Source organism: Gymnogyps californianus, chromosome 5 (assembly GCF_018139145.2).
Source record: "Gymnogyps californianus isolate 813 chromosome 5, ASM1813914v2, whole genome shotgun sequence".
NCBI classification, from domain to species: domain Eukaryota; kingdom Metazoa; phylum Chordata; class Aves; order Accipitriformes; family Cathartidae; genus Gymnogyps; species Gymnogyps californianus.
In genome coordinates this window covers 64,784,039-65,062,329 of record NC_059475.1, presented here as the reverse complement: position 1 = coordinate 65,062,329, position 278,291 = coordinate 64,784,039, and the positions used below count along the sequence as shown (strand labels likewise).

The window sequence follows — 278,291 nt, the reverse complement described above, 5'->3', positions numbered from 1 at the left end:
TAAAAACTCTGAGAAAGAGATAATAGTTTTACCAAATGTATTTAAAAGCTTGGAAACCTAGTTCCTAGTGCCTGGAAACAATAGAGCAAACAAAACATTTTCTGAAAATACTAAGAAAAATACTAAGAAATGCTACCTCAAGCCACAGGTCAATGCAGAATTATTTTTGCTTTTACACGATGTGAAAGAAAATCCTAAGTAATTCCTTTGGATGCAAAAATTAGTTTGGAGCATATATTAAAAACCTGTTCTCTAGAAACAGTTTAACAATGTTTGTTAGTTGTTTCCCTGACAGTTCCCATAAAAACTGCAAGACGTTGGGGTGTACACGGAAGGTACACAGATGAATGCAAAATAAAAAGCACAAACATTACTTAAACAGTAAAGAATTTCTATTCTTTGGTTTATAAATCACAACACAAAGTTCACCAATAAAGCAGACTGTACAGCTGTGTCTTATTAAGATACATACTATTCTATCATCTATTCACTAAGACAGTTACGATTAATTTTATCTTTTGAATGCATTTGTAGAAGAGAGAAACAGAACTAAAGTGAATGTTTAAATTTTTTCTGTAATTTTACAATACAATTTAGGTAAAGGGTAAAGCTGCAGAAAACGACAGTGCTTCTGAAAGCATGCATATGTAAAATACCTGCTATTCTGGATATTGTTAAAAGTAAGTAACATAACTGCAAATGACAAACGCTATTCTCTGTTGTGAATTAAGAGGATATATGCGACACTAGTAGAAAGGGCTGAGATATTCAATTGCATTGGTAATCTATAGGATGTTTGTAGATTTTAAAAACAGTAGTTAACACCAGCCTGAAACAAAAGACATCTAAAACTTGGACAATTGATGACTTCCAGGATATGACTGTAGTAAAGACTGATTCTTGGTCCTACTGGAGAAAAGTAGCATCGAACCATTAGCCAACTCTGGATGACAGATTCAGAGGATGTTCTCACATGGGGCTGTTATTTTTGTTAAAGAGAAATATGTAATACACGGCAATGGGTAAAACAGCTTCATACTGCATATATTATTTCTAATGGTGCTATTCAGAACGCTGCCAGAAGAAAAATACTATTATGCATCTTGCATTTTTGTACCGCATTAATGTAATTATATGGAATTCAATTGCGGCAATAAAGTTTCATGTATTACAAGATTGCACTGAGTGCAGAAACCACAAACAAACTGCCTGATGGAGTCTCTAGCCATTATCATAACACTAACATTAATGCCACTTCTCATAGCAGAGTTACAGCAGTAGCTTCATATCCCATCTGACAGCAGCCATTTCCAGGTTCTTCATTAACAGGTGAAAAATACCCATAATCTGTGAGGTAAATTTCTTCCTTAAAATCAAATGCTCAATTCTACCCATTGTCAGCTGTGCAACAGTATTAATTTCTGTTGGCTTTATATAAATAATTTTCATTCCAGCAGGGCTCTTTTGAGAGCAAGCCGTATTTCTCCTGTGCTATTCATTACTGTTCAAGACTCTCTTAAGTGACTGGTTATTTGATTCTTCCTGAAATTTAGTAGAGTTCACATTTCTAGACTAACTTTTTATCTCTATTTAAAAAAAAAAAGTGCCTCTCATCGTGCTGTTTATGTTTCTCTGCCCCTCTTCTTCAACAACAAGGTTCCTTCCTTCTTTAGGAACCCTGTGAGAAGACTTGAACCCTGCATTCAAGGTGAGGACGTGCCATCTTTTTCGAATCCCGCTGCTATTTTCAGTGTTTCTAACATCATCGAAGCCCTTTCCTGACTGGTGACAATTCTAGTTATTACATCTGAGTTAACGTAATTGTAGGGCTCTTCATTTATGAACTCTGTTTCTAACGTTTATGTATTAAAGCGCACTGCCACCGTGCATTATGTACCGTGCCCTCATTACTAGCTACCGACGTGTCTGTCAAGTCCTGAGAAAGTCAAACATCTACTGGATTGCTACATTTTACTTAGTCGGGCACATACCAAACAAAAGGATATTGCTGCAGATTATTCCCTAAATTCCTGGAATTTAAAAATTAAACCGATTTTTGTCAAAATGTAAGGGAAAAAAACCCATCCTGTGGGATACCACAGAGGTTGCGGACGAGCGCCACAAAATGGCGGCGCGAGAAAAGGGGAGCGAGTCCCTCCCGGCGGAGAGGGGTGACGGGGCCGGGGCGGCCAGGTGGCCCCTCTGCATTTTGGGGGGCCATCAGCACTGGGAAAGTGACCAGGACGTGGTGGCCCTGCAGCGTCTGAGGCGCTGCCAGAAGGGGAAGGGCGAGGAGAGCCATGACAGCCGTCCAGGGCCTCACCCAGGGCCGTCAAGCGCAGGGGGACGGAGCATGGCTACCGCCCCCGTCCCTCAGCTTCGTCCCCGCCGTCCCGGAGGGGAGAAGGAGCGGCCCAGAGCCGCCGCCAACCTACCCCGGGAGGAGCCCCGCACTCCGGCGAAGGGGGCCCGCTCCAGCCCCCGCGGGGGCCGAGCACCGCCTCGTCGCTCTCCCTCACCGCCGGCCGCGGCCCGCGCCGCCGGCCGCAGTGAGGCGGGAAAAAATGGCCGGGCAGCCCCCGCGTCCCTGGGCGGGCGGAGGGGAGAGGCGGCGGGGAGCCGGCGGGAGGGTGCGGAGCCGGGCTGGAGCAACGGCCTCCTGCGTGGCCGAACGGGCAGCTCAGCCCCGTCAAATGGTGCGGAGCCGGCGGCGGGTGTCACCTCCCCGCCGCCTCCCCCTCGCCGCCCTCCTTGCCGGGGGTGGGTGGCAGCTGCCGGCGGTCGGGCTTTCCGCTGAGAAACCTGGAGCAGCTTCACCTGCCGGGAAAAGGGGCTGAGACCATTTTGCGAGCAGGTCAAGCAGCGCCCGGCGGGGCCCGCCGCCCATCGCCAGGGGCCGCAGCCCTCCGCTCCCGCGGGGGCACATCAGCGGGGTGCGTGTCCCCCCAAAAACCCACCCGTTTGCCTTAACGGTGAGAGTTACAAGGGAAAGATCAACATTTCCGAGGGCTCCGGGGCGGAGGGCCGAGCCAGCGGCGCCGGCCGTGGGTGAAAAGCGATGAGGATGCTCCATCTACCGGGGAGGGCGCGCAGGCGGGCGGGAGCCGGGCGGCTGCCGGGGAGAGGAGGCAGCGCCGCTGTAACGGGGCATCTGCTGGAAACGTGCTGGGGGCTTAAACACACACACACCGGGATGTAACACAGAAAGAAGAGGCTACAGCGTGCAACTTGCTTTATCCACCCTCCGGGTCCCACGCGTGTTGCTGACCCAGCTGGGGGAGGGCGGGGGGACGCAGGTGTAGCGATTGCATAAAGCTTTCTTCCCTCCATACCTCACGTCTAAAGGTGCGGCCCAGGCCCCTGACAGTTTAAAAACGCGTTAAAGTATCACTCTTCACATCCCGGAACAGTGCTTTACATTGAAGATGCTGGGGAATGTCACCAGCCCCGGCAGCTCCGACGCGCACGGCAGCCTCGCCGCTCGCCTCAGCACAAGTTGCGCTAACAAAATCGTGTGTGTTTATTTATTTATTGATGTGCAGCATTACAAAAATGCATAGCCCGGGCACGGAAGAAACTAGAACGTGATACTTCCCTCCAAACTGCGGTAGCAACGGGGTTGTTTTTTCGTCCCTGTTGAGATTACTGAGGCAGAGGATGGATTTAAAACTATCAATAAGCAAAGGAAAATAAGTGAGATGGGGGGGGAAGAGGGTGGAGGGGAAAAAAGACATCAGCATGGCTGACGAAAGAAGAAAGGACAGGGAAAATAGAAGCAGGACGGAAGAGACGAACAGAAAACCATTTCTGCCACCCGCAGCACGGGTGTCGGTCAGATGCGATGCTGCTTTCAGAAGAGTCAATTCAACCAACAAGAAATGCAGCTTCAAAGAGAAATAGCTGACCTACCTGGCTTCAGGTCAGAGATGAAGGAGGGGGAAGAAAAGAGAGGGAGACAAGTGGAAAACGGCATGTTCTTTTGGAAGCCACATGCCTGCGGCCTCTGCTCTGGGCACCTCACTGGCGACGAGGCTCCGTCCTTTCCTACAGCATCTCCGTGGTGCTCCCACCACCCACTTTATCTCCCTGCCTGTCCCGGAGGGAGAGAGCCGCCTCCCTGCCCAGCTCCCCAGGGACACTTTAATTCCTAGATGCCCCTAGAGCCTCCGCAATTGCTGGTTTGCAACCCCTCTTCCCAAATCATTAAATAAAACCCATAGAGAAGTCGCTTCAAAGCTTTGTCCTGCCTTAAGCAACTCTGTTAAAGCCCCACCAGCTTCTAGAAATAGGAATTTAATAGCGGAGTAGCAGATAACTTCAATGATGCTCATTAACACCTCCCGGTGTCCCAGTAATTTAAGCAGCGGTGTCAAGGAGGCTGAGGTTCCCACAGATCCGGGGACCCGAGCTCACCCGGAAGGTTGTCAGTCATTTCAACAGGCTTTGGATAAAGCCAGCGGGGACTTCCCGGTTAATTCCCTCTAAGGACTGTCAAGAGCTGGTCCCTACTGGACCAGCTTTTCAGGGCCCGGGAGCTCTTTTAGCTCATCTATTTATTACAAGGGCTCCCGACCCGAGGTTATCGCTGTGGCACCCACCAAAAAACGGTTTCTGAAGCTGCAGGAAGGAGGGCTTTGTGTGCCGCTGGTTCCGACTTGTTTGTTTTGCCTTGCTTCCCAATAGCATCCCTCTAAAAACAAAACAAAACAAAACAAACAAACAAAAAAAACCAACACAAAACAAAACAAAAAAAACCCCAACCCCAAAGCCACAAACAACTACTTTCATTACCGGCCGGCAAGCAGGAAGGACTCTTTCATAGTATCATCTCTAATCAATGATGAATGGGTTGCATTCCTCTGAAAAGAGATATGGTCAATTCAGGGCTCAGAAAGGGCTCCCAAACCCGCTCCCCCCCCCCCCCCCCCCCCCCCCCGCGGGCAGACCCCCAGGCCCGTCACTCCGTTAGCGGAGAGCCCCGGCGCTGCCCCTCGGTGAGCTCCGCTTTCCTCCATGCCCCTCTCCTCCGGTTTTGGCGGGCCCCCCTCAGCCCTCCGCTCGCCGCCTCCTCCAGCTGATGGAGAGGGCAAAGAAACCCAGGACCTTCCCCCCAGAGAGCACATGGCGCCCTGTGCCCCAGTAGCACCTATGATCGAGTTTGGGAAGATCTCTAGGGACACCCCCGCCAAATCCCCCCCCGAGAAAGCAGGAACGCGTCGTTGCCTTCTGCTCCTTGAGCCTCCGCTGGCTGTCCTCCCGCAGAGGGAGAGTGGCCGGTGCCTAAACTCGCACAGGGGTGTAACGACCGGCGGGAAAAGGGGTCCCTGCAGTGTTTTGGAGACATGGGGCGGGGAGCGATCACGGCTGGAGAGCGACAGGGACAGAGTTAAACGTGTGCCAAACAGGTGCCTTTCTTCTCGACCTGAATAACTAGCTCAGAAAGGCAATGACCAGCTAACGGAGAGCGGCTGAAGTCGGTTTCCGTTCAAGGTTCAGGGACTTCCTACTTGTTATTTTGCGGGGGGGGGGGGGGGGAGAAGAGGCGTGGCAATTTCAAGGGGTAAGGGGTGGACAATCCCCATCCTCATGCGGCTGCTCTGGGATAAACGTGCTCCTGGAAGCAGCACCGTGAATGCCGGAGCCCAGGCAGATGCCCACCTTCAGCGGTGGCCCCAATCCTGTTTCCAAGCCCGAGGTGGTGCCAGCGAGCTGGACCAGGAGCTGGACTGGCCTGGGCGTGATGCTGCTGACTCCCACAGGGCACCCACAGCTGCGGAGGAGCTCCCTTACAAGAAACCAGTGCAAACCAATTCCCAAGCAGCCTTCATCCGCAGCGAGCAACCTCCGGGAAGGGCTGGAGTCCAGCTCAGCGCCGGTGCCCAGACCAGCCGTGACACAGTATTTCTCCCAGGCTCAGCCCCATACGTTCAGCCCCAGAAGCATTTAGACACAGGGTATCTGATCCTGGTTCTTTACCCTTCCTCGAACACGGGAATTGTGCCCATTCCTGCTTTCTGTTAAATAAGTGTTTTCGTGACAGCCCTCGTCCCCGTCCTGGGAGGATATGTAATGGTTGAAGGATTTTTTTTCCATTTCCGTAGACACGAAATAGTTTTCCATACGATTCCTGCTCTTAGTTACCCGCCTTCCACGGGAAGGGAGCCTCAAGAACTCCTTCTTTTCCCAAAGGACCACTTCCCATGGGAAAAAAAAGAATTTTTTTTTTTAAAGGTAAAAAAAAGGACTTATGGGGGGGGGGGGGAAACCACTTGAATGGTCAAAAACTTCCAGATTTATTTGAATACTTTGGTTTTTTGTTTGATTGCTTTTGTTGGAATTTTCAGTGAAAACCCTGATGGAAACCGGGGATTTTAAACAGAGTGAAGATTTTATGTGAACACACCTCAGTTAAAAAGGAGATTTGGTGCTGTGTGTATTTACCTGCAGGTAAGGCAGGAGCCAAACAAATCCCGATGGATCCGGGACTTTAAAACCAGGCCCATAGCTACACCCTAAAGAAAATTAAAGATAAATCTTGGGCGATAGATCCTTTCTGCCTGCAGCCCTGGCCTTGACCAGGGCCCTGTACAAGGAAGGTCTTTCCTTACAAGTCCCAAAATAATTCAGTTATTTAAGTTTTCAGTGCTTCTTTATTCTAACATCAAATATACCAGCCATGGTCTGATACTTCGTATTACAGGTAGCCTAAATAATACGCCAAAGGACAAAGATTTAATGAATACATGGTCTGAGAGTGGGAAGTGGGTGAACATCTCTGTCGGTCCGACAGCATTTTAGAGACTCTTCGGTGCTTTCGACGGTTATCAGTAATTTAAGTGAGGATCCAACCTGCACACTCTCCCTAATATTAAGCAGATTACAGCTTTAAACGTAACTCTTTTTAGGAAGAAATGGAGCGATTGACAGCTGCTGTTTCAACAATTATGGCACTCTTAAAAATAAAAAAGGCAAGCACGCGAAACACATCGAAACACGGGTCGTTTCCCTACCAAGCATCCCCCTGCACATCATCCTGAGCTTGAGGTCCTCCCTCCACCAAAGCTCCCGGGTGGGTCCGTGGGAAACGCTCCCGAAAACCCCGGACCCGATCCCCGGAGGGGCTGACATTTTCAGTAACCTTTTCTATAAGCGACAGCGGGCACTCTCCTCCGCCTGAGCATCCCTCCTCCTCCGGCGGCATGGGATGAGCTGGGGGAGCCGGGGTGAGGGCAGGGAGCCGCGCCGCTCCCCGGTGCCCGCTCCAGCCCTGCCCGACCCGAAGCGCTCCCCGGCACCAGGGCGGGTCCTGCCGGTACCGATCCAAGGCCAAAAAATCCCGGCTGATTTCCCAGGTACCCGCCCGAGGGACTGCCTGCACTCCGGCTCTCTCAGCCAACGCTGCAGAGTCGGTTAGCATCACTTAATAAACTCCCACATCTTCGGCAATCCTACCGAGACCTTTAAAGTGGGGCCTCTCGTTCCCAGGGGTATTTTTTTGATGCAATACTTAACGCCAGTCAAAGGTTTAAAAAACGTATTCGCACCTCTGCTGCGTTTGGGAACTCCGTCTGGATAAATAATCCCCAGGCACCGCGATTCTGGGACCCAGGATAGCTGATAACTGCTGATATGAAGGTGTATAGACACGTTGCTCAGCATATTTTTGCTTTAAGGGTTGGGGGGGGGGTGCCCTGCCTGTAGGCCAGAGAGCACACCGTGTCGATGCAGGCCGTCGGGCCGATATGGATTGCTGGCAGTATTTTTGATTAATCTTTTTTAATGTGCTGTTTTATTCCTCGTTCTCCAGTGGTTTAATCTCTGCAGGGATAACTCCTCACTCTACCTGTAGTAAGGGTCAGAGCCGCGACCTAAATTAAGGTAGTTATCATTGCCAGCTATTAATGTCACGAGTAGTGTCCCTATTATACGGGGGGGGGGGAAAGAAGAAAAAGGAGGGAAAAAAGCAGAAGAGAAGCAGACACGCCCGAGTGCGCACCCAGGCTCGCAGGCAGCTCTAATGAGACACGGGGGCTGAGCCAGGAGCCTGGGCACCCCAGGACCCTGTGTTTTCCCGGGGAGCCTCTCCTGGACGCGGCACCGGGTCCCACGGGGACCCCACGGGGGTGGGGGGTCGATCCTCGCGGCCCCGGTCGCAAAGAGACAGGAGGCAAAGCCCGGAGGCAAAGACCGACCCGGCCCGGCGGTAAAGCTCCTCCGGAGCGACGGGGCGGGGGGAAGACTGCCGAGGTCCCGGCAACGGATAAAACTCCCGAGAGGGTGGGAAAGGGACGGAGGGGCCCCCTTGGAGCTGATCTCTCTCTCTCGGCGCTAGTGGCACAGAGCAAGGAGCCCCCAGGTCCTTCCCCAGCCAGGGACAAGCCGGTTCCCCCCGGGACTGTGCCACTTCCCAAATACAGAGCCCAGCGTTCACAGCTGGAGACGGCGCAGAGCTGCTGGGGCTGGGCTGGTTTTCCCCCTCGGGTCACCCTTTAAATGGTTAACACAGGGTTCCTGGGTCCATTTCGGTGTTGCCTTTTCTTTCTCTTCCTCTCCCCTCCCAGTAGAGCTGCCAGTATCTCCCCATCCGTGCTGGTTTCTGGGGAACAAAGGCTGGGGACCTGGGGGACAGCCCCTCGCCCCTGCGAGCTGCTGTCGCTGCTCTTAATGAGGATTCATTTCTTTAGCCTACAGTCCTGGCTTTCATTAGGGAGCCTGTTTCGCTCTGTTCATGGTCATTAGGCTGCAGCCCAGTAACTCTCTCGCCAGATCATGTGCATGCTTTAAAAAAAAAAAAAAAAAAAATAAAAACAGAAAAAGAAAGACTTTCAGTAATATTAGTAATCATCATCATCATCATATGGCCGGTCTAAATTAGCTATCCATTAACACAGGCTTTCCACCCTTCCACCTCTCACAAAGCAGAGGTTTTCTCCATCAGCCCCTGTCCCGGGATGCTTTCGGGGCTGCTGGCCGCCCCCCGAGCGGGGCTCCGGCGGGGCGGGCTGCGGGGCGGCGGGGCGGCAGCGCCCCTGCCCGCGGGGACGCGCCCGGCGCCGCGCAGGTCGCCGCCTTCTCACCCGCTCGCTAGGGAAGCCCGATGCTCATACCGGGGAGGTTTGGGGTTTTTTTTTTATCCCTGCCCGAAGTGGTGATTTGGGATCTTTCACCGAGCTACTCAGATTACTGTTTTTCCCTGGCGGAGAGGACAGGGATGGGGTGGAAGAAGACTCTCCCTCGGCAATATTTATAGATGATATTTTCCTCTTCTCTGATTTTTTTTCTTCCCCCTTTTTTTCTCTAAGCTGAACGGCAAATCAAACCTGGGTCTGTAAAGTGAAGCTGAAGAGTCTCCCCTTTTATTTTTTAAGTTTCTGTGGAGTGTCTCTGAACTCGTGAGCTTTGTCTGTGCTTTTATGTTTCCCCAGCTCTGTCGGGTTTTATGAAAATGAGCAGTATTGAAAGCTTTTCCATCCCGCTAGCTGTGAGCCTCACATAAATGATGTAAATGGCTCGAAGGGTTTTTTTCAAGTGAACTGTGTAGATCTGTGAAAATAATATCAGGGTTTTCCGTCAGAATGAGCTTAGCACTGTACTGAGGCGTACCATAATCTGACCCGACACCTCCGACCATCTGCGCTATCTATCTGCCTTCTGATTTACCAAATCTTCACAAGCAAAAGACAAATTGTACTTGATACTAAAGAAAAGACGGCAAGCCCCAATCCAACTCCATTTCTGCGGAGAAATGATTGGAGAAAATGTAAATCTGTTTAATTTCGGTCTACGGGCAACTAGCAAAGGAGCTTTCTTAAAGAAGGGAAGAAAGGAAGACAAAAAACAATAAGAAAAAAAACCAAAGAAGAAAAGAGAAGGGGGAAAGAGACAATAACAAGATACCAAATTAAGAAGTGATTTCTTTGACAAGCGTTCTAGAAAAAAAAAAAAAACCAAACATTGCAAAGAGCAGAGGAGAGAACATATTGAGCTTAATTCAACATATATGCTGCCTTTCCGAGCATAGTCCCTAATGTTCCCCGGAAGAAATTGCCACTGAGCAGCTATATGTAGAATAAAGAGTGGCTTCTTGATCTTCCCCCCCCCCCCCCCCCTTCTCTCCAGAAAACAAATCATATCCTCACAGCTCGGAAAGTGATTCCATCCCTGCACCGAGACGTCGGGAGGTTGCCCCGCTCCTCCGAAGGGGCGGCTGGGCGCTCACCTCGCCCCCAGCCCCGCGGTCGCTCGCTCGGGGAGCGGAGGGGGAAAAACCCGCGGGGAATGATTACTGCTAGGTGATCGATATTTCAAAAGATTCCTGAAATCTGCTTTAAGTCGCTGTCCTGACCTACAAATGACTTCTCACTCCCCGCGACTATTCTCGACGTCTATTCAGGACCATTCAGCCGAAAACAATAAGGTTTTAAATGTTAAAAAAAAAAATATAAAGCTTTAGTTGAACGGAGAAGGGCGCTGGGCTTTTTGCAGATAATTCCTTGTCTTAACAGAGATGGGCAGTGACCTACAGGGGGAAGGGGGAGAGTTTTCCCCTAAATCTCGGCTCTTCTTGCGGTACTCCCGCTGCATCCATTGTCACTGACACTCCCAGCATCACTGCCGCTGTTAGGCAGCCGGTTTTTTATCAGATTTCCTGACCCCACAGCTTTACCGGGGAGGGTGTAGGGGGGTCCCGGGCATCCCATCGCGGGGGCCGCTCCCTCCAACTTTCCGGCAGCAAACCTCAGCGGGTGCCCCACTTCTCCGCCTTGCAGCCTGCCGCTCCCGGGGCGGGTGAGCTGCTCTGCCCCTGCCCGGAGCGGAGCGGCAGGGCGGCGGGGTCGCGGCCCCCGGGCAGCGGGACGGGACGGGACGGGACGGGACGGGACGGGGCGCCCCGGGGAGCGGGGCGGGGAGCCGGGGCGGGGAGCCGGGGCGGGGAGGTGCTGCCGGTCGGCGGCGCCGGGCCTTCCGCCGTGATTGGCAGCGTCTGACAGTGAGTGGCAGCCCCGCCATGGAAACCCGGGAGCCAATCTGCCGAGCCCGACAGCAAATCAGCCGCTCCCGCAGCAGCGCGGCGGCGGCGCGGAGCTGGGCTTGTGCCTTTTCTTTTTTCCCTTTTTTTTTCCTTTTTTTTTTTTTTGTTTTTTTCCCCTTCCCTCCCTCCCCCCACGCCCGCCCTCCCCCCTGCTCCATCCTCCTCCGCCTCGCCCCTGCCCACCGCCCCCAGTCGCCGGAGCCGCCGAGCTCTCCCCATCGCCTCTCCGCCCTCCACCGTCCCTCCCGCGGCAGCTCCGCCGGCGCCGGAGGAGGCAGAAGCGGAGCGAGGGGCGGCCGCCGGGGCCGCTGCCCGCTTCCCCGCCGCGGGGGTGTGCGCGGCGGCGGCGGGCATCGCCGGGGGTGCGCGGAGCGCGGAGCGGAGCCCGGCGCCGCCTCCATGTTCCAGCTGCCCATCCTCAATTTCAGCCCGCAGCAGGTGGCCGGGGTATGCGAGACCCTGGAGGAGAGCGGGGACATCGAGCGCCTGGGGCGCTTCCTCTGGTCCCTGCCCGTGGCCCCCGCGGCCTGCGAGGCCCTCAACAAGAACGAGTCGGTGCTGAGAGCCCGGGCCATCGTGGCCTTCCACACGGGGAACTACCGGGAGCTCTACCACATCTTGGAGAACCACAAGTTCACCAAGGAGTCCCACGCCAAACTGCAAGCCCTCTGGCTGGAAGCGCACTACCAGGAGGCGGAGAAGCTGCGGGGCCGACCCCTGGGGCCGGTGGACAAGTACCGGGTGAGGAAGAAGTTCCCGCTGCCCCGCACCATCTGGGACGGCGAGCAGAAGACACATTGCTTCAAGGAGCGGACGAGGCATTTGCTGCGGGAGTGGTACCTGCAGGACCCTTACCCCAATCCCAGCAAAAAGCGGGAACTGGCTCAGGCCACGGGACTTACCCCCACGCAAGTGGGCAACTGGTTCAAAAACCGCAGGCAAAGGGACAGGGCAGCAGCCGCTAAGAACAGGTAAGGTGCTGCCCGTCCCGTCGGGGCACAGGCCCCCCCCCCCCCCTCTTCGGGAGGCTTCGCCCCCGCCCGCCGAGGCCGGGGGGCTGCGGGGGCCGGTGGGAGGCTGCCGGCAGAGGTAGCGCGGCCCCGGCGCTGCGGCCAGCCCCGCCTCGGGGGACGGGGAAACGAGCCCGGGAAGTTTCTCCCCGGGAAATGCAGCGAGATAAAGTAGGAGCAGCGGGAAAACCCTACGGCTTTTTATTTATCTATTTATTTATTTATTTATTTATTTATTTATTTTTAATAGGGGAGGGTCCCCGCCCGGGCTCCCCCTTGGCCGCTCTTGGGGGAGAGGGGCCGGGGAGAGGGAGAGAGACCTCCCGGGCACCGCTGCTAGCGAAGCTGCCGTGACCCCGGCAGGACCTGGCGCCAGAAGGGCCGTATTCAGCGGCTAAGCGAAGAGAAACCCCCCTTCCAAGTTTGGCCGGGACATACAGATACCTATTTCATATACGTCCAGCTGGAGCAGAGCCGGCAATGCCCCTCTGCGGGCCCTGCTCATTTGCAGAGAGCCGCCTGGCCCTACATCTCCGCCGGCGCCAGCCGAGAACGTTTCTTGGGATAATTTTCTTATTTCTCCTCTCCTCTCCTTTTTCTGTTTTTTAATCTTAAAGAACAAAATCGCGGCTTTAAACGCGCGGTGTTACACCAACACTAGCGGCACAAGCAGACGCCCCGGGAAGCGGGGAAGGGAGCAGAGTCCCCCCGTTATCTCCTCTCCAGGAGCCCGGGGGGGGGGTTCCACTCGTCACCCCCCAGCCCCGCCGGCCACTGCGCGCAGCCGGGCGGCCGCACGTCGGGGGAATGGGTGCTGTCACCCGCAGCCCCTTTTCATCAGCAGAGAGGGAAGACGTAAGGCCTGCTGGAGGGGAACCGCCGCCCGGGAGATGCTGCAGGGAATTACCGACCCTTCGGATGAGGCCCGGTTTGGGGACAGGCTGCGGAGGAGGGGGACGGCCACCCCCCGCGGTGTGCCGGCCGAGGAGCGGGGCTGGCCCTGGGGTGGGCACCCAGTCTCTCGGACAGAGCCGCCAGACTGGGAAAACTGGTGTGAGCTGGAGGTGGGGGCAGCGGCGTGGGCGTGCCGGTCGGGGGAGTCCCTGGGGGGGGGGGGGGGAAACGGGGGCTGTCGGCGGGTCCCCGGGGCGCGGAGGGCCGGGCGGTGATGCTGTGTGTGCCGGTTCCTTGCAGGCTACAGCAGCAGGTCCTAACGCAGGGCTCGGTGCGCTCGCTGCAAGCGGAGGAGGAGAGCGGCGGGGAGGCGGTGGGGGCCGCCTCCAGCCCCGCGGCCAGCCTCTCCAGCAAAGCGGCCACCTCCGCCATCTCCATCACATCCAGCGACAGTGAATGTGACATCTGACATCACCGCCGTGACAAACCGGGGGGAGCGGGAGGTCCAGCTAACCGGTGCCTGCCTGCCTGCCTGCCGACACGGCCGGAGCAGCGGGGCTTGCAATCGCCCGGCCGCGGTCGCCAAACCCGGGGTATGGGGCGCTCCCCAGCCACACGCCGCCCGCCCGCGCCTCCCTCCCAGTCCCGCAGCAGACTGCATTAAAAAACGTGATAAAAATCGTTGTCGCCTTTATTTCGAAGGATGTGCAGAATTGATGCCTAAAAAAAAAAAAAAATTAGAGAAAGCCCAGAAAACGTTAAAAAAACCGCAAACCAAACCCGAATGCCAAGTTGCAAAATATCTGAGCGCCTGCCCTTATCCCGCGGGGGTGTTTCATGTTGAAAAGACGCTGTTCTTTTGGTTGGGTTTTGCTTTACTTTAAAGGGTTTTTATATATATATATATATAATGTTTATTTACTTATTTAAGGGATTGTTATGGTAGATTTTTTCTATTATTATTATTATTAATTATTATTATTTTTGGCTTGTTCTCTATGTGCACAGGTGACTTGTAGAGCATGTGCAGGACGAAACTGTATGAAGCAGCCTAAAACCATAATAAAATATTTGGTGAACGACCCTCGCATCTGCTTTGAAATGACGGTGTCGGTCTCAAGCCCGCCAGTTTACGCAGAGCAGATTTCCGAGGCCACGGGTATTTCAGCATCAGCTCGGCAGGAACCGAAATAGCTGGGTCCCCGGGACCGGGGGTGATGTCTTTGCAAGGCAGGGAGTCGGGGGGAGCCGGGATGAGGCGAGGGGAGCGGGGCCGGGGCTGGTGGAGGATGCGGGTGCCCGGGGAAGGGAAGGAGAAGGCATCGCCGCAGCTTCTCCTCTCCCAAGGGCTGAGGTTTTTGGGATTACCGGCGGAGAATTTTCGGACAGGGACGAGGAAAAAGGAAGGGAAAAAAAATAAGGGAGAGAAATGGTTGCGGACAGCCCAGCCGGGGAAGCCAAGCTTCCTCCCTCACCTGGCAAATGCAAAGAGAAGATGGGGAATTAACAGCCCTCCATGCCCGGGAAGGGCCGGATCGGGGGCGAAATAACCCCAAATCCCGGCCCCAGCGATGTGCCAGGGGCTGCCCCCCACCATCCGCCTCCCTCGCTTTGTTTTGCGGCGGTTTTGCTGGGGGAGACCAAACGCCAGGTCTAAGGAGCGTGCTAAGCTTTTTCCTCCAGCAGAAGGATTTTATATTATACAATTTGACATTGATCTTTAAATCGCCTGAGCTGTGCTTTTTTCGTCTGCTCGGTCTCATCGCGTTTACTTCCCTGTCCTCAGAGAGATGCCTCCCCGGTAAGCTGATTGCTCCGCTCGTTTTATTTAGCAGGCGAAGCCTTGCATCGGGGGAAGCCAGGCAGAGCTAACGCGCAGCGGCTGCGAGAAATGCCCCAGCTCCTGCTCGGCTCCAGCTCCCCTGCAAGGTCACGGAGGCGGCCGGGGGGGGGGGCACAGGGGCCATTTCACCTCCGTGATAGATTAATTCTATCGCCCTGCCTTTTATCGGGAGGTATATTCCCGTCTCGGCAGTGGCTTTCCCCCCTCTGCTTAAGTTTGCATTTAAAGCCTGAAAGGCGTTGGCACCGCCGATGTCTAAATCTGCGTTTCATCCCCAATGCATGTGCCTGGGTTTTCCTTACAGACCATCACAGGGATGGGGCAGGTAGAAGGTATTTATTAGCTGGGGTTTTTTAAGTCTATTTACAAGCAACTGTTTCCCTGGCCAGGTGTAGTTCAGGGTGTCGGGAGAGGCAAACAAGCTGCGTTTTGCGAGTGCGGGACCAGCGGATGGCAGGGACGGGGAGCGGGGCAGCGCGGGGTTTTCCAGCTCCCTTTGAGGGGTACCCACCTCCGGGAGGGGCCGGAGCGCACCTTGCACCCCAACCCTGCGCCAGGTTTGTTGCCTCTTAAACCCCACCGGGTTTGTCCCCGACAGAGCCGTGCAAGAGGAGCCCGGCGTTGAGGCTCAAACCTCAAACGAGGTGGGGGTTTTGCCTCTGTTTTGGGCTTGGTGGGTTCGCTGGCGGGCAGCGCTTCCCACCCACGAGTTTTTTGGGGGAGGAAAAGCAGTTTTCCCTCTCAAAACGGAATCGGCTGAAACACACCGTGTTCTTTCTTTCCTTCCCCGGGAATCGGTGGATTGCAATTTCTCCATTCGCTTCTGCGGGCAAAGTAGCTAGCGCATATTGTAGGGAATTAAAGCTTTCGAAAATATATAAGCTTTCGAAAGACATATACAGAGGTGGAGAATTGTATGAACACATCCGCTCAGCCTCTGATAACGTGGAATTTCTTTCTAACTAAAAAAGCTGGAATTTGGACAACAGGCAGCGGCGTGAGTATCACATGTTTCGACAAAGGGTTTAAGTGGTATAAAGGGTGCTGGATCTCCTGAGTGGGCTGTGGAGGGACCGTCCCGCGGATGCTCCGTGCCCCCCGCCCCAGCGAGGGCACAAATCAACCCCTTCCGAAACGGCGGCCGGGGAGGGGAGCGGAGCACGGAGCCACCCTGAGAAAAGCAGCCCCGGTCCCCGGCCTTGCTTGGAGTGGGAGGATCAGGAGTGCTGAGCATCTCCCGGCCCCGCTTACTCACCGGCGGAGCTCCGCAGGGGCCGGGGCCGTGGGGCTGCGCCGGCCGTGTTTGGCTGGACCGATAAGACCCACGGAAGAAAAACGGTGTCCCCCCCCCCTTTTTTTTTTCCTTCTGCCCTTTCCCTTTCCGCATTGAAAGGGAATCCCCTTCCCCTGGCATTTTCAGCATTTTTTTTCCTAAAGATCAGCCCAAGCCGTCGCGCTCCCGAGCCTTCGGCTTTTTTAAAAATAATAATAATAATCCGTGAAGGGGGGGGGGGGAGCTTGTATTTACATTAAACAAAACGCTCAGAAAAGGGTCACTAAAAAGCCTGCCTTGACCGCTCTCTCTCCGGTTTAACAAAGAAGGAAAATATTGTATCAAAAGTGAAGTGAATGAGGAGGGCGGAGAAGAGAAGCGGCTTTTCCTCTATTCAGCTGGGGGCGGGGGGAGAAATGTTTGAATATTTCCGTTTCTTTTGAGAACCGGGGCAGCCCCGGGCAGGGCTGAATGGGAAAGTCTTGTAAGCGGGCTGGGAGGCTGTCAAACTGCTCAGAGTAATCACTGCTAATGAAGGGGTCTCCAGCCCTCCCTGGGACAAAGGATGCTTACGAGTGCTCGCCGAGGCTGAATAGCTAATAAGTTTGCAAGGGGGGAAAATGAGTGAGCTGTCCCTAAATTGATTTTGCAAGAGGAAAAAAAAAAAAAAAAAAAGGAAAGCAAAAGGCTTGCAGGTTGGGGAGAGCCTGGCCCCGGTGCAGCAGGGGACAGAAGGCCCACTTAGCCGGGGCGCATTGTCCCAGCCCCGGCGCTGCAGAGGAGGGCTGCTACTGTTTGCAGTGGAAACCGTGTGGAGGGAGGGCTGGGGGATGCAGGAGCCTTGGAAAAGCCACATCAGCCTTTCCAGGCCGGGAGCGCTGCCCCAGCTGCTGCCTGGCACACGCGGGTGCTCCCCGCACGCCGATCTTCGCGCTCCAGTTTGCACAAGCCTTGCGGAGCGCTTGTCCCGGCCCCATCCTGCAGCCCGATCCCACAGAAGGGAGCGACTGTTCCCTGATTGTTCTGCCACCGCCTTTTGCCCCTCATCTAACTAAGGCATTTTCTTTGCAGAACAGAAACAGGGTGGGTGTCTGGAAAGCTATTGAATATTTCACCACCACCAGCACTTCACTTGGCTGGGAGGGCTCCTTTACAAAGGGTCTGCTTTGGCTTGCTGGCCTGGGAGCTCCGTGGTATCAGAGGTTAGAAAGGAGGCTGGGTTCATTGGAAAGTGCCCTTGTGTGACAAGAAGACTGTGTATCTCGTAGCTGGGGGAAGCATGAGAGTGAGCTGCATTTTGGACCTTTCACGCATCCAATTAAAGGCTTGGGAGGATCAGACTCTATCACAGATCCAGTTACCCCTGGCCGATGCAGGGGTAATACCGTGAGAGTGAGCGTAATACTCCCCAGTGACGTCTGTACCTGCCTGTCAGCAACGCCGGGCACTGGCTTTTTTATATTTGTGTTATTTCTTTCTTTTCCAGGAGAAGATCCAAATGTGTTTGCCGGAGGGGAGGACGGAGGTGTGGGAGGCCAAAGGGAAAGGGCACTGTGGGATGCAGAACCCGCCAAACTTTGACCTGTCCTCTCCCCTGTCCCCTCCCCAGGGCCACCCCGCAGCCCCAGCACCCACAACAGAGCCTGAACCCTGGGCTGACCTTGGTGTGCCCCCCTGAGGGGGGGACCGGAGGGCGAGACCTAGGTGGGAATCAAGGGAAGGAACATGTCATCTTAGATCTCCCGAGGGATACAGCACTTCGCACTCTATCGGCATTTATTCTCGGCACCAGGGTGATGGATAAAGCCCTTGGGTTTCTATTCCCTTCTGTTTCAGGACAGGCTGCAAGACCCCCAGCAAAAGGCCAGGAAGTGGCTCCCCTCCCTTCATCACTTGCTAATTTCAGTCTAAGCCCCCCAAAAATGCAGAAATTCCCTGGAGAGTCCATTTTAACCCTGCTGCTTCTCATCTGCAACACCGACCTCTCTGGCACACACCTTCCCCTGCAAGAAATACGGTTTGGAGGGAAGTTTCCAGCTTCAAACCTTACAAAAGCAAAGTGGGTTCACATATTTGTCCCCTCTGCCTCTTCCCAGAGGTGGGGGAGAGGCACCGTGACCCCACAACCCTCCACACTTCGTTAATTGTCTCCTTACACTTAGCAGAGCTGGTGCCACTCCATCCCGCTGGAGTCGGCCCCAAGGCATCAGCCCTCACCACCGCTTCCAATATTTCTGTCCCAGAAAGCCTAAAAAAGGTGCCAATCACCCAGTGCTCTCCCCTCACAGGCTCTTCTCGCACTGTATAAAGTAAAACCCAAAGGGCTTTTCTTGCATCTTGGGATTGCCCCACAGCGCTGAGCTAAACCCACCTCTGTGGCCTTCCCCGTGGTCACCCACACACATGGCATGGGTGGGATGGGATCCGCGCCCTCCCCGCTTATCGGTGGGGGAAAAGCCTCTCCTCTCCAGCGATGCCCAAGGACCTCCAGGACTCCCTCCCCACCATGCCTATTCCAAGCCGAATAAAGATGGAGGTGGTGTCAGACAAGACTGGGAGCTTGCTATCCCCCAAATCTGGATTTGCAGCTCGCCCTCAGACAACCAGGACAGCCTTGTCGGGAGGGTGTCCACATGGAGACCAGGTTCATGGGCGGTCTCTCTCCCCCAACATGCCTTCATCCAGCATAGACTCCTGCCTGGAAAACATCTGGCAGGGTTTTAGCTCTTTATTGTCACAGTAGAGACCTGTCATGGACCAGGCAGCCACTTTGCCATGTCTGTGCTATTAAATGACATGTCCTGGCGCTGCTGCCCACTGATGGGGGGCCCTGCTCCATGCTTTTCGGCCCTCTCACCCTCCAAATAGGGGGTGGCTGTGTCCGTACTGCCGATGGGAAAGGCTCCACACCTCATGGTAGCTATTGAGCCTTTCCCCGGGGAATGTGTGGGACAGCTCTGCCTGGTCTGAGGCAATCCCATGTCAGGGACTCTTCTAACGTTTTAATAGGATAAGTGATGAACCTCAGTGCCCTCATACGTTTTAATGTACAGATACAGCCAGACTAAATCACTTGAGACATCCCAAACAGCCTGAAGGATTTAGACACATCTCTTTATTTCCATTTAAAGCTGTTCCTCCTGATACCTTTTTTTTTGTTATTTGTTAGGAGTCTGATACAAAGCAAAGATGTGAAAAGAGAGGTTGTCATAACCCAGCACCAGGAGCAGAAAGGGAGTGTCCATTTGTCCTGAGCGCCCACGCCTTATTTGCACTAGTCTCAGAAGTTCAATCCCTTAGAAAACTTCACACGAGCTGAATGCAGGTTTCGGAGGGGAGCTGCCAGGAGACACACAGCCACTGCTGAGATCTGCATACACACACACAGGTATTGACCAGTAGAACAAGCTTCTCAGCCTTTATTCGATAACTCCATAGTAACCCACAATGACACACTATTTGGGGCTTCGCTAGGACAAGTGGGGAGTTTTACTCTAGCACTACCTTCTCTTTTTCAAGACCAGTTGATTTCAATGGAGAGCTCTATAACAGATGAGCAGGACATGATTTTTTTCAGCTGGAAGACTTTCGTTGTGTTGAACCTCCTTTCAATGACCATTAGCGGCTCCTTTCAGAACAAAGACAGCCCATTCCTCCCAATTTCACCTGCTGAAATACATGTGCTTCTTCAGAAGCAATTCTTGAAATGTTTTCATACCACATAGTTGTAACACCAAGGTAGCCGAGGACAGAATGACAGCTCTTCTTCTGGAACATCATATTGTAGGATAATTCCTCATTAAATGCATAGTGAAGCCAGACACACGTAAGGACACACAGGTCCAGTGTTTTTCAGGCACTTCAAAGAAACACAAGGACATGCAACCGTTCTTCAGGGAGCAAATTGCTGTTTCTATAAGCTGGGAAAAAAGCCTTCTCGTAAACATCTCTATCAGGACATCTATATTGGAAACTGCTCTTCAGACCAGGTTGTTTCTTAAGTCAATTTAAAGGCTTCGTGGGCTGTTCTTCAAAATTACCTTGGCTTGCAATAACTTTCTCATGTGCCTGCTCCAGTGCAGGTCAGCAGCCGGTCCCTGGAGCCACTGTGGGGATGGATGTCCCTAAAACTGACATGAAGGAGGTTGATCTCCGCAGGTTGCCAGCACGGTCAGTGGGAGAAAGAAGTTCTCAGGTAGGTGACTCAGAGCACCTAATCTCACTCTAGTTGCACTAGCGCAGTAATCCAGCACTGTCAATCTGGCTCTGTTGCCCAGGGAGACGGTCCCACCCTCCTCCCCCTCCATCCTTAGCAGCAAGAAGATCTAGGCAGTTTTAACCAAGATCACCTCTCCAATCAAGTTCACCGTCTGCAAAAGCTTGTCTCTGCCTATTGACCACAGAGGCAGATGAGACTCCCAAGGCCAAAGTTGAGTTTCTGTGAGTATTGTTCCCACTCAGTCGGTGATCCTTTTTATCCCTTGACATCCCCAAGCGCTGAAGGAGTGATGCTAACCAATTTGGTTGTTAAGCTTAAACTGCTGGAGTATTTCCTAGCAGACTTGTTTGGCAGGTCACTTGTGGGTCAGAAGGACTTCAGGGCTTCAGTGGTGGGATGTCTCCTGCAGGGAATGGCTCTTGAAGCAATACTAGAGTCACACTGATACTTACAAGCACATACTTCATGGCCCCTTGGTGGATCTGCTCACCCATTTCCAACTTTTTAAAGCTGTTTTTCCCAGTAATATTTCATTTTATTACTATGCAGTGCTAATAAACATTCCTATTACAGTATTTTATCTGGTCTTTGCCATTTTCTTTTGGCTTTGCTTCTGCTGGAAACTCACTGTCTCCAGGAGCTGAGAGGTCAACGGACTCATTTCTCTGTTCCAAAAGCTCTTTGCTAAAGAGCTGAGCCACAGCAACTCAGCTAAAAATCTTCCTTACGGTGGCATCCTTGGTGTGCATGGGACTTGATGGATACAGTTCTTCACCCTCGGCCCCTGCAGTGTTAGGTCTTGCCTTTCACCCATCCTTCATCACCCATTGACTTTCAAGTGTCTCATCTCAAAACTAAGTGTAGGACTGGGGCTTTGAAGAGATGAAATATAAAAAATTAAGGTTTGTAATGCAGCCTCAGAGTAAAGTGAATGAGCTGCTCTGTCTGTGGCTTGTTTTTTTAGAGACAAGTATTTGTTCTATCACTTATTGATGTTGCTAATTGCCATCTGAGGGTTTGGACGGGAGGGGGAGCAGGTTGCATTGCTGGATGTGCAGCCCTTCTGAGACAAATGAGCTCTGAGAAGTAAAGAATTTGCTGTAGCAATCCTGGAATATGTGCCGCATTTTGCAAAGGCACCCACTGCTCTGCATCTCCTTGCAGAGAGCGAGCTGCTGGTGCTCAGCTCTTTTATTTAGGAAGCCACAAAAAATAGTTGCTTCATTTTAAAGTCCTGAATTTGAAAATGCTGACCCAAGAACTCAGGTTTGGGGCATGCTTGAAGGGAGAAAAAAATCTATTTTAAAACATTTTTTTAATGTCTTTGATTTTGGAAAATCAAATTTAAATACTTTGTTTCAATGTGGGATCAGAACACCCCAGCTGGGAAATGTTTGCTTTCCTGAATCAAAGACAAAAGTCTTCTCCCTCTCTCATGCCCACACACATCACACATATATACACACAGAGGGAGGAGAGGGAGGAGGATACGAGGGAGGGAGCTCTTACTGTTCTGTCTAAACTAAATGTCCATTACAGAAATAAACGTGTTCAAAGAAAAAAAAAACCATTGTATCCACATTAGACATTTAATAGGTTATTTCTTTACATGTACAGTATACATCTTTTTATATAGCTGATATCTCTTGTATTGGAGCATGAACATTAACCTCCTACAATTCACCTTGGTTTGCAAACTGTAAGAATCAATTCACCTAAGAGAGATGTTCACATCTAGTTAGCTTTCTGCATTATCTCAGCTGGAGAGGTCACTAAAAATAGTTGTATAGCACTTTAAATTTTCAACAGGGAGACTTTATTATCGTTTAGATCCATCATCGTTACTTTACCTACCATGGTTCTTCCAGCCGAAATAATGCACAGAGCTGGTAGTGGCTAAGTGTTTTCAGAGTTCATGCACTGACGAGCAGGACAGCTCGGACAATATCTGAATTGCTAGCAACAGCAAACTGAGCAAGCTGCATGGACAGTGTAACACTGGTTCAGTAAATCTCCACTGCTTCAACTATTTTATCAAAAATGCCTTTTTTTCCTGCTCTCCCGCATCGCAGAAGCAGGACTGAGCTGTCACCATGTGCTACCCTGATCCTGCAAACTGGTACCTTCATGACTAGCAGTGCCCAGCCTCCCCCCTTGGTCCCGCTGGAGTCAATGGGGCTAGTTGTGCCAAGAAGCATCAAGGGGCTGCGGGGTCACATCTGCATTGTGCGAGACAAGGTGACAGAAGGAAGGCTGCTCTTAACGGTGCTGCAGCACGATTTTAATTTGTTATCTTTATTACTTTTAACAATTTCCTGTGCTTTGTTAGAAATAAGTCACCTTGCTGAGGCTCTCACGGCCTTCCAGGCATTAGAACTTGCTGTTCACATGTCACCTCTATATGTCACTGTACACACATATGGATGTAGGTATACGTTTTGGCTGTTCAGGTTTGTTTGTGTTACTAAACTGACTCAGCCATTACGAGGTTTCTAAGTTTCACCTTCCAAGTACGCGCGTGTGAGAGCACAGTGCCTTGGCCCAGTGCCTTGGCCCAGCCGCTCACACTGGCATTGCTGATCCTGTTTGCAGTTATTGCATATGTTTATTTAAGCAATAGGGGCAAGGCTCAGAGAAGACATGAAATGCCTGGGAGCATCAGCAAAGTATCAGAAGACACGAAGAGCAATGGAGCAGACTGACTCCTTCATTACATTGCAAAGTAGGTGTAATTAATGAAAAGCTCCTTTCATTTCTTTAATAGAATGGTATTAATTATTTGTTGCATAAATAAACACTCTTTCCTTCAGCCTTAGTTGCATCTCGCTGTCAATTCATGCCAGATCCAAACACACCTTAAGATTAGCAGACAAGTTCCTGTTGACTTCAGTGGCCATTAGATCGAGTCCTGCTACAACAACATGAAATTGCAGTTTTCAGGGGTTTAATTAACTGGACATTAAAAACTTTGTAACAAGCTGCATAACAGAGCCTAAGACAAATCTCTTTCCACCCTTGCAATTCTGCATCATAACTCCAGAAGAGGCTGTGCTGCCAGGCATTAAGAAAATCCAGAGAGTACCTCACTGTCTTGGAGCTTGGTGAAATGGGCTACAGCTTTCCTACCAGGGTAGAAGGAAACTGTCTCGTGATGGATATCAAAATGGATAGGACTTTAGCCATGTCAAAAAGAAACGATGTTGACCCAGATTTCTCAGTCCGAGTGGTATATAAGTCAAATGAAAGTTAGCCGTCAAGCAGAAATTTGGGAACACTTCCAACTGCCAACATCTTCTTGAATGATGGAAGAAGTACACACCTGTGGGTGTTGTGTGGTCATATTCTTGTCTCTCATTTCTGCCTCAGAGAAGTTTGAGGAACTGGTCTTAGAAAAACGAGCTACCTGAATTTTTTGTCCTGCAAAAGTTTGTTCACAAGGAGAGTCCTTCAATGGGTGCTGTTCATACAAGTCAGGACGGATCATATCCAGCTGGCATCTCCTAATACCCCAGGATGAAAGCTCCAGGTTCCAAGGAAGGTGATGGACCTTTAAGTCAGGGATACACTAGATTAACAAAGGTCTTAGTAAAAGTCAGCAAATGGATAAGTCTGTAAACTGGGGGCTATATTGACATGATGGGTTAAACATGGCTTTTATGTCAACAAGGATGAAGCACACAGACAGCCCAGCATTACACACACTCGCAGAACGGCTGTGTCCCTGCCACGGCCCCAGCTCACAGCCTCCCAGGCTCAAACTGTGTCCCAGTGGCCTCTGCCACCCACCCCAGGGCGCTGGGATCTCTGCGGCACTGAGACATTAGAGGTGCCAGACCCCAAAGCCAACACGAATTGGGGCAAGTTTGAGCCACTTGAGGGAAGCGCTTGGGTGTTTTCATGGTGGATCCTCTGCCCTGCAGTGACTGCCTGTTTGCTCATGACAAACTCTCCCTTGTCCACATGCTCTTTGCTTTAGCATCGTTTCAACACCCATGGTCCCCCTCCTTTCTGCTCTTCCTCTTCCCCGCCCTCTCCCACCACCCACTGAGAGCCCCTCTCCCCATATCTCTCTGGAGCTTATCTAATCCCCACCTAGGCTCACATAAAGACCTGGCACCAACATGCTGCTGCTACACGGACCCCTCTGCTAACGCTACACACCTTCTTCACACCCCCTCCCTGCCCTCATCGTACCGAGCCCAGAGGTCAGTATGACCTGATAGCAGCAGAAAGAGATGTCAGGAAAGAGCAGAAGAACGTCGTGGTCCTGTGAGGGTCCCCCTCAGCTAGGGACTTTCTGAGCCAGAAGAGGATTTCTCTCTCACAAACCTCCCTTTGAATGGTGGAAACTTCTACCGACCGCAGCATCTCATGTCTCAGCATACCTGAACATGGTGCTCAGCACATTCAGCACGAGTTCTTGTCTAGCTCATAGACAGTCCAGTCGCACAAATGATTATATCCTAACGGGTTGAGCTGTGTTAATTGTTGCAGCATCACCTGTCTGGAAGCTCTGCCATGATTGCCTTTTTTTGCATCACGTGTAAGAAGAAAAAAGCCCAAACAAACAAAGCATTGTTTATCTCCTGCTGTAACAATCACCCATCTCTTAGAATCATATAAACCCATGACTGCTTGAATGTTAATTCAAGATTTTCCCTCCTCAATTATTAACAATTAAAGCACTGACTATTTTCAGTATGGATGTCTTCTTGATGCAAAATATGCCAGCAAATACAAAGGCCACCACACATGGGAGGGATCCAGTGTTGATTAAGATGCATTATCCACAGAGTTTGTAACTCACACTGGCCACACTCTGTGGATAATGCATTTTAATTTTATGGGGTTTAGGGCTGCAGGTGAAAGATTTAGCTACCTGGAGAAGAGCCTAATAGCACTGAAAGAAACAGGGGTGCAGCACTGAAAGAAGCAGGGGTGATTTCAAAGGAAAGGAGAGATTCTCCTAATGGATTTTCAGTCTCTACCCTCACTCTGAAGAAATACTCTGATTTCTGTGCTGTATCTGAAAGGAGCATTTCCACGCTGAATTGCCAGCAAAGTGGAGGGCAAGTGAGCGTGGGACGGCAGATGCCCTGGTCCGTGTCGGGTGCAGAGCCTACTGAAGCCCTTAAGGTGGTCTTGGTGGGACAGAGGGCTAGACATGATGGTAAGCAAGAAGTAGAGGAGCCAGTGCCTGGCCTACAGACCCTGATGGGCACTATAACACATTCAGATTTATTTGCACTCCCGTTTGCATCCATAGTCCTCTGGGAGCCCCTCTGAGCGTGCGTGGGGGCAGAGGTTGGCACCGAACCCCCGTGTCTGTGCAGCTGATTTCAGACCCTGAGGCCAAGAGTACCATTTCCCCAGTAGCATGAGCGGCTCCCCTGGCACTACCTCTGGGGCAAAAATGAGTACATTCAGGCTGAAGAGAGGAGATGGTGCTGGAGCACACAAAAACCAGCCAGCGGGGACTGTCCCTTTGCCTTTTGGGAAGGGGCAGCAGCCTGGATTAGGGTTAAACGGATTTGTGCTTGCAGGACCCTGGGCCTCTAATTGGTTTTTTTTTTAATTCCTGTAATCCTGGATGATTTGGAGCAGATGCTTTGAGATTACTGCCAGGACCCAAAGGTGACTGCAGGAAGAAAACAGTCCGTGCCTGGCTGGCAGCAGCGTGGCGGGCTGGGGGTGTCCCTGTGCCCAGGGGACTTCTCCCCTTCCCTGCTGCTCAGAGGGGCCGCAGCACCAGCAGGGATTGGCCTGAGCTGGGTTTTGGCCCTGCACCAGGATTTGGGGTGACTCAAAGTCACCTTTGCCCTCCCAGCAGCCTGCAGGTGTGGGGGGACGGAGCCCATTCCCCAGGAGACAGATGATGGGAAAGACAAAAGCATACGGAGTTGCCAGAGAGAATTTATTTTTCCTGCCTGCTCCTGAGCACGTGTGAAAATCCACTGGGTGTTGGCAGAAACTCTCGCACCTGAAACCCCAACGCCAGGCTGCGAACGCGCCCCACCAGCGAGATCTCTCTGTATAACCCATCAAAGGGTGAGGCTTCAACCCCTGTTGAATATAACACATCGAATATTGATGGGGACAGGCTTTTTAATAGGGCCTGTCGTGATAGGAGAAGGGGTAATGGTTTTAAACTAAAAGAGGGTAAATTCAGACTAGATATAAGGATGAAATTTTTTACAATGAGGGTGGTGAAACACTGGAACAGGTTGCCCAGAGAGATGGTAGATGCCCCATCCCTGGAAACATTCAAGGTCAGGTTGGATGGGGCTCTGAGCAACCTGATCTAGTTGAAGATGTCCCTGCTTATTGCAGGGGGGTTGGACTAGATGGCCTTTAAAGGTCCCTTCCAACCCAAACTATTCTGTGATTCTATGATTCTGTGATTCTATGATAACCTGTTATACACGGGCTTAGTCTTGGTTTAGCACCATCCTGCAGCTTTTCTTCAGGGCGCTGCTGGAGTTGGGCAGCTCCTGCCTGGCTTTCGCAGAAAAGACCAAGGGACCGCGTTGGCCAGAGAGACAGCAAGAGGCATGGGAGAGGAGTGCAATGAGTTTGGTCCATGGGATAAGTGCAAGTGAAGTTTCCTCTATACCAACTCAGGGAATTCTCAGGATATCTCAAAAAAACTCAGCCCACAACCACCTTCTACACAATGTAAAAATTCATTTAAGATGATGCCCAAGAATACTTGGTGAAGTCCTTGGGTTTTGTTGGCCCAGCAGGACTCCTTACTGTCCACTCCAGCTCTTCCTTCCTCCTGTCTCTTTACAGCGCCAAGTAGGATGAGCTGTAACCTGTATTTGATCTTTGGGAAATGGTTGCCTAACCTGATACAAAATACTAGGAGCCTGGATCCGAAAGCAAACCTGTGTTTGTCTGTGGGTTCCAGCAATAATTTTGCAAGTCTCTAATGCTGCAACTTGAAGCAGCCATTTAGGCTAAAATCTCTTCTCTGATCTTAAATATTTAACAAATACCATACAAAGATATGTAATATCTGCAATATTCATAGCCTGGGTGGCAGGCTGAAAACACTTGGATTTGGCATGGGGTTATTTGAGGTTTTCCTTTGAAGACCAGTAGATTTCCGTTGCTTCTTTGTCATTGAACATTGCCATACAACATTAATAACATGTAACTGATAACTCATAGGCCATTTGTGATAATATGATGGCCCAGAGATGGTTGCAGTAAACAAAACTATATCTTAAATAGCTTGGTGTACAGGCCGACTTGTATGAGGCAGAGATTAACTACGATTACTAACGATTACAAGCCCCAAGCCAGGAAAGCACTTAAGCACAATCTTATGCCCCATTGGCTTCCCAGGGCAGCCTCTCCATCAACGCCCGGGAGACTTCAGCGTGTACCAACGCTCAGCGCCGGCCCAGGGCGCACAGGAGCACCAGCCCAGGGTGCGCAGGAGCCGGGACCGTGGCACCAGGGCTGCAACGACCCTCTTGCATGAAAGCTGCCGTGCATGCGGAAGGCAGCAATGCCTTCCTCACGGCATGCGTATTGCCTTCCTCCTTTGCTTGGAAAGGAAGAGAAGAGTTTATCTGGTAACTTTAACATTACAGGTTTGGATAGAAAAGCTTACAGCCAGACAGTTTTATCACTGCTTGACAAAGCCAGCTGCTTAGAGAGGCTTTGGGTCCGGCTATTTAAAGGCACCGTTGATCCCCAGCCTACTCTCTGCACCTACAAGTCTCCTCGGCTGAAAAGGAGTGAGACCTCAGACCTGCTGAGGGGTGGCAGGGAGAAATGGGGTCCAGGCCACCCCGACTCCAGGAAAGCATGAATGTGTGAGTGAGGACTGAAGATGTATGTGGTGGTGTTGGCCACAAGAAGGAGACACAGATGAGCAGAGCTGTGTCTGTGTCCCCACATGCAGTGTCACGCGCCAGAGCTGTCTCAATGTGGAGGCAGGGCTCACCTAGCTGTCACCAAGTGTCACCTCTTACGACATAGTGGTGACTGCATGGATCAGACACACAAATACCCTCCTTACCCGTGCTGAGCCGCACCAGGGCTGGGCCAGACGAGGTGGCAGCAGGCATACAGCAGTAGCAGTGGGTCCCTGTGCACAGGCAGGGATCTCTGCAGGGGAGCCCATGGCCAGGGTGAGGGCAGAAGGAGGAGCTGGAACTGTCAGGGCTTTTAAAATTTTTTCTCCCAGACACGTATACCTGAAGCAAAGTTCTGGATTGGGATCTGGGCTCCAGTTCCCACTTCAACCTGCCTTTAACCTGATTAGAGCTGCTCCCCCGACTCAGCCCCTGAGTCCTGGCCCCACTTAGGAGCAAAAAAGCTTAAATGTGGGTGGGGGTTTGGGGGCACCCGTGCTTTGTGCCAGTGCCCCGCGCACAGCTGCCTGGACCCCTCCAGCCGCCGCTCAGCCAAAATCCAAGTCTTTGACAGAAAAGTAAACTCCTGCCTCTCCGGGTCCGGTCCAGGGCCGGGTCCAGGGCCGGGTCCGGGCCGGGGTCCGGGCGGAGCGGGCGGTGGTGCCGGTGGAGCCCCCGCAGCGGCCCCGGCCCCGGCCCCGGCCCTGGCGCGGAGCAACAGCTCCACCGTGTGCAGAGACGGGAGCGCACCGGCCGGGAGAGCCTGAGGACACGGCCAGGTTCAGCTCCCATTAGTCACATTTATGCCTTCATTTACTTTTTTTTTTCTTTTAAGTTTAAAAAAATTTTTAAAAAGCAAACCAAGAAAACCCCGCTGTTTCAAAGGGCATCCTCTTACCCGATTCTCAAGGAAGGATACACTCATTATTGCAGGCCTGGACAACCCAGTGCTTAATATTGCCAGAATTACAGCCTGCTGCATTGCATCTTGTTAGAGCCTGCAGTAATTCTGCGTGGGCTTCATTATTTGCTTTTACCCCACGTTTGAACGCTTGCCGAGGGACACAGACTCTCACAGATTACCCTTGTCTGTTTCTTCTGAAAGGACAAGGTCACAGACTTGTAATTTTTTTTGTTTGACTTTTGTAATTTTTCTCCAAGGGCTGCAATCATTCAACAGTCCCGCTGGAGTTTGCCTCTTGCCAAAACAGTCCAAACACAACAAACCACAAAGCCATATTTTGTGCTCACTCAAATACATTTACTCGGTGTCCGATCCCATCCTTTTGATAGACTTCTCAGCTCGGTGCCAAGCACGGCCAGGTCAGCGCTCACCTAGGGCAGCCTCAGAGCGTTGTAGGACTGGGTTTCACATCCACAAAGCTTAGCAGGAGCTCGGGCAAACGCTCCAACCGGAGCACACACAGCCGTGCCTGTGCAATGCCAGGGTATCGCTCCCGCTGACGGCTGTGCCGGGCCAGCGTTTGAGGCCACCGCTCCTGCTGGGGTGGGACCAGCTCCGGGCACACCCCAGGGGTGATGTTTGTGGGGTAAGGGCTGGCAAACCTCACCTCGTAGCCTGGTGAATAAAAACATGGGGCCGTGCTAGAGCTATATAAGAAGAAGGACCTCTGGGGCCAAATAGGTTGTGTTCGTTGTTCCCCACTCCCTGGGGTTTCTCTCTGGCTTTGCTGCCCTGTAAAAGGCAAACCTGCTCACCTGGGTACATCAGTCCTGGGTCAAGCTATGAGGTTATTTCTTCTCAGTGTTTTTGGTAACTGCTGCCATTCCCTGCCCCCCCCCCCCCATCCTCTTGCTGCAGTTGTTTGCAGAGAGGGGAGCACATTTATTTCCTTAGTGATCTCCGCAGGCGTTTGCTGTCCATGGCCGCCCTTCCCTGATGAAGTCTGGTGGTCAAACACCCCTGCAGCCCCCAGGAAGGCAGTGGTGGGTGTCAGGGCTGAGGGCTGACCTTTCCAGGCCAAATCCCTGACAAAAATCACATCACACAGTCTCCCCTCTTCCCTCTCCCCAGAGATGTCTCTGGCTGCAGCTGATGCCAAACCATCCCTGGAAAGCCCTAAATCTGTGGGGTCTGAGCTCTGGGAAGGGAAGCCCAGGTCTTTTGATGCCACCTTGTGGAAACCTCGCTATCCTGCCATCACCAGTGTCAGTGTCACATTGGGGACAGGGTTGTGGGCAGCAAGTTGGAGTGCTGATGGCTGGGGAATATTTTGGGATGAGGTTGGGTGCAGCTGATCTCATTTAGCCTGAGGCATGCACAGAAAAGCTGCTCTGGAGGGACGAGGATCACCCCAGCCGAGCAGCCAGGCAAAGGGAACGCAGGACGGTCCACTGGCAGTTGGCATTAGTCGTGTTGTCATCGTAGTGGTGGCGAGACACGACATGAGGATCGTGAGCCTTATGTCAGATCAAATGATACACTCAGGAAAAAACAGATCAGCTGTTGGGCATGTAAGTGCTCTGGCTTGTGTTCCTTGTACTTCTCGATCCTCTTGTGGCAAGTGGTGCAGCAAGAAAAGCAGCTGTTCTCAAAAGGACGGAGAGACCTGGAGTGAGCCTTGAACAGGCTTTAGGTGTGTAAATCCAAAACTGCAGTGCAAACCCTTGTAAGCTCAGCAGCCAGCCAGCGAGGTCCAAATTCCTGCCCACGCTGCTTGGAACAGAAAATCCTCTACATTTATACTGCTGTGCATGCCTGTGCTGGCCTGCGGTGAGTAACAACCTGCTGGCCACGTCCTCTCCCATGGAGAAGGGTTACCAAGTAATTCACCTTTGGATCCATGTCACCATGTCACCCTTGGCATTTTAATATCTGGATAGGATCGAGGTCCTCATTAAATGCAATCACAGGTGCCTTCTGTTCATAAAAGCCAGCCCAAAAAAGAGGAGGACCTGCACGTACCCCCATCCACTGCAGCCCTAAGAGCTTCAAACGCATTCCTCCCAGGGAAGCATCCTTGCCAACAGGCTGCAAGCTGCAGGGTACTGGATTTATTGGAGGATAGGAGGGGAACATCTTCCCTCCTGTTGAACCTCGACAACAGCAAAGTCTAGAATTTTCCTCTACTGTTGGTTCGCCAGGCTCATGCTTTACTGTCTCCAGTACGCAAAGATTTTGGCTAACCTGCCAGATAAGTTAGTGCCTGAGCAGCACTTCTCTGAAAGGCAGGCAGAGCTTTTCCCAGCCATCACGCAGCATCGGACATCCCCCAGATTACAAAATTTGCACAATCTGTGCCTTAAATCTTTCTGAATATGTTGCTTTAAGGCTACATACCCTGATATACCCTGATAACATGAAACTCAGTATTTCGCCTCATACCAGTATCTTCTGATACCCAATACAAGCATCTTCATGTCTTTTTTCATTTGGAAAGTATGGACAATGAACAAGTATCTTTAAATCTGAAAATAAATAGGAAGATGATGTATTTTTGTGTGTTTTCCTGTATTTAACTCTGCCTTCCCCTTATGTTGACAGAGTCTGGCTTACAGTTTAGAAGCCACAATAACTTCAAGAACAGCAAAAGCTGCAAATTAAATTACCATAAATCAGGTGCCCACATCAAATACAGTCAGTGGGACCTGGCTGATTTACATCCAAGTTGTGTTTCAGGATACCAGCTCTTTCAAGGTACTCTCGCAAACTCGTATTACCACCTGGGGTACTTTGGAGGAGTACAACCCACATAGGAGGTCAGGAGCAAAATAGTGCTTGTTTTCCAGATGCAGAACTGGAAATCCAGCAGCACGATCGCTGCTTTGGGAGGGGAGTCCCCGCTCTGCCATTTGCATGGTTGAAAAAGGGATGTATTGAGAGAATGAGGAAATACCTGCTAAATTCTGTCCTGTACCATGAACCTGCAATATGTTGGATACCAATAAGTATGAAATCCCACAGAAGAAGACATAACCAACGCCAAGCCAAAAGCTGTGAAAATGTGACCCTCTGAAAAGTCAAGCTAGGATTTCTTTTTTAGCAGCAGTCAGTTTGCAGTTTGGTATAAATGTTATCCCTTGAACATCCCTTGTTTTGTACCATTGGGATCGCATTTGAAAAGGCGCAGCATGCTCTCATGTTTTCCTTTCCTTTAAAAACCTTTAGGATTGAACCACAAATGGTATTTTCACAGGAAATCCAGCTCCTCTGCCTGAGAGACCGCATAGATGGGCGGTAATATAACGTTCCTTCCCAGGTCTGACGGAAACGCGTCTGCATTCATAAATTTAAACATATGGCTCCACTGCAAAGTAGGTCAGAGCTCATCTGTCAAAGAAGGATTTGTCAGAGATACGGGGAATTGCATTTTCTCCCTCCTGTCTTATTTGTGCAGCGGCAAAATAAGAGCATCCATTCCCTCTGTAGGTACTGGGAGGTGGTGGCTGTCCTCTGAGGGTGTAAATATTCCCCTTCAGTGGAATTAAAGTGTGACCGGTCCCTCGTCAGTGTGTCCCGTACAGCTCCCTTTTAGGTGAAGCTTCTCAGATTGGTCTGTGATGCCACACCAGCCCACACGAGTCCAACCCAGCACGCAGACCTGCTGCCCTAAGCCTTGGCAGGCCAACGGGAAGGAGAGAACACGGGAGAAAATCTGTATATCAGCTGGTGCTGTGGCCGCTGCTGGGTGTTTGCAAATGCGCTGCGGGCAAAGCTATCGCCCTGCGGTTTAGGTGCCATCAGGTATGACCACGGCCAACTCTGCATTGACCGACTCTGGGACTCCTCTCTCTTTAACCTGAGCATTGTTCCAGCCTGGGGAAAAAAGGCTTTCCAAAAATGTTTATAAGTACAGAAAATGACAAGAGAACAGTTTCTTGAAACAACATCTACTGGAAAGTCTCTCTGACAGCCTGCTCTGGAGGGCAAAACCCCCTGGCCTGGGTGTAACCTCTGCAGCTCATCGATGTGGTCCCCGGCACCTGGTCAGCAGTGCGGCATCAGCCTGGCCACATCCAGCCCAGCCAGCACGTGCCCTTCCTCGTGCTGTCAGCAGAGCCCCCCCTCTCTCCGAGGCGCAGCCCTTGGCACCGGCGTGGGGTCCCCTGCCCAGAAAGCTGCAGCAGGAGCGTTTCAGGCTGTGTCATGGGATGTCTCAGCCCAACTGCATTGCCCACCCCAGGCAACTTCCAGCCGCCGGTCCCACCCTGCACATTTGTACCCATGCCCCGTGCGGGAACAGATCCCAGAAAGCCTTCAGACACCTCCCAGCCTAAGGAAATACCCGAAGCACATGCTCCAGCCTGGCCGTAGCACAGCAGAGCCACTGTTGTCTCCCAGGTCTGCCAAAACCCCCAGTAACTAAAATAATTTCCCTGCAGTCAGCAAAGGACGCTGCGGTTCCCAGCGCTGGCGGCCGGGAGCTGACTCAGGGGTAGGTGAGTGTATCGGGCTGAGCCCCCTGGGACAGGGGGGCTGCTTACGAAATGCGGCAGTGCAACAGCCCAGACACCCACAGAAGTGACCACGCCAGCTGGCAGCCGCTTCCCCTCCGAAAACAGCCGGCCGGGGAAAGGCTAACGTCCATCCACTTCTGGGAAAGCCGGTGTCGTCCCCACAAGGGCGCTCCCAAGATAAGAGTCGTCCAGCTTTGCATCCCTGGGCTGGAGCTGGCACTGAGCTCGGGCAGGGTGGCAGGGGGGTTAACGCTGATTTGGACCCAGAGCAGAGCCTGAGCCCATGGTTTGGCCCCAATTTACTGAAGAGTTGCAGCAAATTGGCAGCAGTGAATCAATCAGTTCCAGTCCCGGCTTTCCAGGGAGGGTTATCCAGGTAACACCGGGGCGATGGGGTGTGAACAAGCCCAGGATCTCAGCAAACAGCTACTGACGGATGGGGGAATGTCAAAAGGCGCAGGGAAAGCATTAGCCGTGAGATGGAAGGGGCTGATAAGGAGTAATAAATCCCCCACCTTTCTCTTTATGATTAAGAGGGATCAAAAAGAAAGTGTGGAGTTGAGCCTGGGTGTAACTCCATCGATCTCGCCCGTACTGCAAATGGGATGGGCTACCAGGCCCCCTTCCAGCACTATCACTCCTCTTAGAGACTTCATCTGCATTTTTTCAGAGGCGGCTGGCATTGCCTCTGTCCTCCCTGCCAGGGCAGAGCCCCGCTGTGCCTGCAGGAAGAGATGGACCCTGCCCTGCTGCTCTCCCAACCTCCGCAGACACGGCTGGCACGGGGCTCCGGGAATTGCTGCATTTGTTTTATTTCCATTTAGCGAAACAATTTGGGAGGGGAACGGCTGACTGCGGAGCAGTGGAAATCTCACCCTCAGCCCTGCCCTGGCTCACTCTCCCCAGCGCAGGAAGGGGCAGGCAGGATGTGAAACGGCCATGAAGCATCGGCAGGCACGTGTGGGTCTCGCTCATGGATGGGAAACAACCATGGAGGGGGCTGTGGTGGAGGACAGAGCGGTGTGGAGAGAGGGAGGGCTGCTGCCTTCCCCCGCCAGTACCAGCCTCTCCTGGAAATTTTTCTTTAAAATAATGTAACATGAGCAGTAAAAAGCAACAGAGGGGACCCGGCATCCTCACTATGGCCAGGAGCAGAGATGTTGCTGCGTCTGTGGGTGCACAGAGGCACCAGGGCATGGGTGGGCACCAGCTCCAGGAGCATGGTGATACCTGGGGATGGACCTCACCTCGGCTTGCACGTCAGCTCACGGACCGCTCAGGACACCAGCAGCTTTCTACAGAAAAGCCAAATTTGTTTGAGCCTTGGAGAGGTTCAGCCCGTTTGGAGCAGGATGAGCTGTGTCTATGGAGCTGGAGTGCAGGGATGCCCTTTTGGGGGCTGTACCCCACAGTGATGGGTCAGAAATCAGAGGAGAAAGAGGTTAGGCCCAAAAACATAAGAAGACGTCTGAGAGATGCCCCTGTGTGCATATGGCCATATATTTGCAGCCCTCAGCTGCTACAAATGATGGCAGTCAATGCTTTCCTACCCAGGGATAAAGGCAAAAGTCACCCCCCTGGTATACATGTATGCATATCCATGTGCACCCATATGCAAGGGAGTCAAAAGGGACAGCAGAGAAACTGGGGAATCAGACAAATGGGCCTTTTTTGCCATGAGGAAGGACAGAGAAGGATGTCTACGAGCACATTGGAGGAGATGTCCTGCACTGTATGTGATTTCCTGGAGGAGGCTGAGCTCTATTTCTGAATGCAAATGACCCAAATTTCTCCACATTAAAACACGAATGAAACTACTCCCATTATTTTCCAACACTTGCTTTCATTCCAAGCAGTGAGCAAGCTACAAAATATCAGCCCTGCCTGTGGAATAAAAAATCCGGAAAAAACACACACACAGAAAACTCAGATTTATTGCCAAGTTTTCAAGCAGGAGAGACGTGACTTGGTGCCTGCAAAGCGCAACATTTACATTTCTTCTGCTGAATCAAATTCAGGCTGGAGTGTGACACTTGGGAGCCCCAGCCCTTGGGGACAGACCCACTGGGGAGCACTGTGCCCTCGTCAGCCCTCGAATGGGGCTCCCCATCCCTGTGCATGGTCCAAGAGCAGCTGCCGTGTGCCTAGAGACGTGACCTGGTGTTGGGTCCAACTCACACAAGGAGTTGATATCCACAGCACCCGGACCCCAGCTCTCATGAAGCCCTGCAGGTAGCTGGTCTTTGGCCTCAAACTGACCAAAAATTGCTATGTTTTGGTTCCTTTCAGCAAACTGAAGTGCTTTTCATTTTGATTCCCCTCCTCCTCAAACCTAAAGGATCCTGACAGCTTGGGCTGTTGTGTCAGCTGACTTTTCTGTCCAAAAATAATAATATTTTTAATGCGAAATCCTCGGTCTGCTCTGTTTTTAACTCTCCCCAGAGCCCCGTAACTCTGTGTGTGCGGGGATGCCTTTGTGTCCTCTGGCACGCTTTTGCACATGGAAAGAAGAAAGAGCTTTTCCCTACCTGAACGCTCGCTCCCGTTATTGAACCTCTTTGAAGTCGAGCAATAAAAAGCCCCTATATCCAGGCGCAGAGCTCCCTGCCAGCCCTTTAAAGTCTCAAATGCAAATTTCACCACAACCGTACCAAAAATGTGGAAGGCCACTCCAGACTATTGCATTGCTCTCACGAGTGAGTGGTTCTTCAAATAAATACCTACGGATCAGAGAATGGCCTCGTCCCATCTGCGGGGTATGAGCATCTCCTTGCCAGGGGCTGTGGTACGTCCATGGCCACGTGGCTCTGGGCACCTCGCCAGTGAAAAGGCTGTCGGATGGGAAGAGGAAGACGGATGAACACGAAAAGAATAAAATAAATAAAAATCAGTGCCCTTGCACTGGAATGAATAATTTAACAAGGGAAGCCGGGACAGTTCTTGCAGCAACTGCAGGCATGTGCTTGTGTTTATCTGAAATTCAGCAGCCGTGGTGGGGGAATGCAAGATGTGTATGGGTACAATAAAATACCCAGAGCCACCATGGCTCTCTAACATGGGATACTGCAGCAACTTTTTCACACTGCATCATTTTCCCTCCCAATTAGAGAGAAAATGGAGCAAAAGCTGGGGGCGGGGGGGGGAGGGGAATTATTGTAACCCTGATGGCAGTAGGTGAGAGCAAAGCCTCGTTCCCACAAATAAGTGCAAAGTTAGCACCTACCACTCTGCCCAAATGCACCCTCCCAGTCCCTGCCTCCAAAACTGAGGGCAATGACAGTCCCCGGTCATGTATGTGCTCTTGGCCTGTAGGCCTGTGAAGCAACGTAACAGCTCTTTTCATCTGCTCCGTGGGGATGTGTCTTAGCTGGAGCCCCAAAAAACCTTGAGAAACATTTCTGGATGAGCAGGGAGAAGAAGATGCACAGAGACATCCAGGCACAACGTGTGTGGGAGAGTGATGAGCATGGAAGGAACAAAGCCAGACTGGGGTGTATTTATCCTAAAATGAGGCAAAAAAGAAAACTTTCTAAGTTTTAGTAGGTGGAGGTGCTGAATGGCCGTGCCTGATTTGCAAGATACCCCAAGGCACAACCACACTAGCAACCAGGACAAATGGAGACATGGGAAAAGCAGCTCCCAGGGCTGCTAGAGATCCTCAACCTGACTTCGGGTACGTTATCCTGTTTGTCCCTTTTTGTTCCTCAGACATGGTCTAGCTCCTTTTTCCCCTGCCTTCTTTACCCTGCTGCTTCTTTACCTCTTGTATTACAGAAGCTGCCACATTCATGTACCAGTCCCGCTCTTAAATGTGGCGAGTGTGAGAGGCTGAAACGGAAGGGTTAATGTCTCAAACACTCGGTGGAAAAGCATGTCGACCTGTTAACGAGATAAGGAGAGTTAAAGGAGGGGATCTTGCAGAGGCAGGGTGGCACTTTTCTGGGGCGATTTTCTTATCTCGGGTCACTACCTAAAGAATAAGTTTGAGACAGCTTTACACATGCGTTTCTGACAGAGGGGAGGGGGGATCGAAATCACTAGGAGCCCCCCCCAACCCCTTTCTAGAAGGTACCAGAACAACAGGCTGCGCATGCGAGATAATTAACATACGGAGCGAGACTGGAGGCGGGGACTGGGTTATAAATAGCACCAAGCCGAGGAGCCGCATGTGCACCCACCATCCGACGGAACCGGACCAGAGATGTCGCTGGAACCCACGGTGGTGATCCAGATCCTCCCTCTATCCCTCTCTCTCTACCTTTCTTCTTCTCTTTCTCTCTTTCCCTCTCTCTCGTACGTTCTCCTTGATAAGGTTAAAGGTTTATAAAGTTACAGGTTATAAAATGGAAAGTTCCAATAGTTTTGTAAGGTTGTAAAATTGAAGGTTTGAATAGTTTTGTTGTAAGGGTTCAAATAGCTTCTGCCATAAATAAATGTTTAACTGATTGTTTGGTGTCATTTCACCTTAATTTAGCCCAAGGGTATTCCGAATATCAGCCATCCCAGAGAGGGTTGTCCAGGATGGTCCTTTCTGGGACCCAACATTCTAAATTGGCGTCACAGACAGGATACCCTTGTTTGTGCTAAAACGATCGACGGGACCAGGGTCTTTAGTGCGACCCCTTCTCTGAGAAGAGCCATATCCCCGGGAGGAGCAGTCCTCTGATGACTATTAAGGGAACTGTTCCCTGTAATTGTAGGTTTTACTATGGCCTCCCTGGGAGGTTCAACGATAGATTGCACCCCTCTCCTGGAGAGGCTAGAAGGCTGTAATGCCCAACCTTCTCCCCCCAGCATGGCTTGGGCCCACAACAATCGGCAGGCAGTAGCTGATAGGATTGCCATTTTGGCTAAAGAGCGAAATTTGAAATGGGGAAAAAGACAAGCGTTGGTTTGTGCGGTATTGGGGGCTGCCTCAGTAGCTGCTCAACAAAATGAGCGGATAAATCAACAAACCGAAAACGAAATTATTAAGTTGCCGCAAGACTTAGTTAAAGCTTTGCAAGAGCAACTGGCAAATGAAATGCAAAGCTTTTCTGATCGGCTTGCCGCCAAACAAATAACTAATCAGACTACAGACAACTGGCCAGTGGAAATATCTGAGAAGGCTCACAGAAAATAACAATGGAGATTTACTGATCACCTTTCCCCTGGGCCCTTTTCGGACACCTGTTACCTTTTTAGTGGACACGGGAGTGCAGATGTCAGCTCGGCGAGCGGATGAGGCCAACCCATACGGCATAACTGCCGACAGAAAACAAATTTGGGTTACTGATGTGTTTGGAAATTCCAGACCCCAACCAACTACTTGAGTAAAATGTTGGTTGCCTGGGGACGAACCCCGATAGAGGTTTGGATGATACTGGGGATATTGCCAATGAACATCTTGGGACTTGATTTGCTCAGAGGGCGTGCTTGGGTGGACTCGAAGGGAAGAGTGGGTGTTTGCCTTACCGACAGTCTCAGTGCAACTGCTACAATCTGCACCAGAATTTACCTTCCTCTAAGATTGTAAACGTTAAACCCTATCCTCTCCCTCTAGGAGCTAGAGAAGGGATTACCCCAGCGATTTCAGACCTGAAAGAAAAGGGAATAATTATCCCTGTACATTCCCCCTATAATTCTCCCGTTTGGCCTGTCCGCAAGCTGGACGGCAGATGGCGGCTAACAGTTGGTTATCGGTGCCTAAACACCAATACAGGCCCCTTAACCGCTGCAGTGCCGAACATAGCGGAACTGATCAGAACCATCCAGGAACAAGCCCACCCAATTTTGGCAACCATTGATATAAAAGATATGTTCTTTATGGTTCCCCTGCAGGACTTGGATAGAGAGCGTTTTGCTTTCACATGGGAAGGTGTACAACACACATTCACCCGTCTTCCCCAGGGATATTGTCATTCACCAACTATTGCCCACTACGCCTTAGCACGGGAAATTGCCCTAATTACCCCCGGGGAAGGAGTCAAAACCTATGAGTATATTGATGACGTGCTAATCGTCGGTCCTGATGTCTCTGTGGTAGGACGGACTCAAGGAGATATAATTACCTATTTAGGAAATTTAGGACTCCAGACTCCAATGGGAAAAATACAACTCCCATCCCATGAAGTAAAATTTCTAGGCATCTGGTGGAGGGAACAGTGTGCATTCCCTCTGAAACCTTAACCACCCTCAAACAACTGAAAGTGCCTAGTAACAAGAGGGAGCTCCAACATACCTTAGGCCTACTGGAGCACTGGAGAAAACACATTCCAGATTTTTCTATTACAGCTCGACCTTTATACGATCTAACGAGAAAAAGGACCTCTTGGGAGTGGACCCCTGCCCATGAGGAGCCCTTAAAATTACTGATTTTTGAAGCCGGGGTATACGAGGCCCTGGGGCCGATACACCCAACCAGTCCCCTCCAAATTGAATGGGGTTTTGCTACCCATGGACTTTCAATTCATACGTGGCAGCGTGGACCCGAAGGCCCCACTCGCCCCATTGAGTTTTACTCCCGAAGCTTAAAGATGCCGAGAAGTGCTACTCTATCTGGGAAAAGGGCCTCTTTGTAGTCAATTTGGCCTTGTAGGAGGCTGACAAAATTATAAAACAGCAACCAATTATTTTGCGAGGGCCTTTCAGAGTCCTAAAGTTAGTAACCGCTGGCACCCCACCCCCTGCTGGAATAGCACAAAGAGAAACGGTGCGGAAATGATATGCGCAAATAGATCACTATTGTCACACCCACAGGATAGAGGAGGGGACACCTAAGATTATTCCCATACAGGAACGAGCAAATGCTAAACCAGGCGAGAAAGCCCCTTCCTCTCCCATTAAACCCGCCCCCCAATTCAAGCCCAATTTAAAAAACATATGGTTTACTGAGGCATCCTCTAAAAGGGAAGGAAAAGTATGGAAATACGGGGCTGTAGAACTACATGTTGATTCAGGTAACCAAGTTGTAACTGAAGGGGAAGGAAGCGCACAGGCGGGAGAGCTGATAGTGGTGTGGAGTGTGATAAAAAAAGGAAGTGGGAAACAAGGATCCGCTATACATTTATACGGACCCTTATGCTGTGTTTAAAGGATGTACGGAACGGCTCCCCTTTTGGGAACAGAATTGGTGGGAAGTTAACCGTATGCCAGTATGGCAAAAGGATAAATGGGAAGAGATTCTGAACATCGCTAAGCATAAGCCTATCTGGGTAGGATGAGTCACGGCCCATCAGAAGGGAGGTAATCTAGCTCACCTTCTCAATAATCAGGTGGATTCCCTAACCTGTTTAGCTACAATGGCAACAGAAGCTGAAGATGAAAAGTGGGAGCATCTGGTGGAGTGGTTATACGTGAAACGTGGTCATTCAGGGGTTAAAGGCCTTTTCAGAGAAGCCGGTGGCAGAGGCTGGCCCGTAACTCGGGAACTGTGTAACAGGATGATCTCTGCTTGCAGTCAGTGTCACTGGATTAGAGAGGCATCCCTTGCAAGACCCCCCTCTCCACTTACAGGATGGAAAGGGCCTCTGGGAGACTTGGCAAGTAGACTACTTAAGTCCTTTCAAAAAATCAGAGGGAAAACAGTATATTTTGGTCGGGGTAGAAGTTGTCTCCGGTCTTGCTCAAGCCAAAGCAGTGGCACGAGCTACTGGAGAAAATACGGTAAAAGTGTTAAAATGATGGTTCAGTTACTTACCTAAACCTAAATCTATCCAATCTGACAATGGTAGCCGTTTTACTGCCAGGGTGGTCCAAGAATGGGCAAAAGATTAAGGAATTCAATGGACATTTCATACCCCCTACTATCCCCAGCCTAACGGGGTAGTATAAAGAACGAATGGGTTATTAAAACATGCCCTCAAGCTGCACAGCGCTGGGTGGCCCGCATGGCTCCCTGGCGCAGTGGCAAAAGTTAACAACAGGTGGGGAAAGAACGGATGTCCTAAACTCGCTGCTTTCTGTCCTAAACCCCCTTCTTTGCTGCCGGGAAAAAGAAGACAAGGACCCAGAAAAACCCCTTCGCTATCTGGGACAGCCAGTCTTAGTTGATCTGCCAACTATAGGAGAAGTACCCCTCACTCTAAAACCCCCACTGAATCTTTATGCATGGGTAGCTACCGATGCCCATGGGAAAGACCATCGTATTCACACTCGATGGATAATCCCATCTTTCTAATCCTTGCATTTTTGTATATATGCATTACAGGTTATCAGAAGAAACAACGTGGGATCTATGTTAACCCTGAGTATATTAATTGTTGTGTGCATCTTCTGTCTGATTATATTTGTGATTTTTGTGTGTTATAATAGGGAAAGATGTTTTGGGTGGCCGTCCTCCTCACCCTCAATCCCGTTGGTAACATACGAGGGGAGGAATCCCGAAATTTAGCTTGGGAATTGATACAAGGATTTATACGTGTATGGAATTATACTGACCAAGGAATATGTGTAGCCCTTCCTAGGTCAGCTCAAGAGGGAGTTTGGATGGGACTACTTTCCATAAATCTCACCCATTTTCTGCTGGGAATGAAGCCAAGAAACTCATCCCTGATTCTACCACCCATACTAAATGTTATTAACCATGACATACCCAACGTGCAGCAGCATAAAGTTTGGGATGGATGGTTACGGTTTACAAGAAAAGATTTAAAGTGGGCTTCTCCCCCTAATGTCTCCTCCCTAGACAACTTATGGAATGGAACACAGTGTAATATCTCATGGCCTTTAATACGGATAAATATTCCAAGTGGTGGCATCCTGGAGTTACCCATGGGAACCGCTCCTGAGCGTTGTCTAAATTACCCCTGGAACCCTCAGGAAAACCCCACTACAACTAGTAACGAATTTGTGTTTGTCTATAATTTCAGTTGGAACTCAGGGTGGTGCATGCAACTCCCAAATGTCTATAGTTGGATCCTTTACAGGAACAGGACACATTACCAGTGGGCCTGGTCCGTAAAGCAAGTTAGACAAAACCAAACACAAAGGATAGACACACCCCCCGATGCAAAACCAATGCCCCCAGATATTCCCTTGTTTAATTGTACAAAGGTTATCAACTGTACCCATGGCCCTGGGGATCCCCTGGAAACACAGTACCTCCCGGAACTCAGAATTTTAATCAGGGATATGTGCACATGTTGGGGGTATCCCTCTATGGGATTTAAAAACTCTGACCCACGTTGTAACGGGACGACGAAGGGTGAAATTTGTGATGGTATCCTGGAAAATTGTGGAGTACCTCTCACGCACTCTCCTGAGGAAGGAGCACCCGTGGATGAGATCCCTGATGCCATACTCTTGCAACTATCTGATCAATATAACTGTAAAATATGCCCCTCCCTATGGTTTAGCCTGGGGATGTTCTGATGGGAAGATACATACACACTTGAGAATCTTTGAACAAGCAGGGTTAAAGTGTGGAGTTGGAATACCAACCATGTGTCCTGGGAGAATTTTTAATTTTACCTCACCATGTAAAAGAAAACAAAGGGAAACTAAGGAACCCCAAACTCGACCTGAATGGACGATATCTGGGATTCAAATACCTGACTGTTATACTTGGGGGATGAAAGTATCCTTAATGTTAGAGCAAATACATATTTTAAGTAATTGGAATCGGTATGCCTTTGGAAAAATGAATATTCAATTACAACAAGTATCTAAAATGACATTGCAGAATAGGTTAGCTTTAGATATGTTGTTACTAAAAGAACAAGGGGTTTGTGGTATATTGAATCATACTGAAGAAGAATGTTGTATTACAATTCACAATGCCACCACCTCGATTGAAGAAGCTCGCACTAAAATGAAAAAAATCGTCAACCAGACTGGGGAATTATTCTACGCCATGCAGTCGAAGGATTGGTTTGATGGATGGAATCCAAATTCTTGGCTAGCGTCAATCCTGAAATGATTGGGGCTTAAGGATGGGGAAGGTGGCTATGGAACATCAGACTGATACTGTTATGTGGATTTCTATTTTTGATGATTGGCTTAGCAATAGTGCGATGTATGATTAACCGTTCACTCTCTTCAGCTTCCTCTCTCCTTTCACCCTCTGTTCGTTATGCACGGATCACCACCCTAGAAGAAGATGAACTCTACAGGGATGAGATTTGACCGACTGTTTGAGCCATGGGGTGGTGTGAGAGACTGAAATGAAAGGGTTAATGTCTCAAACACTTGCTGGAAAAGAATGTTAGAAGAGGGGATCTTGCAGAGGCAGGGTGGCACTTTTCTGGGGCGATTTTCTTATCTCAGGTCACTACCTAAAGAATAAGTTTGAGACAGCTTTACACATGCATTTCTGACAGAGGGGAGGAGGGATCGAAATCACTAGGAGCCCCCCCCAACCCCTTTCTAGAAGGTACCAGAACAACAGGCTGTGCATGCAAGATAATTAACATACGGAGCGAGACTGGAGGCGGGGACTGGGTTATAAATAGCACCAAGCCGAGGAGCCGCGTGTGCACCCACCATCCGACGGAACCAGACCAGAGATGTCGCTGGAACCCACGGTGGTGATCCAGATCCTCCCTCTATCCCTCTCTCTCTACCTTTCTTCTTCTCTTTCTCTCTTTCCCTCTCTCTCGTACGTTCTCCTTGATAAGGTTAAAGGTTTATAAAGTTACAGGTTATAAAATGGAAAGTTCCAATAGTTTTGTAAGGTTGTAAAATTGAAGGTTTGAATAGTTTTGTTATAAGGGTTCAAATAGCTTCTGCCATAAATAAATGTTTAACCAATTGTTTGGTGTCGTTTCACCTTAATTTAGCCCAAGGGTATTCCGAACATCAGCCATCCCAGAGAGGGTTGTCCAGGATGGTCCTTTCTGGGACCCGACAGCGAGCACTCTGCTCATCCTTGGCAAGCAGCTGAGATGCCCAGGTGAGAAAGAGAGCAGGCAGAAAAGCAGGCTACAGCACCCAGGTCTTCTCCTCTCCTGGACCAGCTCGGTTTATGCGAGTGATGGTCTAGCAGCTGGTCCCAGCCCAGCTACGCGAGAGCGCCTGCCCAGTCCAAACACAGACCTCTGCCCAGCTACAACCAGGAGGCACCTTGGGAAAGTATAAAAACAAGCAGGGAGAATAAACATCCGGATGAGGGCTGAGGAGGGAAACCAAAACACTGAAAGAAGCCAGGAATAATAAGAACCAAAAACAAACAGAAAAGAGCTAACGGGAGCAGCAGATCTAAAAATAAAATGAAAGAACAACAGCAGGGTGGAGGGACTGAGATGTTTCGGGGGACTGGCAAGGCACGTAGGGCTTTCAGGGCTGAGCTTCGCAGTCATGGAGCAGAGCCGGCCTCTCCCCTCGCTGCCTTCTCTCCCAGATGTTGGGGAGGACAGAGAGAGTAGGCTGGGACTCCCAGGAGCTGTTCGGGTGGCAGCAATGATAGCAGCCTGCTGCCCACCCCTGCCACATCTCCCCTGGGGGCAAAAGTGTTTGCTACCCAGGAGCAGGATGCAGACGCTGTTCCAGGAGCAGATGCCCCATCCAAACTCCCTCTCATCTCCCGTCGGAGGTTGCTCATCCCTCCAAGCCACCTGCACACTGGCCCACAGGGCTTAGCAAGCCAGGGACCACATCTGCTCAACCCAGGTCTGGGAGGAGAAGACGTGTCTCCTGTACACCCCATATCAGTGATGTCCTGGCTGGAGCCAAACCCTGGTTAGCCTGGGAACTGTCCTGGGACAGGTCTGCAAATCCTGTCAATCCAGAGCCATTCACTTGCTCCAACATTTATATCCAGAGATGAGACCACTGAAAATCAAATCCCTGAAACATCCTTTCTTGATTCAGGTTCCCTGAAGCACTTCAGCCCCTCAGGCCTACATCATAGGGAATCAATAGGAGAAAAGAAACAATTTCTTTTTTCTTTTTTCCCTGAGGAATTAACTCGGCTCGCAGCAGGAACACGGTACAGGATGGACTCTGCACCTGGCTGGCCCATCTGGGCAGGGAGTGTGGGGTGCACAAACCCTCTGCAGGGAGGCCATTTCAGAGATGGACATGCGGCCATTCAGAGATGGGTTTAAACCTGCCTTCGGGAAGCCACAGCAGGGCTGGGACCTGCCTCCACTTTCTCCAAGCTGACCACGGGGCTCCTCTGCATAAGCACCTTCTATCCAAGGAGGGTCCAAACCCCTCCAGGACAGATGTCCTACATGGGACATCCAGACATTTGCTTTTTCTTTGGGCTTTCCCCCATTTTTCACCTGTTGCTCAGGGCTGGGAACCTACCCCCATCGCCCTTCTCTGCCACCAATGCTCCCCTCACCCTGGCACCGGTGTTGGCTCCTCAAGGTGGCATTTCCATGGTGGGACTCCAGGAGCTGCAGGGAGTCCAGGAGCATGCTGGAATAAGAGAAAACACTTTGGCCACCTCTTGGCCCTTGACTCAGAGCAGTTCCCCTCTCTTGAAAGCAAGATGAGCTGGGTCATCCGAGCTGGGTTGTCGCGCTGCTGCCACCAGACCCACCATGCCAGACCTTCCCTTTCCTGCTCTTGGAAGCCCTCAGGTCTCACCAGGGCTGCAAGTCCATGGCCACCTAATTAAAAACAATGGTGAATTTTAAAGACAGGGAAAAATAAAACAATAAAAATAAAAGAAATCAGTCTGGACAGAGAGCCAAGGAGGCCACGTGCCAGGAAAGCGAGCTGCCTGCCAGTTTGGCACAGAGTGAATGCTTGGCCTGTTGAGATGAGACGCTGGAGCGGGGCATGCTGAAGAGGCACTTACCGTCTTCAGGGGGAAAGGAGAGGTGGGGAAGGGGCCAGGGACGAGGACCAGACAGAGCCCAAATGACGACTGAATCCCAAACATGCACTTGAGCATGAAGGTGGGTGGTGGAGGAGGATCAAGACACGTCCCTGCCAGAGACTTGGCTGGCGTTTGTCAGCATAGCCTCATAAATGACAGTACTGCAGCTGCAGACAGGCTCCCACCAAAACCAGAGCTGGAGATACACAGAGCAAGGGACAGTCCCCACCAAGCGTACCAAGGGCGCTGGGCTGTGGAGCAGCGGGAAAGGGCTCCCAGCGAGCTGGAGAGCACACGGCAATGGGGCAAGGAAGAGAGGGATGCAGCAAAGACCAGCATGTGATGCACCAACCCTAAGAGTCAGAGGTTCAAAGGACAGTGAAGGCCCCAAACCGCTTTGCCCTGTGCAGGAATGAGACACCCAAATCAGCATTGGGTGCTGAAACGGGGTGCAGGGCAGGCAGACGCCCAGGTGCTCCCCGTGCACGCTGCACCCCGGCAGGGCAGCAGCCCGCAGGCTCCTCCCGTGCCGCCCCACGCCAGCGGCAGAGGAGGTGGGGAGGCTGTGCATGACTTTCCCTGCTTCCCACCTCTGGCAGCGTGCACTGGCAGGCAGCACGGGCTGCTTTCCAGGATCCGGTCTCTCCTTGGCCCCTTTCCCCGGCTCCCCAGGACACGGCACAGCAGACAGTAACATGCCCGCCTCTCCGTGGGCTGGTTTCTTATGACCCAACGCAAGGAGCCTGTGAAAGGAGCAACCGTGGCCAAGTTTCCCCTTGTTTTTACTTTCCCCGTTTCATTTTGTCTGGGTCCAAGTGGTGGGTTTCGAATCCAGCCTTTCCCTTTTGCGGTTCTCCCCCGCCGGTCCCAGCAGCGCTGTGAGAAAACGTTAAGTCAGAGGCAGACGGCACCTCCCTGGCTCCAAAAGCTGTGCCCAGCAGGATCCCAGCTGGATGCTGGGATCGGCTCGCGGAGGACTGATGGAAATGCGCTGCTACTTCACGTCTCCGCTGGGGAAAAAGAAAATTGGGTTGTTCAACGTGCGAGCCTGAGCTTTCAAAGATGGGGGTTTTCCTCCCAGAAGTCCCCCGTTTCTGTCCACACATTTCTGGACGTGCAGCCACACCAACTCTGGGCCTGCTGAGCTTTTCCAACAGGTTTCTCCTAAAAACCTTGGCAGGCTCCTCCACCGGCCCCTGTGCGCCCCAATCCCCCGGTCATACACTGCTGTAGCTGCACCCTTCACCCTGCAACCTGCTCAGGATCAGGCCCTTTGCAGCCCTCCTTCGCAAAAGCGGGTTGCCCATGAGTAGTTAATGCATTTCATACGCTAACCTGCATGGGTAGAAGATTAAAAGGCAAACGGGGGCTCACTGCTTTCTCCGGAGGCCTCCCGGCTGCATCCAGATCTGCTGGGGCTGCGTCGCCTCCCCTCCTCTCCTCTGGGCATTGCCTGCCCAGCTGCACAGCATCCCAGCGAGCCGACAGGATGAGTGACGGGTAAACAGAGCTTTTCCATGGAAACATTTGTTCAACAAAGAATTGCAAATTTTCACGGCGAGTATCTGGTTTCCTCCAAACTTTTTTGTTGTTGTTTCTGAAAGCTGCCCGGCCGGTCTGGATCTGGCTTTCGTGAGCATTTTTTTCCCTAACGCTTAATTTTCAGCAGCTAGGATCTCCCTGCTCTTTTTTTTTTTTTTTACCTCTTCTTTAGGTTTCGATCCTTTTTTCAACATAGATGGAGGCAATGGCATCTCCCTTGGGCTTTTCTGCAGGGCACAAACTCTCCTCCTCACTGAGAGGTTAATGATAATGATGGCTGACCCAGGAAGGGACATTTGGCTTTTCAGGCTGAGAAGAGCTTGAATCAGAGAGGTGGGACTGGGCAACCTGCTCTGGGCCACACCAGCACACGGACATGGCGGAAAATCCAGGTTTTTCACAGAGCCAGCGAGGAGCAGCGATAATTTGGGGTAACACTGGCTAAAGCTCCTAAAGGACACACTTAAGCACAGAAGGAAGCAAGAGATCACGTCCGACTGTCCAGAAGGAGATAAGAGACGATGCCTGCAGGGTGCTTGGGTCCACCTGGAGTGCTGTGACAGTGCGGGGACATCCCCATGCCCAAGGAGCCCAGCCCAGCCCCGTGGGCGCATCTCACTCCATCCCTTCGACCCAACGCTGCCTTTCTCCCGCTGGCTTTTTCTTCCTTAACTTGATTTTTCCGAGCAATTCTGCGCCGATCCTTAGGACGGGAGGGGGGGCGTAGGCAGAGACACGGGTTTCTCCCTGGCATGTTCCCCCCCGGCATGTGCCCAAGGCCGCGATGCCCGAGGAGCCAGCGGGGTCCCCAGCACAAGGCGGCGGTGACAGCAGGTGGCACTGCAGCCCCAGAAACGTGCCGGGAGCTGCTGTCCTGCACACTCACTCCCACTCCCACTCCCACTCCCAGATCAGGGCTCAGGCAGAGCAGCCCCCCTGCATCCCCCGCGGGGCACCCACCAACCCTCGGATTTCATGCGCCGTGAAGCAGAAGAGCTTGGGATATTATTCCTAACCCACGCCAGAGCAGGACTTTCGGGGGAAATCGTGCGCTCGGTGAGCACAGGGATAAAACCTGGAGCAGAGAAGCCCCCTCCTCGCTCCAGGGGCAATGGGACTTGCTGCTCGCTTTTTGGGGTGCGAGAGGCTGGACGTGCCTGTTGCTTGCAAACAGGGAAAGCAGGAGGAGGCAAGCAGTCCAAGAAATCAAGGTAGCCCAGACAAAGTGGCTACCATCAGCTGCCGCAAACAAGGGGGATTTAGGGAAGGAACCCGAGTTGCTGTAAAACTGTGAATGTGAACACAGAATTTAAAAAAACACAACATCCTTCCATGAACTACACTGATTTATGCCGGTAAATTTATACCAGTCTCTCCAGTTGTTCCTGCTAAGAATATAACCAGGGATGCACCATAGCCTCTGTTCCCATCCTGTAACCACTCTGCAAGTTCAGGCTTTATTTTTAGCCTGGCTTCCTCGGGGCTCTGTCTGATCTGATTTCTCCGGAGAGAAGATTTTTTCTGCTAAATGCCACCCTCCTGCTAGAAACTCCCATTCTCCCCAGCACTGCTGAAGGGGTTGACCTTTTCAAGCAAATTTGAAAGATAATCGAGTCAAATTTGGAAAAAACTGATGGCCAAATAGAGAAGAGAGAGACCTAAAAGACCATCCCAGGGTGAGACAGACAAGCGGGACTCAGACATCAGAGTAGCTGGTTGGTGGCCCAGGGGAAGTCAGGATTGCTGCAGGAGGAAGGAAAAAAGGATATTTTCCTTCGTTCTTTCTTTGATTTGGCCGGTGTATTATTGCCAAGCTCTTTGTGACTTGCTTTCAAGCAGTTTGCTGTGAGTGTTCAGTCAAAAATATGAGCGGTGTTGGTTAGTGGTGTTTGGTCCCGTGATGTTGTTTCTGGCCAGCAGTTGGTTGAGCTCATGTCTTGTAATTAGTGGGTGGGCTTGAGGAGACCACTGCGGCTTCCGATCTCTCGGGGAAAGGGAGAAAATAAGCAGGATTAAGGAATTTTAGAAAATTATAGGCAGTTTCATTTCACATAAGCTTTGCCAGGAACACCAAGCCCTGGAGAAGGATGGCCACTGCGGGATGCATTGCCCATGGGCAGGACTGAAGGACTTTGTTTCTCGTCATAGTCATCCAAATACCTCTGTGTGTGCGTGTGTGTGTGTGTCTGTGTGTAACTGTGTGCGCACGCACAAATAGAGCATTGCCTGCCCAGCAGTCCATGGGCCAGCGGTGGCTGTGGGAACACGGTAGCCCTGCAAGATCAAAGGGATATATTCTGTCTGCAAACACAGTTTTACACAGATTTCTTTTTTATAGCAGGATTGCTATAACTGGAGGGACCTGAGGGATGTGGAGGGATGTTAGAGCAGGGGGAGCACTGGCTCTCGTTCATTTTTACCCAAGCCGATCTGTTGAGGTGACAACGCCACGTGTCCAGACCAGGCCACCCGGGCCGTTGGACCCCACTTGAGCTAATTCTCTTCTGGCTCACGTGGTTTTTCCTGCAGCAGAGAGAGACAGAAAACCAGCCACAAATTCCCCAGGAAAATGCCAATTGTGAAGCTGCAACAACTGAGCAAGAGCCACAGGAGCAGATATAGCACTTGAAACTGCTTTTCACTAGGGTCTCTATTTGTCCCTGGTTGAGGGACCTGGCAGGGGGTTGGGACCCCAGCTCCCCAGCCTGTCTCATCTAGTACCCCAGTGGACATTTCCGCTATACATATTCGCTCAGCAGCATTTAAAACTCTCGAACAGTCGGTACTTGGTGCTAAATGCACCAAATAAAAGCAAATGCTGTTTCAGGTGGGCATTTATGCTCCTGCTTCTGCTGCAGGGTGCAGGATCTGACCATCCTATCCCAATCTCAATGGAAGGAGGCTCCACCTCCAGCATCACCAAGCAATCCCCTGCTGCTATTTTTCCCAAATAACAACTTTTTCTGAACCAGATTTGATAACAAGTTTTGTCTTGAGAGAAGGACTGATCTGACATTCAGAGCAGAAGGGATCTGATCAGCCAGGCGCTGAGGCACGTGCCCAAAAACACAGCTTTTTGAACTACAATAGACACAAAAACACAATGTCTGCTTTATAACTGTAAACACGGATCTAATCCTGCACATCTTGCTCATGGGAATGGCTTATCAGGCGAGTTGTTCTACAGAGTGGCTCTATCAAGTGCATTTATCTCTAGATATACATGTATACATATATGATATGTTTATGTATTCTGTCTCCCATTCAGTGTAGATATTAATCATATGCTGTTCCACCCAAACAATGTTAAAAGTGGCCTATGTCTCGCTGGCGATTACTGCTTCCACCATCACTCATGTGACTCCTGTTTGCAGGCTTATTGCGCCAGAGCTGCCGATTGCAAGTCCCTGGGCCCTAAAAGAAGGAGTTTTCACCAAAAAACAATCAGCTTTGGGCAAAAGCCCATTGCTTTTCCACGGCAAGGCTTCAGGCAGCAATCATCAGCCCATGGGGACATCTCGCCCTTGGGATGGTGCCCTTTGCTGGCATCCCTGCCATGCTGCACGCATCCAGCGCCGGGGCAGCGCTCTCCTCCAAACCAGCCAAGGACCTCTCTCTCTCCCTCTCTCCTTATTTCAGCAAAATAACCGTGCGATTATTTTTCCACATGAAAGTGCCCCGGTGTTCAGGTGGACAATCTGACTCCGGCTGAGCCGCCTGGAATCCCTGTGGTTTTGATTTTCAGCGGAGAACAATCTTATCAGCCCAGATTGTACACAGAGATAGGGAGCCTTCGGGTAGGGTTGCATAAGCACAGATTGCCTCAGCTGGGATGGGGAAGGCTCCGCTTGCTGTATTTATTTGTTTTCCCCACCGCGGGTTTCAGGTTCTCCTGGTGACCATCATTTCAGCTTTCTTTCCCTGCTCATTGTTTGAGCAGCCGAGCCTTCCTCATGGATCACTGAGCAGGAGGTTCAATTTAAATCCGGCCTCAGCCCTCAGCTGCTTGCACGTTGCCTTGAGAGATTTCTTGCAAATAGGGCTTTTTTTCCTCATCCCACTATGGTTCTTCTCCGGGTGAGCAGGGGATGGACCCCAGTTTGGGATGGATGTGATTCCTCCCTCCCTCGGCACACTCGTTTTGGCCTCTTCCCCTCCTGCCAGCTCCTCTTTCAAACCTAGCAACTGCGTGGGCACCTTGTCTCCGATTGCAAAGGCAGGATATACAGTTTCCGCGGAGGCCATCAGCAAATAGCTGTGGCTACGTAACCCTGGCAGAAGAGGGGGATGAGGACAGAGAGGCATCCTGAGCAAAGCAAAGTGCCCAAAACATCACCCAGAGGAGCAGCAGAGGGTGCAGATCCAGAGACTTGGGCATCCGAGGACAGCATATGCCGCAGCCGGCGCTGACATGGGGGTCCCATCCCATGCCATACGATGCTGCTCTCCCAGGGCAGTCCCCTCGTGTGCCACCCAAGGGGACGGGGCGGCAGGGACTGAATGCAACCATGCGACCTCCATGCTGGGGCTCTGGGATGTCACTGGGACCTGGCATGAAAAGTCACCGTGCAAGTCAGAGTATGTCTTTTGGAAAATGTTTTAGGCTTGAAGTTAACCCTGCAGTGGCGTGGGAGCCATTGTGTGTACGTTGAACTCCCCTTTGCTGTGGGAAAACCTTATGTCTCAGTCCTATTCACAGCTTTTGCTCCTTTTGCCTCTTTTCTTCCTGGTTTAGAGAACTTTAAGAAATCTCCCTTGTGCTGATGCCTTCAGATCATGTAACACCACCTCTTCTCCTTCTCTAGGATAGATTACCAAATTTGACACATCCATAAACCAGAAGGGACCACTGTGATGAGCTGGTTGGACGTCTGCTGTGCCATGAGCCCAGATCAAGCCTGCTAAACATCTCCCAGAAAGTCATCACAGGCTGTGTAGAGAGTTGATTCTCCTCCCTGCTAAAACGTACACCTCCCTTTTAGGCTTGAATTAGGTCATGAGTGGGTGCAGTCCAGAGTGAGGTAGTGGGGATGACCAGCTGCTGACCATCCTCACCATGATCATCATGTCTGCTGTCACGGGCTTTGGCTGCACCACTGTCCCCTACCACCCCAGTACTGAGTTCCCACAGGCTGGTGACAGCCGAGCAGGTCAGCAGCAGAGCCCCAAAGCCCCTTTGCTGAAGGTCTCCTCAGCCCAGGCCCTGCCTGTAGGTGAGGAGCTCAGTGGCAGAGCAGAGGTGGGGTCTCCGAGCAAGCAGCCTGCAGCTCCCTCTCCTCATGCCCTGCTTTGCCTTTGCCCCCCTGGAGGTCTTTGATCTTCCTCCAAGTTACCCTTCTACCTGGAGTCCTCAGAAGCAGATCCCGCACACAAAGGTAATAGATGGGGCTGGTACAGCCCAGGGTGGCATCAGCTTCTTGGCCAATGTGTTGCACCAAGTGCGCCTGTCTGCTTCATTAGGCAACATGTCTCCTGGGGACAGCACAGCTCCAGCATCCCTGTGTCCTTTGCCTGTGCTCTTCCCTCCAAGAAACAAGCCCACCCCCCTGTCAAGCACCTCCTGGGCCTTTGGGGACGTTGGCTTGAGGGGCACTCCTGCCAACAGACATTCCCCCTGGCTCGAGCCTCAGCATCTCCCCCTCCCATGGTGGCAGCAGCGATGCGTGTCCCAGCCTGAGCCATCCCAGCCGTATACACCACTGCGTGCTTTCCACCTCCATGTACCCAACAACTGCTGAACACCCAGGGCAGCATGGAGCTGGCCAGGGCATCCCTACCTCAGCTCCGCTGCAAAGGGCACGTAGTGCCAACCTCTGATGGTCCTGTGTGCTGACAGGGTTGGTAGTCACCATACTGGGGGACAGAAGTGTCCCCTGCAGCCGAGCACTGCTGAGCCCACACACTGTTCCCAGCTCCTGCTTGCTTCCATTTTGCTCCTGCAGAGGAGCCATGCAGGCGAAGCCCTGCCGAGGCAGACAGAAGGCAACCTCTGGCTATGGGGAACCAAGCAGCCCGTGGCCAAGCGCTTGGGCAAGTTCTGCAGTTTCTTCGTGTCAGCGCCTCTGCCCAGCCCTGGAGGGCTCCCAGGAAGAGAACAGCAGTTTTTAAGCTGGTGCTCCCTCCCTCTGCACTCTTTCTCTCCCCGCTTCCCCGCCAGCTCCGGGAGATTAGACATACGAAGATCTTAATACCCTAAATACATCTCAGATTTGTTCTAGTGTGACGCGGCCCTTCTGTTGAACGAAGCACACGCCAAGGCCATGCCCATCCGCAGCCCTGGCACTGCCGCAAAATCCCGCCCGTGCCCACATGGGCAGCACTGCGAGTCCCCATGACACCCACCACCCTGTACAGGGCAGCAGGAGCGGCGGGGGGGGGACAGGCGTCCTTCGGGGCTCAGGAGAAGCACCCTGATGGTTTGCAGATGTGATTTCATTTTTCAATTGTTTTTAATTTGCTCAGGGTTTTTTTTTTCAATTCTAGAAAAGAGACAATTTATTCAGGGAGTGTTAGCCACAAGCCTCATTTGGCATTGTTTTTTAGTCAATTGGTTTTGTCTTGTATTATTAGGAATATTGTATTACATAATGATAAGCTGCGGCGACTTATTATGGGGACTATAAAGGGAGGCAGCGTGGGCACGCGGAGCACCAGCCGCCAGCGCGGGGCAGCCGCCCTCCCCGCTTCGTCATCTGCCCTTGCTCTGACCTTCAGCAGATCTGTTGTCTTCCCAGGTCTCAGTTTCCCCACGTGTAAAACAGGGCCGATGATACACACTCCAGCTATTAGCTTAAAAGCTTTTCCATCCTTAAGTCGGAAAAAGATGAGTTTTTCCCCTTTCTTCCATCCTGAGAAGCAGGAGTGAGGATCTTCTGTACCTTTTCTATCACCGCTGAAAGCCATCAGAGTGTGAGCAGGTACAGCACGGTACCAAAGCAACCCTGATCCCTGCACAACTAGGCTGCGGATGAGGAGCTGAGGCAGAGAGGGGAAGGAGCTACTCTGCCCACAGAGGCATTTTCCAAAAGCACTGGACTAGTGAAAACAGGAAATCGTAACTGAACTAAATCTGCCTCTTAAACCTCATTATTAGGATTGGGATTATATACTTTGGAGAAAGTTCAACCTCTGTTTAAAGTTTGGGGAGGTGGGAGCAAATGCTAGAAACAATGGGGAGAGAGGAAATGTTCCTGCGCTTGGTGACAACTCAGCTGGAAGGAAAGACGGGGTGGCACGGGATGGGGGTTCAGCCTCGTGCCCTCTTTCCAGACAGCATCAGGCTGCTGTTGGGGCGAGCGCTGATAATCTCTGGGGAGCCTGGTAATTTGCTCTCTCTGCCTGAAGATTAAAGCAAATTTTCCTCCGTTTCCGTATTTAAAATTTTGTCCACATCCAGTTGGGAAAGATGACGGTGTCTCGGGTTACTTTGTACAATTGAGCAGAACCAAAGCTCCCGTAGATCCGGCCTCTGCCACCTCTGCTCTCCCCACACAGCACCTGGTGCCCTCAGAAAACCTGACAGCTTCGGCCCCAGCAGGAAAAGCAAAATCCACCCTTGAAGATGGATTGCCACAGCCAGGTCAGCCAAGCACTGCGTTGGCTGTACCTTTACTGCTTCTGCTGCTGTTAATGACATCCGCGTGCATCAGGCAGGTTAAAGCACCTGCCTCTGAAGGCAGCATTTACAGAGACCCAGCCCCCAGCAGCGTCACCCCATAGTGAGCTCGGCCTTGGATGCAAAATTACTGACGGCAAAGCGTACCGGGTGGGCAGACAGGGAGGTTTCCACCTGTGCCCGTGCAGTGTCCATGAGCTGCTCTCTGCTCACTGGAGAAAAGCGGGAGTAAGGGAAGAAGCTCAGAGGTGAAAAGTTATCTCGGGGCATGTGCCGTTTTCTTTACAGGTCTGCAGAGTCCAAAGCACTTGAATAATAGTTAAACAATTGTTAAATAGTACTTTATCTTCAGGCTGGATAACAGCGCAAGCAGCCGCTGGCTAGTGACAGGCGACTTGATAAAACCATCTACCCGGGAGGGAGGGAGGGAGTCCAGATGCCTTGGCCCAATCCCGCCTGTATTGCACACCCTGCCTCCTTCCAGCTGCCGGCGTTTCCAAACCTGTGTGCTCAAAAGGAAGCTCCGACGTCTAGCTGAGCAGGCCCGGTTTGCAAAGACACAGGGCACAGAGGTCTCCTAACCACATCGCGGCTCGAGGATCCTGGCGTTGCAGCTGGGAATGCATGAGCTTTAGGGAGCCAGGCCTGGAAATGTTGCATCTAAATCCATCGGCTGAGCGAGCATCTGCTTTTCACCGCAGGCCTCTGTGGAGGATTTGCCAGCACGTGGCCCAGGGTTGTGGGGGCCGAGAGTGGGACCGTACCTGCCCGTCTGCGGGGCCGGGGGGGGCAGCGGGGAAGAGGAGCCGGGTAGGGGCTGGCAGCGGGGCAGGGGCAGAGCAGTCATGTGGCTCGTGCATGGGACAACGCTGGCTCAACGTGACCTGGGAAATGAAACGAGGAGAGAGGAGGGGGGCTAGCTTTCTCCTTGGGCATTTGTTTTTATACACTGAATTTCCTGTTCGGGGAATCTAAGTGTAACCCCCCCCTCCGGGCAGCCCCCAACGTGGAGGTAGGCTGGGGAGAAGCGGGCTGCCTGTCTGACTCCGCCGGAGGAAGAGGTGCTTACGGTAGAGGTGACCTTTCTAAATCCCTGCTTTGGACAGACATTTCCAATAAGTGCTGAAGAAAAGCCTGCCAGTTCCAGCTTTCTCAGCCTGCTCTCCATTTTCCTTCCATCCTCTCCAGGCTGAATTTAATCCGAGAAGGTTCCTTTGAGCTTTTGTGTATTGCTGGGGGAGATGTGGGCGCGCAAGGGATCGCGTTACAACTTTCATTTCCTGCAATGTTTGAGGGAACATCCAGGGTTTTATCCACACATCAGGCAAAGTTGAGGGCTCGGATTTCAGGTCTTGTCACTCAGCTGTCACCAGACAAATGAGCCTCTCAGAGCTGGAGACGGAGAGAGCTACCTGCTATTCATGACCCCGAAAGCAGGTGATCACTCATGGGAAAAGCAGGTAGAATTAATCATTCCGCTGTTCTCCATTTCCTCCCCTTTTTTGGCTGACCTGGACACAGTGTGAAATCTGTCCTGGGGGGGTGAGCGGGAGCGGGGGGGGGGAAATTAACTCCTTCCTGCCAGTGGAAATACAAAGCAGAGCAAGGTGAGAAACAGCCCTGGGCAGACTCCCCAGGCTGACTTTGCTGTGAAAAGCTTGCTGCGAGGTCAAGCCTCATCGAGGAGAGCTCAGCAACCTGCGCCTGGCTCAGCTCCAGGGCCTCTCTGGTCCTACCTGCCCGCCGGCCCCTTCCCCGGCCGGGGAGTTATTTCCACTGTGGTGGCCTCAGCATCCTCCATCCCTCCTTGCCACCATCCGCCTCTTGACAACTTCGTCCCTCTCCCTGTTAGGGAAATGGAGGGTCGGGGCGTGGGCAGGGCTCTGCGGCCGCGGGGGCGGTGGGGCGCAACATGCGCGGCCCTGCGCGGCGCTGTGCGGCGCTGCGCGGTGCTGCGCGGTCCCGCTCCACAGCCGTCGGGCCTGACAGCAGCCCCGGCCCACAGGTCTGCGCTGGGGACGGGGGGTTTGAGCGAGGGGTACACCCCCTGGCAGTTCCCCCCCCCCCCCCCAAAAAGTCAGTCCTGCCACTGCCTGCGCGCAGGAAGCGCCTCTGCTCTGTTTGCTTTGAAAATAACCCCTAGTTTGCGAGTCCCTGCTTGGCTTTCCCGCCGCGCAGGGCTGGAGCCCCGGGCAATATTTATCCTTCCTCTTCACCGAGCCCGTGGCTTGGAAAAAAACCGGAGCTGGAGCTTATCCATCCTCGGGGCGCCGAGCCCGCGGCTGCTCACCCTAAAAACCTCCCTCATTTCCCTGGGGGTTCCCCCCTTTCTGCCCGAGGGGCTGGGGGGGACGGCTGCGCTGCTTCGTGGCGGATCACGGCGGGGCTGGATGAGTCCCCCGGAACGGCGATGAGGGTCCCCGGGTGGGGCAGAGGGCGAGGCTGGACCGGGGGGCACGGACTGGACCGTCCCGTCCCCCAAGGTCCCCGTGGGGCGCGCAGCGGGGCCCGGCTCCAGGCCTCCTCCCGGGCCGGGCTGCCGGGGCTGGGGTCCCTGCGCATGGAGGGGGCCTCCGTGCTCCCACCCGACGTCGGGTGTTGCCCCGGCTCCGCCCGCGGTCGTGGATGCGCGCCCACCCGCGCGGCTTGCGCGCCCAAGCGCGGGATTTGCGCCCTCCGCCCTGCTCCCACGGAGCCGCGTTGGGTCCTCCCCGGGGGGGCAGGGGGTCCCCTACTGCCCCGGACATGCCCCCCCCCCCCCAAAGGGTCGGGGGCGCAGGAAGCCCGGCGGGATCGGGGCTGCGCGCCCCGCGGGGGCGGCCGGTGCCAGGCCGGAGGGCGGAGGGAAACCGCCTCAGCAGCCCGGGCGCCGGGCCCTCGGCTCCCCCGCAGCCGGAGCCGAGGAAGGCGAGGGGGGGACGGATCCGCCGCCCCGTCCCGGCGGGCGGGGGGGGGGGGGGGTGGAATCCGCGGGGGGCTCTGGAGCGTGTCCGGGTGCCGGGGGCGGCGGGCGCGGTTGGGGAGTGAACGGGAGGGACACGGCGCGGTGCGGCCGGGCAGGACCCTCCTGCAGAGGGTGACATTTCTCCATGGCCCAAGACCCCGAGAACAAACACGGCAGCGACTTAAATAAACACGCACTTAATGATGCAAAACGCTAACAGAGGGGACCGGCACCAGCGGCCCGGCCGCAGCGAGGCCCCGACGGGGCGGGCGGCGGGGGCAAACGGCTCCCTCCAGGCCGGGCGCCCGGCTCCCACGGGGCGACCCCACGCAAAGCCGCTCCGGCGGGTCCCTTCTCCCCTTCCTTCCTCGGTTACGAAGGCACCGACTCCCCCCCGCAGCCCCGAAGAGCCTCCGATGCAGCCCATCGGGTGGGGGGTAAGGGTGGGCAGAGGGGCACGGGCTCGCCCCTGCAAAGAAAAGCGCAGCCGCGGTGTTCTGCCATCAGCGTTGTTTAATTTAGACTGTTTAGGTACAATAGAAAATAAACCTGAAAGCACATGCGATTTTTGGTAACAAATACTCGAGACAGACAGCGTCATCCGCGGGCTCTCTGCAAGCCGAAGGAGGAAGGCGGTGAGCGGAGACAGACGGGAGAAGGCAACGTGGAGCTGGCAGGGCAGCCTGCGGAATACTCGTTCAGGAAGAAACGGCCGTCGACTTTTATTATTATTATCGTAATTTTTAGCCACATCGATGCATTTCACCACCGACGAGAAGGAAGCCGGGGGGCACGGGCCCACGGGACCTCGCTCGCTAACTGCCTCGCACAGCCGCGTTAAGACATAGGCACTTGTTAAAACTCTAATACTGCAGCTTTTGCCTTCCACCCCCCCCCCTTTTTTTTTTAATTTAAACTACATCGAAATCTTTCTGTTAAGGCTAAATATGAAAAATGTAAACGTAACTTCCCCTCCCTCTTCCCGCTATAACACAAGGCTCGGTACAGCGGTTCACTCCCTCTGCCTCCGTCCCAGCTCCTCGCCGGCCCCGCGGGGACCCGGCTGGGCAGCAGCAGGGATGCACCGGCCGCCTCTGCCCCACCGCGCCTGCGGGGCTGGGATTTATTTGGGTGGAATCGGATCCAGCTGGGGTTGGTTGGGTTTTTGGGTTTTTTTTCTTTTTTTTTTTTCTTTTTTTTTTTTTTGTAATTCCCGTTGGGACCAGCTCGCTTGAACTTGAAGGGCTGAGGGTTTCTGCCGCTCTCTGCGTTTGGCTACGTGGAAAAAAAAAAATTAAAAAAAAAAATCATGGTGATAGTGGGAGACGCTGGGGGGGAACTGGACCAGGAGCCGATGTGGGGTTGTGTGAAAAGAGCCGAGAGTCCCATCAAGAATCAGCGGGTGAGCTGTAAAACCGGGTGCTGTCCTCTATGTACAACCCAGAGCCTCTGTCCCCGAGCAGAACCTCCTCTCCCGATCCTCCGGCCGCCCGCCGCGGGCCTTTAGGATCCCAGATCCACCAGGCTGGACGTGAGGGGTCCCAGCAGCGAGTCCTGGAGCTGGTGGCCTTGGAGGCTGTGAGGGGTCTGGGATGCGGCTAAGCCGCTCAGGGAGTAGCCGGAGCTCCTGGCGTGGCTGAGGTTCCCCTGCAAAAGCAGGACCGAGTTCTGATCCGGGCTTTGGGGAGGAGAAAACTCTTCCTCGGAGCTGGACATGAGGGGTTTGCTCCCATCCAGAGGCGAGAGTTGGTTCGGTTTGTTGGTGGCCGCGTTGTTGTTTTCCGTGTTCTCCCTGCGGAAAGGCAAAAAAACAAAACAAAACAAAACAAAAAAACAACCCACAACGGGGATGTTACGGCGGGCGGGAGGCGCCGGGGATGGGCGCTGTGTTGATGCCCCCAGTAAATCCTTTGCGTTTTATTTCATCGCGGGAGCAGATGCCTCTCCCCGGAAAAAAAAAAAACCCGCCGAATATTTTCATAACGGATCGTCCCCATTTCTTTTAACCCTCCTATAAATAGGTGTACACCGCACAGCCCGGTAATTTAGGTGAAGAGGAAAAGTCGGAGAAGGGGGGGAAGGATTGGGGGGGGGGGCGATTTTTCTCTTTTTAATTAAAAATGAAAGCGCGGCCCGGGGACGAGCAGGGTGTGGGATTTTCTCTACGAGGTTGGTGGGGAGGTTGCTGGAGGAGACAAAAAGTGGGACGATGCCCTCCGTGGCTGTCTGCTTCGCCGGGCCGAGCCGCCGCCCCGTACCGAGGCCACCCCGGGCGGCGCCGCCGGCGCCGCCCGGGGTGGCCTCGGTACGGGGCGGCGGCTCGGCCCGGCCAGCGCGTCCCCATCCCGGTCTGCCTCCGGTTCTTACCCTTTCCATCCCGGGGCTGCATTTCTTTCGTCCTCCGGGCTTCGAAGCTACCCTGCCCGATCCCCGGCAATACCCGACCCGGCATCCCGACCGCTTCCCCGGAGGCTCCGGGATTGCATCGCTCCCGGTTTACTCGGGACGACAGGCAGCAAACAAAGGCGGCGGAGCGGCCTGGAAAGGCCGGTGAGGGGCTCGCTGTTCCCTCCGGGCAGGTGGGGTCGGGCGGCGGGGTCCGGTGGATCTCGGGTGGAAACCCCACTTGGGTTTCCACGGAGGGACAAAACGCAACGCGGTTTAGGAAAAAATGGGGTTTGGAGGGAGCGAGGTATTTTCGCCGCTGCCACCCCATCCGCCGCCGGGTGCTCGCCGCGCTGCCGGGGTTCCCGGTCGCCCCCCGCACGGGGGAGCGGGGAGAAAAGAGGGGGGACGGAGGGGATGCGGGGGGGTGGCATGTACCTTTCCTTCGCCTCCGCCGCTCGGTCCCGCTGCCTCCGGTTCTTGAACCAGTTGCTGACCTGGGTGGTGGTGAGACCGGTGGCTTCCGCCAGCTCCCGCTTCTCCCGGGGGGACGGGTAGGGGTTGTGGGCGTACCATTCCCGCAGCACGCCCCGGGATTTCTCCTTGAAGCAGTAACTGGTTTCCTCGCCGTCCCAGATGGTGCGGGGCAAAGGGAATTTTCGGCGGACGCGGTATTTGCCGACGGCGCCCAAGGGTCTGCCCCGCAGTTTCTCGGCTTCCACGTAGTGAGCCTTCAGCCAGAGCTGCTGCAGCTTGGGGTGGTTGTGGGGGGAGAACTGGTGGCTCTCCAGGATCTTGTAGAGCTCGCGGAAGTTGCCGCGGTGGAAGGCCACCACCGCCTTGGCCTTCAGGACGCTCTCGTTCTTGTGCAGGTGGTCGCAGGCCGGCAGCGACCAGAGGAACCGGCCCAACCTCTCGAGGTTCCCCCCTTGCTGCAGCACCTCGCAGACGCAGGCGACCTGCTCCTGCGTGAAGCCAAACGACGGCAGCATCGACATGGCCGAGCGCGGCGGCGGCGGCGGCAGGAGGAGGAGGAGGAGGAGGCGGCGGCGGCGGGCACCCCGCGGGAGCGCGGCGGCGGAGGGGCGGGGGGGAGCCGCCCGCCGGGCCCAGTCCCGGTCCCGGTCCCGGCCCCAGAGCGGGGAGGCGCGGCGGCAGCCGGGGGCGGTCGGTCGGGCGAGCGGGGATGCTCGTCGCGGCGCCGGGGGGACTTTGTCCCCGCTCCGCCGCCGCCGCGCTTAAAGCGCCCGAGCCCCCGCGCCGCGCTGATTGGGCGCCCGCGGCTCGGCCCCCGCCGCGGCGGGCCCGGCCCGGCCCGGCCCAGCCCAGCCCAGCCCGGCCCAGCCCAGCCCGGCCCGGCGGGCAGAGCCTCGGCACGGGCGGGCGGGGCCTGGCGGCGGGGACCCGGCCCCGGCCCCGGCCTCGGCCGCCGAGGCTGCGCTTCCCGCCGCCGCCTCTGCGCGGGTGCGGCCGCGGCCCCGGCCCCGGCTGCGGGGGGGAGCCCCGCCGCCCCGCACCCCCCCGGCGCATCCCTGAGGCAGCCGCTCCCGGCGGACTTTGTCTTTCTTTCTTCCACTCTTCTTTTTGTTTTGGTTTTTTTTTTTCCCCCCAAACTCCTGCCCCTCTCCCCCGCCCGCTCGCCGTCCCCTGCCAAGCCAGCCCGTCTTTAATTACCTTAATGCTGGGGATGAATAAATAATGCTTTAGCGGATAGCTAAATAATACGCGGGGCCCGTGCGCCCCCTCCTCCCCCGTGCGGCCCCCCCTGCCCCCCGCTCTGCCCCGCTTGGCCACGGGGGGTGGGGTGGGGGGTGTCCCCGGGGGGGGCGGCGCGGCAGGTCGGGGGCAGCCCCGCGGAGCCCCCGAGGAAGCCGTGCAGGCGGCGGGGCTGCGAAACTGCACCGACCGGCGGCGCTTTAATTAGCCTAATCCTCATTTGCACACCTCGCTCAAAAGCAATTATTTAAAAAAATTAGAAAACAATTAGGCTCCCTAAGCAAAGATAATCTATTGTCAGTAGCAAGGACGGGCTGGGAGATGAGGACAATGCGGTGAGATAAGGGCAGGGGAGCGGTGGGAAGAGGGTGTCTTTATGACTGTATTTATCTTTGATTAGATAAGTCGAAACCACTATTTTAAGCACACTCCAGAACGCTTTTGATTCAAGAACGAGTTCGCTCCGCGGGTGCTAATAACCATCGCGGGGCTCTTTAAAACCTGTTTGTCTTCCCTAAAGACATTCGGATTTATTTGACTTTAAATGCTCAAAGTTAAGAGCAGCGCGGTTGTGGCCGAGGCGGAGAAAGGCTCCGAGCCGGGGCCGGCGGCGCTCCCGCTGCCCGCTCCCTGCCCGCAGCCTCTGCCCGCGATAGGACATGGCAAAGGCCGGTCCCGATATTTTCCTAAATCCAGATTGTTGTTTTTCCCATGTATTTCGCGTCTCGGGGCTGTTTAAAATAAGCCCCTGCCACCCAGTCTGTACAGTGACTTTACTATGTACGCTGGAGTCAGGGCGCTTCTATATCCCATGACCATGTGTCTGGTAATTTTCCCTTGCCATTTTAATTTTAGTACTTATGATGTTGCAGATGAAGTCTTAAAGAGCTGCAATGTCCTCCCAGAAGGAATGTCTGCTTGGAACAGATCCTTATTGACAAGGCAGCTGTGTGGGGACCGGAACGGAGCCTTAAACCCGGCTCTAAAATCAACTAATACCCTAAAGTCTGGAGCAAGTGCGCAGAATTATAACGCATGAGCTCGCAGCCGCCCGCGGCCGCGTCCTGGAGGAGCAGTGCCCTGCCCAGCCTGGGAGATGGGCTCCCCCATCCCTCCTTTTCATTGTTATTAATTTTTTTTTTTCTTTCTAATAAGGTGCTCAATTCGGGAAAAGCACGGACCTGAGGGTTTATATCTTCAGGATGAGGACGAGAGAAATGCAAAGCGGGGCTGAGGAAGCTCCTTGCCATTTTAACGAGAGCCGTTTTCTCTTGCCCTCACACTTCTCCTCTTTTTTTTTTTTTCTTCTTCCTTTTAAAAGGCCGACCAAAACAAACACCGCTCTTATTGGGAATAAGCAAATTATCCCTGCGCGGCCGGCGGCGGAGCTGACAGGGACGGGCGAGAGCTGAGCCGAGGCTTCCCCGCGATTTCCGAGGGGGACTTTATTCTTCCGTGTCACCAAAATTCACACAAGGAGGGGACAGACTCGCCGGGGTCTACCTGGGCGTTACACACTGCAGACGAGAACCGGGCAGCATCAGTGTTAATTATTGCCCGGGGTTGGTTTTCCTAAAAATTGGAAACCTTTCACTTGAAACCACGAAAAGAGGTAAATGAATTCCCAAACCACCCCCATCCCATTTAGCCCTTGAAAATCACCCAGAAAAAAATGGTTTCGAGTCGCTCCAAAAAGAAAACAATAAATAAGGCAGATGCAAATAACTAAATAACAACACAACGGCGCGGAGCTGCCGCCGGCCGCTCCTCGGTCGTTTATTTTTCGGCGGAGAAGGAGCAGCCCGGCGGGCTCACCCCGCTTCCCTCCCCGGGCAAAGCGCTTGGCTTCGGTGTTCCGTGTCCCGTCCCCCCCCCCCCCCCTCCGCGGGGTTTCCTCCGCCACCGGGGCCTGGCATCTCCGCGCCCGCGGAGAGGAGGCGGCCGGCCGAGGGGGCCTCCGCGCCTCGCCCCGCTTGCCGGGGCACCGATCGGCTCCTTTGTGCGGGAAATTCATTTATTCGCTTATTTATTCGATGCAGCGTTATACAGCGCAGAGCGGGGATAAAGACGGATCCCACGCAACGCTCTGCGGGTTTTTCCTCGATTTCGCCAGAAAACCAAAACAACCCGAACACGACTCCCATCTCCTCCCTCGACCTTAGAAATAAAGCTCTTCCCCAACCGAAAATAAATTTAATTTTTTTTTTCTTTAAGTGTGAGGGTCTGGGGGAAACAAATAGCGCGACAAAATAAAATCAGTGGCATTTTTTTTCGGAGCCCCGTCTCGGCGTGATGATAACCGGGGCTGGAGGCTGGGAGCCGGCGGGGCAGTAACACAACGCTGCCGCTTTCCGAACCTTTCGAAGGCGAAATCCAAAACCGACCCATTAAGTCAATGAGGTTTGTGTTGTAGAGGGCTCCTTTCCCATCCACTTGCTGTTCTGAAAAATAGATCGCATTTCGTTATCTCGAGTGAGGATCTGCAACGTGATACCGGATCCGCGCTGCCTTCCCTGCCGAATGCGAGGCGCAGGGGAGACAGCTTCCCCGGCTTATTCCTAAACAATAAAGGATTTGTATTTTCTTTCTCTCCCTCTCTCCCCCCTCCTTTATTATTCTATTTTTTAATGAGGACGGACAAACCCCTCTCCATATGCAGCGCTCTTCTCTTGCAGGAGCCTTTGGCCCGACGCGCCTGCAAACCGGTGCAACCTTTAATTACTTGTTAGTAAATTGCCCTCCAGACACCTGTAAAAACAAAGCCGGTGTCCGCGGGGCGGGGGCCGTGTCCCTGCCCGCCGCCCCGGCCTGCCCGCCGCCCCCCCCCCCCCCCCCGCGCCCCGGGGGTGCCCGGCGGCGAGGGTCCCCCCGCACCGAGCGGGGTCAGGCCGGGCCGGGGCTGCCGGAGGAGGGACGGGACGGGACGGCGGGGCGAGGGGCAGGATAAGGCCTTCCCGGCGTGGCCCCGGTGGGGGCGATCCCCAGGGCACAAAGGGCTCTTTCTTCGCGCACTTACCGGGACATTTTTCAAAGGATTAGAGGTGATCACGCGTTGGCTTTTTCTCTCCGAGGGCCGATACGTCTTTCTGTCCCTGTCCCCCCACACCCTTATTTTCTCCTGCTTTTGCCGTGGGACATCCCCCCCCCCCCCCTCGGTCCTCCCCCCTTTCCTGCTCGCTAATGTACCTCCTAGATGCTGATTCTTTTAAGCTACGAAGAATTTCCTTTTGGGAGGTGAAACCCTCCAGCTCCTCCTGTTCAGAGGAAAGTGCTAGTGATGGTAATACGGGGTGACACTAAATAAACAGTTAAAGCAGGGCTGGAAAGATGGAGTTAATTATCCAGTGAGCTACATTTAAACCGAGACCAGGAGGGGCTGATTTGTTTTGGCGCAGGGAACTGAGAAGGAGACGAGCCACCGAGGTCTCCTTGCTCCTCCTGGGAGGCTCCTTAACTTGTCCTTGCTGTCGCCGACCGGGGGACCAGCTTTCTTTGGCCCGGGTGGGTGAGCCCGGCAGTGGGCCGGGGCCCCCGGCTCGGCCCCCCCCCCCCCCCCCCCCCCCCCCCCCGAGCCGCCGCCTGCGCAGCCCCGGGGCCGCGGCGCTGGGAAGTTTCGGTGCGAGCCGTGCATGGGAGCGGGCGATTTCAGGGGGTCCAGAGGTGGTTTTTTTTCCATGTTTGTTCGCTTTTTCTTCCCCAGAAGTTAGATAAATTACCGTCTGTGCGGCTCGCCGGTGCCTGTGCTCCTCAGGTAAGTCTGCACACGAGCAGCAGCCCCGTGATGCGCTTTTGTTTTTTAAATTTTCCCTCCTCCTTCCTTCTTTTTATCCTTTTTTTTTTTTTTTTAAGAAGTCTGATATTAATAATCCCCGTATGCCCCTCTTTCCGGGTCATTACGGTACTGCTGGTCTCTAATCAATCCTAATGCGATGGCAATTGGAGTCTCTGATGAATGCATCTCAGGTTTCTTGTAATGGCTCTACCACATTTTCCTGGACCTCCTTCTTTAACCTGAGATGCCAGGGGGACGTCTCCGTTCTCAGCTGCTGATTACTTCAAGATGTTTGGGCTGGTGTGGGGAGAGAGGGAGCGAGCGAGGCAGCCTGCCCCTGAATAATCTGGAACTGAATTGGATGAGCCGTTTCCTAAATCAAAGGACAACGGCGGGGTTTAACTCCTTTTCTGCACGGCAGCCTGCCGGCCGGCACCGGCTACGCTGCATCTCCCCTGCGTGTTCGTGTCCGTGTGCGTGACACGACCTCCGGGTACCCACACACCTCCGGAGTGTGCAGCTCCCCCCATCAGTTGCGGTCCCCCCACGTAAAGGGGGACGCCCCCCCCTATCCCCAGCCGCTCACACCTCCCCAAACCCTCCAGTGCTACCGGGCGGGTCCGCACCCCCCGCGCCGCGGGCTCTGCCCCACGCCGGGGGGTGGGAGCCCCACGCCGGGAGGTGGGAGCCCCCCGCGGGCGCGCAGGGACCGCGCAGCAGCAGCGCGTTATTAACAAGGCGATTCGCATTTTCGCGGCATTGTTTTCCTCCCATTTCTCAGCATAATGGTATTTGCCGTAACCCGAGACAATGATAATTGCAATTTCTGGGGCTTTTTTTTTTTTTTTTTTTTTTTTTTAAGATGATAATGCAGCTCGAATTAGGCTGCGGATAAATTGCGCGCTGGGCTGCCGCGGGATCGATCGCTGCTTCCCCAGAGCACAAGCCTCTCCGCTCCGGCGGGAGGTTCCCCCGAGGTGCGGCTCCTCCGCGGGAGAAAAACACGCCCTGGCTGCCCCTCTGCAGCCACTCCGCGGCCGGCAGCGGAATATGCCCCAGCGAACCCAACACGCGTGGGCACCTTCGTCTACGCTCCTATGAAATGAGGGTGTGCCGGAGGGGGGGGGGGGGCGGGCGGGCGGACTAAGTGTTTGAAACGAATAATTTAATTTCCCTGCGCCGGGATGCGATGCAAAAATTAATTCCCAGTAGAAAAGCAGTGAGGGTTAAAGACAGCCCCTTCTCCCGCAGGGTTCGGCCCTGCGTGGGGAGGCAGGAGCACGGCTGCGGGTAGGATATCTGTACTGCGTGCGTGGGTGGGTCCTCGCTATACCTCAGCACTGCCACATATGCCATAAGCGAGTCATTCGCAAAAGCGAAACAATCCAAGGACGCCCTCTCCCCGCAGTGCACCCGGGCGAGGCGGCCCCCCGGGGCCGGTGCGCGGTCCCTGCGCGCCCGCGGAGGCGGCTCCAGCCCGGCCGGCGGAGCCCGGCCCGCCCCGGGAGCTCCGCGGCGGGGGGTGACGCTGCCGGCACAGCAGGAACCGGCCGCGGGGCACCGCGCAGCCCCCCGCGGGACAAAGCGCAGGCGCGGAGGGGCCGCCCGCGGAAGGCTGCGCGGTGCTCGCAGCTGGGAGCCGCGGGAGAGGACGGGGCCCTTCCGCGCGGGGGCCCCGGGGCAGCGGCCCCGGGGAACCGGGAGTGCAGGGGCACTGCAGCCCCCGCCTGCGTCCACACCATGCACGCACTGCAACACCCACCCGTGTGTACACACTCTGGTGTGCACCCAGACACCCCCTTGCACACGCACCGGTGCGCACCCACCACCGCCGTACGCGCACACACCTGTGCGCACCCCGCGTGCTGAAACTCCATCATCCACCCGTGGGCACCCCCCCACCCACGTGTGTGCACACTCACCCACGAATGTACGCACCCGCTCCGTGTGCATACAGACACTCGTGTGCACGGTCCCTCACGTATGCATACACATCCCTGTCTGCACACCCGTGAGCACAGGCCCATCCCCGTGTGCACACACCCACTCACGCGTAGACATACACCCGTGCGCACACACTCCGAGCCATGTGAACACTCCCACAGCCCTGTGTGCACATATCCACCCACGTGTCCACACCTCACCCACACGTGCACCACCCACACACATTAGTGTCACCCACCCGCGCGCACAGGGATCTCCCCCACGCGTGTCCGGGGCAGGAAGACGGGTGCTCAGGAGCGGCGTGCGAGCGGGTCCCCTCCATCCCTTCCTTAGGTGATGGCTGGGGCAGGGGGGCGCTGGACACCGGGAAAACTGCACAAAAAACCCCCAAACCCCCTATTTTCGCAAAAAAAAAAAACCCAAACGGGGGAGTGCGGTGGTTGATTTTTTTCTGCAAGACGTTGCAATGGTTTTCGTGCAAAACGCTGAAAAAAAAATTTTAAAACTTAGGGGGGAAAAAAAAAAGCCGATTTGGAAGGGGGCTGCCAGGCTCCCCCCGCCGCTCCGGCCGGCTCTGCCCGGCCCGGGAAGGGCCCTCCCCGGGTCGAGGGGGGCAGCCCGGGGGCGACGCTGCCTCGGGGGGGACACACACACAACGAGGTGAGTCCATCGGCCCCCCCCCGCCCTCCCGCAGGGCCCCCGCCGAGGCCCGGCCACCTCGTCCCCGCGGCTGCGGTGTGCTGGTGGGGGTGCAAACCCGGCCCTTTTCGGTATTCCTCGTCCCCCCTCCCTCTGCGCCACCTTCAAGCCCAAATCCATCTCCCCCACCGGGCCGATGCAAACGGCATAATCCGCTTGCTGAACAAGGCGCTGCCCGGGGGTCGGCAGGGCGGCAGCGGGGATGGGGACGGGATTTACATACAGGGCTCTGTTTGCCTACGCGCTTTGCATTCGGGTGCCGAATAAATATTTTCATTGCCAGGGGACTGTGCGCGTTGCGGTTGGGCCAAGGGAAGAGGCACCGTCAACCTCTTGGATGGGGGCGCGTGTGATTTCGGGAGGGCGGCCGGGCCCTGCGGCGGGGCAGCGGGTGCCTGCCGGCGGGGATAAGGGGTTGGGGGGCCCGTCCCGCGCCCGCTGCCTCGGTGGGTTTCTGAGCGAGCTGCAAGAAAGGGACCTTTCACCTCTCATTAGTGATGCCATCAGTGGCTTGGCAGAGCAGAGCTGAGGTCATGTTACATATGGCACACAGTCTGTTCAGCGCCGGCAAGGCCAGCTTTGAAATTTTAGAGAGGGGAAAGGTCACCTTGCGTAAGCCGAGGTCTGGGGGTCCTCCGCTCTGTCTGCGCCCTGGGTGGGTGTCCATATGCCTCCGTCGTCGCCAGCCTTGTTCTGTCTGGCCCTGAGAGATGCTCAACCCATCTTCCCTTCTGCCTCCCAGCTTTGCAGGGCATCGCTTAAGTGAAGGGAATACTTTCACGCTGCCTTTGCTTTTTCCCTTACAGAACATCTCTCCCAGAACTAGGTTTTTTTTTTTCTTCTTTCCCTTCCCAGCATAAACCTGTCTCTAACAACTGATTATTTTTTCAAACAACATATAATGCAGCTTTCCAGGAGAAAATGAGTTGTCTCTCTTTATCAGCAGATCTGCCCAGACGGAGAAGTTTAACCTTCTCAGACCTGGGTATATAATTTCATAGACCTTCAAAAGTGTTGTGCTTCCACGGTGATTAAAACTTCTCGCTCCTGAATCTTGCTGGGGTATTTCAGGTTTCATGCCACTGGAGCTTAGAAAAGCACATCTGTACAGTCGTATTTCTTTCATCTGAAGAGCCGAAAAACAGCAAGCCCAATATATTTTGTGTGTGGAAATACACAACACATTACGTTAAATTAATTCCTGGTGTAATTCACTAAGTTGAATCTCGGTAGGATTCTGTTGGGGCTTCATCTGGAATGATTCCAGAGGTGGTGACTGCAGGGAAGAAGTTACCATTTTCCCACGTATGACAGCTGACAGCGTAAGTTCATGCCCCTTCTCAGCACTGCTGCAGAATCTTATTTTGCAAACTTTATTTTTTAAATACATGGGGCCTGATTCTTTAGCTCTTAAAGCAACTTGGATGGGAGTTTCTGGCATGCAGCTGTTGCAGAGAGATCAAAAGGACATTTGCTTCTACGCAGGTCATCACTAAAAAGGCTCTAAATGAAATAGATGCTTATCTTGAGAATCCTGGAGAACCTGGAGCTGAACCAACATGCGGTGCAGATTCAGGATACACCTTTCTGCCTGCTCCAGCGAGGCATCCAAACAGCCACATTAAAGGGAGCTCGTTCCGATTTCCTACTAATAGGGCTACTTGCGTGGATTTTAATTTTTAAATAGGAATAGACTTCCGCTGTCTGTCAAAGAGAGAGGTTGGGAACGGAGGTATGAGAAGGCTTATTGTCAGAAATGGAGATGCTGAGATCTGTCTGTGTTTTTTGTCATAAACGATGTTTTCCTAGCACAGGGCTAAACTGCACTCTTAGTTACTGAGTGCAAATCTGTCGATTTAAATGGAGTTCATTGCAAGTGGGAACGGGATTTAGCCATAATTTTCCGCTGCTGTCTAATCACTGTAGTCTGAAGAAAGCAACATATGTATAATGGTAGCTGAGATGCAGGAGGGGTAGAAGCTTTCTACCAATGAGAACCACATTAAATAATTTATTCCCAATTGCCTTTCTACATTAGTGCTTTCAACTAAAAAAGCTGGCCGGCTTTGTAAGGCCCCAGGCAATGAAACATTTGGTGCATTGTCAGTCCAAAAGTGGAGGTAATAGATATCCAGGGTGGCTGGAAAAGTGCTGCTCTCCATCCTGCCATTTGCATATTCCAGCTGCGCAGCCTCATTCCTCATCCCCTCCTTTGCCTTACTTAAGTTTAACAGGACAGCGTCTCGTCCGAGGTGGCTGCTGAGGAAGCCAAAAGTGTATTTATTTTACCAAAACCAGAGGAACTTAATGCTTAAGTCTAAAAATGGCGTGTACAAAAGTTGGTCTCTCTTTTATCAGCAGACCAAATCTGATGGGTTAATAAGGAAAGGCATGAATTTCCCTGTCCTTTCCCACTTGCCCCCCTTACCCCATCTGCTGGTCCCCCGAGCTCACAGCCTGTCACCTCAGGTCAGGTTGGGATCTTTCAGCCTCGTACATCATTTGCAATAAAGATCTTGCCATGAGAAATGAGTTAACAAGCCTTTTGATGTACAAGTCATCAGAGGCTGCTCTGCTCACCTTCTGAGATAAATATACGTGTGCATGTGTGTATAAAGCTGAAGAAGAAAAGAAAGCATTGGAATAAATTGCCTGGGGAGGTGAGAGATTCTCTGTTAAAAACAGGTCTAGACAAACATCTGTCAGAAAATACCGACGTGTATTTGATCCTGTCTTGGAGCTGGGGAAAAGACTGAATGGTGGTGTTGAGTCCTTTCCAGCCCTGAGAGACCATAGGTATATACATATATATGTGCATGTGTGTGTAGGTGTATGTATTTTTGTGTGTGTGTATATATGTATATATTTCCAAACTTTCGGTGAAAAGCTCTTGGCCTCCGCAATATTTTGTGGCAGTGAAACCTGTAGGCTAATTACACATAGGTTTGCTGTCTCTCGGTTTCATTAAATCTGAGTTTCAGTTCCGTTTAATTTAATGTCCTTTGTGCCTCAAGTGGATCAGATCACAGTGTCTAATCTACCGGCTGTATTTTTCTCCCCTCCCCTTTTCTTCAGCTCTTCTCATACCAAGTGAAGTCCCTTAAATTCTGGGAGCTTTTCGGCGATTCCCATTACTCTCAAAGCGCATCTGTGAGCGCACTTGGGGTTACACTTCTTGAGGTAAGGTCATGATAGTAGAAACTTATCTTTACTACTAGATGCAATAGATGGGTGCCTGGAGAAGCTGTTTGGCTGAGCAAGAGGATGGCATGAAAGATTTGGCGTTTTTTTTAATCATTATTTTTGTACCCCATCACTTTCCAAAGCACCCTCGTGCTTTATAGACAACGTGGTCATGGCCGCTGCTGGCACCCCTATAACTTCTTTCCAAGCATGCAAACCTCAGCAGGACCGCTGGAGCCGCAGGCTGTGTTTGAGGAGTGCGTTGGCAGCTTACTTGTGTTTATGCACGGAGGACAGGGAGTTACCAAGGGCCAGGACTTGTGATCCTTTACACGGGAGCCAATATTAAATACTTCTATTAAAACTCATTTGAGAGCAAGTTTTATCACTGTGACACATGGAGGCTCCCCTAAAGACGGGGCCCTGTGCCACTCAGCATTGGAGATAGAGGAGAGGCTGTTCCATGATAGAAAGCTTATACTCCAGGTAGGTGAAAAAGGGTTTTGCAGGGCTGGTGTGGAGGAAAGTGTATAGTAATTCCTCCGTCACTAGCCCCAGAGCACACCTACACCAGGCGACGCTGGTATTCCCTGCAACACCTCTGCCTCCCAGAAGCTGTGCCCCTGGACCGTGAAGCACCACTGCACCTCCCCGGCGAGTGCCGGATGGAAGCACGAGATGCTGCAGTGAGTTGCAGGAATCAACATCAAACTTCTTAGCAGAAATTGAACCCTGAATTTCTGAAGCCAAACGCTGGGATGAGCCACGCTGCAAAACTCTTTGTGATCTAGGCTTTTAGCCCCCTCTACTAGCATTTATGAGGTTTAAGAGGTGGCTTCTCTTGCCTGTCCATCTTACCCTTCCAAGAGATCTTTGTTCTCCATAGCAAAGGCATGAGAACAAAGTCTAGCAGCCACATTTGTAACCTGATGTACTAGCTGAAATCACCAGCTGCTGCAGAGTGTATTAGTACAGTAGGTTATACTCTGTGTTGACCGTGGAGGGGACACACCACTACTTCTGCCCAAGACCACAGCAAGGCAGCAGCCTCCAGCCTGGGGACAGGCAGGGGCAGCAAGCCCTGACACAGCATGAGCGGCCAGAGCTCGTGAGTCCGTCCTTGGGCAGGGTTTGAAGAGTAGCTGTGAGATAAGTTCACCCTTCAGCTGTACCCTCCTGGCAGACGGTGAGCTGAGCTCTCCTGCGTGTTCATTCAAGGACTGCGAGCAACAGGGAGAAGAAGGTGGCTTATGAGCTCCTTGGGTAGCAGGGTGTACAAAAACAGCGGGGCTCTTCTAGGGTACGCTACATCTCAGCTCATGGTGGGATGTGATATAGGTTTTGATGCCAGGACAAGGAACTCTTTGCAAGGCAACCTCTGGCAGAGCTTGGTTAGGCAGCCCAGTAAAGGCAGAGGCGAGAGAGGGGAATGTGACTGTCCACTCTAAACGTGTCCGAGAGGAAAGAGCTATTTAAGGGGAAGGACAAAATGGGTGCAGGACAGATGAGCATGGGCTGGCTGCGAGCATGCGCGAGCTGGACGTTGGAACGAGGTCTCCAGCCATCGGTGCGTGATGCTCTGCAGCAAGGGTGATAGAAATCGCACTAATTTTACAAAGGAGCTCAGCGCATGTATGAAAGGGCTGAGATGGGGTGTTCCCCTGCTCTAACCCTCGGTATTTAAGCATCACTTTTCATGAGGTCTGCCTGCACAGGGTCAGGCAGGTGCGACACCGGAGGCTGAACTTCCCAGCCAGCGAGTCCTTATTTGCCCTTCCAGAAGTGGCACATTTGCATGCACCGGAGGCATCAGCCATGTCAGATAGTCTTTCGGGGGGAAGGCGGAGGAGGAAGGGGGGGTCTTCCCCCATTTTGTTTTCTGCATTCCTTTTGCTGGTGAACCGTTACCGTTGTGGCTGAGGCGGTTTGTCTGATGCCTCTTGGGTTTGTCCTGCAGCCAGCACTTCTGATTCTGTCTGGCCACATATGGTATTTGGCTGGTTGGCTCTCTCTAAAACTCCCTCTTTTTTTCACTTTTTTTTCTCTGTGGCATTTTAATATCTCACAACAGGCACCTTTACAAAGAGATTGAAGGTCTAAAAACAAACAGCTGTTTCGTAGGCAGGCTTTAACACAGGTAACAAGTAAGAACCCCTTGTAAAAGAGATTTTGGGGAGAATTTCTTGAGTGCAGGTAACACTTTTAAAACATTTCTTCCACAAACAATTCCTGAGCTAATGTTCATGCAAACCAGTAGGAATTATTCAGGTAATTGAAGACTTAAAACCATTTTAGGAGAAACTAGGAGAGAGTGAAGCTGTATTGACCTTGAAAAGTTTCTTCAGTGATGAGAGAAAATCCGTACGCTTTTGGATAGGGAGTGGATGCAGTTCGGCTATGGGGAAGGAAAGAGAGGAGCCCCAAATCCTTTATGCTATTCACTCATTTAACCCTCTGGTAGAAAAATGGTTGGAAATGTAGTCGGGGCTGTGCTGGAACAGGCTTGGCACCACAGTCCCAGCCTTTTTATTGAGCTTTGTGAAAGCAATTCAGAGCCTTGCTTGGCCCTGGGAAGAGGGGAGAGCTGGATGGTCATGTTTGTGCAGCCAACAGACTCGTGCAAGGAGCAGGGATCCCTTAGCAGGGAGGTCAGGAGTGGGTTTGTCCTACTGTGGACTTTTGTAAATGAAATTTTAACTCAACCCCCTTCCTTTCAGTGATTTAGAGTAGATTTTTTTTCCCTCCCTCACCTGAGAGGATTTTTGGGGGGCTACAGTTCCTGTGTTCTCCCATTCCGCATTAAAGCTTTCCAGCTGGTAAGTCTGGGGAGCTGCTGGCCTGGTGGGAAGTCTTTTCCTCCTGCATCCATCTTCTCGTGCCTGGCACACGGGGTGGGACGCGTTAGCAGGTGCTGGAATCCTCCCAGGGGAGGTCAGGAGTGACCACAGCACAGAGCCCTTCCCAAGGGCTGGTTTTGGCAAATGCCGGCCTGGCCCAAGGGCACGGAGGACTCCTCACCCCAAGGGAACAGCGTGGTACCTGGCCACATGAAGATGGCTCGGCATGGAGGGGCTGAGGCTGCACCACGGCTGTGCCGAAAGGTGCTCGGTTACAAGGACTCTGGGGTGGTGGTGAAACGACACACAGGGGGACGGCAGCATGGAGGGGGATTAGCTAATTAATGCACAGCTTGATTAGGAAATCGGAGCCAGGCATGTGAGCCCTGCTGTCCTCCTCTCCCATTCCTGGTGCTGACCCCTCTCGCCGTGACTGTGATGTAGGAAGCCACTGGAGTCCACTATAGGAAAAGTAAATATTGTCATTTCGAATAGAGAATGGTTTATTCTATGGCAGAACAGAGGGTGCCTTCTCTTTGAGAGGCCACACTGAGCTCAAGGGGGACTGTAGCCCACACAGCTGCCAGCGAGGCTGCTCTTTCTGATAGTCGCAGCCCTGGTGCCGGGCATGCTACCTTAAACCCACAGGTGACAAGGGGGATGTGTGTGGGGCTGGTGTGAACACGTCCATTGGCTCCAGAGACTGTTCATCACCTCCTTCCTGCAAGCAGGTCCTTTGCTAGTGTTTGGGCTCAGTTTTGAGCAAGGTGCCCAGGGCAGGATGGAGTCGTGCGGTGCGATGGGAGCTGCGCGGGGCATGTTGCAGAGGGAGCAGTTGCAGAAGCCAGCGATGCTGGGGGAGAGGAGGGATACGGGCTCTGCCCTTCCCCACTGAAGCTGTGCGACCCTTTTGTATAATCCCTTCAGCTTCGATGGCACCGTGGTGATTTACAGCACTAATGCTTTGATCCAGAACATGTTGGACCACGGGACATGAATTAAAATATGAGAGATGACTGTAAAGCACAAGTTCCCATTTGTGGCCAGCTATTTTGTGAAGACGTGACCGCAACCAGGTGCGAAGATCTTGCAGGAGATGAGGGAAAACCAAGCCAGTCTGAACAGATTTGTTAGAAAGTGAACGGGAGCGCAGCAGCGTAAGTGCTATTAATAGGATTTACACAGATTAGTAAACTAATCTGTGCATTTCAGATTGGATTTCATATTATGGAAAAGCAAATTAAGCCACATACCATGCAGACTTTCCAGGCAGTGATTTGCGAGTGTGATCTATTTGCTGGTAGAAGTGGCAGCTCAGACAAGTTGTGGCAGCTCTGGCCAGAGGGTCAGTGACACCCGCTGTGAACCCAGGAGGGGAGAGCGTGTTGTAGGGTGCAGAGCTGTGCTGGCAGATTTGGGAGGCAGACAACAAAAGGAGTAGCACCGCAGTCTGTTTAAGCAATGGATCTTAAACTGCACTACAAGGCGGTAAAGCAATCTCCAGGCTTGGCTCCACCACTGCTGGTGCAGACCGGTCCTCCTGACTCAGCTAAAATGAATAGGGAAGAGAGATGCGAAGAAGAAAGGCTCATAAATAACTTTCCCTTCTCTGTACGTGGCCTGGAGAGGAGCAGAATTGGGCAAATGTTATTGAAGTGGGAAGGAAAAGGCCTCTTCAAAGGGGAAGGGCACAGTGCTATTGCTGTGCCCTGCTCACGCTGCTCCTGGTGCCAGTGTACAGGACGTGGGAGGTGGGAGGCATTAGCAAAGCTTATGGAGGGACCAAGCACCCAGGACAATTTTGAGAACTCATCTGTGAAAGGGGTAAGTTTAACAGTATCCTAACAATGCATTATGTATTATGTATATTTAAATATATATAATATATATATGTGTTCCATCGGTAGGGTCTAGCCTCAGTATTTTGACTGTGCCATCCCATCTTGGTGAATCTCAGCCCAGCTGTACCTCTCCCCACGATGGAGGGAAGTGCTGTTACTGCCATTGTACTGATGGGGAGATGGAAATCCAGATGTTTAGGAACTGGACTTTTGGTTCCCAGTGGTTAACATCAGCTAATCTTGGGAGATAGTTACAGTTCAGGTTGCCTCTGAGTCAGACTTGAAAAATAAAGGATAACGCATCTTTCTCTTTGTGCTCCCTCTTATTTTGCAAAAATACAAGCATTTGGAACATTTCAACCCCCATTATAGTCAGGGACAGAGGAAAAACATCTTTACCCTTTCAAATTACTGTTCTAGGCCAAAGCTTTGAAACTCAGAGTGCGCTGAGCAGCCCAGTGATTTCTTCTTGCAGCATCTTGTTATGTTGCAGCAAATAAAAATCTCGAAGTTGATTTGGTTTGTCTGGGAGAACAAACGCTTCACAGTTTTACCGGACCAGGGTTGAAGGTGGTAGCTAATACAAGGCACGTGATGAAGGTTTCTCTCCCTATTAGCCTGCCTCCTTTCCTACAGCCCTTGAGGTTCGTCTTGTCTTTGCTATCTGTGATAACTCAGCTGACAACCATTTGTTACAACTGGGAGCCATTTGCTTGTGACAATTATGGCAGGTTTGTACGCAGACGCATATTTAGGTGTGGCATTGAATTGGAGCCTTGAGTAACCTGGCATGGGAGTGCTTGTGCTGCCAGTCTGAGTGGGAGCTGCCAGGCACAGGATGCTCTGGAAATCCTGCCTGAGTTATATAGGGATGTAGAATAAATTTCCTTTAATTCCTTAAAAACAAAACTGGTCTTACAAGTGCTGATTTTAAGAAATGCATTTGTATGCTATTTTTGGGGGGTTGTTTTTAGGTCGGTGAACTCTTTCCTTAACTTGAGTTATACAGAGGTTTTTCAAAAAATCAGCTATTACCTTTACTGATTAGACTGCAATAGTCTAGTAAATTAACCCAGAAGCCTAACTTTAAGTTTATGGAAATTTGGATCCAAAGGCAGCTTTGACAAATATTCTCCTGAATTTGTAAACCATTTATTAATTTTATGTCTAAAATGGTACCTTTTTGATACCCTGGTTTATTCTCTTGAAGTGTCTTGTTGCACACAGTGTTATATCAGACCCAAAGGTTTGGAGAGGATGAGGCAACACCAGCTTTGAGATAAAATGCTTACATACAGTTAGATAGATAAATGTGATATACCCATATTTATATGTATTCCGGTTTGGAGACCTTCAGCACCTCCAAATTTATTTCTATTTTTTAAAACCAGGAACTTAAGAATGAAGTTGAGCAGGAAGCTGTGGCCATAACCCCCCTCCCCACTTCCCTTCTCTCGCCAGCTACTAAATATTGCAAAGCTCATAAATTGTGAAAGTTGGCAAATCAGAACATTGCTTAAGTTTAAGACTGAGACCTGGGGCCAGGAGATTTCAATCCTGTATTACCTGGAATATATCATTACTGACAGACTCGCTGGGATTCAGTTTCTACCAGCTATAAAGTGGGATTCTCAAATTATGTCATGCCAGCCTAGTTGCCTTTGATGACATGATACACTGTTTGGAAAGGGAAGAGCCATTAGATGTGACACAACTTGGCATCCGTCAGCCTTTTGATGCTGTTCCATGCCCTGATGAACTGAGGAAATGCGATCTGGGCAAAGCCCCCGTAGGATGGCTGGGAAATTGTTCTGAAACAGTGATTATCTTCTGGTTCCAGGTCAAAATACCACGATCTCTTGAGCAAGGGTTTCTACTCAGCATAGTGCTAGTCAGTATTTTTGGGAACATCCTGGATGTTGGAAGAGGGTGTGCTTATTAAATACAGAAATTATACCAAGGTGAGAAAAACTGGAAGACAAGCCGACGATTCTGCACGAGTTTCACAAGGTGGAGACCTGGGTCCTGAAACACAGGCTGTGGTGTCTATAACGGAATTAGAGCTTGCAAGGCAGGAGGCACTTCTTCCACTGGACTTGGCTCTGGTAAAACCTAAGCAGGAGTGTTGTCTAGTTTTGGGCTTAGGTATTGCCTTCCAGTCTTGTGAGTCTATGTTAATAGCAGCTGCTTATTTCACAGGGATATTTAATTTATTATGGTTTGTAAAAAGATCCTAAGAATTGAGAATAGTTAAGGAATGAACAGAAATAGGCTCTACACTGTACTTTAATCCAGTCCTCCAGTCCATCGGCAAATGACTGTTGTTTGTTTGTTGTGAGCATCGTTCATCTGAACAAGTCTTGCTTTTGTAACCCAAACTGTAAAGATTCAGATCTTTCTGGGGAAATTTGAAGGAACTGGAGCACTTCTGAGCCGTGTATGTGTTAGCAATACTTGCTGCCATTACTGGATAACAAACATAAACCAAGACCAACTGGTCAAGTAGTCTCATTTGCTGGGACTGACATTTCCAAAGGAACGGGATAAAGCTCTCCTGGCTTGGTATTCAGGTTAGCTCTGCCGTTGGTTTGCACAGCCCCACCCCCCCAGTAGCTATAAGAAGCTATTCCTAGAAGCTAAGGCCAGAAGGGGTTTACCGAGACTGTCAGCCCCGATGCTGTGCGTAGCAGGAGGTGCCAAATGTCTGTCTGGCACCCTCTACCAGGCCAGTAAATTGTTGTCGTTGCCCCGGCCGAGCCCGAGGAGGGCTGGCTGGCATGGCCCCATCTCCGTCCTGGGACCAGGCATCCTGCAGCGCTGCCGGCCGGTGCAAGGCGACCGTGCCCGGTATGTGCAGCATGCCCCACGCTCCCGGGAGCGCTTCCAGGCAGGCTGGGCTCTTCCTGATAAAGTGATACCTGGAAATAGGCTGCTCTCAGCAGCCTGCTTCCAGGTACCATTGGTTTTGGGAGTCCTGGGTCCCACCTCCCTCAGATCACAGAGGTCTGTGGGGCTGAGGGGCTATGGGAAAGACAGCAAATGAGAGCAGCCCCTAAACACCACCCTGGGAATTTATCTGGGGGGCCCTGAGGGGTCCCAAGCAAAAGGAGCCATGGGGAAGATGCCATGGGGGCTCAGCTGAAGCACCTCAGTGCTCGCTGACCTGGAGGCTGGACCTGCTGTGGTCTCTCATCCTCGTGGGCAGACGCGTAAAAGCGTGCCTTACTTCTCTGGCCTGGTGTTGGCTGCTTTCTTGGCAAATCTGGGGGCGATCAAGCCCTGCAGGCGACGTAAGAAGCAGAAACACCGTGAACAATGTTTTGAAGCTCTGGGGAGAACATTATTACATTTATAGGCAAGAGGAGGAGAAGGGCTACAGTAGCCTTCAGGAAGTCAATGTCATTCCCTACATAGGGGTGTTATGTGCGTAAATCCCTCCACATGCAGATGATATCATGCCCCTAGAGTTTGCAGCTCTCTTACTGATATTGCTCGAGCATGCTTCTCCTCCAAGCACCACACTAATAGGGCAGTTAACCCCTGCGGCCTCTGCTGCTGTTCTGCCACAAGCTCTGAGCAAGGGGACAACACGCTCTGGTGCTGTTTAGCAGCACGCCAGGAATCTGCACCCGTCTGGGGGTCGTGAGCCTCAGCCTGGTTCACTCGTCGAGTTTTGGGACTGGGCTCTTTTATATGTTGCCTGCAAGAGGGAGCAGAGGCTGCCTCTTCTGCAACTTCATACTGAACCTCAGAATAATGAATTTTTTTTTTTTTTTTGAGTGTCTTAACCTGGTCAGTGCTCGCTTCCACCTGCATGCATACAACACAACAGATGTTTTTCAACACAGACAACCTATATAGTTGTGTGTCAGTTGCAAATGTGCTTGGGTTGGTATGGAAAGTGTTGCCTTCCAGAACCGCCTTCTGATCCCCCTGCCTGCCCTTGTTTGCTTAGGCAGCAGTAAATAGCAAAATCCCCAGCATCTTCCTAGGACATGGGTAGGCTCTTAGTTGTCATTTGTTCTTGATTTATTATTTTAAGAAACCACTGGCTTAGGACGTGCACGAGCATGCACAGCTCAGGCTCTGGACTAACCCATCCTCATGTCCTGTGAGCATCTCTCTCCCTCAGCTCCTCAGAGTTGGTGGGAGATGAGTCAAACCTTTCTCAAATTGCCTTGACCTGGAAGTGGGTGGCTTTGGAGTCCTTCAGGGCCCACGTGTGCATCACCCTGATGGGGTGATTCATGCAGGAGTGGTTTTTCTGGAGCCTGAGTGTTTGCAGGCTCAGTGATCCCGGTCCAGGGCCAGTCTATTTATCGACAGGGCTTTGCTGGAGGGTTATGTTGCTATCAGTCGGCATCGGAAGGTGGCTGTAAACATAGTGAATAAATGAATGAAGCAAACTCAGCTTTGGTGTAAGCAGCAAGTCCTCCTGCTGCTGTCAGGGGGCATTGCATGAGAGCCGGATTGGGCTCCTGGGGAGGCGGCGTGAGCCAGTGGGCAAAGCAACAGGGGGAGTCAGAGACCTGGCTTTGCAATCTGCCTCTGCCACCCACTGCCAGCATCGCCCCGGGCAAATCACCTCTTCTCGCTGCACTCCTCTCCCCTCCCAGCTTGGATTGCTTTTATTTCTGTATACTGTAAGCTCCTCAGGGGAGGGGCTGCATTTTACAGCTGCAAGCGGTATAAGGGATACCACTAACACCGAAATAATTGGCTGTCAGTTTGCAGAGCAGAAAAGAAAATGGTGCGGTGTAACGTTCTGGAGTCCCAAAGTCCTTTTGGGTAATATAAGATCTATTGCAAAGCACTTTGGCTGCAACAACAAAGCTTATTGATTAGCCCGAAGTATTCCAAATTGGGTCTTTCTGCCCGAGAAGTAGCAGGATGAAGAATTAAAGTACTTACACATGAGAATATTGTACATGAGTTATTAAGTAACCATCAGCTCTACTCCAGCGCTGCTCAGTTCCTCTGGACTGCGTGCAACTTCTCAACATTTTATCTTTTTCCTTTGGCTTTTGCAGGCCTGTGCCAGCTTCTGCAGCATATAAACTAGGTGCTATTTTTATTGAATCTGGCTTTAATGTAGTAGATTTTTCACACGTGTGTTGGTTTTTTACTGTTGGTCTCATTCCTGAACTTTCTGGCACCTCTAAGTGTAAAGTCAGTTATGCGCACATTGTTTGGCAGATGAATTCCTATTTCTGGGAATCATTTTCCTTCTAAAATGTATTTTTATATTAAAAATGTGATCTGTATCCATAACAGAGATATACTGTCCTAAGACTCCAGCCCAAAGATTTCTGCAGCCAGAGATCACCACAACAGGGGGTGCAGCCCTGCAAGGAGACCTCCGCTTTCCAAGCTGTGAGCATTTATATTAAGATCTTGTTTTACTGACCCAACCTCTGCCTCTTGGAGCAGGAAAATTCCCTTCTGATCTGGCACCGGGGAAAATCCAGCCAGAAACAGAGGATAAAAAGTGCTGTCTTCCAACGTTGCCTCCCTTTCCAGCTCGTCTCCCTGCTAGATCAAGAGCAACCACCCATCTCACCGAGCCTCCCTACTACCAGCTTTATCCCAGCTACTGCCTTGGCAGCCCCCGGTCCTCTCTCCAGCATCCCCAGACCCCGTGGGAAAGGCGCGGGCTTGGGGAGCCAGCTGCCCACCCTTCCGAAGGTGCCGTCCCCCTTTTCTCCATCTGCACACAAGCTGCCAGGGAAGAAGTAACCGTGGCTGTGTGTGGTTTTCTTGCCCAGGGTGACCTGGAACACATCTGCAAAGCCCTCCAAAGTAGCAGGAATGCGCTCCGTTAGGACATGATTCATCCTGCATACCGCATGGGTGGCTGCTCAAGGAGAATTTTGACATTTGCATACGCTGAGACTTTCCGCTTCTCGGTTGCCCTCGAACCCCTGCACTTTGTCTGGTCGAGCGCACGGGGGCTGCGCAGCCAGAAACCCCCTCCCGGAGGGGATCTCCCCCAGGTGGAGCCAACCCAGCAGTCGTGGTTCTCCCCTTGGCTGTGTCATGGGGCAGAAATGAGAGGAGAAACTGCTCACAGCCAGCTTGAAGGATGGCTTTAGACCCTCAGCCCCTGCTCCAAGCAAAGCTGGGACGGAGCTGCCATCCAGGGATCGATGAGGAATTTGGTAGCTGCGGGGCAGGAAAATATTATCACAGTCCTACTGCTCAGGCAAAACCAACGCATGGCAAAGGGAAGCACCACGAGCAGGAGGACTGAGTCATGCGTGCTGCTTCTGGGAAGGAAAAGAAGTTGGGCAACAAGGCAATTGTCTCTCTCTACCTTAGGGCTACTGCCGGGTAACTGGATTTACTTTGGCAGCCGCAGAGTGCGAGGCGAGGCGAGGCGAGGCGGGTCCACCCCAGGCAGAGAGGGGAGAGATGCTCCCAGGGCCGGGAGGCGGCTCGCTGCGCTTTGCCACCGGGACCGCTGTCAGCGGCGCTGCGTGGGGCGAGCAGGACACGGCTGCGATAAATGGGAAAGATGGAGGAACGGTGAATAACGGTAAGGAAAGGTAACGTCTTAGTGATTAAAAATGTAATAGATCTGACTATATAATTAAATAGTCAGTTATATATAAAATGTAATAGATCTGACTACATAACAGTTATATAAAAAATATAATAGATCTGACTATGTAATTAAAAATATAATGGATCTATTTAAAAAAATTAATCTCACAGACCTCATCTTGCTTCCTATGGCCTAAATATAATTTAAGGGGTGAAAGGGTGTTTTCCCACTGGCATGTGCAGGCTGTTAAGTATCTCTAATGTATATATAGCTTCAGTGAGGGAAACTATTTCACCTGTACAGGTTAGTCTGCTTGAATTTACTGTCATTCATTTTGGCATCAAAACCATAACTAGGCAATCCTGGTACTTGGAGCACAGATCTAAAGTAATATGGTAATGTGTTTAAATCCTTTTAATATCAAGGGAACATGAATTTCAGGCTGTTCTCAAAAGTCTGCCAAAACCAGGTCTGACACCAAGTGCAACAGTTTAAAGAAAAATTTCAACAAACACAAATTTAGCAAATAGGAATTTACCTACCCAAAAAGAAAACCTGACATAGAAAGCATCCCAATGCCATGGGAGCCACAAGTAAATACTGACTAGTCCTAACTAGTAGGTGGAAATATATTTCAATAGTATCTATCTAATTATGGTATAAATTTGGTTTGAGACACTGATTTAATAGCTAGGTTTGATATGAAATAGAAGATTTATGGTTTTTAATTTAGTATTTTAGAAGCAAAGTTAGGGTCTGACAAAGCCCACTCAAGTCAGCAGAAAGTCTCATTCTAGCTTAAGTAAGTTTTAGATCAATTCCCTGGTGACCACAGGCATTCCTAGTTGCCATCACCTTCACAATGAGTCATTAAAGCCAAGTTTCTACTTCAGATTGCTTTTCTAACACAAAATTCAAAGCCCTCACACTATATCCAAATAGAAATATTTACACAAGATGTGTATAAATATAAAGTTTATTCAGTATAGTGTTTAGAAAAATAAGTTCACATCATCTCAGAATACAAATAAAACACTTAATTGTCCAGGCACAAACCCCTATTACAGTACAACAAACATACATACTTTAGATCTCTTTGGTTGGGTAATTAAGCACAGATATGTTTGATGATACACTCTGGGGCGGCATCACCTAACAGTGCAGTAAAGTCTTCTGATTATTCCCTCCTCTAATGCGTACATTCCGCTTAAGTTTCATATTTGTTGTAAGGCACAATAAACCCATATCGCAGAAGTAACTGGTTAGTTCTGGACAAACAGTACATGCAGCAAAAGAACAAACATCCTCTGAATGTGAATCCTGAAAGTCAGAAGATTCACCCCCTCCTTGAGTTCAGAAATTGAAGAAGCTAGTTTTAAATTATATGAAACATACAAGTAAGGTATAAAATATCCTTCAAGATAATAACTGCTAGGAGATACAGGAAGACTTCAGGTCTCCTTGCTTGTAAATTGTCATTACTTTTGTTTCCAGAGTTATAAAATTACTATTCTTTTTATGATTTGAGATGCTTCTCTACCACAAGCACTAGGCGATTCATGCCCCTGGGAGTCCTGCACACATATTTCATATGAAACTGGAGGGATGCACCCTCTTGGTTGTTCATCTGCCCTTGCTAAGAAAAGTGCACAGGCACTGGAAATCTACATTAGGGAAAAGCTCCTGTGCACACGGGGCCAAATTCTGCCCTGCTCAATTTAACTGAAAGTAGTTGTTGAGGTGATTTTGCAGGATTTGAAGTCAGAATTTGTCCATTATTGTCATTAATCTCGGATTGATAGTAGTAACAATAAAGATGGTTCCAGCCTTACTTCTGGGTAAAGTAGCTTTCTGAATGCGTCTTCCTGAATCCACAGATAGGGTAAAGCAGTAAACGGGAAGAGGTATATGCTTCAATAGACTGTGACCGTTAGGTTATAACTGTCTGAGTGTCAGCCTTGTGCACTGGTTCATACTGCCACCGTGTACTGGGCCAAACCCATCCCTGACCCAACTCCAGTGAAATGAATGGACCATATTCTCGGCTGGTGTGAAAGGACATTAAAGTCAATGGAACTGTGCTAGTTTAGCCCAGCCGAGGACCTGGCCAATAGATGTCCGTGATTTATGTGGCTGAAATGTCCTTTTAGGTAAGACCACAGGAATAATGCTGCAAATAGTCCAGACAGAGCATTCAACTGAATATATTCCTGGTTCTCTGCAAAACCCTGGGTGAAACAGAGGCAGCTTTAATTAATAGTAGTAAAGAACAAAGGGGTTTTTAACATCATGCTTTGTAGGAATTTGCTTAAACTTTAAGCATATTTTTCAAAGCTGCGTCTGGGACCAGAAAAGTAGTAGAATTTGGCAATGTTTCCTGTAAGATTTCCAGTGGACTTACAAGTTACAAACATATGTGAAGCTGAAACGATCCTTTACTCTCATCCATAACAGGGAGGGAGGGAGGGAGGGAGGAGGAACATGTACGCCAGATAGACATACCTTCCATTTAAACAACAGAATGTGATAATAAGGACTGTCTGTGGGGCTTGGACACTTGCTGCCATTCATGTGTGTGGGACATGAGCATCCATATCCCCTAAACACCGTGTAAAATCCTCTGTTTGGGAATCAGTGGAGTAATGCCTTATTTACAGCAGCCGAAGATCCGGCCCCAGACGCTTGTTGGGACTTTGTGTACTGTCTATTTAGAGCAGTTAGCCTGCTTGCTTGAGGGCCACATAATAAAAACCGACTCTTATTTTACAGTAGGAGTAAAACTACTATTTAAATATCTATTTTAAAAACACTGTACCGTGCAATGAGTCTTTATATTGTGCATATGTACCTGCAGAAAACATGAGGTTATCACTACTTTATCTGGAGGGAATGACACTTATTTTCAATGGCAGAAAGAAAGAGTAAAACATAATAGTAAAATAAGTTACGTGGTATCTGGAAGACTAGAATAGATTAATCTTACTTTGTCCCAAACCACTGCTTTTATGTACATCCTCTGCTCCCACTGAAGAGTGGGAAGTCTCCTGTTAGAAGTACCAGACACTCCAAGATACGCGCCACTGTAACAACATACACAGTTTTCACGTCAACTGTGCTGCAAAGCCATGGAATTCAGAGCCTCGGTAACACAACAAATGCAAAGGAGGAAAAATTTAAAAAAAGTAACAGGTACTGGCGTAACACCAGTCTTTTCAGTTATGAGACCTGATCGCGTTAACAACTGAGACAGTGCTCCGAAATACTCTCTAGCTTGCCTCCAAATATAGTCTGAGCTTCACAGACAAAATGTTAAGCCCCAAACAACTCCTTCAGAGCCACGCACATGTTCTCTGTTAATACGACAATGATACAGGGTCCTTCTAATTTTCCAAACGCTTAAACAGATTCATGCAAAGCAGATACAGCTACTGTTATCGTCATCATCATCTTGGTTTTATGGGCAAGGAGAGGTGGGAAGCAGATTGCTCATGCTGGAGCCCAGCAAACAGATAAACAAGCAGAGCAGAGAGGAGAACTCTGGACTATCCGATTCCCTGCTCACGTGGAGATCCCCTGAATGTCAAAGGAAGTTGTGCCAGGGGAACATATAGCTCCATGTTCTGCCTGTGATAATCGCCACTTTAAAGCACTTGCCTTAAACACCCTTTTTGCTTGGGAGCATGTGGGGACAGCCAACTGCTTATGGGCTGCTGCTGTTTGCAGAGCATCAGTCACTCGGTACAGCTGCAAAGTGCACGCCTTGCACACTTGCTCTTCCCTTTCCCTGCAGCCCTAGAGACTCTGGCTCGCAGTGTGGACTCCAGTGCTCACTGACAGAGCTCAGCTTCGAGGTTCCACAGAATACCTTGCAAAACACGCTGTATTCAATATAGTGCAAAACAATAGCAAGGATGCCTATGCCATGCTCACGGTGCACAGAAAACAACCTTCATTCCTCAAAGGCTTTCCACAGAACCAGTTAAACAACCAAGACAGAAACAGACTGGGATGTGCTACCTCTGTTCTCTTTCCTTTCCATTTATTTTGTCCTTTACAAGTGATCTTGTTTTGTCCTGAGCCTGATTCGGAGCCCACAGAAGCTTACGAAAACATTTCCCATTGCCTTCCAAAGGCTTCAGACCAGGCCCCTAGTGAGGATGAATACATGCTTTAGTTACTGTATATATTCACATTAGAATAAAAAATAACAAAACAAACCCACAAAGATTAACAGCATGTCATTTTTATACATCTGCATTCTTATTATTATTTTAAAGCTTAAGGATGTGCTTTTCCATGCTACAAACACTCCTCTGGAGGAAAGGTAAGATCTGTTCCACCTGCCCAGAGCCCGTCTGCTTCTGCTGTCCCCGCGCAGCACAAAGGGGCGAAGGGAGAGGAGACCCATCCCCAGCCAGGCAGAGACCACGGCTGCACCCACGAGCCCTTTGGGCAGCTGCAGTTCCCACCATCAGCCCCCACGCTGCTTATTCTGGAAGGATATATAAATACACGCTTAAGTGCACTCCTGGATGGGGGCCTGCTTGCTTCAACAGCAGCTGAAGTCCTCCCACATGGGCTATTTGGCCAATGGGTCCACGTAAACATGGGGCTCCCTTCCCTGGCCTGCTCATCCAACCTTTTCTGCTCATCTGCCCGAGGTCAGAGCCAAGACTTTTCCCTCGGCACGATGGCTCTGCCCATGGTCCCTCTCTGGACTCCTCCTGCCCTGCTGACGTGGTGCGGAAGGACCTATCTTTGGCTCTCTGCACCGCCAGTAAATGTCACCCACGATGACTGACAGACTTAAAACTCTTCTTACTCGTGCAAGTAGGGGCACCAAAGTCAGTGGGTCTACTTGCAGAAGTAAGGCATCAGGATTTGGCCCTGAGGACGGATATTTGCAAATCAGTGTTTTTATTCCTCCTGCCACTGTGCTTTAGTAACAAAGATAAGGCCACTAGGAAGAAAGGCACGTGGAATTCTGTAAAAAATACACAAAAAGGTTCAACTAATTCGCAAATTACTAACAAAACAAACAAAAAAACCCCTGAACACAAAGACAGAGGGGGTAGAGACAGGGACCTCCTGGGTTTGTGAGACTGGGAGTTCATTTTCTAGTTTCAGTGTGATTAACATTTTACTTTTACAGTCTATTGCTTGAAAAACTACAAAAAAGTAAAACCTTGTCAGAAATAACTATGTTTACTTCCTGCTCAAACAATAAAAATAAATTAAACAGCCAGAAAACGTTTTCCTTTTCAATGCATTGTGTCTAAAGTGAAAGGGAACATAAACCATAAATAAAATCCATTGTACTAATTTAAAAAAAGTCTCCTTTATAAGAACCGAAACAATATTTACATTCATACTGGAGAGAAAGTTTCTGAGTTGCATAATTAGAGTTTCAAATGATGCTTTTTCTGGTGCACTGACAGAATGCTAGCTGTAGCATTTAGAAACCTGTAAATGTTTGATGTGAGATTTTTGGTTTGAACGCAAGTCTGCTGGAAAAAAGCAAACACACCAGTAACAATATTATTTACGATTTTGTTTCGTTTCTTAACCTCAAACAACATAAAAGTAGCCGGTGAGGTATCGTCTAGAGTTCCTTAAAAATTTCTCAATGCCCACGGACTAGAAGTAAACAGCAAAAATAACTGCATTGTTTCTACCTTTTCGGAGCGAGATTTTTGTTTTCTATCTAAAGTTAGGAGTGTATACTTACTGTTGAGAGTATGTTGTACTATGGAGAGTCTAGTTAAATTATCAGGGTAGTATCTCTTAGCCAAACCTGTAACCATTCGCTCGGTACTTGCCCTGGCGTTTCCTTTCTCCTTTAATCTGCTTAAAAGAGAATACTGCATGCAAACCAAGTGTGGCAACCTAATTCCGTTGCCAGAGATTCCTCTTTACATCGATTCAGAGCATTTAAATGTTCTTCTGTTTTCTTTAAATGAAAAAAAAACCCCACCAAACAAAAAAACTCCCACTTGGTGCTTGTTAGGGCCTCAACAGGAGACTTATCTATTCAAACAGAAAGCAAGAAAAAAAAAGTTACAAGTCTTGCATATCTTCATCCATCTGAACTGTCTGCAGTTTGGCAAGTTCTTTTTTGTCCGTTTCCAGTTCTTCACAAACCGTGTCGACCATGTTACTCATAACATACTTGGATTTCGAATCCAGCATCATTAAATTGCCAGTTGACTTACTCTCAGAATTAGGTAAGAAATTCTCTTTGACATCAGGTACGGCTTGCAGAACTAACCTGTGCTCTCTAACAAAATCTTGATGTACTTGTGCAGAGGGGTGGCTGACACGGTCTCCGCTTGTAGAAACTATTTCTCCAAGCGCAGGCTGTGCTGTAGAAATGGACAATAGATCTTGACTGGTAATGAGGGAACAGTTCTGAAGGGTTGCATAGTTAGTGTTGCTGATAGATATCACGGTAGAGGTACTGGTCACAGGCGATGACATGGACTGGCTCTCCGAGATACCAGAGTTCAGTTCTGCAGCATTTAAAAGAGTTGGTGGTGTGAGGGAAAAATTATGTGAGGGTGTTACATTCACTAACGAGGAGGCCAGGGACTGGAGTCCTCCGCTGGATATATTTTCAGAAGACATGTTTACATTTAGTTGCGTGTTCTGACTGACCGGCATCAACTGAGAAAACACAAGGCTTCTTTCCAGTCCTTCTTGCTTGACAGAGCCTACTGCCTGGCCTGAATTGGGAACCGTATAAACGACTGCGCTCGGAGCGAGGGGGCTGAAGAAAACCTTTCCTTGCTGCACTGTTGAAGATTCAGTCGTAAAAGTTCCTCCATCAGATGTGCTGGGATTTACTGAAACATTACCTAGAGAAAGGGAAGCAAAATAAAGGAAAACACAGATTATAGTTGGCAGAGAGTTGTGCAGGCATTTTGTTAAGACGTTTTGGTCTTTTTTTATGTTTGCAGTACACGCATATGCTAAGATTTCATGCAACACAGAACAGCGTTATTTGTAACAGGTGAGAGAAAATTTGGTGTGAAGAAATAAAACTCGTTAATAGAAACTGCTTCTAGAAAGAAAAAGAAAAAAAAAAAAGGTTCTGGTATATTAGGTATCTTTCAGACTCTCGTTAAGGGGCAAACAGTCCCCAGCCATGTGATTAAAATGAACGTGCTTTGGCCTTTGCTAGTTGCCACCACTCAATTTCTATCTAAGAATAGAAGCATGAAAAGCTATTAAAGATAGTTCAGTGACAGACTACAGCTTGTGTGTGGGAACTGGAGACACGTCACATGAAATCCACTGCTGCTGGGCAGAACCTACCTGAGTCAACCTGTAGAGAAAACATCAAAAACCCGTAACTTCTATCAGGTTAACTAGGTAGTCCATCAAGCACTCGGATGTATTGCCTTTCACCTCACTTTATCACGTATTTCTAAAAGCCTAACCCTACCACATCCACCACACTGTGTAAAGTCACCCAGCGACTGCCTACCCTTGCTGAAAGCCATGGCACTGCTCGCGTGATGTTGTAGCTAGCCAAAGCAAGAAGAGGTGGCCAGAGATGACCTGAAGTTGGTTTTACTGGACACGCCATGTAAGTTGTCATTATAGTAATTCCTAAAATAAGATGTACTGGCTCTTGGGACTGGGTCCCACTTCAAACACCTCTCTTTCTCAAAAGCAGTTTAGTTATAATTTTAAGGGGCTACAGTTGGAGACACCTGAATTTTTTTAGAACAGCACTGCAGATTAATTTCTTACCTGGGGAATATTTTAGCTCTCTATTCACTTCTGTTAATCAATGATTTTTTGGAAGATGTTACTCATATGTGTAAACTAGAAGAATAACGCAAGGCAACTTGAAGTTACCTGACAATAAGATATAATTTACTGTAGCTTACTTAAAATAGCCTGCAGCACACTTCACTTGGAATAGGCAGCCAGCTATCCATCCGTCTCACGTTAAGAAAAAGAAATAAAAGCAGCAAATACGGATCTTGACTTTTCTCTGCACCAGACTAGACATATGATGGATCAGTCTCCAGTGGGAATTGGCATTTTTAACAACGGGGAAAACGTTCAGAGAGGAGCTTACTATGAATCTTAGGACTTTCAAATACAGTAGTCTCACACTACTTAAGGGACAGAACTTTCTTTCTCACCTTTGCTGGCAGTCAGTTTATGCCTTGGAGCATGTGGATTAAATGGCTTTTGTAATTACAGATGGCATTCAGACTAAATGTCTTCTGTTTTTCATCTTGGTTAAACTATGTACCAATAACTTCCAGTGACTGTGAGTGCCACATTTTAGGATCTTGTAATTGTGCACCCATTTAAAATGTGTTTGTAGAACTTCAGTGTTCCTCCCTGTATTACAGCAAGAATAATTCACTCCCTATACACGTTTAATTCAAACCAGCTAACATGAGCACAGTTCGATTTTCACTGTAGTACTCACAGCTCCTGAAACTAGAGAGATTCATTCAAGTTTAATTATTTTTATAACCGACGATACAGTGGCTAATGAGTAACAAAGCTGTTCAGTTGTGCTTTATAACTGACCTGCTTCAAAACAAGGATCCAGAACTAGGCTTGCGCTCCCTGGTATTCTTCCTGGCCGGCCGCAAGTTTCAGTCTATGGTATGCTAAGACAAACTCTAAAGCAAACTTGGGGAGGAGCCTGCACACTTGGCACGTGAACCTGCGATGACATATTTCTCTTGGACTGAGGGCAGTTTTATCCAAATACCCTTGCATTTTACATCTACGACCTATTGCAGATTTCTATTGTTTCCCTGCAGTTTAATCTTTCTTAATTACAGGACAGAAAATGTACGAGCCTAACTGCTTGGTCTTGTTATGTCTATAGTAATTTAAAATTTATTTTTATGAAACGCTTTAGTTAAAAAAACAAAAAAAACCCCAAAAAACCAAAACAACCACCACAAGAACAACAACAGTAACAATTTCCAGCTGCCGCAATTTTCATTAACCTTCTCATTAAAATAATTCAATGGCAAATGAGGACGATTTTGAATTACTGAAACGTGTAAAATTTACAGATATTTGTGAAGACTGGTATCACAGACTTCTGAGAGCAGCATGAGATGAAAGGGGTGTAAAATACCAGACCTCCTTCTCTGCTCTTAGTAGAGGAGCTCAGCCTCACGTAACCGTCTGCCCACGAGCATAATCCACTATAAAGGAAGGCAAAAGGTATTATTTGATGTACTGTGTGTGGCCGTGGCTGAGATACAATCCTGGTACCTTGGAGGAAAAGGACCACAGCTTATAAAATGCTAAGTGTGCCTGATTCGAAATTTTTCTCATACCTCTTACTGTAAGAGACAAAACTTTTACCTTGTGAAGCTGCCACAGAAACGGGAGGCAGCTGCAGAGAAGAAAAACCGATGCTTCCGTTCAGCAGCTGGCCATTTGTTCCTGAATTGGGGATCTGGACAATGCCATACTGGTTTATTTGGACAGGAGCAGTAAAAGTAACTACAGAGCCTCCATCTTGGGAAGCAGCAGTTTGTATGCTTTCCCTTTTCACCTCTGAGCTCGGTATCAATCCCGGGAACGAGACCGGGATGTTGCTGGGGCTGAAGGTGGCTGCTGCGGCATTGGGGACCGAAGCCTGGAGGAGTTTGAAGTCCTTAACATCTTCTGACGAAGACGACAGTATGTCAGTAATGGACACCCCGTTGCTCACAACGCTCGACGTGGTTTTGGGTGAATTTAAGGTAACCGTCTGCGAAGCTCCCACGCTGAGTCCGTTGAGAATGACACCATTGGGTCCCTGAAGAAAAGAGCTACCATTGAGAAAGACGGGAGAGGTACTGGCAGGCACGAGGTTTCCATTCAACAAGACGCCAGATGAGCTCAAGGCTATTTTAGTGTTTCCGAGCTGCTGCATGTAGACGGGCTCCGTGTGGCTGGGAAGGCTGAGGCTGGTAACGCCGTCGGATGAGCTGGAGAGCGGATGGGGAGATAAATCCTCCTGCCCCTTACTGGATTCATCTTCTGTACTAGGGTTGCCGTCTGACTCACTATGGGAAAAGATGGAGAGATGACATTGCATTACCATGGTGTGCCAGCGAGCTCTGCACCAAGCGGGACTCCTTGCTTTGACACAGTTTGTGAGAGTCTTCCCGAATAATTTTTAATGTGTTTTGCCTTTACAAGGCACTTTAAACGAATTTCAAGTCAAAGGGGAGATTTCTTAGAAAAGGACACATCAAATCAAACGCTCGCCGAGGAGAAACTTTACTGGCTGGGTTATGGACTTGTAAATAAATCCCCCCTCCCTGGCCATCCGACCCGGGCGACCGAAGGGGGGCTGTCTGTGGTCCCCTCTCCGCCGGCCCAGGGTGCCCACACGTGTGAGACCGGCCGCAGCCATTTGGTAAATCGCCGGGCGGCAGCTGCGGGAGGTGAGAGCAGGCCGGGAAGCGCCGCCCGACCCTCCCGGCCTCTGCCTGCCCCCCCCGCGAGGGCCGGCCCCAGGCCCCCCCCCCCCGCCACCCCCGGGCCCGGAGGAAGGGGGGAGGCCCCGCCGGGGGCCGGGCCCGCGCCGCCCCCAGGTGCCGGCGGAGCCACCTCAGACTGTGCCCGGCGGACGGGGGAGGGGGAGGCCTTTGTGCCGCGCCTCGCGGGGCCGCCCCGGGCCGCCGCCGCCGCCCCGGCCCCGCCGAGCCCCTCCGCCCGGAGCTGCGCCGGTTTTTTTTTTTTTTTTTTTTTTTTTTTCTGACTGATCCGCCCTCGACTGCATTTTTCGGTCGCTCCCTCCCTCCCGCCCCCCCCGGCCGCTCGCCCTTTGATGTGTCCCGCGGAGAGGGGGCCGCGGCGGCACAATCGCGCCCTTGGTTGAGAAATGCCTTGGGGCCCTCCGCCGGCCGCCGCTTTTTTCCCCTCCCTTCCTCCCTCTCTCTTTCTCCCCCCCTCGTCTCTCCCCTCCCTTCCCGTCCCTGCCCCGGGAGGAAGGAGGGGGGGGGGGGCGGGAGCGGGGAGGTCACCTCCACCTGCCCGCCTCGCGGCGCCGAGCCCCCGCCGCGGCCCCTCCGCCCGCGGGGAGGGAGACACGGCGGGGGCGGGGAGCCCAAGCAGAGCCCCGGGCCGGGCGCGGGCGGAGCGGGGCCGGGCGGGGGAGGCTCTCCCGCCCCGCGGGGAGCGAACGGCCGCGGGGCTGGAGGCGGAGGCCTGCGGCGGGCCGAGCCTGGCGGTGCCGCCGCTGAGGCCCGGCCCGGCGGGCGCCCCGCTCCCCCGCTGAAACCCGAGCCCGGCCCGCTCCCGAGTCAGGTTTCAAAACAGAGCGAGCGGCGGGACCCCACACCCCCGCGCGTCCTCCGGCCGCCGTCAATGATTAACTCTGTCAGGCGCGACAATTAAATAAAAACAAGGGGGGGGACGACACACAAAACACACCCCCCACCCCCCGTCTCTTCCCCGGAGCTCGCCGCGCCGCCCGTGTCCGCGGGGCGCCCGGCGGCTCCCCCGGCCCGGGGGGAAGGGGTGGCGGCGCGGGCCGGGCGCGGCGGGAGAGGGGAGAGCGGGGAGGTGGAAGGGGGAGGCGGGGGCCGGGAAGTTTCCCCGCGCTGCCTCGCCGCGGCTCGCATGCCTGCGTGCCCGGGCCGGGTGGGTGTGTTGGGAGCGAGGGAGCGGGGAGGGGGAAGGAGGGGAGGACGAGGCGCACCGAAGGTAAGCGCCATGTTTGCAAGGGAAGAAAGAGCCGGGAGAGGGAAGGCAGGCAGGCGGGAGAGGGGGCGGGGAGGAAAGTTTGCCCTCACCTTTTGGACTGGGTCTCGGAAGGGTTGCGGTCCCGCTGCCTGCGGTTCTTGAACCAGTTGCTGACCTGGGTGAGGGACAGCCCGGTGATCTTGGCCAGGTTGCGCTTCGCGGCCGGCGAGGGGTACCGGTTCAGCTTGTAGAACTCCTTCAGCGCGTTGCGGGACTTCTCCTTGAAGCAGTAGACCGTCTCCTCGCCGTCCCAGATCGTCCTGGGCAGAGGGTACTTCCTCCGCAGCCTGTACTTGTCCACCGCCCCCAGGGGTCTGCCCCGGGCTCGCTCCGCCTCGGTGTAGCGAGCCTTGTACCAGAGCTCCTGCAGGAGCGGGTGGTTGGAGGAGTCGAAGTTGTGGCTCTCCAGGATGCTGTAGAGCTCGGCGTAGATGCCCTGGTGGAAAGCCACCAGCGCCCGGGCTTTCATCAGGCTCTCGTTGCCACGTAGCAGATCGCTCGGGGGCAAAGACCACAGGAACCTGGCCAGGCGGTCCAGGTTCCCACCTTGCTGCAGCGCCTCGCAGACGCAGGCGACGTGGTCCGGGGAGAAAGCCAGGGGGGTCTGCGAGGAGGAGGAGGAGGAAGAAGAAGAAGACGACGAGGAGGAGGAGGAGGGAGAGGAGGCAGCGTGGTGATTCCTGGCCAGGAGTTCCGTGTGGAGCAGTACCTGGTCCGCGGCTCCCTCCTCCCCGGCGGCGGCGGAGCCTGCGTGCTCCATGGGGAACGGGGCCGCGGCGGGAGGGGGCGGCGGCGCGGGGTTGAGGGCTCCCGCCGCGGCCCCGTCGGGGGGCACCTTGCTGGCTTCAGAGAGGATTTCCATCACATTTTCCTGCTTGATCTCCACCGCGTTCGTGATCTCGTCCGTGGGGGAGGCAGAAGACATGTTTCGGTTTGTTTTCCCTTTTTTTTTTTCCTTTTTTTTTTTTTCCCCCTTCCCCCCGTCCCCTTCTCCTCCTCTCCCCCCTTCCTATCTCTCTGGAAAGTCCACTCCTCCTCCTCCTCCTGCTCTCGGCCGGCTCTAGCCGATCAGGTTTCCTCCCGGCCACGCAATAACCATTAAAGATAGCTGCTATAGCAAAGTAGTGTAAACGGGCTCCTCTCCGCGGCTCCCCCCAACGTGACTCCCAGCCCCGCTGCAATACTATATGGCACCGCAGCCTGCTGGCCCGGCCGCGCCCGCCCATTGGCTGCGCCGCGCCGGGGGGGCGGGGGCTCCCGCGTCTCCAGGGCAACCGTCAATCAAGCCGCCCCGCTCCTCTCCTCTCCCCCACCCCACCCCTCCCCTCCCTCCCCTCCCCACCTCCACCTGGAGCGCGGCGCCCCGCCGCAGGGACGCCCCGCGGGCGGCGGGCGGTGGCGGCTCCCCTCACCTGCGCCGCCGCGAAGCGCCTTTCCCCGGGCGGGGAGGGCGCTGGGGTGGGAAGAATTAAAGCTCTCAGGGTGTGAGGCGGTGCAGGCGCCGCCGCCGCGGTAGTTACCCGGGGTGAGGTACGGCACCTCGGCCGGGCCGGCAGCGGGGCGAGGGGCGCGGGGATCCCCACGAGGGAGCTACCGCCCCGCAGCAGCCTCCTGTTGATTATTCATTAGGCGGGAGTGGCCCCCTTCCCCCCCCCCCCCCCCCGTTACAACCGGAGCTCTCAGGCCGGGACAGCCCGCCCCAACGCCAGGCAGGTGCTGCCCGAGGCGGCTCGTACCTGCTCGGCCCGGCCGCCCCGGCCCTCCCCGCCGTCGGCTGGCTCTGCCTGGCGGTGGTGGGGGCCGGGAGGGGTGCGGAGTGAGCCGGGCCGGACCCCAGCGGCGGGCGGAACGCGCGGGGCGGCGAGAGGCGCCGGCGGGCCCCTTTGGCGGCGGCACCGCGCGGCGGAAGGCGGAAGGCGCGGAGGGAGGGAGAGAGGGGGAGGGAAGGAAGGAGAGAAGGAGGGGGAGGCGGCAGCCATGGATGACCAGGGCTGCCCGCGGTGCAAGACCACCAAGTACCGCAATCCCTCCCTGAAGCTGATGGTCAACGTCTGCGGGCACACGCTGTGAGTGGGGCCGCCGCCCCGCCCTGAGGGAGGCCGGGGAGGGAACGGATGCGGTGAGGGGAGAGGCGCCCCGGCCCGGGGCTGCTCCTCTGCGGGGGGACCGGGCGGTGGGACCTGAGGGGAAAGGTCGCTCCCCCGGCCGGTCCGGGGGTAGGGGCGACCCCGGCCGCCCAGGCTGGCCCGGCGGGGCTCCGCCAGACCCGTGCGGGCGTTTGTGAGGCGGCTCCGGGCCCCCTCGTGTCCCCCGTTTGCCTCTCCCGGCGGCAGCCAGCGGTTCCGTTTCGGGACGGGGGCTGGATCGCGGTGTGGGTCTGAAGTGCTGCTTTCGGCTGCTTCTCTGTAGTGAAATACTCGGGGGGGAAACACACGGGCCTTGGCGTGTTCGGGGTGGTGGTCGGTACTGGCTCCTGTCCCGAAGGGATGTGAGGCTTCGGGGTATGAAATGGGGAAAGTAGAGAAAGATACGTTTCTCGTCAACTTAAACACTTCTTATTTGTATTTAATATTGTGCTTGGATAATTAAGGAGGGGGAAAAAAAAAAGGTGATTTTTATTTTTTTGACGTGTTAATTTTCCTGAATGAGGAATGCTTTGTCTGAAGGTTTGGTGCTGGTTTAAATGTTGGAAAGTCGTCTTGTGAACCTGTGCTGATGGTGGTGTTTACTCATCCGGTATTTTTTTGCAACAAGAGTCATGGCTTTTTTTCTTTTTCCCCAAAGATGAACACTTTGATAATTCCCACCACTGGCTCTAGCTGATTTAAGTCATACATAGTCTGAACTCATTCACTTTCAGATCTGGAGATCTTCCTTAGTTAGTGTGGAAGTTTTAAAAGCTCTAATCTAAATTCTTTCTGGATAAACACGATAGAACCTCATACTGCAGTAGCAGCCCTTTCTGTTTTTTTGTTTGTTTGGTTTTTGTGTCTTTTCATCTTTCCTGTGATGTGTATATTGAGCTGTTTATATTTTTAAACTACGTGTGAATTACATTCAAAAGATGCAGCCTGAAAGCTTTACTTAACTTGGTAGAGTGTTGTAAGTGAACAGGATGAAGGAACTGGATTGCAACAAAGGATTTATGTTATTTTCTTAGGAAAAAAGTTAGTTTTCATCCAGTTCCCTGATCCTGTTCTCTATGGCCACGCAAACTGGTGTGTGGGAGAGCAGCAGATGATCTCCTGGTAGTGGTGGTATAGGAGAGGGCGGCACCAGGAGTGCCACTTTGGGCATTTGACAGTGGCGCTGGCTATGTAGAAGTACAGCGTTAGCTGGAGTTCAGAAGGTAACAGCCACATTTAGGCAAGGCTCTGCAGCTTGCAAGTGATGCTTCTATCTTGTATTCCAGTGAGGATCAAAGGACTAGTGGTCTTGATGATCTTTTGCTTTCAAGCTCCTCCAGAGCCACTTCCAGCAGAGGACAGCATGTTTCAGTTTGCTCTCCTGCTTTGGTTCTCAGTGGGTTGGGTTTTTTTAGCTGAGCTTCGCTTGAGAAAATTAGTCATGTTTTGTGCTTTACTGGGTCCAGCTGCTGACACCGTATTTGGAGTTGATGTCCTTGTCTTGCTTTCCTTGTTTCTTCCCAGCTGCACAAGGACTGCATCTGCTTCCCCCAGCTCTTGTTGTTTGCACTTCTGCATTTGGCAAATGTTTTATCCAAGACCAGATCAGTAGTCTGGATCCGTGCAGCCCTGGGTTGAGCCAGCCGGGTATCTCTGCAGGGTGCTTGCTGGAGGAGGGCTATGCAGACCCACCCAGACTGACCTTACCTGGACCCAGCAAGGTCTGTTAGTGCCTCCTTCACCTTCCCAGCAAAGGGTGTCTGTGCTGCTGGGCACCACTGCTTTAAAGCATATGTACAGGAGGGTAAAGTTGAAGTCACTGTGTAAGAAGGATCTCTGGATTTCTTTGTTTTTGCTGTTATTAAGGACTCTCCATCTTGATGTGGTTCAAGTGGGTCACTTTTCCTCTGTAATACCCTTCCAATAACTCCTTTAAGGTTGTGTTTTTACGATTATTTCCATGTGATATTACAAAGCTTTCATGCTGGAAGTTGTTTCTTAGTAATGGTTAATAAATTCTCGTAATAACTGATCTAGAAGCTGGATGCTCAGATGAGGCACCTGTGAATGAAGTATGAGCGAAAAAGGGGAGGTAATTGACATTTGTTCTTTCATAAATTCACCGTGTTTCAGGCACAAGGAAGGAATGTTTAACTAGTTCTGAAAGCAAATGAGCTAACATAAGTTTCTGATGGAGATTTACCCTTCTTAGGCAATCTATTCCGATAGTTTGCTGTGCTTACCATTGAAAATACTTCTCCTAATTTCTAATCTAAATTTATTTGCTATAGTTTAAGCATTTAAGAATTCTAACATGCATTGTATACACCTTGTGAACTCTTTATTACACCTCTTCTGCAGGAATGCGCCACATGTTTTGGGGGCTTTCTCTTTGGTGTTTTCCACACTTAAGAAATCCCGTTCCTTCAGTCTCCTCTCTTCAGTGATTTTTTTTTTTTTTTTTTTTTTTTTAAAATACGTCTGTGGGCTATTCTCACTGCTTTTCTTGAGGCTTTTCCCAGTTGGCTTGCATTTTTCTGGAACACTGGAACTGGACACGGTGCTCCATCTGAGTCCTTAGTACAACAGGAAGAGTCAAAATTATTTCATGTGCTTTTCGTATGATACCTGCATTTCAGACATCTCAGTAGGATGATGAGTCTTTACGTATTTTTTTTATTTTTTGCAGTGATATGTGTGATTTATGTTCAGCATAAACCCCAGATTCTTTAGCACTTTACCACTCAAGATATCTCTGGGCAGAACAGTATTTAACCTTGCCTTCCATGTTGTGTTATGCAGCTGATTATTCTTACCTTTTTGCTCTGTCAAACTACATATTACTTCAGGTGACTTTTGCACTTGCTTCAAGTAACTTTGGATTCTGAGTCCCTCCATCCAAGTGCTTCTAACTGCCCCAGATTACCCTCTGTTAACTTAAGAAAATGACCTTTCTGTCCTGATATTTTCCAATGTGTAATTTGTGGACAAGATGTTGTCTGGGAGATCTTCAAACTTGTTGCTTGTGATAATAAGAAATCAAACTGAGGCAGAGCAAAATACGGAGTTGCCTGCAAGTTCCTTGCTAAATAGCCTCACCCCCCCCCAAGTTACTTTTTGTAACAGTGGAGAATGCTAAAAAGGTAGGGCCATGTGAATGGGCTTGCTACCTGTTTTCTCTCTGACTGAAATAATGATAACTTATCTCTGGGTATGGATTTCTAATCATCTCTCACTACTTCAGTATGTACTGTATTTGTTTAGATTATATGACTGTCAATTTAAGAGTGTCAAAAGTCCAGTTAAACCAAAACTATATTGCCTCTAGTTGCTGTTTAGCTACCTACATTGTTACTGTGTCATTGGAGGAAATTATATTCGTTTGATATGATCTGTTTTTAACAAATTGTGTGTTGGATCTTATCTGCTTTGTTATCTGAAATATGCAGGAGATAGGTCGTTTGTCTGACTATTTATTTCAGCATCTTCCCAGGCAGTGACAGTAACCCTGACTGGTCTGTGTTTCCCTGTGTATTCAGTTTCCTGCTCTTTAGAGGCAGATGCTTTTGCCCTTCTTCAGGCTGCTGGAACTTAATGCAGAGAGCAGAGATGATCTTTGATAACTGCCTTTGTCAGTTTTCAAAGGGTAAATATTATGTCTACCAGATTTGAAAACCTTGAAGTACTCTTTTAATGCTATAACCCCTGAATATAGTCCATAGGTTTATGGAAGCTTATTAAGTTGCAGAAGCATATTGCCTTTATCATGCTTTCTGTTTGAAGTTTGCCGATAAGACTCTGAATTTCCCATGCATGTTTGACTTTGTTGGCTTGGGAGGTTTGGAGCAATTGCTCTAATGTGTTTCCCAGTTCTAGCTTGTGTTCTTGCTCCTTTTGCTGCTTTATGAGTTACATTAACCAGTTAATCTGTCTTAGTGAATAAAGATCGATGCAGAAAACGCCCCAAGTGCTTTGGCATCATCTGTTAGAGATTTTTCCTTCCCATTGAACAGGGGGTTAATGCACTCCTACTTCAACTGCTCTTTCTTTCACTGCAGACATTCTGAAGGAATATTTTCATGTTACCTTCAGTGTTGCCTCCCAGTAGTTTCTTTCGTAACGCTTTGACCTTTCCTATTTTAACTGTGCTGTTCACTTAATAAAGTGACCTTCAGTGACTTGATTTGCACTTGTGCAAAATCTCTTGAATTTCAAATCATTAAAGAGCCTATACTTAGCTGAGATGATTTGTCAGTAAGCTTCCGATCTTTCTCCTGGTTTTCAGATAGCTTGTGGTTTTACCATTAGTTCATTTTCTTTATTTTGTGGCGCTCTGTTTTGCCCTTCTGAAGAATTCAGAGAGTTGCCTTCTTATGCCTTCTGTCAGCCAAGTTGTTTCCACTTTCACGTTCTTAGCCAGTTCCTCCCCTTTGGTTAGAATGAAACTAGAAGAGCCTTCCTTTTATCGTGGGGTGGTTTTTTTTGGTTTTTTTTTTCTTCTCACCTCCTGTATAAACAAAGTTAATCTCAAAGTATTTGAGAACTTGTTGGGCAATGTGTGTCCTGTTCCTTCTTTTTTTGACAGATGCCTGCAGTGAAGGTTCCTCTTGCTATGAAGTCCTGTGCTTTGGAGGTTTGGCTGTTCATTCTTCTCCTCTTCCCCACTTCATTAATTTAAATCTCCCTCATCTGGGGTAGATACTATGTGTTAGAGTACCTGCGTTGGCCTCCCATCTCTCTTTTACTGTGACCTTGATCCTGCCAACAAATTCATTCTGGATCTTAGCACCAATGTATGCAGATAGCATTTCTCGTCCCTTGTCCTTTGTACATCTTCCTGTGTCAGTGTGCTTGACCCTACGTTAGAAGAACTCACAGTGGCTTTCTCCTAACACTGCATGTTTGCCGTGTTCAGTTCCCCTGTGGTCAGTGGGGCTCTGGAATGTGTTCATGTCCGCTTGTGGCAGAGCAGGGGTCAGTGTGCTGATAAGCACAGCAGTGCTGCGGTGGAGATAAGGGATAGGCAGATGAGTGCGAAAGGATGAAATCGGACATTGGGTCTCGGCTGTAAACATCCTTTAAGTTGGGCTTCCATTGCAGTTTATTCCAATGGAACCATGCCAAGCCTTACGATTATGGGAATGTTTTTTTGGGGGGGTTATGTCTTAGTATTTTGTTTTCCTTGATTATTGCTTCTTGACCAATATTGCCAAAAGTGTAATACCATGTGGTTTTGGCATTAGAGTAATGTTAAATAAGCCTTTTCCACTATAAATCTTCCCTGTCACCGGGAGGGAGGATGATAAATTAGCAGTTAAAAGTTGTTCTAGGATGGGACTTGGTATGGAAGTGCTCAGTTGAAGAATAATGAATGTCTTTAAAGTTTATTTTCTTAAGTATAACAGAGGTTCAAGGCATGAGATACTTGGCTTTAAAGATGCTTTTGTGCAGGGGAAAGTGTGTCTAATTATGGAGCAATGCTTGATTAAAGTTCTGCAATGCATTAGTTTCTAAGGTGCACTGATGGCTTTGCCTTCTTTTAAAAGTTCGCTCTCAAGAATTACGTTCAAAAGCCTTTGTGCATGCATGACAATTTTTGATCGTTCAGACGATTCCTAATGTCTTTTCTGAGTGTACAGATGCTGGGTGTGTGCTTGCCAATGGAGTTGTAATCCACCTGGCTTCATTTGAGACCATGAATTATCTTCTATTCTGCCTGCTTGGATTTCATGGCCTGTGTTGAGTTTTAGGAGGCAGGTTAAGCATATCCCACTGATTTACTTACATAAAGAGGAAAGGAAATGCATCCACCGAAAACTGCATTAAAAGAATGTTAAGGTTGTTACTGCAAACAGGACTGGGTAAAGAAATTTACTGTTGGCTATAAACTTGGAGACCGTACGGTCCATCAATCAGATACAACAGTCTTAGGTAAAAAAGGTAGTTAATTGGGGCTGCTGGTTCAGCTTTGTTGTCCCACTGCCTGCTATAGGGAGGAGGAGGGAAACTGGTATGTAAAGCTCTTTCTTAGGTGTCAGTCCTGCTGCTCCAGCTACCTGTGACCCACCCTGACTTGTAGAGGGGAAACATGGATGTCTGCAGACCAACAAAAGGAAAGAAACTCCCTTTCCTTCCTAGTGTCGTGCCAGCTGTTGTGCCGTCTTTGCAAAGTGTCTTTCCCGTGCTTGACACCTCTGGGAGACAGGTACAGGTACCAGAGCAGCCTCCACAGAAAACTGATAGGCTTGATTTCAGCTGCTGCCAGTGTAGTGTTTTTGGGTTTGTTCGTGTACTGCTGCAATCTTAGATGGTAGTTAATGAACTTGCTCTGTTATAAGCTTTTCTGGTGTCTTCTTCCTGTCTGCAAGAGATATGGAAAGGTGTCTAGACTCCTTATTAAAATGTCTTCCCCCCCCCCCCCCCCTTTTCCCAGAGGGAGATGTGTTTATTTCTCATTTAATTTGTTAATAAGGCTTCAAAATGAAGACAGCATAAAAACGCTTACTATCTCTAGGCCCAGCTTTGTGTTGCTCAGGGGAGACATCAATTCACCGAGTTGTGTTGTGGGGATTCTGTAATCTGCCCTGCACCCTGTTACGGCTGTTCCAGGGATTCATTAGGGGGTAAGTGCATCCTCCGAGAACTCTAATTGCGGTGCTAACGGCTGCTAAAATGAAGAAACAGAGGTTTCATTATTTGCATATTTATTTTAATGTTAGGAGCATTTGGAGTTTTGCGGTTGTCAAATTCCCCAGGAGTTGGAAGTAGGAACATCCCTGGTGAATTCGGGGGAGTGGGGTCTCATGCCAATGCGTGGGGCTGGAGTTGTCGGAAAAAAGTTTGGAGTCTTCTTGTTTAAACTCCTTCCAAGTGAAAGGATCGCTTGGCTTCCTGCTGCATTCTTCTCTGCAGTGTGGTTCAGGAAAATGCCTTTCTTCTAAGATGAGGGGGAAGCCCTGGAGATTGTGGAAAATAACATAAAACTGTATTTCAGCCAAGTGAGTTTGAGTGAAGAAGTCTAACTAGAGGTAGGCAGTGAGGATGTGTCAGACCTGTAGCTTTTAACTTGAGCATGTGGGAATTAGGTGCTTAAATACATATTTGTATTTTATTCGGCAAGCTTTTTTTCCTAAAGAAAATACCTTAAATGCAAGATATACAAGGACAATGATACTGTATTCAGGGCTGTCATTTGTACCGTAAAGGTTGGCTGTGATGTATATGATTTTTAGGCCATCACATTTCTATTAATACAAAAGTAGAGTTCGGGCTCACGAGTGCAAACGGTATGAGTGGTGTTGGTTGAACCATAGAAATGTGCATGTGGAGGCAGGAGTCGTGAAGAGGCAGCAGGCACAAGGAAAAGAGCCACCAGACTCTGGTACTTTCTGGACCCTTGCAGGAGCTGATCTAGTTTGCTAACCTGGCAGAAAATTAGAAGCTTTTTCGAGAAGTTAATGTGGTGGTGTTTGTACAGGACTGGTGAGTTGAAGTGGCTTGTGAATGGTTAGACAGGCATCAGAGGTAGTGCAAGGTAATCTGTAGGTATGTGCGTCCACAAGTAAGGTAGGAGTAGGGTTGAAGGAAGGACCTTTCTATGGCACAACGTTAATTTAGCTTGCACCATTTTGTGAAGCCGCATGCTTAAAAAGCTGGCTTGTCTGGGAGAGCAAGCGCTCTATTTTGTCTCTTAGGCTTGTTTTCTTGCTGCTCTTGCCATATCACATCTCAAATTAGATCCTGGGAGGTAGAATGTTACTTGCATGAAAAGCGTAAGTAGTCTTGGTGGACTAAAGCAGATTGGGACTACCTGTAGTTAAAAATCTCAACCAGAACAGGAATTTTGTGTGGTCCTAAAAATGCCTACTTTGCTTTGAGGAGATAAGTAATGAAAACTATGTAACCTATTTCATTGCCAGCAATTTAGATCTCTCGGAGAATTCTCTTCGTTTCTTCTGGGTGAGTTGGGAGACCCATCAGGGAGGTTTTTACTCATGTTTGTCAGATCTGCCATGGGAAGTTAGGTTAACTGGTGCTTGTTTGAAATAGTTGCACAATCATAGCGTGTCGGCATTCTCAAAGGAAGAAGCAAAATTACTGTTTTTAAAGTGGAATGTATTCCCTCAGAAAGAAAGCTTTTTCGTGACTTCTTAGGGAATAAAAATCTAGGTCATCTTTCTTCTTTGTCTTTTTGGAGTTATTCCTGTTTTTATTAATTAGGATTTGATGCTCTTTGGACTCTGTTCTATCCCATTACTTTTCCGAAGTCTCTCCGAGTTAGTCATGGGAGGTGATTAAATCATTGCTGAAATACCCAAGAGGTTATTTCCTTCTGCCATCCAGTTTTGACAATGAATATTTGCTTTTAAATTTGGCTCTGAATCATGGTCTTAATACTTCTGCTGAAGTGGTGTTAATGCTTCAGTTATATTATTCTTTTGTTTTAAAACTGGCATATTTAGAAAATCTTCTCTTTTTCTCTGTTGAGCTATCAATTGGCATGTCCGCTTACTAATACTTCTTGTCTGCTTAGCAAAGCTTGCAGAGCTCTGCTCTTCATTCCTCATAAGTACTTTTCGGAAATTTAAGTTGTGGTTCTGCTCTGAGATGTAACCTTGGCAAAAGGAAAGCTATTGTTTATATCCTGGATCTCCAATCAGTTAATTGAAAAGTAAATTCTTTTTCCTTGGTTCTGAAAATTAAGTCTGGCTAAAATCTGCAGCCTGGGATCCTGAAAATGGCTAATGAGTTTGGGTACCCAGCTTGAAGAGTCTTCAAACATGCTCAACGCTTTTTGTTGGGTAAATGCTTACCATGGTAAGATTGAATATGGTAAATGTCCAGCATGGTAATGGTCCAACACAGGTGTGATAAATCTCTATGGTTAAAATAAGTGCTTCTCAAAAAGGAGGCAAACTCAATAATCTTTTAAACAATTTGGTATTAGACGGATTTTTCTTTTTTCTTTCTTTTAATTGCATCTACTGCGTTATAGTTCAAGCCAATAATTCTGCGGGTTTGTGAGGAAGAAGGACATTTGACTTGCTTCTGTGTGGTTGGATTAGCTGCCAAATGTTAATAAGTGATATGCATAGATTTAATATGAAATTAAGCAAATGTATTCCTGACTAATTTTAAAAAGCATGTCTCAGTATTTGTAAATTCACAGCAGAGCAGATCTGAAAGTGCCCTCTTGCAGTACTCAGAAGTTGCATTCGTGTGTATGCTCTTTGTTCGGGGCATTGGTTGTTTGGTTTTTTCCCCCAGGACAACTGAAGGTGAAGTTTGAAGAAAACCTAGGTCAGCATTTTGGAAATTGAATTGAGTACTCCAGTGTTCAGATCTGGTTAGGAAATTAAGAAATAAAAAAATCTCCCTGATAGTAGCAGGATATGGGACAGACAGGGTGCTGAGCTTGCGTTGTGGACACTTAAGCTTCATGTTGCTGATTCTCTCTTTGGTTCAATGATAGGCAGGAAACAGTGGATGTTTCTTCACAGAAAGGCTGTAATAAGTCACAAGTAGTAGTCCTAAGAGTGAACTGAATTTTGTAATGACATCTACTTGGTTTTTCTTTTTTAAAAAATGTTTTGCAAGAATTACATTTGACAAGACCAAATCTGACAAAAGAACTTAGCAGGAACTGCTGCTATATATGACAAAATTAGACGTTAATTGTTGTAGCTAAGAACATTTTTTGATGCTCTGAAAATGATATTCTAAGTTGTTTTTCCTTTGAATATAACACATATGGGGGGGAGAGAATGTATCAGGAAATTCTTGCAGGCTTTTTCATGTGGAATGCAGGTAAGCTCAGAGAAGTGAGAACAAGATGCCTCTGCTACAAAGGAACAATGAGCAAGTCATCTGACCTGATAAATATTTTGGCTCCAAATTGGGAAACGTGTAGCTAATGATTTTTGCTGTTCCCACAGTCCTGCCTCAATGATTGGCACTAAGGTTAAATTATATGTCTAAGCATTTGCAGAATCCTGGGCTTAATGTGAGCATGACAACTTCTTTAACGTTATAGAGGAAGAGAAGTGGTTCTGCTGAGAGTTAGGAAATAGTGGGATAGGGCAGAGTGAGGAACGGGGTTTTTGTGTGTGTATTTTTGTGGGGTAGTTTTGTTTGGGTTGTTTTTTTGGTGTTGTGGTGTTGGTTGTTTTTTTTTTTTTTTTTTCTTTCTGGAAGCAATGTTGAGGTAAAAGTTCCCAAGCCCTAAGAATGTTCTGCTCCCCAGTTTTTATTAATGCCAAGCAATGCGGCCAGGCTGTCAGTCTCTCTGCCAGGGTGGCAAAGGACTGATGTTCCTAGACAGCAAAAGGCAAGGGAGTGGTTTGGCTAATGTTGACACCTTCAGACTGCTGAGCCAGAATGGGAAGTGTTAGGTCTAATTGGGCAGGAAAGTTTAGCACTGGAGTTAGATTTATCGCAAGAGCTGCTGGCAGAGCCAGGGTGAAGAAGGAAGACGTCTGGTCCCAGACGAGTACAGGCAGACGAATGTTTAACATCTTTGTCATCCTTGCTTGCAATGTGTCCTCTGTTTTCTGAAAGAGGAAGAAAAAAAATTGATATCTTCGTGGGGATTAGGAGCTGAATAATCTGTAGGTGTAACTAACAACTAGATAATCTCTAGTGTGAGTATATGAATAGCCTTGTTTAAATAGAATAGTTCAGATTCTTCTGGGAGTAGCTGTCTACAGGCTTAAAAAGACTGAAAAAATAGTCCTTGCACACCCTGGATGGCGTCAGGAAGGACTGTCAGTGGCAGTTGTGTAGTTTGATAAGCCTGTGACTGATGTGCTGTGAACTGGAGATGGGAGGCTGCCTTTAAATCCCCAAGATCCCCTTGTTCCAGGAAAAAAAATGAAAAATTATCTTTAGTTTTGGGATATGGTTGTATTCTGTAAAGGGAGAAGGAGGCTAACAGGACTGAGGGCAATGCCAGGATGATGTGATGTTGCTGTGAACGTCGTCAGCTGAGCAGGCTTGGAGGAATTTAGGAGCTGGAGAGATACTTGTCTGTTGAGCTTAGTCTAAAATTACTGTATTTGTTTGAACCTTCTTGTTTCTACTCTTGCACCAAAGCCTGGCCTAAAATTTTGCTAAACAAATCCTTGGTTTCTATTCTATCTGCCTGGTTTTGGGGAAAGGTAATACAGGACGGAACAGCAGACGTGGCCAGAATTAGCTGTCTCCACATGGGTAGTATCTCAGTGATGTATGGGTGGAACAGCCCCTTGGAGATTTGTTCCGTGCGATGAGGTTAGGGAACTCAAGTTGCATGAGGTTTGTGTGAGAACCTTTGCTGCCAGCTGACAGATTTTGGAAAGGAGCCTTCTCTTTTGCAAGGAACGTATGACTGGGAAACGTGTCGTGCCTCTGGGGAAACTCTGAAATGCTGTAGTGGAGTCGAACGGGGAGGTTGACTCCCAGTCTTATTGTGTGGCAGTAAATGAAGGAGCAAAGATCATGAGGGGGACTTGCTTGGAGAAAGGGATATGACTACATGAGGACTTGAGAGAAGGAGTGATGACTGGGCTAGAGAAGGATTTAGGACTATCTGGGAAGACCGAGGAAAAACTGGAGCTAAAGAACCATAGAGGAAGATGTGACGTTCTAGGAGGGTGAATGCATGGGGAGCCGGTGGCTATGGGAAGATCAGAGGTAAGGTTAGTGGGCATCTGTGTGTGTGTGTGTGCTTGCATGTGTGGTGAAGGGGTGTAGGTGTCTAAATGGAAATTAGCTGAGCAAGAGTCTCTGCCTGGATGCAAAAGTCTTGGTCAGGGGAAGAAGGAAGGATGCAGAAGGGGTTGGCACTCTGATATCTTGCCTTCCCTCATTGGGCTCAAGCAGCACCTGGTGTGTTCGAGTTCCTTTACAGAACCCTGGGGTGGAGTTGGCCGAGTTCCTGGAGCCTGGCGTTTCACAGGGGCTCTGGCTGTGCCCATCGGACTTCCCTGCAGGAGTGCAAGCTGTGTGCAACTGCTCCTGTGCTCCCCAGGAGCTGTGCTTTGAGCAGAGGAAATCCTGTATAGTGCTAATGCTAATCACTCTCAAATCAGGAATGTGAAATTTGGGCGTGCTTCAAGCATTAATTATAGTGGCTTAATTTCCTTATCTGGTAATGTGGGGATAATACTACCTCATGGTGGTTTTGAGAAGGTCAGTTATTTAATGCTGACTATGCATGCCAAAGAAAACTGGAGGGAGGGGGGAGTAAACGTGTCGAAGCAGGATTTGAACAGGGCAGAATAAACAAGGTCTGAGGATAAACCGGCATTGTCTGCATGCATGTTAGTTGAGCGTTGCCTATCCAGAGGGCTGAAAGAGGTGGCAGGCCTAACAAGTTGGAAAGAGCAACCCTACATCTCGGTTCCTGGCAGGCCATGCACATTAACTGTAAGGAAAACATGTAATGCCCAGGCCATATATTGTGCAGGCTTGTTAGAGGAATAATGTGACATTGAGGCCTCTACCCTGCTGCCTGACTTAGTTGACATAAGGTAGTGGATATCAAGGGGAGTGGATGGGGAGGAGCTGAGTAATAGCCTGATTGCATAAGCCTTTTTTCCAAAGGAAACTGGGCTAACATGTGGAGATATAATAAATTTATATCGTAGTGCGTGACCACAAGAGGGATCAGACCACTTGAATTTTCACTTTTGCGTTTTTGATTCTGCATTCTTTCATGTAGCTTGGTTGTGGGTGTTTTACATATGGAGATTTTAATTGTCTGACTTGCTGATAAAAATGCTAGAAATCTAGTTGAATAGTGGGCTTGTGTCTAGTTTGTTTGTTTTCTGTCACGGGTCTTTTTCTTGGTTTCAGTCTCTGCAGTAAAAATAAGGCTGTATTACTGCATGACTTTGATGGTTTTACATTTCTACTTGCACAAGAAGTTATGTCTTATTGTTTGCTAGGTAAGACTTCATTTCCAGTACTCTTGTTATGTCTTTTTAAGTGAATATTTTAAAAAGATGACTGTGCCACTGAATGAGTTCAGAACCCGTACAGAGTCTGTATTTTATATGAGCTTGATCATTCGAACCTGTTTTCTAGCTTTCTACCAATTCTCCTCTTCTTGAACATCAGTTGTATGATTGGCAAACGTATACAAGACAAATGCTGATCTGAAAGTAATCATTCATTGAATATAATGGACCACAATCACTTTCTCTTACACCTAATTAGTCCAACATTTTATTTTAAAATCCATATGTTTTTTAGGCATAGTAGAAAGATGCAAAGTTGCCTGAAGGAGAATTGCCCCAACTTACTTCTTTCTACTCTGTGTCCTTCCTTCACAAATATAGAAGCAGCTATATCATTGAAAATTTAATGAAGCTTTCATCAATATAATGCTGTGCCTCTACACTCTCTGAAATGTATTTATATTTAATGAGCTTCTAATTCTAATTTCAGGTAACAGGAACAACTGAATATAACCATAAATCTGATTTGTTTGTGAACAGCGTGTCCCATGTCATTTACAATTTGTAAAGTAGTCATTGATGACCAGTGTGGTAAAGCACGGGAGGAGCTGTACATCTGAGCATCGGGCAGCTGCTATTTAAATCGGCTTTTGACTGCATTTGGTAGTTTGTTAAAAATGTTTTGTCTCAGACCTCCTCCCCCTTCCCCCCCCCCCCTCCAATCAGCCTCAGGAAACAGAAGCAATGACCTTAAAGCAATGACCTTAAAGCAATGAGGTTGTTGTCCGAGTGTCATATTTGAGTATTTCTGTTTCGTGGTTTGGTTTTTTTTAATTCTTAGCAAGCCTAAAGTTAGTTCCTTAGTTAAAAAGTACAATAGTGGGAAAATATTTTGGATGTGTGGGAGAGCTGGTAATACTGAACAAAATATAGAATTGTGTATAATTAATTACAGAAGATGGATATAGTCTAGGAATAACTGTGAAAATATCCTACTGCATTCTGGACAGTCTCAAACTGAAGATTTCTATGAAGCATCAAATAATGTTGCACTGCTAGGCTTGGCTGGAAGAAGCAACAAGGCTTGTTTTGCTTTTTCTTACTGGGAGTGAATTGTAATGCTGAAAAGATGGTATTGTTTACCAAATTTTATGCAATAACACCACCTATGAGTACCTAATTACATTTTCAATTAGAATAAGAAAACATTAAGACTGAAACATTGTTTTGATCATGTGAAAATACTTTATTGTTCTATCTGCATTATTTAATTTATGGTCCTTTTATTGTTTCTCATAATCATAATTGACATATATCCATTAATATTTAATTTGTGTTTTGGAGGTTAATTGCAGAAAAAGGCCATATATAATGTGATGCCATTGAATATAGAAACATAAAATTTAATAACCAGAAACATTCTCTACTACACATAGTATTGCCTTTGTAGTAATACAAAAGGCAATGTAGAGAATGGTATTCACTCCACCCCCTTTCTTGGCAGTATGCAATTTTCTATTTCATCTGTTAAGAAGTTTTTAAAAAAGAAATCGTAATATAGTACAAAGAGAAAGCTACACTTGCATGGCACATGTTAGTATCCTGATTGCTTTTGACCGTTCTTATTTTCTTGCATTAATTTACTTGGAGCATTACACTAGCAGGGCTAATCAGGATGTTTTCCCACATTTTTTTAATCCAACTTTTTATGCACATTTTAGCAGCCTCACAAATGGAACATTATATGCTGAGCATATTATATGGATATTCTTCCTGTTTCGGGTATGTGTAGCAGCCCCAGAATTTTATTCAATCTTCGGCAAGACTTAACACTTGACCTTCATGGTCTCCTCTCGGAGCAGACCAAGAGAAGTTGTTGGACTGGCATCTCTTGAGAAGTGCAGCTCTGGAGCTGGCGTCCTTGGAGCTGCCAGTGTGCAGCCCTCTGAGTGCCCCTGGCACAGGCTTGCGGGGAGTCTCTGAGAGTGGTCGTAGGCAGCCAGCTAGGATGAGGCAGGAGTGATCTGCCTTTTGTCTCCTCCGTCAGCTCTGCCCTGCTGTGATTTGAACCCTTGCCCAGAGGAAGCTGTAGCAAATGCAGTGCAGCCTGCAGTGCCTGCGGCAGGCTGGGTTGTAATCCCTAGTCCTGATGGTTCTCCAGTCCCTAGCACATGTCCCTGCAAGAACACTGCTTTTTTACCTCCTGAATTCTTCCCTACCTGATTTTTAAGGCTTTTAAAGACTCTTTCCTTACTGGAAAAGATCTGGTGTGGGCAATTAAATCTGACATCTGAAGTAGGAAAGTGAATTCATTTGTTGTACCAGTCTGTTCTAGGCATTTCATGCTGGGCAATGTCAGATATATATCAGTGATAGAAATCAGTACACAGTGGAAGTGTCTATATTTACTGAATTTATGATGGCTAATTAAAAACAAATTTCTAATAAAATTCTTGTTTCCTAGCCATTTGGGATGCAGAGCAGTACAACAGCGGAACGGATGAAAGAGCCGTGTTAACAAGACGGTTGTTTCAAAAGACTAGCTCAGTTCATCAGGTGCTTGAATGCCAGCGTAGCCTCACTCATGCAAGTAGCCCATAGAAACAGTGAGACTCCTCATGTGACGATTATTTTTAGGATCAAACCCATACTATTTATTTTCACTTCTAAAAAATGTACATCAGTTTTTCTGACAGTCGTTTTTCTGTCAAATAGTTTACTTAACACAGACAAACAGTTTATTTAAGATAAATTGATAGCAGTAGATTTGGAGTTTGTCCTAATGCAGTCACTTTTCATAGTTGGCTTGGACTATTTACAGTAGAAGCTGAAGGTGGTTGAGGTGAGGGAGAGGTGTGGGTTTGGTTTTTTTTCCACTTTAAATATTACCAGTTCAAAGGTCTTAAATGGCTGTCCCTCATCTTCTCCTGAGTGACGTCAGATCTTTTACTTGCCAGTCTTAAGCATTGACCTCTTTCGACTAGGTCAGTGTTTGACTAGGAATTGTAATAAATATACCAGTCCAACTTCATTTCATGATGAGAAAGTGGGTTTTTTGTGCAAGTTTGGAGGGACTACTTTAATAAACTCTTTATTTTCCTTTCCTAATTTCTGCAGGTTTTTTTTCAGATTCTTTAAAGATAATTGGAATATTTTTACCTGGAGTCTCTTGAAGTGTGTATAAATTGCACATAAAAGCTATATTCGAAGCTTTGTTTTGGAGTTTAGCACCCAGAAGTTAGAAAATGCCAAAAAAAAGGATTCCTTGTTCAGTTTTAGCTTGGTTCCTCTGTATATATGGTAGCATGCTATTATTGACGTAGAATGCTATTTCTCATCTTGCAGGACCTGTTTTGTACCATATTCAGAGAATATTTTAATCAGTTATTTTCTGGACATTATCAAGCATATGTAATGAATAAGAGGATCATTGATTTCTTCCTTTTCTGTAGTGCTCAGTGTCTCTGGATAGAAAACCTTTTATGCCTATGTATTTCTCCTGTGATATAAAAGCATTGCTACCTCTATCTTACTGATGAGAAAAATCATCATGATTTTACAGGTATCTCTAAATTTTGAAGTGTGCTATAAGGGGCATGTTAGAACTTCTTTCCCATCTACTCTTCATCTTCAAACACACAGTCTGCTTCCACAGCAAACAAAAATAGCCTTTTGAGAGCTTCATAATAAAAAGTGTTAAACTTAGACTGTGCCAGTCCTATGAATAGCTGTCGGGCATTCCAGAAAAGGGTATTTGTGTTAGTTAAGGTAATTATATTTCAGCTTTGCTCTGCAGTATAGTTTTGGAGTTTTTTAGAGGTTTTATTTTGTGTTACAACATTGAGCTCAGAGATGACTGGTGATTTGTACAACCTAGTGTTCGGGCAGGTAATCCACTGGATCATCTCAGTGCTACTGAGCAAGATTAAAACTCAATTTTTGGTCCTGGGGGAAAGGAAACTGGGTGTTTAAAAAAAAAAACAAAAAACAAACCCCAACAAAAAACAAACCAGTAGTTTCAAAAGGAGTGGGGTTATTAGGGGCATGGGGTTTTTTGCTTTGTTTTTTCCCCACCTTGATTAATTTTTCTGTTATGCTTTATTGTCCAGCCTCACACACAGTTATATCGGCACATCTGAGGGGCAGCAAGCTCTGGTGCCAGTGCAGGTACAGGGAGGAGATGGGGATATGCAGCAGCAAGGCCTGTTTTGCAATCAGAGAAAACCTATTGTGCAACTGTGCCTCTGTGGATCCTCTGTGCGTCTTCTGAGACACGTTGGCAGCCATGTGCCTTCACATGCAGGTTTTGTCTGCATTTTTAAGCTGAAAGTGCAACAGAAAAAGTTTTTAAAGTGCAACAGAAGGGTTGCACTTTGCTAAGCATCTGTGATCGTGCCCTTTCAGTGGTATTGTTACGGCTTGTGCTCAAAACATTATGACTCTTCCCGCACTCTCCTTCTAGCACATACGAGCTTTGTGACTAGCCTTGTTGGTGTAAAATATTTTTATGTTTTGTACATGAAGATATCAGACGTCACTGGTTGTGCCTTTTATGTATAAAGGTGACAGGAAGAAAAGATAAGTGGTGGTGTGGTTAAAAACAAAACAAACCATTACTGGCTACATGTGTGTGTTAACTTCCACTTGAGTCTCCTTGGTCACTCCAGCTAATTGAAGTCCAGATGTTCCCTGTGTCACATACTTGTCCCATCCTTGTGTTCCTGCCCTTTTTTTGGTGCTGAATGGTGAACCAGTTCAGGGAGGTGATCCATTTTAGGGTTTTAGACTAGTTATCAACTGAATTAGCTCCTTGTACTGCTCTAGACATGTATGCTGTTGTACAGGTACTGGGAGTTGAATATGGGGTGGGAAACTATGGCAGCCCAGATTTAAAAGTAGGATAAGCTACTGTAGGACTAGACTCTACCTTGCACTTGTAGTAGCCATATGTGAGGCCAGTAAAAATAAATAAATAAAATCTCTGTATTTTAGGCACTTGTATGTGTCTTTGATAGTTTCAGTGCTGTGCTAGGAGGGTGCTGTCTTGGTAGCATTCCTACAGCATAAAGTGGCCACGTAGGTGTGTGGCAGCCACGCAGAAAAAACCTTCGATCTCACATGATCCCATGTGATTTCCCCAATACATACTGTGGGAGTTAAGATGCTTGTTTTAGTTGACAGCCTGAGCATGCAGAGGCTCCGTTTTTCTTTTGCTCATACACTGTATAGCTTGGATTTGGATTTAGCTTAAACAAATTGCAAGGAACTGTCTTCATGTTACGTAGAGTTTATGTCCCTGAGAATAAAAGGATCACTTGTGGATTACTGGAAGTGTTGCAATTTGAAAAGAGCTCTACTGGGGAGGATACAGCCTTCTCCTTGGAGTGGGGAGAGTTTTTGGATCTCCTCTCATTCAGATCTTTTCATAGTCCTTTCAAAGCTTGGGCAGGGGGATTTGGTTTATAGTGGCCTTCTAGCATTGGCGTTGGTGTGAATGAAAAGCTGGTACGAGATATTACTCAGGAGGATGATCACTGCACAGTATGGTACTTGGTAAGAGTGATGGTTTTCATTTTGCTTATTTTTCTTCTCTACATAAATGAAAATGAAGATAATACAAAGCAAAATCTGTTTGGACAGTAGTGGGAATGACAATGCAGCAAGTTTGATATTTGATGCATCACAACTTTCATCACCAAGCTGCTTTTTCTCTCTTTTTTTTTTTTTTTTTTTTTTTTTGAGCAGTGTTTACATTGGTAGTAGCCAGAAGATCTTCCATGAGTCCCAACTCATAGTTCTGTGCAGGGAAAGGAAAAATCCTTGAATTAGCTGTATTCTAAAAAGCAAACAAATTTGAGCGGGGGAGGTGAAGATATAGTGGGAACAAGAAAAGCACAATTTCCTCCTGACTTAGTTGATAGAGTGGCTCATGCTGAAGTGCTTGCTCAGTTTTATGCATTTTTTTCAATGGAGCTGCAGGATGGGCTGGGGAGTAACACTGTTAGAGCTTCATGGAGCGTAGGTTTAACCAATCGGTGATTGTATTTGTGGCTTTTAATCTCTGTGCTGGTTTTCTTTCCCGCTTTGGAGTAGAGTAGGTGGGCTGGTGTCAGGGGATGTTTGTGCAGTATGGGAGAGTGATCGCATGTATGCAAGTCATCTTTGTCCCCTGGCTTGGGAAGCCATCCCACAACTTTGATCTGGGGTGTGTGCAGGTGGAGAGAAGGAGGAGGAAAAGTCATGCTCCCATTAGCCTCCTGAAAGTACTTTGTGTCCCCGGAGTGCTAAACTTGGGGTCTTTTCAAAGGGTAATAGATGCCGTACAGGTGAGTCAGCCTTTTGTGCTGAGGGCCAGGTGCTTGACTTATTTTCAAGCTGGCAGGCTAGGACACACTGGCATTCATCACGTTTGTAAACACTCCTCAAAGTTGAGGAAGGCTTTTGTCTTGTAACCGGTTTTCCTTAATGCTCTGGGAGTGACTGGCTTGACGCATTTTCCCCAGGTAGCATCAGCAGCCTGTGAAATACAGAGGAAGCATTTCTGCTGTGTGACCTTTACAGCAGGGTGATCTTCAGGAAGGACAACCAAGAGTGAGTGTCTGTATTTTTGGTACTTTGCCCAAATATGTACACTTTTGACTCCAGAACAGGGAATGAAAGGCTGCATGTCTTGGATCAGTCCTTTGGGCAATACAGTTCTTGTCCTTGTTTTTCTGCTATATGTGAATTTGATGGTTGACAAGTCATTCCTGCAGAACAGGAAAAAGATAACTTTTTAAGTGGTGGAAAGATTGTTGCTGGTATTGCCCAGTAGAACAGAGCAGGGTTGTAGTCTGCTGTGCTGAGTTTTATGTCAAGTTTAAGCTCTCAGTTTTCTGAAAGAGCGTTCAAGTTTCCCTTTAATAATCTATTACTCCTTTATAGCCTTTGTTTTTGAACAAAGACTTGAGAGTATTTGTCTGTAGCAAAGAATAAGTGAAAAGTAGTTCCTGATGAGTTTTCCACAATCTTTGGTGTAAGTATGGCCTTGCTGCTAGGGCTGCTTGCAGAGGGGAATGTTGGGCACTCCTAGATCCATACTGTGTTGCTAGGCAAAGCAAAAACTCCAGTTATATGGGAATTATACAATGCGTGTAATAAGCATTTTCTCAAGTGTCTGGATCTGTCTTTTGATTTTCTTTTCTCCTTTCTGTGTAGTGGTTTTTTGTTTGTTTGCTTTCAGTGGGCTGTTGTCTTGAGGGGCCTGATCTTGCAAACAGTAATGAACAGAGTTTTTGTTTACTGGTGATACCTGTGGGACTGTTCAAGTAAGTATATGGAGCTGAATCCAAGACCTCCTTGAAGCCCACCGAATATTGTTTCCCCTCCTTCCTTGAGACCTCTATTACCAGAGGGCCCTGAAGCCAGCTTGCCTCTCCAGTAGTAGCTGCCTGAAGGATTAGGCCAGATTTTTTTTCATAGTAAAAAAGACCTGAACATATTCACATTTTAACATGTACATCTGAGAATGGCTAAGCAACAGTTTACAGCTTGTACACACAATTTTAACTTACCTATGATGAAGTATTGAATTTTAACATGCCTCTTAAATAGGTATCTTGGGGATGGAAAAAGTGACTTAATTGTATATTGTCAAAACTGAAGAACTTCTTTTGGCATGGCCATTTAATGGACCATTTAGCTTCACTTGAATCTGGTTTTGCTAAAAGCTGCCAAGCAGAAATCACATGGGTTTGTCTTTCACTGTCAACTGTTTGCTGTGTAGGTGGGGGTACGATGCAGGTGCTCGTGACAGTTTGAACTGTTTGACACTGTGCCCGGAGTGACAATTGCTGCCTAGCTAGCAGAACCAAAACATACTATTATCTTATTAGTGCATTCACATCTTTATGCAATTAAACCGCATTATATTTAAGCTGCCTCTACTGTACACGTTCCCACAGTTTTAACACTTATCATTTAAAGCCTATGAGAATTTGAGATTTAATTCCACGTATACAGTCTGAGTAGCAGCTGAGTGTGATAGAATCTGTGTGGTTGAGGGTGGCTGCCCTGAGAAGTGAGAGTGTGCGAATCAGTATTGTCAAGGTCTTCAGCAACCAGATAAGAGGGAATGACCAGCAGGAAATACCCCTTTGTGGGGGAGAGTGTCTTTCTTCCATCGGAGCACTTTCAGATAAAAGGTGAAAACTGATCATCTTGGTATTCGGTTGCATTAAATTTACATAAGGGCTGATCAGCAAGGAAGCTCCCTCAGAGTGTTTAATAATGCTGATTTCTGCAGCTCTTAAAGAAAACCCAGTATTTCACAGGTGCCTCAGTTCCATCACTTGAAAGTTTTGCGGCCAAGTACTGGGCAGTTCTGGAAACTATAATATAAATTGCTATTAGAGGTGATCTTTTGGGGTGGAGTATTTTTTTGAGTAAGCATATATGTCTTTAAACCATCTAAGTCATGTATTCTATTTTTTAATACAAAATGGTTTTGAAGACTCAGCATGTCGTGTGGTGGTGGTAATTATGGCACAAAGCATAAGGTAGACATGTAAAGGCCTCCTAAAAGGAGGGAAAAGAAGGGAGAATCTTATATACATCCCTAGGATCACTGAATTAATTTAGACACTTATTTATAAGCTATTTAGCAAGCTAAATAGGGTAGGGTGATGGTTCCAGTTTTGGGGCTGACATCCCCCCTGCACCAGTTAATTAGATTGCTGAGGGAAGATGGTAATGGTAGGGCAGCAGGTTATGCTTCACCAGTACAGACAGAGGTGTGTTTCTTTCTCTGTTGGGTTCAGTCATCTTGGGAATGTGGCCTGATCTTTGTGATTTTCATGACCAACTGTAGCTTGTTTTTTACTGGGGAATTTTGTTAGACTGGTTAACTTTGTACATTGATTCAGGTCATGCTGCAGTGGGTGTCACCAAACTTGTTTTACAGGGTTTTCCAAGGAAAACACCCAGTATGGTGTTTTCTGCCCTGGGTAGGCTGATAGGCTGTAAATGCAAAAGGCTGTAGTTGCTTTTCAAATACTTCTGTTGTGCAATGGCATCATCAGTCATGAACAGCAGCCTGTGCTGGTAACTGGATTCTTTTCAGGGTTTAATTGTTGAGTGCATGATAGCTGCAATAGCCAGGGTGCAATCTTCAGTATCTACAAACAACCCATCTCTTCCTTATCTTTGGATGCCTTTTTTTATTTTTGACTTGTAAACTTGGCTTATGTGCTTTATGGAAGTAGGTAAAATGATCCCTTTTCTGTAGCATGGTAAAGTTTCTTGGAGAACATGATGGTAAACAGTAGAACACCTTATACCTCTATCCAAAATGTTGCATGTGGTTTTAGGGGGTGGAAGCAGCTTGGATTGTCCTTTAGATAAAAGTTGCAAAGTTAAGGAAGTGGCTTAAGTTCATGGGGATCTGAGAGCTTTAGAGAACTTACTAAAATTTTATTATAAATAGCAGGACTGGATTTAAATGAAGTAGACTGCTAATCATAGTTATTGGTGACGAGTTGAAGGACTTTATCTTGCAAGGACGGACTGTCGCAAAAGGTCTTGCACTCATGAGTAACAGCAGTTAAACTGAATCAGAGAAGGACCTTCATTTTTTTTAGATGCTAGTTTTATCTATAAAGGAGGGAGCAAACCTTTATGTGGGAAAAGTTGTCTGTGTAAGCATGTTACAGAACAGTCATGGTCCTCAGCACACAAGTAACCACCTACCCAAATGTGTGCCACAGCGCTGAGCTCGTGCTTTCAAGTCTGAAAAATTCAGATTTCACACAACTGTTCTGAAAACTGGTCCCTAAGCCCTGGTGGAAGGAGCCTTGTTTGCCCAGGTTATCTGTGTTGGACATCAAGGACGGTTTGTGCATTAAGCTTGCAGGATTGAGCCCAATAATTCATAGTAATACATAATTCCATAAAATGGTGAGAGTAGGTAATTCACAGACTGAGATCTCCTTAGAGATTCATTTTTTAGTAGAGAGAATTTTATATTTTGGTCATGCAGTTTGCTTTGGCCAAGAAGGTTAAAGGTGGTCAGTGTTAAGTGCGCACCTCCAAAATGTCAGCAACTGGAGAGGTCATCTGAAAAACTGATCCTTTGCTTTTCTGGGTTTCTTTACAGGGTCCCCCAATCTGTTGGTCATCATGGAATTTGCTAGTGGCTGTTGCTTTCTTGGAGGGTCTGCAGAATCAAAAATTCACGTGTAAAATAGATGTGTTGATTTTTTTTTTTTGAGTGGGTGGTGGTGGATGAAGAAATCCTTTTCATTATTATGTATAAGCTTATTATTTGAATGAGGCTAGGAGCATATAAAAAAGCATAAAATTCTGTGTTCAAAGGCTTTCAATCTTCCTAGAGTTAGGCGCTCAAGGGTATACTCTCCTGATTTGTTTTAATTTGACTGCTTTAGTGGCACTAGATAATATCAAGCGTTTATTGTGTGTGATTTATATGGATAAGGAAACTACTATTCACTGTTTCTCAGACCAGGAACAATGTTCTTTACACACGGCTTTAATACAGCTGTTGTGAGCCTAAATAAATGCTGCTTTTGAACGCGTGCGCAGATCCCATATAATTATGGAGCAGTGTGGTGTTTATGAGAGAACCTGCGGCATTGTTGAATGCTTCTCAGCTGATGTTTGGATAAAACAGATAAGCTCAATATTGTCTGGAACCGTTCATCTGAATCTTGGGCCAGATTTCCATTTCCTTACTTGTTTTCAATGGCTCTTTACTTAATCAGTGGGACTAGTGGGCTATGGTGCCATGCAACGTAAGGCTGTAGCCATGGATAATGGTGTGTTTTGTTTTTTTGCGTGGTATTTACAGCTGAAGTAGTGAATGGAAATTTTGAGAATTTTTTTTTCAGTTAACATTATGCAGAGATAAGAATGAACAAAAATATTCTGCAAAACAAGTAAGTTAGACCAGTCCTACAGAGGGTGGCAGGTGGGGTTTATGCTAAAACAGGCATTCAGAAATACTTCTTCCAAGCTATTTCCACACACAAATAACAAGCCACACACAAACGTCCAACAAATCTGTGCTCCGAGTTTGGTGTTTGTGCATGGGAGGAACTCCACGTAATGAAGAATAGATTTGTGGATATTTATCTGACTTCAAATTGTTTGACCACAGTTTGATCGTGATCAGCTTACCAATGTGGGGACACAGCTGTGTGTCATCCTCCCTGTATCCTCTGCAGTCTCTTGTCCCGGTGTCTGCATCCACTGCTGAGTAACTACACTGGGGTGTTCTGTTTTGTGTGGTTTGTGGCGTAATGGGTACTGATATAAATACAAAGAAGAATATAATGTATTTTGCTAAAATATAATTATTTTTTTGGTTTTGTCTTTTTGATCCTCCATTAATGCATGTTGTCTTGCTTCTTGCTCCCACATTGTGCAACTGATTCTCCTTGTTGTCTCTCCTACTAACAAATATTAAAAGAATGAATATGCATCACGTTTCGTCGTGATAAAATTGTTCAAAATGTGCTGCAACTTTGAGAGAACAATTTGTGCTACGTCTTTGGTATGGTGAGTAATGTATTTGCTTACTTAGAGTCCTGTTTGATAACCTGTGAAGCTACCTCCAACTTCACTGAAATAGGGCTGGGTTTTTATTCCCTACAATCTGTAGGAAATGGTTGAGATGCCAGCATAGCTAATGAAGGTCTGACACGTCCTCCTTATTTTCGTTTAATACCTTCGTCTAAAAGTCATTGTATTGAATGTAACCTTACAATTTAACTTCAAAAAGTTTGCGTGATGTTCACCAACTGGTTTAATGTACTAAAATAGCAATTGCCGTTTATTTTTAAGCTTGAGGAAAATGCGTTTTTTTGAATGATTAAATTTACAATGCAAAAAAATGTTCCCTACCAGGCTTTAAGTAGGTCAGGATCTCTGCCACCCTTAAAAAGGAAATTGCAATCTGACCTGCTCAATGGCCAGCGTGGGATGGGGGGAGGAGGTTTTGGTGTGTTTTTCCTTTTTTTTTTTTTTTTTTTTTTTTTTTTAATAAGTCAAAACATATTTGTTTTTGAGATTGTTTCACTGGCCACGTGTTTTATATTGTGGGGTATTTCAAGACTTCCCTGAAATATTTATCATGCTGTGTCCCACCAAGAATGTAATCTTAAGGTCTCCACTGTTTATGAAGCACAGTCTATATTTTATCTCATGCTGAGAAAAGCTGTGATAATGGTTGTTTAGGGATTATGTGAAAATGGAGTGAGGAATGACCCTTAAAAATTGGTAGGAAGTAGGAGATTCCCAAATGAGACTAGGGAGGCGGGGAAGCTGTTTGAATTGCTACTGTTGGGATTTTCTAATGAATATCTCCTTTGCACTTACACTGGTGAAAAGGAAGATTGGTGAGATAAAGAAGCTGTTCAAGGAAATGCAATAAAAATCTGTTGGGTTACAGAAACTAAAACTAAACCTGTAACTCCAGTAACTTGCCTTTATTAGTGCTGCAGTTTCAGAGACTGCAGCCATAGAGCATGATAAGGTGCCTGTGATGCTAAAGATCATTAGTGGATCAAAAGTGCCAGCTCTGGGAAGTGATATGATGTAAATAGGCACAAGGCTAGCACGGACACTCCTAAAGCGATCCATTGCAACAAAAGATGCCTTAGTTGGTTTGGGGTTCATTCTTTACATCTCCTTTAACTTTTTTAGGTTACAAAACAAGAAGATTTGACAAAACCTTAGTGCTGGGTTGCAGAGCTCTCTGTGGCCTGTGGCACATTCAGGGACAAACGTTCTGCAGATTTCTCTGGACAGTCTAACACATGGCCCTGTAGAAATGCAGGGAATGACCCCGGGGGTCCCTTGCACCCCTGTTTCTGCGCGTGATTATGTTGAAGTGAACTTGTTCAGCAAGCCCTGAACAGTTTGTTAATTTTTTTTAATTATACATATCTTGCGTGTCAAATATATATATGTTACTTTTTTCCTACGTTTTCAAAAATAGAAATACACAAACCTTTCACTCTTTGCAAGTGGATTTTTTCCTTTTTATAAATGCCAGTCTTTCTTTCTGAAAGATACTTGCCCAGGCTTATTTCTTTAAGGGTTAAGTCTGTATTTGGATGAAAGATGGCAATAAAATGTTATTGAGTTGGGTTTTTTGTTTGTTTTTTCTTCTGATGAGATTTTCTGCAACTTAATGTTAAGAATAATTCAGACTCTGCTCTGTAAGGTATTTAAGAACTGTGTGGAGATCATTCTTCCTTCTCTGACATCCAGCTATTCAAATTGTAATAGTAAAAGCAACAGAGATTTAGCAAGTCATTCTAAATGGTGCTTTAGGGCAGGAAATAAATAATGCCCCAATCAATTGAAATTCCAGTAGGGAATGGGATATGATGTAAAATTACCTACACTAGTCTGGGAAACCAGCGTGCTCTCAACAACAAAAATACTAGGGAGTCCTTAGTATTCAAAACCCATTGGTGCTTTTGGTCTGTCTCGCTGAAAAGGCAGCAGTCTTGAGAAGCAGTTTGTTCCCTAAGGCCGTGTCGGGCTGATGAAGAGGCGGGAATGATGTTTTGTTAAGTCATGACCACCATCTTTTGCTGCACAGAAGTTGTTCATCTAAACTTGTTTTACTTGTGAGCTAAGGCATGGCTTAGTACAAAGGTGTACAGAAGTATGCATCAGCTAATATGTACTTGCTACCAGAAGATTTTTTTGTATACTAGTAGAATATACATCCATATTAAATTACATGTACTATCTGAAATAAGATAAGCTGAGAATGCTTACTCTCTAGTTTTCTTCTGTGCTATCGTATCAGCTATTAAATACAAGTAGAATGGTATGATCTTGCCTTCTCTCTTTTTCCACAAGGGGAAAAAATTGATCCAAGTGAATCAAGTTTGGATCTCTGAGACACATACATACTATGGTTTATGCCAGATAAGATAAATTAATTGGTTATTGATAAAAGAATATGAATCTGTGTAATTTATGAAAGACTGCTTTAGACTGATGGTTAGGAGTTATTTCTGTTATGAGCAGACGGAGCAGATGCTAGAACATGTGGCATGCATGTCATCCTTTAAAAAAAATTTCAGTATTCAGAGATGCATGTAATATTTCAGTATCTTCACCAAAATTAGCTTTTCTCTCTCCTTTTTTATTTTCCTTCCTGAGTCGTCGTTGTCTTGGGGTTTCAGAATTTAGAGCACATAGCTAGGACCATAGATAGGACTGGAGGCACCTTCTTGGTTACCAAATCTAGTTACCTGTTGAAGACAATCAGGTCATCAAATCCTTCCCGTGATTTGATGAAAGCTTATGAAAGTTCATTTTGAAACTAATTTTTGCCCCGTTACTTCTCTTGGATGTGGTTCCAGATTCTCACTATTGTGGCTGGTGAGAACTACAATTTCCAGTATGCATTTTTACACTAGTGGTTGGACCAGTAGTGTTTTAGTTTAAGTAGCTTTTTCTGCTGTTTCTCCTCTGATAAGCCAATCTTCCCAGTCTTGTGATCATCCTAGTTGCCCTTTTCTGCATTTATAGGGCGAGCTCATCTGTTTTGAGTGTGAGTGACCAGAACTGCACATGTCATTTCAGGTGAAGTCTCCTTACATCCTGCTGGTAACGCTGTCTTTCTGACAGCAGCAGCTCTTCTGATACATCCTTGGGTTGCATGTGCCTTTTCATGACTGCATCACGTTGCAGAGGGACCATGAGCTACATAGGGGGGGTCTCTTCTTCTCCTTGGTGCTCTTTAGATGATGAGCTCCCAGTGACTTCGTGACTTGTTTCAAATGCCTGAATTTGTTGTGTTCAGTTGTGTTGCCTTCTGTTCCTATTGTGGAAGGACTTGCCTGTAAGGTAATCTTGTATGCTTTGTTTAAAATATTCTGAAATAATGTGACATGCTTTTTGACTCTTATTTTTAGCAATTCTGAAAAATTCTTCTTATCCTGTCTGCTACCCCACCCATTCTTGTATTGCTTGTGTTGTAACTGTGCTTCGACTCACCTTTCTAGAGGTGTGTTGATCAAGCAGCTTTTAGGGTACCCTGAAATAACGACAGACACTTTTTGAGCCGTGTTCTCTCTCCTTATACTTTTGGATCAAGCTAAAATAGCTGGGTATGCCATAAAAGCTTTGTAAGAGGGAAGAGAGAGACAAATTTTAATAAACAGCATCGGGTGCTGTTGAATTCAGAGCTTGGGAAGAGAGGAAGAGCTTTTTATGCTCTCCCACCCAGTGGCTATCCCTGGTAACTTAGTTCTGGCGTCTTGTTCAGACTGAAAGGACCTTTCTGGGGGTCCCTGGCCATGCTGGGCATCTCCACAGGTTTGATTTACTGTGGTTACTTCCATTGACACTGGTGAGGAGCCCTCTTCCAGGGGAAGTATTTCTCCTAGAGTTGAGTTGTCTTGCCTCAGATGTTATTACACAGTTTGTAAAGAGTGCACTGAATGCTGGGGAGAGTCTTTTATTGCCAGAGTTTTTGAGGATGTGATCCTACATTGGCCTAAGCTGTTCAGAGGTTGCCTGCTGTGGTGCTGTCCTCTCCCCTTGCTTTGCAGCCCAGCTGTGCTGGTGCTGATGTTACGGGCATGTTGGCAGTTGGGGTATCTCCCTTTGTCGAAGCCCTCTCAGTGTCAATACATGGGTCGAAGCTGCCTGAATGGGAGCATTTTTTGTGGGATGCCCTAACCCTAGCAGCAGGAAGTTTGGCTGCTCAACTTGTTGGGACCTGGAGTTCACTGAGGGTTCTCTTAGTTCCGCTTTGAGAGCAGATCTTCAAAGCGGTGTAGGTATGTAGTGGTGTTTACAGAAGTGCCTACTCGTGCTGCTGGGCACCTAACTGCATCGTCCAAACGTGGTCCCTGCTCCCTGTTCTCTTCATGCTTCAGCTTCCCTAATGAATGAGTCTTAAACATGTCTGGCTTTCAAGACTTTCATGATAGTGCTGTGATATGCTTGCTTTGCCTGGGATTTTATATTTGACAACATCCTGCTTCAGCTTTCTCACCCTGGTTGCTCATTCCTACCTTCACTTTGCCCATTGCTATGTGCTGGTACAAGCGTTTGTGAACTATGTGGTGAACCAAATGGAAGAGTTCATCTGGCTGAAAAATAACCCAGCAAATAACCATGTGGCTGCACAAATGTTTTTCTGGCCTGCAGGAGAGGACAGCAGGGGAAGGACAGTGTACGGCAGTGTGAAAGCAGATTACGGCAGCTTCTTTGACACTGGTGCTGACTTAACATGTAGAAATACAATTTTGGTGTTCCTAGGCTGCATATATAAAATCAAGGTTGTTAGGACTTTTGCTGCTCATGAGAATGGGAGTTGATGTCTTAACCTTTTGAGTTTGGTCACTCATTTCTGACAACTTACATAAAAAGAAACAGTTGATTTTATTGTATTATAAAACAAGATTTGTGCAGGAGCTCCCGTGTAGCACTTTGTCATGGCAGGTTGTTCTTTCAGTCTTTTCAAACCAAGCAATCTTAGTGGTAGAGAGGACAGTTTTTCATTACACATTGCTTTTTGAGCACTGACAGTGTTTTCAGAGCTATCCGGAACATGGACGATGCAGTTATTGCTCCAACAGGCTGTTTTTTTCAGTTGTTTTTAATTATGTGTACATACACCCACACTGTCTCTCTGTATTTGAATAGCTTAAGGAAACTGGACTGTGTACTTTTTATGCTTCGAGTGAAATACAAGCCTATGCTCTTGGCAGAAATTTGGCTTGGTTCCTCCCAAAAGCTGGGAGAGATGAGCCAACATATGCAGATCATTCAACAGGTATGTTTGCAAGAGATCGGTAAAGGTTTTGAAGAGTTTTAAACACTTGCATGTTTCCCATTGAGACCCCAAACCACCGTTGGTTTTATGGAAAACCTTGGTCATATGCCTGGTTCTCTTACAGATGTGTGTTTTATCAACTTTATCTTCTTACTTTCAGAGATTAGACATGAAATATGGGAGTGTCTTGTGACAAGCCCTCAGTAATGTGGTCAGGATATCCCATCATGCCACAAATACTTTTAAATTTTTTTCCCTTTTACTGCATAGCCGTATTTCCTTGTCTTGCTTCCACATGCTGTTGTCGCACTGTAAAATGCGTTGAAAGTACAGAACAGAAGGTAGAAGCCTTGTTTCAGATCAAGTAAAAGATTTGTCATGACTATTTTGGGTCCCCAAAGCATTTATTTTCTGTTGCCTGTGTTTTAGTTTTTTCCAGTGTGATTTCTGGCATATGCAGGTGTTTTGTAAGACTGAGTAAGTGAATGCTCAAAATACTTGAGTTAGTAAGACCTGTCAGCTCTGGGGGCAGTTCAACCCACACCATGGTGCAGGACTTTCTCACGAGGTAACAAATGGATATGGAAGGAGAAGGGAGCTGTGTGTCTTGTATGGAGTTCGGTGTGAGATCTTAAACTTGTTAACGATAAGTATGTTTGTCTTGTGAGACAATGGGCAATATTGAGCTGGATCATATCTAAAAAAGTGCAGTTTCTGCATTTTAGACAGACATGGAAAGTTTCGTAATTGTGTCTTAAGTTCAGGTGTGCTGTGGACAGCTGCTAATCCTGATAGCTCCCCAATTTGATGGTTGTTGAGAACCCTGAAAGCTTGCAAGGTTCTTATTCAAAGAGAATAAAGCATAATAAAAGGGTTATTGACATAGCTGAATTATTATTTTAGTGCATATGCTTGCCCAGTAGACTGTAATGGGTTTGAAGTAGTTGTTCTGGTACATTGGATAAATTCTTGGTCGATTTTGGTATGCCTAGTCATTGTGAAAACACTTATTTCTCAATGCCACACAGCTGCTCTTGAAGTGTCAAGAATTGGCCTGTCAAGTATTGGCCTGTTGTTTGACCAAGTTAACATAATTGTGCTGTAAGACATGTTTTTATGATTGTGTGCTTAATTGACTAGGCAGCAGTATCTCATGAAGAACCACTTTTATTTAAATACTTACAGAAATATTTTCTCTGTGCTGTCCAGAGTTAATACTATAAAAGGTTCTCTAATTTTTTTTCTAGGAAAAAAGAAAAGGCTCATCTGTACTGGATAAATGTGAGTTAAATTTCAGTTTGCAGCAAATTCTCTTGTCAGGTCCAAGCCACTCGAAATGGTTTTGTAATGGAGATGTTGAAACACAATGGGTGGTGGAACTGTTTCTGTTTAGTTGACTTAGTATGTCTTTTTTTGCTTAAAATGCCAGTCATTCAAGGCTGTACTTCAACCACTACCTGGTTTGCTTTCTTTCTGGTGAGTGCAGTTGAGATGAACTGGTCTGTATATCAGGTATGTATATGGGTGTTTGGAAAATAGGGTTAACGGTGGCTGAGTGTCTCCTAAATTTTTGAGATGTCTGGGCTTATTTAAACTCCTCCTTTCTGCAATATGGAGCAGAACTCGTCTGACAGAACAAAAAAGAAACAAAAGTGTGTACGTGCATCCTTTTCCCAAAAGATATAAATAGTCTAAAAGAAGGATTGTACGCTCAGCATCTTGGCACATGATGCTGAGAATTGACATAATACAGATATAGGCAGAGTATCGGAGTCTTTTTTTTTGGTTTTGCTTTGTTGTTTAAAGGAGGAGTTAAGATCAGCTCTCTGGAGTCTAGATACCTTTGAAAAAAATTTAAATGTTAGCGAAGTAATCTCTGAGATTTTGTCTTGCAGTGTATGTTACTGTGGGCTGAACAGAGGGGAGCTGCAGACAACTGAAGATAGCTTATCAACAGTGTTTAAAAAGCAAAAATTCTCATCTGTTGGTTGATAGAGTTGTGATTTCTGCCTGAAACCCGAGATGTGTCTTATTGCCATAACGAGCTGTAATCTCTACATGGCATGTGGGCTGCTTGTGAGACCTGTTTATTTACTAGTTGAAGACAAACCTGTTGTGACTTTTTCAGCCAAATAAGGTTTTGAGAGCATTCTGAAGTTGTCTCCTTACAAGGTGAGAACAGCAAAATCCCCATCGGTAGGACTTCACACAATCTGAACAGAGGAAGAGGGAAAGAGTAATGGGTATCTTCTGCCAAATCCCTCTTGTATTTGGCGGACGGAGAAGAGATGACCCAAAACATAGGTGGCTGCTTCTGCAAGTACTTGAATAAGGATTTCTGAGTTCCTGAAGCTGAGGTGTGAAAAGAAAAATACTTATTTTTGATCCCAACTCCCTACTCATCTGGCAGCTACTGATCTTGTAAGCTCCTTTATTCCAAGGCTCTCAGAAGCATTTGGTGTCATTGCAGTCACGCTTCTTTCTCTTTCCTCAGTTTTTGATCCCTAACCTGCAAGATGGGGAAAAAAATTGCTTTTGCTCAGTTCCCTTAGCTTTTTGGATCACAGAGTTCATCATTGCTGCAGACTCTAGGAAGAACCTGCCTTCTAGGCTGTGCCTATTAGTCCATCAGCCTAGAAAATAAACCTGCCATGGCCAGCTGCAAATAGTAGATGAACTCTTGGCTATGTAGCAGAAACCACTGTAGGTTATAAGGACTTGCTAAATGTACTGAAGGTTGTGAAATAAACAAGTTTGATGCCTGCTCGCTCCAAATTGGGCCGTTCTTGTCTCAGTTCAAAAATCTCTGCACAAGAACACAAAATTGTCTAACCCAAGCTAAGCAAAAAGCCTGTGAATGTTTCTAGAAGCATCTTTGATTTAAAAATCTAGGTGTCTTTCTGTAAGCTTTTTCACGTGTGTGTGTTTTCCATTGGTTTTTAATGTTCCCTTGCCATAAATCAAGAGTCATTCCACTTCTGTAAGTAAATTTCCCTTTGACATCAGAATTGAGGAACAAGTGAAAACACATCTTTTTTGCTGGTTCTTTCCATTCCATTTGTTTGTGGTTCAAGTATTGGCTATATGTTGAAGGCTGTATTACTATTTTTTAATCTAAACTGTTTTTTCTATAGTAGAGAGGATCATTTGTTTTGCATGTTACTTTAAATAACAGAAACACCTTGGTTATAAAAGCTGAAGAAGAGGGGCTTAGAGATTCTAAATATTTGATGCTGTTTAATAAGTATATCTACTAAAAATAGCCTTTGTAAGGAAGGGTCGTAACTCATTCTGTAATATTCCTAGTCAACAGCAAAACCCATAAAGATTTTTTTTTCTGAAATGATTAATGGCTGCATATCTGAAGTCCTGCAAATTTTTGCTATGCTCAGCAGAATCTAAAATTTTAAAAGAAGGAATATCTTGTACTCCTGCTTGTGAAAATAGCTTTTCCTTTATTCTGTTTTGTTTGCTGTCTTGCCAGCCAAGCTAGAGAAGTAAGCAGCACCATCAAACTATGCTGATGTTGTGAGCCATTTTCATCTGTTCAGTGTCCAAGAGGCTTGATGCCTTATCTGCCATCATCCCTCCATGAAGTGTATGTGTGCCTGTGTGGGGAATGCAGGATTGGGCACAAATCTTGTACCCTTTGAAGACACTTTGTCCAAAACAAACGCTCAGTTCCAGTAAGCGTAATTCAGTTGATAAATATCTAACAGTTTTCTGGAGAGGAACCTCTGCTTGTTGTCTGCAATGTACCAAAAGCATTTTTAGTACGATCCTGATGTCCTTGAACACTGGCATGAGGACATGTAGTGCTGTTTGTGCATTGATGCTGCCAAACCATCTAGATGCTTTATTATTTGCTTTCCTCAAAAATGTGGCGTCGTTCTAGACTGCGTAGAGACTGAGCCATGTGTTTAATATTTCATGGGGATGAAAGAGAAGAACAAGACAGATCAAACCAGTGTCCATGGAAATGAAAATGAGCATACTGATGTTTATTATCCTGGTGTGGAAGACCAGGAGACTTCATTGTTCCTGGAAGTGTTGTGATTGCTTTTGTTAGTGACATTACTAATAGTCTTTCCCTGTTATCCGCACGTGTGTAACTCCCTGGGCATTTTCTACTGATATCTTCATCCAGATTGCCTATTCTCAGGATACAAACTGAAATCCAAAAGGTAATGAAAGATTTTAGTGAATGTATGAAATAGAATACAGATTGCAGAGGCCGTACAACCTCACTGTGAAGAGGAGAATTGGCAATATCACACCCTGAGTGTTTGTTTAGACCTCATGTGAAGCTGTTGTCTTCAGACATACTTAGTTTTGAACAAACGTATAGACCCGATTTTTAAGCATGAACATTTGTCATCGTTAGTTAATATGTGTAGCATGTATGCATACATAATACGTATATGCATATTAAAAATCACTGATTTAAGGCTCCTAATTCAAGAAAACACATGGCCACCTGTTTTGGCCATGGTTTGAAGGCGAGTTAAGCAGATGTTTTGGTGCTTTGCTCGTTTGGAGAGAGCCATGTATGATGTGTTGGCCGATAAAAGATGCACTGATTGGTGTCCTGCCTCCATAGTCAGACTGTCCTTACACTAAGGCAAATGGAGAAGCGTTGGACTTGCAAAGAGATGGAAGGATCACCTGAATTGATGTGGTCTATGTGGCCAGGAGGGAGCTCTGTAATGCCAGCTGTGGTGTTGGGGTGTCCCTCTGTGCTGCCTGGGATGCCTGGCCTTTGCATGGATTGGGTACCTTTGGTGAAGTCACATAAATTGCTGCATCTCTTTTTTTTTTTTTTTAAGTCATGCTGTATTTTAAAATTTTACCATGCAAGATAAAATTTTTTCAAGTCGTGTTTATTTCAAGACATGAAATAATTTATTAAATCGATCCTTATTGAAATCTGCCTTCCTGGTGTTTGCATATGCTCTGACTTTAGCAGTCTGCAGCACAACCGAAAGGAACTTGTTTGAGAGGGATTCGGGAGATGGCTTTTTTCCTTCCTCAAGAATCAGCTGGAAATGTGTGACCAAACATGCTTTCCATCACTGGGAAAGTGGCTGTGGTTTGTGGGGGCAAGAATGACAGACCTGCTAGGAAGTAAGCTTCAGATCTAACTGTGTATATTAAATCTATCCAGAGATGGAGAGGAGGCAGGATTTGGACAGAGTCCAGGTATGCCCTTGACTTGTCCCATATAACCCCTTCTGAATTCGTATCTATGAATAAATATAAGGGTGGATGTGCATGAGTGAGTGAGAATGTGATCACCTGATGTGGGATTCCCATAGTGAGGTGTTGACTCATCTTTTTTTGTATGGAAAGCTATTTTCCAGCCTTAGAAACACTGGTTCCAGTTTGGGAAGGCATTGAAGCACTTGTACGAAGTGCTTTTCCAAGGAGGGATTTTTTCCATAGTCAAGTCCTGTGTAAACTTGAAATGTCTTTGATTTAGGGAAGGGGGTGGTGGTGGAGTGAAGTAGTTTCAGGTGCTACTGTTTGGGCATAATATCTTGCACATGGAGACCCTGTTCTGTTGGTCCTTAGGCAATACCATGATTAAAAAAAACAATACAAACACCTGGATCCACCTGCCAAGTTCTGTAGCTTTACACTCCCTTTTCTATAACTTAAAAATAGGAAAGAGGCGGCAGGGGTTTTTTGCTGTGCTTTGGCTGCTGTGTTGAGAGAGACTTATTAACAGCACAAGCTGCCAAAATGAAGGAGACAGTGAAACTGTCCTTATGTACTGAGCTGTTGCATGCACAGACAGGTTGGGGGAGGAAGGAGAAAAGCCTTTCTCTTCCTTGCCTTTTCTCTTGCATTTAATGTTGCTTCTCCCATAGTGGCAAGCTAAATTATTTTCATAAAGAAGCATACTTCTTGAGTTGATGTCCCAGTAACTTCTGAATTTCAGGCCTAGTGTGCTGAAAGGTTTGATCTTTCCCTTCCAAGATAAATTGTATTTAAATGTGCTTGGTTTTCTAACAAAAGGAATTCTGTAGCAGGAAAATGGCCAAGTAAATTCAAGGTTTGCTCTTTAACATTGGCAGCTACTGTGCAAGATGCATTTTGAAACTGTAGTTCTACTTGTGTTAACAAAAAAAAAAAAGCTCTAATTTTTTTTTAATTGTAAGATACAATTGTGTTTGTTTTGCACTTTCTAATCTGGGAAACAGCAGCTGGGTAAAACTGGTTGGCTCTAGCTAGCTCTGTCTCTGTCAGTACTGGAACCAGTTTAGTTGGGGGTAGGTCAGCAGAGTGGAAGTTTTGTTTAAGATCCTTCGCAACCATGTCAGTACTGTTTCTCTTAACTTGTTTAGCTGTTGTGCTGGATTTGTGAAGGTACAATACAGCTTAGCCCTTAATGTACAACTGTTTTGGCTTCAATATAGCAAAGCTATAAATAGAAACCCCCTTGCCTCCCCAGCAGTAGGAACTGACTGCAGCAGGTGGTGTCCTCTGCTAGAAATTTGCACAGTATTAGTACGCAAGTACTTTTTAAAAAATTGGCTTTCTTGTTGTGTGTTCTTCCTTTATTAAATGCCAACTGACTGGTCAGCAAGCGTCTTGTTAAAATCTGAAATCTTCTTTAAGACAAAAGAAATAAAACCAGAAAGGTATTTTTGGTTTATTCTGTGCAGCCTCTGTGTAAAGTATATTTTATGTGCAATTTAAAAAATTAACAGAAGACACAGGAGAGGGGCATAATGCTGATTGCTGGTTAAAATGGTATTTCGATTCTTTTAGCTGTATTGGGCTGGAGTTTAGCTCAGGTTTGTTATAGCAGTTCTTCCATGGTAGTACTGGTAGATGCTTGGAAGGCTGTGGGCAAGATTTGTATCCCTGCTTGTGCTGAATAGTACCTTGCACTGTAAATGGCATCAAGGAAATAAACGGGGCTTTTTGTGCAGCAAGATAGTGCTCAGAGTAGATAAGGATATTGCAGTCTGGTCCACGTGAAATGAGTTTGGTGTCAATAAACAAGCTTCCCCTTGACGCAAAACCCATCATTGTGTTTGGATTAACTTTCAGTCCCAGCAAAGAGGCTGAGTTATTTGGGCAGGGAGAATAAATGTATTTGTGCTGCTGAGATTGTTTCCTTTCAGACATGGTGGAGAGCCCTTGCCTCCTTGGGACTGTTGGGTGCTGAAGAAACAGTGAAATCAAGGGGAGATGCACTGTGTACTTGAAGTGTGTGTGTAAACAACAAAAAAGGGGGACAATCCTGTGTTTCAGTTACTGTTTAACATGTATCTGTCTTTATACCCCTTCCTTTCTCCCACAGATGTGAGAGCTGTGTGGAACTGCTGTTTGTGAGAGGGGCTGGGAATTGCCAGGAGTGCGATACCCCCCTGCGGAAGAGTAACTTCAGGGTACAGCTCTTTGAAGATCCTGCTGTCGACAAGGAAGTGGAAATTCGGAAGAAAGTGCTGAAAATGTGAGTGTCACCAGTTAAAAGAACAGAAGGTGGATGTATTTCATGGATCACCATTTTAAAAAATTGACTTACTCCTCCAGTAGTACAGAGGAGATAATTTTTTTTTTAACGTGACAACCCATAAAACTTGACTCCATTTAATGTGGAGGGATTTCAGAGAATCTGATTTTATGCAACAACTGAGGGCTGAATTCTCAATTTAGCCTTGAGGGATTCCTGCTTAGCATTAGAAAATGTTGGGTGTTTCTATGTGGCCTCCTTTGGCAAAGACTTGCCTCCTAAATGGAGATGATTAGATATTGAGGACTACAGCTGCTTTCCCTTTGAGGAGGTGAACATGGGAGTGGGGCAAGAAACAGGACCTTGATTGTTTTGTTCCCTGGGGACCTGTTCTGAGAGTTGAAGGCTAGTTCCCTTCAAAATGAAAATGGACGAAAAAGAAGCTATGTTCACATTGTTTTCTACTTCACACTGCAATTGTTAGTAGAAGTGCTTCCTTGCAAGCCTTGTGTGACTAGTCTATCATGCAGATTTGAGAGCTCTTGAAATTGAGATAAATGAGGTCTAAAATTGCATCTCACTCTTTGTGGCCAAGAAACAACATTTTATAAGGACAATAAGCGAGCCAGTTGATGTTTTGGTAGAAGAGGGTCTGATGAGACCTAACAAACCTGGAGAGACTTGTGTGTGTAGAAATGAACGTACAGGTAAATTGTAAGCTTGGCAGCCTTTATCTAAGACTTAGGACAATACTAAATGAATCGTATGATGTTGCTGAGATGTGGGGAAATTGCATTGTTGAATACCAAGATGCTGATGTGGAAAGCAGTAATAATTTTGATGTTGAAGTCTACTGAAGTTAACAGAAGTCAAACTGGAATAAAGTCAACTTAGTTGGCTAAACACGGAATGAACTGTAGTTAGAACAGAAAATGTTGTAAAATGCTTGGTCCACATGGATTTGCCAGATTAGCTTTTAGTAAGCAGAAAAAATGTCCCCACATTAGAACTTGGCCCGAGTTCTCGGGATTAGAGTTTTATACTCCCAGGTGTCAGGTATCTTGGTGCACAGAGCAGGCAGAATCTTAGCTTTAGATTTTCTTGGGAAGAAAGCCCTCGTGTCTTGACTTTCAGAGACTGTTCATGTTCTAGTCAGTTGTCCCTTCATCTTTTTACTTTTCCAGCTATCAAGAATTGGATAAATGAGTTCTGGAATGCTCTATTGATATGAAATAAGACAATTGTGTAGCATTTTCAGTTTGCTGCTGACATATGCTTTCTGTTGTTGGCACAAAGCCAAACTCCCTTTTCTGATACTTTTCTAGCAAAGCTTTTCTTGTGGATGTTACTGTTGTCTCTGCCTTTGTTAACAGGTTTCTTATGCTGAAGGGCTGACTTGGAATTAGTATATCCTAGCCTCTGTGCTCCTGTTTACCTGTAACCTTGGTAAAGGGAAACAGTAGGCAAAGATTGCACCGATTTATGCCAGACTGGCTCCTTTCCTTTGAAACAAGCACTTCTGTCTCCTTTTCAAGATTCTGTACGTTGGTCAGTTGCGGGAGCCACAAAGCACATACTTGATAAAACCAGGTCAATACTTAATACACTTGCAGCAAGAGCCTTGTTGAATTGAAATTGCATCTTTGTGTGTTATATAAATACTTGTTTCCCTTCTCTCAAAGATACAATAAAAGAGAGGATGACTTTCCCAGTCTAAATGAATATAATGATTTCCTGGAAGAAATAGAAGAAATTGGTAAGTCTTAATGCTTGCATTTTTGATGTGCTGTGCTCATGAGACCATAGGCTTTTATCTTCTGACTCAGCTGCCTATGAGAATGTCTAAGTTGAGTTTCTGTAATAGGATTTATCATAATATCAGATGTTTATCTCATTACTGTTTTTCTGTACATTTTTAATCATATTTGCTGAAATGTAGGACATCGTTAAGTAAAACATTTTATCTGCCAGAGAAAAACGTGATTCAAAGAGGAAGTAGTGCTTTATAGCTGGAAAAGAAAGGCTTGCAGGGGACTGTCGGTGCTGCATTGGGAAAGATTAAACAAAGAGAGGAGAAACTGAAATTTTCATTATATGCCTCCGTTAGCTTTATCTACCATGACAGAAGCCATATGGTGTCTTTCATCATTTTTGCTTCTGCAAGTACAGTAGTTGAAGCTGCTTTGAAGCTGATGACCTTACATACCACTGTGGTAGCATTTTATGTTGCTGTGCAGAAGGAGAAGGTTTAGGAACAGACATTGATTTCTTTCTCTTTGGATTAGTTGAAGCAGAACTTTGCCCTTTGAGGAAGGGACTATGTTATCAACAGAGTTTATTTTCTTAGTTAGGGTGGCTTGTGATTTATGGTGGAATGATGGATTTTGCTTAGAAAAACAAGATGTGTTCAAAGGAGTGACTCCTAAATGGTTTGTTTCTTGGGTTTTATGAGCTTCTGAGGCTTTTCTTTTTTTGTCCTGGAGGAAGAAGAGGTGGCTTAGAACATGCAGGAGGGGCAGCAAATGTAATTTGAAGGAAAACATGGAGATGCCACTCCTCTTTGGTTTCTCTAAGGAGCCCTTGCTCCTCTTTGCACTGTGGTGTTTTGTAGAAATGTATCCAATACATTTACTCCTGTGAGTAATGTATCATGTTTTTGTTGGCATCAGAAGGCTGAGCCTGGAGAGCTAAATTGTGTGGCTGGGAAATACCAGGCACACTCATACGGGTCCAAATATCTGGAGGAGACGATGTGGGTGTAGTTCTGTTTGTATATTTTTTTGGATGGTGCGGGGGAAGGAGGGAGTGAGTAGAAAGAGTGGTTACATCTTCCAGAGGATCCTGGAAGAATCTGTGTGCTCATGGAAAGGAAAACTGCTTTTTATTTATGTAGCATTAAATACAGGTTTCCCACTTACTGCTGTTGCAGGGGTTTTCAGCATCTGCAACAAGGGAGTCGAAGTTTTGCCTGAAATTGCCTTAACCTCATCAATTTGTGCAGAATGTTATGATTCTCCAGCTCTTGAGATTAGGTTGTTAAATTTCAAATGGTTCCAGAGCCTGCACTGGTAACTTTGTTTAGAAGCAGCAGAAATCATGGCTGGTCTTCATAACCTTGTGAAGAAGAGTGAATTTGTCAATAACTGTGCTGGCCCTGCAAATGCATAATGAAGAAGCTTGATAGAGTTGTTAGGAATTGGAGTTAGTTGCCTGAAAGGGACACCTAAAATACTAAAAGGAATAGGAAGTCTGACTACCTCCTAGTTTCTTCATGTAGCAGCCAGGGTGATAGTAAGGAAAGAAGGGGTGCAGTCAGAAGGCTCTTAATTTTCACCGTTAAAGGGGTCATTTATGATCTGCTAACTTCAGGCAGATCCAGAAGCTGGAGGACAGGTTAGATTTAAGAACACCACCTTTGGTAAGAATTCAAGCCCTGTTCTCCTTTCCCGGGTGACAAAGCTCATTGTGCACATCTTGCTGTCCCTAAGCCCTTCCCTGCCTGTGCTCCTGGGCAGAGTTCTCCACCTGACAGTGGTCTGGTACATAGCGATAGTGTGACTTCTTCCAGTGTTATTGCTGTGCATGCTGTGTGTGGCACGGCTGAACCATGTGTTAAAGGTGTCTGACTCTGTATGGTTACTTCACATTTTACTACTGAGAGTATTTATTTCACTTTTTGTGTATGTGAGTTCCCTGCTTGTTTGTGCATGTGAAAAACTAGGCTGCAAGATAGGAAAGAAGGGGTGTAGTCGTGCAGCGCAAAGTTTAGCCTTGTGGAGCCAATGTACAGCAGGTTGGCAGTAGCTGGTGGTGGTTGTTCAAGCTGCCAGGTTAGGAAGCTACGGAGCAGAGAACTGGATTTCCCCTTTCTCCCCCTGCCCCAAACTTTCAGTTTTTCTGTGGTAGGGTCGAAGTGTAGCTTTACCCTGTTTTCTTTTTGCTGGTAAGTTTTGTTTTCTAAGTTGTTGTGGGGGATTAAATGAAGTAGTTGCTTGGCAGAGACAAAATGTCAATATCCTGTATAAGTATACTTCATGTGACCTTGGCACAATTCTGGTAGTTTTTCCAAATGTTTCAGGTAGGTCAGCTCCAACATTTGCAGCAATTGCACTGTCTTATTCCATTGATGTGATATATGAAACACGTCTATCACTTGAAAGACATTTTCCCCCTTCATATCAGGATTGTTATACCTGCAGACTTTCCCTATTTAAAGAAAAGAGTTGGGTGCTATGGCAAAAGTGTGAGAGGGGAAGGTCAAAAAAACATTAGGGTAGTCACTTAAGATTTCTATTATAAAACACACATTTTTGAAGTGGTTTAGAATGTAGTCACTAAATAATGCTTTGGGCTAAAATGTGTTATACAAGGCTTTAAATAGAAACCACATTTTAAAGCAAGTTTTCCTCAGAAGAAAAATTAGTTGGACAATTTGAGAACATTGTAAACACAATTTGTTGTCATTAACACTAGGAAGAAAAATAAAGTGAAAGGGTTAAAACCTGCCTTTGGAAAAGGTGTGGACAACATCTATTGGAATAAATCAGGTCTATGCCCATATGATGAGTGGGGCAAGGTTAAACCTTAGAATGTTGCTACAAGTTTCAATCTCTGGACATCATGCAAATTTTGCTCTCTCTTTCTACAAGGTTTTCTTCTTCCCCCAAATTTTTCTACTTCCCCAGAGTATCTCTGTAGCCAGTTTTTCAAAACCTGGTGTGTAAGCTCTCTAGAGTAGGGCCTGCCTCCTAGCACGTGTGTACACACTGCCTCGCACCATTCTCATGATGCCTGAATGAGGCCTCTAGGCATTACCGCAACACAAATGTTAATAGTAATTATTTCTTTTTAAAAACATTCCGTACATTCAACTTGAAAGGAGGCTACTCTACTGTGCCCTTTGGATTCCTGTGTCTCATGACTCCTCTAAGCCTTTATGCGATACCAGCTGCCTAGTGACTTGTCTTGCTCAGAACATTTCTCACAAGCGATCCTTGGACAGAAAGGATTTTGGTATCTATGATCACTTGTGGGTTGTGGTGTTTATTGTTTTGTGGTTTTTGTTTTTTTTTTTTTTTTTTTCCTCTGTGTGTGTGCACGAGGATGGTATTGCTGGTCCTGACAATGGGAATAACCCAACTGGAAATTGGGCAGCTTTATCAAAGATCCATTTCGGTCATCTCATCTGAACAAAGATTTCATACCACACTGTTCCAGCCCAAATGATCTATCTTAGACTGATGGGGCTGAGTGACTTCAATCATTTATTACTACACTAAGGTATTTTTCTGGAAAATTGTTTATCCTCAGTTGTCTTTTATTGGGTCAATAGAAATAATTATTAATACCTAACTAGATTTTTCTGGCTTAGCTGTGGGTTTTCTTTTGCTTCTGATAATTATTTTGTTATGATCACAGAAACGTTGGTTGGAAGGGACCTGTTCAAATCTATTCCATCTTTTCTCCCCCTCAACACTCTCCTACCCCTCTTAAAAGTACAGGGACCAGGCATCAAAAGTACCAACAGAAGGTGCCACAGTAGCTTTGGACTCCCCGGGCAGACTGAGAATGTGGTTGTGTCTCCCTTCATAGCACTCTGCCCAAAGCAGTTGCTCTTCTGCCATTCCTGATCTCTAGCTGGTGATTTATGAAGATCATAACTAGGGAGTTGTTTGTAGTAGGGTGGGAGGAATATTGTTTATAACAAACTAATACTACTAATTTTTAAATTTTCAGCTGGCTAATACCAGCAGTGCAGATCAAACACTGTCAGCAGAGTAATCATCTGCTATCTTGCCAGAGAGGGAATGTTCCTACTATTTGAATAGCAAATATTTTTTACATGGTAACATTACTGTCTCTTAAGGAACTAGGAGGAGAAGTCTGAGAAAATTTGCAATGTCTCAGACTAAAACAGGGAAATTTTGATAGACTTAAAGTCCAGCAGTGGAGTGGCATTCATTCATCCTGCTGTGTCTCTGGACAAATTATTGTGCCATATAATTAAATATTTTGTCTCATTTTCTTTTTTCTTTTATAACTAGGAAAATATTTTTCCACTTGTTGTAGAATTGCATAATGAATATTGTTTTGAAAAGCAGCGAAAGTCTCCCTGTAGAGGCTGAATTTCAGAAGTAGGGAGTTTTACCTAAATAGAATGAAATGCTTCAGAAAAACACAATAGTCTTCCTGTTATACTTCAACAGATGTCTCAAGGCAAGTCATTTTATAAACCAACCAATGTGAGATGGATAAGTAGATAAATAATTGTTGCATACAAAACAGCTTCTGTTTCTTTTCCCTGAAGGGTTTCAGGCCTCTTGTATCAGCTTATGCTATATTTCAACATGGACAAAAATAAGTCTGGCTTCTCTTTGAAACCTTTTCAGACTAGCCATCTGCTTTGCCAGTCATATTCAGATCTATACCAATATTTTTTCAGGGTAGGTGTAGCATATGAGTTAGGTTTTTTAAACTCTTTCTGTTTTTTCTAGTTTTATAATTTGTTTTGTTGTATTTTTTAAAAAGGGAACATTTGGAAGAATTATATTTAAAATTTCTGGCAAAACTCAAAGCAGACTAAATAAAAAAAAAAATACTGCATAGTCCTAGCTATGTAAAAGGTAAGATGTTGAGTATTGGTGACTGTATTCTTTGTTACTTGTTGGTTCTTAAGTGCCAAGTAACTTGTGGAGGAGACAAGGGAAGAGAAAGAAATAATCTCTTAATTTTTTTTTTTGTGGCATAGTGCCCCTTACAAAATGGACTTGTCAGCTGTAATTGCAAGGATACAATGGCAAGAATTTGTATTCTCTGAATATTGATGAAAAGACGTTTGAAGCTCATGAAAAATATATTAGAAAATATGTTGGAAGATGTTTTGGCTGGCTGGTTGGCCACTGATAACCATGCGATGTCAAAGAACGTAGTTTATTTTGCTGCTAGGGTGTTTACTGTAGGAGGGAAGATATTCTTTTGATTTATTAAAGGACATCTATTGACACTGATGTTGATACAGAGACATCCAGGTCTTAACACTGTTGCAACAAAATGTAGCTCTTCAGTATTTTAAGTTCTGAAATGTGGACAACTTAGTGTTGAGGAGCCGATGCTTAGGACCAAGATAATGTTCTTCTTCAATGGCTATGAATCAGTATTCAGTGGGAGAAATCTGCTGTGGCCTTTGAGGGTGCTGGAAGTATGATTCTGATTGCTGGTGTCCTACCATATCCGCAAGTGACAGAGTAGAATAAGACCAACAGAGCAGAATCAGCATGGTATGAGCAGATCTGACTGTTGAGAGGGTTTTACCTGTGGTTTGGTTCCAGCCACGGCAGGAAAACAGAAGGGGAAATAAACCATCTTTCACCTTGCTGGGAGCAGAGCAGTGGGCATTTAAGGTGGCTATGCCGGTGGCTACTGAAGATTTCTCAAACACTGATGCAGAAATGTATCTCTGACATGGAAATGTTACTTCATATCAAGTAGCAAAATAAACCCGGTTTTGTAAGTAGCTCTAAATAAAGGCAGGCATCTGCACTTTTAAAACTTGCCTACTTTCCCCGGTATGAGTTTTAAATATCACGGTTTTTGTTTTACAAACCCATGTTGTGACTAGTTGAATCTATTAAAGATAACTGAGAAAGGAGGAAAAAATACCCCTGAACATTTCAAGCAGCAATAGTTGCAAAACCTAGATCATCAGCTTATTGCTGGATTATTTTTAGAGAAATGACCAAGATGTTCAGGAGCCTAAAGGCATTTGGGATCTCATCTTGCTGCTCTTGCACCTGAAGGTGGCATCTGGGCATCCTGCTAGCACAGCATGTCTCATATGCTATTTCTTTCTTGTGTCATCATTGAAGAGTTTAGAGAGCTGGTGCATGGATTTAAGTTGTAGGAAGTGCTGACATTCCCATGCAGCTGCTGTCATTGCAGAGCCCTGGTCTGATTGTACGCCAGTATTTTCACATGACAATTCTTCTCTGCTGTAGTACTCAAATATTAAGCTGCTTGTCAGCTGGGAACTGTAGGCTGGAAATTTGGAGGTCAAATCTCCATTATAATACTAAAAATTTAGACTAAAATAATGTGTTCTCCTAAGGAAATGTTGCTACAACCAGAAAGTGTATGTTTGTCACAATACAAAAAGTTGTTATGCCTTTTGGAGAGGGGGAAAAAAAAAAGATTTGAAATGGGTAACTTGCTTCCAAAAACCAAGGAGCTGAACTTTGAACGGCTTGTTTGGGTTATAGCAGTGCCCAGAGGTTCCACCTGAGATGAGATCAAGACTACGGAGATAGGTGCTGCATATAGCTATGGTACGGAGATACAGCAGACGATGTATAGGAGAAAGGAAGCTTTATTCCCCTACTCCTGGTTCTTACCGGTGGGAGGCCTCCAGTATAGAGGCCCAGCAATCTGCCCAGGAACAGTAGCAAAGTCAGAAATTGAACTCCGGTGTTGATTCCCAGTCAAATGCTTAAACCACAAAAGCAGCCTCCAGCTCAGATCTTCCTTCTGAAGTGAGGGTGATGGGGTCAGGGTGGTAGAGTTCAGCTGACTTAGGAGCCAGACTGAATTAAAATGTCAGTCCTTTTGATATTGCTCATTATTTGGAAAAGAGGGGAAAAAATAAATACAGCATTTTGTTTTTTTGCTTAAGGTTAGGATTTTCTTCAGCTCTATCTTGCCTAGCCCTTTTTGTTGCAGTTCGAGGAAGGACTGAAGACTTTTGATAACAGCAAGATGATGTGGTGGTTCAGTACTTCCTGGAAAGAGAGTATTCCTATTCCCATCTGTACACTTTTATTACTACCCTTGCACCATCTCTGACACTTGCCTGACCCCTTTGTTGAGCCAGTTCAGGTTACTGGAGGGTTTCTGTTGACACTGCAAAGCGTCCAGGGAGTCCTGGAGTCAGAGCAGGGGAAAGAGTGAGACCTGTGCCTGGGAAGAGGGATGTAAGAGCAGGACTGCCCCTTTTTGACAGTAGTGAGCTGCTGTACAGCTGAGTTTGTAGAACTGAGCTGTATCCCACAACTCTAGCATTTTGGACCTTCCCTGTTTTCTCCCCCCACCCCCATTTGCTCCCTGCTTTGATTTCTTGCTGTTTCCTTTGCTGCTCTCAACTGGTTTGCCAGCCTAGGTTATTCATCGTTTGGTTTACCTAGAACCCTCCTAAAAACTCGTTTCTGCCATGTTACCTGCGGAGAGGATGAAAGAAGGGATATAGTCTTGACCAAACTAAGATGTATGCTATCCTGATGAGTAACAACGGACTTCATGCTTCTTCCTTCTGTTTCTCTCTAGTAGCCTTACTTACACAAATGACTTGGCAGTGGTGCATGTGCCTAGGGTTCATTTGGCCCTAGTCACTTGAGAACCTAGGAAGAGAGAACTGAACCAAAACCTTCCAAGTCCTGTGCTGGTGTGTTCACTAGAACGTCCTTCCCTTCCTCAGGGTTTGACAGCGCAATCACTATGCTGTTGTTTTCTTACAAAGAATTTATCAATGGCAGTGCAAATTTCTCTGCTGCTCTCGTAAATTTACTGTAGCCACATGACAAAGGTCTTTGAGGCTTTGAGTGCTGTATGTTGGCAGTCTTCAATAGCTTTAAGGCCATGGGCCTGAGCCCAGCATCCACTCTGGATGGTGATCACCAAGCGACTTCCAGTGATAATGGCTTTCAGTTGGAATTCACTTGACCCACAATTGAACCAGTGACCTAGAGGTGAAAGGCTCAGGCATTGTATCAAATTACTAATCATCTACATCTTTCAAGCTGTTGATTATAGAAACTGTTCAATTTCTTGAGGTATCTCCTGTGCCACGTGTAGATAATTGGGAACGCTGTGCTAAACTATGGAACTTGCTGGCTGACCCTGCTTGCTGATAATTACGTGAGATATAGTCTGTCACTATCGAGAGACATCAAAGAATGTAATTTAATCTATTAATGTGGATACATCTGCAGATCCCTCATAATAAAGGTAATTGTACATTCGTGCCTTTTAAGTTATCAAGTAATGTGAAAATTTTTTATGTACCTGAGAATTTGAACAGTCTCTGTAGTCTTTGTGCATTAGATAATCTTATGAAATGGAATGACTTACTTTCTAACCTTGTCTTAATATGTGTGTGTTTAGTCTAATTTAATTTTACACGTATCACTGTGTTCTTAGCTGTAACTGCTACTTGAAAAGGTCAATGTTTTACAAATAATATTATGGTTATTCATGTGTATCATTATCAGTGTCACAAAAATAGGATGCAAGACTCAAATTTTCATCTCCTACAGATGTATAAACCTAAAGGAACTCTGCTGGCTTCTGTTGAAGTTTGCAGTGATTTAGCAGATTGTGTCTTGCTTTACAGGGCATATTTCAATAAATTCTGTTATTGTGATGTTTATATCTGGTGCTAGAAGGGATACAGAACATAACAGTAGTATTTCTTTGTCAGTCATGCATGCTGACCTAATACTTTTGCTTTCTGTCTTTCTAATATTTATGCAGTATTTAACTTGACCAACAATGTGGATTTGGAGAACACCAAAAGGAAAATGGAGATGTACCAGAAGGATAACAAAGAAGTCATTCAGAAAAATAAGATAAAACTGGTTAGTTAACTTCTCTCTCCTACAATTTTTATTCATTAGTTAAAGAATCAAACGATTTTCGAAGTGGAATGCTTTCTGTGATGTCTTAAAAACCAGTCAAAGCTGAAGGCACTATGCAGATTTCACTTTGTATTAAAAAACTGTAATACGCTAATGTTCTGTGATACTAATATTTAGTGCTGTGTAAAGAGATTAAATGGATAGTTGAAATGTAGTTATGCTTTATTTTGGGAAGGGCTTGAAAAGAGGGACAGGCAGTAAAGTCTGCATCTAATACATTACCACTCCATGCGTGCTGGCAGTGTCGTTGGACAATGTCCAGGAGAGACCAAGTTCATTCCTATACCAGGACAATCATTCCTTTCTCATCTGAAGGAAGAAAAGGAATCCAGACACAGACATTACGAAGCTCCCAGGAGAGAGTTGTAAAATTGAGGGAAAGCACAGGTCTGGTTTATGCAAAATTTAAAATGAAAGATGTTGAAACAAACATTAAAACTTTTGTTCAAGAGCTGATAACAATAACATCAGGAGTATTGTATACATGGTCTGTATGCAAAACACATGGTTCTTTGAAGATTCATTCATTAAAATACAGCTCAGATACCATTTTGTTCTTTAAAAATAAACTTACAAGCATTTCTTTCTGTAAGAAAAGTTTAATCTGTTAAATATTTTTTCGGTATAAAAATACACATTGTTATCAGTTCTTGAAGGAAAATGTCTGCCCAGAGTGTGACATAACAAGATTTTGTGTTTGTATTCCAGTTGCACTAAGGACTTGCTTTCAAATCAGTAGGGGTGAAATCCTCACTCCCCTGAAGTCTGTGGCAAAACTCCCAGTGATTTCTTTAGCTCTAGGATTTCACAGGAGGAGATTGGAATCTGAAAAATGTTTGTTTGAACCTCTTCCTTTTAAAGGCAAGGAAATTTCCCTAGGGGTCCATCTCTGATCTGTTATCCTGTCTCTGACACTGTGCAATATCCTATGCTTCAGAGCTTGAAGAGACCTGCCAAATCTTTGGCTACATGTCTTATTTTACAATGTAGGTGCAACCTCTAGGGTCACCATGAGAATAGTGTGCTTTGCCTGCAGCCCACCTTCCGTTCATGTACGTGACTCGCAGACAGCCTGTGTGCTAGCTGTGTGATCGTATCAAGCAGCACAGTAATACTCTGTACCCACCCAAGCCCCCTGGGCCTTCTGTTTTCTGTACTGTATGGTCTTGCTGTGCTAGAGGCTGTCTAGTGGAAGCTGGGCAAGCCTGCATGAATCCAGACTTACTGGAGATCTGGAGACATTTCTTTTTTATTTCTTTTTCAACATTTGAAACATTCAACATTTCTTTTTCAACAATTGAAATATAATAATAGACTTGACGCAGTTGCTATTACAAAAACTGCATGATCTGGCCCATAAATTTACCCCTCTCCGAAAAGCTGAAAGGGTGCTTTCTCTCTCTAGCTCTTTTTGGCAGGTTTTGGAATGCCTTTACTCCATAAATGGTAAAAGGTGTCCTAATTTTTCGCCTAAACGTCTTATGGCCAGTCATTGTCCCTTCATTCTTGGACTGACATGAATTTTTCTGTCCACTGTAATAGTTTGCTTCTGAGGAATATAGATATTCTCTGTCCCTCTTGGTGTTTTTGTTACCCTTTGCCTGTTCCAGTTTGAATTTGTGTTTGGCAAGCAGAAGGGACCAGAATTGAATGCAGTATTGTAGCTGAAACCTTCACAGTCTCTTATACAAGAACACTGTTTTCCCATCTCTACTGGAAATACGTTGATGTGATCCTAAGACTATTCTTCTCTTGTAGCACTGTCATATCGGAGGTTCAAAATCAGTAGTGGTCAAGTAGTGCATCATGTTTTCTCCTCTTTGGTTTCTAACTGATGAATTAATATCTCCAAATCTGTGGCCTGGTAAGTTAGTTTGATCTCACTTCTGCTACTTCTGTCCTCACGAGTGTGCCATTCTTTCTTACAAATCAAAATATTAAGTTACTGAACCAGTCACCTCAGGATTTGAATAACTGCTTGTTCTCCTGTCAATACAAGCCATATTTTTTTATCTTTGTAGCCAGTTCCTAATGACCTTGCTACTCGTCTGTTAGATCTGCAGATTTGATGCAAGACGATACGGAGAAAAAGTTTAAGTAGACAGGTTTGGATAAAAAGGTGAAGAACTCTTGGAGAAGGGGTTCTTGTCGTTATAAATTGATTTTTATATACGTATTTATATATACTTCTTATATATATAAAGCCTTGCACTCTGAGTGGACTACAGTTTTCCCAAACGTGCCTTCTTCCTTAAATATCTCCTATTCTCCAGTCATAGGGTAACTTGTTACTTCCTACTTTGTCACTAGATGTTTAATTTCACTTGCTGCTTTATTCAATCTTGAAATAGTTTTGTCTGAACTCCATGATGTGAAAGTGTTTAAATTTTCTTGATTGCCCTTTCTTGAATGTGATGAAACATTATTGCATTTCCTATTTACTTCTTCCACTTGTCGTCTTGAGTTCACTCCAGGCTTCACCGTGATCATCTGTATTTCTTTAGATGTTGGGACTGTCTAGATTATCTTTAAGCTTGACACAACCCTTGCTGTCTGTTGAACTTGTCTGTTTTACTGATTTGTTTGGTCTTCCTTTCAGAATGAATTTGATCTGACTTGTGATAATTCTTCCTTTTTCCTGTAGTCTGATCTGGTTTAGGTTTGTATATCAGTTTACTTATTCCTGACTATAATTTTTCTCGGCTGGTTCTTCAGACTAGGTCTGTCAGCACTTCCATACAAGTTTTTTTCTGTTTCAGTGCGAATTCCAGGCAGTCTTTAGACATAAACGTGGAAGAGTCATGGAATGTCTTAGACCCTGAGATCTTCAGTTCTCTTGACTGAACTAACTAGATCCCTTAATTCTCAGAAATAACCTCAGTTAGCAACTTGGGGATTTTCTTGTTTGTTTGTTTCCTTTCACTAAATGCAAAGAGAATCCCGTTTCAGGTGGTCACTGGTTGGTGACCAGCTTTTTACCAGTGTCACTGCTGGTTGCAAAATGAAAGCAGCTTCTGTTGGCTCGGTAGCAGGTGATGAGATCTGTCAGCTCTTGCATCCAGGAGTAACTGGGCGTCACTGGGACCCATTGGCTTGATCTGCCTGGTAAAGGGATGTTTTTCAGCATATTCTGGCCTATATCAGATAGCTATGCTTTATGATATAACTTTATGATAAGAACAAATTTTACTAAGCTCTTGGCTGCAATGATGTTTTGCTGAAACTGCTTTCATTGATAAATCATCCATTTAAGTCTTGTAAAATTTTAATTATGTCTGTGTTTTTACTGAATCTCCCTTTGCTTTAGTATTTTTGGTGGGATAGATTTGGAAAATGTTTCATGTATGTTTTGTCTTATACCTTCTTACAATTGAACTGATGTTCTTTTGATTCCCTCTTCTGTATAAAATTATTTAATCCTTTTATTTTCCCCTGTCTCTGAGCCCTCTTCTTTATTTCCTTTCACTGTGATTTTTCAAATACACATTACTTAGTAGTTTAAAAGTTAAAAAAGACTTCTCAAGAAGTAAATCCTGAAACAAAGACTAGTCACTTCGTACTAGTAATCTCTTTCTTTTCATCTCGTCACAGGACTGCAATCCAGGTTATAGGAAACTCCTCATTTTCTGGGAATGCGACATTTTTACAGTTCATGCTTAAATATGTTTTAGCTTATAAGCTTCTCTATTAATATTCAGATTTGTTGTTTCTTATTTTTTTTACACCACTGATAAGCACAGTATACTTCACACAGAAGATGCAGCTGATGGGGGGATGATCAGAAACAGTATTGTGGGATTATATTTCGGTCACCTTACATCACTTGAGAAGTAGGATGTGTGGGAGCAAAGAGCGGTTCATTTTAGAGTGAAGGTGTAAGAAAAACCATTGTCATCCTCTAACATTTAAAGAGCCAAGATCCAGATGGTTACTTCCTACTGCAGAGAGCAGCAAGGAAAAAATCTAACTTTGCGGTGGACAATAAGAGGAGGTAGAATCATCATCTGTAATCACCTTAAAATTCTACCTTTTAAGGTAGAATTTGGCTGCTTTCCTATTGCTTGGTCTGTCCTACGTCCTTTGGTAGCCAGTAGAGCTGTGGGCGAGCTCTGTCCACCCAAGGAGGAAGATTGCTGTGAGTCGATTTCTAATTTCCATTTCAGACGCGGGAGCAGGAAGAGCTGGAGGAAGCTTTAGAGGTAGAGCGCCAGGAAAACGAACAAAGGCGACTGCTCATACAGAAGGAAGAACAACTACAACAGATGATAAAAAGGAAGAATAAGCAGGCACTCTTGGATGATCTGGTGAGTAACAAAACCAGAGGCTTTGAATGCTGAGTAGCAGAGCAACAGCAAGTACATTGACATTCATCTCTACCATGGTTAACTGTGTGGAATTAACACATCTGCCCCTTTCTGTTTCCCTGTCTTGCATGTTTTGTGTTACTGTTCTCTCACCTATTATTTATTTTAGTCTTACAAACAGCTCTGGTTTTGGTAAGTGAAGGACTGGAGGAAGAGTGCTTCTGGGATTCATAGACTTAATTGGACTCATTGTCCAGAATGTCCAGTGCTGATTAGAAGTAAATTCTAGAAAAGCATTCTTGGCTGTTTCAACACAAAATTAATCCTGGATAAGATTCCAGCAAAGAAGAATGCAGAAGGTTTTCTTGGTATTTGAAGAAGGCTATTTTCCTGGTTCTACCTGTTTTGATTTTTTTGTTCATTTCTTTTCCTAGTGAGCTTCCATTGAAAGCTCTTTTCGTATTGCTAATTGACATGTGGAGGTATATTTCAGAAACTGCTTTAGTGAGTCCAGCCACTCTACCAGTTTACTTAGTAGTTGACATTTGACTGCATATCTGAAGAAGAGCTAGTATAAAAGTCTAGATTTCTATTTAATTCATTGACAATATGAAAGCCACAGGCTGTGACTGTGATCAAAGATGGCTTCCATTAGCATAGCTGATATGGTGACGACTACACCTTGAACATGATGTATGGTGGGTGAGGTTCTGTCATGTCTGAGGCCGTGTAACTGCCTGCTTGTTTTACCTTCAGCTGATGACAGTTGTATCTGCTTTGGTGCATGGCTGATCATGCAATTTGTGAGGGGGGTAGAGAGGAGCTACTAAGTTGGTTCAGCCATAATGTGAACTCTTACACTGTTGGCTTGTTAAGCAGTCCTGAATAGTGGTTGATAATCTGGTGTGTTGAAGCAAAATGGTAATCAGGAGCTACTTCATGAGCTCAGCCACCTCTGCAATGGGGAGATGGTGGAGAACAGGGGACAGCAACCTCATGAGTTATTTGAGCATTAGACAACCCTTTTTGAGTCAGAGCACCTAAATGAAAGCTGGTCCCTTTATATTCAAAAACTGCTAAAAGAAAAAGATTTCTTGTCTTGAATGTGTCATGTTCTCTTACTGCAAACTTTTTGTGTATGAGTTGCCCCTTTTGAAGGGAACGAAGCTTAGATTCATTTCAGGGGTCTATAGACAACTGAAGAAAAACTCAGGCTACTTCTGGAAATTGTGTTAATCTTGTCTTTGGCTGAATTTACTACTGATTCTGCGTCAAATGCAATGATGATGTGTGGGCATAGAGAAGCTCAATGAATGTGTTATGTAAACAAGATTCACATCTCAAATTTTTTAATACACGTGTGTACGGGTATGCATGCACACACATTCACATGCTCTAACACCCATGAGAACAGTCTGTGTGTAACCATGAAGGAAATCAGAAAAAAGAAGTATGTATGCATGCATACACGTGTGCAGCTATGTCAATGTGGTTTAAAGCTGCTTGGTAGATTTAAATCAGAATTTCTCTCTTATTTCAGTTTATCTCACATTAACATAGCATTAATTCCTGCTTTGTATTCTCAGTTCTTATTCAAGATACAGATGCTTTTCTACTTTTCCAGGAAAAGTAGAGTTTCTCTTTGAACCAGTGCAGGAGGCACTGACATGAAGAGAGAGCATTGATGTGCAATTTAGGAGTTTCAGGGCCTCCTGAAGAGCTGCCTTTTTCTAAGCCAGGAGTCCTGGCAACCTGTCATTGGTTTCACTGAAAGGAGCTGGTGTTTCATTTTTTTGTAGACAAAAGCAGAGGTGAGCAGAAAGGTTCTTTGAAAATCCCTCAAGTCTGTAACTTTGCATCCAGCAGTCTCTTTTCACTTTAAAGGTAAAAGTGCTTATAATCCACACAACTAGGAATAGTTTGAGTAGTGGATCAATTAATAAAAAGTCCACTGTGAACTTGAATTTAATGGCTCAGAATGGGGATTTTGAACTGGTTTCCGACTTATTTCAATCCTGTTCTAAAACACACTCTTAACTTACTAGAGACCAGTGGTGGTGTGTGTTTGGTTTTTTTTTTTTTTTTTTACACAGCAGTTGGTTTTACTGGAAACCTACTTCACCAGATGGCTTGCGGAAAGAATGGTTATAAATAATCCTTAAAACATGACCAAAATAGGTAGTTTTAACTGTGATTGCATATATATTGCTATTAAAACATATCTTAATAGTCTAAAAACAACAGAAGGGTGATTTTTAAAGGCTGAGGAAGGAAACTGGGCAATTTTAAGTTGTGTCTCTGTTTATGAAGGGGCACTGTCAACTTAAATTTGAGCCAAAACTTGTTTTGTAATACTAAAGGTTTATAAAACCAGCACTGAAGTGTTTGTATAATGACTTACAAAGTCTCTGGAAAACCAGCAGTTGTTAAACAAATAAACATTTCCTATGGTCTCTGAAATCCCTCTAATGCAGTGCTGCAAATCTGAAAATGAAGCTGATCATAAGTAAAACTTAATTGAGAAATGCAGCAAAAGCCAAGCATAAGCAATAGCAATGTAAAGAATTACATAAAAAATCTATATTATATCTATGGTTGCTGGTACTGTGCTAAAAGAAGGATTAAATCCTGGCTACAGTGATACCAGTGGCAAAACTACTGGCTTGGCAGGATTGTGAGTGTAGAGGAAGGTAGGAAGCCGGCATTTTGCCCGTTGGTTTTGAATTGTCTCTTTTGGATGCATCACCTGGCATTGGGCACCTACAGCCTATGTGACCTGGGTCTTGGTCATTTTTTTTTAAGATTCTCCCCCCCCCCCCCCCCCCCCCCCCCCCCCCCCCCCCCCCCGAGCAGCAAGAGAAAATTTAAGACAAATTTTTGGTGTGGTGCAGGTAGAGATGTCAGGTCTTTCCTCTTCCAAGAAGAGAATTTTACCTTTGGTGCTTAAATCCTGATGACTGAGGAGAGTCACAGTTTCTTATATGTATTGTTTATGGTCTTATCATATTGAGTAAAAATCTCAGTTTTTTTACAAAAGTGTATGAGAATACTGTCCCATCTTCAAAGCCCTTGTAATTTAGATAGTCCAGAGGCAGGGGAAAAGGCACAGAAATGTTTGGTATTTAAAATGTCATGCAGTCCTGGTCAGCCTGGGGAGTGCAGTGGCTCACGGAGAAAGGACTGGACCTGGGGCCAAGGCTCCACAAATCCATCCTTGGCTGGGAGCAGGAGGGGAAGGCCTGTGTCACTTGCTGGAGAGGTGAGCAAGGCATCGTGGGCGGCTCAGGCTCTGCAGGCTACTGGAAGAGTGATCAGGTGCTTTGCCTAGGCTGTTACCTGTTGCCTGTTTTGCCTCCCAGTACTAAATTAGGCAGATTTTTATATTACCTTCGTTATAAGTGACCTCTTTTACAATAAAACCTCTCACTTCAAAAGCACAACACCTTGTTGTAATTTAGACTTGTAGTCTCAAATGCGTTTTACATATTATGGGAAGAGTTGTGTGTGTGTTTTGTTTTGGGTTGGTTTTTTTTTTTTTTAAACCTTCTGGACTTGGATAATCAAGGCTGAGTAAAATATTAAAGCACTTCCTTTATTTACTGTATAAACTCTCACCTGTATACAGAGGATTATAGATCTGCTCTTAGATGTCTTCTGTGTTGTGGGACTTGCACTCTCCTCTTCAAGAGCCTATACTTCCCAGGCACGAGCAAAATGGCATTGCAGCACATGGCAAAAAGGCAGGTTTTCCCTGGGTTGTGGCATAGCTTGGAGTCAAGCAAAGGGCAGGGTGCCTTAAAGACATCAAGTGTCCCCACTTTTACCAGAACCTCAGGGTTTTTGAGACAAATCTTACAGAAATTTTTGCTTATAACTGGCTTTGTTCATACTGTTAGACAGTTTGTTTTCCCATACAGAAAATTGCTAGTATGGATAAATGCTTACAGGATTAGACCCTTCATGTGTGTTAATAGTTAACAGAAGGGTTATGTGCATATTTGAAAGGACAAACAATCACAGACGCGGTGGCTTGCTGGCACGGTGGGGACTTCCCACAGTTGTGTAATCTGGTTACTGGTCATTGTGTGAACTCTTGAGAAGTTGGTACAAAAATTGGCTTCCTTTAGTTGTTCTATTAGAAATGCAGTGAACGTTTAAGGAATATGAGAGGACAAAATGAACCAGAGAACGCTTCCCACTCTTCCCTTCTCCCCCAGCATATTAAATCTGATGATTAAAAGAATCCAACATCCTTAAACTCTACTGACAGTTAGCAGCGTATGCTGCTACATGGTGGTTATGGACACGTACAACACTTTGAAGATGCAGACTGTAACCTAGTGCATTCGTGGTCCAAATTTTCTCCCAGTTGTACAGAAATTAGACATCTCTTATTACAATTTAGGTTTTTAACCTCTTCCCTCCCCTCCTCCTGGTTAATCAGAGAAATGTGAGTAGGATCGTGTGCCTTAGTTGTATTTGTGACTCTGGACCAGACCTTGTCATGTGCGATTTTTCTGCTTTTAGCACTTGGAATCTAGTCGTAAGACAAAGGGAGTGTAACAAAAAATAGAGAGGAAAGAGGACTGGAGAGCGATGTGAAAAGTCAGTGTACAACATGACTGTTCTTCACGATCACTTCAGAAGATTTTTCTAGGATACCATGAACAGCAAGGCATCTCACGGCATTAAAAACTTCCAACTTCTTACCCTGAACTGAATAAGTAAAAAAATCACAGTCCAGTTTATTCAAGTTTGTTTGGTTTTGTGAGTAACAAATATGGTTCATAGTTCAGTGTTTGCTTGGTTCTGTGAAACAGAAGTATATGTGACGTTTGAGGGCTTTAGGAATAAAATACTGCACTAGAGCAGTCCGGGAAGAATCTGTCTGAACTTCTTCCCTGCTCTCAACTTTACAGTCATTCTAGCTAGGTAGTCTCAAGGATTTTGGTGTGCGTGTGGATAGTCGCATTAGTTTATTAGAAAATTACTTGGCCAATACTTGTCTGACTCTCTCAAGAATGCAGTTACAGATATGTATGTTAATAATCCTTCTGTTCTGAGAATTTGGGTAGTTCATTTGCTTAACTATTCATTTTACTACTTTTTATATTTTTTTTTTTTTTAAATTGGCTGGCTTCCCTAAAAATAAGTTGGTGAAGGAGAAAATAAATATGCTGTTGGTTGCACTTACAATAGTGCCATTGTGCAAAGCAGAGCAAGGATCGTTTCCAAACGGCCTCAGGTGAAATCTAATGGGAAACAATTTCAAACTGGTCTGAGTTCATTGGTAGAAAGAATGTGTCTTAGATAAACATCTGATCCAAGTTATACTACTTTGTATTATTCCTTCTCTGATTAAGTTCTAATTTTTTTTTATTTTAATAAATATAGTTGCATTGGCCAGTTGGAATAAGGAGCCTGTTATATTGTCTTTAATGTGGATTCTATAAAAATGGTTGTTTGCAGGTTACTGTGATTTATGGGGTTGCTGCAGCTTTTTCTTATTACTGAAAATGATCGTTTTCTGTAAACTGTTTCTCATAGAGAGGATACTTAGCATTACGCTGCTCTGCTAGTGATGGCCTTTCAGACACAGCTTGCAGTTTTGAAGAATATGCAGTGTTAATTAATATTTGTTTTTGTTTAGCATTCAAATTTGTTCCTCATATGTTTACAGGAGAGCTCCAGTCTTCCTGCTTCACTGCTTTTAGCTCAGCATAAGGACCGATCTACTCAGCTAGAAATGCAACTGGAAAAACCCAAACCTGTCAAACCAGTCACGTTTTCCACTGGCATCAAAATGGTAAGACCTGCTTGTTTCTTTTTTTAATGCCTTTCAAAAGACCAAGGATTTCCTCATACGAAATTTAGAGGTCATTTAAACCTGAGTTGCATATTATATGAAATAGACTGTTCTCTTCCAATTAAATAAGTAATCAGGGATTAATCAAATAATTTCATCATTCTGCTATTTGGAATATATGAAATATCTTCATTGCATAGTTCTCAAAAAAACAAGCTATACCTCTTTCCCTGCAAAGTTGTGGTGTCCTTGAATTATTTTTGTCTCATTTGTGTACCAATTCTGGAAGTTGAAATTTTGGAAGTTCAAGAATAGGCTGCACTTTCTTCAGATTTACTTTAAGCACTGGAATAATCTGTGAGTCTTAGATGGACAGTTTAGAAAATGATGCAGAGTGGTTAAGGACGCTATTTTCATTGTTATTGGACTCTAGGAAGCAACAAGTATTTTTGCAAATGTATTACTGCTACGGTGACAGCTAAAGATCTGTCAGCATTCCTGTTCTTTATCACGTCCTGGTACAAGTACGCATCAGCTTGTGTGTGGAAATGTAAAGTTGGGGGGGGGGGTTCAGGGGTGGGAGCATGAGTTACTGATCTTTTTTGCACCTCACTGGTTTCCTGTTTTGCTTTAAATCTCTGCACTTTTTTTAGACTTTGTATTTTAGAATTGATAATGGTAAACGATGTCTTGAAAATAACCGACACTCTCTACCCTCCTCAACAAACCAAGAAGTCAGCAAAGCAAAAACCTTTGCCTCAGACTAGTCTGCCATCAATTAATCAATCTATTTTGTCAGGGATATCTGTGCTGTGTTCATTATTCCCCAAAGAGTTCACAATGTAGAAGCATTTGCAGCTTATTTTTCTAAAAGTAATGTCAGCTTTTGCAAAGTTGTGCAGATTGTTTTCTTGTTTTGCTGTAGTATAAACTGTATCTTCTTCCTTTTTCTTTTAAAATCTAAGAGTCTGGGGGAGATTGATGCTTCATGAGATGTTTTCTGTTTGTGTAGAAAAGCTAGTGGACAGAAAATGTTCATTGTTCTGTTTAAAAAAAATATTCTAGCTGAATGCCTGTACTCTTTCTTGCATTTAAAATATATAGTCAGAATTTCTTAAAGCTGTTGGCCTTTCTTCTGGGAAAAGAAAGAAGATAAGTGTCTTGGTTTCTTATGCTACATGATGAGGACAATGGAAATAGTTTCTAATGCATTTGTAGATGGATATTAAATGCAGTATGCGGTAGTAGACATTTCAAATTAGCAGCCCTAAGTAAACTTCATCCAGGAGTGGTGAAAGACTTGAATGAGGAGATCTCTAGCATCATGACATTTAAATCTTAATGTTTGGAGTAATAGGGAATACTCCAGATAACTGATTGTTACTCTATCAGTGTTCAGAAAGTGTGAGTAGATGACTAATTTAATTTGTTCAGTCCTGGACGAACAAAAAACCTCACCCTGACTGACCTTAATCCTAGATTAAAAAAGAATAACTTAACTGTACTTATGCCTCTTTTTTTTTTTTTTTTAAGTTAGTCTTTAAAGTTAAGGGTAGGAATATTTGAAGTTGGTGACTGTTATTTATGGAAAATGGATTACATCAAGCAAAACAGATTTTACACCGATAAAATTACAGATTTTGTTGAGAAAGGTGAATGTTTCTGTATTTTTTTATAAGGTGCTTAATTTAGTTATTACATGACATTGATTTTTAGAATTATATAGAAATTACATTACACAATAATAACAATATTGAGATTCCGCACAATAAATGAGTTAACTGGCTAACTTGTAATTTTTAAAGTAGTTGTTGGTTACCACAGCATGGGAATATTTCTGGGGATGTTCTGCTAGGACACAGTTCAGTGTTTGGAAGCAGATGTTGAATTTCTATGGATGACATGCAAGTTGGCAATTCACAGGGCTGCTTTGACAAGCTGGCCTCATTTAAGTGAAATGTGTTTTAATATGGCTAAATGCAAAATCATAAATAGAAGAGTAAATAACAGGCTCTGTGAAGAGGATTTGGAAGTTTAGCTAAGCAAGTAAACCAATTTGACCCTTAGCCACAGCACGTGTGTGTGTGGGGGCCTTGGGTATGTGAATGGTACAGCAATAAATACGAAAAGACTTTTCCTTCTGAATACAGTATTAGGAAAACTTGTGGACTGAAGAGTTCTGCCGACTGCATTGTGAATGCAAAAATCGGAAAGAACACAAAGCAGAGCCACAAAGGTCTGTTCAAAGGCAGAAATATATGCTTCATGCTGCGTTCTGCCTCTAGTTTAAGAGAAGGTTAAGATATGAGTCAATTTACAGTAAGTACCTCCTTAAGACTGAACGCGCCAAATCTGAACAGCAACAGTAAATGCAGCAAGAACTAGTAACCTTAGTTAAACAAATAGGATCTAAACAGGAACTGAAGGAACAAATAAGACCTAAAGTTTACAATATTCCACTGGTTAACTGGCCTCACTGTTAAAATTTACTCTGGAATGCAAGGAAATCTCTAATTCTTGATGTTTTCAGATTAGGACTGGGATGCGTCTTGGAAAGTTAGTGTAGTCAAATGCAAATTGTTTGGCTCAGACCGGAGTTAGTTTTGTAAAAAGCAATACTGCTCATTGTACGTGATTTGGTGTGGTTGATGATCCATGACGGTGTATTCTGGTGACAGTGTAAGGTGAATTTCCACTTGGGCACTCACCTTATGACACACTTATTTTCCAGGTTGACTGTTTTTCTAAAAACCTGAGATGCTCGGTCCATTTGTTTTGCATAGGTGTACACTTGAAATAGGTAGAGCTTTTGTTGCACTGCCCTTCGAGGGCAGCACTCTTTGTAGTTGCTTCAGCTTTGTTCCTCTCTAAGCCATGAGGTTCACACCACTTATATTGGTGGGGGCAGCTCTAGGGGAGTACTGAGAATTTCTTAATAAATACAATTCTAATTAATGCTCTGTTCGGCTCAACAGTTCTGCAAATTAAATATAGTTTCTGTGTAAAGTCTGTTTTGTGCTCACTGTTAGAGTTTCGGCAGCACATATTTAATGAATCATTATGTACGTTCTTCCCCGTGCTTTTATTTTTTTCCTAATAGTTTGGCCACTGACCTTTTCTGGTGGGTGTTGTCCTTAATTTTGTTTCAAAAGAAGGGAATCCAGATAGAGCTAGCTGAGATGCTGGCTGATCCGGAGCTCGTGTTTACACAAAGGCTATAAAAATATGCCAGTTGTGGCAATCCACGTTTTTTTTTTCAGCTTGAACATGACTGTTTTTCCTGGGATGGTCTTGGTCAGAGATGTTCTTCAGCCTGACTGATAATCGGACATGTTTCTCAGTTTCTGAATTAAGAGGCATGCCCATTCTAGTCTCCTGGGCAATGCTCAAGGAAGTTGGCTCATTTAAGGGGTCATATTAGTGCTGTGGAGTTCCTATGCTTGCAGGGGGAGGAGGGAGTGTCTTTCACTTGTAAGCTAAGCAAGAGCATCCCCTATAGCACAAGACAGACAATTAGCTCATGGGGATAGGGTCTCCTTTGCTTCTCCTTTTGTTAAATTGGGTTTTTTGCTCCTTTCAAGTGAAAGCTGTTTTTTCTTTGCAGTCTGCTCATTAACTTTTAAATTTTATTTCAGTAAATTATATCTTCTGTGCACGAAGCTTACCTTCCTAATCATCAGTTTGATTTACCTCTAAGTGGGGGGAGAAAGTACTTCAGAGTTTTCTGCTTATCATGCTCATCATATTAAGAAATATGCTTTCAGCATATCCGAATATTTAAAAGTCTTATTAAACTAATCTCAAATCAGTGTAAAGCTATAAAAGAAACTGTACCAATCTTAATTGTTGCAGTAGTGCTAAAAATACTATTTCCTGTCTATGCTTGTACTTTAGGTTTTAGTAGCTGTCAAAAAGAGCAAAGGTTGTTGGAATGAATGACGTTTCTAGGGCTTATCATGGTGTGCAAAACAAATCTAAGGTCTGGCAATAGAACCGTTCTTCTGTTTCTTGGTGAATATAGTGACCATTTCTGGTTGGCTGGTGGCTTTAATGTGAAGCTAATTTTAACGTGTAAAAGAGGTGCTCATATACCTTGCACACGAATGGCAGTTTGCAAATGCAGCAGGAATTAATTTCATTACAGTAATTTAGTTTTCTTTTTATGTCTCTGGTGTTTACAGGACTGTAGGAGCCTTTTGGTGCTTGTAGATTTGTGCTTTACATTACCATTGCGGTTAAAGACGCATAGAAGTGTGGATGTATTTAACTCCTCTTTAATTCATTGAACTGGGAACATGCAAACCTTTGAGTCTGCAGCCCAGCTATTTACATGTTTGTAAAAAATATGAATGCCTTAGACTGGCTCAGCTGCGTACTCTCTTCAGCATGTTTCAGACTGCATGCCCTGTCCCTCTTCTGTTCCTTCCAGTTTTATGATGTTTCTTTGCTCCCTTCCCCCAGCGCCCCAGGAGAGTTAGCCTCTATAGTGATGGTATTCTTGAAGTAATTTCATGTAGTTAAAAACTCAATTACCTCTAATTGGATTGCCCAAATGTGCAGGAAAAGAACATAGATGTCCTCTGGCCTGCTACCACTTGGGAGAGTTTGCCTTTTTACATTTTATACCCAAATACCTCAAAACTAATCTAATGCATCATTGACCGTTCAATTTCTATCATGGTTTTTGTTTTATTACTTAATAGCAGTGGGAATATTTATTAATAGAAATATTAGTGCAGAGTGGTGTACATGGCTCGTCATTACCAAGATGGTCGCTACCTCTCTGAATTTGCAGTTTAAATAGATGTGTCAGGGAGGGAGGGGAACCAGATGCCCAGAGGGGATGTACTCGCACAGGATTAGACAGCAGAGCAGCGGCGGAAGGAGGAATAGGATCCAGCCCTACTAAATTCCTAACCTCATGTCTCTTCCGCTGAGGCGGGTTCCATCTCCTGTCAACAGCACCCCTGAATGGCAGCGAATTAAGAGTGAAATATCTGCTTCAGCTTTTGCTTCCTTGTCCAAATCACAGCAGCGATGTTACATTTAACTTTCTGTGTGTCTGAATATTACCAGGATTTTATTCCAGTTCTTGTAGTTTCAGGCTATTAGTAGCTGAATGCTGGGCAGAGCCATGTGCAGTCTGAAGCAACTGGGGCTTGCAGGAGGGAGCAGTCGAATCAGTATTTCAGAGGAATGGATCTGTATCCGACACAGGATGTCTAGGACACCTCAGGAATGCACGTTACCACTAAGCTGAGCATAACAAGTGTTAGGGAATAGATTTCGTGCAGTGTTACACTTGCAGTATTCTAATGGGAAATAACATCCTTATTTTACGTTATGTAGAGCTATTTCTTTTAAAACATTGACCTCATCAGCTCAGGTCAAATGAACTGTTCTTCAGTATTGGCTTTTCCTACAGTATTGCTTCCTGTGCAAGCAACTGCTCAGCGGCTGCTCCTGTTTTTCAGTCTGTTTCTTTTATAGCTTGTGGAGCAATTATCCAAAATCCTGTTCCAAATGCAAAAAAGTCTGTCAAAATACCTTTTTAATCAATTGTGCTCCTTCAAAGTTGCTTAGACATATGCCAGGTACTCTGAGGTAAGTGAAGTGCATGTCGCACTAATGTTTAGACTACAGCTATTCTGCAGCTCCCCAGAGTGCTTTGCCACCCCATCTGTGTGACTGGGAACCGTTTCAGCCTTCCAGCCTTGCTTTGCCAGTTCTTACTGCTCTGATTGGGTTGGTTGGTTTGTTGGTTTTGGTGTGGTGTGTTTGGTGGTGGGGTTTTTTTGTTGTTTTTGTTTTGTTGTTTTTTTTTTTTAAGTGCTGTTAGTATTTGCCTAAAGCTAAAAAAAAAAAAAAAAAAAATCAAGCCTATTTCCATCTTTCACTGTTAGCTCAGCTGGTCTATCTTCAGGCTGAAACACTTCAGATGGAATTGATTTCTTTGAGATTGGTGTTTTGTTTTTAATCTTCATTTGGCTCATACTATGCACATTTCTTTTTTGCAGCTGGGTGGAATATTTCCCTTTTCACAATACGTCATAGTTTAGAATCACAACAAGATCACAACACTTATTTTCAAGAAGTAGTAGTGTGTTTAGGCATGTAGATCCTCTTGGAATAGGCGTATTTGTTTTAGAGAGCATGCATGTAAAGGTAAAATTTTCAGTGGCACTGAGCATTATCTAGACCTCCAGGAGGAGTCTGGCTGAATCTATACTACGAGGCTGCTGCATTGCCCGTGCAGCCTTGGTGTCTGTGTGCATGATGGCTGTATCCCAGCTCAGACACACGTCAGTCCCATGAAACAGAACCCTGTTGCAGGGGGAACCCAAATGTGCCGGTGAGAGGGGAGACGCAGTGCTTTCCAGCAGGTCTCTGGATGAAGATGCTTAGAAAACCAGCAGTCTGGCCAAGCAGCTTCCCTGGAGTGGAGATTCACAGGAGGTGAACGTTTGGAGAGCAGGTGCACGTAGCTCTGTAACACCAACTCTGCTAGTGGGATTCTGCAGTTGCTAAGCACCTTCTCATGATTCCTAGTAAGAATATATATTGCATGTTGCTTTAGCTTTGAATTTTTGTCATCAACAACAATATCTTGTTTCTAACAATGAGCATTGCATTGATCCACTGAGAAGGATACCTATTTCTGAAAAGAAAAAAGGGAAAAGAAATTGCAGCTGCTGGATCTCCACCATCTCTGACAATACATGGATACGAAATTCAAATATATGAACTAAGGGACACCAGAAATGCTGAGTGATAGAACTCAGGTTAGGGCTAACATGCTGGATTTAAACAGTGATCTAGAGTCCTGTGATCCACATACTGCTCACTTAAATCCTGTAGGATTATATATACAATATGCCTGCAACTTCCAAGCAGCATGATGGAGAATGATTAGCAGTAGTAAATATATTTGTCACACTAATTCTCTAGCCCTCTATTTAAATAAAGATGTTTTGTTAAGAGTCAAGCACATACATGCAGAACTGTGCTTAAAGTTTTTGAACTCTGGTTTTGAAGCGCATGCCAGATAAACTTTAAGTGATCTATCATCGGAACGCTTCCTGTGCGCTCCAGCCCACAGACTGAAGTCTAAAACATTTAATTGGGTTCTGGCCTTACTAAGTAATTACTATTATATCAAAGTGCATAAACATTAAGCACATTATGTTGACTTAATTTTTTTTTTTCTAATGTAGGTAAGAAATGTTTTGGGGGAAAAAATGACAAAGTAACTGATAGTATTTGTTATTTCCCCTCCCCTCATTTACACAGTGCTGGCCTTGGAAAAGGAAACTGGATTTTGAAAATCCAGTTCTACATCTCCCTGTATCTCTTTGCAGGATTTCTGTTTGGAATGCCTTAGGAAAGATGCCATAGTCAAAATTAAGCTGTTTGGTGGACAGACATAATCAGAACTGCTTGACCTGATTCTGTTTTACGGTTGGGCTCTCTTATACTGCTCTGTTAGAATAAATATTTGTTCATTTGCTTTAAGGCTCCTTTACATGGCTAAAGCAGCACATGTTTATATACACATATTAGTATAAATAGAAATTAGGCCCATAAGTTTGCACAGCTGTAATGACTGAAATTTAGTAAATGAAATAGTGCCAACACTGTTAATTGTACAGGAGTGAACAGCAAGACCAATGTACTTGTTAGTAAAGTGGCTGTAGCCAGCAGTGGAGCAGATCTACTCTTCAGCTGTCACTTTTTGGAATGGAACTCTTCTTACGGTTTGGGTTTTTTGGTTATTTTTTTATTTTTCAATTTTTTTTGTTTGGGTTTTTTACTCTCCTGTTTGATTTATGGAGTTGCCCAAGAGCTTGCTTGCCTGACTCTTTACCATCAAATTTCCCAAGTACATCTGTGTGTCATGCAGCATGTTGTTTTGGTCCCATGAAAAGATGCTGCATAGGACGAGGCTCATAGTGAGAAGGCTGCCAGAAGGGTTCAGCCAGGCTGTCGTCTGCTCCCCTGCCCGTATGGGAGCAGGCACGGGGACAGAGCAGCAGGAACTGGGCTTTAGGTCCTAATGTCGGATGCCCAAATTCCATCCTAAGCAACAGCCAGACCTGCCACTAGCTACAATAGCACAAAGACACTTTGTAAAGTGATCTAAGAAAAAGCCGTTTAAATCAGCCTGAGATCTTCCTATTTCTGAGTCTTACAGCTCTGAATATGCTATTGCTTGAATAGGTGTTACTGTGAGCAATAAGGAGAGATCTGACTGAAAGAAAGAAGGTGGCTGAGAGGAGAGTCCAAAAAAACAGCTGGCAGGGAAATAAAGAATAATAAAAAATTTCTCAATCATTGTTTGTTTTGGAAAGATCATGCTTTAAGCACATGGAAATACTTTACACATTTGAGAAGTGCTGACTTCCTACATGCCTTGTGAAGGAACAGCAAATCATTCATATAATGTAAACACATTTATAGATTGTTCCAATATAACTTTTTTCAGTGCTGCTGTTCTTTTTAACAAGATACAATTTAGTGCGTATATGCTCTTTTGATGCTATACTTTGGCCAAGAGTTGCTAACATCGTAAATGTTAAATATTAGTTTGTGCTAAATGAGCAGTGCAAAGTTATTGAACCACATTTTTAATGCAAAAAGTTGTTAAATAGTGCTGCTTGATGCACTAGTTAAAAGTAAACATACCAGAAAGTAGTGCTAGGGTGAAACAGAAATAAATAGCTTGTCTAAAAGTGTGAGTATAAGCGGTCTCATTATGTCTTGATAGAGATGATATAAAAAAATGAGAGCGGACAAAGTTCCTCTGTAAGGGCGGAATTTTAAGTTGGGGAAGAAAAATTAATGAAATGAGAAGCTTTTGGTGCCAAAAGTGCAGTGAGTGTTTGTGGAATTGTATAATCATAGTGCTGGACGGGGGTCTCAAGAGGTCATGGGGTCCTTCCCCCTGCCGTGAGGCAGAGTGGGGGGTACTTCATGACAGGTAGCTGTCTAACCCGTTCTTAAAGACCTCTGGAGATGGAGACTCTGCAGTCTCCCAGGCAGCCTCTGGTAGCACTTAATGCCCTGGCTTTTACATTTTAGGGGAAACTTAGTTAACTGTGCATTTCTTTAACCCAATACAAGTTAATTTTCTGTCTAGGTAGGTGCCAAAAGCAGGTTGTTCTCTGCCTCTTTGCAGGAACTTTTAATGTACTTGAAGATGACTATGTAAAGAGGACTTCACAGAACTAAATATTTTAGAATTTAGATCTTAAAAAAATAGTTCAGATGCCTTAATTGTTACTTAACAATAAAAGCATTGATTTCTTCTGCAAATGGTTGATAGACTGTCTCCACTGTACAGACTAGATGTGAAATGACATTCATCAGCTGAGAAGAGAACTCTTTAGAGAGGAAAATTCTTTTAGAGCAGTGAGAAGATTTAAAGAATTGTAGTAAGAGCAATGAAGGATTTGAAGCCATTTAGGCAAGCTAAAGTAGTAAATTTGTATATATGCGTAGAAGAATTTGTGATCTCTCTGCCATGATCCTTTTTTCTTTGCACTTGTCTGCATTTGTGAGAACATTACATGTTTTCTTCTAATCCTTTCTTCTGTTGCTGCTGATCGAAGTAGTTTTGTGTCATTCCTTTGTCTTCTCTGTTGTGTACCTGGAGGAGGGCTGGTGACCTGGAATGGCAGGGCTGGGCAAATGGCTTCACAGATTCCCCTGAGTCAGCAGTCAGTTGGGTTGCATCTGTTTGTCTGGTTTTGAGAGACTTGCATATTAGGCACGTGTGTGCAGACTTACCTCACAGACTAGTTTTATTCCTGTGGTTATTCTGTTTCTCAATGAACTAGAGTCTATTTGCCGATGTTGTAGAGTGTATTGGCCTTGCAGCACAGTTATAAGATCTCCCATATGCCTATATTTTCTTCCTTGCCTGTTCTCAGGGCCTTCTTCAGACAAATTTTGGGTAAGCGCAGCCTACATCTGGCTTTTCTGAAATTCTTGCCAGACTTAAAGTCATGCAAGGGGAGCCAAGAGGAGGACAAGAGGGATGGCCGTAATGGGAGGTAGTCGCTGGAAGAAATGTGGCAGGGAAGTCGGTATCAAGTGCTGGCAGCAGCAGCAGTGGTGTCATGGTGGAGCATGGGGTCAGGGCTTGTGGGGATGGGGAAGCATAGGGCAGCAGGTGAGATGGAAGGAGGAGGAGGTCGGGACTTGGATGTGAGGTGCTTTGGAGAGAACATGGGGGGACAGGGGGCCATTGCTGTGAGGGGGGAGATGTGGGGCAGAGTTTGGCAGCAAGTTGGGAGTGAGTGGGACAGGGGAGTTTCTAGGAAGAAGGGCTGAGGGGCTCCTGCATAGGATTGGGAATTATAGGAGAGCTCTGGGACAGAAGGATTTGGGGAACTGGGGGTTCTGGTACTCATCTGTCTGGATCAGTTCCTGTGTAAGAAGTCTGGTCTCTGAGGGCAGCAGCGGATGGTGTGTGCACACTTGGGTGGCTTCAACTGTGATATGCCCCCCCCACCCCCCAACTTGTTAACAAGGGTGCTGGCTGTAGGCAGGGGTGTACATGCAGGACTTGTTTCCCACAGCATCTTCTGTTTTGCGTTAATCACTGTTACAAGGTACACCAGCCTTACTAATACATAAATTTCCTACAAGGAAAAAATCTTCAGCGTGTTGAGGCTGTGCTCTGTGTGTGTGTGTGTACCACCTTTCTGCACCTTAACTTGTGCCTAAGTGAACAAAGCAGATAAATGAATGTTTGCTACAGGGTGTGACAGGAGTCAACTTTTGAGCTTTAAAATAGCACGTTTGTAAATTAAAAATACATTTAAAAATAAAGATGCATGTCAAAGGAGCTGTTGGGGGCCCTAGTTTTCAATAGTCAGTACTCATCCAAGATGCACTGGTATTGTGCTAGGCTACTTGCAGCAAAAGATATTTGGATCAAAGAGACTACATTCTGTACCAAGGAGACTTCAAAAGTAATTTTCCTCAAGAATGTTTGTTCAGGTGCAGAGGGTGGGAGAAAGGAATACTGTTTTCGGCAATCGGCATTGGACATCAAAAGGCGAATTTCCCTGTATATACCTAGTCTGGACTTAGTGTGTCAGTCAAGGTGTCGCTGGAAAGGAATATTGACAGCACTGGCTACTAATGAAAGAGAAATTATCCTCATTAGGAAGTGCCTTGGTTTCTGAAAGTTTGCCTTATCTTTATTCCTCTTAAATGTTTTTTGTTTGTTTTTTTTTTTTAAGAAGAAAAACCTGGATAATGGAGTCTACCAAAGTGGAGAATTGACTGTTTTAGTGTATTGTTCTGCTTTGCCTGAACATAGTTGCTACACAGGTAACTCTCTTGTATTTTGGGGAAATGCGAGGCTCAGGTGTAGTTTGTGACATGCATTATAATTCAGCAAAATGTGTGGCAGAGCAGTAAAATCCTCTGCCTTTTGCAAAGCGGATAATAGCATGGTAATAGGTTGTATTTTACGCGGGCTCTTTTTTTAAAATATAAAATACGTACGAATATTGTGACTACAAAGAAACCTGCTTTGACTCACTTAAATGTGTGTAGTGGTATGGGCAGGAAATGGAAGGACAGAGAGCACATGTGGAACCATCTATCTAAATTAGCTGGATGGGGGCCAGGAAACTGGAACTTGCAACATTTGCAATGATTAGTAGAAAATGAAATGATGGCTTTGTGTAAGAATAATGATTCTTGTATTATTCTGGGACAGTGAGGTAGATCCTGCAGGAGACAGATGTTATGTTTAAAGGTGGTGCATGTGGAATTGGAAGACAGTGGAAAGGTAAGTATGTTGGAAGGAGGAACAATTTAAAACTGAGGGCTGTGCACAGGAGGAAAGCAGCATATATTTTTAGTTCTGAGGTCCATTCTGCTGTTCATGTCTTGAAAGAGAGGCATAAATAAATAGAGCACCGCGCTCTTCTCCACAGCATAGAAAGAGAATCACAGAAACGTGATCCTCTGCGAGACTGTCAGAGGCAGTGCTCAAGTAAACAAGAGCTGCTGGTCTGTGCTCTGTAGATGTGCTGACAGATCTAAAAGGGATCAATGTAGGCATCTGATCCTCGCCATCGTTAGGCAGTCTTTGGCACCGGGGCTTAGGGCTGCCTGGGTTTATGTACCTGTGGGCATGTGTACGTGGCTAGCATTAAAAAAAAAAAAAAGCCACATACATCCAAGACTACATATAAAGATGGCCAGCTTGTAATTCTTCCCTGTGATAGGCCCTTTGAGTTCAGACAGGCAAAGTTTGAAGAATGGATTAGTAAATATTTGAAGAATTTTCTGCCTTTCCAAAAAGGTGGCAGGTTCTGTAAGAGTATGATAATAGTGACAGTGGGAGTGGCAGCGTTTTCTCCGCTTTCATTTGAAGTGGGATTTGAGCCAGATCATGACTACCAGTTCAGAAAAGGGATAACCTGGGGAGTTTTGTTGTTGGATTTTCCATCAGTCACACACAAACTCTAATATGGATAGAGTTGGAGGGCTTCAGTGTTGTCTGCCTGACGGAGGAGATCTTGGCATAGATCTTGGACATCTAGATCCTGGTGCTCCAGGTCTGTTGGCACTATGTTGGCCACGCCTGCACACCAAGGCTTCCCCTTTGTGGTTGTTCCCAGTAAAAAATGATTAGAATTTTCTTTTGTTGTGGGGGGGAGAGGAACAGGGCTTGGCTTGAGAGCTGATGGGAGGCTGTAGAGGGGATTGCAATGGGAATTTCATGCTTCCTTCGCCTTCACCCATTCAGTTTTCATTTATTCACCTTAATCAGCCTCTTTGTGGGATGATGCCTTGAGCTTGAATTCTCATTTTAACTTGTGTAGTATCTGAAGCCTAGACAGGAGTAGGCCAAGAATTTATCTCAAATCAGGCAATTCTAAAATCTGTTTGGAATATGGGGTAAAAAAACCCAAACCCTTCAGGTGCAGTTTATACTAAAGCTTAATGTTCTATCAGTTTAGTCTCATTGATAGTGTTGTGTGCACCATCTGCTTTATGCTAATTTTTAACATGTTTTGTGTCTGGTTAGCTAAGTGAATTTGAAATACAAAATTAAATAAATGTGTCACTTTTAAAGTAACAGAAATATTCTTGAAGAGTGCTGTACCCATTTAACTGTTGGTTGCTTTTACACTCTGTGTAACTAACTTCAGCTGTAGCTGAGGTGCCAGGTATAACTTTGCCATTAAGTCTGTTCATCACCTAATTGAAAACCTTTGGAATTTTTTTTTTAAAAGGACCCTGAATAAAATATTGGTGTTATCTGGGTTATTTTGTTTGTCATGAAGAACAAAGTATAAACGTGGCTGCACTTTTAATTAATTTTTATTTAGTTTATTTTTATTTATGAAGAGGCAAAGTACACAGCAACAGCAACTTTTCAAAATGTGAAATTTCTTCTGTAGGAAAAAAACCCCTTTAGAACTCAGGATACTTTATCTTTGTTGTTAAATACAATACTACATGACCATGCTGGTTTACCTTCTGTTATCTTCAGCCCATCTCTGCTCCATCTCACTGGTAGCGTCAGGCTTAGAAATGAAGGAGTGGGCTGTGCTGGAGGTAGCAGAGTTGGACCTACAGGTGGGAAGTCAATTTAGACGGTAAAAACCACTGCTGCATATTCTGTTTGGGGAAACCTCTGTCTGCAGCTCTGGAGCTGTGAAAGTGCAGTATGGACCTGGGAAAGGTGGGAGGAGAGTGTATTTTCTTATATTTTTGTATGGGGAAGTTTTCGCTTTTGTGCTTTCTGTTGTCTTTGATTTTGCTGGCAGAAAAGGAGGAGCAGGAAAGCTAAGGAACGGCTAGCTGAGACACTTAGGCAGGGGAGAGAACCCATACCTGACATCATCTGTGGGTGACAGGGAGAGACACACAGAGCAGTTCTTTATTTTTGCAGTCGGAGGTATGTGTGTGTGCATTGTCAATTGTCCGTGACAGCTGATGTCAGGGGGAGGGAGCTTTTTAGGGGAATTCAGAGATTTAGATCAGGGAATATTTGCTTCAAATCAAAATGCTTCATTTCCAGTTAATACCAAGTGACTATCGGATAAAGCCGGTTTGAACATGATTTTTGGACTGGAGTATCAATGCAACCTTGTTTGGGTGGTTTTTTGTTTTGGTTTCCCCACCTTCCCTAGCAGGGCACATTTTGCTGAAGGATCAATTAGAAAACCTGAGGAAATGTGGATAACGTGAATGATAGGGTTACTACTCTGACCAACCACTTTGGCAGAAGCATTGAATTTATAAAATCTGCCCCTTCCGCAATTCTTTTATGCTTTTATATTTTTTGATTCAATTAATCTTGAATTTTTTTTTAATTATTTGCATAAGGGCACGCAAAGTATTAAGCTAAGGCCATGGAAAATAACTTTGTAAATACTTTCTTACTGTTCTGAAATCTAATTAAAAACCTGCAAACTTTGTCATTCATCATTTTACCATAGGAGTGTATTTCTTATGGAGACAGTGTAATATCCTGCAGCAACTTCATGGCATTACAAAAATAATTAATGGACCCTTTTAGGGCAGTGTGTGTTGCTACAATGTGGAATAATACTTTAGTGTTGTAAGTGAATGGTGTGCTAGGAAACACTAATCCCTTGTGTATAGTAACAGGAAGTATGAATATTACTTATTAATAATAATATAAAACACCTTCGCACACATGCTTTTTTCTGGGCATGTCTACCTTTTCGTAAACAACAGTGAATTTTAATTACAGAAAATTGGTGAGAAGCAAGAACGATTTGTGTAATTAAGAAGATCTGTTTATTTAAAAGCCTTCAGAAGTTGTAAGAGATGGAACTTCGCCGTATGCGAGGGACGAATGTTGTGCAATAATGCCCCTTCATTCCCCTTTCATAATAAATCTCTGCAGAGTATTCATCTAAAGGGCTGGATGCCAAAAAGAACAGGTTCGACTTGTCTGTGAGGATTTACACCACAGTAAAATGCACAACTGCTTTTGTAGAGGTCATTGTGAAGGTCACGGAGCCAGTATGCACCGCTGAATGAGAGCAGCCTGTAACAATGGTGTGAGAGGTTGGACTGGGTGAAATCAATATTTAAAACCTCATATGAAATGTAGCAATAAGCTGGAATCGTTAAAACACATGACTTCAAAGCATGTATACTGTTTTGCAAGAGATGAATAGTCCATTTTCCAGAAGTTTGCATCTCATACCCTCTGCTGAATGTAGCTCCTAGGTCAAAATGTAAGGGTTTTCTTGAGTCCTGACAATTAACAACATTGAAATAACTTAGTATGTCTAATATAAACACCCTCAAACCGTTAACGATTGCCTCTGTCCAGTTTAAAAAAAACCCCTCATTGATATTGAAGTGGATTTAATTACCTGAAATTTGGCACACCTTTTTTTACAAATAAGGTCTGAGTTTGACCATAGGGTCACTATGTCTTTAAATAAAAGATGATGATCATTTCAAATGGCAACCGGCCATTGGTGGGGTTTAGTGCAGAGATTAATTAGTAAACTTTGGAATGCGCTACAGCAAATGCAGCTGATTGGCAATAGCATGTGGAGCAGCAACTGGTGGAAAGCTAGTGCTGCTGAGCAGCAGAGGTATTTCCAAAAAGACTTAAGAGTGCTGTGATGTGCTATGCTTTAAATGGCAGTGTGCTGATTGCATCAAACCACCAGTTTTCTATTTATGCAGTTTAGTAAATGCACAGATTAAAGAAATCTGATGTGCATTTGGAAAGAAAGCAAGTTTTCTTTTACTGTTTTGATGTGATTAGGTGCACCCCATCAATAAACAGCGACACCCCTGAACATCAGTTTACAGAGGACTGTGGTTTGTCTGCAGTGCATTTTGCAATTTTTTTAACTAGGAAGACAAATGTCAAGGGTAATGTCGAATGCTGAGGTAGGAATCATTCGAAACAGACACTGAAGTAAATATGATTAATTCAATGGCTATTGCAGTAAGCCATTCCTTAGAATTCTGGTATACTTTTTAAAATAATATGGATTACTGACTATGTGTGTTTGCATGATTTATAATTGCTTACCGTCTTCCTTTTAAGGTTTTAAATACATGATTAGTGAAATTTGGAAACTTTCTCTGTAAATTAGCTTTCTAAGGATGCTTGATCTATTTGGTATGAGTAATGTGCTCCATTACACATAGTCTCTAGTGGGACTATTTTCTCAATTTGTGTAGGCCATGGGATTGGGGCCCAGATAATAAAATTAAGATGATTTATGTAATAAATAACTACTCTTGAGAGATTACTTGGAAGCCCTATATACTTCTTAAAATCTCTCTTAATGTTATTGTATTAGTCTCTTGATGCCCACCTTCAGTTAGAGAGGCATGGCCAAGCATCCATTTAAATCAGTAAGAAAACTCACACCAATACCAGTGGGTCTTTGCTTCAAAAATGGCCCATGCAACTTGACTAGCCTGGTAAAATTCATCTTACTATACGTATCCTGAGTATTGAGCAAAAGTCTGCCCCTGTGGACTAGTTAATGGTATCACTGAAACAGTCATATAAAATTTTTGATCTAAAACTGGCAGAGGTGCTTGATCTCATAAGATATGGATCATCCTGGCTTTGACCCAGAAAACCCTTAAGCATGTGCTTTAAAATTAAGTGAGCATGTTGTACTCTTGGCTTAACTCTCAGCTCTGTTACTTTGTCCTCATTGCATTTCAGTCCCTAGGGCCCATCGATGTATCGTGGCGGATCTGTGGACCAGGCAATAGCAGACGCTGGTGTCTAATACCTGGTTGTGAGCTGCTCGACTTCTGAGCTGTTGGAATGGTCTCTGGAAGGACAAGGAGTGGAGACCACAGTCGTCAGGGTGCTGGTTGTTTCTCTGGAGGCCTGTTTCTGCAAGCCTCTGCTTCCTAGGCCATTGTGTTTATTGCCATAGGTAATTGCAGCGAAGCGGATGGGTTCAGTTTACGCAGTCAGGTTTAGGCTTGCTTGGCTTTGTTGCACTGGACTTGTAGGCCACAATTCAGACAAAGTAATAGGTATGCGACTGCTGCTTTGACTTTGCGAGGCTCTTTGTGTACTTAAAGCTGAATCATTTGTAGCTTTCTAATCTGAATCGGTGTTGCTGAATCTGGGTCTGAGCCCCAAGTAAATGTATGATAGAATTTCCTGATAGCAAATAAATTTGTTAGCTTGATGTGCCTTTAAATGAATCCTGTGTGTAAACCTGCACAGGATTGGGGCATTACAGGGTCTTGCAAAATGTTCAAAGATAGTATTTGTTAAAAACTGTTTAACTCGTGCCTTTTGATTATTTGTGTATGTGTATCTGTGTGTATACATATACGACAGAAACACTCATGCACACAAAATGCATCTCATTTAAAAATGCAGTATCTGGGCACTGCAATCAGCTCTCTAATTACTGAGACTTGGTTATTTTTTTTAAATAAATCTGCTGTGTGTATGTACAATATACACATCCAAGTACATTACAAAGCATTATGAATAATTAAAAGCAAACTGTAGCCCTTTACAGAAACAAATGTAGGTACATTCAGCGATGCATTATCCTGGCTGGGCTGCTGATTTGCTGTGACTCAACTACTTGTATGAATTACAGAGCACTCTTTGTAGCACTTGAGGGTTGCCTTTTATTATTGGTCTAAATCTAAGATAGGAAAGGTTAAACAAAGTCTGAATTTCCTTGACTTGATAGCAGCAAACAGCCACTGCAACTCCCTACTTTTGCTAGTGCCCTGGAGCGGACCGGGGTAGCTGCTGGAGTAGCTGAGGCTGAGGGTTAGGTGACTTTGTAAGGTGAGCTGCTTTTAGGCTTTGGCAGGCTTTTTTCCTTGTAGATCTCTTAGACACACCGGCTATCAAGGCTCAGTCCTAGCAATGAATGTTTCAGCCAACACAGCAATGGCTGTAAAAAGGAGATGGGGGAGAGAAAAGTTGATGCAGTGTCGTGTTTTAACTGTGACCCAAGATTAATGTGAAACCAAAGGAGAAAACCTGGTTTTCTCACTATATTGCCAGTTGATAAAAGTTTATGTCCAGAAGTAGGGCAAAGTTATTTAGGCTGCTGGTGATTTAAAGGGTTTGGTTGGTTGTTAAAGCTTTTAGATACGGCCTTGCCATCTTTTGCTGAAAATATAATTTTCCTGAGAGTTATACATCTTACCTTCATTTTCTTTTTCTCATCAAGTCTTGGACGGTTCAAAACAAAACCCAAAAAACCCACCCTGGATTAGTAAGCCAAACATGCTGTGAAAGCTTCTTGAACAGCTTGCCTTGGCACGATGAAATTAATGTGATTATAGTCCAGCAATGGTGGTGGTGGGGAAATACCCCTCTAAACTGTCAGCACGTGGGAAAGGAAACACAAAAACCTATTATTATTCATACATACTCTAGAGTTTCTGATTTGCTCCCATTGACTTCAGTGATACGGTATCAGTTACCCCCATGCCTGTAGTGACGGGTTTGAGTTTCATCTGATGAAGTGGAACGGCGATGCAGATGCACAGTAGCCCAGTGTTGCTGGATGGATGGCTTCCAGGTAGATGGAGACTTGGGCTGACTGGCTTAGGAGGCAATTCTCTGTGGTCAGCCAAAAATCGGCTCTTGCTGGTGAGTCTAGAAGTGTGTGTCCGTGCGCTGAGTCGTTCTCTTGTATACCTGTATGATTGTACCACTGATTAGACTCAAAAGGCTTGGCAAATCCTATTTGTGTGGGAAGCTCGAGTACAAAAACTTGCCTAATTTACTTTAAGCAGGATTATATTGATTTAAATAAAGCCTTTTGGAAAGCACATCTAAGTGAACGGTGTTTTAAGTTAGCACAGTGTCTTTCGTGTTCACAATAAAAGCTAGTTTCATTTGAAGAGGGTGTGCTTATGGTTACCTTCTACAAACTTTTACCATATTAAACGTGGAAGGACTCAATTCTCCTGCATGCACACATTGTCTTTTGTGAAATTTGTACTTAGAAGATTTAATATCTTCAAGTTTGCTTTATGATCAGCAATTCTTTGAACTCGCAAACAAGAAAGTGTGGATAACTTCAAATATCTATTTGAAGTCTGATTCTAAAGAATGCTTATGCTGGTTTTGACCTTATAATGTGAAGTTTGATCTCTGTCTCAAAACTGCAGTATTCTAGCAGAAATGTAAATACAGTATGAACTCTTTTTTAGATATCTTTAAAATATGCTGTGTCTCTTAAAGGCAGGGACTTCATTCCAGAGATCCTGGATATTCAAACCATAGAAACATATTTCTGTTCATAAGGGCCCAGATTCAGCAGCTGATCTCTAATCAGCAAAGCTCACTTGCATGTGCTTTCGTTCAGGAGATACCGATCTGTGGTGGTTTAGACTTGAATATAACATCTTTGGTAATTGTGAAGCTTCATAGAATAGAGAAGGGCTGAGGGTGGAAGCTGACTGAGATGATTTAGAGTTTTAAATAAGCACATAAAGCTGCAAGTTGTCTTGTTGTGTTTGGTTTTGAAAAGCACTTATTAACTACTTTGACATCTCGCTTTTATTCTTGAACATCTGCTTTAGATTGTTTGCCATAAAAGTGTAAGAATTAATCTTGCCCTCATTTTTGTTATTGCTACCAGAAACCAAACTATTTTTATTACTTCTTGTATAGGGATTTGGACCCTGAACTATTTTCAGAGTTGAGGAGAAAATGAGTTTGTATTCCGCCTGCCCCCCCCCCCCCCCCCCCCCCCCCCCCCCCGCTCCCCCCAAGCTTACAGGTAAAGTTCATTAAATTATAGTTTTTAAGTGCACTAAGATGTTAGGCATGGCTTGTTAAACTGTATAGTAAGCTCTACTTTGCTTTAGTTGGTCCAATATTATGAGTTTTAAGGGAATTCAAATGATCAGCTCATTTTGGTTTGTTTCTCAGAGCAGCAGCTGCCCTGAGCCAGGGTAAGACATTTGCATCATCTGTGGAGAGCTTACTACATATTTTACTGTATGGAAATAATATATGAAAGTCAAAGAAATGAAAACCTTCCTATATGTTTAGTCCTTTGATTAACAAATGTTCTTAATACTTGTTCTTGAGGCTTCCTTTTTGTTGGATTACAGCTCGTTTATGTTGTTTCCCAAGCAGCAGGAAGTAGCTATGGCATGCCATGTCAGTATAAGCCCCGATCTTCAGCACGCTGCATTAGAGTGATTTCTTTCCCTGTGTTGTGTATTATTAAATTTCAGGGCATTCTGCTGATGTGGGTTCATCCAGTACTTATGTCAGAGCATATACTAATCTTCCTTTCTACAATGGAAGGGTTGTTTTTAAGGCAAAACCGTCTTGTTATAAGCCTATAGCAGGAAATACTCAGGCAGCCTCTCTAACTTGCTCGAAATCTGATGGTTGTGCTGCAGTTGCTTCACAGCAGTCTCCTCTTTCAGAATTGGTGGCAACACTTGCCCTTTTTTTTTTATTTGAATACAAGTGTTTTAGCAAAAGGGTTCACAAAGGAGCCAGTGAACAAGATAAAACAGATGAGCCATTTCTATTTTATAAATAGGATTTTTCTGGTACTAAGTGAAATTACTGTGTGATTGTATTGCTGTTTTGCTGACAGCTTCTGTTTTCTCTAAGTGAGATTGTAGATTTTTCATGGCAGGAACCATTCCTTTTTCTTTGTACTAAGGATGCCTTACATGTTTCTGGTTATTGTGCTTCAAGGAGTTACAAAGCCGTAGCCACTGAAACCAGAGTAATGCAGTAGGCCATGGTAGTTCTTGGGTATGTGGAGGGACTTTCTGCAACACTTTCCGGATCAGCCAGGGCTTATAAACAGACTTTATGATCTTGGCAAGTTCTGTGAATCCCGTCCAAAGTACTGCTTAAATTCAGGTGCCATTGGAAGTATACACAACTTTAAAAGCTGTCATGTATCTGTGTTTCAAATTTAGGCATCATTTTGATATAACCACTTAAAACATAGATGGAAACTTGCACGGAAAGAAACTAAACCTCTCTAGAAGGACAAAAGAGTATGTTTTGTGCAGATTAAAAATGCAGTTGCTGCTGCCCCAGGGAGTTTTTTTTGTTTAGTTTGACAAAATTAATCTGCATTTTCAAAGCAGTGCCGTGAACAGTGTGTTACATTTGCAGTGTGTCTCTTCCTGTCCCCAGAATAATCGGCTAATGTCTCCTTGTGTGCTCTGCATGCAAATGAGGAAAAAAGGCTAGAAATAAACTACTTTCCACTTTATGTTAACAGTAATAATTTCTAAATATATTGCTATATAAACAGGTTTCAGTTTTCGTTTAAATTTGTAGTAAATGTAGTCCACAAATATTGTGAAGATGTATCATGTACTGCTAATATCTGATGACACTGTCTTAATTTTTTTACTTCAATTTTTCTAAATTCCTCCTTTTTACCTTTTTGCCTGTTTCTAATAATTCACTCTGCTGTTCTCTCTTCCTGTTTTTCCTATTCTATTCATGCTTTTCCTTTCATCTGCCTTTATTGTTCTTTTCTTCATATTTTATTCCTTTTTTGTCCCTGTTGCTATAAAAACTTCCCTGCTTTCTTCTGCCAGACCGTTATCAACCTTTAGCAGTCCCTCCTTAAAATCTAGCTATTCAAGGAATCTCACTTTATTTCTTCTCTTTATCAGGCAGACATAAGCCATGCTGAATGTGAAGTTCTGCATCTTTATCAACATTTATCTGGGTCTAGGCTGTATGCTTAGTAAAACAGGGAACATGTCTCTGACTTTCACACACACGCACACAGTTTCTCAACTTCTACAGACTGAGGTCAGCTTTCTGTTCGGTTTTGTTATTTTAAGCAGTCTTTCTTTTTAAATCATCCATCAGACTCTACATTCCTTGAAAATAATATTGTATTGCTGTGGCTGTTTGGATGGGGGGAAGCTGCTTTAGAGGGTCCCAGGAAAGAGCAGATAGTGGAGTACAGAGTTGTATTGTTCTTTATGAACTTCCGTTCTACTAATAAAGGAGCTAATTTTTGCAGGTTCCACTGTTCTCCAGGAAATACTAAATAATTTTCTTGCATAATGGAGGGATCATACCCGCATAACACTCAGCTTTACTGGAACAAAATAGGAACACCAGTAGATTCAGCTGTACCAAGACTCAAACAACTGTTGCTGGTCGGTGAGCGATGCGCAGCTATTGCTGTGCTCTGACCTCCGCTGGTGTGTCTGTCCCTCTCTTAATGTTATGCGTCATGATACACAAAGTGGCATTTGTCAAATTGATTTCTACTTCACATTGCTTGAAAAATTAGGCCCTTACTGTGGATATTTAAAACAATATTATATGAAAGTGTTTAATCCTGTAATTAGATTGGCTATTGCAGAGCTTGTGCTTTGTTGATAGCCAAATCAAAATGATCAAGCCTCCAGAAGTCTGGTGGTAGAGATGCAACAAAAGTTTGCTTAATTCTGCTTAATGCTGTATTACTAACATAGGACATTGGGAATTGGCCTAACAAACTGAACAGAACATCGACTTTGAGTCACCTGTAGCAAAACATTGTCTCTGAAAAATTGGAAGAACTTGCAGTTGTACCCTGAGAAAGGGCCCTGTGAAAGCCACAGTAGGAAAAAGAATGTGTGAGCTCGTAGTGAGGTTTGCAAATACAGTTGGCACTCCCAGGGTGTCCAAATACCACACAGCAGCCAGTTCATGGCATGGCTCTTCAGTCTAGCTGAAAGTGGCCAAACAGATATCGCATGCAGGGTAGAGGTCCTGGGGACCAGAGCAAAAGGTGTGAAAGCAGTTCAGCTTCTGTGTACAGCATGGTGGATTGCACAAAAGCAAGTAAGCGCTTAGGGACTGAGACCAAGTTGGGGGCAAGATTGAGAAAACCAGGAGGGTGACCTGTGGGCTTATTAGTTGCATGAAAATGCTGTTGTGTTTTAATTCTTTGTTTCCAAAAACAATGCGGTCTTGTGTACCGGGCTGTCCTTTGAACAGTGCCGGCGATTTTGAGGAAAGCTTGGCAGTTCCTGCCAGAACTCTGGAGTCTCCGTTGAAAACAAGCGAGTGACTCGTTGCAGCAAACATCCAGACTATCCTCTGAATCCTAACTGGGCTCCAGCAGCCAGCGCTGGAGAGGACGGTACCAAACAGGCGCTGCGATCCATTGATGTGAAGAAAGAGCACAAGGCTTTTCTGTAAAGAGAGTAGTCACTAAATCCTGGTACTGGCGCTGACCCAGAAGAATTGTATTTCGGCATGTTAGATGGACACAGGCTTTCTTCTGAGAGATTAGAGAAATGGGGCTTTTTGGCAGGAGCTTAAAGATAAGTCTGGCCAGGTAATTACTTATGTCAGAAAGTTGTAAAGGACAATTTTGGAGGCAAGTAGAACTGACGGTGTGATTTAGCCCATGTCGCTCTGTGCTTAATTTCCCAGGTACCTGTTTGTGTGTAACAAATCATATATATGTGACCATCTTTGTTAATAGCTTCTTCGGTGCTGTTGATCTCTTGCTTTATTTCTGCCATTCCTACGGAAAGCACATCTTTTAAATCTGTTTTGGCATTCAAAAATCAAATTAAGTTACTGTGGAGGGAAAAGAGAGTCTAAATTTAGTCAGATTGTTACTAGGCATCTGAAATCATTTACCCCAGAGAGAAGGGGAGGAGGGTGACAGTCTTCTATCTCTTGTCCTGCCACGTGTGGTCAGATTCTGTTTTTTGAGATCAACAGGAAGACTTACATTGATTTTGTTGGTTTCTGTCAGATCATTTGTTCTCTTTCATTGCTGGGATATCCCCCCATAGCACTTCTTGTAATTGAGTAAAGAAATCAGATTTATTGTTGGTTTTCAAGAGCAGAAGAGCGAGCAGTTGGTTTCAGATAAGTCTTTGGAAAAGCCTCACTGGCATAGGAATTTTAGGCTAAGGAATGGAATTATGCATTTTAGTTTGACATTCTTCGTGTTTATTTAAAAAAGCTGTGGAAGACAGGGAGGGTAAAGGTTAAAATAATATTAGCTGAGCCCTCCAAATCTATCAGTTTCATTCTCCTTTTCCTGAGTATTACTGTAGTCAAAGTAAGTAGTTAATCAGAATCAGAAAGCCATATTAGCATTGCTGACATGGATTTGTCAGTAGTGAATTGGGAGGGTGGAAACTGGAGGAAAAAAACCCCCAAACAACCCAGCTTTTGGCTCAGACCACATTGCCCAAGATATTTGCATTAACATTGTTCTGTAAGGAATTCTGTTAACGTGAAATCTTTCCAAAACCTGAATTCTGTTGTGAGCTTAACAGTAAAATAGTTTTCCTAAGACTGTTTATACCGAAAAATTCAAGGAATTTATAGTTTTGTTTTAATAGTCACTTGAAAGCATTTGGATAATTACACACTCGATGATGTTGTATCAAAAAGGGTCTTTGTTAACCTTTCTGTTGTGCTGCATACAGTCAAAGTGATGCTCAGGATGTGTTTTAGCAGCGTCATGCCCTGGCATCCCACAGTGCTCGGTTTCTTTTTGACTACCTGTGTGCTCCTTACGCCAGGCTGGGGAGGGCGACCTAATGGTGAAAAGAGTTAAATAAAAATAACATTGCTGCAAACTGACTTAATGAGACGTAGCACATAAATATTACTATTTCTGTTATCTGATGTGTGCTGTGTTCTGGTAGTGTGGTAGCGGACCTGAGTAAGTTCCTAAGCAGGGGGAAATTAAAGCAAAAAGATTAGCTACATCGTCTAGTCCAGCCGCTTCTAGTACAGAAACATGCTTTGTCTGGACAAGTTTTACTGACCCCAATCTCTGGCTTCTGTCTGTTGCCTGGGGATGTTTTTGTGGCATAGCTGTTCCTCCTCTTTCCCTTACTAGTGCATTTTTGGTGTCAGTCTCCTTTCTCCTCCTCCTTGGCACTTGAAAGATTTTCTGAAAAGACTGTCAGTTGTTATTTCTTTTTGCTACCGAGGGAAGGAGGTGAAGGAAGGCAATGTCGTTTTGGAGACGGGGAAAGGGAGAGACGACAGGATGGGAAGAAGTGTGAATGCTGCACCTTGAGCTGGTATTTCTGGATTCTGTGTGCTAAAATAACCTCTTTCTGTTAGCAGGCAAATACTGATATACCTGGCATTTGCCAAGAGTCCCTCCCCAAACCCCTGTGTGAAAGGTGCACTGTTACACTATAATTTTGATGCTCTAATAGCTGCAACTTTTCCTAAAAGGACATTGTTTTTTGTTTAAAATAAGCTCCTTGTCACTGCAAGGGCAGCTCTTCTCTGTATATAATCCATGGCTTTTTTTTTCTTAATGCCATGTTGTATCATAGTCTGAAACAAAAATTGGCTACTGCTTTTGTTTCTTATTATCTAAACCGAGAGATGCCTCAGACAGTGTATTTAGGATAGTGAAAAGTAAATCAGCCAGTCACTTTTATTTGTAATGCAAAGACATTATTTAACCCCCCCTCCCAATTTGATCTTGTATTTCTCTCGTCTAAAACCATACAGTACATGAATGGAAAGTCAGTTGCTCACAAATCCAATGCTGTGCAGTCTTTTATGTAAACAAAGTCATAAGGATAAGCAAATGCCTTCCTTCTAATTAGCAGTGTGTTTTGTGGTTCCATACATTCCAAAATGTAATAGACAGCTAGGGTGCCTAAAATAATCCCAGAGAAAAAATTTGTATGCCACGAAGATAGGGGTGGGAGGGAGAGGAGGCAGGAAAATCCGTTGTCTGTGTTCTTGGAAGCCTTTTCTATCTCCATTTGGATACTGTCAGCTTCTTTTACACAAACATTACAGCATCCAAGGGGAATTAGAAATACTTACCCATGACCACAACGTCAGATCTTAGGTTTGTCAGGAGAAAGCAATGCAAAAGCAGGATCTTGGACCCACTGCTTTCATTTTGGTTTTAGCGTGCTGATAAATGCTTCCTAATGCTGGAAAGAGGTAAGGCTGGCTGTCTAGGTGGAATACAGGAAATTTAAAAATCTTACATCATAGATGTGAAATGGTTTCTGGATCTGTAAAAGTGCTGTGTAAGTCCTAAGTAACAGTCACTGTCTCTTGTGATGTCTCTGGAGTTACCCAACAGCTTCCCTTTTATACCAGTCATTTATGAAATGGCTAGGGACCACTCAGGACAGGGACACAAAACTGAGATGCTACTGGTCAAATGGCTTTTAACTGAGGTAATATTGGTCACATTGAGCCTTTTAACTTCAACAAGATTTTTTGTAAATGTACCTTATCACGACATCAGTGAAAAGAGGAAAGGCAAAACTTTTCACTGGTAAGTTTTCATTGGTTTCCATTCCAGCCTTTTTGCACCAATCTGTGCCATACGCTGAGTGGTGACCGCAGTGTAATCTGCACAGGGCTGAACAAGTTGGAAGCCCATGAGCTCAGGAGCCTGCATGGCCATGCCGCTGTGCTTGCATTGCAGGGAGCTGGCAGTGTAGATACAGCCTGTTCATATCGAAAACATCTACAGAGCTGATATGGTTGCAGGGCTTGACCAGGCTTCAGCCCCTTTCAGGTGGGAATGTATACTGCAACTCTTATGCTTCCATCTAACCCTTTCCCAAATCAAGGCGGACTAAAATCCAGTTTATAGGAAAAAGCCTTTACCTAAAGACCAGACAGCTATAGGGCAGGAACAACAGCCAGTTGTGGTTTCTCCCCCCCACCCTCCCCCCCCGCCCATTGCTAAGTGGAATGTAATCCATGTTGCCAAAGCCCATCAGCTAAAGTTGTGATTTTGGGAAATGAAAACAAATGAGCTGTGTCATACAGCTGCACAGTCTCCTTGAGGTGCAGATCTGCTGGCTGGACACAAACCAATGCAGTCGTTTTGCCATGCAAAAGTACGTACTGGTTCCTAATGCTTGCACCTTGGCCCAGTATATACGTGAGAAAGACGTAGGAGAGAGCCAGTGCTTTGAAACTGATCTTGATGAACCAGAAATGGGCTGCCAATATTTAATGGTGAACTGTTGGAACAACTTACCTAGGGGATGTGCTTGGGCCTTTATGATCTGAAATCTTTAAGTCTAGATTGGACACCTTTCAAAAGAAGGTGCTTTGGCTGAACTGCCAGTCCCTGGGCTTCGTACAGGAACACAGAATGTCCTGGCCTGCGCTGCACATGAGGTCAGACCAGCTCAAGGATGGCCAGTTTCTACATGCTGCTCCTTTTCCGATGTTCTGCTTCTGCTCTGTGGGCCACCACAGTGTGTTGTTTTTGCAATACTGCACTTCACAGAAAGGTCCTGGCATGGCTCGGTGGCTTCCCCGTGAGACATACACCAGTGCCCACCATACAGCTGGCGTGCTGACCAGTCGGCCTCTCCACCATTAGGCATAGCTCCCTTACAGTTACCGGTTGACCGTCTGAGAGTAAATGACCATCGTGATCCCTTCTGACCTCTGGCACCTTGGGAACCCCACAAAGAGGAAGACAAACGAAACATTTTAATCCTATCCTCCCAGGAGTCCCCAGACAGAGATGGGCATCTGTAGCAGCATAAACGGTGGTGGGGAAAGAGGCTTGTGATGAGCCCAGTCCATTTGTTGGGAGCCTTCCCCTGTCTCTTGGCCAACGTTGACAGAAGTCACTCTCGTTAAAAAAGTGTTGGGAATGCACCAGTGGCAACTCCACTAACAGCAAGCAGCTGTTCTGGTGATGCCCTCCAGAGATGTGGCTCCTGCAATCCGAGCTGCTCCCTTTTTCCACACACAAGTAATTTCCCAAAATATTTATCATGGTTTTGATCTTTGACTGAAACTGAATTTTCTTTTCTATGGCTGGAACGACATTGCTCTGGATTTGGAAAGACTGAGACTTTTCACTCACCAGATGAGTGTGTACACATGTAAAATGTTGGTATGTCTTTCCCTTCAGTTTGGTTAGAGACACAAGTATTGTTAAAACTTTAAATCTAAGAGTCTTATTTAAACATTAATCTCTTACAATGGATCTAACATGCCCACATAAATGTATTTACAAAGTATAATATTTTCATGAATTAGAATAGTTTGTAAATTGACAACTTCTAGCAATATAAAAAGACCCCGCATTTGTATATTAGAATATAATGAAGTAGCATTAGAGCTGAATTTTTAACCTTTCTCTTCCTATTTTTTTTAATGTGTGGTTGCCTGCTTTTAATGTTGCAGCAATAGTTTGTGGCCCAGAAATAACAGTATGCTAACTATGAAAGTTGGAGTGACTCATGGCTGACCTGAGAACTTTCTTCACCATGTTTCACCTTCAGGAGACTGTCACCGTGACAGTATTAGCAGCAGTCCCACCAGGCTCCTGGGCAGTGCAGAAAAAGGCCAGAACTATCTGTTCTCATCACACACACAGAGCTGTTTCAATGGGAAACTTGAGCTGCTGGTATTTCCATAGAGATCGGCCTAGATCCATGATAGTACTTCTCAAGGACTTAAGTCTTCAATTTTCTTAGCTATTTTCTGCAACTCTCTAAACAAAACTGTCCATGCTCCAAATTCAGAAAGGTCACTGTCCTCAACCACAAATTTAATTAACAGCTTTCCCCTTCTACTGACTTTTTTTTTCCCTCTTTAGTTAATTTTAACCCAATGTCCCACGTTAGGAGCTTTTGGTTTCTGCTTGAGGGAGTAGATGCTTACACGAGTGGCCCCAGGGAAGCGAAGCTCAGTAAGTGATCGCCAGTGGGAGCCAAGGTTATACATGGCATTACACCATGGAGAGCTTCCGATCTCCTGTTGCAGACAAAATGTCTACAAAAACAATACTACTACTTTCCTAAATTCCTGTGTTTTGCAGATGTGAAGCTCGATTTCTACAGGGGAAGCCAGGCTGGTTTGGGGGAGCTCATAGTGCTCCGTCTTTTTGCTGCTGCTGCTAATTTTTGTGAGCACCATAGAATACAGTAGAAAATTGAAACTGTGTGAAAGATCAACAAATCAGTGTAGAATGTCACGCAGCAACATCTGTTAACTTTGGCTCTATCTCATATCCTCCTGACCCCTCCTTTCCAGCCACAAGTCTCCTGTTTTGTGAGAGCTCAGAGTGATAGGGACTTGGAGGAGGGGGGAAATGTCTAGCTGTTTCTCAGTGGTCTGAAGGGCTTGCAAAAGTACCATCTGGAATGAAAGTTTTATGTTTGTGTGTTTCTATATTTTTAGTTATGAAACAAATGGGAATTTGCTGAATGAATTAATTGTATTGCGCTGTAAAAGTCTATCTTGAGAGCCATTATATATGGGAGCTTACAAAGCCTGCAGAGAGAAATGAAAGCGGCTTCCCTTTCTAATTAGGGCTTTCAGGAAATCATTGATTACAGAATCAAATAGGGTTGCTCAGACACATTTGTTTGATATTACTTCTGATAAACAAAATTTTTAAGTAATAATAATTTTACTAGTGACACTGGAAGCAGCTGCACTCTCTAACGGTAAGCCTGCCTTCAATAAAATTTCCCCTTTCCTTCCTACCTTGTCCAAACAGTTATAGCTAATAAAACATTACTTCCAAACTATAGATCTCAGTAAAAAATTTAAATCATGAAGAAATGAGTGATATAGTAGACAATATGTTCTTAATGGGATGATCTTTGTCCAGACCAGCTTAATGGTATAAACTTGTTCTTGCACTGCATTTAAAAAAAAGTCAAAACAAAACCTTGACCTGCTATGTAGAAATTTTTTTCTTCTTTTTTTTTTTTAACAGGGTCAGCATATTTCACTAGCTCCAATTCAAAAGCTAGAGGAAGCTTTGTATGAGTATCAGCCTCTGCAAGTAGAGACATATGGACCACAAGTTCCAGAGCTTGAAATGCTGGGAAGGCTGGGGTAAGTAACACAGCAAGTTTTAATTCCCATTTCATGGCATTATAGCTGGGACTGTTACCATCTTCACTTTGCCAGCATGTAGGGGTTTTTTTTCTTTCTTTTTTTTAAAGGATCTTAACGAAATATTAGACTTCCTGCCCAACCAACATTTTGTTTGGGTGGATAAGCTGAAATTTTTGGTCCTGTAGCCTTTATAGATCTATTGAGAGCTGGACTGGATTGCATTAGTGTTTTTAAGGTTGTCCTTGGCAGTCGTAGTGAAGTAGCTGTTCATTTTCAGTTGCACGGTATTAAAAAATAAATAAATAAAAATCCAGGGCTTAATTTACCCAGCTGTAAGCCAGTAAAAATATTAAAGTTGGGCTGTTTGCCATGGAAAAGGGTAGATTTACTTGTCGACTGCTGTCTACAGTCAAACTGCGTTTGTGAGAAATGAAGCACAGAGCTTAACTTTGTCAAAAAATATAATGTAAGGCTGGTCCAGCAGCTTGGCGGCATCGTGGTGTGCAGCCATGTTTAGAAGGCATTTTGGGAGCCTGCTGTGCCCGGGTAATGGAGGCTGGGAAGTCCAAAAGTGATGTGTCTGCTTTCTAGAGAAGTGTTTGTAGCTGAAATGCCACCTGAAAACGCGTAGCTACTGGGATAGCGAGTGTCACGGAACTCGTTGTGGCCTAACTTTCAAGGTCACAGTCACAGTGGCTGGAAAACTATGCAGCAGAATGAACGTGCAGACTGGTAAGGCAAGAAAATGGCATTAAAAAGGCATTAAAAAATAACAGTTTACGTTTCACTGTGGAATATGGGAAAACTGAAGCCATGAAGTACTGAACAAAGTTGAGACACTTCAGTATGCAGTTTCAGAGACCACCGAAATCCAAACAGGAATCCCATCTAGTTCACTGGTACAGGAGAAATTGTATCTAATCCAGAAAATGATAGAGGAAAAGAGACTTTTTAAGTAAATAAGCAACCTAATGGTGTTTCAGAAAATTTAAAGCTGTCTGGAATTGAGGTTGTCTCCATTTTTATTGTTTCTGTGTCCTCCTGATGCCTGTAATTTTTATTATCTGATATCAAGCTTCTGAGAACAAATATTAATTAGCAGTTTAAACTTGGGCAGAGCCAGACTCAGCCTTCACCACCTGTTTGGATGGAGCACAGCTGTGAGGGACCTCCAATGCGAGGGGAGCTTGAGGCCCTCTCAGCCCTAAGCCTCATCACTTAGGGGGAAAAAAACATTACTTGTGCAGAGGGGATTCCCAGTTCCCTGTCCCTTCGCCTGTGCCCCTGTAAGGAGAGTGCGGGTGTCCAGATCTGGCAGGAACCCCGTGTGATCCGTGTCCGTCGCATCTAATTGCCTGTGACACCGCTTCGAAGGCAACCCAACACCTTGCAAAACAAAATCCTTTAAATACTGCAATTGCATTGCAACGTCTGGGTGCGAGCGTATTTGGAGCAGGGTTTGCAAACAATGCTCACAGTCTTTTCTTGGAGACACTTTGAAACACGTGTCATTTTACTTCTCCGAGCATGAACAGCCAGGGTTGTTCGGCTTGGCTCTGGAGGTGATGAAAGAGTTAAGAGTGGCAGGGGTGCTGGGTGGCTGTGGTAGCAAGGGGAGGTGCGTGGGTGGGTCGGTGGTGCCCACCAGAAGAGTTCTTCTGAGTCCTGAGGCTGTTTGCAATTCCAAAACAAATATATCGATGCTGTGGGTTCCCAGCCGGTACAACTCTAGCCCTATTCCATGGGGTGTCTGAAATACCTTAAACCATGCAAGGCTATTCGTTTATATATTTGTGTTTCTGTGTTTATATGAACTCATGCGCATTTCCTGTTGATGATGAATGCTTAACTAATGTGCCTCGGTCCCCGCTTTGGGTTTTTTCAGGCAGCTGCATACAGCTGCCTGGGTGAGGCAGAAGAGCTGGGCACAATGTTATCTGCTCCCGCTAAAGATTTTTAGATTCCTCTTCATTTGCACTCATATAAGGACAGGTTAAATCTAAATTTATTTAATTTTTTTTGTTTCTCCCTCTTTTCATGTTCTTGTTAATAATTTTGCAGTCTGGCTATTTATTGCTGCTCGATAGTTCCCTCGTGCAGACTGTTATCTGAGTTTCTGGAGCCAGAATTACTGCAAAGACACTGCCAACCTGGAGACTTTGAATTCACTTCTGGTAGCATAATTTATTGACTTTTTTTTAACGATACAGTTTATTATCTTCAAAACACTCAGTAGAATGGGCTTTTTGAATACTCATATCTTAACCTCTTACCCTCTGCAAGACTCACTTTAGGTTTCAGCATCAGTGTTGCTTTTCTTTCTTAGTAAACTGCTGTAATGAAGGAGACAGCTGGCAAGAAGGTTTCTAGCAAAGAGCAAGAAAAAGGGTGAATCCTTAAGGGATCATTTAGAACATTTGTTAGGGATCTTTTATAATTTAAAAAAAATTGCTTTTTAAGATGACTTGTATTATTTGCTCATTAGGCTTTACAAAAAAATTTACATGCAGTCCAGTAAACTTGATTTCTGCATCCTCCCACTGCTCTTCTGTGTGGATTTTGCATGTTTTGCAAAAAAGGAAATTTATGTTCAAACTGTTCTTAGAAATTTGTTTTCCGTTTCTCTTGGGGCTTTAAATTTTCTTTTTTTCTATGTACTGCAGAAAAGCATTAACATCCTCATGCATTTTTTGCTATTGTGTTGGAAGTCTGAGAATAATGAAGAACTAGATTTTTTTTTTTCTTTCCCCAACACAAATGATTGGTATAACGTGTAGAGGTTTGTGTACTTCAGCCCCCCCAATTTTTTTTTAATGGAGGAAGATTTTCTGGAAGTCATGAAATATAGGCAATAATCCTGAATTACATGGCTTTCTGGGAGCAACATGGATTACACTGACTTGTAGACAGTATTTAACCTTATGGCAGGGGGAGCAAAGCTTTCTCAGAGCCAGCCTCTGATAGCGGTTCCCTTGACTACACGTCTGTGGGGTTACTGCAAGGAAGTCTCAGCGGCTGATGGTCCCATGAATACACACTGAACGTGCCAGGTTGGTGATGGTTTGATCTGGGTGGTAAAGGTCACTTTGGGTGTTCAGGCTGTGAGGACCAGCTCATGCCTGTCTCAGCTGTCAAATGGGAATGTGACTTGAAGAAGGGGAGAAGGCATGTGTAAGAGCATTTCCCAGACCTGTGGTGCTGTCCTTGGAGAAGAGTGGGGTCTTGGATCACTGTAACGTACCCGTCCCGGAGGCAGGCTCTACAGCTGCCTGTCCCTCTGTGATGACTAATAGTCCTGGGTCTGTGTGACTTGGTCACTACTCTAAATTACTGAAGCGTTGAGTGACGTGCATTGGGAAATTGTTGGTTTCTGGGTGGGGTTGAACACAACCTGCTGATGGGAGTCGTGTTTAGAGAGCCGTGTCTTATCAAAGGCCCTACTGGCAGTTCTGCCGTCACCAGAAACAGTTACGTTGGTGTAGTTTGAGTAAAGTGGGGAGCGTCATCTTTTGGTTCAAATCGGTGCAAATCTGTTGAACTGCCACGAGCGCCTGGATGCTCGGGCACTCACTGCCATTGCTTTACTTCGAGGTTTTCTAAGAGGGGCAAAAAAGGCCTGTCTTTTTGGTGGGGTTTTGGTGTTTTTTTGTGGGTTTTTTTGGCTAATGTTTTAGCTGAGCGCACTGAATTTGTGTGGTTGGAGGTCTGGATTTTTCTTACTGCAAAACAAAAGAAATGAAAAATATAACAAACTCTGACGTGCCAAGTAGTGAAAGACCAAAACAGGATGGGGATGGAAATCAGTTTGTTGTTTTAAAAATGTATGTTTGTTATGTAGTTTTGATTAAAAAAAAAACAAAAACAAAAAAACCCTGAGGATCAAAATGATGTTTGTTTGAGGTCCTGAAAAATGTAAAGACATTCCTGGCATTAATTGTAAGTATGTACAGCTATCAGGAGTGGCCACACAGTGTTCTCACACCAAGTATTTACAGCTGTGGAAGAGCCATACACAAGCTACTTAAAAATTGACTATAAATCGAAAATCTGCTTATGTGATTAACATTTTGGGTAAAGATGTGTGAACTTCATGTCTCAAAGTTTAGAAACAGTCTCTTGTAATCCAAAGTGAGGCGCACTCTTAACACAGCGCCAGTCCTATTCTCGCCATTCTCACAAAATAGAGGTAATTTACAAGTGAGATTAAAAATTTCTGTTTGCACTCCACTTAATCCTCTGCCTTAACAGAGAAATTTTGTGCAGACCTTGTAATCAAGTCAAGCCTGGGCTGCTTAAAATAAAATTGTGTTTGCCTACTTAACTTTGTCTGGAGAGATACACCCTGAATATATACACGTGTATATAAAAAATTGAGTTTGCTCCAAAAATCTTTGCTTTTCTTTAGGGAAAAATGTGATTTCCCTTTGATCTATCAACTTGTTTTCATGTGTAACCACATTGTTAGGAGCACTCCAGTTAGTGTTTTGTTTAAATATGATGCAAAAATAAAGTTCAGTGGTGAACACTAATCTAATGAGGATAGGTAATATACTTTGATAATTTAAAAGTTAAATCTAAGCAAAATGTCATTTTAAGAGTTGAGAGTAAGTACTGAAGCAAAATTAGAGTGCTGTGGCAGTCCGTACATAACGAACGTGTTTTAGCCCACTGTGTTTTTTATAACGAACAGCTGGATTGATTAATTCCTTTTTCTGCTAGTGTAGGACAGCTCAGTCATTTTAAATTTTGAATTAAGATGAGGAGGTTGGATTTCGTATCTGTTAGAGCTTTGTTAGCATTTAATTTTTAACCTTCATTTCAAGTGGAAAATTTCTGCATATTTCTTTGTTGTACAGTGTTGTAGTGTAATTTGAAACACATGTAGAGTTCTGGCACTTAATCTAGAAATGACTTGTGTAACTTCTTTGCTGTCAGTCATAGTGGGTTTTTGGGGGGGTTTTTTTGGTTGTTTTTGGGTTGGTTTTTTTTTTTTTTAAGTGAGGCAATAGCAAGGATGCTCTCCAAACTATTCTTAAACCATAGTTGATCTGGTCTTTGGCCAGATTAGTTTTTGCTAAAACCCTGACAGTGTCTGTGTTGGGTTCAAGACAGTGAAATAACTGAGAATTGATTTTGAATGGGTGACAGGACCGCTGGGCTTTAAAAGTTGTAGCAAGTGATTTTTCACATCTGCTGTCTTTGTCATTGGGGTATGCAGATATTTCTTGAGTCTTGGAAAAGGAGAAAAGCCACAAATGAAGGTGTTATTTGATCTGCTTTGGCCCGTTGATTTTGAACACTGAATTCATTCTGCTCCATTGAATAGAATATAGTTTCTCAATAAGCTCAGTAGTCAGAGTCAAAAGATTGAGTAAGAGCAAGGAAAGCTTGTCGTGCTTTGGAGAGCATGTAGAGGGCTGCACTCCTTTTTGCAGGAATTCTCAGGGCTACCAAGGCAGGTCTGAATTTCCCAGTGTCTCCTGTTGCAGGGCCTCATCCTCAGTAGAAAGATTTGTCGGCTGCAATGCATTTTGAATCAGGCACCTAATGAATGAGAATTGGCAGGTAAGAAGTGATTATTGCTTTCAAGACACAGCTATATTTGCATACAGCCTTTTAAAGTGAAGTATATTTTGTTCATTTTATCATGACTAATTGAATAAAACCTTATGAATGACAATAGAAGTACTATGTGGGTACACTTTTTTGGAATAGTGAATATGGACAAGTGTGCTGTCTTTTTCAAGAGAGGATGGAACAAGGAGACAGAACTGTGCATAAACCATCTTAATTTGGTTTGATGTAGAAACTGTCTTGTATTGCTTTAGCATACTACAGAAATCCTACAGGTTTCATTGTAGGATTTTGGAAGGATGCAAATTTAATACAGAGGAGGTAGATTAGCACCAATTTTTCCAACTGAATGGAAAGCGAGGAAAGGAGCACAGCCTCTAGTAAGTCTGAAATCTTACTGTTTAAGAAATCAGCTTTCTGACAAAAATGTCTATGAACATTTCAAACGACACCCTGTAGTATATGGTGTTTTGCATGGAGCTCTTCTGTCAAGGTCATTAGCAATTGAATATATTAAAAGTGGACTGCTTATGAAATGGAGAGTTTTGCTTCCTGCCCGCCCACCTGTGGGTATAGTGTGGGTTCTGTAACTGTAAAAGGTCTCGGGAGGGTTATAAAAGCAGAGAATATGGAAAATATATAAAGAAACAAAGAAGGAAGCCTGCATACACCATGTAGTTTCTTATATGTAAAGTTGGCTGTAGTTGTATATGTACCACTAAATTAACCTCAAAAGCTGGCCATGACAGCAGAATGTCCATAGTAATTGTTTTTGTTGGCGTTTGGCTTCAAAATTAACTCATCGATCTAACATGAGTCTCTGTACTCGGAATACTGGTCTGGTAATGTTTTTTTACTTTTTCATGCAATCATGGAAAAAATATGTTTCTGCTCGAAGCAGTTGTCAAACAAGCTTCTTTCATCGACAATCAGACACAGGGCAGCTGAGTAAGGCTGTTTAGTCTAGAATAAATACTCAAGAGATTACAAGGTCGCTGTAGGAAATGTAATTATACCATTTATTCCAGAATAGTCTTTTTGTAGTGTGGGCTTGCAGAATACTAAATCATGCGTTTATTAAAATACATAGAATATGAAGAAAAAAAAAATTCAGAGCCTTAACATAAGGCATGGAGAATGGTCTGGCAAACTGTACTACAGGGTTAACCAGTAAGTATTTAAAATTGCTTCAAAAAATCAGGATGGTAATATTGGCTTTATTATTGAAAGTTGATAGGAGGCGAATCCTGAACTGTCTCTGCAGGTGTAGAGGCAACGCTGCTAAGTAGGCAGCTGAAACAGCGTCAGGCAGAGCTGTCTGCTGATGGATTGTAATGTGGCAGAAGGCATCCAGCAATTGTGTGGGCCAAATGCCCTATTTCTGCATTCTTTGTGTCTCACCAAATCAAAGCCTTGTTACTACCAGCCACTTAAAAATATCTGATTGTCTGTTCTTATCTGTTATTGAAAGCCCTTCTTTGCTTTCATCCTTCCCTTCATCCCCTGCATTGATATCACTATTGATACATGGTTCTGTGACTTTATATGTCCACAGACTTTACTCCTTAGTTGGCCTCCATCAGCTTAGAAAAATAATTTTTTGTATAAGTAAAGTTTTAGATCTTCTGTTGCTTCTCTGAAACTATGTGGCAAGTTTGAGGTCAGTAGTTTTTGTGCTCAGTGTTTTCTTTTTCTTTTTTCCCTCCTTGCTTCTCCTGCACTCCATCATATTGCCATTTTTGAGTCTTTCTCCGACTCCTCAGCCAGATGTATAATTGCATTGGGAATTGTATAGTTGCCACAAGAAAAACGATATGTTTTGCACATGCAGGAGCAATCTTTCCTGTGTATCTCTCACTTCAGCAACAGAAGGGCCTCGGTGTCCTCAGCTTTTGTAGTTCTTCCCAGGACAGAGCCCCCAAATGCTTTCTTTGAGCTCAGTGTTACACTACAGAGGCAGGAACACCTTAGCGATGAGGAGTAAAGTCTGTCCGATGATGGTCATGGAGAATATGGGAGCTCAGTGAGGACTACTGCTGAGAGGAAGAGCTCCTCCTCTTGATCAACATCTGAGCATCACTCATGCTTTGTGCTTGGCTGTCAGGAACGGCAGAGAGATGTCATGACAAGCAGTTGCTCTGGGGCAGTCTAGGCAAACACTATCATGGTTTTCTGAAGGGTCTGTTTGGATGGACTAATCTTTTAAGTTAATTATTTAGTCTCAGATGTAGTTGAAGTAGAAAGGTGAGGAGCATCCTGTTTTGGATTTGCTCACTAAGGCATTTGTAAAAATCCATTGTAATATGCAAGAAGGAAGTCTGAAAAAGAGAGAGTCTGAGAGAAAGGCTTCCTAGACCCTTCAACACTTGTTCCAAGAAGGGGGAGTTATGTATAATGAAAATATTTAGACTGAGTGGGACAGCCAGCAAAATAGACCCCTAAAGAGGAAAGTAAAGCCAGAAATGATGCATCTTCTGGACTCTGACACTGATAAACATAGTTGTAAAGCAGCCTTCCAAATGAAAATTGTTTGTTCAGGTGTCAAATGGCTGAAAAGGTGAATTACAAGTTTCCTGAAATAGCAGAGGGAAGCATGGGAGGGTCTTGCTTGAAGCTTTATGCAGCTTTTCAAGCTGTTGCTTGTGATTCTTTAACCCCCTTCAGATAGCTTTGTTGCACCTTTATTCTTGATGAGTAGTATTTCTCACAGTGATCAGGAGTCAACAATGTTTAAAGCTTCTCTGAAGAGTGCTAAGTGGTAGGAGTGAGGGATCTCTTCCTGGAGGAGCATGCCATTTGCCAAAATCAATAGTTCCATTCATAAATATGATCCTATGTATGTAACTGATCTCACACCTGATATGATGGATGGCAAGATTTTTAAGGGTTGGGCTGGTAGTCTCTGTTTTCTTATTTTGATAATGACCCTGATGTCCGCCGGATTAGATCACACTGGAGGAACTTTTTGGAAAAGTGGAACTGGAGAACTTTCCTTAGAGTTAATGGTATCTGACCACGTGTTCTCTTTATTTTTCCTAGTTTCCTTTTAAAAAAAAAAAAAATCCAAGTCTTACACACCCATAAGAATTGGAGTTTATAGCTCCTTCCATTCGAGCAGTTTGTGCATCTGTTCACTGATTGCAGTCACGCTTCATGGAGCGGCAGAGATTTTAGGGGAAGCTAAGACCCTAGCTGCTGCCTGAAAAGGAGTGGTTGGATATGGAGGGGGACCCTAAAAGTACCTTGACTGACAAAAAGGCTGCCTGGTAAGCTTATAACTTGTTAGCTACCAGAGAAGCTGCATGGAGTGAGACACCTCATAGACATCCTAACTGCCTGAGAAAAGCTTCAGTTGGAGCTTGTAAGCACCCACAAGACCAAGCCGTAGGAAGCCAGACTGCATTAGTTCTGGTGTCATGGCACTACTTAAAAAGAAAGGAGAGGAAAACTGAACCTCTTTGTATCTCTGAAATTGGAAGATGTCCAAGGTTATTAGCTCAGGTGTCTTTTGTAGTTAGAGACTCATGTATGTTGGGTCAAGGGGGCAAAAGAGGAACCCAGGCCTTTTACAAACAAACAAACAAAACCCCAAAAAGCACAGCTGTTCTTAGCTTTGTGTGTTCCAGACCCCTTTTATTCATCATGAACACTAAAGATATGAGGTGCTTTTGATTCAGAGTCTCTTAAATGCCAGTATTTGCAGGATGGGGGTATAATCAATGAATTCTCTAAATACTAGTCATTTATAAGCATCCGCTGCTTTCATTTCAAATCAGCCTCTGTATCAAATGATTGAGATGTTACCCGGTTGCTTGACACCCACAATAAGGTCGCTGGCGATGCTGGAGCCGGCTTGCGGTGCCATCTGCACAGTGCTTTGCCTCAGCCAGTACACCCCACGGCAAGGCCAGCAAACATGTCCATTTACACACGCAGAGCATACGGCAGCACCCGCTCGAGCTGAGAAAAGCAGGACTGACCCTGAACGGACAGTGGTCTTGTGAAGATTGGTGGCACTAAACGTACAGCTACAGAGGTGATTATTAATTCAGCATTTTTTAAAATATGCCCTTTTTCTTCTCTCTTGGGTTAGGGACATATGTGTTTCATATCATGCTCTATAGCTTTGATTTTTTAATTTTTTTTTTTTCCTTCAGTGGGGCTGCTTACAGGGGGTTGAGGAAAGTACCCGCAATTAAGTTGGTTGGCTGGAGATTATATATACACATTTACAAACTGATTTTCATGGCTTTGGTTTTAAAGTCTTGGTAACAGTTAGTTGAAAACTGTTCTAGGTAAACAAGCCATGTAGTGCCAGGCTTCCAGAAGGAATTGAGTTGTTCACTTCTCTCTCTTCCAAATTGAGGCATTTGAGTTAGGCCGCGTTTCTAAGAACAAAACAGGGGTTTGAACATAATCGGACTTCACAGATGAACTATTGCTCAGGCTTGAAGGTAACGCCACCATATTTTTGTTTCTTTACCTAACTGGTATTAAATGTAAAAACATAAATCCTTTTCAGTGGGAGAGGAGAAGGGGAGATGGTTTTCATTTGGCATAATTTCCTGTGAGACGTAGTTCTAAACAAGGCCCATATTTACACAAGACAATGCAGTTTTACATGTACTAGTATATCCAGCACATTTTAAAATTGTTTAGCCAGCCCCGGGTATTAAATACCTTCACAATAAATGTGTTTAATAAAAGTAGATGAAGTTTGAAATAATTTTTGAATAATTTTACAGTAGAAACACCAGTTAAATCAACCCCATTGCAGTAATAAATGTCACAAAAACAATTAATTATACTTGCTTGCCACTGCAAAATCAATTGTGTAACTGTTCTTCTAAAACTGACTTTTACATTACTAAATCCTAAACACTACACTTCTGTAACTTGTCAGAATCAGGTTTTGGTTAATAGATATTTTCAGTGATGTAATGGGAACTTCTGGCATGGAGTCAGAATATAATGGACTGTGATTAATGTTTTAATAAGCACTTTTCTTCTACTTATGATGCAGCAGTGAAATGGTTTCCTGCTCAGATTGATAGAACAGCAGGTGTGCGTACATACTTTTTTCTTTCAGTAAGAATAAGTTTTTCAATTCTTCTGCCTGAAAATATTTAATGTTTTTCCTTGAGTCAAACGCTGCTGATTTGGGGTTTTCAGTTTGTTTGTTTTAAATCCAGCTATTGCTGATATTTGTCATTTGGAAGTGGAGGGTGCCATGGAAACGTTTTCAGTACTTAAAATAATTGCTTTGCAAAAGAGGAAACTCATTAGTTTAAAAAATAGTTTTGATATATTGATGTTTTCTTCAGTGAAAGGATTTGTTTAAAAATAGTGTTAGAGTAATTCAAAAGTGTGCGAGAACAAACTATAGTGTTGAAAATATTAGCAGGTTAGATTTATTATTTAAGTTGATGTAATACACTTGCTACATGCTTGGTGACTTTTGTACTGGAAGTGGTTGTGTTTTTCTATATTTTAAATATTTCTACCAAAAAAAGTCTATTTTAGTCACTGTTTTTAATGACCCATCAATCCAGACTTGTTGCAGGGATAGGTTTTTTTGCTTAGGGATCCAGTCATCTGCTGTCCTCATGTAGAGGTGATGTTTCTTCTAAGATGCTGCTTAAGGTGAGCATATTCTCTATGCTCTTAACGCCCTACTAATGTCAGGTGGTGGTTGCGCACTTGGTCTCCACTATTCCTCTGCAGAGGAATATATAATTTATATATATATGTATATAACCACAGAGCATGAGGACTACCTTCTGTTGAAAACAGAGTAGTCTCTTTTATTTCCTTCTCCTCTGTCCTTTTAGGCTGGATAGCAGCAATGAATATACCTGTGATGAGGAGAGAGAAGAGGGTGAACCCTATAGAAAGAGGAGGTCCCATGTCTTGGGTATTGCTGGCATGAGTCCACCAGACAAGACTCCCAGTGCCTCTGCTCTCTCATTTCAAAAAGTTGGGTGAGCCTTTCTGGAAAGACAGAAAAGGTGCTGTTGTCCTGGCTCCAATGCAGGTGCTCTTCTCTCTTCTCTGGAGTCTGTTGACATTAATTGAGATTCAAGATAACAGGTAGTTTCTCCATCTCTTTGTTCTTTCCCCTAAACCTGGGAATCTTACTGATTCCTCTGTTCTCAGGAGCATCGACTCATGCTTTAATTTTTCCATCAACTTTGGAAAAAATGCAGATATCAACATACTCGTGTTTTTAATATCTATTGAGAATTTCTCAAACAGCCTCTATACCTTGGTTTTATGCCAACTCTCTGTACTGGGGTAGCATCTGCTTTGCATGGAGAGGATTACTTGTGTATTTCCTTTATTTGCTACTGCTGCGTTTGTCTAGTTCTCCCTTAAAAAGATGCAGAAGGTGAGTTCTGGCTGCTATCTTTATTTCCTGACTCTCTTCCAGAATTCATGAGGAAATGCTCATAAATAAAGCCAAAAAAAATCTACACCTCTTCTCCCCTTCCTGTCGTTAGAAGGTTCCCTCTCTCCTCCTCCTCTTTTCACATTTAGGCCCTGATGGATTGGGCAGACTTCTTGCTCTGTGGTCATTGATTCTGTTAATTGTCAAAAAGTATTCCAGAAATGAGAGAGGAGATCTGTACTCTGAGGCCATCTCAAAACTTGGAAGCATAAAGGCTCTGCTGTTCCAGACTCTCTTCAGCACACAGTTAATTTTGGAATGAAAAGTCCCACAGATACAGAGTCTGCAAACAATCTGAACTATGGAAAGAAAAAGCTTGCCTCCCCCCCCCCCCCCCCCCCTCCCCCCTTATTCCATGATGTAGGTGCATCCTGCTTTTTTTCTCACCAGAAGAGAAGCAAGTATTGTTGGGAAGGTGTGAGTACAATAGGGGAGTTTTCTTTCAAGAGTCTGCTGTGAATGAGTAGTACTCTGCCTTGAGCAGTCCAGGCCATAGGATCCTCCTTCTTGGATCTTTTGGCTTTCGTCTAAGAGCAGTCACTGAAGTTATTATTTTTGTGAAAATTCTCTCATTCTCGCTCACCCAGAAGTGTTCTATAGACTTTTTAGGTCTGCTGTATTTGCTCAATTTATCCAGCCCTTAAATGTGCTTGGAAAAGCATGGACTAGCAGAGGAACATATAAAACCGGTATTGTCCAATTCTACAAACATCTGAGCAATCGATAGTGTCGTAACAGCTGGTACTGACCCTGGAGATGACAGCAATGATAATTCAGCGCAACCGCCCTCGTCACCATTTTCATGAGTTCTCGCAGCTAATGCCGCCAGACTTCTTCCCTGCCTTCTCCTAGGAGCTGTAGGAAGTTCACATGTTCCCTGACTTGTTTTTGGCTCTAGTGTCAAAACGCTATTCTGAAAAATTCCCATTGAACTTGCTTGGGTGCTGAGGGCGGCAGTTTAAAAATAAATAAAAGCTCAACATAGGTCCAGTTCTGCTCCCAGCTCTGGCAGAGGGGATTTGTGGTGGCTTTGGTGGGAGCAGGATTAAGCCTACAGAAGTGCCTTTAATGTTCCTATCCTTGGGCAATATGTGTGGATACTACTTTGTTTTGCAACACAGTGGATGAACTGTGTGTGCTCACAGGCACTTTCATATAATTGAGAAGTGTGCTCGACATGGCTCAGGGATGTTTGCAAATGGAGCAAAAGAATGTGGCTACCTGTATGACAGAGCGCCACGGCAGTGAAGCAGTGCACTAATGCTGCAGGCTGTTTGTTGGGGTAATAGCTTGGCCAAGTTAGTAGGTATTTGGCTTTACTGGGAGCTGTTGGCTGCTAGTTGACTTTCCTGTATTTCAAAACAGAAATGCTGAAAAACTGTCTGGAGCTATCTGCTAAGATCAACTGCCCATATGTACTACGGTAGCAGGTTTTACAGGCTGTCTGCCCTGGGAATTGAAGATCAGAAAAGAAAAGAAAATCAATGTCTTTTCTTTTAATGCTATTTTTATCCCCTTAGAAAAATACTTTGTGAACGGGGCTAGCAAATACATGAGATTTCAGTACTCGTGTATGGGTCCATTTCATGCCTTCCTCATGCACGTGCACACCTCTCGTTTCCGTGAGAGTAGTGGAGCAGTAATGGAGTTTAATGTAAGTGTCAGCATCTGCCCAGCAGCCCTGCTGAGGGATGACAGGTATGTGCAGCAGGGGCTCTAGTCTAGACCTCCAGAGAGGGAGCTGGTTTCACCACTATATTGCTGTCTTTGGGTGAGCTTGGGAAACCTAGTAAGGTCAAATTTCTGAAATCTGTGGTAGTTATACATCTAAGCTCCTTTTTTTTTTTTTTTTTCCTTCTCTCCCCCCGCCCCCATTGGTGCTTTGGTTCATTATCTGCAAAATGGGAATATCTGTTTTGAAATATCAGCATTAGGCTCTGGAAAGTACTTGCTACTTACAGTAGAGAGGACCACATAAGCTGGAAAGGCTGGGTGGAGGTGATAATACAGGCTACTGGTGTTTTCAAAGAATAGTGCATCCTCTATTTTGGGCTCCTTTGAAGGATGGTTATTTGCAGCAAATCCCAGAATTTTTGTTGACTCATGACTTATATTTTGGTTTTATTCAGCATTTTTTTGCCCTTTCTGAGGGCTCCAACAGCTGAAACAGCACCATCTTGCCACACGGCAGTTTCAGCTGAGTCTGGTGTTTGAAAAGGCAACACTGCTAAATGTTTGTGACTTGGTTTTGGACCAGCATTTCAGCTGCCAGTTTCCTTAAGAAAGCAAAAACAATATGAAAAGCAAGAAATACAAATAAAGGAGAGGCTTTAAAATACTTCTGATGTAAAACAAACAAACAAAAACCTAAACAAGGTTCAGAAGACATGCTAAATTTAGCAGAATTTCTTGAAGTAATAGGAAAGTGACATCTAAATAAGCATGTATGCTTCTTGATTCCCTTTACCTTCTTTCATCCCCCTTTTCTCCAACCCACACATATATTCATTGATTACATTTTCTCTTAACGAGGTGTTTCCAAAAATTTTGCTTTTCCTCTGGTAAAAGATTTGGATGCTCCCAGAAGCATAGCTGCCACATGGTGAGGGTAAATGTAGGGGGGAATGAGAGCTCCCAGAACCTCTCTACTTCCTTGCAAAATGGTGAAGAAACTGCAGTGGTACCATTAATTCTTCCAAGAAGAGGGTAGGACTTAAGGCATCAAGAATAACTGCTTTGAGGGCATGCTCTGTGCACCCAGAAAAGCTGTAATTTCTACTGGAAAGATTTTATTGCTATATATGTGTGTGTGCATATGTGTATATGCATATATCATTATATATAATTTTACATTTACAATGTAATAGCTCCTTGTTGTTATTGCTGTCATATTATTAGGTGTTTCTGTAGGCATGTCAATGCATTGATTGTTTTAGCAACTACAGCTGAAGATAGGTGTTTTGCCCCAGAAGAGAGAAGCTAATGCTCGGAGAACTTACTGCCGAAAAACAGGCTGAATACTGAATAGACAAAGGTAATACTTTCTAGAGCAACTAATTGAATGAAGAGTCTGTCTTGCTAGTTTTAATGAACTGTAGGCTCTGAATTGATTAAAAACACATACTAGCTTAGGATAATCAGACCAGAGAAGGAAAGGTGTTGGAAACACGGCGTTAGTGTGAAGGGGCGTATCGGCGCATGGGGCAGTGTGTGCTGTTTGGAAAGGTGCTTGCAGAGCTGCAGAGGAAGAGACCGACCATGCAGAGAGATGGATCAGATCTGATCCTGTCGCAGATTCCTCTATAGCCTTTGTTAAATCAGGTAGACTAAAATCCTCAAAGGCAGTTAAGCACCAAAATGCTTTTGGAGTTTGGCTTCAGTCCATATGTAAATCCTCGTTTGGTTTTTTTTTTTCCCCTCCCCATTCCCCTGTTTGATATTACTTTGTGTAAGTATCCACCTCCGTAGCTACAGAAGTAACCAGAGCTCACATTTTGTAAGTTGGCCACCATTATCTCTGTTGTTTCCAGTATTAATTAATTTATGTAGTGCTGTGTCTTGTGACCTGTGTTCTTTGCTCCTAGCTGCATGACCTTTGCTATTAAGCTGTCTCTAGTTGGAAGAAGTCCGCATGAGTAAGTGCTACAGATTAGTCTGAATAATTTATCTATTTTCCCAGCCCCCTCAGATTTTTTGACAGCTGTGCATTTTACAAAGAGTGACTTTTATATTTTCTTTTAAATTGTAGATGAAAGTTGTTGAGTATCACTGGGATAAAATGAGATCCCTGCAGGGAAAATACCTCATTGGATGATGAATCCCCATTTACACTTATTTCTTGAGATCTATCACTGTAAATCGTGCATAAATATTTTTTGGTGTAGCTCCTATGAAACTAATTTGAATGTGGTACTTTAAGAAAAAAAAAAATTGCTGCCTGTTCTTGTTATAAACCTAAAGGTGAGCTTGATCTTTCCTTTTCATTGGGGTGAGTCACTGAAGGATGTGTTAGTTCTTGGGGTAGAGACATTTGAGACCAGTGGTGGCTGAACAAACCTATAGGTCAGTGTGGAATATATTCAGCAGCAGTGCATTAAATGGACAGAGCCTACAGTGGGAGCTTTTGCACTCTAGTGGGATTAAAGGAAAACTCTGATGCAAAAAGATAACTAATTCAGGAGGAAGACCCATAGCATTCCTGTGGAGATCTTACCAAATCTTTTTTTCCTTGAAAAAATTGAATGTACTTTTTGTACAAAAAGTGAGGAATTTACATTGATACAGCTTTAATCCTCGTAAAGAGTTATAGGGAAATTGTGTAAAGCTGCAGTCATGGTAAAGTGTGTGGGGGGGCTACGTTTGAGACTGCTTCTAGGGCAGCTTGGACTTGTGTGTGCTCCAGTGTGTGTTGGAATAGCACAGAGGTGGTCCGGGAAGAGCTGTCTCTGCTGCTCCTGTGGTATTTGCTCTTCTGTGACTCCAGCTGATAGAACCTTTGTAGTACAAGAAGTTCTCAGTCATGAAGGGCATCACATTAGCCCATAGTAGATTTATGTGCCAAAATACTATTTAAGTCTTTGAAAACCTCCTTAGCACTTGTGTGGCAGATAATACAATACTTCTATGTAGCTACTTTGAAGTCAACTTACTAGAGTGCTTGCTCTACTGATGAGAGAGATCAATATGGTCCTTTGCTCTCTTCCCTTAAATCACATCAGCAACCTGTCAGATGTGATGCACTGTGCTTGACCAACTCAATAGAAATTACTAGCTTTATTTTGTTAGTAAAGAAATTTTATTTGACCAAACCCTCTTTCTCACCAGAATGACAGAGTGCCTTTGGGGTGTAGAATGTAGCTTTTTACTTCAGAATAGCTCCATGCCCAAATAAAAGTGACTTTTTCTTCTGTGATATGCTCTTCCGTGCTGCTTGGGGACTTAAAAACTGAGAAGTATAGGTCCACAGAGACCCTGACGTTGTTTCCCAATTATGCATCCAGTGAGTGCTCCCAGTTCCTGGCTGCCATCTGGGAGAGCTGGAGTACTGGTCCAGTTGCTTTTAACGGTCGATTACAAGGAAATGCATTTCAATAGAGAAGTTTTTTCAATACCTGCATTACCCACCATGCTGCTATGTATTCATTTACGTTTTAACTGAAGAACTGCATTAAGCACATTGTATGCGTTATCTTTCTCTCCTCTGCTGCCTTTAATTAGGAGGTTTATACATTGATGTACAACAAACACAAACATTAAGTTGGAGCTAATGGGAAATGAGTTTGGACTTGAGTTATAGTGACCGTAAAACGTGATGAGATCTGGCACTTCGTTTAATGATGCCAAAGAGTGGCATAACATGTAATCTAATGACATCACATTGTACGGTGTTGCATAAAGCACTAATATTTTATGTAGTCTTAAAAAAAAGAGAAAAGCTTGGTTATAACATTCAGTGCATATTTGTGCACAAACCTGCATATACCTGTTTATGGCTGTATGTTACAGCAGTGGCCCACACTGTTTCTTAAATTTCTTGTTGTAGCAAGGAGTTTTTATATCTTAATAATATGAGAAATTAAGCAGTTCAAGAGCACAAAGCAGGAAAATGACCTTTAATTTTCTACAGATGTTTATGATGATTGAAGACTAAAGGAGTTTCATAATGAAATAGCAAATTGCATGAAAGAAGTTAAATTTCAGTACAAAGATACACTGTATTTTAATATTCTAGGGGAGTGTATCACGTACTAATATAATAATCACTCACCACTTGTTCTTGCAGCTTTTTAACTTGACGTAGCTGTGGAACTTCCCTTTAAAGCACAGTAATTTCTTTAAAATTCATTTGATCTGTCAAGTAGGTGTAGAAGCTTGTGTCAGACACGAGGAAGATAGCACATTTGGCTCTGACAGATGACACAAATACAGTGAAGTTAATTGACTTCGCCAGAGGAGAAAATTCTTCCTCCCAATTATGTCAAATGCCAGACAACTTTTCAGAGGTGGGGAGGGAAACATGCCTAAAGGACAATACTGACATTGTGCTTTTCTAGTAGGTGCTTTCTGTGCTTTATTTTTATTTTTACTTTTTTTTATTAAGCTTTCAGGAATAAAATAACAACATCAACTAGCTCAATTGCATCTTTGTTTTGGGATTCTCAGACCTCATAAATCCATTGCCCTTCTGTGATCCTCTAGGATTTTCTGCCTGTTTTTGTGAAGATACAAACTTTCAGGAGACTCTATGAAGCAATGAAGTCCTGGACTTTTTATTTTTCTGCCAGTTTTAGCTGTTCTGCTGCTTTGACTTCATATTGGTATAATTTAAACCCTGTCAAAGTCAACAGGTTTCTGTCACATTCTAAGTTTTTAGTATTTGGAAGGCAAAGGAGAGGACTGGGCTTTTTACTTTGTTCGTTAATCCCTGGTCAGGACTGTAGCCTGTCTTATATATGAAGCTCTGCAGTTTTGTGTTCCAGCACCACATGATTCTTTTACAGAAATTTCCTGTCAGTGGAGAAGGAGCCAGTGAGGCTGTCATGGTAGGGGTTATTGTTTTGAGGAATAAAACTCCATTTTCTCTACTCTGACACCTTTTCCGCCCTCAGCTCAGTTTTTGTTTTTAGTTAGTGGGTTTTTCCACTACAACTCATGATAAGTGTTATTGCCAAGAAATGATAAATAAAATAATAAAAAGGGATTGATGTAGGCAACTTTTTATTCTCTGTCACCTTGTTCTGAGATTGTGATGCATGACAGAGCACAGTGGTGGGCAGCGCATGCACACGCATATTTGTGCGTGCGCACATTTATACAAACACTTAGCATGCCCAACAGGGTATCTGTACTACGATTAAAAGGGTCTATGTCTCTATGATATACTAAAGTTCATCCATAGTGAGACTGGGTAACCAGACTGCATTCCCTCTCTCTGGTAAGTACTACAGGTAGTCACATGTTGCAGCAGAACAAAGATAAAACTGTTGCAGGACCTGCCTGTCTGGCAAATGCTATGTTTCTGTCCACTGGATGGATTTCTTTCTCACTGGATGAGCCCTTTAAGTCATCAAGGCTGAGGATGGTTGCCATTAATTAAGGCTGCAAGGTGATCAGCATTTTTTGGGGAAAAAAGAACAAAGGAAATCACAAACCTGTCTTCAAGTTTTTTTTCACAGTGAAGGTAGAATCTGTTTCCAATGTCCTTTTTCTTTTGTAGCACAACTCTACTATATATAGCTGGCCTTTCTGTGTCTTACTGTTTGATAACTTACGGCTTTTTCAAGAGTATGTCGGGAAATCTGACAGTGTTTGTACTTTATGTGGTTGGGGTTTTTGTTATTTATTGCTGTGTTTTGCTTTACAAAAGTGCCTAGGAACATATAATGCAAGTCCATCGTACTAGACACTGTACAGTGATTTAGAGGTGTATGGAAGAACAGTCCATGCCCCAAACTACCTAAAAGTGAAGAATGCCATCTTTAAAAGAAAAAAAATTAAATAACATGCAACAGCAACAAACTAGCACCCTTTTATTTCTCCTGCACTTGACACTCTTCTTGCTGAATGTGGCAATACTATCAAAACTTTTCATTCTTATGGCTTCTCCCTGTCAGTATAACTGTTCCAGACCTTTCAGTGGCAAAGAACTCCATTCCGTTTGTGGAGTCCAACTTTTTACTCATCCTTGCATCTGGTTTTGTTGCCGTAAAACCCAGATATTTTCGGATTGACACAATATTGATCACAGTTGCATTTGGTTAAATTTGAGGTTAGTTTACATGAGTCAATGATGAAATTTCATGTGACACTCTTTTGAACATCAGGCTTTCATTATCTTTAAAATAATTTTTTGAGAAACTTTATTCAGCCACTAAATGTACTTTTATTAAAACAAGCTCTTAGTATGCATAATTTAGATTTGGAATCATGGTAAGTTTGTTTTTTCACATTTCTTGGAATGTGCTTTCAGTTTAGCTAAACAACATTCTATTTAGGGCTTAATTTTAAGAATAATTTTTGTAATTCTGGCAGCAAATGCTGTAACATTATAATTATGCCATAAGCATTCAATGTTTTTCCATCATAAGCTGGCTATAATCCCAGTTCTGAAATACAGCTTTCTTGTTGCTGTCGTTTCTTGAAGTGATGGTGCAATTTTGTCCACAGAAATGATTTCTTAATAAAGTCCACCATTTGGATTAGTTACATACTAAAGCAGTTCAAAAAGAAAAGTCTGTCTGTCTCTCTGAAGTTATAAATGATTTTTGAACTTTTCTTACAGGAAATTCAATTTTTAAAATGAGTTAAACCAGCAGATACTGTTCAGAAACAGACTTGATTCTTGCACATATTAAAATATTGTGCTCATTTAACCATCTTAATTTAAAAATGGAAACTAGTTAAACCAATACAATCTCGTCATGTTAACATACCTGTTATGTGTTGTGGATTTCAAAGCAAAACAGGACCTGGTGGTATACCCCAGGAGTCAATATTGGGACCGGTACCGCTTAGCCTCTTCATTACTGCCTGGCTGATGGGAAAGAGTGCGCCTTCAGCAAGTTTGCAGGCAATCCAAAGTTCAGAGCAGCAGCTCGTGCACCAGACGGTTGTGCTGCCCTTCAAAGGGACCTCGACAGCCTGGAGAAATGGTCCGACAGCAATCTCGTGAAGTTCAGCAAAGAAAAATGCGAAGTCCTGCACCTGGGGAGGAATAACCCCATGTACCAGTACAGGCTGGGGACTGACCAGCTGGAAAGCAGCTTTGCACAGACGGCCTTGGAGCGCACCAAGTTGACCATGAGCCAGCAAAGTGTCCTTGTGGGAAAGAAGGCCAACAGCCTCCTGGGCTGCATTAGGCAGCGTGTTACCAGCAGGTCAAGGGAGGTGATCCTTCCCCTCTGCTCAGCACTGGTGAGAGACACATCTGGAGTGCTGGGGTCCAGTCCTGGGCTCCCCAGTGCAAGAGACATGGGCACACTGGGGTGAGTAAGGACTTGGGGTATCTGTCATGTGAGGTGAGATTGAGGGAGCTGGAACTGTTTAATCTGGAGAAGGGAAGGCTCAGAAGGATCTTGTCAATGTGTGTAAATACCTGATGGAGAGCAAGGAGTAAAGGGGACGGAGCCAGACTCTTCTTACTGGTGCCCAGTGAGAGGACAAGAGGCAGTGGGCACAAATTGAAATACAGGGAATTCCGTTTAAACATGTTCACTGCGAGGGAGGTCAAACACTGGAACAGGTTTTCCAGAGAGTTTGTGAAGTCTTCCTCCTTGGAGATAGTCAAAACTTGACTGGACATGGCCCTGAGCAACCTGCTTGAGCTAACCCTGCTTTGAGTAGGGGGGCTGGACCGAATGGTCTCCAGATGTGCATTCTAGCCTCAACGCTTCTCTGCTTTATGGCCTTTATGTTCATCTGCTCTGACTCTGCATGACAAGATGAGAAAATTTCATCACATAATCTCAGCATCAAGATATGTAAAATAACTCTAGATATAAAAAAAAAAGAGAGATTATTTCTTTCAAATTGAGGATTTCTAAACCAGAATCCACTAGAAAGTATCTGTTTGTCAGCAGGCTACCTTTATCTTCTTACTTTTTGCAGAGGTCTCAGAGGTTGTCCGTGGGGGTAGTCCACCAGTTTCTAAAGTGGTGTCTTTAGATGCTGAGGCTTGAGTTGCCATCAGGTTTGGGCTTGGTAACGTGAAATCAGTGGAGTTGCATTGGTGTAAGGCATGATGACTAATACAGCTGTGAGTCAACCTGAGGTTTGAAAGAGATGATCTAGTTTTAAATTGGCTTTCTGTTCATATATCGCCCTGTCAATTGCATACTTTCACTACTGAGTTTAAACATTTCAGGAAGAAACAAGTACTGAAATGAAAAGCTACATCTGCTCGTAAAATAGGAGCAAATTGTCATAGTGTCCTGCTGGTCTCACTGGTGTGGTCAGGCTCCCATGCACTCCCTTTTCTGCTCCTAGAGAGGAACGGCTGGGGTGGAGGGAGCATTGGTCTGACCCAATACAGCTTTCCTTATGTTAAACGCCTTTCTCTAGTTCTTATTCAGGGTACGATACTGAACTTGGATAATGCCAACCAGATAATTAATCCAATTGTCTGCAGCAAAGTGAATGGCATTCGCTTCTTTGTAGCAAAAAGCAATAGTGTTTGTTGTGCCTTTGATCTCTATGAAGTGCTCTGATGTGGTGAGATCATCTTGAGGAAGCACTAACAAGTCTTTCCTTGAATTTTGTATTCAACTCAATGTAAAAGGAAGAAGGAAAAATGGACTTGAATATGTGCTTATTGTGATAATTCATTTCAGTCAACAATTAGCTTGTTTTTCAAAGTTGCTGTACAGGACTTGGTATTGGAATGGGATATTGGCAAATGACTTTATTAGTTTTCACTGAAAATTAATATGTCTGTCAGCTTTTCACTATGGGGCTAGCTTTGCTTTCCAGATCAGTAAGACTGCTGGCTTCCCTTTCAAAACTAATTTTCTTTATTGGTGTGTTTGCTTATGTGTCTTGATAATCCTTCCAGTTACTGCTTTAAAAGATGTGGGAAGGGGAAAAATACTTGTTCCCTGAAGGTTGCTGTAAACCAGTCATTGCTCGTATGATACTCGATGAATGAAATATTTCCATACATCATAAAACTTTATCTCAAACAAAGTCTTGAGAAGTTAAAATAATGGTAAATATTCTGTAGACTAACTCTTGCAAGGGCTAAATAGCCTGGCCTTGATCCAGGAAGGCACTTAACAATGTGCTTAACTTTAAGCGCATTGAATATTCTTACTGGCATGAGTGAAAAATCAATGAGACTGCTCACATGCTTAAAATAAGACATGTGCTTAAGTGTCTTTCTGGACCTCAGCCAGAGCATTCAGCCTGCGAGATGGGCTGAATTCTAATTGTGGGCAAAAGCCAGTAGTGTTTCATTTTGCTTGTCTTGAGTGTTTCTGAAGAATTCATTGATATTGTCTGTGTTTATTTTAATTGGCCTCCATTTCCCATCTAAGCCCTACCAACTCCAAAGCTCTGGGAGTAAAATAGATGTGCAACTTAGGGCTGTCAAACAGCTTGTCAGGGATAGTACTTAGACTGTATATATTGCTATAGAGCAGGAACTGAACTTCAGAAAAGCTGGGAAAAGATGAGGTGAAACATGATTGTTTTCTTTGGTAGCCAAGGTTTTAATATAGAGAGAAAATGAAGAGGAGAGAAGAGAAGGGCTGGTGACACATCGCACCTTTTCAGTTAACATAGATGCTTCTTAGGAAACATTAAAGAATGCAGACAGATGCATTAATAATCTGCTGGTAGTGGCTGTAGCCTTGGCAAGTAGGCTTTCCTACCTACTATTGATTTTTCCAACTCTCAGGCAGCAATTTGCGATGGGTGGCTTGATCCCTTACCTTCAAAATGGGCAGTGAGATGAGTTGTCATGGCCAAAATAATTTTTACTTTCTAACCAATCCCTCCTGTTTTCTTCAACAGCATCTTTTACTGCTTAGATGACAATTTCCACTGCTGACAACTGTGAATGATAAAATATACTATATTTAAACACAAAGAGCCTCCATGTCTAGAGGTGCAAAATAACCCGCCACAAGGCCGCTGAGCTCTTCGTTGGCACCAGCTACACTTGTAGAACCCAACCCTCAAGCGCTGTAAATCTAGGACGTTACTGGTTGGCAAGTGTAAAAGCAGTGGAGCCACAGTGATCTAGAAGAAATCTTCGCTGTCAACTCTAACTTATTTGTCTAAGGAAATGGCGTGTCATTCTCCCGCCACTCCTTTTTGTTTTTCAACATCTAGAAATTGCTTGTCTTCCACTTTTTCTCTCTGTGTTTACGGCTTCCTTCTTACATCTGACATTGCTGTTTGCTTTCTTTTCTATCCAGGTTGTTAGAGCCCATGCAGCAAATTCTTCTTCGTATACTACCTTTGAGTTGTGATTGCTGATATTTCTTCACCTGTCTTTTTTATGGAAATTAAAATTTTTGTTTCCTTATGTATATTGGATTTAGACTAGGTGAGAGAGAAACTTAAAGAGTAGTTGAAAAGAGAGTGGCCATAATAAAGGAAAATCAAGCACAAACAGTTTTTAAAAGGTTAAATGTGTAAAACTAGAAGAAACCAGTTGACACCATGGAATTTTATATGTAATTACAAAAATAGCTCCTGAAAATGCATCTCCGTGAAGGAGCAGCTGCCATTTTTAGGAGACCTCTTCCACAGTGAGTCTTGAGCAGTTTTGAATGAGTTTGCTTGTAGGTTGTTGGTTTTCTTTCAGCTGCAGAAGTGTGCTTGCTATAGCACTCCAAGCTCAGTTTCAAGTATCTTTCAAGGTAACTAGCTGTGTGTGTTTTTATTGTGTATTTGCCCTAATGGCCATTTATTTCTTTAAACTGTAAATTCCTCTTTTACTTAAATAAAAGCTTAATAGAATCACCTGTCACATACAGAATTTCACCTGAATTGAATAAGAGGTGATTTAAGGGTCAAGTTTAGAAGGTGTATTCAGATTCAGGGATAGCCAACGATCTTTTAAACAGTGAAATGATGTGTGCTAAAGATGTCAGAGCCAGAAATTAGAACTGGAAGAGTGGATGGAAAATGGTGTTTTATAGCTATTTGCTTTCAACTGTTTTCCCCTTAGCTTTTCTAAAATCCGCTATCAAGCTTAAGCCTACGTCTATGAGTGTATCTGTTTGCAGGTGTCTTCAATGTGACAGAGCCTTCTGCCACCTAGTGTTAATGTGAGTTCTCTTCTCAGCAGGGTATCACCAGATAATTTATTAAATGTCATTGTTAATAATCCTCCCCCAATTGCTAGGCTCTCTCTGTGAACGTTTAAAAATGCAGTTTCTGCACCAGAGGGTTTCAGAATGAATTCAATCAGTATGTACAACTTCTTTGGATACGTTTATTGAGGATGCAGTTTGCAAGGTGGGTCAGGTTGTTATACAGATAATCCATGGAGAATTTCAGTAATTGTGGGTGTCACTCCTCTGTAACAACTCTGTTAGTGCTTTTCTCCCAGGTGAAACTAAGGGATTCTGCCTAACTCAGCACACTTCTGCTTTGATATCTGTGCTCCTGCTGGTTCAGGAAATTGTATTAGACTGAAAGCAGAGAATAAAAATTAATTCAATGGAAATTATATGAAATAAAGGAAGATTCCATTTAGACACTTAACTCATTGTCTTTTTAGAAGAGTAAAATGAAAATCTCCCATCATCACTGCTTTTCCCCCTCTAGAAATTCCACCAGGGCACAATAGAGAAGGACAATAAAATCCAGAGAATCACACCCAGATTTCACAATAGAAATGTCAAACTGTTAAAATAGAAAAATAGGCTTAAAATGATACTTTATATTTAAGCCAAATAATAATAGCTCCTACCACATGTTGACCGATAGGAGGAAACTTCTTAGGATTGAAGGAGCGGTTTTTTTCCTTCATTCCCTTATAAAAATATTTTCAAGAGAACAGAGCAACTCTTTTCCCTTCTCCCCTCCACCTCTGTGAGCTGTCTTTGACTGCTCTGTGGTACAGTGGGGCTAAACGGTTCCTGTACAGGTTGTTTGAGAGCTCAGCCAAAGGGCTGCACATGACTTGGGCAGATGCTTCTAATTCTTAGCCCAGCCGTGGTTTTGAGGAGAAGCCCTCACTCCTACCTCCTGCCCTCCTCTCTTTTCTCCCTCCCACCTCTTCCAGGCCTTCCTGAGGAGCAAATGCCAGCATGGCTGAGAGCTGTAAACTTGATCCTCAACATCAGACTGAAATGCTGACCTGATCAGCAGCAACCAGAACCTGAAGAAGCAGAGGGTCTAATGCATTAGAGCATTAGTCAGCTGCGATATCAGGCGAGCTGTTTTTTTCACCTTGTTTTGACCTGAACAGTCTCATCTTCTTTAAATAGTTTCATTCAAACTGCAATCTTTTTGCTTTCGACAATTATGCTTTTCAAATACTGCCTAAAGAAAATAACTTTGGGTTCTTATTATCTCAAATGAATAACTAGTTATTCATTTGATATAATTATTAGGTTTGTGGCGTACTTATCTCATCAGTATCAGAGGTTAAAAACCCTCCAGAAATTCTTGTGCATCTTGTGCTATTTTGAGTCATATTAAACTGGAATTACTGTATGACATGAATTCATTGCTACTCTGTCCAAGCAGAGGATGCTATGTCACAGTGAAAACAGAATAGACCAGCTGACCTGGGGAGACAGTATTTCAAAGCTGAGGTTATATACAGCTTTTTCTTTGTTCACATGATGTTTTTTCCATCAGAAGTGATTTGGGGGCAAAGCCTGTGGCTGTGGTAAATGCATTTCTGGTGTTATTTTCCTGCTCTCAGTCCTTTATGCTGGCAGGGGGGAGAAGGTGATGTTTCTTTCCCCTTAGGTCCAGCCTCATCGTTCTCACTGAGATCAGTGCCCTGCAGTGGCATTTCAGAGCTGTGCAACAGAGGAGGTACATGGAGGAGGCAAACTGGGGGAGGGCGTAGGAGCGAAGGAGGCTGTTGACCTCCATTAGTCTGCAGCCTGGCTGTGACCATGCCTGATACCCGAGTCACCCGTGGGCTCTGCCCTCCCCTGCTGGGACTAAAACACAGTCCTTCAACGTGAAAAAAGCTCTAAAAGGATGCTGGCCAGTCCATTTTCCAGCCTCGGGCCCAAAGTCAAGGTCCTTGCCAGAGCTCCTGGGGCAAAAATATCTCCTCTCTGCTTGCAGCAGGCCGTCCTGTACTCTGCAGTCGTGGTACAACCACGACCGTCCTTGCGATCTGTTGCCACAGAACTGTGCATCAAGCAAAACATACTGAAAAAGGGGGAGAAGAAGTGTCTGTGCATCTCCATCCTCTTTCTGTAGGTGTTCCTGACTGAGCGCTCTGTTCAGAAAGGGCTCCATTTGCTTCACAGCTGCATAATTTACATGGAAGCTGGTCCAGGAGGAATCTCTTTCATGTAGCTCACTCAAAGCCCCAGTTCATCAATATGGATTGCTTGCTGTGCACTGGGGGATTTATGGTACGTGGTGGGGTGTGTGGAAGTTGGAGAAAAAGGCAGAGAGTGAGGAACAGTAGGGAATTTTATCCTAAAAGAAGAATTTGTGTGTCCAAAAGAACTGTCTTCAGAATAAAAGTTGCGTTCTCTCTTTTTGCCTGTAGAAGAGAGGCTGTAATCCCAGAGTTGAACCCAGGGAAACGTTCCCCTAGCCGTGGGGAAAGACACAGTGATGTCTTTAAGACTGAACTTGCCCTATACTTAAAAAAAAAAAAAAAAAAAAAAAAAAAAAAAAAAAGGATAAGCCTATGAAAAAAATCCTGACTCAGGTAGTAAGTTACGAAACAATGGTTAACTTCCTCACAGTAATAATAATTATTTAAACATATCCACATTCTTCTGATGACCTTTGTCCTAAATGTAGCATACAGGAGGAAAAGAGGAGTTGGAGGGCAGGGGGAAAGATGAAGAATTTGAAGATCAAGCCATACCAAAACATTTCCACAACATGTTAAAAAGAGAGCTACTTTGCAATTACAGAAATGATGGCTTAATGGTTTTTTTAGCCATTGAAAAGAAAAAAATAGGAGATCATAGCTGAGAAAAGGCCCTTGTGTTCAATGACATTCTTCTCAGGGTCAACTACAAGTGGAGCCTGATTTAGTCATAGACCAAATGTAGCTGCAGTTCTGCAGTCCTCTGAAGTGTAATCTATACTAGTCATGCAGAGCGAGTGCTTTGCTGGATTCCAGCTAGGACTGCAGTGTCCTTGTTACGCAGCGAGGCTGCTCAAGGGTGTTAAAATGCTTACTTGCAGTTGTTTGAGCAGTTTCTGCGATGGCTGATTGATTTACTGTATCTGGAAGTTCAGACCTGGAAACCTGAGCAAGGGAGAATGCCTTCGCCGCGGTGGCGAGGCTGGGTGTTGAGAGGACAGACAGCTGGCGGGTGACCTCAGGAAGATGACAAATGGGGGACCAGGTGCCCCCGCACATCCAAGAGTGCTCCCAACCCCTCTGCTCGCACAGGCGCGAGTTACGGAAGTCACTTGCACTGAAGGAAGGCTTCCTGTGAGCAAGGTTTCTAGAAATAAACGTTAACCTTTTGTTACCAGCTAAGTATGTGGGGATAATGAATTCAAGCAGCTATTTGGGAAAGAGTTTAAGCAGAAACCCTTTCAGTTTGAAGGAAAAAATAATTCATCCAAATGGTAGTGGTTGCGCATATTTTGGAGACAGCGTCTGGAACGCTGGCAGGAATGTGTGGTGCTGAGATGTGTGGTGAGCAACAAGAAGCAAACTGTTTACACAGCATAATCGGTGATGGTTCTTGACTGATATGTATGGAGCCATTAAAATGACTAAATACATTACTGGGAGGAAAGTGGGATGTGAGGAAGCCCCCCCAACAATTGAAGAAAGAAAAGTCAGCATAGAACTTCTATAAAATATCCTTTATAGAGTTGAAACACGTGAACGAAAAGAAATTGGGTAGCCTTTAGTTTTCCTTTGCTTGCAAAAGATTAATCTGTTTGCAGGTTCTGCTTTCCACTTCCCATTTTTATTTTAAAACAGGCAGTTGCTTGCTAAAATGAGGAGAACTTTCAGATAATCATTGTCTTGAATCTGCCCTGTAACAGCACGGAAATCTATAAACCATGTTGACTTATACCAGCTGAGAATATGCCTCCTTTCTCTGAAGTTTGACTATTGGGGATTATGGTGTACTCTAGCAGCTTCAGGGTGGTCTTTTTTTTTTTTTTAAAACTAAAAAAATCCAACAAAACAATATGACCTCTGTCATTGTTTTAACTTCTGAAAGTGCATTCACAATCTCCTGCATTAGCTCAGATCACTGAGTCTACTGCAAAGTCAGGAATGGCTGGTCTCTTGCACTGGTGTTTACCTTTTCTAAGGTTGAAACTGGTACACCTCATGTGAAGTGATGCTGCCTGGTCAAATGTTAAGAGAACCTGATTAAATGTAGCATTTGATTATTATCGCAGTAAATACGCAGACACCCATTGTGAATTCTGGGCTTACATGAAGTGCAAAATGTGTTTATCAAGCATGCACTGGATTTACACACCTGAATTCTTGTTGAATATAGATCTCGAGTTCGCATAATTCCTCAGTGAAAAAAAAGGTTTATTTAACTTGTTAACATTTTTAACACATTGTCTACAGGTGTAATTGGATTTGCAGTTCCTTCAAAGATGCGTATAGGTCAGGTAGCACCATTTAAGGGGTTATGTCCCATTTCAGAGTGCTTTAAGTCCGTAGTCTTTATGTCTATAGTCTACAGAGCTTTAAGTGGACAGTCTTCAAGTCTGTAGTCCACAGTACTTTGAGTCTATAGTCTTTCTCCACATGAAATAATTGTATCAAGGCTGGTGCCTTCTTGGCTAGGACTCTGCAGTGGGACTGGCGTTGTCTAAAAATTGTTGTTACGGCAGTACCTGCAGAAACCTGTATGCACAGTCTGCAAGTGGTATCCCAGGACTGTCATTCAGCCTGTGGCATAGAAAATGTAGAAAATGCATGTTAGGTCAGAGTAATACAAAGCTTCCTTTATTCTGTAAAACCTTTTTCATCATTAGTTTCCTGTCTTTACACTTTAAAACATCCACTTCTTTTAAAACTATATCAGAGAGTTTCTGTGGGGCAGAAGGCATTTCTCCTTGTTCTTTGATCTTCATTTCTCCATGCTTTTTCATCTTACCTTTAGGCAACAGCATTGGCTCAGTTACTCCAAAGGCAAATGTTTATCTCTGTGTTAAATAAACATGGGTACCTGATTCTGATCTCGCATCTATTTAAAAACTAGAGCAGCCGTAGAATTGCAGTGCTAGGAAAATGCTGGAGAACCAGGTGCTTTCTAAAACTTTTTGTCCTTCAACCTTTTTTTACCAGTAGAAGAGTTGGGGTTTTTTATGCACTTAGGAGCACTGAAGATATATTTTGAGATAACTGTCACAAGAAAATTTCCCTAGTCCAGTACTGTTTAATATCTTCTTCAGTGACATCGTGGGATCGAGTGCACCCTCAGCAAGTCTGCAGATGACACCAAGCTGAGCAGTGCAGTTGACACACCTGAGGGACAGGATGCCATCCAGAGGGACCTGGACAAGCTCGAGAAGTGGGCCCATGTAAACCTCATGAGGTTCAACAAGGCCAAGTGCAAGGTCCTACACCTGCGTCAGGGCAACCCCCAGTATCAATACAGGCCAGGGGATGAAGGGATTGAGAGCAGCCCTGCGGAGAAGGACTTGGGGGTACTGGTGGATGAAAAGCTGGACATGAGCTGGCAACGTGTGCTCGCAGCCCAGGCGGTCAACCGCATCCTGGGCTGCATCAAAAGAAGCGTGGCCAGCAGGTCGAGGGAGGTGATTGTGCCCCTCTACTCTGCTCTGGTGAGACCCCACCTGGAGTCCTGCGTCCAGCTCTGGGGTCCTCAGCACAGGAAAGACATGGACCTGTTGGAGCGGGTCCAGAGGAGGGCCACAAAAATGATCTGAGGGCTGGAACACTTCTCCTGTGAGGAAAGGGTGAGAGAGTTGGGGTTGTTCAGCCTGGAGAAGAGAAGGCTCTGAGGAGACCTTATTGCGGCCTTCCAGTACTTAAAGAGGGCATATAAGAAAGATGGGGACAGACTTTTTAGCAGGGCCTGTTGTGATAGGACAAGGGGTAATGGTTTTAAACTACAAGAGGGTAGATTTAGACTAGATATAAGGAAGAAATTTTTTACACTGAGGGGGGTGAGACACTGGAAGAGGTTGCCCGGAGAGGTGGTAGATGCCCCATCCCTGGAAACATCCAAGGTCAGGTTGGACAGGGCTCTGAGCAAGCTGATCTAGTGGAAGATGTCCCTGCTCACTGCAGGGGGGGTTGGACTAGATGACCTTTAAAGATCCCTTCCAGCCCAAACCATTCTATGATTCTGTGATTCCATCCCCCAATGTATTAGCTTTTCAGTGGAAATGTTTGGTCTCTGGAGTGTGGATTTCATCACAAAAAGAGGAAGTTTTGAGGGAAAGTAGTATGGGAAAATTTGATTCTGTTCTCCCCCCCCCTCCCCAAGGATGGCTTCTTTGCCTTTGTGTCTTTGCATTTAAAGATTTTTCTACTGCAAGTTTCACAACTGTACTCACCAACATCATAGGTAATTTCTAATAAAATCTCTGATATAGGTAATTAGATATATCTTACAGTTTATGTATGTGTTTCACCATTAAAAGAGGAAGCAATTTATGTGAAACATCAAATAAAAGTGCCTTAGTTTTTATGTTAAATACTCCGGAGATTCTTTTATTGGTCACTGCAGTAGCTGAATGGTAAGGAGCGAAGCTGCTGCTTTCGGAGCAGAAGCACTGTGAGTCCCGGGATGCTGCCGGGTTGCTGTTGCGGCAGGGCACGTGTGGCTTTGTTCTGCCAGGATCTGAAATGTTTGCCCTCTGATACCAGGGAGAAGAGGAATAGGGAAAAGAGAGAGGAATAACTCATCACTGATTTCTGCCTTTGGAGTCAGAACTGGCTTTATCAGAGACAGCTGTTTCATGGCTAATGGCTAATATTACTTTTCTAGGCTTTTTTCTTCCTCCTTCGGTGTCCAGTAGTAGATGTCTGTGCTGTTCCATCTTAGCTGAGGCATGCTGTGGCAGACCTCTTTTAATTTTAAAGAACTTTGTTTCACCACACGCAGTTGACAGGTACTCCTGCCCAGAGACACTCTGACAGCATTTGAAACAAATTGCTGTTTAGAAAAAGCAGATGGAAGAGGCTGAAAAGAATCACTAGAAGTCCTAGATTTCTTCTATTGATTTGGTGGGTTGGGGTTTTCTTGGCTTTTCTACTAGGAAAAGTTATTTCTGGTAGAACAGACGTAAAACTGAGAAATAAAAGTTCTAGGAGCCGTGAATTCAAACTCCCAATTAAAAAGCTTTTTCTTAAATCTTTATTGTAATAAATAGAGACCCATTAGAGTCAGTAGGCATCTGATTTTGAAGAATTTATTGCAAGATGAAGACTTTAACTTTTCCTTATTGGAAAGTTGGCTGAAGTTTCCCTCTGAAGTAAAGGGGGGGGAAAATACTCAAACATCATCTAAGTATAGATATGTTTATTTCCAAGCAATTCAAGCGAGCCCCTGGAAATGTCGTCAAAGGTAAAGTCAGTTGGAACCAGAGGGTTTGCTCGTAATACCAACTATGCATTCAGCAGCCAATTCTGGCAGCTTCAGCCCCTGAATAATAGAATTGCTAGTGTGTCCCCTGCATTGGAGGCATAGGTGGTGGTTTTACAAGCATGCCATAAGCTTCTACACCTGATCACATGCTGGTTTGAATGAGAGGAACTCTGGGCACAGCTCTGCAAATCGTGATGAGTAAGTGACAGTTCTGCGGCAGTCTCTTGGGGCATGGGTATGTGAAATGGGCTGAGCAAGTTTGTGGCATGGAAAAGGCTGGGGTCTGGCACTCATCTGACACCTTGGTGAGCAATTTCTGCTCACTAAGCCCTCAGAAAACTAGCATAGCTAAACAGTATTATTAATAATAAAATAGACTGGCTTACTAAGCTGAATCTGAACTGGTGGAAACGCTGTCTGCAAGTGGGATTTCAGGGATTTCAAGGGTGGTGTTTATGGTAGGCTCTCTTCTTGTCTTCGGCAGGATTCTTCTGTAGCCAAAACTGTATTGTGGTATTTCGATTGACTTTTCCTTGTACCCCTGCACTATGGGCTGTATTTGGTCTTGTCCTGCTGCAAGACTAACAGGTGACATAATCGGGTTAAAAATACATTCTTTTTATGACTGCCTTGGGATCTGTCATATTGAGACCTCATCATGCTTAGCAGTTTTTTGACATTCACAGATTGCTGCAATTGTATACACAGAGGCTTTTAAAAAAAAAAAACAAACAAAACCCACCACCACCAAAACAACAGCCAACCCCCCTCCGCTATTGCAGTGGGTAGCTGCCTGCCTGTTTGCTGGTGCTTGTAGCACTCCACACCGTGATAATTTGTTGTCCATTTTATTGAATTCCCAGTCACATTCAAATTAAAGTAATTAAAAATGTTACGCTGTATTTATCAACCAAATGACGTCTTGGTTCCTTGAGGCAGCCACGAACCTATTCCTTTCCAGGGAACAATTTTCCCCACTCAGCTATTAAATAGACTTCTCCCATTTAGTGCTTGTTTTTGTGGAAGGTGGAGGAGAAGAGCGGCTGATGGTAGGTGCCTCACTGCCATCAGGGCTGGAAGCGTGACCTCAGGCATGGTGCAAGGCCTGCGGGAGGTATTGATTTAGGCTCGTGAGGAGCCTTTGCTGAGTTCATGGTTCTGTTAAAGTTGTATTATATGTTGGAACAGGCTGTGCTGGCTGGTGTTCAGCAGGAATTTCTGACACCAGTAATAGCTGGTTTGTTTGTTAAGATCTGAATATGATGATAGTGCCTAAAGAGTGTCTGTTCAAACGGATGAAAGACTGCTTTTTGACTTTTGAGGACCTGGGATCAGGCTTTTAGCTAGTCCATGGAGGGATGAATTGCTATTCTGGATGTCTTCTTTGATTACCAGCTTTCTGTGTGTTGTGTTTTTGTCTTAACTTAGATGTTACAGTCTCTGAGAAAGGGAAAGCCACACCGTATCTGAGTAAAACCTAGCGAAGACCTGTTCCCAAATGAATTTCCCAGGGCTATTTAATGAAGAACAGCAATGAACTCAGCTCATTTTGTAAGCAAATTCTGCTTTGGCTGCGTGGACTGACTATGTGGTAGAACTGGTTCAAACAAAAACACAGTTGCTTGGAGGAGCTGTTTTTACCTGCTCGGGGGCTATAGACTAACCTAGGCCACACGTTCCTCAATAAAAAACAGGACAGAGAAAATCCAGTTTCTTATGTGCCTCTGTCATCTGCTAAGACCCAGTCTCTGCAAGGATACTCTGAATAATGCATCAATAGCTCATCTTAGAGACTTGGTAAATCTAATGAAAATATTGTCTCCAGAAAGGTTCAGGAATGCAGCGTATGCTACTGCGTTACTAATGCTTTACACAGTTTTCCAGACTGGAGTATTTTGCTTGCTTTCATGCAACCACTGTTTATTATTTAAATGATGAATTGGGAAAATTTCCCAGATCTAATGTCTGCCCCACTACTTTCTGTCTTGGATACTGTGGATAATCAGATGAGCAGTAAATCTATTCTGTGGAATAGAATTACATTATCATTTTTTTTTCTGTCAAACAACTTGTGAATGATTTTTCCTTTCTTCACCCCCATAAAATACCTAATAGATCAGAAAAAGTAAAATCTCTATGCCAAATACACAGTACTCCACATGTACCTCCAGTGATGCATCTGCAGAAACACCAGTGGGAGTGTGTTTATCTTGGGTAGACAGGGGAAGATTGTGTGAAATAATCCCAAGCACTGATACTTTCAGTTGGGTCGGTGGAGGGAAGTACTGCGGGGTTTTTTTGGCTTGTTGGTTGGATGTTTTGGGGTTGAGTTTTTTGTTTTGTTTGATTTTGGGTTTTTTTAGCCTGGTTTGATTGTGCTGTTTCTCCATCTTCTCTGATTGTTTCTGAAGTCTTTCCTGAGTTTCCCTGCAACGAGACCACCCTGTTGAGCAGTGAGGGGACATTTACCAGTGGTGTCAGGTGTGACTGTCTGACGAGCTGGTGTTGGGTCCTCTGGCTCTCAGAAATGGCAATGCCAAGTGGTGCTGAGGCTGTCTGGGCAGCAGGTGGAAAGGCACGGGGGATTGCGCCCGCTGCCGCGCTGAGTGCCGCTGCGTAGTTCTCCAGCGGTCCCAGTCATTCCTGATGAAGTGATAGTGACACGGCCTTCAGAAAAGAGAAAACATGAAGGAAACCCACCCCCAGGAATGACCAGCTTGATTCTGAGCCTGTGCACCAAGTGTGAATTACACCTCTTTCCTTGAAAACAGGAGAGGGTGGTTGTTTTTTTTTTTTTTTTCCCCCGCATGGTGATGAGAAACTAAAGGTCAGGAATGAGGCCCCTGAAGGCTCATGAAGAACAAAATACGATGTGTTTTAACTGACGTGAAAGGTTAATGGGGAAGATCAACATCCAATGGCTGCAGCTAAGGAAAGGGGGCTTGTTTGGGCAGAGCCTGAAGCGGAGCATGGGCATTACAGTGAATGGGAAGTGTGAAACCATGGGGCAGAGAACACACAGCCCTTTAGCCCTGCTCAAAAATAATAGTGCAGGCTTTTTTTAACTCAAGAGTTTAGTCTGCCCTCAGTCAAAACAAGTTACATTAAAAAACTGTGCACCAGAAAAAGCAAACCTCTTTTTCCTGGTTTCTGCTTATAAGATTTACAGGTACTTAAAATAAACCTATGAAAAACAGACCTAGTGTGCTGGAATTTGCTAACTAGTGAGAGCAATTACCTCCAGATCCCAAGACCTAACGGAGCTTGACTTTTTGGAAATAAAACTTGGCAAGCGCTTCTTCCTGCTGCTGTTGTAAAGGTGTACATGAAAAGATGTGCTGACCTCTGCCAGAAACCCCAGGAATCCAGTTCAGAGAGATTCTCCTGCGAAGGGTATGGCTGGATTCAGGCAGCCCAGATGGGGATCGGTGTGGAAGAGCCAGCGAAACATTCACTTCTCATTGTGTGGCTTCAGCGTGGCAGATTCTTTGCAATTGCCTGGTGTACCACAGTAATTAAATGGGTCAAGAGCAGTAAGTTTAGATACTTAACAAGAAAATAAAGACTTCACGTGACAGCCAGCAGCGTGTCGTGCTTGTTTCACAGGATTAAGGAGAATTAACGCAGGTTGCTGTAGTAAAAGTTGATCTGAGCCTTTTTGGCAATGATTTTGTATTGCTTCAGAGATCACATACCAATTAACTATAAATGCTGTAATAGCTGTAAATCGGGCCCTCTTATGAAATTAATGCCCCAATTTCAGATGACCTAAAAAAAGGGAAACAATAGACTCTGCCTCTCTCCTTTCAGTGATATATAAGTAACAAAAGATAAGAAAAATAATGAAAAACACACAACCAACCTTTGTTAATGTAGAAATGTAAAGTAATCCTGTTTTCTCTGGACTGTTCCATGCATGAGTGGAAAATGAAGTTTGTGCAATGAGATAAACATGATAGAAGTGAAATCTGAGATGGGAATTGATTTTTATAAGACTCTCCAGTTTAGAGGGTGGAGGTAGTTTCACACTGGCGTTTTGAAGGAAATAATTTGTTGTTGTCAGTATCCCTTCATGATTCCTGGCTGGGGGAAGGAGCTCCTGTTTCCCACAGCAGTTGTAAAAGGCCTTTGGGAAGGATGAGATTTTTCCTCCTAAAATATTAAGGGACAAGTAACAAGAGTGTTAACAAAAAATAAAATTAAACATCTATTAAATGCATTCTCCCATAAAACGGGAGCTCTCTGCAGACCATCTTCCCTTGCAAATTAAGAGATGAGACCAGCTTTGCTGCTGTGTTTGTAGATTCCCTTTGGACTAAACACTATTAAAAGGGTTTGTGCCCTAATGTCTGTGCCCGTGCTGATGGGAATCAGTGTCCAGCAGTGAGGACCAGACTCAGTCACAAGTTGGTACAAAGCAGCAGAGCTCACCTGAACTCGGCCACAGGAGGCAAATTCAGTCTCTTAACTTCAGCATCCCACCAACAATCACTCAGAAATGTTGCTCATGTCTGTGCATTGTGGTTATTAGGTGCAAGAAATACAGTTTTAAAACTGTAATTAATCATTTCTAAGTAACCTCTTTTTCTACACATTTATGGCATCAATGGGTATGACTATTATGTCTTACCTATAAAATCTGACCTGTTTTATATACTCTTTATGGAAACAGTGTACAGTCATAAATTAAAAGATGCAACTGTTTTGGATATTTTACTGGTGGTCCTGTATTTTCCTGCCAGAAGTGCAGCTGTTTTAGGTTTCTCGGGATAACATTATAAAAGGCTGTATGCGTTTTGCAAGTTTATGCTTGAATTGCCAAGCCAAAGGTGGAATGACTCAACCTTCCCAGGAGCAACATGTACCAAGTGATGAATCAAAACAGCTAGCTGGAGCTCAGTGGCTTACATGGCCACTGTGAAAAGCAGTTCTCGTTTATGGTATTTTATCTGGTGTTCAGAATTTGAGACGGTCATTGTGCTGATCGTGCTAAGCTACAGCCTGTGTCTGTCTTTGTATTTGTTGGGGTTTTGGTGCAAAACTAGCTGAGAATCTGGTCTTGTATCTGTCTTATGTGGGGTGCAAGAACTATAGGGTTACAGCGCTGAATGAAACCATTCAAGCCCCCCTCAGCAGACACCTTTAATGGGAGCTCTTGGCGTGCATGGCTGGGTTTGAACCCTCAGGAGGAGCGAAGGGGAGCCAAGAGCTTGCGGCAGTGCCAGCATAGGTAGTGTGTTTCCATGTCAGCTCATCACTCTGGCTGGTTTGGTGTAAAATTAGATAGCTCTGCAAATGGGTGATGATGCTTAATTAATGGTGAAGTTTAGAGGCTTCTTTAGCCAAAATGTTGATGAAAGCCCCCTACAGATCTAATTCCCTGGTGTCAGTGGACTTACTCCACATACAGATAGGCCCGAGAGCAGAAAGTTCAGCACTGTTGTCATCAGCGCAACCAGCACAGTTGGCTCTCGGGAGTGCCCAGCATTGACTGGACAGAGCTGAAACCCTCCGATTCCTGTGCGAGCACAGGAAACCTTGTGTCGTCGTCGTCATCATCTTAGAAGGAACTACCAGAGGGGGGAAAATGCAACCCTCCCCCCAGAGTGAGCACAGAAGATACAAACCAGTGAGCGTACTTAACCCTGTGCAGCCTATTGCAAAGAGCCAAGGTTTTTGAGTGTGCTGGGTGGGCAGCTTGTTTGAAAGTGCATCAGCATCGTCACTGTTTTAACTAATGGAAGTTTTATACTGATACCTTCCTAGGTGGCTAGCAGCAGGCAGCTTGCGTCTCCTTGCTTCCTCCCAAAAAGGAGCCTCGACCTCCCTGTACTGTGAACCGTGCAGGTGTTTGATGTGTTCATTTCTGCTCTAAAATAATGCTTGTCTTTGTTTTAGGTATCTCAACCATGTACGAGCTGCCTCTCCGCAGGATCTTGCTGGGGGCTACACTTCTTCTCTTGCTTGTCACCGAGCCTTACAGGATGCTTTCAGTGGTCTTTTCTGGCACCCCAGTTAGCCAGTGTGCATCAGCCTGTGATCAAGGGACACTGAACAGAGTGAGAAGCAAATCAAGCCAGCAAAGGTTGGGTAAAATTGCTGCCATCTGCACAACGGCTAAGCTACAGTCACTTTTCTGTGTAAAACCAGCTGTGTTTAAGTGTTAAAGGAAAGAAAAAAACCCGTCTGCACGAGAGCTTTGTAAAATGGTAGATACATTTTTGTGGAGGGGGAAACTCGTTAGTCATGTGGCACTTTGCTGAGGGAGGCTGAAGCAATAAGCCACATCTAATGGAAGATGTGAATAACTCAGCTGTGTATGTTTGAGGTTTAAAGAAATACACTTGTAAATTTTTTTAAATAAAGCCAGACTTTTTTATTAAAGTCTGTGGTTTTACTCTTATTGCAGGGTTTTATTTGCACAAGCATTTAAATGCCATTTTGATTATAACATTTAGTGTCAATATTCAAGCCTGCATTTTCTTCCCATAAAACTAGTTTCCCCAGTTCAGACAAGTGGGTTTTTCGTCCTGCCAGCTGGATGAGATGAGAAACCCTGGAACTATGCTGACACAACTCTTCTGCAGGATCCTTCCTGATGTCACTTGGTTCTTACCTTTGTCTGGGAAACAAATCTTTAGCTGAAAGTCTTTCAACGGAGTTCCTCTAGAAGCAAACTAAGAAGCCTTGATACAAGGCTAGGTCATTAAAGTAGTCAAAATTGGTTTTGTTTTTTTTTTCCTGTTTAGCTCCATTTCCAACTTTTCTGTCACGTGTTCAGGAGCTTCTTTCAGCAGGAACATCCCTTTGTCTAGCTTTTGGGATGACCCTTGCCACTTGATCTGCTGCTTTGATGTATTCCTTCCCCTCTCCTTGTAGTGGAACATAGACTAATTGCAGCAGAGATGGGCCTCCTCTGGCAGGACTGGTCTTTGCCGTGAGTGTCTATAAACTGCAGGAGACTGGAAACTGCTCAGGACAGCGAGCGCCTCTAGAGTAAAGCCTGGACCATGTTTTATGGGTCATCCGTTAATAGTTGTTGAATACTGCTCTGAGGAGTGTACTAAATGAACATAGTTTTTCTATGTTGTAATAAAAAGAAGAATAAGCTCTATTCCAGACTTGGTGCTTCCTTTATTAAGGAAAGCGGAGGGAGGTGCCAAAATTTCCATTGCCCTTTCTCTGAAATCATGTTGTTTGTGCCCAGAATAGTTGCCGACAGGTAACGTTACACATGAGGCAGAGGTGTAGAAAAGGTCGTAGCCTGCGGAGTACTGCTCCCTGCCAGGGGCAGGTGGCCTGGCCTTAGACAGAAAGCCTGTGCCTGGGTGTTGGAGGACTCAGCCGCACAGTGCATGTGAAATCACTTGTATGCTTGCACATGTGTTGTAGTCTAGCCCTGAGATGAGTGCTGCCTTCCACCTGGGGTCCTTCCTCCTCTCCTCTCAGCTGTAAGGCCTGAAAGTTGACATGCCCTTTATTTATCCATTCCCTCGCTCATAGTAGATGGCTGCCACCAGTGCTGGGCCTAGCTGATTGTTTTCCTAGCAGCCAGAAGCTGTGGGAGTTTGTTCCCTCTGTCACAGATGCCTGACAGCCTGTCTCCTGTTCCCAGATAAAAGATAGCCGCGGTCCTCCTGGGATTCAGCACGGGACCCTGGGAGGGAGCAGAAACAACCAGGGGGACTCTGTACTATTCCGGGCTCACCCAGACTGGTAGAGATACACCTCACTGATGATCTGCTTTGTACTCAGTTTGTAAAGCCTCAGGTCATTGCCTTAATGAATGCAGAACTGCATATGCATATCAGTATGTCTCATTTAAATACACTCATGCAACTTGCATGTACGTTGGCTGTCGTTTGCTATTTCATGTGGAAGGGTTATACGCAGAAGTGGCAACTGCACAGAAATGTGGAAAAAAACCCTAGTTACGAGTATAGCTACAAATAATCTATTGACTGGCATCTAAACTAAAGTTGTGCTGCTAAAATAACAATGGCATTTAATCCTTAAGCAAACAAAACCTTTAAGAACTAAAATCCTTCCCTGCCCTGGGATACTTCAGTCACATGCTGAAAATCAGTTACGTAGTTGACTTGCTTAACACAAAAATGGTGATCAAAGCCAGGTTTCTGTGAGTGCAGTAGTGCCAAGAAGCCTTAAACTTGGACCGTGAGGCAATGCACACAGTCCAAGGGACCTGCGGTCACCAGCAGTACAGACAGGCGCGTTAGTGTAGATCATCGGGTGACCGTATCGTTCCAGGATGGTCGAGGGCCTTATCACAACAGCAGTGTCTATGGAGGGCTCTGAAGAACAAGAGCAGCTTTCATGTGTTTATGGGAGACCCACGGGGCAGCGGTAGGAAAGCGTGCCGTGGTGTTAGAAAATGTAACAGACAGCAGAGATAGCATCGCAGGCGGGAGGCAAGAGTCCAGCGCTTGCTCACAGAGGAGCAGTGACTGGTAGGGAGAGGATACGATGTGCCTGTCAGTGACAGCAAGGACAAATAGGTTAAAGCTGTTGCAATACCATTTTAAAGGCCAGCGGAGGAATGCTCAGGCTGGAGTGGCAGGCCAGGGAAGTAATCTGTACAGCAGCTTTCAAGATAGTACAAGTGAGTCATGATGATTTTTTTCCCCTGGTTTGATAAATGCAATCCAGCAGTAACCAAGCTGTGAAGGCTTGCTCAAAAGCACTGGCTCTGTAGCCAAGGGAAAGGCTGTAACATACATAGAGCCATGAGCAAAACAAATCCACGGGCCTTCACGGTTGCTTGGGTGAGACCCAAGACATCAGGTTGCAGGTCCCAGTGATGGAGCCACAGCAGCAGAGCCAGGGAGGGTGACGGACATCTGGTGACTGAGTTGCTAAATGTGAGCTCTGAGCTTGGGCTGAAGGAAAGTATCTGAAACCGAGAGGGTGATCCGAGTTCTCTGTCCAAATAAACTATTTGTGGTTGACATTGCCCAACAATAGTTTGGATGGGTAAGAAAACAAAATCAAAGGCAGAGGCTTTTCGATTCCCTGCAGAATGCAGGCAGCCAGTCAGAGAGATCATCCAGGGACTGCAGCAGAGGAGCAGTTGGGGAGGTGGGGGGAGAGCTGGCAGATGGCAGAGGCACAAAAGCCACAGGAGGACACGGTTTCGAGACAAGGACTGTTCAGACAGGTACTGGTTTTCAGTCTAGCGCTTCAACGCAAGCGTGTACTTAATCTCCAGCTGTGCAAATGGCATTAGAGTCTTTCCTGGTTTAACGGTGAACAAACACTAAGTTAGGAGTCAACCAATCCCTAACTAAATCTCAGTGTTAAAAAGCATTTATTACTCCAAAGCCTAGGAACAAGTATATATGGCTATTTGGGCCTTTCTGTATGTTGGGTTAAGTTTTTGAAAGGTTATCTTGCTCACACAAGAGCTGCTTGTGCATCTGCTAACAGTAATCCAATATTCTTAAACACCAAAACCATTTGTCAGAGAGAATCCAATGCAAGGGTTATACAAGTCATCTTGCTTAGACCCGACAAAATATAAAAATCTGTTTTCGCCACAAACTGCACATTATCAAAATGACATAGCAGAAAACTATCCCAGTCCGTGTCACTCAATTATCATGGGGCATGAAACAATAGAGAGCAGAAAAATACCAAAACACATTTATTACAAAAAAGCGAAGTTTTATTTTTTGTGTAGTAACAACAATTTCAATCTGCTTATTGATCCTGCAATTAAAAAAAGGTAAATGCAGGAAGCAAGGCTCATAAAGGAAAGCTGCAACATGCATTACGCATCTCGGCACCTGAGATGAGTAACACAGGTATGCTTCAAATAATTCAAGGGGTGAACCAGAGGTAACCTAAGTATACCTCACACAAATTACTGAGGTAGTTACCATAACTCTAGTCTTCAACTCAGTAACTTTTCTTCAGAAAAATCTTTGCTGGTACACAGACGTTTCGAGGCTGGTTTTGCTGGAAGAAGGTTAGAAAAAGTAAGTTATTTAACGTACAGTAAACAGACTGAACTAAACCACAAGCCACATAACACTTAAGGGATTTAACAGGAAGAGATGAGAGTTAAAATCAGGATTAACAGTCACAAATGAAAACTGTTACAGCAATAATGGGCGGTCTTTACTAAATGCCAGAAAGAGCTTTCAAAAAACCTATATTGAGCTACGTTTTGACCTACATCTCAGTGCCACCCAACAACAGCGTAAAAATAAGTTTCATGGCATTAAAGCTTTATCAAAACCTCCTTTCCTCCAGTTCATGTAACTGCAGTCTGAAAGCCTCCCCCTCTCCCCCCTTGTCATGTAGCGCAAAGAGCAAGATCACTGAAACCAACTAGCTTCTACGAGTACTTCAAGAAACAAATGACCAATTATAAAAAAAAACAAAAATCAAATTCAACATCAAAGATCTCTAAGGATATCTATTTCTCAGTGAAATTGTACAGAACCTGATTCTGCTGATTCTGTAGTGACTCCCGACCTAAACTGAGTCCGTGCAAGCATAAGGGAGAAGGGTCAGAACTGGGACCAGTCACTCAGAAGTACGCTATTCTACCCCGGGTGAAAATGAAGCTCCAGTTCTTATGTATTTAGCTAACAGAAACGTGTGCTTGGCGTTAGATACCCCGTCCTCCCCCAGTATGCCATCTAAGGCATAAAGGTCTGGTTTATGGCCTGTGGGATGATCCTATCCAGTCCACCATTTTTTCTGTGGAGGCTCATGCTGGGATCAGAGGAGCAGAGCGCTGTTACCAAGAGCGCATGCAGCCCTGCAGCTGCTGCACACGTGCAGGCGCTCAGTCCTGCCGGCTACCTCCATGCTCACGCCGGAGTACCGAATCGCTGTCCCACGGCTGACGTGGCCCACAGGGCTGACAAAGTGCGACCAGCCTGAGACAGCAAAAGGTGTAGCCTGAAATCCAAGTGCCACGTAGGAGGCTTGTTCCTTACCTTCATCAGGGCAGGGCCTCTTGTACAGCACGTCTGCTGGAACCTGGAAACTAATGCACAGCATCTCCTTGTTCGGTGCAACATTTCTAACCAGGTAAGTAGAACAGCGTCCATCCAGGGAGGTTCCCAGTGAAGCTTCAGCTCGTTCTTGAATATCTTTGGCTGGGTCGTCATGTTTGGAGAAACCGTAGCAGTGCACTGTGGGAAGGCCAGCAGTGCTGCACGGCTCTCCGGCTAAGAGATGCCTGAAAACATCTAGAAATTCAATAGCCAAAGCTGGCAAATTCATGACTATATGAAAAGAGGTTTTCTGTTGTTCTTTCAGAAGTGGGAGCTCTTTACTTAGTTCTTCTCTTACTGGCCCCAGGAGGAAGTCCCTGCCATCCATGTTGAACGCTTTTATTTTGTTGTCTACTTTGTTTAGTTTGCAGTTGTGCAGGAGCCAGTTGTAGGATTCAGGATTGAGATCGTTTGCAAATACGTGGCACTTTTTCTTTGCTGCTGGAATAGCAAAAGGTCCAATCCCAGCAAAGACATCGAAAAGGACATCACCGGGCTTTAGAAGCTCAACGATACGGCCATGTTCTGTGGAAAGACGTGGGTTCCAGTAGACTTTAGAAAAGTCCAATTCATAGGCAATATTATTTTCTTTGACCTGAAAGTCCAAAACATTTGCTTAAGCCTCTGTGTTCAAATTCCAGGCATGTTTAAGCATTATCAGTAATTAAGACAGCTAAAAAACAAGGTGCTTTATCAAAAGGTAATGTGTACATTGACATTTGTCCCATTAGTAGTACACATGAATCTGGTATAAACAGATCTACTCATCAGAAATACCCATAAGGAATGTTCCAACGGTCAATCCAGATGGCTGGCTTATGCATGTCTCAATCACCAGGTGGAAATAAAGCAGCAACTTAAAATGACCATAAAAAAAAAATCTGAGGCTTTTCAAGAGCTTTGTGGCTAGCTGATAACTCCTTTATTGAAAGCAGACCTTGGGAAGATGCCTCAAGCCTTAGCAGAGTCCGCATAGTAAATAAGCATCTGAGAATGATACAGCACAAGAATGGCAACAGTCAGCCAAATTCAAAGCCATTGGGAGCCAATTCTGCAGTTTGAAAAAATACTGTATTTTATCTCTCAAGGTGACAGAGTCTGGAAGCTGATCCAAACCCAAACTTTGGGATGACCACTATCTTAAGAACAGAACTAAAAAGAAACAGTATTTATTCAGATGAGAATGGGATGCAAGGTAATACTGACTTTGCACCACCACACTGGAATTGTGTGACTGAAGTAAAGTAACTTCAGCAAGAAACATACTGAAGTGTATCTGTACTCCTCGGTGTGCAGCTCAGTGGTATGCTAGATGTATCCTTAATGAGCTGATACCATCTCCATAATATTTGATTATTGCTTCTGCCTTGACAATTCAAATGCTTTCTCTGTGCATGTACAGGATGTTCTACCAAGCTATTCAACTTTTTTATTTGGTAATCTAATGTTTTCACTTCTAAAAGTATAAAACTGCTAACAGGAAAAATATTTTTGGTCGAACCAGTGGCCAAGTTTCCAGCTAAAGACAAGAAACCCTACGCGAAGAATACTTGGCAGTTACATAGTGCTTTACACCTGAAAAATGTCAAAACAGAGGAGAGATGAGGTTTGTCTTGCTGCTGACAGAAAAGGAAAAAGGCATAGGCAAAATCTTGCCTAAGTTGCAAAGCCAGTGAGATTTAAAAACACAGTCTTATGTTTTATACCAGCCAGTGGACAAGGCTTGGCGAAATTAAGAAATAGCATTTTCTTAGATCAAATCTGTTAAATATTTTGGCTTTAGAGTGAGAAACACCCCTCGCTACAAGTTTGTAATTAGTATCTCTGTAAGAAACCTTTATTTCAGCTGCTTTTACGTATCATTAAAATCTAGGCTGTGAACTTGAAAGAATACTTAACGTTCATGATCCCTATGGTTGTGAGTTTGCTCTTGGCAGACCAGGACAAATGAACTTAGCAGTAGCTGCCAACTCTTACACTCTAAAACAGGTGTCAGGAAGGGCACTGTGCAAAGGAATGGTCTTAATAGTATCTCTTCGTCACATCTTTCCAGTGGATGCCTTTGGGTTTTAACATATTAAATTTAAAATAACAGGAGAAAAAAACCCTGTACCTTCGTTACCAGGTTGCTCTCTCCAGCAAGCACTTCCATTTGAAAATTTCTGTATGTGCTGTCAATAATATTGGTTTTATTCACTGCACAGGTGATTCCCGGATTCTTGTCAATTATAACCTGGCCTGAAAGAGAGGACAAAAGATATTCCAGTTAAGGGACTACAACCTCTTAATGTTCTACAAGAGATACAAACACTGCTGTTTACAGTTCAATTAACAAAAGTAAGCATGTATTAGAACCACCCTAATGATTCAGGGTTGCAGATGTGACATCTTTCTAAGGCACGTACTTTACCCTGACCCAATGCTCAGTGAAGCGAGACCACAATTAGTGTAAGAGGAGAGAAGTGTGCCTTCTGTGCACAGCTACAGCATCAGCACAAGGCTATTTAAAGTCAAAATATAAAGTAATGAAAAGTGCTCCAAAGTTTTCTTTGTACAAGTAATAATTTATTGGTAGAATAATTGTTAAAATATCTTTTTAACAATATACAAAATATATGAATTACTTTTTTGAGAAGAGTTGTTTTACCTACCAATCAAATGTCTGTATGGTAGCTGATGATCTCTAAGATTCAGATGAGCTATATGACCAACACGGCTAAATCCAGAGGTGACTTCTTGACCTTCAGGAAGGACTGCTCGTAGGATCTCCTCTGACTTGAAATTCTCGTAAGTCAGCTCCAAGTTATACTTGGACACCTCAGGACGAACATTAAGCTGTTTTAATACCTCTTCCTCCGATTCTCCCAATGAGAATTCTGGTATTTTATGAGGATCCAGAATAACAAGTCTACTGTTCTCATCTTCCAGATCCTCAACCACTCGCTTTAGACCAGGACGCTGTAGGACCGTATGTTTTAGGGACTTTAGCAAAGTATTTACAATTTCTTTCTTGACTTTAAGAACTGGAACAACAACTGTCCTTTTAAAAGCTTCTCTGTTGAGTAGTGTCATCCCACGCACTTCAGGATGCGGTGAATACAGTTCTAGATTAGCTTTATCCTCCACAGTTTCAGGCATTGTAAAAAACCTATTTTTTTTAACTACTACAAACAGCGCAGGTATTCTGCCAGAATATTGCGCCAATAGCATCCAAACTGCTGGAAATGATGTATTTGATGCAGCTGTCCTAAACCGGTTAGTTTTCAGTAGTTTGGCAGAGTATCCAAATCTCCATAAAGTCCTAGAAGAGAAATTATTCATTTTATAGACATTATGTAATCATTCCATTAAAAAGGCTGCAAATCACATGGATTTGCTGTTCTCTTAAACTAGAATTTCCATCTATATGAAACAATCCACAATAGTTTAGTAAAGCTCTTTATTATGAATTATATACTACAAATTTCTGTCCTTTTGCAAATGTATTTTTAGAGTTAAACATTAACTAACTTTAAGCAGTGAGATAATCCCCTCCTGCCAAAAAACAGTGACCTCTCTTTGTTCTAATAAACATGATATTAATCCCAGTAAGCTAAATGGAAAAATTTCTACTGTCTTGATCCTACTGGTGGATCCCTTCTGTTTCTGATAAAGTTCATTACCAAGCAGTGGTTGCTAGAAAACAGTTATTAGCAATAGTGGTCATAATCACTCCTCACCGATTTCTGCCTCCTATACCCCAGTGGTAAGGGGTTACACAGTCTGCAGTGTCTTTGCTCCACGAGCTGCATGCCAGAAAGACCATGAATTAAATGCAGAATTCCCCTGAAGGTACAGGGAAGCATTACTAATGTCTGTTCAAGTGACTGAACTCCTCTCCACAGTTCATTCATAGGATGGGGACTTGAAAAGTAGCTTTACACTTCGCATGGTTTCCTCCACTAGAGCCAAACCAAAGGGGCCCAACTTTTCTGATTCTGCATCGGCTGCTCCTAGGCAGGAACCAATGATTTAGGTAGTGTGTGAGGCTGACATTTCTCCTGACTTCTTGGGAAGTTTGTTTTAAGATTGGGGGTTGATAGGAGAGATGCAAACGAGCTCTGAAAGGAAAGCAGTTCTCTTGCCTGTCTCAGACATCTACACTCCGACATACAGGGCTGCTGCCCTCCTTCTGGGTAACAAGCCATGCGGTCTCTCCTTCAAAAAAGGAGCTGTGCTCTACCCTTAGCAAAGCTGGCCCCGCTCCCATCCTCCCTCCCCCACAAATCCCAGCTCCTCACTGGGACTCCCTACATCTCCCAGCCAGCTCATTTCCCTAACCCAAGTCTTTGGCAAAGCACACCTCCTTTCCCCGTTGACTCAAAAATAAACATTACATTCTTCATGTCTGCTACAGAGGAGAAAGACTTCACCCAGAGGCCACAGCATCCCAGTGTTTTTCTTAGGCATTCCCTTTCTCCCTAGCTGGAAACTGCTGGCCTAGTCTGCATGGGCTTCTCGGTATTAGATAAGCCCGCAAGATAAAAGCCGCCTCGCCGGGTCTGGCTGGAGGTTCCCGCAGCCATGCAGCCGCAAAAGGACTAACATCTTCCCAACACTGCCTTGCAAGACCTGCCTTTCCCCCGTAACCAAGGTCCCGCCAAGATCTCCGTTTGCCCCATTCTTCCCTCAGAGTAATCTGAGTAAATCGGGGGCGGGGGGGTGCTGCTGGAGGGCTGCTACCCGCTCCGCCCGGCCCGAGCTCCACGAGCAACACCGGGCACCGAGCACAGAGACCCCCGGACGGGTCGGAGAGGCGCCGGCCAGGCCTCACCCGGGGAAGGGACCCTCGCCAGGGCGGGGGGGTGCCGCAGGGCGGGGGCCTCTCCGGGGTCACCGCCCCTCCCTGAGGGGAGCCCCGCTGGCAGCCGCCGCCTCAGGGCCACCGCGGCCTGTGCCGCCCGCCGCTGGCCGGAGGTGAGCAGGCCCGGCCGGGGGCCGCGGGGCCGGGGCCGGGGCCGGGGCCGGGGCCGGGGCCGCCGCCCCGCACGCAGGCCGCAGCCGGGGCCGCCCCGTTGCCACGGCTACCGCTCCCCCAGCCCCCCCGCCCTCACCTCATGCCGAGCCCCGCAGCGCGCGCCGGCGCCTTCGCACGTCATCATCGTCATCGCCGCCGCCGTGACGCCGCGCCGCCGCGCCGCTGCGTGCGGCCGCGCCGAGGGGAGGGGGGTGGAGCGGCGGCCCCGCCCCGCGGCGGCCCCGCCCCCCCGGCCCGCCCCCCCGGCGCTGCTCCCCTCAGAGGCGAGGCGGCTGGGGCGCGGGGTGCCATGGCGCCGCCGCCGCGGGGGGCCGGGCGGCTCCTGGCCGAGCGGGGCTGGTACCTGTCCGCCCGCGAGCAGCAAGAGGAGGAGGAGGATGAGGAGGAGGCGGCGGACGAGGACGGGGAGTCCGTCCCGCTGCTGCTGCCGCCGCCGTCGGGCAGCGTGCGTGTGAGGGGGCGGCTCGGCGGTGGGGAGGGGAGCGCCCTGAGGGGGGCTGCGGCCGCGGGACTGCCCGGGCCCGCTCCGTCGGGGGGCGGCGGGTGCCGGCTTGGCTTGCTTTCCCCGGGTCCTGTGTCTGTCAGGGCGGTCCCCGGCCCCGCGGCTTGGCGGCTCCCGGGCCGGGAGGCTGCGGGGGCGGCCGCCCCCGGCCGGTGTTGGTTCTGAGGAGAAGTTCGGGGAGCGTGGCCCGGGCGGGGGGAGGGAGGGAGGGGGACCTCGGGCTCAAAGGTTGGGCCGGTCGGTGCAGCTCGGCGGAGAGGGGAGGCGGAGGGTGGACGGGGCTGTGCAGGACGGCTCCCGGGGGGTGACATCTGGCGAGGGCAGCGGGAAGGGCCGGGCAGGGGCGCGGGACACGGGGCAGTGCCGGGCCTGGGAAGCTGAACATCTGGTCCTGGCGCTCCGTTTGATGCTTTGATTGCACAGCTCTTGGAAGTGCTGCCGTTTGCTCTGCCCCTCGCTCCTGTTGCGAGCACGCAGGGATAGCCTGCTTTTAAGCATAAACCTTGCTGCACTCTTTTTGTGCTCTGATATCACTGTAGTCCAAGGTTATAGACGTCTTGGGGTCCTTACAGGACAGCATCATGTTATTGTATATGCACGAGGGTTTGCATGGTCTTAGAATGAGAAAAGAGATTTTCCGATTTAGATTAGGGAAGGAAAAGTTGACTGCCTCCCCCTCCCTTCAATTTCCTCCTATGAAAGCTCAAAACACCTCTTGCACTAATTGTACTTTGTTTTGCCCTTTTCACAGAATCCTCCAAATCGTGGGTCTTCCTTTGGTTTCTCAGTATTTAATTTAATGAATGCAATTATGGGAAGTGGGATACTTGGCTTATCCTATGCTATGGCCAACACAGGGATCATGGGATTTAGGTAAGTTTTCAGTTTTTATGCATACTTATTTTTAAACTCAGCTTGTAGTTTTAAATGGAACATAACTTGATTACTAAGACTCCTGTGCAAAAACTGAGGAAGAAATAAATAGCTTGTGCTTTTCAGCATTGTTGAATAAGATCTTCCCTCTTTGGTTTAGTCATTCAAATCTGGCCTAACATAAGTACTGCCCAGACGTTGCATTAAATTGCCACAGGGTGGCAATTTCTTGGCCATTACTCCTAATAGATTGATATTTACGTTTCAAAGCTGCTATCTCCTTCACTTCCAGAAATGAGCCTTCTGGAGTAGGATGGCTACGTATTTGAAAAATGTGAATCAGCTTGTGTTTTTGTTTGCACTTCTACTTGTTGTACATACTAACCTATGGATAACAGGGCCAAAGTCACCAGAATTGTCACTTTTACCATTTTCTAAGCATTAGATTCACTTCATTAGAAGATACGTGTTTGTCTGTGTATACGTATACGCACAAACTCCTATGTTTATGTCCTCTTTGTAATTCATGTATCGGGCCTTTACACAGTATAGTATGTGATATGCTTTGGTGAACAATATAAGCAGCGGAACTTAGCAAGTATTGGGAAGGTCAGAGACCATATGAACCATAGTCAGCAGATATAAGCCATAAAATGAGGAAATCTGGTCTTGTGGTAGCTTACTTCTTGCAAAAGTAGCATTCTTAAAGATAGAAGGTGCATTGTGCTGTAAAAGTGCTGTAACTGTGAATATTTTGTGTTTTTTAGTATCTTGCTGCTGATTGTTGCCAGCCTTGCTTCTTACTCTGTATTTCTTCTGCTCAGTATGTGCACTCAGACTGGTAAGTGAAAAGGATTTATCTAACAGTGATCTCTGAAATACTTCCTCACATATATCACAAAGACATGACCCGGTATAATTATTATAATTAACAGCATCTTAACAGATAGCTGTGTCTGATTCACTGATGTTGAAATATTTAATGTTTTTCACAATTACTATTTGCCATTTAAAAATATGATTTTGAAACTTCGTGTGAAAAGTCAATGCCAAATTGACTGGTTTCTAGATTTTCAGTTTCATTTTTTCAAAATGCCTCTCTCATCTTTCCAAAAAGATAGATCCTGTATTTCTGTAGCAAAATTATTTTGGTGCTGGCTGAGCCACGCTACTTCAGTGTGTACTGTTGCTTTCAGTGAAGGCTTAAGAGCAATAAAATAGCAGACTTTCATTCTTCTACTTGTAATATATATTTTGTTTATGGCTTGAAATGGGTACCTTTCAGGTTTTGTAATCATATTGGATTATTATAATTCTCATGGCATTTTATAGACACAGGTTTTTACAGCATTTTTGGTACTGAATGAGAAGTCACGTTGCAGTCCTTAGAAATTACACTGCTTTGAGAATGTTCAAACAGTAGATTTAATATCTGCAATCTAATCTGCTAATGTTTTAATTCTTGCTTCTATTAATTGTTACTGAAACAACTGACTAGTTCCTTGAGTTCTTGTACACAAAGATCACGTTATAGCAGGAGGTCTCCATCTCTTCCAGTCACCTGGTTATTGTTTCCCTCTCATCTCTCATCTGTTTTCCTCTCTTTTCAAAGGTGGTGGGAGAAAGCTTCTGTTTCTTTCCTTATTGGCTTTGTTTTCTATAGCTAGCTTTGGTCTCTCAGATGATTGCTTCCTGATTCTTCTTAGATCTGCTGCTCCTGTCTTCTTCACCTGTCGAGTGATCCTCTTCATACATTCTTAAAACATATTCTTCAGAGGTAGGGTTACTTCTGTGGTTGATATTGTTGGCTGCTTGATGATTTGGGACTAAGTCTTTGGTAATTTTTTTTTTCTCCTCTTGGAGCTCTGCTTAGTAGAAAGGAATCAGAACCTGAAATAAGTAGCTAGAAAGACACATAAGAAGCAAAAAAAGGGGGACCTTGAGGTGATTTTTTACGATCTTTGTATACCTCTTATTTGAGGCTGAAAAGTTCTGTATTATATAGGCACTGGGTGGTATTATGTTGTTCTCTGGTACAATAATAATTAAAGAGATCCTTGCAAAAGAACTACTGATAAGAGGGGAAAACTAAGGGTTTAAGCTTTTTGAAGTAAGAAAAGTTTCGATGTTATGAATTTAGAGATCTAATATACAAGAATGGTTTAACCCCTCAGTTATTGTCCAAAGGCAACATTCCACCTCAAGAAAGCATTTTTTAAATACACACAACTGAAAGCAAGGAATACCACTGAAATGACAGGATGAAGTATTTCTCTTGTCTGAAACTAGCACTTTACAGTTAATAATTAGTTATCACCTAATGTTGACAGGTAATACTAGCACCAGAACTATGTCTAGATAAGTTTGCTGGATTTATGGCCTTCTGTGTTTTGATTTTTTTTTTTTTTAAATAAGATTTCTCTCGGATTATATTTACTATGATTCCTGTAAAGTATTGAAGTAATTAAATGTTAGATAGCATTCACAGTTTTTCCTTGGAACGTTGTCTTTAAAAAGTGAGAAATATGACCTGTTGTGCTTTGACAGAGTAAAATCTGTGTACATGTTTGCTTTCAAAGTAGATAATTGGACATGTTTCTTTATAAAACCTACATGCGTTTGTGAACAATGTTATAGTATTAAGCTTAATCCATGGCAGGGAATTGGAAAGAATTTTTAGTAGTTTTATCTTAAAAATGAGCTAGAAAAATTTAAAGGGTGGAGAAGAAAAACCTTTGAAAGTGTTTGTAAACTATTCATTCAGGTATTCAAATCATAAAAGTAATCCTAGGAAAGAGCTGACCTATAAAATACCTTCTGAAAAGGCAGTTCTAATAGTAATTCCATTTTAAACAGAGACCAAGATTTATTAAGCACAGGCATTTTAATTGTAGTTTAAAAATAAAGAAGTGTCTTCAATTTTTAAATTATGTTGATCTGGACTTTGACAAAATCAAATTATTTGTGTAGACCAAAAGGCTTAGCAAAAAAAATGTTCCCAAGTGTCAAGTATTAGATTTGGATTAGTTTAGTCAATGTTTTCTCCCGGTGTTAATTCAGTACGACCTACGTTGTTTTGGGGTTTGGGCTGACAAAGGCTAAGCTTACTCTGTAAAGCAGAGGAATTGGGAATTTAAGTGGGATGTACTTTGAAGTTCCGTGGCTTTTTTTCTTTTCTTTTTATGAGTTAGTCATGAGTATTGCTCATACTATACTTGCAAATTTCACTTTGCATTTAAATGGGTAATTCCCATTTAGTGTTAATAACATAATAGAAATCAAGCCAATCAGGCAGAACTTGTTTATCTTTATATCAATTGTGCGTAATATTTTGATCCGTATATTCTTGACATTACAAAAGTAATGTGATTAAGTATTAGGGCTTCCCAGTGTTCACAGGACTAAACTGATTACAGAAACAGAGTTACTATAGAAAATATTCTAAGGTTTCATATTGCTGTTTTGGAATTGTGTGGAAAATTTTGTTCTCTTTGTTGGTAACTCCTCATACGTGTATGCTGTGTATTTGTTCCCATGTGGTGAAAACAACTCTTTCCTAAATGTGTTTAACATTTTACTGATTTTTTTTTTTTAATGCCATTGGAGATGGCCTTCTAAAATCCTATTTTTTTTTCTTGTGATCAACAACTTTATAAATAGAAATTTAAGAAAAATACAGGGTAAAATCTAGTAAGACATACTTCTTGTTTGATTATATCTGTATATAACTTGTATCAGTGTAATGGCAGATGTAAGAGATTAGTCCGGGTTTATGCTGAGAGCTGACTCTGGCTCATTTAATTTTGTCACGTCATTTATTTTGTCATAGCATATTGGTGTTAGTAGTAGAGCAGAATGTGAAACATCGCCCTTGAGAAAATCATATGAGAAAATTAATGAAGTTTGGGGTTTTTTTCCCTCTGGAGCATTGATCTGATTGTGTGCAGAACTTCAGTGAAAGAAAAACACCTAAGCTTGGGCAGTTGGCAGTCTGAGGCTCCAGTCCGGTCATCTGATCCCTGCGAACCGCCTGCGTCTCCCATGTCTTGTTTCATTTACTTCAGTGGGACTTCACTCAGGTGTGAAGGTCTGCCCCCAGCAGCTCAAATTGCAGGGCTGGGCCCTAAATTAAGATGTAACAGGAGTAGAAGCAGTAGTGTACTAAGTAGAACCAAGGAAGAGAAAGCAAGTGTTGTGACAATAAAATTATATGGTTTTGAGATTAATTTTACCCTTTGAGGCATTTACAACTGCAGACTGTTTTATTATATACCGAGAAAGTGAGTGGTATTTCTCAGAAAACTTTCATCTTTTTGGTATCGCTTGAGTTTCTAATGACAAAATACAGAGCAACAATGAAAGACTTTAATATGACTTCCTTCTTTCTGAGAAGGGATTGGTTTGAGTTACCAGCAATATTAGAAGTGAGCTTCAGCTAAAACTCAACAAAAGCATACAGGAAACCGCAGGCTATTTTAATTTGATTATGTAAGTCAGGTGCAGGTAAGGGCAGGATTTTTGTTTTGTTTTTGATTTTGCTTTGGTGTGTTTTGTTTTGTTTTTTTAATAATAGATTTCAACCAAGGAAGGTGTTTACCTTCAGCTCTCTTGAAAATTGATAGTGCTGAGTTTTTAAAAGCTGGCAAAATGGTGATTGATGTTTATATTCGTAGAAAGATTAAAATGGATCCTCTGTTGTTGTCTTCATTTAAAAGAAAAGTGTACCCTTTTAACAAATAAAATATGGGAATATAATATATAATTGTTGAGGCTAATTTCAGAATTCTTCACCTATAGTATCACTTGCAAAAATCTTTGGGAGAAGGCAGTTTGCCATTAATGTTGTTATTTTTTAAATATTACTATTTTTAATATTAAAATGAGTTTTTGGAGAGTCTCTGAACGGTTGAGCATATAGCTGTATTTTGTAGCAGGAGTACAGGTGTGTATAAAAGCTATTTTGTAAATAAAAAAACCCTATAAAATACTCTTTTAATTCTATCCTGAGTTATGTTCATTTAAAAAGGGAAAAAAGGCAAAGCTAGAGCTTTCAAGTGGTTATGAAGTTAGAAGTATCTTAGCTTTGTTTTCCTTACTAACAGCTGTCACTTCTTATGAAGACCTTGGCCTGTTTGCATTTGGATCAGCGGGAAAGGTGAGGATTCATTTTTACCTGTGTATTTTTCTTCTTGGTCTCATGCTTCTGATATACAACTGTTCTTTGCATAGTAGAGAGATATAAATGAAATAAATAGTATAATTACTGACGTCCTAGTATCCTGAAAAATCCGTTACGTCCTGAAGCTTTTTGCTACGTTTCAGTTAGTGTGTCTGGCCTGTGGAAGCCCAAACTTTAGTTAACAGTAAAATAGACATTCCTTAAATGCAAGATTTTGCGCTACTTTCCTGTCAGTGTGTTCATTTTTTAGTTGTATGTACAAATACACGCTCATGGGCGTTGTTGTCAAGTTGGCTCAGCAGTCCGTTTCAGGTTTGTTACAGTCCCATCGTACCTCTGCTGTAAACTAAGAGACGGGTAAGTGATTTACTGTTGTTGTTCTAGAATGTAATAGAGATCTAAGATAAGTGTTTGCCTTTCATGTAGTTTGCACAATAGGAACAAATAAGAGTATGTTTAATACATGTTAATTTTTTTCTTTTCTTTAATAAACTCTTCAGATTAATGTTTCTTACTTGTTTTATCTCATGATTTAAAAAAAAAAAACAAACCAAAACAGCCACCAGCAAACTGACCATTTTTGGTATGAGAGTAATGAACATGTAAGCCATGCCTTTTTAGTAGTGTGTACTGAATCTGTTTTTCCTGATAGACAATGTTGTCCAGTAATACTGGGTGCGCAGGACATACTACTTGTGAATACTGCACATTTAATATTATGACTTCTATGCTCTGTTTCAGTTACACGATACTAAAAGCAGATTTTACCACACAGAAGTGTGATTTTAATGGTTTACTGAAACAAAGTAATATCTTCTGTTTTAATGTAACTGAGAATTAAATCTAAGCTATTAGGTGTTTGTAAGACTTCCATTAGCATTAATAAGCATATGTGAATGTAGTCTGTGAGGATCAATATTTATCGATCAAAGTTAAGATGTGATCAACCTCAAGAGATAATAAACCTTGATATTAGCAAGGTATGAAATAAAATTATTTTTTACAGGAGCTGTTCCGTACACATTAACCACAAGCCATTAGATGCAAAAGTCATAGAAATGTAGAGCTTAAGGAGATATTAAAATGTGACTTAGTCTGCCTTTGCTCTGGGGCAGGGCTAAACATACATAAACCATTCTTGGCCGATGTTTGTCTAATCTGTTATTTAAAAGCTTAAATGAAGGAGATTTCACAGCTTCACTATGTAGTCAACATCAGTAATTTTTTTTTATTCTCCCTAATATACTTTTTCATAATTTTCAGTTTAAATAATTTGTGCTAAAAATCATCTGGTCTTTTATTTTCAGTGTGTATGGAGAGCACTGTAATATTTCTAGGTTGGGAAGCTGTTGTTTTGATAAAATAATTAACAAAAGTTCACCAAGCTTTCCTGATGAACTGACGTTTTCTGGAACACTGATCTTTCTCTCTTGAAGTATCTTTGATACCTATAGAACTTTCTTAAAACTTGCCTGCCAAACGGAACACAGTAAGCTGGCTGAGAACTTGACAGTGACAAGAAATGTAATTATTACCTATATTTTAGATAGAACATGGCCGGTACTACGTCCCAAAACAAGATTTGCTGTTTCTCTGGGTGCTTCATGCTACTGATTGTGTTATCTCAGACTATTTTCTCTATTTGCAATCTAATAAATCTTAAGTCATATATTTGAGAGCTACTTCCTGAATGCACGGCTTTTAAACTGATCTTGTTGATTTGTACACTTTTCTAGTTTACCACAACCATTCTGAATTCTAATCCTGTCCCTGAATGCTCCTCATTTCAGTCAGGCACAGGTGGCTTTTTTTTCTTTCTTCTTTAAAGTAGTACTTACTCTTCCCTCACCCAAGTCGTTTGCTGATGATACAGACGGACTGCTGTAGGACCTTGCTTGAACTGGCATCTTCGGTTGACAGTAAATTACTGGTTAACTGCTCTTGAAGTAGAGCAGTTATTCAACCTTATGGTGATTTCCTGTCAAACGTATTTTTCTGAGATTTGTGAGAATGGAGACTTTCTGCTATTGAAAGACTGCTGATTCTCCTTTTCCAAAGGCATGAAGTATTTGTTTCCATTTATGGCAAATTCCAAGATACTATGCTTTTTTTTTCTTTTTTCTTTTTTTTTTCCCTTCCCCTAGTGACTTTTGAACTGACTTTGAATTTGTTTAAAATCTGATATGACTTTCTAGCTGATCGATTGAAAAAATGGCAACTCTGCTTTCAGATCTTATTCAAAAGTACAAATTTGTTTTTCTCCTCATAACTGTGGCTTAATTTTTTCCAAGTTGATTTAATGGTAGTGCTCATGTAGGAAGGTCCTGCTACATCAAGAAGAGCAGTGGGTAAAAAGAAAAACTGTAGTAGGTGATCGTACTATTTGAGAACTGAACTGAAAACACTGGGAAAACTTTAGACACTTTTAGGGTTTTTTCAGTTGGAAGTTAATTCTTTGGATTCAGACAAATGTTTTAGTAGCCTGTGATCATTTCTACTTCCGTATCAATCCAGTATGAATAATCACAAATACTAAAGAAAAGTCTACCTAGTTTACAAGTGTAAAAGAATAATAACATTCATGACAGTTAAAAATATTCAGGTTTTTGGACTGAGGAAGTAGCTTGTACAAATCTCTGCAGTCCAATTGTCTTTTCAGAGGTGAATGATCGTTTTCATTTGTACTCACCTGATGTCAATTAGAATGCACTCACATGTTTTCAGTGATTTAAAAACCTGATCGTCTGCAGAACAGGCTTCACTCTGTAACTTCTCTTGTTTTGTCATCAGAATGAAAATGCAGTATTTTCAGGGAGATTTTTTGCTTTTATATTCATTTTAGATTGCATTGGTTTCCATTTGTTAAACTCTTCGCTACAGAGAAGATGCCCTTCCTTTCAGTACTAGTTATCGCTTCTACATCTGGTCTGTTTAAGATAATACATATGTGTTTTATGACTGCTATAAACATACGATTTTAGTTATCCTTACCCTTTCTAAAGAAATCAATTTTTTTTTTATAGGTCCTTGTTGCAACTACGATAATTATTCAGAATATTGGAGGTAAGAAACTTCATATGCTCAATATTAACCGAGTGGAGTATAACCTCTGCAGTCTACAAAGCTCCACAAACACCAAAGGCAATAATTAAATTAAAGTGTTCTTAAGAGACTGAGGAGGAGGACAGAAAACTTAAAGAAAATGCTTATGTGATCATGCTAAGTGGAAGTGCTGTCGTCGTGGGGTAGATGGGGGGACTTACGGGGGTTGGATTGTATGCCTGATACTGCATCACAGGATGTGGAGCCCATCCATTATAGCTGGCATTGCTAATTGGAAGGGGCTGAGGAAGCATAATCTCCTCTCTGCTGTTACATACATTTGCATCTGGTAGCTACATTTTGTCATATCATGTGTTTTGGTTTTTGCTGTTGGAACTTGCTTATGCATTTTAGTGATTTGTGTAACAACTGAATGTTTACTTAGCCATGAAGCTTCATATGTTCTTTATTAATGGTAGGGTTTTTTTTGTTAGTTCAATACCTTGGTTTTTGGGGGGGTTGTTTAGTTTGCTGACTTTCATCATGTGGGCTGATAATCTATCGTGTCATATGCTGGGCTGTCCAGTAACATTACTCTTATTTTGTCTTCCTTGGTGCATGACATAATAAAATAACACTAGCTGTCTTTGTATTAAAAAAGTCACCTACGCATTTAAACTCTTACTCAGATGTGTTCACATACTTGACAGTTACTAAGTAGTAGTGCCCTTAGAAATTAATTGTCTGAAAGTAAACAGTGTTTAACAGAACAATTTTAAATTTTTTTGACTGTAAATGTTTTGGATACTTTCTTTTAGATGAGGGAATTATGTGAAAGCTCCCTCCTCTCCGTCCCCTACCGCCAAGAAGATACACAGGTTCACATACATTGACAGAAGGAAAGAGCATTCCAGTGCCTTTCTTCTTTCCTTTAGGATTACCTGTCGAGTCCAGACAATTCAGTGATTACTGGTTTTTGTCACTATGTAGAGACCTAGAACTAGACCAAGTAACTGCTTTTATGATAAAATTGGAATCTTTTCTTATACTAAAAGCTCCAATAATAAAAACTGCCTAATTGAAATGGCTATAAAAACCCAAGCATTAATTTCAGACAGGAGTGAACATATTAATTCCAAGATTAAGGATTATTTATTCATACAGGTTTTAGAGGATGTTCTGTAGCAATGAACAAATTTTTTAATTTCCTTTCCCGTTTGAGTGGACCTCTAAATAAACAGTACTAGAGAAGGAGGGATACACAGTACAGGTTCTGGAGGCTCTGGGATCGTGTACAAGACTCTGTGGTCAAAGGAAATATGACTCTCATTTCTTCCTCATAGCAGTTCATAACCTCCTGTGTGTCATTTTTAATAAAATTCAGCTCAGTAACTCTAGAGCCCCAAACTGTTGCATGCTGGATATTATCAAACTACTTATCCAGTCTTCTGCAGTGGCCTTCTCTGCCAACAAGTTGGGCTTGGTTTGCCAACCAGTGGTTTTCTGTTTAACTAGTTAAAAAGTAGGTTTTTGCAAGTTGAAACTCTTCTTTCAAGTATTTTTAGTGACCTCATTTTGATGGAAGCTTTCAAAACTCTGTGTTGGTTCTTCTGGTTCCAAGGGCAGTATCTTTCATTGAGATGGTTCATGCATCCGATACATTCGCTTGCAAAGATCACTTAGTTTCAAATGCACTGAAAAGAGAAAGCTGACTTTCCTTCTCCGAATCGGTTAGTGTTAGCAGTGCCTAAACATGCCCCAGTCTGTGAGGAAGGGTGATCTGTGGAAACACTGGTTGCAAGTTGGGCCTCCTTGGCACCTTCTCCCATACGGAAGATGTATTGTGGCGTCATTGCAAGGAGCTATCATGGCTTCTGTTTAGTATTTAGATTTCTGTTTGGGAACAGAGCTCCCAGCTGCGTGATTTCTGTCCTTTACAGCTGCCTTTGGCAGAGTCCTGTGATGCTGCAGTCTAAGTCAGCAGAGCAGCACTGTGTCAGGAATTGTCTTTGAAGACTGTAGGCTAATGAGCTCTAAAAAAAAAGGAGGGATGAAGAGTTCTCTTCACCTGTCACAGAGCCTTGACTCTTGAAGAATCCATAGAAAGCAGGGAATTTTTCTTGTCTTTCTGGTCCTTCTGCAGATTTTAAATGGGAGTAGTGAAACTGTGGAGTGTAGTTTCTCCTGAATGGAGAGACTGGAGGAGCCATGCTGGAATTAAGTGTAAAACTTAGGTTCTGCCCTTAGTGTACTTTGGTTGGTGTTCCCCTCTTTTTGTTCTTCTGTCCGTTTGAAGGAGCCAGCAGCATCATGCCTGTTGGGCATACATCCAGACTGTCAACATCTTTAATTTCAGAGTAAGGCTAAAAATAAAATTGTTTTCTGTTACCTCCTCCATCATCAGACTTGGGTCCATTGCATCATACAGTATCTTATTTCAAAAGTGATTGGAGAGCATGAGATAATGAATGATGGCTTGTGATTAAAATAAGCAACTTTACTAGGGTTATTGTCACTGTCAGCATCTAGTCTGGGCTTTTTTTTCAAGTTTGGTCTGATCACTTCTAAAAGTAATTTAAGTGCGGCAGTGATTTACGTTCGTTTGTGGTGGAGAGAGCTTTTTAGTAATCATTTTAATATAGTTATGCTTTCTAATTTGTCATCTTTGCTTTTTTAAAAAGAAAGCTTAAAGTGCAAATTTGAATTTGACATCCTAATTGCATACACTTACGGATTTGTGTAGACAGGGGAGTTGATTTTTCTACTAGCAGGATACCCAAAGAAAAAAAAAAAGATTGTTGTACAGGTACAGGAAGGCACTGGTTAGTCAAATTTGGAATTTAAAAGGTTAAAAAAAAAAATCAGTTTCAAGTACATCGCTTGGAATTTTAACATGTATCTCTAACATGAGTGCTCAACTTTCCTGCAGATTTGTAGTTGTCTCTTAGAACACTTTGTGTTATGTTAATCCAAGTAACACAAATCAAATACCAAAATCCATGTAAGTACCAAGGATTAACTAAGGGTGCATCAGGATAATGCATTTAACTTTGCAATATCCAAATGTAAATTAAGGTCATCTTAAATACTGTGACTTACAGACTTTATGGAACATATACAAATTCTTAGCTTAGAATGATTAAACTTTGAGAATATTTGCCTAGCTTTCCTTATATCAATATGTACTTGTTATTGCAATATAGATATATGTTAATAAAGTGAAACCAAAAGGCTAAATGGGAAGGCCAGTGCTACTAATTTTTATAATTGTTCTATTTGTCAGTATTTTAGCCCAATCCAGCAGCCCTTTAATCTAAATAACTAGTGATTAGTTACATGCCAACTGCCTTGTTCTTGAAAGAGCTTGTTAGTGTGTCTATGGGGTTGCAAACTGGACACTAGAAAGGAAACTATCAAATTGCATGTTACCAGGCTGCTATTTTGTCTCCTCCTGACCCTTTCCTTTCACCCCCGGTCTGTAAGTGGAGTGATCTTCCAAACGTCCATATCTTGCCCGCCATGCAGAAGAAGATCTTGAAGGATTTCAGATCTTGTCATGTGCCCTCTAAGATGAGAGAGGGCCGTTGGGGAAGTTGTACGCCTAGAGGTGTAGAAGGAGTGAGGGAGGCTGCTATTGAAAAAGCTGAGTTACATGGCTCTGCTGGCGCTTTATGTAATCCTTCCCAGGAGCGACTGGAGTTGGACGGAGTCCCCGCTATTGTTTTAATAGCGTTGTGCTTCTAGGAAGTGATGGATGAGGCGCAGTGGGCCAGAGCCGTGGCTCGGCGTCACGCAGCCCTTCCCCCTCTCCTGCCTGGGAAGTTCTGCAAGCTTCCTAGATGCTTTCTGAAGCGGGGAAGGAAGATGGAAATTTCTCCTCCTGGAATTGTCCTCTCTGCGGATGTGACTGAAAAGGAGGTCAGTCCACAGCCGTGTGTCCGAGAGAAAATCGGTAGGAATCTTAAAGCATATGTAATGAAGTTAGAGAAGAAATTATTTTAGCAAGGCTGGTGGAAAAATGGAGACAAACACAATAAAGCATTGCACAAGAACAGCCCTCAGTCTGTTGCCAACACTAACAAATCCTCAGCATTGAGGTCTAGCAGGAAGTATGCGGAGAGTTTTACAGCATACTTCTCTGGGCTGCGGGCTGGTATCAGCTGAAGGTCACTGCTGCAGGGAGATAGAACCGGGCCCAGAGGGCCTGGTAGCTCTGATACACAGAGACAGAAATTGAAACTGCTGAGAACATGAGTTTAATTATTTAAAATTTATTAGCAGTGGGATTAAGTGCAACACTAGAACCTGCAGTACAGCCATGTAGCATAGGTGGTCTGTGTGAGGATTTTTTGCAACACACTTTGTTTTTTTCAATTTCTTTCGATAGGCTGAAGTACACAGGGGAATTCTCGTGCTGCGGATGAGTATGAGTAACTAGCCTGTCTTGGCTTGTACCCAAATGATCATTGCAGTCACTTTTTGGAACTAAACTTTCCAGACAGCTATCTTAATTTTAGAAAGAATTATTTGCTTTCTAGTATAAATACAGTTTAATCAAGTGTAATTTCTGTAACTGGTGCTTGCGGATTTTGTTTCAATATTCTGCAATTAACATGTCCTCAAAGGTACACGTTTTTCTTCTTTGTAAGAATAAGTAATGAGGAAAAAAGATTGTTCTGTATCCCTGGAGCACTGTTTTATCCTCGGGTCTGCCTGAATGCTGTAGGCAGTAAATAGAAGTTACAGGATTAGTTCTGATGGGAGATCCAGTTCTTTACCTGGATTGTGCGGCCTGTTAATGCAGTCAACGTGACGGACAATACACAAAACCCTGCTATGATTGTAATACATGCTAAATACGTATTTACATTTGGCTAGTTCATATTTTTCAAGCTTCCCGAAGTAAACCAAGAGGCGTAACCACTGGAAAAAGCATATATTTCCATCACGGCGAGCGCGCGGATGGCGAGGCCGGCCTGCAGCTGCCCGGGCTGGGTGCCGGCCGGCGAGCGGAGCAGCCCCGCTCTCGCACCACCATCTGCTGGCCTCGCCCGGCCGCGCACCCCTGGGCCGCCTGCCCGGGAGAGCTGCCGGGCAGCTGGGCGCCGCGGGGACCTCCAGCCTTCTCCTGCTTTATTCCACACACCCCCCCGCCTTTTTTTTTTTTTTTTTGGGGGGTGTGTGTGGGTAAACAGTGAAGTATTTCACTTACGAATTTGCTTGGGGGGGAGTATATGTGTGCCTTCTGTGATTCAATACTTACAAATGCGGTGCCTGGATTAAAAAAAAAAAAAAAGACCTTGTTTTATCAAGTTAATTGGGCATTTTTGTTTTGCAAATTGTTTTTTTTGTCCCCCCCCCCCCCCCCGAGTTCATCCATTCTGAAATTTAGTTTTAAAAGTATTTACAAAATTTGTCTCAAATTTAAATGCAGCAAATATTTTTTGAGAATGGGGGGGGTGGGTGGGAATAACTTTCTTTTTGTAGTCAGAGTACAATACTCTACAAACTTTGAAAATAAATGAATGGTGCAAATCATGGAAGAATAAAATACAACTTGTTACATGCTGAGACCTGCATCGTTAATACCTTAGAAATTACTGAGCTTCCTTTAAGTAAGGGAAATGTAATTCTGTTTTCAAACAAACTTGAATGTTTGTTTTCACAGTGCGGTTTGCTTTTGACCTGAAAGCCTAATTATCCTTACTGATTCAAAGTGAGGATTTCCAGTGCAGAGCTGCCTTAATTAAGGGCAGGTTTGTCAGCTCCTGTACTAATTTAACAATTGATGACCCATGCTCTTGTGTTTTCATATTGCAGTGAATGGTTGTTGGAAGGTTTGATACCGTAAAGAATATTAAGCCTGCTTATATAAAAAAAAAACAACAAAAATCCCAACCTGCAGCTCTACTTCAGAATGGAATATATGATTTGTGTAGAAAACATTTCAGTTTTATTAGCATTTAGCGTAAGTGTACAAATACAATTAAACTAATGAAGTTTTTTCCAAAATAAATCTGCCGCCCATGTGTTCCCTGTGGAATAAGAAGGATTTTTTTTTTTTTTTTTTTTTTTTTTTTAAAGCTTGCCATAGATAAGTTCCAGAGTAATTAAGATAAAAGCTAAACTTAGAAGGAAAGGGAGTGAAAATTCATTAGGATGAGTGTCCATAACATCAAGATTAGCAAAGAAGTTGACAACCTTTTTTTGTTCTCAGAACTTCTCCATATGAAGAAGCATTACATCTTCTTTCACACACTCCAGTCTACATCTGTATTTAAAAACAAACAAATGATCCCAACAATGTTTTTCAGTTTTTAAGCTTCCACTAAGAGGAAGTATTAAAAACAATACACCAAGTAGTTGGGAGACTTCTTAAAATCAAATATGAGGGGGATTCATTGCAAAATGAAAACAAAAGAGCATGCACTTAAGGCCATATGATGTGAGGGCTGAAATAGTTGATGGTTTTCAGTGGCATCCATGCATCATTCCTGGTGTTTCCACAATGCGAATTACTTACGAGGAGCTCAGTGCAATGCTGAAGTACTCCCTATCTTGCTATTCCAGTCTAATTCTTTGACAGGAAAAATGGGAGCTTGCCCAAAATCCTCTCTAGTTTCACTTTCTTTCTTGAAATCCTTCCCTGCTTTCCTTTTTAACTTTGTGACATTGTTTGGATTAGGACAGATTCAATTTTGAACAACCTCCATACCAGCAAAGGGAGACACAAGCCCAAAGGGGTTTCTCACATGCAGTTGCTATGAAAGATCGAGCTCAGTTGGGCTGGAGTGTGCAGCGACCGGTAGTGTTTATTCTGCTGCTTCTGTCTTTCAGCCTCTAATCTTTTCAGTATTTTGGGAAAAATAGGCATCTTACTGACTGAATTCTTTAGAGGATAAGAGTTACAAGCATTTTCATTTATCTTAATTATCTATAGGCATTTGTGAGGAATCTCTGTCTTATCTGGTATTCCCTTAGATGAGAATCAAGATTGCTCTGTCTACCTGTCCTGACTCCCAAATCAGCACCCTCTTTTTTTAAGTAGGAGCTGAAGAGCCAGTGTGGCTGTATTGATACAGTCTGTTTTTCCCCAGCCCCTTATCTTCTCCTGTGTGAAGTTGGAGGGTAGCTTGGTTCCATTTTTGCACAGTGCTTAATAATGTAAGACATCTTTATGGCGCTCTGATATGGTCAGCTACAGTGGTAGATTAGGAAAAACTAACCAGAAGAATTAGATTCAGTCCCTTCAGTTAAATGATTTGAAGGGATTTATTACCAACCATTTTCTAAGGAAGGAATAAATTACATGTTTACACATAAGTTTAATGTACATATTCTCTTGCGTCATTGCTGTAGACTTCACCAATTGATCTTTTTTGGGGTAGGATAGTAAGGAAAAGTTACACTTCTTTTTCTGGTAACCAAAAAGCCATTCACATATTTGATATTAAGATTAGGTTACCTCAGAAGAGGTGTTTTGGGGACTATTTAAAAAACATAACCTTGGCTTCCCTTTTCGCCAGCAACTAATGTTTTTTCAGGTAGGGGCACATATGCTCAGTGTTAAACAATATTGTAGCACAATAAGGACATTCTGAATAATGTATGCATGGTATGTATATTTATAGAGAGTCATATCTCATGGTGGCACTACAGGTTATAATAATGAAAGTGTAAAGCAAGTACCCTATTTTATATTTCAACAAATATCTTTTTTTCTGTCTAAGAGCTAATACCAAGTTTTCAGAACATGGCAAAGTGATAAGTATTTTAAGAATGTAATTTATTGCTGCTTTCAAGACAGTGATAAGCCTATTGAATAATAAAGTAGTGATATAATTTTGATTTCTGCTGAATACTGTTTTATGGCATTTCTATGTCAAGGCCTATTGAGAAGTTTAGACCTGCTTAGTTCTCCATCAAGTAGCTTTTGGTGCATACTGAAAATTATTATAAAATAACATAATATATGCAAATTCAGGATCTGAAGATTAGGAAGCGACTATATGAAGGTTGCTCATGTAGTTGTAGTTCAGCACTTGTTGCATCTGCATATTGCTAAAGCCTCAAACTATGTGTTTGTACACCATTCGTTCTGCAGGAAACCTGTCTCATTCAGTGCTAAAGATAGATGTCTCATGTTGCAAAGAGAAGGTGATACGAAGAAAACATAACATTCTTTTTTAATGTAGGGGATGAGACTGGCTTGCAAGAGCAGTAAGTTCTGCTCTCTCATACTGTGTGCATGCAAGAGGGGTGAACTCTGAAGGGAATGTTGCTTCTGACATTTGCTAATTTTTTTTGAACACTTGACTTCTAAAGATTAATGTATATTTATTGTAATTTTTGTATGTGATAAAAGGTGCCTTAAAAGTTAGCCATTAAAACATTGAAATTATTTTCAAAATGACAGAGGAAGTCAGTATTTCAAATTGGAATAAATCAAAGCACAAGGTACGCTTTTTGTTGTGTTCACTTGTGTCACAGTTTAGCATTGTGACTGTGTAATCTCTTCTGTCCGTTATACATTAAGACTGCCAAGGGTAGCTGACGTTGAATTTTTACAATATAACTTGACATGGCTTTGGTCGTGGTGGGTGTCAAGGAAGTTAAGTAAAATTTATATTTGGAGCAAAGGATACATGGCTTTTTGTCTGTCATACTGTATGTAGTTTATTCCTGCTTGAGATAATTTTTTCAAGTTGCTATGCCCTTTTTGAAGACGCTTCGCTGTTTTGGTTTCAGCTTTAAAAAACAAACAAACAATGTTCTTTGCTCACTTTGTAGTGTTTCAGAGAGTTATACGGTGGTTAGTGTCTCTTCTTTCACGCTGAGTAAAGCTACAAGGAGCTGTTGCTCGTGAGAATTACAACTGTGTTTGTAAGTAAGTGAAGAAAAAGCAGGATTTGACTTTTTAAACTGTATTTAGCGTGGGCATCCTGCTCAGGTTTGTGTACGAGATTTATGTCTTATCTAAGCATCAGGATATAAATAAAATTACTTATTATTTATTTTCTTCGTCTTCTAGAACAAACGAGAATATAAAATGGGGAAAAAAAAATCCTACTATGCGAGATTGTTTCCCATATGCCAGAGAAAGGAAGAAAGATGCATACAAATGTTTAGCATGTGCAAGTTTCTTGGTGCATGATTGGTTCCCTACTTAGGAGTGGAATTCAGTGAAATAGGACTCCTCTTTTAAAAACAAAGAGTAAGCGCACAACAAAGGATAAGTGATCAAATGATTAGCCAGAGGCTAATAGGAATGCAAGGGAAGAGTGACAGATTGCATATTAGGAGGAAATCTGATCTGGAAATTAATTTAAAGCTTTCTGCAGCTGAGGCTGCAAAAGAACTAATTTTGAAACCTTTCTGAAGTACATAAATATATGAAAATTCTGACTTGCTTGTGTATAAAGTATTGTATAATACAAGAAAGAAGGCTCATGGATAAATAAAGTTGAACTGTAATTTAGAGGAATTGTCCTCCTCCCCCTCCCCCCACTTAATGTTTTAAAAATCTGTCTTTGCTTAGGGTGAAATATGCATCTGCCTGTAGCTTAGTGTGAGAAATTGTGTTAATCTACTTACAAATTCTGGTGATTTAGAAATATGCGTGCTGTAAGGTTCTCTCTGGTTGAATCTACGTTCTGTTGTATACAAATAGGAGAGTAAAATCAGCTCAGCAGATAAATACCTCACCAGACACAATCAACAGCTACATGTCAACAGGGAAATATACTTGAATATTGGAAAGAACAGAGCTTTTAATTATGAAGAAGTGAATATTTCCTTATTTAGTGACATACCAAATGGTTTTAATTTAACCTTGCGGTAGGTAGATGTCACTTTGTATTAATAGAATTTGCTTTCTTTAGAGAGACCACGTTACCTTTCTTCAAAATTTAACATTAACTGCTATAGTACAGCAATGTGTGAGTCCACACATTTTTTTAACGTTCAAAAAATTCCTCTAAAAAAACCCCCACAAACTTATTGAAAAATCAGCTTATGGAATTTTGCTCATTTACCTTTTTAAAATTTATGTTTTAATTTTAAAGCATTAAAAAATGCACTAGGGTAAAATTCTAAAGAATTACTAAATACAGAACAGTAAAATTTGAATACAACAGATGAATTTTTGTCGAGTGTTAAATGTAACTAAACGTTTGTCAGCACGTTACTAAAATTTCTTGCTGCTGAAGGGTGGAAATTAGTTTCATGTAGGCTTTGATATTCCTTGAAGCTCTTTGTAAAAATTTATTTTTCTGAGTAATTCTCTGCTGTTTTTTGATTCATATAAATACTTGTTGCTTATGTAAAAGAAAAAAGTGACACGAACAGTATGTGAAGGTATCAGGTTAGTATAAGTTGTAATTTAAAAACCCTCTCATTTATGACTGATCATTTTATATAGCAAAGGAGAAAAGTGATACAGTGAAATAGCTTTTGGATTTATGTGTATGCATCATTGCTTTCTTCTGAATAGAATTACAAATGCTTAATTTCAAGTCGACACTCCTATAAGAGTAACTAACAATTTCTCTTCTGATTCGCAGTTCCTGTATAGTTTTGCACTTGATGTTGTTGTTGGGATCTTCTTGGTGGTGGGTGTAGCATGAGAAGCAGAGATCTGTCACTGATAATCCTCTTACCTCCGAGGGCCAAACTATGCAGTATATAAAAAACCTTTCAAGTCCTATTCTTGTCTTTAAATTTCTGTCATATATATATTTAGTACAACAGCAATTGAACAACAATAAAAACGGAGTCTTTAAAAAAGCTATTGTATTGTATTGAAACAAATGTTATTATTTACTCTCGTCGTTAACAATGTCTTGTAAAGTAAAGAGGAAGGAGAAGTGCTGCAGCCTTGTAGTCTGTCTCTAGCCTGTAGGTCTGTATTCCCAGGTAAAAGGTCAGGCCTATATTTTATATTGTTTTGCCTTTTAGTCCTTTGGATTATGTTTTCCTTGTTTCAGGACTCACATCGTAACAGTCTCTTTGGAGGCATTAGCTAACATCAGTACAATACTCAGGGATTCGCGGCTATTTTTAGAGGAAGTATATGAGAAAATAAATTCTGATTCTGGTGCCATGGTGTCTAATATATAGCTGAGATGTTCCAAGCGTAACCACTCTGGTTAAGCCGTGCTAATTGTTACAACCAGAGATATTGGTATTCCTCTGCTAAATCTGTTCTGCTTCTGTTTGCAGCTATGTCATCTTATCTTTTAATTGTTAAGTCTGAACTTCCTGGTGCTGTTGCGGGGTTCTTAAGTGGAGACGAGAGTGGGTAAGGAAAAATGCTTCATACATTCTGTATTTATCTTGAAGAAGAAAGTGGTTCAGGACTGCTGAACGAGATGGGTACTGACACTTCCCTCTGATCTCACATGCTAAAAAAATTAATTATTTACAGGAGTTCTTGGAATATAAAATGTATTTGGCATGTGCAAGCCTTCTGCAGCACACACACACAGAGCGTGATTCTTTCCTCATAGCAATTTCCCATCAGATGACCTTAAAGTCAGTGGCAAAGCTCCATCTACAGAAATCTCCCTTCTGTAAAAATTTAAAAGGGGAAGCAGGAGGGGACAGGAGGGAGAGGAGGAGAAACATTTAAACTGCTGTCATGTTATCACTTCACATATTTCAAAACCACAGTACAAAAACCGGCAGACATTTAAATTTAAATATTTTGTTGTCTTGCTCCAGTAATTGGACTTGTCTTGGGAAAAATGCCAGGTTTCCAGACTTGGTTTATAATTCCTTAACTTGGCTCCCAGTAAAGAAATTATTCTTCGCAACTGAGCTATAAAGCTGTATGTAAGGAGTGTGTCCCTCAGATTTGTCAGAACTGTCGCAAGAAATCTGTGCCTGTGCTAAGACAAACATTGCAGCTTCAGCACTGAAATATCTTGTTTGAGTTGTTCCAGTGCTGCTGTCATTCGTAACAGTGTACCTTAGATGGTGTTACGGCTGTTTTTCCAAACTGCTATTTTCAGATGTTTTGAGCTCAAAACTTTCCCTGGATTGAAATGTGGTGAAATTGTCTCAAGGCTGTGTGATGCTTGTATTATTCCTGAATGTTGTGGGTGAATTTTAAGTTTGAAACTAGTTTTTTAGAAGGTACTTTAGTTCATTTTATGTTTTGTCATTTATAACTTTTCCATTTTATAACGAACATTTTGAGAAATGAAGTGTGGTGATCATCTTGCTTTCTGTCTTTCTGCCTGCCTGGCCCTTGCAATAGTATGTTTTTAGTAAGGGGCTTTTTTTTTTTTTTTTTTTTTAAACTATTATGTGTATATGTCATTTTCAGTCTGCTAATATATCTGTTCCAGCTGTGGTAGTCAGCAGCTTTTCATTTGGGTGGTATCACCTTCTCCTTCACGATCATACTTTTAACTCCACTCTTCACACACAGTGGCATTGAGCCTGCTACTGTATCTGCTGCATGTGCGTTCCAGTCTGTCTGTCCCCCCAAATTTAGCATGTAACATCACTTACTACTGGTTTTAATTTTATGTCAGCTCTGTTTATGCAAAGTGACTTTTCCCAACAAAGGTACACTTTTAAACAGCCAGCTTGTGAAAACTCGTAATACGTAGAATCTGGAGGTCCCACATGCATGCATACTGCCCAAAGGATTGTTCTGTCTAAAAAAGGCAGTATAAACAACTTCTTTATTAAGGTGCCTATTTGATAACACTCCCACTAGCTTTGTTTATCAAGGTCCTAGTGCACATCTTCTGTGTGAACACTGGTGAACACACAGACGGGTTACAGCAGTTGAACTGGTTATTACAAATCATCTGAGCCATTGTAATTCTCAGTGCGCTGTCAGCACTGCCACCTCCCACACTTCTTCCTTAGCTGAAATTACAGTTTGAGATGGGAATGAAGTTCAGTTTTGCATTTAGAAAGAGCTGAAATTGTCCATAGGAATATTAAACGCAGCTCAGGTGGTAAGCTGATTGTCAGCCCGGGTCTCATCCTGTGTCTGTCTCTGTTATTGGGAGTTCTTCCATTGGTAAATGTTTATTTGACACAGTTTGACTCCTCTATTCTTTGCCCAAGCAAATGTTTCAAATGCAGTGGTCGAGCAGTATTCTAGGTACATGCACACAGCTGACCTTCTCTGTATGTCCACATCTATATTTCATATATTTTGCCATATTAATTGCCACGGTAGATCATCATCTTTTGTTTCTGTGTATTTCTTCGCAGATGTTAAGAGTAGTTTTTTAGTAACAGAGTTTTTAAATTGTAGGAAATTGTTCAACAAAATTAGGTAACCAAATATCAAGCCTAAGTAGCAACTTATTTATGCAAAGGGTATAAATATTGACTAGCTTGATTAAAGTTCTTTAACTGGACCACTTGTTTCCAGATGTGGTTGCACAACCGTTCTGTTTTTGTTAAGGCATTATAGCATCTGATATGCTTTCATTTGGGTGCAGAATTTATCTTTTAACTGTAGTTAGAATGTATCAAAAGTGTCAGTTAAAGTATCTGTGAAAATATTTTATATGCATAAACCCTCCCAAGCCATACATTTGGGAAAGCCATTTAAAGAACGTTTTGTGCATTGAATTATTTTTATAGATAAAGGTTAGCAGGTGTGCATGTGTTTGAAAGGCTCAGAGCCAGTGTGTAATACATCTTCATGTCTTTATTAAAAAACAAAAACATATAATATGAACACTTGTTAATTGCGAGTTGAGATGTTTCAGTCGGTCTGCATAACAAGAATTCCACATAGTTTTGATGACATGAACATAGTTTCAAATGAGGATTGTGTTAAAAAGTTGTAATTTGTGAGCCCTCTGTTAACATTTAATGACCCTGTCAGGAGGATATGATTGATGCAATTAAGTTGTCTTGCTTGTGTGTTATATAATTGATATGGACTGAGAGTAAGATCCTAATTTAGAACATACGAATCTCTTGTCCTGTTGCATTCAGGAATGAAATTAAAGTGATTTATAAATGTCTGCTTTTAGTTAAAATATGGGGGAGGGAGGAGGAACATCTGCATGCCAAAGCATTTTCAGTAGAGTCAAGGATTTATATTCCATATTTCATATTCGGAACGCTTTTATCATATAGGATTAAATTTGCAGATCAAACTGATTTTAAAGGCAATATCAAGACATTTATTCTGCCTTTGGAAAATAAGTATATTTCTACAACAGTATTTTGAGGAAAAAATGGACACATTTTTTGATAACCAGTAATTGGTCCACTATTCAGTTTTTTGAGATCTTTTTAAATAAAAGAATTGGTATTCCAAAATTAAGCAGTTCACAAAATTATTTTTTCTCCTTCCCATCACCTCATTGCAGTTTTCCTCTCTCTTTTCCCCCCTCCCCCACAAACATCTTTTCATTTACCATAAAATAACCAAAATAATTTGTTCTCTGTCCTGCTGAGCTTGTGAGCTACGATGGCGACTGTGGATTTGCTGCTTGCTTAGAATTGGGAGACTCAAAACAGAGGTCCCACATGTACACATTGTGCAGCATTCATTGTACTTCTGCCTACTGCTACAATACTGTTCCTCCTAATCTGAACATCCACCATACTAGAAAGAAAGAAAAGGTTTAAAAATATGTGAATGCTAAATGATAATGTGAAGGGAGGGATGCTGATCTCAGCAAAGTTGCTTTTTCACTGTAGCAGTAGCAGACCTAGGCTAGTAATACATTTTTTTTTGAAGAATGATGTATTTTGAGTAATTTTTAATATAGACATTGTCGCTTAAGGGTTACTTTGATTTTGATATGGTGAAGATGCTCTCAACCTTGAAATTTCTCTGTTCAGTTATATTACATATTTTGTCAAATGAGCGACTCAAGTGGTTGTCCACGATGTGTGACAGTAGTTAATATACGTATATGGTAATTTTTCTTTAACACAGGTGTTATGCTACTTTCCTTCTGATAACTTGAGGTGCTGCCTGTTTATTAGGTGCTAACCATATCCTGGACTAAATAAACTTGAAGGTCAAAGGCTAAGGTGTTTATAGGTAGTAAAGTCGGAGGCTGATGTGCAAGATGTTTATCAGTACAGGATATGGTTATTACCAAGTTAGGGGGAGCCACCCTCAAGATGTTTCTTTTTCTTAACAACTTATCCATCTGTACTTTCCTCAGTTTGGAGATGAGAATTTGATACTTTGAATAGATTTTAAATCCATTAAGTCTTCATATGCCTCTACAATGCTTTTTTTATATGTATAGTTTTATGCTTAAACATTATAGCAGATTTCATTATCATAATTTCCATCCCTTCAATCCTTTAATTCTTGTGTGGATGTATGCAAAGAAAGAGCGATCATTTTATGCAAAGTTAAAGATAAGAAAGTCCTCTTTATTGGTGTTCTTTCTTATATCACCTCTGGACAGCAAACATCATTTCAAATTAACTGAAAGTTGATTTACTTGTTGTTTTCTTCTATTATTTGAACGCTGTGATGATAGGTGTAATGAAACTTGGGCAGAAGAGAAAGTTGTTATGTTTAGAAAACATAACTGAATTTCCAAACAAATAGGTTGGGTAGCTTAGCTTTCTTTTTCACACCTCTTGGAAATGGTAAGGAACTGAGGTCATGTAGGAGTAATAAACTGGAAGGGAAGTTCAGCAGTAAGTGGGAATTAATGTTGCTGTTTCTTCCAGTTGTGTAAATATGCAACTCATTGTAATTCAATTCAAGATATATGTAGTATGCTATATAAGTACTCCTACTGGAAATCTGTAGAGTATGAAATACCCTTGCCCTCTGATCATTGCTTTGAATAAAGGCAGGGAGTTGCATATTGTGCTGCTGAGAAATAACTTTACACACATCAGACCCCTGATCCATGCAGACACTTGCCTATGGAACATTGCCTGCAATGCTGGTTCGTTACAGGATCGTGCTCTGCTTCCTCGTTATCTGGGAGCTCTATTTTATATCACAATACAGAAACTAGGAATACAAATTCATGTAAATAGCATGTGAGACTGGAAATTATTTATTTTTTCTTGTCCTATTGGTTATTTTGTCTAAGATCACAGTTCTAAAGTAGAACATATTTTTTAGGACTCGAACTTTGTATCAATCATAAATAGATTTTTCAACAGGTCTTGGTACCTTGATGGGAGACTGCTGCTACTGATTACTTCAGTCTGCATTGTTTTTCCTCTTGCACTTCTTCCTAAAATTGGTGAGTAATTAAAGGAGAGAAGCGAATATTATTCTACTTTAGTAGCAATTACAATTGAAGACTTTAAAACCTTAATGGGTTATTTATTTATTTTAACTGGCAGGGGGCTGGTGATGGTGGGGATTACTTAAGTTGTTGTAGTGTGTTCTGCCTTCCAGCCCTGCCTAGTTAACCTATTACTTGGGTTGCAGTAGTATTTTGTCTGCAATACTAAAATAAAATCTTTACAGCAGAACATTAAAGAGCTGCATTTACTTACAGCATGCCATTAGTGGTAAGCCAGTTCTAATTCTGCCCTACAAAACTACATAAATGATCTGTGACAGGCAGTTGGAATGTTGTTATTCTGAGTCCTAAGCCCCAGATACCAAGCACTGTAATAGAAAACATGCCTAAAATGTAAAGCTTTAGCTGTACATTAGGATCACTTTCCTTATAAATTCTCTTTTATTTTTACTGTTACTTTACAGGCTTTCTTGGCTACACAAGTAGTTTATCATTTTTCTTTATGGTGTACTTTGCTCTTGTGGTAAGTTAAAAATCTGTGCACAGCTTATCTATTTTTTTTCTTATTGTTTTCGTAAGCCTATTTTGAAATGAATTGTCTTCCACCCCCCCCTTAACTTTTTATGTGAAATTTAGCGTTTTCCTTAAGTTCCGTATGTGCTTGCTTGGACAGATTACATTTGTTTTGCTGAGGCATGGAAATGGGTATGAACTTTCAAGCATGTGAAAAGATTTAAAATAATTATATTTTGGACTGGTAAATGTAACAATATTTTTGTTTTGCTGACAGTGCAGTGAAGGGAGCTGGCACGTATACTTTTGTTTCCCTGCTAATAGTGGAATGGAATTCTGTTTTCTTAGCTTCTAACTATTACTGCAACTAGTGCAGAAGAAAATTTAATATACTCCAAATAAATTAAATTTACATGTATAATGGAGTGACAGAGTTCAAAAAAAGGCAAAGAAAACTAGAACTTCATTAAGGCAGTTTACAAGATTCATTAATACGTCAATGACCTTATTCCTCTTTCCCGCTGAAAGGAGAAGTTCTTTTCTCTGAGCCATATGGGGGTTTTTGACCCTGATGTTCACCCTCTCAAGGCCCCTGTGAGGTAGATGTTTCCAAATATCAAAAGTGAGACCTGCTAGGCAGATCTAAAAGGGAAAATGTGCCTTTAAGTTGCACTATTCTTTTTACAGGGAAAAAGTATGTTAATGCACATGTGTTGTAATACGTAGTACAACCAAGCAACTCGCACTGTCATCGAGGTATAGAAACAAGAATCGTACTTGGGAGCCTGGAAAAATGTTCCCCCTCTCCCCTGTCATTCTGGCTTGCGTTGACTTGCATTTAATACCTGTTTTACAAAGGGATAAACAGAGTTGAAGGCAAGTTGAACAAACATGCCATCCAGAAGACCAAGGCGATCCATTAGGAACCAAACCATGTGATAAAACCAAACTTCAAAGCTGTCAAAACATCTCCTTAGGGTATCCCTGGAGAACTGCAGTGTTTGTAGGACCTTGGGAAGTATTCTTCCTAAGCTGAGCACTGAGGAGCAGCTACAGCCTCTCCAGAGCTGATGGAAATTCATTTGTAATATTTATAAATTACTTTAACTTTTGACCTCTCCTAAACTTTATCTTAAAAAAAAAAAAAAAAGAGAGAAAAAAGAAAAAGCATTAACTATAATGCTGAAATAGGCCTTTGGCTGCAGGTAGTCGCAAGAGTTTTAAAACAAGTTCAGCTCCTGGATTTCAATGGGAATGTGTATGCATCTCTGGAGAAAGCTGTTGTAATGGGTGGATGCATTTGAAAACAATTTTGGGCTCCGAAAAGACAAGCATGTAAGCAAGACTTGTGTGCAGACGTGTCAAGCTGGGATGATTTAAGCTAGGGTTTAGTTTTGATTCTCTATCAACAAAGTAGGTAGAAAGTACTAATGAAGGAGTATGCAGACTACTGGATTTCTTATGAAATGGTTAAATTTGTATGCTTACTCTTTGTTATTAAATGACAAAGAAGCAGCCACAGTAAATCTAATTGAGGTCAAAATTTTAAAAAGCCGTTACAGATACTTAAAGAAAACCAATACTCTTCAAAGAATATTCTCTCTGACTTCTTTAGGCACTGAAACTCAAAGGCATTAACTGTGGATTAGTTTTCATATCTAATTGCTTTGAAATGGGTGATATGTGCTGTTGAAATGGTGTTTTAGTTTGCACAATGTTAATTTCTGTATGGCAGATATGTTTTAATTTGTTCCAGAAGAAAACTGTGTTAGTCATATGGAAGTAATACAATTATATTTTGCATATACAATAATTCTGCGCATTTTCAAGTGCCTACCATCTGTTCAGCTTTTTGCTAGCAAGCCACAGAAAAGATAGGTACAATAGACAGCATATGTCTTGGTCAGTATGGTCTAGCGAGTGCAATGAGCAAAAGGTCTAGAGACTACTCTTTGTTCTCGGTGTTCTGCTGTGGGGCTTTGGCAGGTCATGTATCTCCTCTCTGTGCTTCAGTTACCTTCTCCTTTAAAGTTAATATACTGGTTGTAGTCCTCACTTGGAAAAAAGTGAAAACACTGGGATGAGCTGATCTGGGAGAAACCCAAATATATGTAACTATTAATTCAAAGCCAGACTCTGTGAGGTCCTGAGCACTTTTGTTTCTGATTGTTGAATACTTCCCTGACTTGAATCCTAAGTGAAAAGAAATCAAATGTGATCGTTAAACTTTTTTTTTTTAATTGCCTCCCCTCTTGCTATATTAAATATTGGTGAAGAGTAAAGACAGATTTTTCTTTTTTTGTGGAGAGAGCCCTATTGGTAGCTTGTTCAACAAAGGTGTTAATGATTCCTGATGGTATTTTTCTAAATCTCTTGTTTATGTTCCCAGAACAAAATGTGATGCAGATTGGGAACCTGCCATATGTAATGAATGATGTTATGCACAGAGACCTCTCTTTGCTGAGTGCTGTTAGTACCGCTGGAATAAAGGGATTCCTGTTTTCCCTCTGCAGGATACGAAAAAGCAACATCACTGAGAATATTAGAATATTTCAAGTCTCTAACTTTATTTTTTAGCAATGTTTTGGTGTGGGTTTAAAATACCTTATTTCCACTAGAATCTCTCTTTAGGTTTTAGGTTTTCTTCACTGAAAACCAAATGTTTGTTATACTCAAAAGACAACATGTATATGAAATAGGGTTAAAGTTCCAGAGGAAGATTGTGCTGCCTGCATGGCTGCTCAGCTGACTGGGCTGTGCTGCCAACTTAAAAATCTCTTCCTGTTGGAGGGGGACCTCATTAGACTACAATTGGAAACCCAAACAGATTTGAATAATTAAGCAAATTAAGGTGGGCAAATATAATTACAGATTTTAAATGCACCTAGTGCATTTTATTTTGTGTCGTTTTATTTCCATTTCAATCTGTTCTTAATCTGTATTTGTTTTAGAAAAATGTTCTTCAGCTTTTTAGGTTTGGGTTGTCTTGTCCTCCCTCTGCAATGTTTATGTATCTGTCTTTGCTCTTTAGCTTGCAGGAAACCCTGCCCCCACCACTGCCAGCCACACTTCATTTTCCCCAGAGCTTGCCTTTTAGCTTCATGCCCTTTTTCATTGCTCAGGAAGCCTATTCCAACCTTAGCCAGAGTTCCCACAAAGCCTTCTACTTTGGAGCCTTCAAAGCCTCTCCTTTATTTCCCCTGTCTGGGTGCCTTTAAATACACAGAGATCTCCTTGAAAAAATATTTTGCCGCCTTGCTCAGCCTCATAAATGTCTTCAGCTAGTCAACAAGCTTGGGCTTCCTGGGGAGATAGCACAGCCGTGCATCCACAGTAGTTGTACTACAGCAGCAGCAGTCTGGCTCTGTGTCTCAGCTCGTAGCTTTTCACTGCTTGGTGCGCAAGAAAGAGATGAAGCAGGGGTGACCCATGTGACGGAGTCATGCGTATGTATGATACAGGCCCGAGTTATATTTTAGTGTTTGGTCCGTTCCTCCTTCTCCCTTGCTTACTCTTCGGTTGAACTTTTTGATGTACTAGCAGCATGTTCTTGTCCCTTCTTACATCCTTCCTCAGATGAGGTTGCAGTTCACGTTGCACAGAGGGAGGCAGTTTAGCCAATCAATAAGCAGGTAAGAACAGATCTCCTGGTGTAAAGCAGTGCCAGTTTAGTGTCAGAAACACGGTTGGAGGACTTCCATTGATAATCCTTTTTCACAATCTTTGCAGACTGCTGTTGAGCAAGCTTACTACCTAGTTCCATACCTTGAGTTGTTGTGTGTTGTTCTTAGTCATGCAATTTAAGATGTGTGTTATTGCCACAATGGACTCAGCGTGCTATGTACCCGCAGTTTCTTTTCCCCGCATTTTGTCTGGAGGTAGCATTTGTTTGCTTCTCCTGGCACTGGTGACAAGAGGGAGCATCTAATCCTTATCCTCTGGGAAACACCACTTGGCTGCAAGCAAAAAGTAGTTCTCTGAGCCAGGAGAAGCGCTCTCTTCCATGTTACTCTTCTCGTGAATCTGAGTCTTTAATTAAGTTTTTAATTATTTGCTCTAGGCTTCAAAAGAATTATAACCTCTAAAGCCAGGCAACTACATTAGGAAATTAATTAGGGTGAGGAGAGCAATGCAACTATCATTTTAAACTAGGCTCCTGAAAAAGGAGGTAACATTTCTTATTTTAATTTCCCTTTGATTTTCAGCCCTGTTACTTGGCAGTCCCTAAACCAGCAGGGTGTAGCTAAAGCCCAATGACATTATGGGACAATAATTGCATTTATTGTTTTTCCTTTGCTTTCTAGTCCAAACCATATGTTTCTGCCTTTTAAGATTAGCCCTAGGCTCTGCTCTATCTCTGTTAAGGGCTTGTCTACTTAGGGAAAGAGCCTGGGATAGCTAACACAGCAGCTATTCTGTATGGGAGGCAGTTAGTGTGGAGCACAGAGACAGTGACTGCGGAGCACTGGTCGTATTTCAGTTAATGTCAGAGCTCATTTCAGTGCACCACCTCCAGATAGGCACGCCATAAGGCTGCCAGCTGTGCATCGTAAGCAGCTGTATGGAATGACACTGACAAGTTTTTCTGTCAAGTTTCCTTCTTGTGGCCTAACTATCTACCAGTCAAGCCTGTTAATTTACTATGGGTGTAGCTCCCTGCTTTGTATACCAAGAGTCTGATATTTTAGCTACGTATATCTAAATTTAAACTGATTTTTAGGGTATCATTCATACATTAAATATGCTGTCTTTGCAGATTATGATAAAAAAATGGTCGATCCCTTGTCCTCTACCTCTAAGTAGTGCCATAGAGACTTTACAGGTAAAGTGCATGCTGTTTTGAAGTTCTTCTAATTTTATTAGTAACTGTAATGTTTTTTTTACAGTAATGCTTTCAGAATTACTTGTAATTTAAATTCTTTCTTAATCATCACAGAAACTAAAAAGTTGCATGTCTGTGGTTTGAGCTTATTCTTTCATTATGCCATTTTTTTGCATGTATGTCTTACAGGTTTCAAATTCTACTGGGGATTGTAAAGCAAAGCTCTTTCATCTTTCAAAAGAGGTAATCTCTATTAACAATACGCAAACTTAAAGGAGGGAGGTGGTTTTTAAAGAATTGGGGTTTAAACTCTATCCAGGGTAAGCTATTCTTCTGTAAAACTAGTTATAGGCTGCTGAAATATTTCCTATACCTGCTGCCAAGTGTTATCCAGTCTCACTCTTTCTTTTTTATATGAAGGCTGGCTGTCCCAGTTAGCATTTATGAAAACATTTTGCAAATATGACCAAAGTATAAAGTATAACAGATGCAGCAGTGGTCAGCCTCATGATGCAGTCGGATCAAGCCAACTTAATATGCCCTCAGCTGGAAGTCAATGCTACTTGGCTGTATGCACGCTTTTAGTTCCTGGCGAGGTAGAACAGGTTTCCTGAAACTGCCTGGACCTAACCTTAGTTTTTTCTTACCTGAAGCTAATTCTTCAGGCCTAATGCAATCTTGTGCATTTCATTGGATGCCAGCTCTGGTATTTGTTAATTAATGTGGCATTTAAATCATGTCACCACCCATCAAGGCTTGCAGGAGAGGAAGTATCATGTATAACTCCAGTCTCTGTGGGGTGAAGAGGAAGGGAAAAAGGGAAGAATAAATCTGGGATAGGCCTGTAGCATAGTGGAATTTAGGAGGGGCATGGTTGCATTTGTCTGAAAAAACAAAATCCACCCCCACCCTCTGAAGAAAAAGGGGGGGGGGGGGAAGCTTGGGCAATGCAAACATGAGACAAATGTTATCTGTAGATCAAAGAAGAAATTTTGCTTTGACCAGAAACATCTATTGTGAGATTCTGGCCTTTTGTCTGGCCTTTTGTGCTTTGAAGAATCTTGGGGCTCATCGCTACTTCTTTTTCCATTTTTATTTTATCAATAGAAAGTGGCATTTTACCAGCATGGGCCTGATTATGTCAGCACAAAAGAGTTTATTATAGTTCAGCTTATTCCACTTGGCAATTGAAGTAAGCTATACTAGATGATTCATCTCTTCTATTACAAGTTTTTGGAATAATATACCACTAAATGTGTGGTTGCAACTTTAATTATATAACTATCTTAAAACTTCAGATGCCAAAGCATGTTATGTTTTCTGGATGCTGTATCCAAATTTTTGTGAAGAAGTAGTAAGACAATAGTGAAGTCAGGATGAAGGCATCAGTAACTTGACAGGTAGCTATGGATATTAGAATTTAGAAAACTTCTTAGAAAATTTCATGAATGATACACTGACCGGGGCAAATCCTACCCTTCTTACGTAAGTACTTGGCCTCAATATAGCTAAAAAAGAATCTTTCAGTTGTTGGCCTATAGACAGCATGACCTCTCCTGATCATGAAATAGTAAGCTATGACCACCAGTTGAAGAGACACTGGTTGAAAAGGTCCATTTTTTTGTGAGATGATTCAGAGACGCCATTCTGTGTTGTGGAGATTTATCTCAAAGCATTAATGTGGAAAGATTTCCACTGACTTCCAACACTTGAACTGAATTCTGAATTCATCCAGATATTTTTCCAACCATCTGTAATAACAAACAACCTACAAGATGTTTTTCTTCTATTTTAGAGTGCTTATGCAATACCAACTATGGCCTTTTCTTTTCTCTGCCATACCTCAGTCTTACCCATCTATTGTGAGCTCCAAAGGTAATGTATGAAAACACATGCAATATTAAAATATAGTGACAGTATTTCTGTAATATATTCCCTAAATTAATCTTGGATAATTTTTATTTTCAAGTCAGTGCCATCAAAGAATGCAAACTAAGTAGCTTTTGTGTTTTTGGGAAATGTACAGTTTTAGTCTGTACAGGCTTTTCCTCTCTTACAGGAGAGAAAAGTAGCAAATATGGTTCCATCATCAATGTCAGTACATTGTCCTGGCCTGGACAATCTGGAGAAAAAAGGTCATTTGCTAAGGTACTTATTAGTTAATTTTTATTGCTGTAACTGAATCAGCATTTGGCCACATCTGATTCAGTGGTTTTTTTGACCCAGATTCTGTTCCTGGCTCTGAATATATATCATCCTGTATAAATCAAAATTTTGATTTAAAAAATACTCTGGTATGTCTAAATTACCTACAAGATGGGGACAATGTTAGTTGTCTGCATGAAAAGTGCCCTTTAATTACCAGATTAAAAATACTTTTAAAAACCCTAAATGTTACTGACAGCACAGACCTCAGCAAATACTCTGTGGCCATAAATTAAAAGGATGCTTTCTTATGAAAGGCAAGCTGCTATTTTTTTTTTTTTTAATGTAGATTGCATTGTGTTTAATAGTCCACAATACAGATTAAGGAACAATAATTTTCTGGGTTTTTTGCGTTTTAGTCCATCCAAAAGTAGAATGCAGAATGTGACTGTCACAGGAATTGGTCTGAGTTTCCTAATTTACTTTATGTCTGCTCTGTTTGGGTACCTGACATTTTATGGTAAGTATATTCTTCAAGTATTCTTTAGAATGAAGGCTAATGATAGATGCATTCTGTCTGGAGTACTTCAGGCTTGTTTGTGCATTGATACACTTGAATCCTCAGAAATCTTGTTCCTGTGAAGACTTAAGAATATGCCTAACACTGCAAAGTATTACAATCTCATTGACTTCTCAACGTGTAATGGAGCTAAACTTTGCAGGGCTTATGCCCTAAATGCTATACAGACAAGATATTCATCCCTAAACTGTGGCTGATGGTCTGGTGATGCTCTCTAATGCTATGTAATTAGACTACTGATTGCCACTATATGTTGGACTGTATAGTATTTTCACTTAAAAGGTGGGAACAGATTTATCATGGTCTGTGAGAAATTCTGAGATCTGATAATAGTCTGCTTGTCCAACAAGTTTGAAAGGTCTGTTCTAAGGCTGTATTTTCTAGCAACATTTATCACTTATTAACCCTGTGATATCCCAGTGCATTTGTAGTCTCTGAGTAGCACTGAGGCTGTTGCCTTTTATGAGGGGAATTTGACCACAGCAAGCAAGCCCTAATGTTAGGTAGGCATGAAGGTTTGCAGCGTGTTTTCCCTGTCCAATACAGCCCGGGTACAAAGCACGTATGGCTTCTTTGTTTTGTTTTTGTATTTTTAAAAATTAATTGGAACTAACACTAGCTATTTCACTAGAAATCTGCTGGAAGTGGAAAAAAATTTCCCATGAATCATCCAATTTAGGAAAGCTTTATTTTAAAGGATTGCACAAAGTGACTTCTTCATGACACCTTTGTTTATGTGTAATGTAAAGACAAACTAGAGGACTCCGGAAAAAAATTGTCAAGGAACATAAGAAAATTAGAAGATCTGAATCAGAGGAAGCGTCCATCTAGTTTTGTGTCTTGACTTCAGTGGAGGGCAACGACAAAAGATGAGGGAAGGATTTAAAAATTGAAAACGATAAGCTTTGAGTTGGGCTTCCTAGCACATGCTTCCAGTCTTCGGTAATTTGTGTTGCATGCACTTCCTGAGCCAGAGATGGTATCTGTTTGAAACATGAACTGAACCAAGAAATGCACATTTCTTAGAGATGTTGTCAACATAGTGCTTGATGAAGTAAATATACCTTTTTATTTACCAAACAGAAAAGTGGGTGGGTTATGACACTTGCCCTACCAAATTCTACAGAATTCATTTTCATTTGCTGTAGAGTTTACGTGACAATGTGCTTCAGTACCAATTTAATAACTCTGCATTTGGACTTTTGAATACTTCTGGGTACAGTTTTTTAGTTGGGTTTAAACATAGATGACTTCGTGTGTCTGGTATTCTTGCATTTCCCAAGTACACAGAAAGATTTCAGAACCCTTATCTACATAGAGGCCGTTTTTTAAAGGTCCATCATAACCTTGGCAGAAGTAGGTCAGTGTCTATTTCATACAGCAATTTTAGTATCCTGTCATATAACGTCACAGTGTGATGCCTTTTCTAAGAAATTTCATTTGGCTCTGTGTATCCTGCTGTAAATTTGTGTTGTGGTGTGTCTTGCTCGCATAGCACGCATTGTCAAATTGAATCGCCTCTACTTGGTGATCTGTCTTCTGGAGCAGTTTCATACAAATGCCGTCACATAAATGCATCACAGTCATCTATGAGGATTCTTCTAATGTCTTCTGAAAACTCACCCTTTTTATGAGATGATCACATGCTTACCTGTGTTGATTGATTGAATGAATGAATAAAAAGTTCTTATAAGGGACAGGAAGGCATTAAGACAAAAGTGTTCTGATGAGGATTTCCTCTCCTTTCAGAGTGTTCTATATTTCTTGATCGTGGGGTTGAGATAGTGTCTGACAAAGCACCAAGAATATTGGCTTTCAGCAGCTAATAATTCCCAATTTCTAGGGAATTTTGCACCTTTTTTCCCCAAGTATAAGTATATGTCTGACCATAACTGTCTGAAAACGTTCCCTTGACACTCAGAGTCTTTTTAAAAATTATATGGGGAGTCTTGAAACCCCTAATAGCGTATAGGCCACTATTACTGTTTCCTGACTGTCTCCGTGTGGTTTGTAGGAAAATATAATTTTGAGTGCCACTCTGAGAGTCTGAGAGATTCAGCAGGCAGTGCAGTATAACCATCTGTCTCCAGATGAGATCTCAACAAGAAGTAAAAAAAAAGAAAAAGAGGGGGAGGGAGAAAAACAGTAGTAGTCCTAGAAACCATCCCAGTTCCTGTTACCTTCACTGTCATGATCTCTTTGGGACAAGACCCTGTCTTGACTGTAGTCTTTTAGTGTGTTTCACTGGGAACATTTCTGGTTTTCTGCAAGCCTGATTTCTTTTAGTAACTCTTAGACTCAAGAGCCTAAAATGCTGGAACCAACAGTGGATGTCTGTAAGAGATTTTTTTTTTTTCTCCCCCTTGCAAGCTTCTTCTCCTTTTTTCACTTTTTGGTTGTCTTGTTTCATTAAGTTATTTCTTTAAACAGAGAGAATCTGTTCCCTGTTCCTAAAACACCAGTCGGAGAAAATGTAAAACATTTCATTTTAAATTGAAAACAAAAAAAGAGTTCCCTCTTTGAAATGAGACATGCTTCATCTTTCTGTGGTTCAGATGGTTTGTTCTGTTTTCTGTGAATTTGAAACTGCATATGGTGACTGGACTTTGGTGGAAATTTTGATCCATTCTGAAGTCCAAAAAAGCATAGAGTTAAGGTATATCGGGGAAAAAAAAAAGTCAGGAGTAGCAGACCACTTTCAGGGCTCTGACTTCTGCTGTTAGCTTAGTGAAAATTTTCACTTTAAAAGGGCAAAAGTCAAAGGTGAAGGATTCATCACTGATTCATCACTTTTTGCCCCGCTTCTGCCTTGAATAGTACAAAAGTAACACTTATGATGGTGTATACATGGTATATGGTACTATAGTATTTCCACAATAGAGTCGGTTTTGCAAAGCTAAATATGCATGTGGTGGATAGCACAGGAGATTCTTACTGCTGAAGAAAACAGCGGTCATTTGAAAGGGTTTGGCCTGGTTGGGTGCGTTGTCAGTGCAGTCCTCTGTTACTCTCTGGGTGCTGTAAGAATCCAAACTGACAGCCTTCAGGTCTCCTTGTGTTGCACTTGTCTACTCATTTGGCATAGGGAAAAATCAGTCTCAATTGTCAATAGTTTTGTTCCTTTTTTTTTTTTTTTTTTAATAAGAAATATCTTTTAGAAGTATAACTGATGCTAGTTATCCTTCTCTGTGTCATCCAGCTATATACTGTTAGCTATAGCCAGTAAAAGCACATATGCTGGCATAGTTTTGAACATTTCTTTCTTCCTTTAAATTAGAATTGCAGCTTTTCTTTCAAATCATGGAATTTTACCTTGCATATCACTTAATGTTTCTGGGGAAAAAAAGGAAATGCAATTCAGCCAATTTAGCAAAATTAATTTGTTTCTGGCTTCTAGTTCAACCAAAAGAATCTAGTGCTGACTGTTTCAGACACATAGAACAAGTTTTACTGTATACTTGGCTTCATGTCATATCATGTTTCTTTTTAATGCTTTCTCCTTCATATTTGTATCTTCTCTTTAGGTAGCTTTGGCTTCAGCAGAGGCTCTACAGAGACTTTGCCTCCTGAAGTTTTTTCAGTTTTCTCGAGGTTATGTATCCTAGTGTATCAGTAATGCCAAAGTGATGCATATTTGCAACCCCCCTCCACTCCGCATTAGTCACAAGCAAATTGATGAATTTGAATATAAGCTTAATATGCATTGCTAATTATCTTCCTTCTCAAATGATTAACAGAGCAATTGATTTTTCTTGTTTTCAGACAAAGTGGACTCTGAATTGCTGCAAGGTTACAGCAGGTACCTGCCACATGATACTGTCATCATGACTGTTAAAGTAGCCATACTGTTTGCTGTGCTTTTGACAGTCCCTCTAATCCATTTCCCAGTGAGTACTCCTAAATGTTTTGAAGCTGGCAATAAGCAATGGTAATGCTAATGCTTTGCAGACTGCAGTATTTGACTCACATCTAGTCTTGGGTATCTTATTCACTTGTCAAGTGATTGATCAAAGACTGCATATTTGCATATGTTCCATGAGAGCTCCAAAATAACAACTAACCACTAAGCTAATTTGTGCTCTTGAGACAGATTTCAGATTAAAACTAGTGCACAGCATTGTTTTTAATTTAGAGAATTCAGAACTTCTAAAGTTTATTTAGTTTGATTCCCCCCCCCCCCCCCCCCCACCTTAAAGTGAGTTTTGCTGACTTGGTTTTTCCTTTCTACATGCACGCACCCCCACACAAACACACTTATACTTGAAAACTCAATTTAATTGTAAATTAAAAACACATATTGACCTGTTTCACAAAAACCCCCTACTTTAGTTTATCAATACCATGGTAGAACTGAAAATTCATTCAGTTAGGACCAGAAAAAATTGTGCATGCAAAACTATGTATATAGAAGTAGTGTACAGATTACGTATCAGTTGGCAACATGCTGACATTTGCTACCAAGCATGCTCAAAGAGACAAAGCATTATCCCCCAGACCTTCTTTTGTTCCTGCAAAAAAGGAGTAATTCCTTAAGCCTAATGGCCACATGATAAATACTGCTTTAATACTGAAGTAAACTCTATGCTACAGAAAGACAAAACATTTAACTATTACTACAGTTTTTGCATTTTGATTTTTAAAATGTTCTTTCATATCTGGAATGATGTAATTCTTAAGTTTATGAAATTGAGATAAGATTAAAATATATGTATATGTAAGTATTTACCCATGCAATGTTTCTCTTCATATTATGTAGGCAAGGAAAGCTGTATTGATGGTATTTTTCTCTCATCTTCCTGTGTCGTGGATTTGCCATATCCTTGTCACTTTAACACTGAATACAATTGTTGTTTTGTTTGCAATGTACGTGCCAGACATTAAAAATGTATTTGGAGTAGTTGGTAAGTTGTTGTGGTTGTTGGGGTTTTGTGGTTTTTGTGGTTGTTGGGGTTTTGTGGGTTTTTTTTAACTTTTCTTCAAAAAATTCAATATTATGATAAGCTAATATACTTCAATCTTGCTCTAAGTAAAATCTTACTTTCTATTTTTAAAGGTTCAACGACATCAACATGTTTGCTTTTTGTATATCCTGGACTATTTTATCTTAAACTTAGCAGAGAGGACTTCTTATCACCACAGAAACTTGGGGTATGCTTTTTTTTCATGTGTGCTAATTACATTTAAACAGACTAATTTTAGATGCATCTTAATACACTGTAAAGCACATAATCCAAGGGGCAAAGTTCTTGTTTTCATTGCAGTTGACAAAATCTGTGAGCATTTTCTTTTATCCTTCATGATAGCTCTAGTCTTTCTGAAACTCCTTCTTCACAAGAGATTTTTGACTAGCGGTATGTCCATGTGCTGGACCGTTGATCTGAATACATGCTTTTCCCTATAGTTTTCAGATGTTGACTTTTAATCCAATTTCTCCTCAGTTTTTACACATTACTCTGATGTTGTCTGGGCAGCTGGGATAAAGCCAAACTGCATTTAAGTGAAACAGTGTTTCTCAAAAGCATCTTTTTTTTTTCCTTCCTTTTTTTTGCTCCTCTTTATGGTTTCTCTTTTCGTGTAGTAGGTTAAGTTCTAGTTGGAATTTGTGCAGCAGCCTGCTTTTTGCACTGTAACTGTTTCTCTTAATTTTAACCACTGCTCAGCAGAGCAACTTTATGACTGGCTAAAATGCTGACAAACTGTTTATACATAGTCCTTCTGCCATCCTTATGATTCATTGAGCTGCTCTTATATTGACAAAATAGGGAATCTGAAAGAAAATCTAATAATGGTGCTCTCTGACCGTGTCAAGTCTTGACTAGTTCCAACAGATATGGGGCCTTGTTATAAACCAGCAAGCTACTGTCTCTTGAACTGTAGTTTTATTATCATCTGGCTATTCAAAAATGTAAAGAATCCATTGTAACTTTAATTATATTTTGAGTAAAATACAAATTCAGTTTCTTAATTTGTTCAGAGTTGTAAAGGGCAAACGTGTTGATTTTGGGTTTGTTGGGGTTTTTTTGCAGACGGATAGTGTAAGCAAGCAAATCAGACTGCTCTGAGAGTTCCCAATGAAACTATCCCAGAGCAGGCTTAGTTTAGTTTCCCTCTAAGCAGATACCTTGTGTTTCAAGACTGAGTAATTTGAAACATTAAAGATTGTTTTAAAAGACACTATTCTTACAGTTGTTTTCATCATTAGTTATAAGCCTTAGAAATATAAAATGCTTCCTTCAGTAAAACATTAATTTTTGCTTTTCTTTCTTCACAGGCATGTGCATTGGTTATTTTTGGCATTTGTGTTGGCCTTCTCAGTTTAGTCCTAATAATTTTCAACTGGATTGATCAATAACAGCCTATTGTCACTGTCTGAACTGAGCTTCAGAAGGACAGCAAGAACCAGAGATGTGTCAGAAGTACTGAAATGAATGCTGGACATCCCAAAGAAACCACTGACCAAAGCTGTCTGTGGAAGAAATAATGCTCTTTTTCACTGCATTAGTGATGTTCCTTCTTTAATCCTGCGTGACTCTCCTCAGTTATTGGACAATTAGTCTTTGCCATTCTAAAATATTATTTTTTAATGATGTAATCATGACAGGTAAAAAGGTCTCTTGAGAATTTCTGCAATGCAAAAATGGTTTAATGCACATGGTGAACAAAAGCAGAACCTTGAAATAACTTCTCTTTCAAAGACAATGAGATGGATAGATACTACATCAATCATGATGTGCATATTGTGATGTGTGCATTTAGGATAATGCACACATTATCCTAAACCATGAAAGACTTCTGTTGCTTGAATAATTTCCAAAATTTCAGCCAGTTCATATTAAGAACTTCCTGATTCCAAATGTTTACCCTAATTTATCCTAACATGGATCCAGAAACCAACTGCCTTAGCCCAGTTTAATGGGCACATCGTGATAATATTTGTTAATTGTTTTTTTAAATACAGTTTTTATACCTCAGTGTACTTGAATCATACTTAAGTAATTTTTAAATTAGAAGGCTTTGCCCATCTAGCATAGTGGCTTTTAGTAGCATTAGGAAGTATTTCCATTTTGCAGTTAATAATAGGCATTTTTCAATTAATATCTGCTTTTGCATATTATTCAATGTACCTCGGTATTCCTCCCAGTGAAAGACTTTTTTCTGTTTCTCTCTTATTCCCATTTTTACAAGTGTTTCATATTTGAAATACAGTGTTTCTGTATTTTATGTACTGTTATGTGTCGGAGAAGGTTTGGGCTTGAAAGGTGAAATTCTGCCTCTGTTAAAGACAAAGGAAATTTTACGTTCATGGAACCCTAATTTTACCTCGGATCTCTATAAACTTCCATGTACCCTTTTATAATTCTTTTTTTTTTTTTTTCCCCTAAATGAAATGTGAATGCAATTTTCAACACCAACTGGGCTCTCTTAAATATGGTATTGAGTGCCCACCACAAAAGTTCCTCATATTAGTAGAATGAAAGCAGTGGCTGATGCCATGGTAAGGTTTTTAAAATTTGTTTCTATCAGATGGGATCTGATGTCTTTAAAATAGCCTAATCTCTTCAGAGACTTGATGCCGTAAGGAAGCTAAGCCTCCACAGAAATGGCTTGTGTAAAGTTAAGAAATTAGACCTCAGCCTCAAATGGCAAGAGAGTGGGAAAGTTGTTCTTCATTTCCAGATGCAATATTTCTTTTAATTTAGCTTAGCACTTTTACATCTGAGAAGTGGTATAAGACACAAGTGAATCATAGCGAAGTAAAACATTTATGTAATATGAAAGCAGCTAGTAAGTGACATTTAAATAAACTTTTCTGTCCATAAGGTGCACAGTTAGCAAATTAGTTGACTATTGCTAGAAAGTCCTGCTGAGACAATTCTGTTAATACGCTGACTTGTTTTATCAGTTGAGATCGGGGAGATGCCCCAGAGCCTGGCATTTCTAACTTCTTAGCAGTGAGTCTGTGCTATTAACCTTTTTAATTATGTCACATTGGATTTGGAAAACACTGATTGGTGTGCCAACTTTAACATAATCCTGATTGAATGTGCTTGATCCTCACCTGTTTAATAGGGAGGAACAGCAAATAGCAGAGTTGGAATCACCGTCTCTATTCCTGAGCTGACAAACTAGGATTTCTCATGCCAACAGATCACTCAGCTCTCTCAGGATCTATAAGATACTTTTCATTTTTGATAGATGTCCTGAAGGCAGCCAGGTGGTGCAGCTTGGTACTGCTTCAGGAATCCTTTTTGCCTGGGGAATATTCTCCTACTTACGAGTTTAAGAGAAATAGACATGTGTTGTGAGGCCTGGGAACTAACTCAGAAGTTTTGGTAGGATCCCAAAGGAAAGGGTTCCTGGAAAAGACTGCAGTTATTCTTATAATAAAGTTTCTAGTAGAGGTTTCACGACACAAGGTGAGCCATCTAATAGCTTGTCAGTACCAGAAACAGCATGTCCACTCTTGGCCAGAAGTTCACAACCACTTCTGTGGCACTGGCAGTGGCTGCTGGTCAGCATGTTTAACTAGCAGAAAACCAATGTGACCATGAGATGTGACATGTTATCTGCCAAAAAAATGAACTGATTGAGCTCACTTAGGGGACAAGAAAAGTGAGGGGGGTGGTAGGAGTGGGACCGCCTTTTTGAGCAGCAGCAGCCATTAGATAGCACATTTTTCTCATAGAACCTCACACTTTGCCCAGCAGTTTTGCTTCAGCAGGTTCAAGTGTGTGTGTGCGCACACAGGGGATGCCTCTAACTTGAGAAGTCTCTGGCCTCCTTTGATCAAGGGATCGATCAGACTTTCGCAGCATTGTGTGAGTATTAATGGTTGAGGCTCCCCATCTTGCCTTTATTCTTGCAGTTCTCCCCACTTGTTTAACTCTTGATAACCAGATGCAGCTGCCTTCCTCCCTGTGGCTGCCCTCTAATAGCTGTGTTTCACAGCCTTCGTTACACTATAGGGATTCAGCCACTCAGGGTGTCTCTGGCAGTAGTGTAAAAAGCTAAACATTTACCTTATAAAAGTGTACCTTGAGAAAGCAATGACCGCTGTCCATCAGGAAATTATTTTCTATCTGACTGAACCAAAACTTTTTAGGAAAACGGGAGACCTTACATTCATGTGAATGAACTGTAGGGTTTTTTCAGACACTAGAATTTAGGAGGAATATTTATTAGAAATTTTATGGAAATTGTTTCTCATTTATCATACGCTCTTGTAGCATACTGTTGAGTAATACTCGTAATCACTGCAGTCACTTTATTTTAAACTCTAACCAGCAAGACTTAACATTGAAGACTTAGATTATCTGTGAAGGTGCAGAACGTTGGCAAAGTTTTGCTAAGCTTTTGCTCTTTCCTTCTGCCCCTGAAAAAGCTGAGTCTTGCCCTGCACTGTAATGCTCTGTTCGTACACAGGCAGTTGGGTTTGTGTGCATCATCTTCAAAAATGTGACTGAGAAAATACCTGAAATGCAGTGTTAACTTTACAGTTCATTCCTGTAATGCTGCAGAAATCACTATGTTATTGTTTTTAATCCCCGAGTATTATCCTAACTAGCCTGGCTATTAACTAACTGTCCTAATAGGTAGACTTTGGAATGATGAATACCAGTGTATGAAGTTAATACTCGGTGAGGATGAATGGAAGCAATTCACACCTCTGCTGGAGCTCTCTTATTACGTTTTGGCTGCGGTGCAGAAGGGATAGCAGCACAGGGGGTTACAGAATGTGTGTTATCTTTCATCTGAAAAAGAGTTAGAAATACTGCTACTTTTAAGTGTCTATGATACATAACTTAAAATGTGGAGAAAGGGAGAGGGGCAGAAAGAAAGAACTTATATTTCCAAATTTAGAAGAAGGTATGAGTGTTTTCCACAATGAAAAAGCAGAGTAAGGACAGTGTTTTTATCCTTTGCATCTCCCACAGACACTTCTGTTTGTTGTGTCTGTGTAAATGTTTCACTACAATTGTGCACTAGCATGAATTTTTTGAGCAAAACAGGCCTCCAGTCTGGAACACTCTGCTCACTCGCATGTTGCTAAATATATTTTTTCTTTATTCTTGTGTACAGATTTTTCCTGAATTTCCAGGTTTATAAATTTCAGTGGTTCTGCTTTATTACCTGTAGTTAGCATTTTCCAGCCTTCTTTTCTGAAGACTTGACAGGAATGGATGAAGGGACCCACAGCATTTCTGAACTCACTTGGAAAGGTTGCCTTTCCCCAGCTGAACAGGAACAACAATGTAAGAGATGAAAATTAATTGGTTGCCTTTGATTTGTTTTCTCTCTTTCTCCTATTTCCATTCCGTGTCCATTTGAAGGCTGCTCAAATTTCAGATGGACTGTGGTAAGCTGGGTGTGGAGAGTGTCTCTTGTAAACAGGATTGCAGGAATGAGTGCCGCAAAACAAAAGCGCTCTAAGCCTGCCTTTGTATTGTGGCAAACGTTTGTGTTTTATTCCCATGTTTCTAAGCAGTATCTTAATACATTGATTTTCATGGCAATGAGTTTGTTTAAAATTCTCTCTTGTGTCCCTGTATAGTGAAAATTGAGACACTGAAACTGTCCTATCCTCTCTCTGTCCCTCCTTTCACCTTCCCCTTCACTTCAGGTTTGCATTAATATCAGTTACATGGCGCTGAGCGGGAATGTGCCGTTAGCTGAACAGTCATTAGGGGGAGTGCAGCCTGGGCCAGAGGGTATGGATCAGGGAAAGCACCGCTTTATCCGGGCCTGCAGGCTTCATTTTCACTAAGTGTCCACCGCTGCTCATCACTGAAGGTCAGCGCTGGACATGGGCAGACCTTTTTGGTGTGCCCATCTTGTCTGTTCTTGTAAGAATTTGTCTTTTTGAAACATGGAGACATCTTAACTTTGTAACATGGGAAGACTGTGCTGATGTGGAGTTCTTAAATCGTTTGTGTCGTGTGTAATATACTCAAGGTGCCATATTTTCTACCCTTGCAATCCTCCTAATGAGGATGAAAACACGATGGTGCAGTGGGATCTATCTGAGCTGCTAGGGTGAATGTTAAATCCTTGAGCAGCTCGTAAGCGTGTTCTTTGCATAAGAGAGAATATGGGCTTGTACTTTATTAC

General features: G+C 44.3%; 6 protein-coding genes across 7 annotated transcripts; 3 read left to right on the top strand and 3 right to left on the bottom strand.

The window, feature by feature from the left end:
* Window positions 1-11,431: 11,431 nt before the first annotated feature.
* On the top strand, window positions 11,432-13,405 carry SIX6 (SIX homeobox 6). Its single transcript, XM_050897953.1, has 2 exons — window positions 11,432-12,003; window positions 13,237-13,405. The coding sequence occupies exons 1-2, from the start codon at window positions 11,432-11,434 to the stop codon at window positions 13,403-13,405; spliced, it is 741 nt and encodes a 246-aa protein (XP_050753910.1).
* A 45,925-nt stretch (window positions 13,406-59,330) lies between these two features.
* Window positions 59,331-61,809, bottom strand: SIX1 (SIX homeobox 1). The gene is made up of 2 exons (XM_050897580.1): window positions 61,230-61,809; window positions 59,331-60,198 (listed from the first exon to the last, which is right to left on the bottom strand). The coding sequence occupies exons 1-2, from the start codon at window positions 61,787-61,789 to the stop codon at window positions 59,910-59,912; spliced, it is 849 nt and encodes a 282-aa protein (XP_050753537.1). The 5' UTR covers window positions 61,790-61,809; the 3' UTR covers window positions 59,331-59,909.
* Window positions 61,810-84,284: 22,475 nt separating this feature from the next.
* On the bottom strand, window positions 84,285-96,182 carry SIX4 (SIX homeobox 4). Its single transcript, XM_050897205.1, has 3 exons — window positions 95,108-96,182; window positions 92,682-93,370; window positions 84,285-90,181 (listed from the first exon to the last, which is right to left on the bottom strand). The coding sequence occupies exons 1-3, from the start codon at window positions 95,980-95,982 to the stop codon at window positions 89,385-89,387; spliced, it is 2,361 nt and encodes a 786-aa protein (XP_050753162.1). The 5' UTR covers window positions 95,983-96,182; the 3' UTR covers window positions 84,285-89,384.
* An 852-nt stretch (window positions 96,183-97,034) lies between these two features.
* MNAT1 (MNAT1 component of CDK activating kinase) lies at window positions 97,035-223,643 on the top strand. 2 transcript variants are annotated; one of them, XM_050898291.1, is made up of 8 exons: window positions 97,035-97,123; window positions 134,241-134,393; window positions 136,076-136,149; window positions 144,912-145,015; window positions 149,239-149,379; window positions 155,060-155,185; window positions 184,897-185,018; window positions 223,158-223,643. In XM_050898291.1, exons 1-8 carry the CDS (start codon window positions 97,035-97,037, stop codon window positions 223,276-223,278), a joined length of 930 nt encoding a protein of 309 aa, XP_050754248.1. In that variant the 3' UTR covers window positions 223,279-223,643. The 2 variants fall into 2 exon arrangements, with proteins under 2 accessions (XP_050754248.1, XP_050754249.1); XM_050898292.1 differs by lacking the exon at window positions 155,060-155,185.
* A 3,289-nt stretch (window positions 223,644-226,932) lies between these two features.
* TRMT5 (tRNA methyltransferase 5) lies at window positions 226,933-233,388 on the bottom strand. The gene is made up of 5 exons (XM_050897587.1): window positions 233,380-233,388; window positions 230,938-231,587; window positions 230,400-230,524; window positions 228,227-228,881; window positions 226,933-227,234 (listed from the first exon to the last, which is right to left on the bottom strand). Exons 1-5 carry the CDS (start codon window positions 233,382-233,384, stop codon window positions 227,170-227,172), a joined length of 1,500 nt encoding a protein of 499 aa, XP_050753544.1. The 5' UTR covers window positions 233,385-233,388; the 3' UTR covers window positions 226,933-227,169.
* A 275-nt stretch (window positions 233,389-233,663) lies between these two features.
* SLC38A6 (solute carrier family 38 member 6) lies at window positions 233,664-275,794 on the top strand. Its single transcript, XM_050897175.1, has 16 exons — window positions 233,664-233,748; window positions 234,557-234,678; window positions 235,446-235,519; window positions 239,781-239,833; window positions 242,881-242,920; window positions 254,120-254,198; window positions 259,034-259,116; window positions 259,587-259,645; window positions 264,392-264,457; window positions 264,647-264,700; window positions 266,253-266,332; window positions 267,022-267,122; window positions 270,945-271,069; window positions 271,939-272,083; window positions 272,236-272,330; window positions 273,454-275,794. The coding sequence occupies exons 2-16, from the start codon at window positions 234,605-234,607 to the stop codon at window positions 273,532-273,534; spliced, it is 1,209 nt and encodes a 402-aa protein (XP_050753132.1). The 5' UTR covers window positions 233,664-233,748; window positions 234,557-234,604; the 3' UTR covers window positions 273,535-275,794.
* The last annotated feature ends 2,497 nt before the right edge of the window (window positions 275,795-278,291 follow it).

Excerpts from the sequence above, each read along its gene's own strand:
- MNAT1 (XM_050898291.1), top strand. The coding sequence starts at position 97,035 with ATGGATGACCAGGGCTGCCCGCGGTGCAAGACCACCAAGTACCGCAAT. Across the intron at positions 155,186-184,896 it reads TTTCCACTGGCATCAAAATG|GGTCAGCATATTTCACTAGC; the intron begins GTAAGACCTGCT and ends TTTTTTTAACAG. Across the intron at positions 185,019-223,157 it reads GAAATGCTGGGAAGGCTGGG|GTATCTCAACCATGTACGAG; the intron begins GTAAGTAACACA and ends TCTTTGTTTTAG.
- SIX1 (XM_050897580.1), bottom strand. The coding sequence starts at position 61,789 with ATGTCGATGCTGCCGTCGTTTGGCTTCACGCAGGAGCAGGTCGCCTGC. Across the intron at positions 60,199-61,229 it reads GCGGCGGAGGCGAAGGAAAG|GGAGAACACGGAAAACAACA; the intron begins GTACATGCCACC and ends GCCTTTCCGCAG.
- TRMT5 (XM_050897587.1), bottom strand. Across the intron at positions 228,882-230,399 it reads AGAGCAACCTGGTAACGAAG|GTCAAAGAAAATAATATTGC; the intron begins GTACAGGGTTTT and ends TTGGACTTTCAG. Across the intron at positions 227,235-228,226 it reads GAGGCCCTGCCCTGATGAAG|CAAAACCAGCCTCGAAACGT; the intron begins GTAAGGAACAAG and ends ACCTTCTTCCAG.
- SIX4 (XM_050897205.1), bottom strand. The coding sequence starts at position 95,982 with ATGTCTTCTGCCTCCCCCACGGACGAGATCACGAACGCGGTGGAGATC. Across the intron at positions 93,371-95,107 it reads TCCGAGACCCAGTCCAAAAG|TGAGTCAGACGGCAACCCTA; the intron begins GTGAGGGCAAAC and ends CTTTTCCCATAG. Across the intron at positions 90,182-92,681 it reads TTCTGTGGCAGCTTCACAAG|GTAATGTTTCAGTAAATCCC; the intron begins GTAAAAGTTTTG and ends CCCTTTCTCTAG.
- SIX6 (XM_050897953.1), top strand. The coding sequence starts at position 11,432 with ATGTTCCAGCTGCCCATCCTCAATTTCAGCCCGCAGCAGGTGGCCGGG. Across the intron at positions 12,004-13,236 it reads GCAGCAGCCGCTAAGAACAG|GCTACAGCAGCAGGTCCTAA; the intron begins GTAAGGTGCTGC and ends GGTTCCTTGCAG.
- SLC38A6 (XM_050897175.1), top strand. The coding sequence starts at position 234,605 with ATGAATGCAATTATGGGAAGTGGGATACTTGGCTTATCCTATGCTATG. Across the intron at positions 234,679-235,445 it reads ACAGGGATCATGGGATTTAG|TATCTTGCTGCTGATTGTTG; the intron begins GTAAGTTTTCAG and ends TGTGTTTTTTAG. Across the intron at positions 254,199-259,033 it reads TTAAGTGGAGACGAGAGTGG|GTCTTGGTACCTTGATGGGA; the intron begins GTAAGGAAAAAT and ends ATTTTTCAACAG.